This window comes from Electrona antarctica (assembly GCF_951216825.1).
Source record: "Electrona antarctica genome assembly, chromosome: 17".
Taxonomy (NCBI): domain Eukaryota; kingdom Metazoa; phylum Chordata; class Actinopteri; order Myctophiformes; family Myctophidae; genus Electrona; species Electrona antarctica.
The window spans coordinates 24,646,784-24,935,141 of record NC_136798.1 but is presented as its reverse complement, the minus strand read 5'-3'; the positions used below and the strand labels follow the sequence as shown (position 1 = coordinate 24,935,141).

The 288,358-nt window shown below is 42.5% G+C and overlaps 7 protein-coding genes and 1 long non-coding RNA gene across 23 annotated transcripts; 5 read left to right on the top strand and 3 right to left on the bottom strand.

Annotated features, from left to right (window-relative positions):
* The first annotated feature begins 17,330 nt into the window (after positions 1–17,330).
* LOC306940972 (uncharacterized protein) lies at positions 17,331–39,545 on the top strand. Of its 10 annotated transcripts, none has more exons than XM_079526267.1 (10): positions 17,331–17,523; positions 18,543–18,601; positions 20,434–20,618; positions 23,348–23,377; positions 25,807–25,836; positions 28,278–28,307; positions 30,776–30,805; positions 33,280–33,309; positions 38,262–38,291; positions 39,407–39,545. In XM_079526267.1, exons 2-10 carry the CDS (start codon positions 18,571–18,573, stop codon positions 39,428–39,430), a joined length of 420 nt encoding a protein of 139 aa, XP_079382393.1. In that variant the 5' UTR covers positions 17,331–17,523; positions 18,543–18,570; the 3' UTR covers positions 39,431–39,545. The 10 variants fall into 10 exon arrangements, with proteins under 10 accessions (XP_079382393.1, XP_079382396.1, XP_079382398.1 ...); XM_079526270.1 differs by having other exon boundaries at positions 25,807–25,840; positions 28,288–28,307; XM_079526269.1 differs by lacking the exon at positions 17,331–17,523 and adding an exon at positions 17,903–18,048.
* A 29,827-nt stretch (positions 39,546–69,372) lies between these two features.
* On the top strand, positions 69,373–84,255 carry LOC306940403 (uncharacterized protein). Of its 6 annotated transcripts, none has more exons than XM_079525462.1 (8): positions 69,373–69,560; positions 70,580–70,638; positions 72,471–72,655; positions 75,386–75,415; positions 77,956–77,985; positions 80,471–80,500; positions 82,972–83,001; positions 84,117–84,255. In XM_079525462.1, exons 2-8 carry the CDS (start codon positions 70,608–70,610, stop codon positions 84,138–84,140), a joined length of 360 nt encoding a protein of 119 aa, XP_079381588.1. In that variant the 5' UTR covers positions 69,373–69,560; positions 70,580–70,607; the 3' UTR covers positions 84,141–84,255. The 6 variants fall into 6 exon arrangements, with proteins under 6 accessions (XP_079381588.1, XP_079381589.1, XP_079381590.1 ...); XM_079525463.1 differs by having other exon boundaries at positions 77,956–77,989; positions 80,481–80,500; XM_079525464.1 differs by lacking the exon at positions 77,956–77,985 and having other exon boundaries at positions 69,375–69,560.
* A 21,548-nt stretch (positions 84,256–105,803) lies between these two features.
* Positions 105,804–107,924, bottom strand: LOC306941558 (uncharacterized protein). The gene is made up of 5 exons (XM_079527080.1): positions 107,789–107,924; positions 107,333–107,419; positions 107,000–107,073; positions 106,399–106,522; positions 105,804–106,125 (listed from the first exon to the last, which is right to left on the bottom strand). The coding sequence occupies exons 1-5, from the start codon at positions 107,845–107,847 to the stop codon at positions 105,846–105,848; spliced, it is 624 nt and encodes a 207-aa protein (XP_079383206.1). The 5' UTR covers positions 107,848–107,924; the 3' UTR covers positions 105,804–105,845.
* A 5,293-nt stretch (positions 107,925–113,217) lies between these two features.
* LOC306940865 (brain-enriched guanylate kinase-associated protein) lies at positions 113,218–150,976 on the top strand (the record flags this gene model as incomplete). The annotated part of the gene is made up of 7 exons (XM_079526108.1): positions 113,218–113,312; positions 126,197–126,234; positions 138,680–138,841; positions 141,715–141,781; positions 143,312–143,419; positions 145,817–145,897; positions 149,549–150,976. The coding sequence occupies exons 1-7, from the start codon at positions 113,229–113,231 to the stop codon at positions 150,974–150,976; spliced, it is 1,968 nt and encodes a 655-aa protein (XP_079382234.1). The 5' UTR covers positions 113,218–113,228.
* Positions 150,977–153,922: 2,946 nt separating this feature from the next.
* rdh14b (retinol dehydrogenase 14b) lies at positions 153,923–157,548 on the bottom strand. Its single transcript, XM_079525957.1, has 2 exons — positions 157,023–157,548; positions 153,923–156,155 (listed from the first exon to the last, which is right to left on the bottom strand). The coding sequence occupies exons 1-2, from the start codon at positions 157,380–157,382 to the stop codon at positions 155,538–155,540; spliced, it is 978 nt and encodes a 325-aa protein (XP_079382083.1). The 5' UTR covers positions 157,383–157,548; the 3' UTR covers positions 153,923–155,537.
* A 2,935-nt stretch (positions 157,549–160,483) lies between these two features.
* Positions 160,484–170,226, top strand: LOC306941225 (interleukin-31 receptor subunit alpha-like). 2 transcript variants are annotated; one of them, XM_079526557.1, is made up of 16 exons: positions 160,484–160,622; positions 161,900–161,966; positions 162,573–162,836; positions 162,929–163,061; positions 163,158–163,321; positions 163,418–163,530; positions 164,297–164,459; positions 165,271–165,347; positions 165,487–165,709; positions 165,977–166,141; positions 166,908–167,009; positions 167,267–167,413; positions 167,525–167,665; positions 168,160–168,244; positions 169,047–169,125; positions 169,437–170,226. In XM_079526557.1, the coding sequence occupies exons 2-16, from the start codon at positions 161,909–161,911 to the stop codon at positions 169,953–169,955; spliced, it is 2,433 nt and encodes an 810-aa protein (XP_079382683.1). In that variant the 5' UTR covers positions 160,484–160,622; positions 161,900–161,908; the 3' UTR covers positions 169,956–170,226. The 2 variants fall into 2 exon arrangements, with proteins under 2 accessions (XP_079382683.1, XP_079382684.1); XM_079526558.1 differs by lacking the exons at positions 161,900–161,966; positions 162,573–162,836; positions 162,929–163,061; ... (3 more) ...; positions 165,271–165,347; positions 165,487–165,709 and having other exon boundaries at positions 160,539–160,622.
* Positions 170,227–170,848: 622 nt separating this feature from the next.
* Positions 170,849–271,359, top strand: rngtt (RNA guanylyltransferase and 5'-phosphatase). Its single transcript, XM_079525898.1, has 16 exons — positions 170,849–171,344; positions 174,154–174,263; positions 174,390–174,493; positions 174,639–174,727; positions 178,028–178,103; positions 179,165–179,435; positions 181,982–182,091; positions 183,468–183,569; positions 203,766–203,901; positions 208,925–208,996; positions 221,084–221,248; positions 242,998–243,066; positions 254,113–254,213; positions 259,947–260,013; positions 268,646–268,769; positions 270,882–271,359. Exons 1-16 carry the CDS (start codon positions 171,281–171,283, stop codon positions 271,037–271,039), a joined length of 1,818 nt encoding a protein of 605 aa, XP_079382024.1. The 5' UTR covers positions 170,849–171,280; the 3' UTR covers positions 271,040–271,359.
* LOC306940744 lies at positions 270,948–276,550 on the bottom strand. The gene is made up of 2 exons (XR_013792045.1): positions 276,085–276,550; positions 270,948–272,399 (listed from the first exon to the last, which is right to left on the bottom strand). It is a non-coding gene; the product is annotated as an uncharacterized lncRNA (long non-coding RNA).
* Positions 276,551–288,358: the final 11,808 nt, after the last annotated feature.

The following is a 288,358-nucleotide window of genomic DNA, read 5'->3' as shown; positions in this document are numbered from 1 at the left end:
TAGCGCCCCTCAAACAAAAGAAAATAAATACAGGTAAGGGTGGTGGTAACTGTAACTGGCAGCAATCGTTACCATCAGCAACAGAAGGAAAAAAACACGAGTTCCAGTGGATGTTAAAGATGGAAAAGAACTAGAAAAATCACACCCTTGTGAAGTGAGGGGCGCTAATACATTAAAGTCTAACTCATGTTGATTAGGTGATGTAATGGTGATGTAAAACAAACGGTGCCAACACTAACATTGAACGCCATTAACACTATAAAGACAATATGACGTAATGAGGCACATTATGACGTACATTTTCCCTTCATTGTCAATGGTGTTTACAAAACAAACATTGAACTAAAGACAAACATTAAACCAGGAGGGGCTAGCGGCCTAGCGCCCCTCAAAAATGGATTCCCCGGAGAACAACAGCAGCCAACAGAATAATAAACCAGTAAGACGCCCTGAGGGCGATAACCGACCTCACCTCACCTTCATGCATCCGCCTGGGTGACGGCAGACTCTAAGGTGGCAGCGGGGGCAGTGTCTTGATTGTACAGGGTTTGATGAGGTCAGATCAACATATGGAATGTCAGAACAGGTCAGCTCCATATATGGAGATCTAAGGGTGGCAGCGGGGGCAGTGTCTTGATTGTACAGGGTTTGATGAGGTCTGGCCATATATGCTGCGTATCTTGAGTGTACAGGGTTTGGTGAGGTCAGATCAACATATGGAATGTCAGAACAGGTCAGCTCCATATATGGAGACCTAAGGGTGGCAGCGGGGGCAGTGTCTTGAGTATGCAGGGTTTGATGAGGGCCCTGGTAGGGCCGGGCCTTAATTTTCGGGCCTGTTGAGAACTCTAGTTTTCACCAGCTGCACTGCTGCACTAATAACTTTGGGCCTGTCTAGAGTTTGAATGGACAGGTATCAGTCAAAAGAAAGACATCGAAGTACTTGGCTGCCACATGATGTCATGTCTGAAAGCACAAGGAGCTAGCAGAAGAGGTCGAGGAACAGATTTTACATTTAATTGACATTGAATGCCAAGCCCTCTGTAAGCATGACAATGGTTGTTGAAGACAGCAGCTGAGGATCTTAAGTCCTATTCTTTTGAACACTTGGAGTCAGATCTCAGACGTCTATCACCATTCTTGCTATCCATTTTTTCCACTGTCACCAAAGATTCTCGGCCTGTTACTTGTGCTGCAGCCGCTATAGCTGTGAGAGGAAGAGAGAACCGCATGTCAGCTTTTGCTTATTATTTAAACAGCATACTACAGTATGCTACTACAGTAAGAAGGCTGCAGTCTTTGTTGAAAGGCTGAGCAAAATGGCCATCACAACCAGTCACAGTTGTGCTGTAGGGAAGCAGAAGGAGTTGGCTAAGACGTGTGGAGATGCTGTCCAAGCCCTAAAGCTGGAAATTGAGGAGTACCATAAGGAGCACGGATCGGATGTGGAAGCTGTCGTCCCAGAGTTGGTGGAGGACGTGGAGAACCTCTTTCAAAGCATTGACATTTTTAGACATTAGTTTTCAAATTGGTTTATCTTCAGTGCTAAAATGAACCAAAAAATGAAAAGGTTCACATTTCTAAATGTTTGTTGTGTTTATCCAACAGACTCGAATGAGGGTGGCAAAGAGACACGAAGCACACTTGACAACGCCGCATTCAGTGACCTCACTAACAGAGAACTGTTGTTGACGTCGAGCATGGGTGCTGCTGGGCGCTGGGCCAATGAAACTAATATGAAAAGAATACCAAAACGCAATCGCTCCAAAACGCCAAAGAGGTAGGCCTACAGCCCGTACTAATTAGTACAGAATTATACAACTGCATGGATGCCAGGATACAGTCTACACTGGAAGGGTAAAGAGTAACGGTAACCTCATCTGAATATTCATTCTTTACAGTACATTTTCTAATTCTAATCTTTTGAAATTGTAATGAAATCGAGTTGGCCTATACTAAGTTAGTTCCATTGATGCAAGCCAAAACACAATGCATTGATTGATCCTTAAAATAAATATCCTCTGAAAATGCATGTGGTCCACCCATCTGACCAGACCAGTGACCACTGATCAGATTCAGATGGGTGGGCCGCACATGCTTGTGAGATTTTTTTTTCAAGTGGGCCCTGACTGTCCTGATGTTTGGGAACCACTGGTATAATAGGTTTATTAATGGTTGTTGTGTTATGAGATTTTGTGTTGACTGATGCAGCACCGCCGCCTATTGGACATAATGTGAAATGACATGTGATGTTATATCATGTTTTACTTAAGTATCAATACTGCAATATAGAAATATGCTGTAACAAGTAAAAGTCTGGAATTCAAAATGCACTTGAGTAAAAGTACAAAGCTCACACAAGCTCACAATGCGTCGCATTGTGACCATTGTGAGCTTGCAGATTGACTATTTTCAAATGATCGAAATGTGTATATATATAGGGCTGAAGTGGTTAATGTATGTTTTGTAATAATAATCAAAATCTACAAAGTAACTAAAGTTTTCAAATAATTGTAGTGGAGTAAAAGTACAATATTTTCCTCTGAAATGTAGTGGAGTAGAAGTACTGAAAATGTGAAATACTCCAGTAAAGTAAAATTACCTCAAATTGTACTTAAGTACAGTACTTAAGTAAATGTACTTAGTTACTTTCCAGTTTCCACCACTGCTATTAAAGTAAAGCCAGCACGAGCACAACATAACAATGATGCCAGTTAGATTTAGATCTGCTTTTATGTTTCACTGCTGCAAAATCATGGCTCAAAACCTCAGCATATCATCACTGTCAGGTTTTAACCTTGTATTTATATCATGTTTCATCTTGTTGGTGTTTTTTCATAAATTCATGCCCTTTTTTATACTTTTCTGTGTGACAGTGTCGCACAAAGTGTCAAATAACAGATCTATAAGCTCTTTTGAGGTCGTAGATCTGCTATTTTCATGCATATCGCCTTTAATGACATGCACAAAATATGGACACCAGGTTGAGAGTGGCTCTGTCTGTGTGTTTAATAAATATTTAACCAATGAATAAGTATTAAGAGCTTGTTCTGACTAAATAATAACTACATTGGATCCATTGTAACACAATTCTTTTCCATTCCCTGAAAAGTAATGGTTTCACACATGCAAGGTTTCAACCCGACAGCGACAATATGTTGGAACTGTGTGTATATGTTCCCATGAATTTGGCCATAGTTTATTGTGAGTGCACTTGCAAACCATTGGACTGATCAGTGTCAAATTATTTGTGCACGTTGACAGTAAGTAGTCCAAGGAAGTAGTAAATCTCAGATCTTTTTTTAAATATAGCAAATATACATACATATATATTTTTGTGTGAATTACACACAGATCCACAGTGAAGCCATGCCGTTATTAGACCATACTTTGTTAAATAAATATTTGCTGTCAAATTATAAAGTATTGTTTTTGTTACTAAGTAGCTTAACGGTTTAATTTCCAATTATAACCAGCTTACTGCACCTAAGCAATTGTCACCACAATCTCTAAGTTGAATATGAATTTGTCTTAGAGCTGCATGTAGATGGCTGTCCTGCATGGTGTCCAACAGAAGTGCTATATGGGAAAGTGGAAGAAAGTTAAGGAACTCCAAGCCTCAGTTGATGAAAGTTCAGCAGTCATCACATACAGGCACACAGTAAGTAAAGGTCAACACAAAAGTTTGGAGATGCAAAAGATAGAGCCAAGTGTAAAACATGTATAGTTCTAGTCACTGGCTCACTGCATGACAGTGTAGATTTGAGCTTTTGTTTGATTAATACATTTCTTTGATGTACAGCATAATATTGATACATTATTATTTTTGTATTTGTCATAAGATGCTTCTAGGTACGCAGTCATTGAACATTTTATAGTAGGAAGGGGAAACTTAAAAAATTATACAAAATGCTGATTTGTAAAATATTATGGACACCACTGCTCTCTCTAGGTCGTCCTCAGACGAGGCCTCCATTGTCGATTCCAGTCATCCCGGTTCTCCATACATCTGACCACCTCATTGGTGCTTTGCGCTCCTGAGTTCTTGAGTACATCCACAAAGTGAGTACATCTGCAAAGCATCCCTTGATATGCCAACCCACTGTTGTCATCTGTTAATAGGAATTAGAAATAATATTATGATCAATGGTGTCAAATAATTCACCCAAGTATGGAACAGCATTGATCAGCATTTATTAAAAGATTGTCTCTTGTGTAGTTGCCAGTTACATTAGTGTTTCATTGTCTTTCATGCCTGCCAGACTTTGTAATGAAACACAAAACTGGCCAGTGCAGGACCATTGATTGATTGAATACGTTATTAACAGTATGCAGAAAACAGCACAGGAAAGTACAGTTCAATACAAGGTCTGCTAAGAGGAATTCAACCCAAGAAAGCCTATGGCTTGTTTCCGTTGGGGTCCTTTGTATTCAATTCATCGAAACAATGACAGACAAATATACAATACTACCATGATATTGCAAAACAAAGACAGGCTTGGTATCCCCCTTGCCACCACAGCACTGTGAGAAGCTGGAAGCAGTGTCTCTGTTCACATATCACAGCTCCACCTCCTCCATCTGAACACTGCAAGAGGGGGATGAGATGATAAAAGAATACAATAATAACAAACCATACCATAACATGGCAAAGCATTTGAGAGCATTTCGAATGTCACTTGCTTTTTGGTCTCTGTCTCAGTCAAGTTAGGCTATTTTCACTACATCTTAAACATTTGTTTTCTTATTTATGGGATGTCTTTGCTTTTTCAATGAAATTACTGAAAATAATTGAATTTGTTTTTAATTAATGAAAAACGTTGTTTTTTTGGGAATGTTGTTTGAAAATGTTTTGAAATAATAATTAGGAAACAAAAAAATTAAGGGAACCAAAAAATGTGTCAACGACCCACAAATCAGTGGGTTAGACCGTTAGAGCACTGGTCTTGTAAACCAGGGGTCGTGAGTTCAAATCTCACTGGGGCCTAAACTGTGGGTTTGTTCAGTAACATGATTCTCCATGCCTCAGAAAATGCATTTTCAGGTCATGATACCAATTTTGTCCAATCACAATCAGGATAGAGAACGCAGTCAGGATACAGATTAAATTAGTGTATTTGTAAGTGATGACACAAATTAATGAGCAGACAAAATTGGAACTAGAACACTATAAAAATTAAGCTCCTGATTGGCTGAAATGTTGTCACCTACCTGAACATGTATTTTCTGTTTATTAAAGAGCTGGAGAGACAGGGAGACCACTGTTACTGAACAAACTAAATATCACAATTTAGTTGCATGTCAATGATGTCAGCCAATTGTCAATATAGTGCTTGTTTGTTTACAACCTGCACGTTCTCTTCCCCAGAGTGTGTTATTTAAATGTTGTACGAGTCACTGTGTGCTGCAGGGCGGGTCCTTGGGGTCCAAGACAAATTTCTCCCTCCGGAGACAAAAATAAAGAAACCTTGAACCTTGAACATGTTCATCAGGATGGATCAACCGTGTTAAGTGGTCAGATGGGTGGGCCACGGACACTTTCAAGATTTTAGAGTGGAGTTGGGACCACTGTACATATTGAACACCCTTTACCCATGGTTAAAAATATTGAACCTGAAAAGTATTAAATAGCGCTTCGACAAAAACCTCTTAACTCCACTTGAGCTGGATGTTTTATCATTTCCTGAAAAATGAACATTTTGGAGTTAGGTGGTTTCTTCCAGACAGCAGAGATATTAACTATCTATCAACACACACTTGTTCTGTTAGCATTCTCGTTCCCTTTACTTTCACCCTTTGACCTCGTCTCCTTTGCAATTCTCCTGCCTGGCCAGGCTCCAGTGAATGCTGAGTTGGTGTGCTGCCACTCTAGGACAGCAGGGGGAGCCTTTCCTCCTTTAGCAGCAGCCACAGGTGGCATAGTAGGGAAATTCACTTCACTGCAGCAGTAAGTATGTCACAAGACTCCATTTTTCCACTTGAAATCTAGCATCCCTATTCTGTGATCGCCAACCATGTCACAATTTCTCCAACATTTGTTAGTGGAGTTGGGCTTAAATGGACAGGCTGTCAGAGCGGTCCTAAAGAACCTCATTTTAAATTTCCAGTCAAATTCTTTCCATAATTGACTATCTAGCCCTCTATGACATATATTTTCCCAAACATCACCCTCTAGCACAATGTTCAACTCCATTTCCCATTGTCCCTTAATATGAAGAGTGTTGTCCGACAAGTCAGGACAAACTTACCTTGAAGCTGGGAGAAAGATTTGTATACAATTCCGTCAAACAGTTGGTTAATTGTCATTAACACCATTTCGACCTGAGGACGATTCTATAAATGCCTTCTAAATCATGACAGTTTTCTGAAAAACCCTATGTTTCTATGACAGTGGTTCTCAAACTATTTCATGTCAAGGAGCCCCAGAATTATCTGTATTTGGCCGTCGGCCCCCATCTGAAAATATGTTATTCCAGGGACCTCCCCCAGAAGCAAAAACGTTCGCTCTGAAAGAATATATATTCAAAGATTTACGCCACATTTTCACGATTTTTCAAAAATAGCAGACCTACAAGGGGTTAACACGCTTTCTGCTTCCCACAATATGAATGACTCTTGATAGAGTCGTAGCAATCTTGTTTTTGCACAGAGAACCAGATTTTCAACGTATGTTTAACCCATATATTGTTTATTTTAATCTTCTTCCGAGACTCTTGGCTGAGAAATGGATAGTGATATAGTATAGTTTTGTTCTATTTAACAGCCTAATTCTTGGTCTCCTAGTTTGCCAGATACATTTATTTTTCTAGTAGTTTGAATATGGATTGTGGAACTCATTTGGGGGAGATTGAAAAGATTCTAACTGATTCTATCCTTCGTAAAACGGACAGATAACGTGCATGTTAATTGTAGTTTTCCTTTTGTCATCTCTGCTATTGTTACATTTCCCTGTCCCCTTTCTGCTAGGACTGTCGCACCTCCAACAGTGCCAAATAGATCAATGAAATAATCTATTAATAATCAATCACTATTTTGAGCAGTGGTTCTTATATATATATATATATATATATATATATATATATATATAAGATGCACTGCTTTGCATGGGATTAGCCAAAAGTTAAGTAGGAGAGGTATGGAGTTCTAGTCCTTCCCTCTTTCCATCCCTCTGTCTTTCTTTCTTTCTTTCTTTCTTTCTTTCTTTCTTTCTTTCTTTCTAAATATGGTGTTATTGTATCTATTGAATCTTTGATTCTTGTGTTGTCTGTCCTCAGGTTTGCATCATAGATCTTATAGACCTGGGTCCATTTCCATCGACAACACCCATAGATGATGCTTGCTCAAACTTTCAACAATCTGAGAGAGATCCTGGGCTGTCAGTTGTCCTTCAAGGCACACATGTGCAGCAATCACTCATTCCTGTATAGCTTTGTGCTTTACAACATCTGGAGGAGCAGACCTTCCTCACCAAGGAGGAGTGAACCCATCCTTATCCAAGCTTCCATCATCTCCAATTTCAACTACTGTAAATGCCTCCATGCTGATCTGCCAGCATTGCTCTCTCAAACTGCTAGAGAAGAGCAGTAATTAAACAGCTCCAAAACAGAAGCCATTTTCATCGGAACCCACATCAGGTTCAATCATCCCCCATAACAAGCATCACCTTCTCTGGCCAAGACATCCCACTTGCATCTGTCGTCACAAACCTGGGTGTTGTTAAAATGAACCCCCGCCTCAACTATGAGGCCCACATCAAACGCCTCTGCAAAACCTAATTTTTCCACCTAAAGAACATAGCCAATCTCTGTCCCAACCTCACTCTGCCTGATGCTGAAAAACTATTCCAGGACTAGATTACTGTAAGTGTAACAACAACGCACTTCTCATCGGGATCCCTAGCAAGGGCCTTCAAATTCTCCAGTACATCCAAAACAGTGCTGCTAGGTTCCTGATGAGAGTGCGTAGCAACGCTCCTTCTTACCTCAAGGAATGAGTCTCCCTTCAACCCTCAACTCGCAACCTCCGCTCTTAAAACACTAACCGCCTCAAACCCTGTTACCCACCAAGACCAACCTGCGCATCATGGGTGACCGTGTCTTCTGCTCGGTCGCCCCCGAACTGTGGAACGCCCTCCCCGCCCACCTGAGAGCACCAGTCGGTTGACTCATTTAAGAGGACTTAAAGGGTAACCTTTTTGCAACAAAATATATGTTAATGGCGTTTAGAAGATTTTGAACACTTTCCTGGGGGTCTTTATGTGTGTATTATGTGATTTTAGATATTTTTGATTTTAACAGTGAAAAGGGAAAGTGTTCTAGATCTAAACGTCATTAACATATATTATTTTGCAAAAAGTGTCCCTTTAAGACTTTCATTTTTTAACAAAGCAGAAACCTTTTAACAGAGGTGAATGGTGAATTTTGGGAGTTTAATACTTTTATCAGCCTTGCCTTACTAGCATTGGAAAATTGGAATGGAAATGGAAATGATTAAAAAGCAAAACGTAGGCCTACAGAAATTGATTTGATGACTGAAGCAATGTTTAAACCCCATCCTTTAATAATAACCATTCATTATTTAAGGGAACATCTCTGTATGATTGCTTGCAGAAATTAGGTCATATATGTAGATGAGCAAATTGGCTATCCAATCACATAAATTCAGTTGTTCATGAGATGATGTATGATGATGTATAATGATAAGAGCGCCCCTCACTTCACACGGTGTGATTTTTAATATACTGTAGTAGATTCCTGTGTTCTGTTGACTGGACTATTGCATTTCACTGTATGTTGGCATCGACCAATCGCTGCTTAGGCGTTTGCAGCTGATCCAAAACATTTTTAAATCCCTGCTAAAGACTTATTTTTTCTCCTTGGACTTTAGAGAAAGCTGAGGTAGCCCTGTTTTCCCCTCACTGGAAGCAAATGTTTGCTAGTTTGTGCCTTTTATTTTGCCTGCAAATGTCTGTTTATATTGCACTGTTTGCTTCTTGCTTTCTAATGCCTGTTATATGTCTATTACATTGCTTGGTTGAATGCTTGATTCTGATTGGACATTGGTCAATCGCTGAATTCAGTGGTGACTCGTCTTGATAATGACCGCTTCGCAGAGGTGGTCTGTTAATGTCTGTTTATATTGCATTGTTTTCCCTTTGTTTTCTTTTAACCTGTGCAGCACTTTGGTTGACTTTGTCATGTTAAATGTAGTATATAAATAAAATTTGAGTTGAGTTGAGTTGGTGAATTTTGGGACTTTGACACCAAATCCAGGAGAAATACCTACATTCCAAAGCTGAGGTCTGATTTCTCCCAGTCAGAACTCCATATCTTCTGCCACAGGCTGAAAATGGAACCCTTGGGTCCATTTGGTTCAATTTGTACATTCCCAGAGTCAAATTAACCCTGAGATGGGTTACACTGAGGTTCCAGAGATTAATCTTATAAAATGGGGGTCCATGATCTAATATTATTAAACTTATGGTCCTTGAAATGAAAAAGGAAATCAATCACTTCTCTGGGCCCATGCACACATGGACATTTGCAGTGCAGTGCCTTGGACAGCAGCAACTACATTGTTAAAATTGCCACATTTGACTGTTTTTTCCTTAAACCAGCCACCTTATTACATATCTGTCATCCATTCCACTGCTATTTTAATCACACACCTTTATGTGACCTGTTTTTCAGTTCCTTTATCTCATTCCAACTTACAACAGAGCTTGTACCACGTTTTTGCCAATATAGTTGAGTTGAACTCTAAAAACGTTAAAGATTATAAGATCTTGTGTTGTGTTGACTGAAACAGCTAGAAATGTGAGATAAAATCTCTTATAATATCCAGCAGTGTTTTTTTTAAATCCTAGAGTATGATTAAAAGATCACACAACATATGCAGAAAACTGGAATACCACTGTTTTTTCTGTTTGTGCATGATTGTGTTTTACATAATAAATCACTATAAAAAGGGAATGTGATTATGTGAGATGTTAATTGTCAGTGGCATGTATTTCACTGTTTATAATATAAATGGCATTATTTCAGCGTTTGAAGAATCTAAATCACTAGTTATTCTACTGCACCTTTTCCCGTATATAATTGAAATACTTTAAAACAATGAGTATCATAATAAGATACATACAGACACATTTTAAATTTTAGATGATTTATCAAGGTATTCAGTTCATATTTACATTATATACATTGTTCTTGGAATCATTAATAATTAACTAGAATAAGAGTAATAGATAAAAATAGATACATCAAAACAAAAAAACAGTAATTTAAATTCATTGAACAGTTTGCAACAAATATACAAATATATATCATTGTTATCTTATATATACAAAATGGAATCACATTTGTGACAAAGCGTCCTTTTCTTGGAGTCTCTCCTCCGCCCATTTCTCTAACCGTCCCTTCTGCAATAGGTTGGCCTCTTCCTCCAGCACGGCTGTCATCTTTGATTCCATTTCAACCAACCTCCTTGCCATGTCCAGGAGCTGGAACTGAATATTTTTATCGGTCTGCATTAAAGGACTAATTTAAGCACTATATAAAATCAAAGAACCAAAATATATAGGCTGCACAACATCATCATGACAGTTTGTGAGCTTGTAGATCAGCTACTTTTGGTGAATGTAGAAAAACAATCTTTCAAAAAAAATCATTAGCAGTCAAAATTATTGAAAAATGCAGTAAGAAGTACCGTATTGCAGAAATGGAGTCTTTTGGGTACATACTTGAGCATGGAGCTATGTAAAACTTCCAGCTCTCCTATGAAGCACAAAATGTACAATTTACAATTTAGGCATTTAGCAGACGCTCTTAATCCAGAGCGACTTACATTAAGCAATAACAAAAGCATGGCATACATCACATATATAAAAAGTAGTTATCATGAATCATGCGTAAACTAAGAGCGTAACAGTGGAGTATCTATGTAAACTATACATACTATACTATATAATATATTATACATGTGTACTATAAAGTGCTATGACTACATAAAGTGCAATTCTAGAGCTGTCTATGTAACAAGCTATAAGTCTGTTTAAAATACTATCTAAGTCTACATAATGTGCTATCTAAGGGGCTAGGCTAGGGCAAGTGCTACGGGCCATGGTGGAGTCTGAAGAGGTGGGTTTTCAGACTGAGGCGGAAGATTGGGAGTGAGGCTGCAGTTCTGACTGTGATGGGAAGTGCATTCCATAGTTTTGGAGCCAGAAGGGAGAAGAGTTTGGGACGTGTGGAGCGTTGTCCCGGCGTTTTTAGTGAAGGTACCTCCAGCTTCCCTGCGTTGGCTGATCTGAGTGCGCGGGAGGGTTTGTAGGGTACGATCATACAGATATGGGGGAGCCATGCCTTTGGTTGCTTTGAATGCCAGCATCAGAGTTTTGTATTCTGTGCGGGCAGCGACCGGGAGCCAATGGAGGGAGCGGAGAAGGGGGGAGACGTGTGAGAATTTTGGCTGGTTGAAAACCAAGCGGGCTGCGGCATTTTGGATCAGTTGGAGGGGCTTAAGTGCACATGCCGGTAGGCCAGTAAGGAGGGAGTTACAATAGTCAAGTTTTGACAAGACTGTTGTCTGGATTAGGAGCTGGGCTGACTCCTGGGTGAGGAACGGTCTAATTCGTAGTATGTTGTAGAGTGTAAACCTACAGGATTGAGTGACAGCTGTGATGTGTGTTTTGAACGAGAGCTGACTGTCCAGGACAACACCAAGGTTCCTGGCTGTCGGGACAGACTTTACCAGGGCGTTGTCTACGGAGATAGTTAGCTCCCGCATAGGGCAGGACTTAGCTGGGAAGAACAGAAGCTCAGTCTTGTCTGGGTTCAGCTTGAGGTGGTTGGAAGACATCCACTGTGAGATGTCAGCCAGGCATGCAGTGATGCGCTCTTCTACCTGGGTGGCAGAGGGGGGGAAGGATAGAAACAGTTGTGTGTCATCGGCATAGCAGTGATAGGATATATTGTGAGCCGAGATGATGGTGCCAAGGGATTTAGTGTACAGTGAGAAGAGGAGGGGACCAAGTACAGATCCCTGTGGGACCCCAGTTTGGAGGGTGCGGGGGGATGATAGCAAACCTTTCCAAGAAACCTGGTAAGTCAGGTCAGAGAGGTAGGAGGAGAACCACTTCAGCGCCGTCCCGCCGATGCCTAGATCAGCTAGGGTGTCTAGGAGCAGCTGGTGGTTCACTGTGTCAAATGCCGCCGATAGGTCTAGGAGAATCAGGACTGCAGAGTGGGAAGCAGCCTGGGCAGCATGTAGTGCTTCTGTGACTGCGAGGAGTGCAGTTTCCGTGGAGTGTGCCTTCTTGAATCCTGACTGGTTGGGATCCAGCAGGTTGTTCTGTGAGAGATGGAGAGAAAGCTGGTTAGAGACAACACGTACAATCAAGCAGTGTTGATTTTGGACAGCAACTAATCGCCTTTTTATTAGCAATAAAAATAATAATACCTGTGTTTGAACTTTGCCATTTGAGTCAGGTCCTTCGCCAGGTTCTTGTCGAGCACAATATTAGTAAAGACTTTGTAGACTTCTGAGTCTTTGGCGAGCCACTTTTTCTTCCTGGCTTCCTCGTCAGTTAGCGGTCCATGATAGCACCCTAGTTTCCACCTGCCCTTCTTTCCATGTGTGGACTCCACGGATGTGGTACAGTATGGACTTCCATCTCCTTTTCATCTCCTAAAAAAGAAAACAATGTCCCGCATGCACGCACACAAGACCTGGTTAGAAAATAGCTTCTGTCAGGTGGCTCAAAATGATTATATTTGAATACCATTGAATTACATAGCAGTTGGTTATGATAGTTTGAGTTTTTGTATTTGATGTCATGCCATTTCAGTTGCAGACAGCATATTACACAAGTAACACTAAAAAGATCAATTCTCATTTTCACAGGCAACTGACCATAGCCAAATTATGTTTTGAGATGCTATAGAAATTACATTATTATATTAAATTATTATTATAATATTATTGTTATGTATCTGTACCTCAGAGCATCAATATTATAGTCAATGTGAATAATTACTGTATACCTCAGCATCTCCCCCACAAGACGCACAGCAAAACCACAAGTGGTTGGTAATGGACTTGATCCAAGGGAGCAGTTCTCTGTTGGCCTTCTTGTTACCCTGAGCCACCAATTTCTTCTTTAGTCCTGTAAAAATAAAACTACATTCACACAGTCCACACTGCTACTCTTACTTACAGTAATACTAATACATAATTAACATAACTCGAAACTGTGCTCCTCGGAGCACAGGTTGGCACGTTTTGTTTAATGCCTATAGAGATAGTGTATACAGATATGTGTGATGTCTTTGGACGCACAGTACTGTCCAAAAATGTGTTTAGTAAATATTGGCCTCCTGGTGGTGCTATAACAGGCCCATGTAAAAAGATTCAGGGCAGAGGTTGTGAATTGGCATCCAGGGAGTGTGTGTGCACCGACAGGGCCAACAGTGCCAGAGATTAGCTGTACACAGACAGGGTGCAAAACATAATTCAGGATTCCAAATCAAATAGAGCAAAAATAGCATATCTACAACCTCAAATTGTGTCGCACTGCAATACGCTTTGAGCTTGTAGGTCTGCTAAATACGGAGATAAGAGGTTTCTGCCTGACATTATATGCAATGTGGCCCTCTGGAGTCAGTGTGGAAATATAGTGTCCCTCTACATCGTCAAAGTTGCAAACCCCTGGTTTAGGACACGCCTTTCGGCCTGGCGGAGACACAAAACAAATACTAAAACATACCCTTTGAAGTGTGCCACGTGTCAAACTCATGTGGAATATCAGGGAATTCCTCTGCCATGGTCTTCCTCGCCTGAAAAAGAAGCAGCGGACGCACAGCTTGTAAATCCACTCCACACCAATAATAATATTTAAATCTGAGTAAAGACATTTTTAAACTGTATGGTGAAATCCAGAAATGCATCACACCACATGATGAGGTGCATCATTATTTATTATTAGAACTAAGGTCTAGTTATGATTCTTTTCACTCCAAATCCTCATCATGGACAACAGAGCATGAAATTAGACGTGAGCAGGAAAGGAAAAGCTCTGGAAGCTCAAAAACATGAGATGGAGAGGCAAGAGGAGAAGCAGAGGAGGCTCCTGGCTGCTAAGGAGGAGCAGGAGCAACAGAGGGCTGCCGCAGAGAAGCGAGAGCAGCAGCGGCTCCTGGCTGCTACGGAGGAGCGAGAGCAGCAGAGGAGGCTCCTGGCTGCTAAGGAGGAGCAGGAGCAACAGAGGGCTGCCGCAGAGAAGCGAGAGCAGCAGCGGCTCCTGGCTGCTACGGAGGAGCAGGAGCAACAGAGGGCTGCCGCAGAGAAGCGAGAGCAGCAGCGGCTCCTGGCTGCTACGGAGGAGCGAGAGCAGCAGAGGAGACTCCTTGCAGTCACAGAGGAGCAACATGAGGAGATCCACCCGACACAACAGCCAGGCCCGGGTGCTCCGAATGGTGAGAAAGAAATGGGTGTCTGTCAAGAAACTGCTGGAGATGGAGGGAGCAGCAGCGGTGAGGCCCAAAGACAGCAGCTGCCCTGGCCGAGGCACCAGGGGGTTCAGTGGGAGCTGGTGCTCGACAGGTCAGGGGGGCCGAGCCTCATGCAGTGGCTCTGGTGGCTTACAAGGTGGCTGCCAAGGAAGACTCCTCGGCTGCAGTAGAAGTGGTACAGAGCTAAATGAATTGCATTGAATGGAGCTATGGGGTGTTGTGCTAATTCGCTTATTTCCATCGCTCAAAATTATTTATTTTTTGTATATATCCTCTCCATAATGTAAATATCCCAAGCGGCACACTTTACTACTTTCGATGGAAATAAGCGAATTAGCACAACACCCCATAGCCCCATTCCAATGCAATTCATTGAGGGCTTATGGTAGGGGAAATAGCCAATAAGGAGTTTTTGCACAAAAAAACACCTGGACCTCTTTGGTGGGGACATGACGACTACAAAGAAAGGTAAAAAAGCCTTCTAGCATGGAATTCTCCTTAACATCTTATGGCCGGCAAAAATGTCAAAATTCCATTTGCTTTAAGTAGCATGCGACATGTGTAACGGGTTGTGTCTGTCTGTGTATTTGGTGGAGATGTATATGGTGTAGAAGTGATGACACGGCCACACAGAGGACTTGCTCTCACTCAGGTCTTTACTTTGGAGTTCCTGGTATGAACAATAAATGAACACCGATGTCATCTACAGCGCAGCAGCAGCATACAGTACACATCTGCAGCATTGGAATTCATTTCCTCTGAGGCAAATGTGATCGTATAGTGAGTCATTTGTTTCTTTCTTTTTCCATAGAGCACCTAACCCAATGAGAGCTATTTTTATAACAAACTTACAGAACATTATGAAATGACACAACGGCTACACAAAATAAAGAACAGACTACTAATAGCCCAAGAAAGACAATGATAATAAACACTGTGTAAATCTCTCATTCAACAAAGCCCACCTGGTATGAACAATAAATGAACACAGATGTCATCTACAGCGCAGCAGCAGCATACAGTACACACATCTGTGTAACAAAGAGTGAAAATTATTAATATAAAACCCCACATTTTTATTTTATTGTTTGCAACGGAGCTCTCTTGAACCCACCTGCAGCATTGGAATTAATTTCCTCTGCCGAGGAAACTGCGTGCAGCTGCGCTGTTCATCCACCAGGTGGCTTTAGTACTCTAAGCAATACATTGAAAAGCAAGTAGTGATTTTGTAGAAATTAATACAAGCATATTTCTAACTCTGTTACACATGTCAAACTATAGGGTGTTTTCATGATTCTGAATCCATTCAAAGCATTAGTTTTGCACAAAATGCACTCCTTGGGCTAAAAACGGCCATAGACGTGCTTGAAATGTACTGTAATTCTGCAAACTGTTAATACATATTTCAATCAAATGTGATGAGGTCGGCACATTTGGGCAAGTGGCTATGGCTGCTTTTAGCCCAAGGAGTGTTTAAATAAAATGTTCTACATGTCAGTCAGAGCCACCCAGTCGATAGATATTTTTAAATCCCTGCTAAAGACTTATTTTTTTCTCCTTAGACTTTAGGGAAAGCTGAGGTAGCCCTGTTTTCCCCTCACTGGAAGCAAACTTTTGCTAGTTTGTGCCTTTTATATTGCCTGCAAATGTCTGTTTATATTGTTTCTTTCTTTCTAATGCCTGTTATGTCTTTAATGTCTGTTTATATTGTTTGCCCTTTGTTTTATTTTAACCTGTGCAGCACTTTGGTTGATTTTGTCCTGTTAAAGGCTCCAGACTTCCCAAAACAAACTGGTCAGGCTCCTACTTGGCCTCACCCCCCGAACCCACCTCACCCCTGCCCACTTTGACAGACTGGCATGGCTTAGGGTTGGCGACAGTACAGCATCTTGCAATGGGTCTGGTCCACAAGATTCGATACTCCACCAAGATACCCATGTACCTGTCTAGATACTTCCTTAATGTTAACGAAGTCCACACCCACAACACCAGAGGGAGTGCAACGAACCATGTACAACCCAGATTCGGCACAAACAAGGGACTAAATTATTTTCGCTCCTATGCCACCAAAATGTGGAACGCCCTACCAACAGTCATTAAGACATGCGAATCCCTTGACTCCTTCAAAACCGCTCTCAAAGGGCACCTACGGATGGCTGCAATTCGAAACTGGTCCCCGTAAAATCTGAATCCCCCCCCACCACCCCTCACTGTATATGTTTCTTTTCCCTTTTTACCTCCATTATGATGAATTCCTGTTCTGTTCTTTGTCTATATAGAAGTGTCTATTTGTACGTCTCTAATTGTTTTGATGAATTGAACATGGTGGACCCTGTTGTAAACAAGTGTAATGCTTAATTGGGTCATCCACTCACAGTTAACAGCCTTTGTATTGAGTTTGTGCTTGAAATGTACTGTAATTCTGCAAACTGTTAATACAATTTTCAATCAATCAAATGTGCTATATTAAATACATTTTGAGTTGGTGAATTTTGGGACTTTTGACACCAAATCCAGGAGAAATACCTACATTCCTAAGCTGAGGACTGAGGACTGCAGTCAGAACTCCAAATCTTCTGCCACAGGCTGAAAATGGAACCCCTGGGTCAATTTGGTTCAATTTGTACATTCCCAGCGTCAAATTAACCCTGATATTGGTTACACTGAGGTTCCAGAGATAAATCTTATAAAATGGGGGTCCATGATCTAATAATATTAAACTTACGGTCCTTGAAATGAAAAAGGAAATCAACTCCGCAAAGCGCAGGGCGGGCGCAACTACGTTGTTTGCGCAGTGAGTGTACGCTGCTCAGAAGGGTGGATAGCGTACCTTAGTTATCAGAATTGGACATGTCTGAAAGTGAAATATCCCTTTAAGCTTGCCCTGGACACGTTGTCGTGATCTCGCGCTACTTTGTGTGGCTTGCAGGGGCTTTTCAGAGGGAAGAAAGTAAAACCGTGTCGTGCACATCGTGTCACCAGACTCACCACACCAACTAAACTAAAGACAAAGGTAAAATGAAAGTAGAAAATGTGTATCGAATGGCTCACGCGACACAACGCAACGTTTATCATTCGTCATTTTCGCTAAAAGTGAAATTACACCACCTGCTTGTGTGTGTGCGCGCGCGCGGAGGGGGGGGTGGTTGTCGCGTCGTCTTGTCTTAGTTTAGCTTCGCCTTGCGGTAATTTACGTTAAACTACATTAATATATCGCATTTTATTGGTATATTTATAATTATTTGATGCCCTGATATACACATGAGTCAGTCTTATCATTTAAAGCGTTTCACCCGCGTTGTACTACCACTCACGACATGACACTGCTCATGACATCGTTTGGGAGAATACAAAACAACTCGCCCCTTTACCTAAACCTAACCCTATTCGTAAACTTAACCCCAGTAAAACTATGCCAAACCCTAAACTTATTTCTAACCTTCAGTAAACTGGTCGAGGGGGCAACGTACAGCTCCACCAGAGAGCTCCAGACTTCCCTCTCCAGAGCAACATTAGTGACTTCATCCTGGGGGATCAAGTTCCGTAGATTTCCATTATTACAAAACATACATTACCAAACACAATGCATCAAAATGTGACACATTGTGAGCTTGTAGATCGGGTGCATGCTTTCGTTAGACATACCATGATTGGTCCGATATCTCAAACCCTCACCCTAACCCTAACCTCCCACGGGGCAGCACACCCTCTCCCAACCCTTAACGCACCCTTCACCAACCTTAATCCAGTCGGACCAATGCTATGTCTAACCAATGCTATGTCTCCCTGTAAATCAGCCATTTTCAAAATATTTACATTTGAAAACTTGTGAATAATGAGTACTTTATACTTTTGGTACTTTTAGTACATATTGATACCATACTTTTGTACTTTTACTCAAGTACATTTTGAATACCAGACTTTTACTTATAACGGAGTATTTCTATAGTGCAGTATTGATACTTTTACTTAAGTAAAAAATGTGAGTACTGAGTACCTTTTTCACCACTGTTGATCTTTTTTTCCTGGCAGATCAACAGACTTGTAGGCCTACAGAGCAATGTCTGACCGTCACCCTCCTGTACCTCCAAGTAAGTAAAACTTTCGGCCAGGTGGAATTTGCTTTCAGGCTGCCCGACTGGGCAAGTGCTTGTTTGAGAGGGGACGCAAAACAGTCTATAAACACAACACAAGATCTGTCTAAACACCTTTACCTATAATGTGCTGTTTTCACTCTTAAAAATATAAAGTGTGAACCCAAAGGAAATTTGCATAAAAATCGAGGTATGCGCACAGCCCTAAAAAGTAAAAAAATCACACCCGTGTGAACTGAGTGGTGCAAGGTCTTATATAGTCTGATCAGCTATGTCAGTGACGTCACACACTAACCATAGTAACCATGCTCACCTTTGCACGTACACAGGTACACGGACACGTACACAGGTACACAAACATACAGACAAAGCTGGTTGTTGGAGTGGTTTGCAACACTCAAAAATAAGTGTTAAATTGAATGGCAATTCAATGTTATAATGGACGATATTTTTTTTGGGCAAGTGGGCAGGGTAGAACGTGACCTGTACTTTCCTGACAGGCAAGTACAGGTCACGATTATACTTTTTTCAGTGAAAATATTTATAAAAAAAAAAAAATCACACCCGTTTGAAGTGAGTGGTGCAACTCCGCGTGGGGGTCGCCCGGGAGAGGGACGCACAGGAACGCACCCAGGGTGCCGGTTCTGGCGAGCCACCCGCGTCCGAAACGGTAGAGAAATGACCGAGTTACCGTGTGGGGGTCCCCGGGGAGTCCCCGGGGGGGTCCCCGGAATATCCAGACCCCCGGGAACGTGCCCAGGGGGCCGGGCCGGTTCCGGCGAGCCGCCCCACATCCGAAACCACCCACCCACCCAAACACACAGCACCGAAAAAAACAGAGTAACTAAAATGAATGGACATTCAGTTGTCTGAATCTCGATCACTTTTTAATGAATTGTGTTAACACCTGACCATGATCCCTACATCCCGGACCCTGAAGTGGATGTAAAGTAAACCTAACCTTAACCTCACAAAAACTATGCCTAATGGCTCGTACAAACTGCACGATATTTGCTCCGATTATGCTAATTATTCAATTAGTTGCCAACTGATTTAGTAATCGTAATCGAGTTTTTTTTTGTGCAATTAATTGTGGGTGTTTTTCCACTTAACCGTTTTTCCAGTGTTAAATGTAACTAAGCTAAAGAGGAGTGAGCCATCTCTCTTAACTTCATTAACACTACAGCCAATTCAACTACGCATCTACAGGATTATAGGATCAAGAACAAAAAGAATATGGCTTGAATATTTATTTTTAAATTACCTATTTGGGCAGTATTATACGTGTCTTAAGTACCAGGTCTTATTACTTAACTTAACCTGGAGGCGTGGTCAATGCTGGGGGTCCTTGACATGAAAAAGGTTGAGCACCACTGACATAGAAACAGGTTTTTCAGAAAACTGTTAGGATTTATGCAGTCAGAATACGAGTAAAGGTAGCATGCCTGGCGTTAATTCCTTTTATTTATTTTATTTAGGCTAATAGCATCCTTGCTCGCTGAGCAAAATGTAATTTAACTAATCAGCCCTAATCCTAACCTAGACCCACAGCCACCCGTTTCAACTGTTATGTTTTGAATCCAATGTTTATGTGTGGAGTAGGCCTTGGTGTCTCTGAAGCAACCTTGTTTGTTCTACCTGGTTTTTGAGCCGCTAGCCCCTCCTATATACAGGTTTAATTAGGGATGTCCCGATACACTTTTTTCGCTTCCGATCCGATCCCGATACCTCAATTTCTGTGTTAGCCGATACCGAATACCGATACCAGTGTTCTCACGTTGTGTTTATAGCTATCTAGCTATATATCTTGTGCCCTTCACTTCACACAGCGGGCTACACACCTATCAAATTGGTGCTTGGTGGTGTTACTGGAGAACGAGCAGCGACAGCACTGAGAGCACAGAGAGAAGCAGATGCACTGAGAGCACAGGGAGAAGCAGATGCACTGAGAGCACAGAGTGAAGCAGATCAAGTTTCATCTACCGGCGATGTTACACCTGCCACAGATATCGTCGTAAGTAGACATAATATTGAAATTACAACATTATATTATTGATTTATCAATACTATGATTCTATATTGCAGTATCAATACAGGGCTTAAAGTTCTCCGTCCTGGGGACGGATTTCCATCCTGAGGATTTATAGGGAACATTTATGAGATCACTGTAGATCCGGAAGTGTTATTAGGACCAACATTAGGACAAATCAAAGTTATCAAACGGCAAAAGTAGCCGATCTGCATGAGGAAACGAGGAAACCTTTGTGGAGATCTGGTACAGCCTCCGTTGCGTTATGTTGAGTGGTAATGTTACAGCTACATGTTTTGTGAACGGTAGCATATAGCACTTGTGGTTTCACGTGAAGGTTACTTTCAACATGACGACATGTCATCACGGTGAAATAATAAAAGATCGCGGCTGGATGTTTTGCACATGCAGGTTACATTTGACGTTGTTTCAATGTTAAAATGCTTTGTATGTGGGTAGTTGTCGTCGGACCATTGTAGTGCTTGAAAACACGGCTGTATGTCTGGTCTCATCTGCGTTCAACTTCAGCTGTGGTTTTTCGCTTCACTCCGCAGTAGCAGGAAACAACTGATCTACAAGCCCACAACACATTGCATCCGCGACGTGTTGTGGTCTTGTTGCTCGGCGGAGGCGTGGCTACAGAAAATGCATGCTGAGCTCTGAGCTGAGAGAAGAACTCTACAGTTTACAAACAGCCGACAGTGTGAACAATTTATCAATGGCAATTTACTGTACAGTAGTATTTGGGCTGGAAATATACCATTCAAAATAGAAATATATTACAATTAAAATGTAGGCATTTAGCACACTCTTAATCCAGAGCGATTTACATTAAGCAAGAACAAAAGAATGGCAATACATCACATACATGATAAAAGGTAGTTATCATGAAACATGCGTAAAATTGAATATTTTCACTTTCGGTGTTGCACTTTGTAGACGGTCCCTAACCGCTCAGCTAACCGGCTGCTGCCCATAGAGATGCATATAATCTATGAAACGCGGAGGGTGGCTTTTTGGGCTTCAAATCGAGTTGTAGTTTGTTCTTATCTAATAAGGATAAGAATGAGATGTTTTTTGTGATTTTTATTTTAATTTTTTTTAGGAATGTTTCGTTCCTGAGCTATTGAGCCCGGAAGAGCGAATCTGTTGTGACTGTGTGCATCTCTTGCCATCTGTCTATGTATTTTATCATTGTATTTTACCGACGGCACAGGATATGTCTTCCCCTTCCGTCGAGTGGTGGATTATTGGGGCGGCGGTGGCTCAGGGGTAGAGTGTCTGGATGGTAACCGTAAGGTTGCCAGTTCGAACCCAGGCTCCCCCAGAGTTACTGTCGAAGTGTCCTTGAGCAAGACACTGAACCCCTAATTGCTCCCGATGTGCTAGTTGGTGCCTTGCATGGTTTCCGCTGCCATCGGTGTATGAATGGGTGAATCGCACAATCTCTGTAAAGCGCCTTGGATAAAGGCACTATATAAATGCACCAATTAATTATTGCGAATGAAGTGATTGCGAATGAAGTGAGCACTAACTATAGAAGCTGACCAAAACTGTCTGTCTGTGTGTCACGCTGTAACACCCCCCCCCCCCCCCCGCCGCGTGTGTGTGTGTGTGTGTGTGTGTGACAGATGAGATCTGTAACCTCGGTCCTCGCCTAGTCAGTGGCCAGGCGTTTCACCTGCGTTTGGTTTGAAGTTGTTATATGAAGTGACGTTCCAACATCGCATAGCAAAGTGATTAAATAACTGTAGTAGGCTATGCGCCGTGTGTAGCAGCTGCCTGTCTGCCACAATGCCTTTGCTGTTTTTAGCCGCGTTTGGTTTGAAGGTGTCAAATAATTGTAGTGGTGACCGTGTTGCAAATTATGGCCACCCCGATAATCATTCCGTTGTGATCGTGGCCGTGCTGTTCATTGTATCACATTTTTAGGTGCAGGACAGATCTGTAACCTTGCGTCGTCAGTGGCCAGGCGTTTCACCCGTGTTTAGTTTGAAGTTATTATACTTCCAACATCGCATAGCAAAGTTAAATAATAACTAAACTAAAATAATATATAGTATGCGGCGTGTGTAGCAGCTGCCTGTCTGCCACAATGCCTGCGCTGTTTCACCCGTGTTTGTTTTGAAGGTGTCAAATAGCTGTAGTGGCGACTGTGTTGAAACGAAATTCTGAATGGGCATACCGGTATGCATCTCACAGCGTGGTGATGAAGCTGGCCAATCCCAGCTCTGTTGATGATGAGAGAGACAGAATTATGTAATGAAAAGCAAGAGAGAGGAGAGAGATGCGTCCTGTGTGTCGGTCTGGGGTGTCGCACTTGTATGTAGTATGCACCGTGTCGGGAGGTTTCCCCGTGTGGCTCTGGCTCTGCTGCCTGCCTGGCAGGAGGAATAGTCAGTGAGAACGCTCTAACCAAAAGGGGAGGTGCCGGTGCGGTGGGGAAGGCCAGAGCCATCTAATAGAAGAGTTACGATATTGAGGGGGTGTAAACCGAGCGCTCGAGCCCCTGATAATACTGTTTTTATCAGGGGAACTTTTATTGATCTCTGTCCTTTTATCACCCCCAACCCCCCCTCCCCCTTTATGAAAATAACAAATACGGTGGAGCTTTTTCAGAAACAAACTTCACCTACTGTTTTTGTACACCTGTAAACCTGTGATGTGATATTGTAGTTGTCATCTCATCTCATCTCATTTTGGCTGCCCTACAGGATCCTCCAGCTGCAGGTCCAGATGTTTCCGTAAGTATACCTATATTATTAACATTACAATATTATTGTAAATTGGCTTAAGGGAGGAGCAGCAGGTGGGCCGGGCGAACGACGTTGTCACTCTCATGTCACTATGACTCAGCCTAGCTCCGTTTGTAACCTCTATATCTACGCTGCTGCACTTAGCTCCGAGATGAGGTTCCGTTCAAAGCTATCCCTGCGCTGGTAGAATTGGAGGGTAGCTGGGTAGAGCCCGTCAACAAGTAGTGGATTATAACCCTTTCGCAGTATTTATTTCAAAAAGTGAATGTATCGATAGGTACGTAGATACAGTTGAAAAACTTAACATAGGCCCCAAACATTTTAACTGACACATCAAACAACTGCTTATAATCAGGCTTAAATAAAAATGTAGTCCAGTCACCCCCCGTTGGCATGCGCAGTACTGCTTCCGTAAGATTGCATTGGGAAAACCCGCGGAAATAAATCGTACTGGCTGACAAACAACCGCTTTGTAAGATGTTGTTTGAGGCCTCAGTTAAAATGTTAGGGGCCTATGTTATGTTTTTCAACTGTATCTACCTATCGATACCTTTTACTTTTTGAAATAAATACTGCGAAAGGGTTATTATCCACTACTTGTTGACGGGCTCTACCCAGCTACCCTCCAATTCTACCAGTGCAGGGATAGCTTTGAATGGAACCTCATCTCGGTGCTAAGTGCAGCAGTGTAGATATAGAGGTTAAAAATGGAGCTAGACTCAGCCATAACCATATACCCCATACACACACCATTAAGCTGACACAACATCCGGTCGCTGTGTTTTGGATCTTCAAAATAAGGGTTGAACAGGGCGATATCCTGGCATGTTATTAATTAATCCCGGCGGAAATTGTGTTAAGGCAATTTTTCAAATATTTTATTTTGTAACATTTGACAAAATAGTCAAACATCAAGGTGCCCAGATGCCTCTAGTGCTCACTGCCCACCTATCCTATATCCAATTTTAGTTGATGGATTGTAATTGACTTTTGTTCTCACTTGCAACCCTATACAAGGTGCATAATGTACTACTAAAGGCTACATGCCTATAAGTGTCTTCCTCTGGGGTTTTTAACTTTAACACAGCACCATGCGGCTGTGGTGGATTATTGCGAATGAAGTGATTGCGAATGAAGTGAGCACTAACTATAGAAGCTGACCAAAACTGTCTGTCTGTGTGTCACGCTGTAACACCCCCCCCCCCCGCCGTGTGTGTGTGTGTGTGTGTGTGTGTGTGTGTGTGTGTGTGTGTGTGTGTGTGTGTGTGTGTGTGTGTGTGTGTGTGTGTGTGTGTGTGTGTGTGTGTGTGTGTGTGTGTGTGTGTGTGAGACAGATGAGATCTGTAACCTCGGTCCTCGCCTAGTCAGTGGCCAGGCGTTTCACCTGCGTTTGGTTTGAAGTTGTTATATGAAGTGACGTTCCAACATCGCATAGCAAAGTGATTAAATAACTGTAGTAGGCTATGCGCCGTGTGTAGCAGCTGCCTGTCTGCCACAATGCCTTTGCTGTTTTTAGCCGCGTTTGGTTTGAAGGTGTCAAATAATTGTAGTGGTGACCGTGTTGCAAATTATGGCCACCCCGATAATCATTCCGTTGTGATCGTGGCCGTGCTGTTCATTGTATCACATTTTTAGGTGCAGGACAGATCTGTAACCTTGCGTCGTCAGTGGCCAGGCGTTTCACCCGTGTTTAGTTTGAAGTTATTATACTTCCAACATCGCATAGCAAAGTTAAATAATAACTAAACTAAAATAATATATAGTATGCGGCGTGTGTAGCAGCTGCCTGTCTGCCACAATGCCTGCGCTGTTTCACCCGTGTTTGTTTTGAAGGTGTCAAATAGCTGTAGTGGCGACTGTGTTGAAACGAAATTCTGAATGGGCATACCGGTATGCATCTCACAGCGTGGTGATGAAGCTGGCCAATCCCAGCTCTGTTGATGATGAGAGAGACAGAATTATGTAATGAAAAGCAAGAGAGAGGAGAGAGATGCGTCCTGTGTGTCGGTCTGGGGTGTCGCACTTGTATGTAGTATGCACCGTGTCGGGAGGTTTCCCCGTGTGGCTCTGGCTCTGCTGCCTGCCTGGCAGGAGGAATAGTCAGTGAGAACGCTCTCACCAAAAGGGGAGGTGCCGGTGCGGTGGGGAAGGCCAGAGCCATCTAATAGAAGAGTTACGATATTGAGGGGGTGTAAACCGAGCGCTCGAGCCCCTGATAATACTGTTTTTATCAGGGGAACTTTTATTGATCTCTGTCCTTTTATCACCCCCAACCCCCCCTCCCCCTTTATGAAAATAACAAATACGGTGGAGCTTTTTCAGAAACAAACTTCACCTACTGTTTTTGTACACCTGTAAACCTGTGATGTGATATTGTAGTTGTCATCTCATCTCATCTCATTTTGGCTGCCCAACAGGATACTCCAGCTGCAGGTCCAGATGTTTCCGTAAGTATACCTATATTATTAACATTACAATATTATTGTAAATTGGCTTAAGGGAGGAGCAGCAGGTGGGCCGGGCGAACGACGTTGTCACTCTCATGTCACTATGACTCAGCCTAGCTCCGTTTGTAACCTCTATATCTACGCTGCTGCACTTAGCTCCGAGATGAGGTTCCGTTCAAAGCTATCCCTGCGCTGGTAGAATTGGAGGGTAGCTGGGTAGAGCCCGTCAACAAGTAGTGGATTATAACCCTTTCGCAGTATTTATTTCAAAAAGTGAATGTATCGATAGGTACGTAGATACAGTTGAAAAACTTAACATAGGCCCCTAACATTTTAACTGACACATCAAACAACTGCTTATAATCAGGCTTAAATAAAAATGTAGTCCAGTCACCCCCCGTTGGCATGCGCAGTACTGCTTCCGTAAGATTGCATTGGGAAAACCCGCGGAAATAAATCGTACTGGCTGACAAACAACCGCTTTGTAAGATGTTGTTTGAGGCCTCAGTTAAAATGTTAGGGGCCTATGTTATGTTTTTCAACTGTATCTACCTATCGATACCTTTTACTTTTTGAAATAAATACTGCGAAAGGGTTATTATCCACTACTTGTTGACGGGCTCTACCCAGCTACCCTCCAATTCTACCAGTGCAGGGATAGCTTTGAATGGAACCTCATCTCGGTGCTAAGTGCAGCAGTGTAGATATAGAGGTTAAAAATGGAGCTAGACTCAGCCATAACCATATACCCCATACACACACCATTAAGCTGACACAACATCCGGTCGCTGTGTTTTGGATCTTCAAAATAAGGGTTGAACAGGGCGATATCCTGGCATGTTATTAATTAATCCCGGCGGAAATTGTGTTAAGGCAATTTTTCAAATATTTTATTTTGTAACATTTGACAAAATAGTCAAACATCAAGGTGCCCAGATGCCTCTAGTGCTCACTGCCCACCTATCCTATATCCAATTTTAGTTGATGGATTGTAATTGACTTTTGTTCTCACTTGCAACCCTATACAAGGTGCATAATGTACTACTAAAGGCTACATGCCTATAAGTGTCTTCCTCTGGGGTTTTTAACTTTAACACAGCACCATGCGGCTGTGGTGGATTATTGCGAATGAAGTGATTGCGAATGAAGTGAGCACTAACTATAGAAGCTGACCAAAACTGTCTGTCTGTGTGTCACGCTGTAACACCCCCCCCCCCCCCCCGCCGTGTGTGTGTGTGTGTGTGTGTGTGTGTGTGTGTGTGTGTGTGTGTGTGTGTGTGTGTGTGTGTGTGTGTGTGTGTGTGTGTGTGTGTGTGTGTGTGTGTGTGTGTGTGTGTGTGTGTGTGTGTGTGTGACAGATGAGATCTGTAACCTCGGTCCTCGCCTAGTCAGTGGCCAGGCGTTTCACCTGCGTTTGGTTTGAAGTTGTTATATGAAGTGACGTTCCAACATCGCATAGCAAAGTGATTAAATAACTGTAGTAGGCTATGCGCCGTGTGTAGCAGCTGCCTGTCTGCCACAATGCCTTTGCTGTTTTTAGCCGCGTTTGGTTTGAAGGTGTCAAATAATTGTAGTGGTGACCGTGTTGCAAATTATGGCCACCCCGATAATCATTCCGTTGTGATCGTGGCCGTGCTGTTCATTGTATCACATTTTTAGGTGCAGGACAGATCTGTAACCTTGCGTCGTCAGTGGCCAGGCGTTTCACCCGTGTTTAGTTTGAAGTTATTATACTTCCAACATCGCATAGCAAAGTTAAATAATAACTAAACTAAAATAATATATAGTATGCGGCGTGTGTAGCAGCTGCCTGTCTGCCACAATGCCTGCGCTGTTTCACCCGTGTTTGTTTTGAAGGTGTCAAATACCTGTAGTGGCGACTGTGTTGAAACGAAATTCTGAATGGGCATACCGGTATGCATCTCACAGCGTGGTGATGAAGCTGGCCAATCCCAGCTCTGTTGATGATGAGAGAGACAGAATTATGTAATGAAAAGCAAGAGAGAGGAGAGAGATGCGTCCTGTGTGTCGGTCTGGGGTGTCGCACTTGTATGTAGTATGCACCGTGTCGGGAGGTTTCCCCGTGTGGCTCTGGCTCTGCTGCCTGCCTGGCAGGAGGAATAGTCAGTGAGAACGCTCTAACCAAAAGGGGAGGTGCCGGTGCGGTGGGGAAGGCCAGAGCCATCTAATAGAAGAGTTACGATATTGAGGGGGTGTAAACCGAGCGCTCGAGCCCCTGATAATACTGTTTTTATCAGGGGAACTTTTATTGATCTCTGTCCTTTTATCACCCCCAACCCCCCCTCCCCCTTTATGAAAATAACAAATACGGTGGAGCTTTTTCAGAAACAAACTTCACCTACTGTTTTTTTACACCTGTAAACCTGTGATGTGATATTGTAGTTGTCATCTCATCTCATCTCATTTTGGCTGCCCAACAGGATACTCCAGCTGCAGGTCCAGATGTTTCCGTAAGTATACCTATATTATTAACATTACAATATTATTGTAAATTGGCTTAAGGGAGGAGCAGCAGGTGGGCCGGGCGAACGACGTTGTCACTCTCATGTCACTATGACTCAGCCTAGCTCCGTTTGTAACCTCTATATCTACGCTGCTGCACTTAGCTCCGAGATGAGGTTCCGTTCAAAGCTATCCCTGCGCTGGTAGAATTGGAGGGTAGCTGGGTAGAGCCCGTCAACAAGTAGTGGATTATAACCCTTTCGCAGTATTTATTTCAAAAAGTGAATGTATCGATAGGTACGTAGATACAGTTGAAAAACTTAACATAGGCCCCTAACATTTTAACTGACACATCAAACAACTGCTTATAATCAGGCTTAAATAAAAATGTAGTCCAGTCACCCCCCGTTGGCATGCGCAGTACTGCTTCCGTAAGATTGCATTGGGAAAACCCGCAGAAATAAATCGTACTGGCTGACAAACAACCGCTTTGTAAGATGTTGTTTGAGGCCTCAGTTAAAATGTTAGGGGCCTATGTTATGTTTTTCAACTGTATCTACCTATCGATACCTTTTACTTTTTGAAATAAATACTGCGAAAGGGTTATTATCCACTACTTGTTGACGGGCTCTACCCAGCTACCCTCCAATTCTACCAGTGCAGGGATAGCTTTGAATGGAACCTCATCTCGGTGCTAAGTGCAGCAGTGTAGATATAGAGGTTAAAAATGGAGCTAGACTCAGCCATAACCATATACCCCATACACACACCATTAAGCTGACACAACATCCGGTCGCTGTGTTTTGGATCTTCAAAATAAGGGTTGAACAGGGCGATATCCTGGCATGTTATTAATTAATCCCGGCGGAAATTGTGTTAAGGCAATTTTTCAAATATTTTATTTTGTAACATTTGACAAAATAGTCAAACATCAAGGTGCCCAGATGCCTCTAGTGCTCACTGCCCACCTATCCTATATCCAATTTTAGTTGATGGATTGTAATTGACTTTTGTTCTCACTTGCAACCCTATACAAGGTGCATAATGTACTACTAAAGGCTACATGCCTATAAGTGTCTTCCTCTGGGGTTTTTAACTTTAACACAGCACCATGCGGCTGTGGTGGATTATTGCGAATGAAGTGATTGCGAATGAAGTGAGCACTAACTATAGAAGCTGACCAAAACTGTCTGTCTGTGTGTCACGCTGTAACACCCCCCCCCCCCCCCGCCGTGTGTGTGTGTGTGTGTGTGTGTGTGTGTGTGTGTGTGTGTGTGTGTGTGTGTGTGTGTGTGTGTGTGTGTGTGTGTGTGTGTGTGTGTGTGTGTGTGTGTGTGTGTGTGTGTGTGTGTGTGTGTGTGTGTGTGTGTGTGTGTGTGTGTGTGTGTGACAGATGAGATCTGTAACCTCGGTCCTCGCCTAGTCAGTGGCCAGGCGTTTCACCTGCGTTTGGTTTGAAGTTGTTATATGAAGTGACGTTCCAACATCGCATAGCAAAGTGATTAAATAACTGTAGTAGGCTATGCGCCGTGTGTAGCAGCTGCCTGTCTGCCACAATGCCTTTGCTGTTTTTAGCCGCGTTTGGTTTGAAGGTGTCAAATAATTGTAGTGGTGACCGTGTTGCAAATTATGGCCACCCCGATAATCATTCCGTTGTGATCGTGGCCGTGCTGTTCATTGTATCACATTTTTAGGTGCAGGACAGATCTGTAACCTTGCGTCGTCAGTGGCCAGGCGTTTCACCCGTGTTTAGTTTGAAGTTATTATACTTCCAACATCGCATAGCAAAGTTAAATAATAACTAAACTAAAATAATATATAGTATGCGGCGTGTGTAGCAGCTGCCTGTCTGCCACAATGCCTGCGCTGTTTCACCCGTGTTTGTTTTGAAGGTGTCAAATAGCTGTAGTGGCGACTGTGTTGAAACGAAATTCTGAATGGGCATACCGGTATGCATCTCACAGCGTGGTGATGAAGCTGGCCAATCCCAGCTCTGTTGATGATGAGAGAGACAGAATTATGTAATGAAAAGCAAGAGAGAGGAGAGAGATGCGTCCTGTGTGTCGGTCTGGGGTGTCGCACTTGTATGTAGTATGCACCGTGTCGGGAGGTTTCCCCGTGTGGCTCTGGCTCTGCTGCCTGCCTGGCAGGAGGAATAGTCAGTGAGAACGCTCTAACCAAAAGGGGAGGTGCCGGTGCGGTGGGGAAGGCCAGAGCCATCTAATAGAAGAGTTACGATATTGAGGGGGTGTAAACCGAGCGCTCGAGCCCCTGATAATACTGTTTTTATCAGGGGAACTTTTATTGATCTCTGTCCTTTTATCACCCCCAACCCCCCCTCCCCCTTTATGAAAATAACAAATACGGTGGAGCTTTTTCAGAAACAAACTTCACCTACTGTTTTTTTACACCTGTAAACCTGTGATGTGATATTGTAGTTGTCATCTCATCTCATCTCATTTTGGCTGCCCAACAGGATACTCCAGCTGCAGGTCCAGATGTTTCCGTAAGTATACCTATATTATTAACATTACAATATTATTGTAAATTGGCTTAAGGGAGGAGCAGCAGGTGGGCCGGGCGAACGACGTTGTCACTCTCATGTCACTATGACTCAGCCTAGCTCCGTTTGTAACCTCTATATCTACGCTGCTGCACTTAGCTCCGAGATGAGGTTCCGTTCAAAGCTATCCCTGCGCTGGTAGAATTGGAGGGTAGCTGGGTAGAGCCCGTCAACAAGTAGTGGATTATAACCCTTTCGCAGTATTTATTTCAAAAAGTGAATGTATCGATAGGTACGTAGATACAGTTGAAAAACTTAACATAGGCCCCTAACATTTTAACTGACACATCAAACAACTGCTTATAATCAGGCTTAAATAAAAATGTAGTCCAGTCACCCCCCGTTGGCATGCGCAGTACTGCTTCCGTAAGATTGCATTGGGAAAACCCGCGGAAATAAATCGTACTGGCTGACAAACAACCGCTTTGTAAGATGTTGTTTGAGGCCTCAGTTAAAATGTTAGGGGCCTATGTTATGTTTTTCAACTGTATCTACCTATCGATACCTTTTACTTTTTGAAATAAATACTGCGAAAGGGTTATTATCCACTACTTGTTGACGGGCTCTACCCAGCTACCCTCCAATTCTACCAGTGCAGGGATAGCTTTGAATGGAACCTCATCTCGGTGCTAAGTGCAGCAGTGTAGATATAGAGGTTAAAAATGGAGCTAGACTCAGCCATAACCATATACCCCATACACACACCATTAAGCTGACACAACATCCGGTCGCTGTGTTTTGGATCTTCAAAATAAGGGTTGAACAGGGCGATATCCTGGCATGTTATTAATTAATCCCGGCGGAAATTGTGTTAAGGCAATTTTTCAAATATTTTATTTTGTAACATTTGACAAAATAGTCAAACATCAAGGTGCCCAGATGCCTCTAGTGCTCACTGCCCACCTATCCTATATCCAATTTTAGTTGATGGATTGTAATTGACTTTTGTTCTCACTTGCAACCCTATACAAGGTGCATAATGTACTACTAAAGGCTACATGCCTATAAGTGTCTTCCTCTGGGGTTTTTAACTTTAACACAGCACCATGCGGCTGTGGTGGATTATTGCGAATGAAGTGATTGCGAATGAAGTGAGCACTAACTATAGAAGCTGACCAAAACTGTCTGTCTGTGTGTCACGCTGTAACACCCCCCCCCCCCCCCCCGCCGTGTGTGTGTGTGTGTGTGTGTGTGTGTGTGTGTGTGTGTGTGTGTGTGTGTGTGTGTGTGTGTGTGTGTGTGTGTGTGTGTGTGTGTGTGTGTGTGTGTGTGTGTGTGTGTGTGTGTGTGTGTGTGTGTGTGTGTGTGTGTGTGTGTGTGTGTGTGTGTGACAGATGAGATCTGTAACCTCGGTCCTCGCCTAGTCAGTGGCCAGGCGTTTCACCTGCGTTTGGTTTGAAGTTGTTATATGAAGTGACGTTCCAACATCGCATAGCAAAGTGATTAAATAACTGTAGTAGGCTATGCGCCGTGTGTAGCAGCTGCCTGTCTGCCACAATGCCTTTGCTGTTTTTAGCCGCGTTTGGTTTGAAGGTGTCAAATAATTGTAGTGGTGACCGTGTTGCAAATTATGGCCACCCCGATAATCATTCCGTTGTGATCGTGGCCGTGCTGTTCATTGTATCACATTTTTAGGTGCAGGACAGATCTGTAACCTTGCGTCGTCAGTGGCCAGGCGTTTCACCCGTGTTTAGTTTGAAGTTATTATACTTCCAACATCGCATAGCAAAGTTAAATAATAACTAAACTAAAATAATATATAGTATGCGGCGTGTGTAGCAGCTGCCTGTCTGCCACAATGCCTGCGCTGTTTCACCCGTGTTTGTTTTGAAGGTGTCAAATAGCTGTAGTGGCGACTGTGTTGAAACGAAATTCTGAATGGGCATACCGGTATGCATCTCACAGCGTGGTGATGAAGCTGGCCAATCCCAGCTCTGTTGATGATGAGAGAGACAGAATTATGTAATGAAAAGCAAGAGAGAGGAGAGAGATGCGTCCTGTGTGTCGGTCTGGGGTGTCGCACTTGTATGTAGTATGCACCGTGTCGGGAGGTTTCCCCGTGTGGCTCTGGCTCTGCTGCCTGCCTGGCAGGAGGAATAGTCAGTGAGAACGCTCTAACCAAAAGGGGAGGTGCCGGTGCGGTGGGGAAGGCCAGAGCCATCTAATAGAAGAGTTACGATATTGAGGGGGTGTAAACCGAGCGCTCGAGCCCCTGATAATACTGTTTTTATCAGGGGAACTTTTATTGATCTCTGTCCTTTTATCACCCCCAACCCCCCCTCCCCCTTTATGAAAATAACAAATACGGTGGAGCTTTTTCAGAAACAAACTTCACCTACTGTTTTTTTACACCTGTAAACCTGTGATGTGATATTGTAGTTGTCATCTCATCTCATCTCATTTTGGCTGCCCAACAGGATACTCCAGCTGCAGGTCCAGATGTTTCCGTAAGTATACCTATATTATTAACATTACAATATTATTGTAAATTGGCTTAAGGGAGGAGCAGCAGGTGGGCCGGGCGAACGACGTTGTCACTCTCATGTCACTATGACTCAGCCTAGCCCCGTTTGTAACCTCTATATCTACGCTGCTGCACTTAGCTCCGAGATGAGGTTCCGTTCAAAGCTATCCCTGCGCTGGTAGAATTGGAGGGTAGCTGGGTAGAGCCCGTCAACAAGTAGTGGATTATAACCCTTTCGCAGTATTTATTTCAAAAAGTGAATGTATCGATAGGTACGTAGATACAGTTGAAAAACTTAACATAGGCCCCTAACATTTTAACTGACACATCAAACAACTGCTTATAATCAGGCTTAAATAAAAATGTAGTCCAGTCACCCCCCGTTGGCATGCGCAGTACTGCTTCCGTAAGATTGCATTGGGAAAACCCGCGGAAATAAATCGTACTGGCTGACAAACAACCGCTTTGTAAGATGTTGTTTGAGGCCTCAGTTAAAATGTTAGGGGCCTATGTTATGTTTTTCAACTGTATCTACCTATCGATACCTTTTACTTTTTGAAATAAATACTGCGAAAGGGTTATTATCCACTACTTGTTGACGGGCTCTACCCAGCTACCCTCCAATTCTACCAGTGCAGGGATAGCTTTGAATGGAACCTCATCTCGGTGCTAAGTGCAGCAGTGTAGATATAGAGGTTAAAAATGGAGCTAGACTCAGCCATAACCATATACCCCATACACACACCATTAAGCTGACACAACATCCGGTCGCTGTGTTTTGGATCTTCAAAATAAGGGTTGAACAGGGCGATATCCTGGCATGTTATTAATTAATCCCGGCGGAAATTGTGTTAAGGCAATTTTTCAAATATTTTATTTTGTAACATTTGACAAAATAGTCAAACATCAAGGTGCCCAGATGCCTCTAGTGCTCACTGCCCACCTATCCTATATCCAATTTTAGTTGATGGATTGTAATTGACTTTTGTTCTCACTTGCAACCCTATACAAGGTGCATAATGTACTACTAAAGGCTACATGCCTATAAGTGTCTTCCTCTGGGGTTTTTAACTTTAACACAGCACCATGCGGCTGTGGTGGATTATTGCGAATGAAGTGATTGCGAATGAAGTGAGCACTAACTATAGAAGCTGACCAAAACTGTCTGTCTGTGTGTCACGCTGTAACACCCCCCCCCCCCCCGCCGTGTGTGTGTGTGTGTGTGTGTGTGTGTGTGTGTGTGTGTGTGTGTGTGTGTGTGTGTGTGTGTGTGTGTGTGTGTGTGTGTGTGTGTGTGTGTGTGTGTGTGTGTGTGTGTGTGTGTGTGTGTGTGTGTGTGTGTGTGTGTGTGTGTGACAGATGAGATCTGTAACCTCGGTCCTCGCCTAGTCAGTGGCCAGGCGTTTCACCTGCGTTTGGTTTGAAGTTGTTATATGAAGTGACGTTCCAACATCGCATAGCAAAGTGATTAAATAACTGTAGTAGGCTATGCGCCGTGTGTAGCAGCTGCCTGTCTGCCACAATGCCTTTGCTGTTTTTAGCCGCGTTTGGTTTGAAGGTGTCAAATAATTGTAGTGGTGACCGTGTTGCAAATTATGGCCACCCCGATAATCATTCCGTTGTGATCGTGGCCGTGCTGTTCATTGTATCACATTTTTAGGTGCAGGACAGATCTGTAACCTTGCGTCGTCAGTGGCCAGGCGTTTCACCCGTGTTTAGTTTGAAGTTATTATACTTCCAACATCGCATAGCAAAGTTAAATAATAACTAAACTAAAATAATATATAGTATGCGGCGTGTGTAGCAGCTGCCTGTCTGCCACAATGCCTGCGCTGTTTCACCCGTGTTTGTTTTGAAGGTGTCAAATAGCTGTAGTGGCGACTGTGTTGAAACGAAATTCTGAATGGGCATACCGGTATGCATCTCACAGCGTGGTGATGAAGCTGGCCAATCCCAGCTCTGTTGATGATGAGAGAGACAGAATTATGTAATGAAAAGCAAGAGAGAGGAGAGAGATGCGTCCTGTGTGTCGGTCTGGGGTGTCGCACTTGTATGTAGTATGCACCGTGTCGGGAGGTTTCCCCGTGTGGCTCTGGCTCTGCTGCCTGCCTGGCAGGAGGAATAGTCAGTGAGAACGCTCTAACCAAAAGGGGAGGTGCCGGTGCGGTGGGGAAGGCCAGAGCCATCTAATAGAAGAGTTACGATATTGAGGGGGTGTAAACCGAGCGCTCGAGCCCCTGATAATACTGTTTTTATCAGGGGAACTTTTATTGATCTCTGTCCTTTTATCACCCCCAACCCCCCCTCCCCCTTTATGAAAATAACAAATACGGTGGAGCTTTTTCAGAAACAAACTTCACCTACTGTTTTTTTACACCTGTAAACCTGTGATGTGATATTGTAGTTGTCATCTCATCTCATCTCATTTTGGCTGCCCAACAGGATACTCCAGCTGCAGGTCCAGATGTTTCCGTAAGTATACCTATATTATTAACATTACAATATTATTGTAAATTGGCTTAAGGGAGGAGCAGCAGGTGGGCCGGGCGAACGACGTTGTCACTCTCATGTCACTATGACTCAGCCTAGCTCCGTTTGTAACCTCTATATCTACGCTGCTGCACTTAGCTCCGAGATGAGGTTCCGTTCAAAGCTATCCCTGCGCTGGTAGAATTGGAGGGTAGCTGGGTAGAGCCCGTCAACAAGTAGTGGATTATAACCCTTTCGCAGTATTTATTTCAAAAAGTGAATGTATCGATAGGTACGTAGATACAGTTGAAAAACTTAACATAGGCCCCTAACATTTTAACTGACACATCAAACAACTGCTTATAATCAGGCTTAAATAAAAATGTAGTCCAGTCACCCCCCGTTGGCATGCGCAGTACTGCTTCCGTAAGATTGCATTGGGAAAACCCGCGGAAATAAATCGTACTGGCTGACAAACAACCGCTTTGTAAGATGTTGTTTGAGGCCTCAGTTAAAATGTTAGGGGCCTATGTTATGTTTTTCAACTGTATCTACCTATCGATACCTTTTACTTTTTGAAATAAATACTGCGAAAGGGTTATTATCCACTACTTGTTGACGGGCTCTACCCAGCTACCCTCCAATTCTACCAGTGCAGGGATAGCTTTGAATGGAACCTCATCTCGGTGCTAAGTGCAGCAGTGTAGATATAGAGGTTAAAAATGGAGCTAGACTCAGCCATAACCATATACCCCATACACACACCATTAAGCTGACACAACATCCGGTCGCTGTGTTTTGGATCTTCAAAATAAGGGTTGAACAGGGCGATATCCTGGCATGTTATTAATTAATCCCGGCGGAAATTGTGTTAAGGCAATTTTTCAAATATTTTATTTTGTAACATTTGACAAAATAGTCAAACATCAAGGTGCCCAGATGCCTCTAGTGCTCACTGCCCACCTATCCTATATCCAATTTTAGTTGATGGATTGTAATTGACTTTTGTTCTCACTTGCAACCCTATACAAGGTGCATAATGTACTACTAAAGGCTACATGCCTATAAGTGTCTTCCTCTGGGGTTTTTAACTTTAACACAGCACCATGCGGCTGTGGTGGATTATTGCGAATGAAGTGATTGCGAATGAAGTGAGCACTAACTATAGAAGCTGACCAAAACTGTCTGTCTGTGTGTCACGCTGTAACACCCCCCCCCCCCCCCCCCGCCGTGTGTGTGTGTGTGTGTGTGTGTGTGTGTGTGTGTGTGTGTGTGTGTGTGTGTGTGTGTGTGTGTGTGTGTGTGTGTGTGTGTGTGTGTGTGTGTGTGTGTGTGTGTGTGTGTGTGTGTGTGTGTGTGTGTGTGTGTGTGTGTGTGTGTGTGTGTGACAGATGAGATCTGTAACCTCGGTCCTCGCCTAGTCAGTGGCCAGGCGTTTCACCTGCGTTTGGTTTGAAGTTGTTATATGAAGTGACGTTCCAACATCGCATAGCAAAGTGATTAAATAACTGTAGTAGGCTATGCGCCGTGTGTAGCAGCTGCCTGTCTGCCACAATGCCTTTGCTGTTTTTAGCCGCGTTTGGTTTGAAGGTGTCAAATAATTGTAGTGGTGACCGTGTTGCAAATTATGGCCACCCCGATAATCATTCCGTTGTGATCGTGGCCGTGCTGTTCATTGTATCACATTTTTAGGTGCAGGACAGATCTGTAACCTTGCGTCGTCAGTGGCCAGGCGTTTCACCCGTGTTTAGTTTGAAGTTATTATACTTCCAACATCGCATAGCAAAGTTAAATAATAACTAAACTAAAATAATATATAGTATGCGGCGTGTGTAGCAGCTGCCTGTCTGCCACAATGCCTGCGCTGTTTCACCCGTGTTTGTTTTGAAGGTGTCAAATAGCTGTAGTGGCGACTGTGTTGAAACGAAATTCTGAATGGGCATACATCTCACAGCGTGGTGATGAAGCTGGCCAATCCCAGCTCTGTTGATGATGAGAGAGACAGAATTATGTAATGAAAAGCAAGAGAGAGGAGAGAGATGCGTCCTGTGTGTCGGTCTGGGGTGTCGCACTTGTATGTAGTATGCACCGTGTCGGGAGGTTTCCCCGTGTGGCTCTGGCTCTGCTGCCTGCCTGGCAGGAGGAATAGTCAGTGAGAACGCTCTAACCAAAAGGGGAGGTGCCGGTGCGGTGGGGAAGGCCAGAGCCATCTAATAGAAGAGTTACGATATTGAGGGGGTGTAAACCGAGCGCTCGAGCCCCTGATAATACTGTTTTTATCAGGGGAACTTTTATTGATCTCTGTCCTTTTATCACCCCCAACCCCCCCTCCCCCTTTATGAAAATAACAAATACGGTGGAGCTTTTTCAGAAACAAACTTCACCTACTGTTTTTTTACACCTGTAAACCTGTGATGTGATATTGTAGTTGTCATCTCATCTCATCTCATTTTGGCTGCCCAACAGGATACTCCAGCTGCAGGTCCAGATGTTTCCGTAAGTATACCTATATTATTAACATTACAATATTATTGTAAATTGGCTTAAGGGAGGAGCAGCAGGTGGGCCGGGCGAACGACGTTGTCACTCTCATGTCACTATGACTCAGCCTAGCTCCGTTTGTAACCTCTATATCTACGCTGCTGCACTTAGCTCCGAGATGAGGTTCCGTTCAAAGCTATCCCTGCGCTGGTAGAATTGGAGGGTAGCTGGGTAGAGCCCGTCAACAAGTAGTGGATTATAACCCTTTCGCAGTATTTATTTCAAAAAGTGAATGTATCGATAGGTACGTAGATACAGTTGAAAAACTTAACATAGGCCCCTAACATTTTAACTGACACATCAAACAACTGCTTATAATCAGGCTTAAATAAAAATGTAGTCCAGTCACCCCCCGTTGGCATGCGCAGTACTGCTTCCGTAAGATTGCATTGGGAAAACCCGCGGAAATAAATCGTACTGGCTGACAAACAACCGCTTTGTAAGATGTTGTTTGAGGCCTCAGTTAAAATGTTAGGGGCCTATGTTATGTTTTTCAACTGTATCTACCTATCGATACCTTTTACTTTTTGAAATAAATACTGCGAAAGGGTTATTATCCACTACTTGTTGACGGGCTCTACCCAGCTACCCTCCAATTCTACCAGCGCAGGGATAGCTTTGAACGGAACCTCATCTCGGAGCTATGCGCAGCAGCATAGATATAGAGGTTACAAATGGAGCTATACTCAGCCATAACCATATAAGAGTTCCCAATGCATCTAGCCTATACCCCAAATATGTAGTGTGTTGTCTGACCTCAACATGTCTCATGGCATCAGACGCAAACACATCAGTCAGCTCCATATGTGGCCTCAGAGGTGCATGCCCTACACACTACAGTATATGGCCATTTACTGATGACATTAGCCATGCCCAAATATGGGCATTTTGGTCAGATCTGTGTGCTTGTAGATTGGCTATTTTCTAATTGGCTAAGAACACCAGTTAAATCTAACATTTGTCAATTTAGGCCTGTTGGATGCGTTTTCTCTGGATGGTCATCATTAATGAACCCACACCAACACTTTTTGCCAGAAACGACTGATCCAAGTTCTGTCCTTCTGATTTAGGACAAGAAGGGCGGGGGCCAGTAGCAGAGTGGTGGAGGATGTGTTTTCAGTGCCTTGCTCAAGGGCACTTCAGTGGTCTGTGTGCAGACCACGCACAATGTTTTGAAGCTTTGCTGAAATAAAGGTTATAAGTTTATAATTATGGTTTCATAATTGTTTCATAATGCGTTTTGTTTGCCCTTAAATGCAACAGCATGCCGAAACAAAGGAATAATACTTTTTTTTTAATCCTTTATTTACCCAGGGTAGTAGCTGAGCACAAGTGCTCATTTTCAGCAATGCCCTGCACAGAAACACACAGACAGACACACACATTAAAACCTGGGAGCTGACCAGTACAACCACAGTCTTATACTGTTGGCCACTAAGCAGCTCCACTGGAGCAGTTGGGGGTTCAGTGCCTTGTTCAAGGGCACTTCAGCGGTGTGGGGTGATTGATGACAATCACTGCCCGACCCAGATTTTTCCAGCCCGTCCGGGGATTCAAACCGGCAACCTTTCGGCAACAAGGGCGCTCCTCTAACCCTTAGGCCACCGCTGCCCCATACATTATTGATTTGGTTTTGAGTGGAGAGGTAAGGGACTACGATTATGCCTCAGGTCTAGATTGTGTATCCTAGTCAGCGGTGGGTAGCTTCTCTGCAATATCTGATCCACACGTCGCTGATTTCCTGGCTGGTGTCACGATCATGACCATTACTTAAATATTTGTGATTAACAATTTGATTGTGTGATCGTGTTTAATAACTTTATACTCAAACAAAAAAAGCTCATAATGCATCGTGACATGTTGAGCTTGCAGATTGGCTAATAAAGGACCACTTCACTTTTCAACCCATCTTATCATATAATTGGTCCTCACTAATGTTCATGATAAAATACCACAATCTTTTCTATTTGTCTGTGTCTCATAGGAGGGCTGTGGGCAGTTCAGAAACCTGTCCACCAGTGACATCGTTAGGCAGATCCTTTCATAGGCAGATCCTTCCATTTTTGCATTGCAACTTTTCAGGAATAGAAAGCCTGACGTTTCTATTAGCTTGGATTCCCCATCGATGATATCACTGGTGGACGGGTTTCTGAACTGCCCACGGCCCTTCCATAAGACATTAGTGAGAAGAAATGATATGAAGATAGGTTGAAAAGTGGTTCTTTAATATTTCCACAATTTTTTATAATGTTTGAAAGTGTGTGAAAAAAATTTCAACATGGAAACGAACGAGTAATTGCTGTAATTGCAGCTGTCTGAACTCCTAGGCTGGAGTTGAGTAGAGCAATTGTATGTAGTGAGTTTTGGGAAGGTATTGTCTTTCTCGCCCCCCTAAAACTTCTGGGAACTCTGATTAGGATGGTATAGACCCCTAGTGCTAGGAAACATGTGATAGCCTTGCATCTGTGGTAGCTTTCTGTGTGTTATCACTATTTAAAACCACAAGCTAAAATGCTTTTCAAAATCCAAATGAAGCATTCGACTTCAAACTGATGGTTTTCTTAGTATTGACCCTCTGTCTTTGAAAGATGGTAACGATAAAGCTGTTTTTCCAGAAAAGTTGTTACAATTAGCATCTCTAGAAATGTTATCTATTAGGCATTGACAACATACTCTAGTGACTACATAACATATGTACTGTTTTCATGAAAGATGTAACACAAAGGTGCCCTTAAAAATAACATAAATATTTAAAAGCATGTTTAGATATAATGATCCTAAGGTCTGTAGAAGGGAGTTCCAACCGCGCCTCTAGCCTATAGCAGGCCAGTCTGGTGCATCTCAGAAGCAGGACAGGTTACATGCGAAAAAGAAGGCACTGGAGCAGCTCAGACAATTCAGGCCCTTTTTAATATAACAGGGTGCAAATAAAAAGTGACAACGTTTCGATGTTTAAGTTGCATCATGACCTGACGAAGATGTAACTTAAACATCAAAACGTTGTCACTTTTTATTTGAGCTGCTCCAGTGCCTTCTTTTTCGCATGGATCCTAAGGACATGTTTTATAGAAACATAAAAGTGTTTAAGAAAATTTCCAAATGGCCACTGAACACTTGGTCTGCTTGTGCTAAAATTCCTCTATGTATACCTACTTTTTAAGGTTTTCATAACGTGTAGAATCCATTCAATCTCAAATGTTAAATGTCGGGTCAAGGTTTGACCTGGGAGAACAACAAATGGAAACAACTTGATGAACATTCACTTCCCCTCAACACATGGTGCAACATGTTGTCATTGGAGGAAGGGCCATTAACTTGTGGAACCCAGCAGTGCACATCAGGGTAGCATGGGAGGTTCCCTGTCAGCAAGGTGTTGTGTTCTCTGATCTTGCCTTTGCCATACAATGTTGCACAGGACTGTCCCATCCCAATGCCCCATCTGTACTTTGCACTGTAGGTCCACCTGATAGATGAGACCCCAATACACCAACAGGGCAATCCGTTTAATCACTGAAACAGCATGATGGCTGCATCAGGGACATAAAAGCATGGTGATGTCGGTCGGCCTCATTATGAGTAAATACTGAAGGTGTACAACATGGTCACCAGCTTCTGCTTGCTCTTCAGGATGACCAGACCTCGCCCACTCTTGTGAAAAGTAATGTCCTATTGTCCTTTACCCACATGAGAGCCTCAGTGGGGGCAATTTGATGGAATTATAGAAATGATATTTCGGTGAGAGGAATCAGAATGGGATACCCTCTGTTTCTTAACTCCGTTTGGAACCTCGCTCCGACTCCGAGATGAGGTTCACAATACATGTCGAAATGGGGTCTAGCTGGGTAATTTTTCGCGCAGACGAAATGAAAGCCTGGGTATCGAAGCTAAGCTGGGTCGAGGCCGTCCACAAAAAGTGGCAAAAACCCCTTTCGCAGTATCGTTTCCAAAAAAGTATAGGCATCAGAACATAGATATAGTTGATAAACTTAACGCCGGCACGTAACATTAAGCCGGGGGCGAACGGCGAAACAACTTAAATCGGGCTTTAATAAAAATGTAGTCCAGTCCAGAGTAACCTAGTAAGAGTGGCAATACTAGCGTTGCCTCCCATTGTAACAATGGAATGCGGAAGTGCTCATTCTATCTCAATGGGATAGTTCCAATGTTTGGAACTATAGCCCATAGGCACCCGCTTTGCGGCGAGATCAAAGCGTGTCACTACTCTTTGATTGATTGAAGAATTTATTAACAGTTTGCAGAATTACAGTACATTTCAAGCACAAACTCAATACAAAGGCTGTTAACTGTGAGTGGACGACCCAATTAAGCATTACACTTGTTTCCAATAGGGTCCACCATGTTCAAATCATCAAAACATTTAGAGACGTCATCATAAAGGAGGTAAAAAGGGAAAAGAAACATACAGTGAGGGGAAAACACTCTGGTCCAGTCATGGGTCCAGTCAACCCCCGTCCGCAAGCGCAGTACTGCTTCCGTGGGACCATTCATTCCTTTCCTCCGAGCCCGAGGTGGAAGGGTGGAAAGCCTGGTGACGCGATCCCTTCAATGGCTCTGCGGACTCGCCGAGCGCACGTTAAACAACCAGAACTGAAAGGTAAACTACAAAAAACATTTTCTAACGAATATCATTGCTGATAACACTGTTATCCGTTTATGTTTAACGAAAGATTGTAGACGTTTGCTAACTACCGTAACTCCAGTTTCGTGTGCATTATAAAATGCTAAACTGCTTTATTTATCTTTGTGATGATTCTTTATTGTATTTGCTTGTTAGTAGGCCGGGAGATAAGTCTTCGTTTCAAACAGGTTTCAACGCACCCACATGAATCATGATCGACATGCATGGGTGCTGCTGGGCGCTGGGCCAATGAAACTAATATGAAAAGAATACCAAAACGCAATCGCTCCAAAACAGCCAAAGAGGCTAATAAGCCAGACTCAAATCACACTGTCTGGCTTAGACAGTGGCTAATAACAGCCCGCACTAATTAGTACAGAATTATACAACTGCATGGATACCAGGATACAGTCTACACTGGAAGGGTAAAGAGTAACGGTAACTGTTCGGTTATTTGGCGTTGTTGGGCCGAGGCTCCGACCAGCCCTGGTACTAGGCAGAGTTAAAGGACTAACACGCACAGTTGAACCAAATGCTCCCAATGATAGCTTATATTTGATGAACTCAAACGTGTATTTTATAGGGTTTTTATTAATTCATATTAATTAAACACTTACATTCATACATTCACACGTTCTGTTCACACTTCCCCCCAACTCAAGAGGAATACAGTAACCCCGGAATCTGGATTACAGGTCCTATTGGTCTGTAGTTCTATCCTGACTCTGTCGGTAGGAATTCTAGCTATCATTTGAACACTCTAAGACTCCCAGATCATGGTAAGCTTAGCTTGTCATTGTTGTTTCTCAGACTTAGTTAAGTATCACATTAATGGTACATTAAGTGATTATTATGTGGTTTTAATTCTACCTTATCGTTAATCAGATGGTAATTGATCAACGATGGGGATGACAAGAACACAGAGAGAACACTGGTTACAATCTAAACATCATATTACATCGATTATGAATAATGCACAAACATCTATTTATAGCACATAATATATAGCAAATACATTACCGCTGGTCTCTGCCTAGACATGTTCACGTTCGATGGTAATTGGTGAATCTAACTCACTTTGTGCCATACAGAATAGTCACAGTGGGCCCTGACTGAAGTCCCACCTTCATGCTACACTTTCAGCCAATCATATGCCACTGACCCATGCATCCCTTCTGCCCTCTCTGTGAGAGGACAGTGTGGAGATCTGACTTTAGGTTAGATTAAACTGTCAGACTATTACAGGTATTTATCATTTAGGCTTTTTACCAACCCAATATAACATAGGTTATTAGAACACATTTAAACAATTGAAGAGGAATTAGGTTACTTCATTACTGTATGTTCTAAATGGGTTGACTTTCCCTGTGGAGAGGAGTCAATAATGGCCTGTCTTCCAACAGGAGAAGGGCCGTAAAACCCCCAATGGAATGTGGAATGGAATGTGGGGACTGGCTCTCTCACCCTAGAGCAGCTTCTTAATCTCCAATCAATCTGACCCAATATATAATTTCTCATTATGAGTACAAATCTCGCACACCCATAATAAACCAAACACCCCTCACGTTTCAGTTATGAAAATTGATATGGTTATTCATTTTCCATAAACTGAAAGATTATTTTTGATATTAATTTTTTCCGGAAATATTATCTTTTGATATTTGGGCGTATGCCATTTTTAGTAATTTCGGAACCTGTTAAATAATACTGGATCCACATACTGAAGTTATAACATTATACAACTTTGAAAAACACATTAAAATAAACACAACCCATTAACTGCATAAATCAATAAACAATGAAAATAATAAAAGGTTTACATGCGTCGATATCGTGGACATTTTTTGTAATTATCCCAACGCACCCTTAAGTATTAAATTCAGTTACAGCTAATCAAACTTATGTATACTTGTAGTAATAATGTGATACAGTGCATCTCCTCTTTGTAGGAGAGTTGCTGTTTCTGTCATGTCAGTTAGGGGTTACCTAACTGACATGAACTTTTGGTCACCTCTGTCCGTTTAATCTTTATGGCTGTTTGCCCGGACAAAGCTTCAGACTTATCTAAACAACCCCCTTGTTTTGAGGAGGAAGAAGACAGTTATTTTCCACACAAGACTGGTTCCTTATCTTTAAGAAAACATTCTTCCCGTGCTCCCCCACCTCTGCAAACGACTCTTTTGGTTGCAGAATGGGCCCAGTTGGCCTCAAATTGTGATTTTAACAAAATAACCGATTTTGCATCTCAACAACTTGGTATCATTTGACTTTTTGGATTTTTTACTTTGACTTTTACCAAAAGCAACCCAATTGAAAATTGCAAACCCTTGCAACATTTTAACCACATTATGTGTCTTTCACACATGCAGTCTTTGTGCCTGTGTGTGTGATAGTTTGTGCGCGCGCGCCCACGCGTTCACGCACAAAACCCACTTGCACTTTGATAGACAGTGTTCCCCCCTCCCAATCGAAGGAAACATAATCATTTTACCAGCATTCTTTTTTACCTTTGTCCATAAGGACTTAATTGGCACAAATTAAATCCACTTATCTGCTACTCGTTGTCTAGTACAGATATAATGAACCCACGTACATCATCACATTTAATATGCACAGATAGACACACATCTCGTGTGTGAGTGTGTGTGTGCGTGCGCGTGCGTGTGTGTGTGTGTGTGTGTGCCGTGTGACTTCTTGTTGTCACTGAAGCCCCAATTGTTCCCTGCTGTAGGAAAAACAAATGGGTGGAGAAGCATTTCACATGCTACTCTCCTGTCCCAGTTCTGATCTCGCTGGCATGAAAGCGTTCTTCCATGGTCTCGTTCCTTTTTCAGGATCAATCAGAAAAGGCGTTATTGTGGCCTTGTTTTCAGCCGCTTTACAAACTCGACACAACAAATGTGTCGACACTGCGGTTTTCTGTACCAGACTGGACTTTGCCATTCCCGGTTTGCCACCCTTCACGGGGGCAATCTTCGGGTGACCCCTCACGAAAGTCACCCCAGGGTGCTTGGCGTGTGCGTCATGCACCTCCCCCACCGCCTCTTGAACGCGTGGACATATGATGGCAATGCCACCAATCACGCTCGGCGTTTCTGTGGTGAGAAGGATCGACGACCCGTCGGCCTTGCCCACAACGTCTGCGGGCATGGCTCTGATGATGAACGGTGAGGCGTAGGCAGCCTCCACCTCCTCCGGAAGGCCGCTCACCTGTTCCGCTCCCGTTGACAGCTCCGCTGCTGCTGTCGGTCCCACTTCGATGTTCGGCCATTCCTCCTCTGTCGAAGGCTGCGGAACTGCGTGGTTCACAGGTGCGACGTCTGCCGCCCGTTGGTTTCCCTCAGCTCTGCCCGTAGCTGCTCTTGGCCTGCTACGGTGCTGACTGAGGGCTTGTCCTGTCGTGGGTTCGTTGCCCACGGTAGAGGGCTCTGGCTTCCCTGCATGGATACTGCAGGAAGCACCAGGCTGTGCCTCCGTTGTGACAGGCTCTATCTGCTCCCAGCCCGGATGACTGGTAGCCCTGTCTCTTCGCCCCTCTGGGGCTGTCCCGGTCCCCGCTGGCACCGTCTCCGCTCCGCCCGTCTCTGCGCTGGCGAAAGGGTCCGTGATGTCTGGTGCTGCGTCTGCGGGCTGGATTATGCCCCCCTCCTCCGGGTCTTCTTGGTTCCTGCTTTCTGCAGGAAACTCACAGAGGCCTATCTGGTGGCACCCCGTGGTGTCTATGATACCTCTGGCTATCCTGCCTTTCATCTGACGGATAGCCTGCATGATTGCTTCGAAACTAAACTGGGAGTATCTCTCCACACAAGTTCCTAACTCATGTATCTCATTGTCAGCAAGCACTAACCAGCCCATTTTTCCCAAAGCTCTGCTATAACATGTGGACATGTCCACTACATCTCTCATAGCAAATTTTAGCTTAATAAGCTCTTCAGGTATGTCGCAGACTGCGCCCACTTTAATTGACAATTCCAAACTAAATGCTAGATTATAGAAAATAGCTTTGGTTACAGAGCTGCCATCCTGCAGCTCCTTCAAGGAAGCCATTTTCCACCCCCTCTGTCCCTCCCCTTAACAAACAGTATGGGAACTAATTGGACCGGGTTAGTGGTTTAGTTGACTTCACAAATCATTCATTCACTCAAGTAAATGGTTAGTTTTTTGCCCAGCTTTCATTAGCGGACTCTGATATTATTTGTACTCAGAGAAGCCCATACTTCCTTGTTACTACCTTCACCAAATAAACCTTTTTATACTATAACCTTTTTATATTATATAGATTATATATAATATAAGTATATAGATTTATATTGGCCGTGGGCGGTCAAACTCTATAGCCTTCCGTTAAACCTGGATTACAGGTTTTGCTAGATGCGTCACGCAACAGTTATTATAGACACGCCCTTCCTTTATGCGCACTTCAAAGCGCGCTTTCAGCGTTAAACATTATTGACTGGTAAGATTATTACATCGCCTTTAATGCTGAGCTTAGAACCCTATTTTGTTCTAAACATTTATCACCGCTATTAATTACTACTTTGGTAGGTTATACCGCATGACAGTAATTACCAGTCCCCCTGCACTGTCTCAGCACATTGGGACATTGCATGACAGAAAGAGGAATTTCCCCCCCCCTCACATGCATTAAACTGCTGTTCTCCTTGGTGCCCAACACCCAGCAGGAAAACACTTTTATTGTGGTTACTATAAAAAGCACCTCTCTTGGTTTAAAGGACCGGTGTCTTATCCGGTCTCAATTAAACTTTATGTTTGGTTACAAATAGTCTTTAATAATCAGTTTCCTAAACTGACCGTCGATTAGAACTCTGCCTTATCGAACAATGACTCCCAAACTATTGTTAAACCCGCAGTCACTTGTGGCTTACGGTTTTAACAGCTGTTTTTCCCATGGCCCCATAACCACATGAAAACAGTTTAACGGTGCCGCGTAGTTAGTAGCACAAATCAAACGGCATGCCGTCACGGCAGCATTTATAGTTGATTTAATCCTGTGGATGCTAACGACTGCGGCATGCGCTGCTATCAACGCACGGCTTGAATTTCAGTTGAATACACGTCACACCAGACAACCACAATCAAACGGGGTGCCGTCTTTCGGCCCCAATTCTGTCTGATTTAATCCTGTGGTTATCAGTGTGGCACGATTCAACTCTGTGTGCTGGTCCCAACACACAGTAATTTATCTTTGTTATATTGTGGTCACTTTAGTGACTATACACCGATCTACGCTGTTTAATTTAACAGCACGGCAACTGAATAAAGTCAAACCGTCTCAGTTGAACTATATTCTGAATTACAACAACTTTAAATTGCAGATCCCTTTAGGGACTGCTATTTAAAGCCCTTTACAACGCGGTAGCAATTTAAACTGTAATATGTCAAACGGTTTCGGTTCAGACTATATTATATCTTAAATATGCCCGGGCGCGTGTACAGCTGCACGCTGATCCCAGCGTACGGCTCTTTCTTTCTGTCCAAACTAGGCACTTTAGTGGCTCTATGGTTTTAACAGTTCGCTCGGCGGCGAATTAACTTTCGCTCGGCGGCGAATTACTGTGAACTGTGCACTGAGTAGCACAGCGCTTTGAACATGATTATGTTGAACTGTTCAAAGCTAGTCGCTGCACGCAGCGATTTGAAACTGGTAATATGCCTAGATTATAGGCTATATTACGAGTGAAACCGCCCGGCCGCGATGTAAAACTGTGCGCTGATCCCAGCGCACGGTACAAAACTTTTAAATCTGTATTAATTAGGCCCTTTAGTGGCCTAATTAAGCCAGTCGCTGCTCGCAGCGAATTAAAACTGTAATATGTCTAGATTATAGACTATATTACTCCTCAACGCGTGTGCACTTTAGTGCACAGCGAATTAAAACTGTTCGGTTATTTGGCGTTGTTGGGCCGAGGCTCCGACCAGCCCTGGTACTAGGCAGAGTTAAAGGACTAACACGCACAGTTGAACCAAATGCTCCCAATGATAGCTTATATTTGATGAACTCAAACGTGTATTTTATAGGGTTTTTATTAATTCATATTAATTAAACACTTACATTCATACATTCACACGTTCTGTTCACACTTCCCCCCAACTCAAGAGGAATACAGTAACCCCGGAATCTGGATTACAGGTCCTATTGGTCTGTAGTTCTATCCTGACTCTGTCGGTAGGAATTCTAGCTATCATTTGAACACTCTAAGACTCCCAGATCATGGTAAGCTTAGCTTGTCATTGTTGTTTCTCAGACTTAGTTAAGTATCACATTAATGGTACATTAAGTGATTATTATGTGGTTTTAATTCTACCTTATCGTTAATCAGATGGTAATTGATCAACGATGGGGATGACAAGAACACAGAGAGAACACTGGTTACAATCTAAACATCATATTACATCGATTATGAATAATGCACAAACATCTATTTATAGCACATAATATATAGCAAATACATTACCGCTGGTCTCTGCCTAGACATGTTCACGTTCGATGGTAATTGGTGAATCTAACTCACTTTGTGCCATACAGAATAGTCACAGTGGGCCCTGACTGAAGTCCCACCTTCATGCTACACTTTCAGCCAATCATATGCCACTGACCCATGCATCCCTTCTGCCCTCTCTGTGAGAGGACAGTGTGGAGATCTGACTTTAGGTTAGATTAAACTGTCAGACTATTACAGGTATTTATCATTTAGGCTTTTTACCAACCCAATATAACATAGGTTATTAGAACACATTTAAACAATTGAAGAGGAATTAGGTTACTTCATTACTGTATGTTCTAAATGGGTTGACTTTCCCTGTGGAGAGGAGTCAATAATGGCCTGTCTTCCAACAGGAGAAGGGCCGTAAAACCCCCAATGGAATGTGGAATGGAATGTGGGGACTGGCTCTCTCACCCTAGAGCAGCTTCTTAATCTCCAATCAATCTGACCCAATATATAATTTCTCATTATGAGTACAAATCTCGCACACCCATAATAAACCAAACAGTAACCCCACACACACACAAACAGGTGTGTACAACACAATCTCTGGGACCTAAACACTAGATTCCGGATTGACTCAGAGTGTACTAATGGGACCAAATGTACCCGCAACAAGGACCGCTGGGCATCTCAGACCCCTGTTTGAGAACCACTGGCTTATCCGACTGACTCAACGCAAAGTGCTACACACTCCCTCGGGTCCCCTTTGATGTGTGCGCTGAATTTGAAGCCAATTGTTGGCCGTCTCTAGAGTTGTGTAGCTACAGTTACAAGCATACACAGAGATGTTATGCTTTTATGGTAGGATAAAGAACAACAGGAATCGGCTTGGTCAATTCAACCATCGGCTTTGCAGATTATCCAAGCTTTGCGTGATGTTTGTGCTGCTGTACCAATATAAGTGGTAGCTCACAGTAGACCATTTCTTTACAGAGGAAGAGTCAACTGATTATCAAAATACCCTTATTGATACCGTGAGGAACATTCAGTCGACATAGTCAGCACAGCAGTTATTAAAATACATTTACAGAGCAAGAGAAAAATACTGCAGGGTAAATTAAGTGTGATCAAAAGGTTTCACTGCTGTCTGACATGTTTCACTGCACAGTGCATCTGAAAGGAACATATTCAAAATACAAACTTGCTGCTGTAGCAGTGAGGCACTATGTATACTCCTTTGGATGGTACAGTGACACAACCAGCAAGGATCAGATTGGTGTGCAGATCTTCAACACTGTGTCTTTACGTTGGAGGAAGCTGCCACCAGTGACAAATAGAAAAGGAGAACGTCCCCTTGATGTTCCCTCCAGTCACTGGGGCCACACAGCTGTGCTAATAGGAGATTTTGTCTACATCTGGGGTGGGAGTGGTTCCTGCAACTTTCTTTATGGATTTGATGTCGACACCCACAGTTGGTTCAGACCTAAGATGTATGGGACTGTTCCAGAGGCAAGGTGTTTCCACTCAGCGTGTGCCTTGGGGAATGTCATGTATATCTACGGAGGATGTAGTATAGATATAAAGCGTACATACAATGACATCCACAAGTTGGACACCACCACAATTGTCTGGACTTTAATTAACACTGTAGACTCTTCAGCACGTGCTTGGCACTCTGCTACCATAATCAAGACAAAGATGTTTGTACTCTGGGGCTGGGGGGGAAAAATGAGATACACCAGAATGAGAGTGTTTGACACAGAATCCAACTGCTGGCTGAGAACGCCTTCTGAACAGCTTTATCCGGAACATCGCTGGGGTCATTCAGCCTTTGCCTACAATGGAGAGCTGTACATATGTGGTGGCGTCAACTGGAAGCAGGACATGAATGATCTGTGGAAGTTCAATCCAGAGACCTTCTCCTGGAAGAAGGTTGAGCCCAAGGGGAAAAGTCCATATCAAATGAATTGTATGTGCTGTTGCATGGTGGGAGATCGCATCATTATATTTGGAGGATTTAATGGGCTCGGGGACTTGTTCATCCTAGATCTAAGCCCTAGTCTTAAATCCTTATGCAAACTAGCAGTTATTCAGTACGGTCTGGAGCAGTCAGGACTCCCCCACAACATCATGTGGGAGCTGGCGAAAGGGTCTGGTGATAGAGAAGAGACAAGAGCACTAAGAAAAAGAAAAATCACACCCGTGTGAAGTGGGGGCGCTCTTATCATTATACATCATCTCATGAACAACTGAATCTATGTGATTGGTTAGCCGATTTGCTTGTCTACATATGACGTACATTTTCCCTTAATTGTCAATGGCATTTAATGTTTGTGTTGCCACAAATTTATGTCATTTAGCGGACATTTGACCTAATTTCTCCTTTCATTGTCAATGGCAAATATGAGACGTGTGTGGATAAAGGCACATATGACCTAATTTCTCCTTTCATTGAACTGAATTTATTAGATTGGTTAGCCGATTTGCTCGTCTACATATGACCTAAATTTTCCCTTCATTGTCAATGGCATTTAGTGTTTGTGTTGTGTCATATTTGGTGGACATTTGACCTAATTTCTCATTTCATTGTCAATGGCAAATATTGAGACGTGTGGACAAAAGCTGTATAGCGCCCCTCAAACAAAAGAAAATAAATACAGGTAAGGGTGGTGGTAACTGTAACTGGCAGCAATCGTTACCATCAGCAACAGAAGGAAAAAAACACGAGTTCCAGTGGATGTTAAAGATGGAAAAGAACTAGAAAAATCACACCCTTGTGAAGTGAGGGGCGCTAATACATTAAAGTCTAACTCATGTTGATTAGGTGATGTAATGGTGATGTAAAACAAACGGTGCCAACACTAACATTGAACGCCATTAACACTATAAAGACAATATGACGTAATGAGGCACATTATGACGTACATTTTCCCTTCATTGTCAATGGTGTTTACAAAACAAACATTGAACTAAAGACAAACATTAAACCAGGAGGGGCTAGCGGCCTAGCGCCCCTCAAAAATGGATTCCCCGGAGAACAACAGCAGCCAACAGAATAATAAACCAGTAAGACGCCCTGAGGGCGATAACCGACCTCACCTCACCCTCATGCATCCGCCTGGGTGACGGCAGACTCTAAGGTGGCAGCGGGGGCAGTGTCTTGATTGTACAGGGTTTGATGAGGTCAGATCAACATATGGAATGTCAGAACAGGTCAGCTCCATATATGGAGATCTAAGGGTGGCAGCGGGGGCAGTATCTTGATTGTACAGGGTTTGATGAGGTCTGGCCATATATGCTGCGTATCTTGAGTGTACAGGGTTTGGTGAGGTCAGATCAACATATGGAATGTCAGAACAGGTCAGCTCCATATATGGAGACCTAAGGGTGGCAGCGGGGGCAGTGTCTTGAGTATGCAGGGTTTGATGAGGGCCCTGGTAGGGCCGGGCCTTAATTTTCGGGCCTGTTGAGAACTCTAGTTTTCACCAGCTGCACTGCTGCACTAATAACTTTGGGCCTGTCTAGAGTTTGAATGGACAGGTATCAGTCAAAAGAAAGACATCGAAGTACTTGGCTGCCACATGATGTCATGTCTGAAAGCACAAGGAGCTAGCAGAAGAGGTCGAGGAACAGATTTTACATTTAATTGACATTGAATGCCAAGCCCTCTGTAAGCATGACAATGGTTGTTGAAGACAGCAGCTGAGGATCTTAAGTCCTATTCTTTTGAACACTTGGAGTCAGATCTCAGACGTCTATCACCATTCTTGCTATCCATTTTTTCCACTGTCACCAAAGATTCTCGGCCTGTTACTTGTGCTGCAGCCGCTATAGCTGTGAGAGGAAGAGAGAACCGCATGTCAGCTTTTGCTTATTATTTAAACAGCATACTACAGTATGCTACTACAGTAAGAAGGCTGCAGTCTTTGTTGAAAGGCTGAGCAAAATGGCCATCACAACCAGTCACAGTTGTGCTGTAGGGAAGCAGAAGGAGTTGGCTAAGACGTGTGGAGATGCTGTCCAAGCCCTAAAGCTGGAAATTGAGGAGTACCATAAGGAGCACGGATCGGATGTGGAAGCTGTCGTCCCAGAGTTGGTGGAGGACGTGGAGAACCTCTTTCAAAGCATTGACATTTTTAGACATTAGTTTTCAAATTGGTTTATCTTCAGTGCTAAAATGAACCAAAAAATGAAAAGGTTCACATTTCTAAATGTTTGTTGTGTTTATCCAACAGACTCGAATGAGGGTGGCAAAGAGACACGGAGCACACTTGACAACGCCGCATTCAGTGACCTCACTAACAGAGAACTGTTGTTGACGTCGAGCATGGGTGCTGCTGGGCGCTGGGCCAATGAAACTAATATGAAAAGAATACCAAAACGCAATCGCTCCAAAACGCCAAAGAGGTAGGCCTACAGCCCGTACTAATTAGTACAGAATTATACAACTGCATGGATGCCAGGATACAGTCTACACTGGAAGGGTAAAGAGTAACGGTAACCTCATCTGAATATTCATTCTTTACAGTACATTTTCTAATTCTAATCTTTTGAAATTGTAATGAAATCGAGTTGGCCTATACTAAGTTAGTTCCATTGATGCAAGCCAAAACACAATGCATTGATTGATCCTTAAAATAAATATCCTCTGAAAATGCATGTGGTCCACCCATCTGACCAGACCAGTGACCACTGATCAGATTCAGATGGGTGGGCCGCACATGCTTGTGAGATTTTTTTTTCAAGTGGGCCCTGACTGTCCTGATGTTTGGGAACCACTGGTATAATAGGTTTATTAATGGTTGTTGTGTTATGAGATTTTGTGTTGACTGATGCAGCACCGCCGCCTATTGGACATAATGTGAAATGACATGTGATGTTATATCATGTTTTACTTAAGTATCAATACTGCAATATAGAAATATGCTGTAACAAGTAAAAGTCTGGAATTCAAAATGCACTTGAGTAAAAGTACAAAGCTCACACAAGCTCACAATGCGTCGCATTGTGACCATTGTGAGCTTGCAGATTGACTATTTTCAAATGATCGAAATGTGTATATATATAGGGCTGAAGTGGTTAATGTATGTTTTGTAATAATAATCAAAATCTACAAAGTAACTAAAGTTTTCAAATAATTGTAGTGGAGTAAAAGTACAATATTTTCCTCTGAAATGTAGTGGAGTAGAAGTACTGAAAATGTGAAATACTCCAGTAAAGTAAAATTACCTCAAATTGTACTTAAGTACAGTACTTAAGTAAATGTACTTAGTTACTTTCCAGTTTCCACCACTGCTATTAAAGTAAAGCCAGCACGAGCACAACATAACAATGATGCCAGTTAGATTTAGATCTGCTTTTATGTTTCACTGCTGCAAAATCATGGCTCAAAACCTCAGCATATCATCACTGTCAGGTTTTAACCTTGTATTTATATCATGTTTCATCTTGTTGGTGTTTTTTCATAAATTCATGCCCTTTTTTATACTTTTCTGTGTGACAGTGTCGCACAAAGTGTCAAATAACAGATCTATAAGCTCTTTTGAGGTCGTAGATCTGCTATTTTCATGCATATCGCCTTTAATGACATGCACAAAATATGGACACCAGGTTGAGAGTGGCTCTGTCTGTGTGTTTAATAAATATTTAACCAATGAATAAGTATTAAGAGCTTGTTCTGACTAAATAATAACTACATTGGATCCATTGTAACACAATTCTTTTCCATTCCCTGAAAAGTAATGGTTTCACACATGCAAGGTTTCAACCCGACAGCGACAATATGTTGGAACTGTGTGTATATGTTCCCATGAATTTGGCCATAGTTTATTGTGAGTGCACTTGCAAACCATTGGACTGATCAGTGTCAAATTATTTGTGCACGTTGACAGTAAGTAGTCCAAGGAAGTAGTAAATCTCAGATCTTTTTTTAAATATAGCAAATATACATACATATATATTTTTGTGTGAATTACACACAGATCCACAGTGAAGCCATGCCGTTATTAGACCATACTTTGTTAAATAAATATTTGCTGTCAAATTATAAAGTATTGTTTTTGTTACTAAGTAGCTTAACGGTTTAATTTCCAATTATAACCAGCTTACTGCACCTAAGCAATTGTCACCACAATCTCTAAGTTGAATATGAATTTGTCTTAGAGCTGCATGTAGATGGCTGTCCTGCATGGTGTCCAACAGAAGTGCTATATGGGAAAGTGGAAGAAAGTTAAGGAACTCCAAGCCTCAGTTGATGAAAGTTCAGCAGTCATCACATACAGGCACACAGTAAGTAAAGGTCAACACAAAAGTTTGGAGATGCAAAAGATAGAGCCAAGTGTAAAACATGTATAGTTCTAGTCACTGGCTCACTGCATGACAGTGTAGATTTGAGCTTTTGTTTGATTAATACATTTCTTTGATGTACAGCATAATATTGATACATTATTATTTTTGTATTTGTCATAAGATGCTTCTAGGTACGCAGTCATTGAACATTTTATAGTAGGAAGGGGAAACTTAAAAAATTATACAAAATGCTGATTTGTAAAATATTATGGACACCACTGCTCTCTCTAGGTCGTCCTCAGACGAGGCCTCCATTGTCGATTCCAGTCATCCCGGTTCTCCATACATCTGACCACCTCATTGGTGCTTTGCGCTCCTGAGTTCTTGAGTACATCCACAAAGTGAGTACATCTGCAAAGCATCCCTTGATATGCCAACCCACTGTTGTCATCTGTTAATAGGAATTAGAAATAATATTATGATCAATGGTGTCAAATAATTCACCCAAGTATGGAACAGCATTGATCAGCATTTATTAAAAGATTGTCTCTTGTGTAGTTGCCAGTTACATTAGTGTTTCATTGTCTTTCATGCCTGCCAGACTTTGTAATGAAACACAAAACTGGCCAGTGCAGGACCATTGATTGATTGAATACGTTATTAACAGTATGCAGAAAACAGCACAGGAGAGTACAGTTCAATACAAGGTCTGCTAAGAGGAATTCAACCCAAGAAAGCCTATGGCTTGTTTCCGTTGGGGTCCTTTGTATTCAATTCATCGAAACAATGACAGACAAATATACAATACTACCATGATATTGCAAAACAAAGACAGGCTTGGTATCCCCCTTGCCACCACAGCACTGTGAGAAGCTGGAAGCAGTGTCTCTGTTCACATATCACAGCTCCACCTCCTCCATCTGAACACTGCAAGAGGGGGATGAGATGATAAAAGAATACAATAATAACAAACCATACCATAACATGGCAAAGCATTTGAGAGCATTTCGAATGTCACTTGCTTTTTGGTCTCTGTCTCAGTCAAGTTAGGCTATTTTCACTACATCTTAAACATTTGTTTTCTTATTTATGGGATGTCTTTGCTTTTTCAATGAAATTACTGAAAATAATTGAATTTGTTTTTAATTAATGAAAAACGTTGTTTTTTTGGGAATGTTGTTTGAAAATGTTTTGAAATAATAATTAGGAAACAAAAAAATTAAGGGAACCAAAAAATGTGTCAACGACCCACAAATCAGTGGGTTAGACCGTTAGAGCACTGGTCTTGTAAACCAGGGGTCGTGAGTTCAAATCTCACTGGGGCCTAAACTGTGGGTTTGTTCAGTAACATGATTCTCCATGCCTCAGAAAATGCATTTTCAGGTCATGATACCAATTTTGTCCAATCACAATCAGGATAGAGAACGCAGTCAGGATACAGATTAAATTAGTGTATTTGTAAGTGATGACACAAATTAATGAGCAGACAAAATTGGAACTAGAACACTATAAAAATTAAGCTCCTGATTGGCTGAAATGTTGTCACCTACCTGAACATGTATTTTCTGTTTATTAAAGAGCTGGAGAGACAGGGAGACCACTGTTACTGAACAAACTAAATATCACAATTTAGTTGCATGTCAATGATGTCAGCCAATTGTCAATATAGTGCTTGTTTGTTTACAACCTGCACGTTCTCTTCCCCAGAGTGTGTTATTTAAATGTTGTACGAGTCACTGTGTGCTGCAGGGCGGGTCCTTGGGGTCCAAGACAAATTTCTCCCTCCGGAGACAAAAATAAAGAAACCTTGAACCTTGAACATGTTCATCAGGATGGATCAACCGTGTTAAGTGGTCAGATGGGTGGGCCACGGACACTTTCAAGATTTTAGAGTGGAGTTGGGACCACTGTACATATTGAACACCCTTTACCCATGGTTAAAAATATTGAACCTGAAAAGTATTAAATAGCGCTTCGACAAAAACCTCTTAACTCCACTTGAGCTGGATGTTTTATCATTTCCTGAAAAATGAACATTTTGGAGTTAGGTGGTTTCTTCCAGACAGCAGAGATATTAACTATCTATCAACACACACTTGTTCTGTTAGCATTCTCGTTCCCTTTACTTTCACCCTTTGACCTCGTCTCCTTTGCAATTCTCCTGCCTGGCCAGGCTCCAGTGAATGCTGAGTTGGTGTGCTGCCACTCTAGGACAGCAGGGGGAGCCTTTCCTCCTTTAGCAGCAGCCACAGGTGGCATAGTAGGGAAATTCACTTCACTGCAGCAGTAAGTATGTCACAAGACTCCATTTTTCCACTTGAAATCTAGCATCCCTATTCTGTGATCGCCAACCATGTCACAATTTCTCCAACATTTGTTAGTGGAGTTGGGCTTAAATGGACAGGCTGTCAGAGCGGTCCTAAAGAACCTCATTTTAAATTTCCAGTCAAATTCTTTCCATAATTGACTATCTAGCCCTCTATGACATATATTTTCCCAAACATCACCCTCTAGCACAATGTTCAACTCCATTTCCCATTGTCCCTTAATATGAAGAGTGTTGTCCGACAAGTCAGGACAAACTTACCTTGAAGCTGGGAGAAAGATTTGTATACAATTCCGTCAAACAGTTGGTTAATTGTCATTAACACCATTTCGACCTGAGGACGATTCTATAAATGCCTTCTAAATCATGACAGTTTTCTGAAAAACCCTATGTTTCTATGACAGTGGTTCTCAAACTATTTCATGTCAAGGAGCCCCAGAATTATCTGTATTTGGCCGTCGGCCCCCATCTGAAAATATGTTATTCCAGGGACCTCCCCCAGAAGCAAAAACGTTCGCTCTGAAAGAATATATATTCAAAGATTTACGCCACATTTTCACGATTTTTCAAAAATAGCAGACCTACAAGGGGTTAACACGCTTTCTGCTTCCCACAATATGAATGACTCTTGATAGAGTCGTAGCAATCTTGTTTTTGCACAGAGAACCAGATTTTCAACGTATGTTTAACCCATATATTGTTTATTTTAATCTTCTTCCGAGACTCTTGGCTGAGAAATGGATAGTGATATAGTATAGTTTTGTTCTATTTAACAGCCTAATTCTTGGTCTCCTAGTTTGCCAGATACATTTATTTTTCTAGTAGTTTGAATATGGATTGTGGAACTCATTTGGGGGAGATTGAAAAGATTCTAACTGATTCTATCCTTCGTAAAACGGACAGATAACGTGCATGTTAATTGTAGTTTTCCTTTTGTCATCTCTGCTATTGTTACATTTCCCTGTCCCCTTTCTGCTAGGACTGTCGCACCTCCAACAGTGCCAAATAGATCAATGAAATAATCTATTAATAATCAATCACTATTTTGAGCAGTGGTTCTTATATATATATATATATATATATATATATATATATATAAGATGCACTGCTTTGCATGGGATTAGCCAAAAGTTAAGTAGGAGAGGTATGGAGTTCTAGTCCTTCCCTCTTTCCATCCCTCTGTCTTTCTTTCTTTCTTTCTTTCTTTCTTTCTTTCTAAATATGGTGTTATTGTATCTATTGAATCTTTGATTCTTGTGTTGTCTGTCCTCAGGTTTGCATCATAGATCTTATAGACCTGGGTCCATTTCCATCGACAACACCCATAGATGATGCTTGCTCAAACTTTCAACAATCTGAGAGAGATCCTGGGCTGTCAGTTGTCCTTCAAGGCACACATGTGCAGCAATCACTCATTCCTGTATAGCTTTGTGCTTTACAACATCTGGAGGAGCAGACCTTCCTCACCAAGGAGGAGTGAACCCATCCTTATCCAAGCTTCCATCATCTCCAATTTCAACTACTGTAAATGCCTCCATGCTGATCTGCCAGCATTGCTCTCTCAAACTGCTAGAGAAGAGCAGTAATTAAACAGCTCCAAAACAGAAGCCATTTTCATCGGAACCCACATCAGGTTCAATCATCCCCCATAACAAGCATCACCTTCTCTGGCCAAGACATCCCACTTGCATCTGTCGTCACAAACCTGGGTGTTGTTAAAATGAACCCCCGCCTCAACTATGAGGCCCACATCAAACGCCTCTGCAAAACCTAATTTTTCCACCTAAAGAACATAGCCAATCTCTGTCCCAACCTCACTCTGCCTGATGCTGAAAAACTATTCCAGGACTAGATTACTGTAAGTGTAACAACAACGCACTTCTCATCGGGATCCCTAGCAAGGGCCTTCAAATTCTCCAGTACATCCAAAACAGTGCTGCTAGGTTCCTGATGAGAGTGCGTAGCAACGCTCCTTCTTACCTCAAGGAATGAGTCTCCCTTCAACCCTCAACTCGCAACCTCCGCTCTTAAAACACTAACCGCCTCAAACCCTGTTACCCACCAAGACCAACCTGCGCATCATGGGTGACCGTGTCTTCTGCTCGGTCGCCCCCGAACTGTGGAACGCCCTCCCCGCCCACCTGAGAGCACCAGTCGGTTGACTCATTTAAGAGGACTTAAAGGGTAACCTTTTTGCAACAAAATATATGTTAATGGCGTTTAGAAGATTTTGAACACTTTCCTGGGGGTCTTTATGTGTGTATTATGTGATTTTAGATATTTTTGATTTTAACAGTGAAAAGGGAAAGTGTTCTAGATCTAAACGTCATTAACATATATTATTTTGCAAAAAGTGTCCCTTTAAGACTTTCATTTTTTAACAAAGCAGAAACCTTTTAACAGAGGTGAATGGTGAATTTTGGGAGTTTAATACTTTTATCAGCCTTGCCTTACTAGCATTGGAAAATTGGAATGGAAATGGAAATGATTAAAAAGCAAAACGTAGGCCTACAGAAATTGATTTGATGACTGAAGCAATGTTTAAACCCCATCCTTTAATAATAACCATTCATTATTTAAGGGAACATCTCTGTATGATTGCTTGCAGAAATTAGGTCATATATGTAGATGAGCAAATTGGCTATCCAATCACATAAATTCAGTTGTTCATGAGATGATGTATGATGATGTATAATGATAAGAGCGCCCCTCACTTCACACGGTGTGATTTTTAATATACTGTAGTAGATTCCTGTGTTCTGTTGACTGGACTATTGCATTTCACTGTATGTTGGCATCGACCAATCGCTGCTTAGGCGTTTGCAGCTGATCCAAAACATTTTTAAATCCCTGCTAAAGACTTATTTTTTCTCCTTGGACTTTAGAGAAAGCTGAGGTAGCCCTGTTTTCCCCTCACTGGAAGCAAATGTTTGCTAGTTTGTGCCTTTTATTTTGCCTGCAAATGTCTGTTTATATTGCACTGTTTGCTTCTTGCTTTCTAATGCCTGTTATATGTCTATTACATTGCTTGGTTGAATGCTTGATTCTGATTGGACATTGGTCAATCGCTGAATTCAGTGGTGACTCGTCTTGATAATGACCGCTTCGCAGAGGTGGTCTGTTAATGTCTGTTTATATTGCATTGTTTTCCCTTTGTTTTCTTTTAACCTGTGCAGCACTTTGGTTGACTTTGTCATGTTAAATGTAGTATATAAATAAAATTTGAGTTGAGTTGAGTTGGTGAATTTTGGGACTTTGACACCAAATCCAGGAGAAATACCTACATTCCAAAGCTGAGGTCTGATTTCTCCCAGTCAGAACTCCATATCTTCTGCCACAGGCTGAAAATGGAACCCTTGGGTCCATTTGGTTCAATTTGTACATTCCCAGAGTCAAATTAACCCTGAGATGGGTTACACTGAGGTTCCAGAGATTAATCTTATAAAATGGGGGTCCATGATCTAATATTATTAAACTTATGGTCCTTGAAATGAAAAAGGAAATCAATCACTTCTCTGGGCCCATGCACACATGGACATTTGCAGTGCAGTGCCTTGGACAGCAGCAACTACATTGTTAAAATTGCCACATTTGACTGTTTTTTCCTTAAACCAGCCACCTTATTACATATCTGTCATCCATTCCACTGCTATTTTAATCACACACCTTTATGTGACCTGTTTTTCAGTTCCTTTATCTCATTCCAACTTACAACAGAGCTTGTACCACGTTTTTGCCAATATAGTTGAGTTGAACTCTAAAAACGTTAAAGATTATAAGATCTTGTGTTGTGTTGACTGAAACAGCTAGAAATGTGAGATAAAATCTCTTATAATATCCAGCAGTGTTTTTTTTAAATCCTAGAGTATGATTAAAAGATCACACAACATATGCAGAAAACTGGAATACCACTGTTTTTTCTGTTTGTGCATGATTGTGTTTTACATAATAAATCACTATAAAAAGGGAATGTGATTATGTGAGATGTTAATTGTCAGTGGCATGTATTTCACTGTTTATAATATAAATGGCATTATTTCAGCGTTTGAAGAATCTAAATCACTAGTTATTCTACTGCACCTTTTCCCGTATATAATTGAAATACTTTAAAACAATGAGTATCATAATAAGATACATACAGACACATTTTAAATTTTAGATGATTTATCAAGGTATTCAGTTCATATTTACATTATATACATTGTTCTTGGAATCATTAATAATTAACTAGAATAAGAGTAATAGATAAAAATAGATACATCAAAACAAAAAAACAGTAATTTAAATTCATTGAACAGTTTGCAACAAATATACAAATATATATCATTGTTATCTTATATATACAAAATGGAATCACATTTGTGACAAAGCGTCCTTTTCTTGGAGTCTCTCCTCCGCCCATTTCTCTAACCGTCCCTTCTGCAATAGGTTGGCCTCTTCCTCCAGCACGGCTGTCATCTTTGATTCCATTTCAACCAACCTCCTTGCCATGTCCAGGAGCTGGAACTGAATATTTTTATCGGTCTGCATTAAAGGACTAATTTAAGCACTATATAAAATCAAAGAACCAAAATATATAGGCTGCACAACATCATCATGACAGTTTGTGAGCTTGTAGATCAGCTACTTTTGGTGAATGTAGAAAAACAATCTTTCAAAAAAAATCATTAGCAGTCAAAATTATTGAAAAATGCAGTAAGAAGTACCGTATTGCAGAAATGGAGTCTTTTGGGTACATACTTGAGCATGGAGCTATGTAAAACTTCCAGCTCTCCTATGAAGCACAAAATGTACAATTTACAATTTAGGCATTTAGCAGACGCTCTTAATCCAGAGCGACTTACATTAAGCAATAACAAAAGCATGGCATACATCACATATATAAAAAGTAGTTATCATGAATCATGCGTAAACTAAGAGCGTAACAGTGGAGTATCTATGTAAACTATACATACTATACTATATAATATATTATACATGTGTACTATAAAGTGCTATGACTACATAAAGTGCAATTCTAGAGCTGTCTATGTAACAAGCTATAAGTCTGTTTAAAATACTATCTAAGTCTACATAATGTGCTATCTAAGGGGCTAGGCTAGGGCAAGTGCTACGGGCCATGGTGGAGTCTGAAGAGGTGGGTTTTCAGACTGAGGCGGAAGATTGGGAGTGAGGCTGCAGTTCTGACTGTGATGGGAAGTGCATTCCATAGTTTTGGAGCCAGAAGGGAGAAGAGTTTGGGACGTGTGGAGCGTTGTCCCGGCGTTTTTAGTGAAGGTACCTCCAGCTTCCCTGCGTTGGCTGATCTGAGTGCGCGGGAGGGTTTGTAGGGTACGATCATACAGATATGGGGGAGCCATGCCTTTGGTTGCTTTGAATGCCAGCATCAGAGTTTTGTATTCTGTGCGGGCAGCGACCGGGAGCCAATGGAGGGAGCGGAGAAGGGGGGAGACGTGTGAGAATTTTGGCTGGTTGAAAACCAAGCGGGCTGCGGCATTTTGGATCAGTTGGAGGGGCTTAAGTGCACATGCCGGTAGGCCAGTAAGGAGGGAGTTACAATAGTCAAGTTTTGACAAGACTGTTGTCTGGATTAGGAGCTGGGCTGACTCCTGGGTGAGGAACGGTCTAATTCGTAGTATGTTGTAGAGTGTAAACCTACAGGATTGAGTGACAGCTGTGATGTGTGTTTTGAACGAGAGCTGACTGTCCAGGACAACACCAAGGTTCCTGGCTGTCGGGACAGACTTTACCAGGGCGTTGTCTACGGAGATAGTTAGCTCCCGCATAGGGCAGGACTTAGCTGGGAAGAACAGAAGCTCAGTCTTGTCTGGGTTCAGCTTGAGGTGGTTGGAAGACATCCACTGTGAGATGTCAGCCAGGCATGCAGTGATGCGCTCTTCTACCTGGGTGGCAGAGGGGGGGAAGGATAGAAACAGTTGTGTGTCATCGGCATAGCAGTGATAGGATATATTGTGAGCCGAGATGATGGTGCCAAGGGATTTAGTGTACAGTGAGAAGAGGAGGGGACCAAGTACAGATCCCTGTGGGACCCCAGTTTGGAGGGTGCGGGGGGATGATAGCAAACCTTTCCAAGAAACCTGGTAAGTCAGGTCAGAGAGGTAGGAGGAGAACCACTTCAGCGCCGTCCCGCCGATGCCTAGATCAGCTAGGGTGTCTAGGAGCAGCTGGTGGTTCACTGTGTCAAATGCCGCCGATAGGTCTAGGAGAATCAGGACTGCAGAGTGGGAAGCAGCCTGGGCAGCATGTAGTGCTTCTGTGACTGCGAGGAGTGCAGTTTCCGTGGAGTGTGCCTTCTTGAATCCTGACTGGTTGGGATCCAGCAGGTTGTTCTGTGAGAGATGGAGAGAAAGCTGGTTAGAGACAACACGTACAATCAAGCAGTGTTGATTTTGGACAGCAACTAATCGCCTTTTTATTAGCAATAAAAATAATAATACCTGTGTTTGAACTTTGCCATTTGAGTCAGGTCCTTCGCCAGGTTCTTGTCGAGCACAATATTAGTAAAGACTTTGTAGACTTCTGAGTCTTTGGCGAGCCACTTTTTCTTCCTGGCTTCCTCGTCAGTTAGCGGTCCATGATAGCACCCTAGTTTCCACCTGCCCTTCTTTCCATGTGTGGACTCCACGGATGTGGTACAGTATGGACTTCCATCTCCTTTTCATCTCCTAAAAAAGAAAACAATGTCCCGCATGCACGCACACAAGACCTGGTTAGAAAATAGCTTCTGTCAGGTGGCTCAAAATGATTATATTTGAATACCATTGAATTACATAGCAGTTGGTTATGATAGTTTGAGTTTTTGTATTTGATGTCATGCCATTTCAGTTGCAGACAGCATATTACACAAGTAACACTAAAAAGATCAATTCTCATTTTCACAGGCAACTGACCATAGCCAAATTATGTTTTGAGATGCTATAGAAATTACATTATTATATTAAATTATTATTATAATATTATTGTTATGTATCTGTACCTCAGAGCATCAATATTATAGTCAATGTGAATAATTACTGTATACCTCAGCATCTCCCCCACAAGACGCACAGCAAAACCACAAGTGGTTGGTAATGGACTTGATCCAAGGGAGCAGTTCTCTGTTGGCCTTCTTGTTACCCTGAGCCACCAATTTCTTCTTTAGTCCTGTAAAAATAAAACTACATTCACACAGTCCACACTGCTACTCTTACTTACAGTAATACTAATACATAATTAACATAACTCGAAACTGTGCTCCTCGGAGCACAGGTTGGCACGTTTTGTTTAATGCCTATAGAGATAGTGTATACAGATATGTGTGATGTCTTTGGACGCACAGTACTGTCCAAAAATGTGTTTAGTAAATATTGGCCTCCTGGTGGTGCTATAACAGGCCCATGTAAAAAGATTCAGGGCAGAGGTTGTGAATTGGCATCCAGGGAGTGTGTGTGCACCGACAGGGCCAACAGTGCCAGAGATTAGCTGTACACAGACAGGGTGCAAAACATAATTCAGGATTCCAAATCAAATAGAGCAAAAATAGCATATCTACAACCTCAAATTGTGTCGCACTGCAATACGCTTTGAGCTTGTAGGTCTGCTAAATACGGAGATAAGAGGTTTCTGCCTGACATTATATGCAATGTGGCCCTCTGGAGTCAGTGTGGAAATATAGTGTCCCTCTACATCGTCAAAGTTGCAAACCCCTGGTTTAGGACACGCCTTTCGGCCTGGCGGAGACACAAAACAAATACTAAAACATACCCTTTGAAGTGTGCCACGTGTCAAACTCATGTGGAATATCAGGGAATTCCTCTGCCATGGTCTTCCTCGCCTGAAAAAGAAGCAGCGGACGCACAGCTTGTAAATCCACTCCACACCAATAATAATATTTAAATCTGAGTAAAGACATTTTTAAACTGTATGGTGAAATCCAGAAATGCATCACACCACATGATGAGGTGCATCATTATTTATTATTAGAACTAAGGTCTAGTTATGATTCTTTTCACTCCAAATCCTCATCATGGACAACAGAGCATGAAATTAGACGTGAGCAGGAAAGGAAAAGCTCTGGAAGCTCAAAAACATGAGATGGAGAGGCAAGAGGAGAAGCAGAGGAGGCTCCTGGCTGCTAAGGAGGAGCAGGAGCAACAGAGGGCTGCCGCAGAGAAGCGAGAGCAGCAGCGGCTCCTGGCTGCTACGGAGGAGCGAGAGCAGCAGAGGAGGCTCCTGGCTGCTAAGGAGGAGCAGGAGCAACAGAGGGCTGCCGCAGAGAAGCGAGAGCAGCAGCGGCTCCTGGCTGCTACGGAGGAGCAGGAGCAACAGAGGGCTGCCGCAGAGAAGCGAGAGCAGCAGCGGCTCCTGGCTGCTACGGAGGAGCGAGAGCAGCAGAGGAGACTCCTTGCAGTCACAGAGGAGCAACATGAGGAGATCCACCCGACACAACAGCCAGGCCCAGGTGCTCCGAATGGTGAGAAAGAAATGGGTGTCTGTCAAGAAACTGCTGGAGATGGAGGGAGCAGCAGCGGTGAGGCCCAAAGACAGCAGCTGCCCTGGCCGAGGCACCAGGGGGTTCAGTGGGAGCTGGTGCTCGACAGGTCAGGGGGGCCGAGCCTCATGCAGTGGCTCTGGTGGCTTACAAGGTGGCTGCCAAGGAAGACTCCTCGGCTGCAGTAGAAGTGGTACAGAGCTAAATGAATTGCATTGAATGGAGCTATGGGGTGTTGTGCTAATTCGCTTATTTCCATCGCTCAAAATTATTTATTTTTTGTATATATCCTCTCCATAATGTAAATATCCCAAGCGGCACACTTTACTACTTTCGATGGAAATAAGCGAATTAGCACAACACCCCATAGCCCCATTCCAATGCAATTCATTGAGGGCTTATGGTAGGGGAAATAGCCAATAAGGAGTTTTTGCACAAAAAAACACCTGGACCTCTTTGGTGGGGACATGACGACTACAAAGAAAGGTAAAAAAGCCTTCTAGCATGGAATTCTCCTTAACATCTTATGGCCGGCAAAAATGTCAAAATTCCATTTGCTTTAAGTAGCATGCGACATGTGTAACGGGTTGTGTCTGTCTGTGTATTTGGTGGAGATGTATATGGTGTAGAAGTGATGACACGGCCACACAGAGGACTTGCTCTCACTCAGGTCTTTACTTTGGAGTTCCTGGTATGAACAATAAATGAACACCGATGTCATCTACAGCGCAGCAGCAGCATACAGTACACATCTGCAGCATTGGAATTCATTTCCTCTGAGGCAAATGTGATCGTATAGTGAGTCATTTGTTTCTTTCTTTTTCCATAGAGCACCTAACCCAATGAGAGCTATTTTTATAACAAACTTACAGAACATTATGAAATGACACAACGGCTACACAAAATAAAGAACAGACTACTAATAGCCCAAGAAAGACAATGATAATAAACACTGTGTAAATCTCTCATTCAACAAAGCCCACCTGGTATGAACAATAAATGAACACAGATGTCATCTACAGCGCAGCAGCAGCATACAGTACACACATCTGTGTAACAAAGAGTGAAAATTATTAATATAAAACCCCACATTTTTATTTTATTGTTTGCAACGGAGCTCTCTTGAACCCACCTGCAGCATTGGAATTAATTTCCTCTGCCGAGGAAACTGCGTGCAGCTGCGCTGTTCATCCACCAGGTGGCTTTAGTACTCTAAGCAATACATTGAAAAGCAAGTAGTGATTTTGTAGAAATTAATACAAGCATATTTCTAACTCTGTTACACATGTCAAACTATAGGGTGTTTTCATGATTCTGAATCCATTCAAAGCATTAGTTTTGCACAAAATGCACTCCTTGGGCTAAAAACGGCCATAGACGTGCTTGAAATGTACTGTAATTCTGCAAACTGTTAATACATATTTCAATCAAATGTGATGAGGTCGGCACATTTGGGCAAGTGGCTATGGCTGCTTTTAGCCCAAGGAGTGTTTAAATAAAATGTTCTACATGTCAGTCAGAGCCACCCAGTCGATAGATATTTTTAAATCCCTGCTAAAGACTTATTTTTTTCTCCTTAGACTTTAGGGAAAGCTGAGGTAGCCCTGTTTTCCCCTCACTGGAAGCAAACTTTTGCTAGTTTGTGCCTTTTATATTGCCTGCAAATGTCTGTTTATATTGTTTCTTTCTTTCTAATGCCTGTTATGTCTTTAATGTCTGTTTATATTGTTTGCCCTTTGTTTTATTTTAACCTGTGCAGCACTTTGGTTGATTTTGTCCTGTTAAAGGCTCCAGACTTCCCAAAACAAACTGGTCAGGCTCCTACTTGGCCTCACCCCCCGAACCCACCTCACCCCTGCCCACTTTGACAGACTGGCATGGCTTAGGGTTGGCGACAGTACAGCATCTTGCAATGGGTCTGGTCCACAAGATTCGATACTCCACCAAGATACCCATGTACCTGTCTAGATACTTCCTTAATGTTAACGAAGTCCACACCCACAACACCAGAGGGAGTGCAACGAACCATGTACAACCCAGATTCGGCACAAACAAGGGACTAAATTATTTTCGCTCCTATGCCACCAAAATGTGGAACGCCCTACCAACAGTCATTAAGACATGCGAATCCCTTGACTCCTTCAAAACCGCTCTCAAAGGGCACCTACGGATGGCTGCAATTCGAAACTGGTCCCCGTAAAATCTGAATCCCCCCCCACCACCCCTCACTGTATATGTTTCTTTTCCCTTTTTACCTCCATTATGATGAATTCCTGTTCTGTTCTTTGTCTATATAGAAGTGTCTATTTGTACGTCTCTAATTGTTTTGATGAATTGAACATGGTGGACCCTGTTGTAAACAAGTGTAATGCTTAATTGGGTCATCCACTCACAGTTAACAGCCTTTGTATTGAGTTTGTGCTTGAAATGTACTGTAATTCTGCAAACTGTTAATACAATTTTCAATCAATCAAATGTGCTATATTAAATACATTTTGAGTTGGTGAATTTTGGGACTTTTGACACCAAATCCAGGAGAAATACCTACATTCCTAAGCTGAGGACTGAGGACTGCAGTCAGAACTCCAAATCTTCTGCCACAGGCTGAAAATGGAACCCCTGGGTCAATTTGGTTCAATTTGTACATTCCCAGCGTCAAATTAACCCTGATATTGGTTACACTGAGGTTCCAGAGATAAATCTTATAAAATGGGGGTCCATGATCTAATAATATTAAACTTACGGTCCTTGAAATGAAAAAGGAAATCAACTCCGCAAAGCGCAGGGCGGGCGCAACTACGTTGTTTGCGCAGTGAGTGTACGCTGCTCAGAAGGGTGGATAGCGTACCTTAGTTATCAGAATTGGACATGTCTGAAAGTGAAATATCCCTTTAAGCTTGCCCTGGACACGTTGTCGTGATCTCGCGCTACTTTGTGTGGCTTGCAGGGGCTTTTCAGAGGGAAGAAAGTAAAACCGTGTCGTGCACATCGTGTCACCAGACTCACCACACCAACTAAACTAAAGACAAAGGTAAAATGAAAGTAGAAAATGTGTATCGAATGGCTCACGCGACACAACGCAACGTTTATCATTCGTCATTTTCGCTAAAAGTGAAATTACACCACCTGCTTGTGTGTGTGCGCGCGCGCGGAGGGGGGGGTGGTTGTCGCGTCGTCTTGTCTTAGTTTAGCTTCGCCTTGCGGTAATTTACGTTAAACTACATTAATATATCGCATTTTATTGGTATATTTATAATTATTTGATGCCCTGATATACACATGAGTCAGTCTTATCATTTAAAGCGTTTCACCCGCGTTGTACTACCACTCACGACATGACACTGCTCATGACATCGTTTGGGAGAATACAAAACAACTCGCCCCTTTACCTAAACCTAACCCTATTCGTAAACTTAACCCCAGTAAAACTATGCCAAACCCTAAACTTATTTCTAACCTTCAGTAAACTGGTCGAGGGGGCAACGTACAGCTCCACCAGAGAGCTCCAGACTTCCCTCTCCAGAGCAACATTAGTGACTTCATCCTGGGGGATCAAGTTCCGTAGATTTCCATTATTACAAAACATACATTACCAAACACAATGCATCAAAATGTGACACATTGTGAGCTTGTAGATCGGGTGCATGCTTTCGTTAGACATACCATGATTGGTCCGATATCTCAAACCCTCACCCTAACCCTAACCTCCCACGGGGCAGCACACCCTCTCCCAACCCTTAACGCACCCTTCACCAACCTTAATCCAGTCGGACCAATGCTATGTCTAACCAATGCTATGTCTCCCTGTAAATCAGCCATTTTCAAAATATTTACATTTGAAAACTTGTGAATAATGAGTACTTTATACTTTTGGTACTTTTAGTACATATTGATACCATACTTTTGTACTTTTACTCAAGTACATTTTGAATACCAGACTTTTACTTATAACGGAGTATTTCTATAGTGCAGTATTGATACTTTTACTTAAGTAAAAAATGTGAGTACTGAGTACCTTTTTCACCACTGTTGATCTTTTTTTCCTGGCAGATCAACAGACTTGTAGGCCTACAGAGCAATGTCTGACCGTCACCCTCCTGTACCTCCAAGTAAGTAAAACTTTCGGCCAGGTGGAATTTGCTTTCAGGCTGCCCGACTGGGCAAGTGCTTGTTTGAGAGGGGACGCAAAACAGTCTATAAACACAACACAAGATCTGTCTAAACACCTTTACCTATAATGTGCTGTTTTCACTCTTAAAAATATAAAGTGTGAACCCAAAGGAAATTTGCATAAAAATCGAGGTATGCGCACAGCCCTAAAAAGTAAAAAAATCACACCCGTGTGAACTGAGTGGTGCAAGGTCTTATATAGTCTGATCAGCTATGTCAGTGACGTCACACACTAACCATAGTAACCATGCTCACCTTTGCACGTACACAGGTACACGGACACGTACACAGGTACACAAACATACAGACAAAGCTGGTTGTTGGAGTGGTTTGCAACACTCAAAAATAAGTGTTAAATTGAATGGCAATTCAATGTTATAATGGACGATATTTTTTTTGGGCAAGTGGGCAGGGTAGAACGTGACCTGTACTTTCCTGACAGGCAAGTACAGGTCACGATTATACTTTTTTCAGTGAAAATATTTATAAAAAAAAAAAAATCACACCCGTTTGAAGTGAGTGGTGCAACTCCGCGTGGGGGTCGCCCGGGAGAGGGACGCACAGGAACGCACCCAGGGTGCCGGTTCTGGCGAGCCACCCGCGTCCGAAACGGTAGAGAAATGACCGAGTTACCGTGTGGGGGTCCCCGGGGAGTCCCCGGGGGGGTCCCCGGAATATCCAGACCCCCGGGAACGTGCCCAGGGGGCCGGGCCGGTTCCGGCGAGCCGCCCCACATCCGAAACCACCCACCCACCCAAACACACAGCACCGAAAAAAACAGAGTAACTAAAATGAATGGACATTCAGTTGTCTGAATCTCGATCACTTTTTAATGAATTGTGTTAACACCTGACCATGATCCCTACATCCCGGACCCTGAAGTGGATGTAAAGTAAACCTAACCTTAACCTCACAAAAACTATGCCTAATGGCTCGTACAAACTGCACGATATTTGCTCCGATTATGCTAATTATTCAATTAGTTGCCAACTGATTTAGTAATCGTAATCGAGTTTTTTTTTGTGCAATTAATTGTGGGTGTTTTTCCACTTAACCGTTTTTCCAGTGTTAAATGTAACTAAGCTAAAGAGGAGTGAGCCATCTCTCTTAACTTCATTAACACTACAGCCAATTCAACTACGCATCTACAGGATTATAGGATCAAGAACAAAAAGAATATGGCTTGAATATTTATTTTTAAATTACCTATTTGGGCAGTATTATACGTGTCTTAAGTACCAGGTCTTATTACTTAACTTAACCTGGAGGCGTGGTCAATGCTGGGGGTCCTTGACATGAAAAAGGTTGAGCACCACTGACATAGAAACAGGTTTTTCAGAAAACTGTTAGGATTTATGCAGTCAGAATACGAGTAAAGGTAGCATGCCTGGCGTTAATTCCTTTTATTTATTTTATTTAGGCTAATAGCATCCTTGCTCGCTGAGCAAAATGTAATTTAACTAATCAGCCCTAATCCTAACCTAGACCCACAGCCACCCGTTTCAACTGTTATGTTTTGAATCCAATGCTTATGTGTGGAGTAGGCCTTGGTGTCTCTGAAGCAACCTTGTTTGTTCTACCTGGTTTTTGAGCCGCTAGCCCCTCCTATATACAGGTTTAATTAGGGATGTCCCGATACACTTTTTTCGCTTCCGATCCGATCCCGATACCTCAATTTCTGTGTTAGCCGATACCGAATACCGATACCAGTGTTCTCACGTTGTGTTTATAGCTATCTAGCTATATATCTTGTGCCCTTCACTTCACACAGCGGGCTACACACCTATCAAATTGGTGCTTGGTGGTGTTACTGGAGAACGAGCAGCGACAGCACTGAGAGCACAGAGAGAAGCAGATGCACTGAGAGCACAGGGAGAAGCAGATGCACTGAGAGCACAGAGTGAAGCAGATCAAGTTTCATCTACCGGCGATGTTACACCTGCCACAGATATCGTCGTAAGTAGACATAATATTGAAATTACAACATTATATTATTGATTTATCAATACTATGATTCTATATTGCAGTATCAATACAGGGCTTAAAGTTCTCCGTCCTGGGGACGGATTTCCATCCTGAGGATTTATAGGGAACATTTATGAGATCACTGTAGATCCGGAAGTGTTATTAGGACCAACATTAGGACAAATCAAAGTTATCAAACGGCAAAAGTAGCCGATCTGCATGAGGAAACGAGGAAACCTTTGTGGAGATCTGGTACAGCCTCCGTTGCGTTATGTTGAGTGGTAATGTTACAGCTACATGTTTTGTGAACGGTAGCATATAGCACTTGTGGTTTCACGTGAAGGTTACTTTCAACATGACGACATGTCATCACGGTGAAATAATAAAAGATCGCGGCTGGATGTTTTGCACATGCAGGTTACATTTGACGTTGTTTCAATGTTAAAATGCTTTGTATGTGGGTAGTTGTCGTCGGACCATTGTAGTGCTTGAAAACACGGCTGTATGTCTGGTCTCATCTGCGTTCAACTTCAGCTGTGGTTTTTCGCTTCACTCCGCAGTAGCAGGAAACAACTGATCTACAAGCCCACAACACATTGCATCCGCGACGTGTTGTGGTCTTGTTGCTCGGCGGAGGCGTGGCTACAGAAAATGCATGCTGAGCTCTGAGCTGAGAGAAGAACTCTACAGTTTACAAACAGCCGACAGTGTGAACAATTTATCAATGGCAATTTACTGTACAGTAGTATTTGGGCTGGAAATATACCATTCAAAATAGAAATATATTACAATTAAAATGTAGGCATTTAGCACACTCTTAATCCAGAGCGATTTACATTAAGCAAGAACAAAAGAATGGCAATACATCACATACATGATAAAAGGTAGTTATCATGAAACATGCGTAAAATTGAATATTTTCACTTTCGGTGTTGCACTTTGTAGACGGTCCCTAACCGCTCAGCTAACCGGCTGCTGCCCATAGAGATGCATATAATCTATGAAACGCGGAGGGTGGCTTTTTGGGCTTCAAATCGAGTTGTAGTTTGTTCTTATCTAATAAGGATAAGAATGAGATGTTTTTTGTGATTTTTATTTTAATTTTTTTTAGGAATGTTTCGTTCCTGAGCTATTGAGCCCGGAAGAGCGAATCTGTTGTGACTGTGTGCATCTCTTGCCATCTGTCTATGTATTTTATCATTGTATTTTACCGACGGCACAGGATATGTCTTCCCCTTCCGTCGAGTGGTGGATTATTGGGGCGGCGGTGGCTCAGGGGTAGAGTGTCTGGATGGTAACCGTAAGGTTGCCAGTTCGAACCCAGGCTCCCCCAGAGTTACTGTCGAAGTGTCCTTGAGCAAGACACTGAACCCCTAATTGCTCCCGATGTGCTAGTTGGTGCCTTGCATGGTTTCCGCTGCCATCGGTGTATGAATGGGTGAATCGCACAATCTCTGTAAAGCGCCTTGGATAAAGGCACTATATAAATGCACCAATTAATTATTGCGAATGAAGTGATTGCGAATGAAGTGAGCACTAACTATAGAAGCTGACCAAAACTGTCTGTCTGTGTGTCACGCTGTAACACCCCCCCCCCCCCCCCCGCCGCGTGTGTGTGTGTGTGTGTGTGTGTGACAGATGAGATCTGTAACCTCGGTCCTCGCCTAGTCAGTGGCCAGGCGTTTCACCTGCGTTTGGTTTGAAGTTGTTATATGAAGTGACGTTCCAACATCGCATAGCAAAGTGATTAAATAACTGTAGTAGGCTATGCGCCGTGTGTAGCAGCTGCCTGTCTGCCACAATGCCTTTGCTGTTTTTAGCCGCGTTTGGTTTGAAGGTGTCAAATAATTGTAGTGGTGACCGTGTTGCAAATTATGGCCACCCCGATAATCATTCCGTTGTGATCGTGGCCGTGCTGTTCATTGTATCACATTTTTAGGTGCAGGACAGATCTGTAACCTTGCGTCGTCAGTGGCCAGGCGTTTCACCCGTGTTTAGTTTGAAGTTATTATACTTCCAACATCGCATAGCAAAGTTAAATAATAACTAAACTAAAATAATATATAGTATGCGGCGTGTGTAGCAGCTGCCTGTCTGCCACAATGCCTGCGCTGTTTCACCCGTGTTTGTTTTGAAGGTGTCAAATAGCTGTAGTGGCGACTGTGTTGAAACGAAATTCTGAATGGGCATACCGGTATGCATCTCACAGCGTGGTGATGAAGCTGGCCAATCCCAGCTCTGTTGATGATGAGAGAGACAGAATTATGTAATGAAAAGCAAGAGAGAGGAGAGAGATGCGTCCTGTGTGTCGGTCTGGGGTGTCGCACTTGTATGTAGTATGCACCGTGTCGGGAGGTTTCCCCGTGTGGCTCTGGCTCTGCTGCCTGCCTGGCAGGAGGAATAGTCAGTGAGAACGCTCTAACCAAAAGGGGAGGTGCCGGTGCGGTGGGGAAGGCCAGAGCCATCTAATAGAAGAGTTACGATATTGAGGGGGTGTAAACCGAGCGCTCGAGCCCCTGATAATACTGTTTTTATCAGGGGAACTTTTATTGATCTCTGTCCTTTTATCACCCCCAACCCCCCCTCCCCCTTTATGAAAATAACAAATACGGTGGAGCTTTTTCAGAAACAAACTTCACCTACTGTTTTTGTACACCTGTAAACCTGTGATGTGATATTGTAGTTGTCATCTCATCTCATCTCATTTTGGCTGCCCTACAGGATCCTCCAGCTGCAGGTCCAGATGTTTCCGTAAGTATACCTATATTATTAACATTACAATATTATTGTAAATTGGCTTAAGGGAGGAGCAGCAGGTGGGCCGGGCGAACGACGTTGTCACTCTCATGTCACTATGACTCAGCCTAGCTCCGTTTGTAACCTCTATATCTACGCTGCTGCACTTAGCTCCGAGATGAGGTTCCGTTCAAAGCTATCCCTGCGCTGGTAGAATTGGAGGGTAGCTGGGTAGAGCCCGTCAACAAGTAGTGGATTATAACCCTTTCGCAGTATTTATTTCAAAAAGTGAATGTATCGATAGGTACGTAGATACAGTTGAAAAACTTAACATAGGCCCCAAACATTTTAACTGACACATCAAACAACTGCTTATAATCAGGCTTAAATAAAAATGTAGTCCAGTCACCCCCCGTTGGCATGCGCAGTACTGCTTCCGTAAGATTGCATTGGGAAAACCCGCGGAAATAAATCGTACTGGCTGACAAACAACCGCTTTGTAAGATGTTGTTTGAGGCCTCAGTTAAAATGTTAGGGGCCTATGTTATGTTTTTCAACTGTATCTACCTATCGATACCTTTTACTTTTTGAAATAAATACTGCGAAAGGGTTATTATCCACTACTTGTTGACGGGCTCTACCCAGCTACCCTCCAATTCTACCAGTGCAGGGATAGCTTTGAATGGAACCTCATCTCGGTGCTAAGTGCAGCAGTGTAGATATAGAGGTTAAAAATGGAGCTAGACTCAGCCATAACCATATACCCCATACACACACCATTAAGCTGACACAACATCCGGTCGCTGTGTTTTGGATCTTCAAAATAAGGGTTGAACAGGGCGATATCCTGGCATGTTATTAATTAATCCCGGCGGAAATTGTGTTAAGGCAATTTTTCAAATATTTTATTTTGTAACATTTGACAAAATAGTCAAACATCAAGGTGCCCAGATGCCTCTAGTGCTCACTGCCCACCTATCCTATATCCAATTTTAGTTGATGGATTGTAATTGACTTTTGTTCTCACTTGCAACCCTATACAAGGTGCATAATGTACTACTAAAGGCTACATGCCTATAAGTGTCTTCCTCTGGGGTTTTTAACTTTAACACAGCACCATGCGGCTGTGGTGGATTATTGTGAATGAAGTGATTGCGAATGAAGTGAGCACTAACTATAGAAGCTGACCAAAACTGTCTGTCTGTGTGTCACGCTGTAACACCCCCCCCCCCCGCGCGTGTGTGCGTGTGTGTGTGTGTGTGTGTGTGTGTGTGTGTGTGTGTGTGTGTGTGTGTGTGTGTGTGTGTGTGTGTGTGTGTGTGTGTGTGTGTGTGTGTGTGTGTGTGTGTGTGTGTGTGTGTGTGTGTGTGTGTGTGTGTGTGTGTGTGTGTGTGTGTGTGTGTGTGTGTGTGTGTGTGTGTGTGTGTGTGTGTGTGTGTGTGTGTGTGTGTGTGTGTGTGTGTGTGAGACAGATGAGATCTGTAACCTCGGTCCTCGCCTAGTCAGTGGCCAGGCGTTTCACCTGCGTTTGGTTTGAAGTTGTTATATGAAGTGACGTTCCAACATCGCATAGCAAAGTGATTAAATAACTGTAGTAGGCTATGCGCCGTGTGTAGCAGCTGCCTGTCTGCCACAATGCCTTTGCTGTTTTTAGCCGCGTTTGGTTTGAAGGTGTCAAATAATTGTAGTGGTGACCGTGTTGCAAATTATGGCCACCCCGATAATCATTCCGTTGTGATCGTGGCCGTGCTGTTCATTGTATCACATTTTTAGGTGCAGGACAGATCTGTAACCTTGCGTCGTCAGTGGCCAGGCGTTTCACCCGTGTTTAGTTTGAAGTTATTATACTTCCAACATCGCATAGCAAAGTTAAATAATAACTAAACTAAAATAATATATAGTATGCGGCGTGTGTAGCAGCTGCCTGTCTGCCACAATGCCTGCGCTGTTTCACCCGTGTTTGTTTTGAAGGTGTCAAATAGCTGTAGTGGCGACTGTGTTGAAACGAAATTCTGAATGGGCATACCGGTATGCATCTCACAGCGTGGTGATGAAGCTGGCCAATCCCAGCTCTGTTGATGATGAGAGAGACAGAATTATGTAATGAAAAGCAAGAGAGAGGAGAGAGATGCGTCCTGTGTGTCGGTCTGGGGTGTCGCACTTGTATGTAGTATGCACCGTGTCGGGAGGTTTCCCCGTGTGGCTCTGGCTCTGCTGCCTGCCTGGCAGGAGGAATAGTCAGTGAGAACGCTCTCACCAAAAGGGGAGGTGCCGGTGCGGTGGGGAAGGCCAGAGCCATCTAATAGAAGAGTTACGATATTGAGGGGGTGTAAACCGAGCGCTCGAGCCCCTGATAATACTGTTTTTATCAGAGGAACTTTTATTGATCTCTGTCCTTTTATCACCCCCAACCCCCCCTCCCCCTTTATGAAAATAACAAATACGGTGGAGCTTTTTCAGAAACAAACTTCACCTACTGTTTTTGTACACCTGTAAACCTGTGATGTGATATTGTAGTTGTCATCTCATCTCATCTCATTTTGGCTGCCCAACAGGATACTCCAGCTGCAGGTCCAGATGTTTCCGTAAGTATACCTATATTATTAACATTACAATATTATTGTAAATTGGCTTAAGGGAGGAGCAGCAGGTGGGCCGGGCGAACGACGTTGTCACTCTCATGTCACTATGACTCAGCCTAGCTCCGTTTGTAACCTCTATATCTACGCTGCTGCACTTAGCTCCGAGATGAGGTTCCGTTCAAAGCTATCCCTGCGCTGGTAGAATTGGAGGGTAGCTGGGTAGAGCCCGTCAACAAGTAGTGGATTATAACCCTTTCGCAGTATTTATTTCAAAAAGTGAATGTATCGATAGGTACGTAGATACAGTTGAAAAACTTAACATAGGCCCCTAACATTTTAACTGACACATCAAACAACTGCTTATAATCAGGCTTAAATAAAAATGTAGTCCAGTCACCCCCCGTTGGCATGCGCAGTACTGCTTCCGTAAGATTGCATTGGGAAAACCCGCGGAAATAAATCGTACTGGCTGACAAACAACCGCTTTGTAAGATGTTGTTTGAGGCCTCAGTTAAAATGTTAGGGGCCTATGTTATGTTTTTCAACTGTATCTACCTATCGATACCTTTTACTTTTTGAAATAAATACTGCGAAAGGGTTATTATCCACTACTTGTTGACGGGCTCTACCCAGCTACCCTCCAATTCTACCAGTGCAGGGATAGCTTTGAATGGAACCTCATCTCGGTGCTAAGTGCAGCAGTGTAGATATAGAGGTTAAAAATGGAGCTAGACTCAGCCATAACCATATACCCCATACACACACCATTAAGCTGACACAACATCCGGTCGCTGTGTTTTGGATCTTCAAAATAAGGGTTGAACAGGGCGATATCCTGGCATGTTATTAATTAATCCCGGCGGAAATTGTGTTAAGGCAATTTTTCAAATATTTTATTTTGTAACATTTGACAAAATAGTCAAACATCAAGGTGCCCAGATGCCTCTAGTGCTCACTGCCCACCTATCCTATATCCAATTTTAGTTGATGGATTGTAATTGACTTTTGTTCTCACTTGCAACCCTATACAAGGTGCATAATGTACTACTAAAGGCTACATGCCTATAAGTGTCTTCCTCTGGGGTTTTTAACTTTAACACAGCACCATGCGGCTGTGGTGGATTATTGCGAATGAAGTGATTGCGAATGAAGTGAGCACTAACTATAGAAGCTGACCAAAACTGTCTGTCTGTGTGTCACGCTGTAACACCCCCCCCCCCCCCGCCGTGTGTGTGTGTGTGTGTGTGTGTGTGTGTGTGTGTGTGTGTGTGTGTGTGTGTGTGTGTGTGTGTGTGTGTGTGTGTGTGTGTGTGTGTGTGTGTGTGTGTGTGTGTGTGTGTGTGTGTGTGTGTGTGTGTGTGTGTGTGTGTGTGTGTGTGTGTGTGTGTGTGTGTGTGTGTGACAGATGAGATCTGTAACCTCGGTCCTCGCCTAGTCAGTGGCCAGGCGTTTCACCTGCGTTTGGTTTGAAGTTGTTATATGAAGTGACGTTCCAACATCGCATAGCAAAGTGATTAAATAACTGTAGTAGGCTATGCGCCGTGTGTAGCAGCTGCCTGTCTGCCACAATGCCTTTGCTGTTTTTAGCCGCGTTTGGTTTGAAGGTGTCAAATAATTGTAGTGGTGACCGTGTTGCAAATTATGGCCACCCCGATAATCATTCCGTTGTGATCGTGGCCGTGCTGTTCATTGTATCACATTTTTAGGTGCAGGACAGATCTGTAACCTTGCGTCGTCAGTGGCCAGGCGTTTCACCCGTGTTTAGTTTGAAGTTATTATACTTCCAACATCGCATAGCAAAGTTAAATAATAACTAAACTAAAATAATATATAGTATGCGGCGTGTGTAGCAGCTGCCTGTCTGCCACAATGCCTGCGCTGTTTCACCCGTGTTTGTTTTGAAGGTGTCAAATAGCTGTAGTGGCGACTGTGTTGAAACGAAATTCTGAATGGGCATACCGGTATGCATCTCACAGCGTGGTGATGAAGCTGGCCAATCCCAGCTCTGTTGATGATGAGAGAGACAGAATTATGTAATGAAAAGCAAGAGAGAGGAGAGAGATGCGTCCTGTGTGTCGGTCTGGGGTGTCGCACTTGTATGTAGTATGCACCGTGTCGGGAGGTTTCCCCGTGTGGCTCTGGCTCTGCTGCCTGCCTGGCAGGAGGAATAGTCAGTGAGAACGCTCTAACCAAAAGGGGAGGTGCCGGTGCGGTGGGGAAGGCCAGAGCCATCTAATAGAAGAGTTACGATATTGAGGGGGTGTAAACCGAGCGCTCGAGCCCCTGATAATACTGTTTTTATCAGGGGAACTTTTATTGATCTCTGTCCTTTTATCACCCCCAACCCCCCCTCCCCCTTTATGAAAATAACAAATACGGTGGAGCTTTTTCAGAAACAAACTTCACCTACTGTTTTTTTACACCTGTAAACCTGTGATGTGATATTGTAGTTGTCATCTCATCTCATCTCATTTTGGCTGCCCAACAGGATACTCCAGCTGCAGGTCCAGATGTTTCCGTAAGTATACCTATATTATTAACATTACAATATTATTGTAAATTGGCTTAAGGGAGGAGCAGCAGGTGGGCCGGGCGAACGACGTTGTCACTCTCATGTCACTATGACTCAGCCTAGCTCCGTTTGTAACCTCTATATCTACGCTGCTGCACTTAGCTCCGAGATGAGGTTCCGTTCAAAGCTATCCCTGCGCTGGTAGAATTGGAGGGTAGCTGGGTAGAGCCCGTCAACAAGTAGTGGATTATAACCCTTTCGCAGTATTTATTTCAAAAAGTGAATGTATCGATAGGTACGTAGATACAGTTGAAAAACTTAACATAGGCCCCTAACATTTTAACTGACACATCAAACAACTGCTTATAATCAGGCTTAAATAAAAATGTAGTCCAGTCACCCCCCGTTGGCATGCGCAGTACTGCTTCCGTAAGATTGCATTGGGAAAACCCGCGGAAATAAATCGTACTGGCTGACAAACAACCGCTTTGTAAGATGTTGTTTGAGGCCTCAGTTAAAATGTTAGGGGCCTATGTTATGTTTTTCAACTGTATCTACCTATCGATACCTTTTACTTTTTGAAATAAATACTGCGAAAGGGTTATTATCCACTACTTGTTGACGGGCTCTACCCAGCTACCCTCCAATTCTACCAGTGCAGGGATAGCTTTGAATGGAACCTCATCTCGGTGCTAAGTGCAGCAGTGTAGATATAGAGGTTAAAAATGGAGCTAGACTCAGCCATAACCATATACCCCATACACACACCATTAAGCTGACACAACATCCGGTCGCTGTGTTTTGGATCTTCAAAATAAGGGTTGAACAGGGCGATATCCTGGCATGTTATTAATTAATCCCGGCGGAAATTGTGTTAAGGCAATTTTTCAAATATTTTATTTTGTAACATTTGACAAAATAGTCAAACATCAAGGTGCCCAGATGCCTCTAGTGCTCACTGCCCACCTATCCTATATCCAATTTTAGTTGATGGATTGTAATTGACTTTTGTTCTCACTTGCAACCCTATACAAGGTGCATAATGTACTACTAAAGGCTACATGCCTATAAGTGTCTTCCTCTGGGGTTTTTAACTTTAACACAGCACCATGCGGCTGTGGTGGATTATTGCGAATGAAGTGATTGCGAATGAAGTGAGCACTAACTATAGAAGCTGACCAAAACTGTCTGTCTGTGTGTCACGCTGTAACACCCCCCCCCCCCCCCCGCCGTGTGTGTGTGTGTGTGTGTGTGTGTGTGTGTGTGTGTGTGTGTGTGTGTGTGTGTGTGTGTGTGTGTGTGTGTGTGTGTGTGTGTGTGTGTGTGTGTGTGTGTGTGTGTGTGTGTGTGTGTGTGTGTGTGTGTGTGTGTGTGTGTGTGTGTGTGTGTGACAGATGAGATCTGTAACCTCGGTCCTCGCCTAGTCAGTGGCCAGGCGTTTCACCTGCGTTTGGTTTGAAGTTGTTATATGAAGTGACGTTCCAACATCGCATAGCAAAGTGATTAAATAACTGTAGTAGGCTATGCGCCGTGTGTAGCAGCTGCCTGTCTGCCACAATGCCTTTGCTGTTTTTAGCCGCGTTTGGTTTGAAGGTGTCAAATAATTGTAGTGGTGACCGTGTTGCAAATTATGGCCACCCCGATAATCATTCCGTTGTGATCGTGGCCGTGCTGTTCATTGTATCACATTTTTAGGTGCAGGACAGATCTGTAACCTTGCGTCGTCAGTGGCCAGGCGTTTCACCCGTGTTTAGTTTGAAGTTATTATACTTCCAACATCGCATAGCAAAGTTAAATAATAACTAAACTAAAATAATATATAGTATGCGGCGTGTGTAGCAGCTGCCTGTCTGCCACAATGCCTGCGCTGTTTCACCCGTGTTTGTTTTGAAGGTGTCAAATAGCTGTAGTGGCGACTGTGTTGAAACGAAATTCTGAATGGGCATACCGGTATGCATCTCACAGCGTGGTGATGAAGCTGGCCAATCCCAGCTCTGTTGATGATGAGAGAGACAGAATTATGTAATGAAAAGCAAGAGAGAGGAGAGAGATGCGTCCTGTGTGTCGGTCTGGGGTGTCGCACTTGTATGTAGTATGCACCGTGTCGGGAGGTTTCCCCGTGTGGCTCTGGCTCTGCTGCCTGCCTGGCAGGAGGAATAGTCAGTGAGAACGCTCTAACCAAAAGGGGAGGTGCCGGTGCGGTGGGGAAGGCCAGAGCCATCTAATAGAAGAGTTACGATATTGAGGGGGTGTAAACCGAGCGCTCGAGCCCCTGATAATACTGTTTTTATCAGGGGAACTTTTATTGATCTCTGTCCTTTTATCACCCCCAACCCCCCCTCCCCCTTTATGAAAATAACAAATACGGTGGAGCTTTTTCAGAAACAAACTTCACCTACTGTTTTTTTACACCTGTAAACCTGTGATGTGATATTGTAGTTGTCATCTCATCTCATCTCATTTTGGCTGCCCAACAGGATACTCCAGCTGCAGGTCCAGATGTTTCCGTAAGTATACCTATATTATTAACATTACAATATTATTGTAAATTGGCTTAAGGGAGGAGCAGCAGGTGGGCCGGGCGAACGACGTTGTCACTCTCATGTCACTATGACTCAGCCTAGCTCCGTTTGTAACCTCTATATCTACGCTGCTGCACTTAGCTCCGAGATGAGGTTCCGTTCAAAGCTATCCCTGCGCTGGTAGAATTGGAGGGTAGCTGGGTAGAGCCCGTCAACAAGTAGTGGATTATAACCCTTTCGCAGTATTTATTTCAAAAAGTGAATGTATCGATAGGTACGTAGATACAGTTGAAAAACTTAACATAGGCCCCTAACATTTTAACTGACACATCAAACAACTGCTTATAATCAGGCTTAAATAAAAATGTAGTCCAGTCACCCCCCGTTGGCATGCGCAGTACTGCTTCCGTAAGATTGCATTGGGAAAACCCGCGGAAATAAATCGTACTGGCTGACAAACAACCGCTTTGTAAGATGTTGTTTGAGGCCTCAGTTAAAATGTTAGGGGCCTATGTTATGTTTTTCAACTGTATCTACCTATCGATACCTTTTACTTTTTGAAATAAATACTGCGAAAGGGTTATTATCCACTACTTGTTGACGGGCTCTACCCAGCTACCCTCCAATTCTACCAGCGCAGGGATAGCTTTGAACGGAACCTCATCTCGGAGCTATGCGCAGCAGCATAGATATAGAGGTTACAAATGGAGCTATACTCAGCCATAACCATATAAGAGTTCCCAATGCATCTAGCCTATACCCCAAATATGTAGTGTGTTGTCTGACCTCAACATGTCTCATGGCATCAGACGCAAACACATCAGTCAGCTCCATATGTGGCCTCAGAGGTGCATGCCCTACACACTACAGTATATGGCCATTTACTGATGACATTAGCCATGCCCAAATATGGGCATTTTGGTCAGATCTGTGTGCTTGTAGATTGGCTATTTTCTAATTGGCTAAGAACACCAGTTAAATCTAACATTTGTCAATTTAGGCCTGTTGGATGCGTTTTCTCTGGATGGTCATCATTAATGAACCCACACCAACACTTTTTGCCAGAAACGACTGATCCAAGTTCTGTCCTTCTGATTTAGGACAAGAAGGGCGGGGGCCAGTAGCAGAGTGGTGGAGGATGTGTTTTCAGTGCCTTGCTCAAGGGCACTTCAGTGGTCTGTGTGCAGACCACGCACAATGTTTTGAAGCTTTGCTGAAATAAAGGTTATAAGTTTATAATTATGGTTTCATAATTGTTTCATAATGCGTTTTGTTTGCCCTTAAATGCAACAGCATGCCGAAACAAAGGAATAATACTTTTTTTTTAATCCTTTATTTACCCAGGGTAGTAGCTGAGCACAAGTGCTCATTTTCAGCAATGCCCTGCACAGAAACACACAGACAGACACACACATTAAAACCTGGGAGCTGACCAGTACAACCACAGTCTTATACTGTTGGCCACTAAGCAGCTCCACTGGAGCAGTTGGGGGTTCAGTGCCTTGTTCAAGGGCACTTCAGCGGTGTGGGGTGATTGATGACAATCACTGCCCGACCCAGATTTTTCCAGCCCGTCCGGGGATTCAAACCGGCAACCTTTCGGCAACAAGGGCGCTCCTCTAACCCTTAGGCCACCGCTGCCCCATACATTATTGATTTGGTTTTGAGTGGAGAGGTAAGGGACTACGATTATGCCTCAGGTCTAGATTGTGTATCCTAGTCAGCGGTGGGTAGCTTCTCTGCAATATCTGATCCACACGTCGCTGATTTCCTGGCTGGTGTCACGATCATGACCATTACTTAAATATTTGTGATTAACAATTTGATTGTGTGATCGTGTTTAATAACTTTATACTCAAACAAAAAAAGCTCATAATGCATCGTGACATGTTGAGCTTGCAGATTGGCTAATAAAGGACCACTTCACTTTTCAACCCATCTTATCATATAATTGGTCCTCACTAATGTTCATGATAAAATACCACAATCTTTTCTATTTGGTCTGTGTCTCATAGGAGGGCTGTGGGCAGTTCAGAAACCTGTCCACCAGTGACATCGTTAGGCAGATCCTTTCATAGGCAGATCCTTCCATTTTTGCATTGCAACTTTTCAGGAATAGAAAGCCTGACGTTTCTATTAGCTTGGATTCCCCATCGATGATATCACTGGTGGACGGGTTTCTGAACTGCCCACGGCCCTTCCATAAGACATTAGTGAGAAGAAATGATATGAAGATAGGTTGAAAAGTGGTTCTTTAATATTTCCACAATTTTTTATAATGTTTGAAAGTGTGTGAAAAAATTTTCAACATGGAAACGAACGAGTAATTGCTGTAATTGCAGCTGTCTGAACTCCTAGGCTGGAGTTGAGTAGAGCAATTGTATGTAGTGAGTTTTGGGAAGGTATTGTCTTTCTCGCCCCCCTAAAACTTCTGGGAACTCTGATTAGGATGGTATAGACCCCTAGTGCTAGGAAACATGTGATAGCCTTGCATCTGTGGTAGCTTTCTGTGTGTTATCACTATTTAAAACCACAAGCTAAAATGCTTTTCAAAATCCAAATGAAGCATTCGACTTCAAACTGATGGTTTTCTTAGTATTGACCCTCTGTCTTTGAAAGATGGTAACGATAAAGCTGTTTTTCCAGAAAAGTTGTTACAATTAGCATCTCTAGAAATGTTATCTATTAGGCAGTGACAACATACTCTAGTGACTACATAACATATGTACTGTTTTCATGAAAGATGTAACACAAAGGTGCCCTTAAAAATAACATAAATATTTAAAAGCATGTTTAGATATAATGATCCTAAGGTCTGTAGAAGGGAGTTCCAACCGCGCCTCTAGCCTATAGCAGGCCAGTCTGGTGCATCTCAGAAGCAGGACAGGTTACATGCGAAAAAGAAGGCACTGGAGCAGCTCAGACAATTCAGGCCCTTTTTAATATAACAGGGTGCAAATAAAAAGTGACAACGTTTCGATGTTTAAGTTGCATCATGACCTGACGAAGATGTAACTTAAACATCAAAACGTTGTCACTTTTTATTTGAGCTGCTCCAGTGCCTTCTTTTTCGCATGGATCCTAAGGACATGTTTTATAGAAACAGAAAAGTGTTTAAGAAAATTTCCAAATGGCCACTGAACACTTGGTCTGCTTGTGCTAAAATTCCTCTATGTATACCTACTTTTTAAGGTTTTCATAACGTGTAGAATCCATTCAATCTCAAATGTTAAATGTCGGGTCAAGGTTTGACCTGGGAGAACAACAAATGGAAACAACTTGATGAACATTCACTTCCCCTCAACACATGGTGCAACATGTTGTCATTGGAGGAAGGGCCATTAACTTGTGGAACCCAGCAGTGCACATCAGGGTAGCATGGGAGGTTCCCTGTCAGCAAGGTGTTGTGTTCTCTGATCTTGCCTTTGCCATACAATGTTGCACAGGACTGTCCCATCCCAATGCCCCATCTGTACTTTGCACTGTAGGTCCACCTGATAGATGAGACCCCAATACACCAACAGGGCAATCCGTTTAATCACTGAAACAGCATGATGGCTGCATCAGGGACATAAAAGCATGGTGATGTCGGTCGGCCTCATTATGAGTAAATACTGAAGGTGTACAACATGGTCACCAGCTTCTGCTTGCTCTTCAGGATGACCAGACCTCGCCCACTCTTGTGAAAAGTAATGTCCTATTGTCCTTTACCCACATGAGAGCCTCAGTGGGGGCAATTTGATGGAATTATAGAAATGATATTTCGGTGAGAGGAATCAGAATGGGATACCCTCTGTTTCTTAACTCCGTTTGGAACCTCGCTCCGACTCCGAGATGAGGTTCACAATACATGTCGAAATGGGGTCTAGCTGGGTAATTTTTCGCGCAGACGAAATGAAAGCCTGGGTATCGAAGCTAAGCTGGGTCGAGGCCGTCCACAAAAAGTGGCAAAAACCCCTTTCGCAGTATCGTTTCCAAAAAAGTATAGGCATCAGAACATAGATATAGTTGATAAACTTAACGCCGGCACGTAACATTAAGCCGGGGGCGAACGGCGAAACAACTTAAATCGGGCTTTAATAAAAATGTAGTCCAGTCCAGAGTAACCTAGTAAGAGTGGCAATACTAGCGTTGCCTCCCATTGTAACAATGGAATGCGGAAGTGCTCATTCTATCTCAATGGGATAGTTCCAATGTTTGGAACTATAGCCCATAGGCACCCGCTTTGCGGCGAGATCAAAGCGTGTCACTACTCTTTGATTGATTGAAGAATTTATTAACAGTTTGCAGAATTACAGTACATTTCAAGCACAAACTCAATACAAAGGCTGTTAACTGTGAGTGGACGACCCAATTAAGCATTACACTTGTTTCCAATAGGGTCCACCATGTTCAAATCATCAAAACATTTAGAGACGTCATCATAAAGGAGGTAAAAAGGGAAAAGAAACATACAGTGAGGGGAAAACACTCTGGTCCAGTCATGGGTCCAGTCAACCCCCGTCCGCAAGCGCAGTACTGCTTCCGTGGGACCATTCATTCCTTTCCTCCGAGCCCGAGGTGGAAGGGTGGAAAGCCTGGTGACGCGATCCCTTCAATGGCTCTGCGGACTCGCCGAGCGCACGTTAAACAACCAGAACTGAAAGGTAAACTACAAAAAACATTTTCTAACGAATATCATTGCTGATAACACTGTTATCCGTTTATGTTTAACGAAAGATTGTAGACGTTTGCTAACTACCGTAACTCCAGTTTCGTGTGCATTATAAAATGCTAAACTGCTTTATTTATCTTTGTGATGATTCTTTATTGTATTTGCTTGTTAGTAGGCCGGGAGATAAGTCTTCGTTTCAAACAGGTTTCAACGCACCCACATGAATCATGATCGACATGCATGGGTGCTGCTGGGCGCTGGGCCAATGAAACTAATATGAAAAGAATACCAAAACGCAATCGCTCCAAAACAGCCAAAGAGGCTAATAAGCCAGACTCAAATCACACTGTCTGGCTTAGACAGTGGCTAATAACAGCCCGCACTAATTAGTACAGAATTATACAACTGCATGGATACCAGGATACAGTCTACACTGGAAGGGTAAAGAGTAACGGTAACCCCACACACACACAAACAGGTGTGTACAACACAATCTCTGGGACCTAAACACTAGATTCCGGATTGACTCAGAGTGTACTAATGGGACCAAATGTACCCGCAACAAGGACCGCTGGGCATCTCAGACCCCTGTTTGAGAACCACTGGCTTATCCGACTGACTCAACGCAAAGTGCTACACACTCCCTCGGGTCCCCTTTGATGTGTGCGCTGAATTTGAAGCCAATTGTTGGCCGTCTCTAGAGTTGTGTAGCTACAGTTACAAGCATACACAGAGATGTTATGCTTTTATGGTAGGATAAAGAACAACAGGAATCGGCTTGGTCAATTCAACCATCGGCTTTGCAGATTATCCAAGCTTTGCGTGATGTTTGTGCTGCTGTACCAATATAAGTGGTAGCTCACAGTAGACCATTTCTTTACAGAGGAAGAGTCAACTGATTATCAAAATACCCTTATTGATACCGTGAGGAACATTCAGTCGACATAGTCAGCACAGCAGTTATTAAAATACATTTACAGAGCAAGAGAAAAATACTGCAGGGTAAATTAAGTGTGATCAAAAGGTTTCACTGCTGTCTGACATGTTTCACTGCACAGTGCATCTGAAAGGAACATATTCAAAATACAAACTTGCTGCTGTAGCAGTGAGGCACTATGTATACTCCTTTGGATGGTACAGTGACACAACCAGCAAGGATCAGATTGGTGTGCAGATCTTCAACACTGTGTCTTTACGTTGGAGGAAGCTGCCACCAGTGACAAATAGAAAAGGAGAACGTCCCCTTGATGTTCCCTCCAGTCACTGGGGCCACACAGCTGTGCTAATAGGAGATTTTGTCTACATCTGGGGTGGGAGTGGTTCCTGCAACTTTCTTTATGGATTTGATGTCGACACCCACAGTTGGTTCAGACCTAAGATGTATGGGACTGTTCCAGAGGCAAGGTGTTTCCACTCAGCGTGTGCCTTGGGGAATGTCATGTATATCTACGGAGGATGTAGTATAGATATAAAGCGTACATACAATGACATCCACAAGTTGGACACCACCACAATTGTCTGGACTTTAATTAACACTGTAGACTCTTCAGCACGTGCTTGGCACTCTGCTACCATAATCAAGACAAAGATGTTTGTACTCTGGGGCTGGGGGGGAAAAATGAGATACACCAGAATGAGAGTGTTTGACACAGAATCCAACTGCTGGCTGAGAACGCCTTCTGAACAGCTTTATCCGGAACATCGCTGGGGTCATTCAGCCTTTGCCTACAATGGAGAGCTGTACATATGTGGTGGCGTCAACTGGAAGCAGGACATGAATGATCTGTGGAAGTTCAATCCAGAGACCTTCTCCTGGAAGAAGGTTGAGCCCAAGGGGAAAAGTCCATATCAAATGAATTGTATGTGCTGTTGCATGGTGGGAGATCGCATCATTATATTTGGAGGATTTAATGGGCTCGGGGACTTGTTCATCCTAGATCTAAGCCCTAGTCTTAAATCCTTATGCAAACTAGCAGTTATTCAGTACGGTCTGGAGCAGTCAGGACTCCCCCACAACATCATGTGGGAGCTGGCGAAAGGGTCTGGTGATAGAGAAGAGACAAGAGCACTAAGAAAAAGAAAAATCACACCCGTGTGAAGTGGGGGCGCTCTTATCATTATACATCATCTCATGAACAACTGAATCTATGTGATTGGTTAGCCGATTTGCTTGTCTACATATGACGTACATTTTCCCTTAATTGTCAATGGCATTTAATGTTTGTGTTGCCACAAATTTATGTCATTTAGCGGACATTTGACCTAATTTCTCCTTTCATTGTCAATGGCAAATATGAGACGTGTGTGGATAAAGGCACATATGACCTAATTTCTCCTTTCATTGAACTGAATTTATTAGATTGGTTAGCCGATTTGCTCGTCTACATATGACCTAAATTTTCCCTTCATTGTCAATGGCATTTAGTGTTTGTGTTGTGTCATATTTGGTGGACATTTGACCTAATTTCTCATTTCATTGTCAATGGCAAATATTGAGACGTGTGGACAAAAGCTGTATAGCGCCCCTCAAACAAAAGAAAATAAATACAGGTAAGGGTGGTGGTAACTGTAACTGGCAGCAATCGTTACCATCAGCAACAGAAGGAAAAAAACACGAGTTCCAGTGGATGTTAAAGATGGAAAAGAACTAGAAAAATCACACCCTTGTGAAGTGAGGGGCGCTAATACATTAAAGTCTAACTCATGTTGATTAGGTGATGTAATGGTGATGTAAAACAAACGGTGCCAACACTAACATTGAACGCCATTAACACTATAAAGACAATATGACGTAATGAGGCACATTATGACGTACATTTTCCCTTCATTGTCAATGGTGTTTACAAAACAAACATTGAACTAAAGACAAACATTAAACCAGGAGGGGCTAGCGGCCTAGCGCCCCTCAAAAATGGATTCCCCGGAGAACAACAGCAGCCAACAGAATAATAAACCAGTAAGACGCCCTGAGGGCGATAACCGACCTCACCTCACCCTCATGCATCCGCCTGGGTGACGGCAGACTCTAAGGTGGCAGCGGGGGCAGTGTCTTGATTGTACAGGGTTTGATGAGGTCAGATCAACATATGGAATGTCAGAACAGGTCAGCTCCATATATGGAGATCTAAGGGTGGCAGCGGGGGCAGTATCTTGATTGTACAGGGTTTGATGAGGTCTGGCCATATATGCTGCGTATCTTGAGTGTACAGGGTTTGGTGAGGTCAGATCAACATATGGAATGTCAGAACAGGTCAGCTCCATATATGGAGACCTAAGGGTGGCAGCGGGGGCAGTGTCTTGAGTATGCAGGGTTTGATGAGGGCCCTGGTAGGGCCGGGCCTTAATTTTCGGGCCTGTTGAGAACTCTAGTTTTCACCAGCTGCACTGCTGCACTAATAACTTTGGGCCTGTCTAGAGTTTGAATGGACAGGTATCAGTCAAAAGAAAGACATCGAAGTACTTGGCTGCCACATGATGTCATGTCTGAAAGCACAAGGAGCTAGCAGAAGAGGTCGAGGAACAGATTTTACATTTAATTGACATTGAATGCCAAGCCCTCTGTAAGCATGACAATGGTTGTTGAAGACAGCAGCTGAGGATCTTAAGTCCTATTCTTTTGAACACTTGGAGTCAGATCTCAGACGTCTATCACCATTCTTGCTATCCATTTTTTCCACTGTCACCAAAGATTCTCGGCCTGTTACTTGTGCTGCAGCCGCTATAGCTGTGAGAGGAAGAGAGAACCGCATGTCAGCTTTTGCTTATTATTTAAACAGCATACTACAGTATGCTACTACAGTAAGAAGGCTGCAGTCTTTGTTGAAAGGCTGAGCAAAATGGCCATCACAACCAGTCACAGTTGTGCTGTAGGGAAGCAGAAGGAGTTGGCTAAGACGTGTGGAGATGCTGTCCAAGCCCTAAAGCTGGAAATTGAGGAGTACCATAAGGAGCACGGATCGGATGTGGAAGCTGTCGTCCCAGAGTTGGTGGAGGACGTGGAGAACCTCTTTCAAAGCATTGACATTTTTAGACATTAGTTTTCAAATTGGTTTATCTTCAGTGCTAAAATGAACCAAAAAATGAAAAGGTTCACATTTCTAAATGTTTGTTGTGTTTATCCAACAGACTCGAATGAGGGTGGCAAAGAGACACGAAGCACACTTGACAACGCCGCATTCAGTGACCTCACTAACAGAGAACTGTTGTTGACGTCGAGCATGGGTGCTGCTGGGCGCTGGGCCAATGAAACTAATATGAAAAGAATACCAAAACGCAATCGCTCCAAAACGCCAAAGAGGTAGGCCTACAGCCCGTACTAATTAGTACAGAATTATACAACTGCATGGATGCCAGGATACAGTCTACACTGGAAGGGTAAAGAGTAACGGTAACCTCATCTGAATATTCATTCTTTACAGTACATTTTCTAATTCTAATCTTTTGAAATTGTAATGAAATCGAGTTGGCCTATACTAAGTTAGTTCCATTGATGCAAGCCAAAACACAATGCATTGATTGATCCTTAAAATAAATATCCTCTGAAAATGCATGTGGTCCACCCATCTGACCAGACCAGTGACCACTGATCAGATTCAGATGGGTGGGCCGCACATGCTTGTGAGATTTTTTTTTCAAGTGGGCCCTGACTGTCCTGATGTTTGGGAACCACTGGTATAATAGGTTTATTAATGGTTGTTGTGTTATGAGATTTTGTGTTGACTGATGCAGCACCGCCGCCTATTGGACATAATGTGAAATGACATGTGATGTTATATCATGTTTTACTTAAGTATCAATACTGCAATATAGAAATATGCTGTAACAAGTAAAAGTCTGGAATTCAAAATGCACTTGAGTAAAAGTACAAAGCTCACACAAGCTCACAATGCGTCGCATTGTGACCATTGTGAGCTTGCAGATTGACTATTTTCAAATGATCGAAATGTGTATATATATAGGGCTGAAGTGGTTAATGTATGTTTTGTAATAATAATCAAAATCTACAAAGTAACTAAAGTTTTCAAATAATTGTAGTGGAGTAAAAGTACAATATTTTCCTCTGAAATGTAGTGGAGTAGAAGTACTGAAAATGTGAAATACTCCAGTAAAGTAAAATTACCTCAAATTGTACTTAAGTACAGTACTTAAGTAAATGTACTTAGTTACTTTCCAGTTTCCACCACTGCTATTAAAGTAAAGCCAGCACGAGCACAACATAACAATGATGCCAGTTAGATTTAGATCTGCTTTTATGTTTCACTGCTGCAAAATCATGGCTCAAAACCTCAGCATATCATCACTGTCAGGTTTTAACCTTGTATTTATATCATGTTTCATCTTGTTGGTGTTTTTTCATAAATTCATGCCCTTTTTTATACTTTTCTGTGTGACAGTGTCGCACAAAGTGTCAAATAACAGATCTATAAGCTCTGTTGAGGTCGTAGATCTGCTATTTTCATGCATATCGCCTTTAATGACATGCACAAAATATGGACACCAGGTTGAGAGTGGCTCTGTCTGTGTGTTTAATAAATATTTAACCAATGAATAAGTATTAAGAGCTTGTTCTGACTAAATAATAACTACATTGGATCCATTGTAACACAATTCTTTTCCATTCCCTGAAAAGTAATGGTTTCACACATGCAAGGTTTCAACCCGACAGCGACAATATGTTGGAACTGTGTGTATATGTTCCCATGAATTTGGCCATAGTTTATTGTGAGTGCACTTGCAAACCATTGGACTGATCAGTGTCAAATTATTTGTGCACGTTGACAGTAAGTAGTCCAAGGAAGTAGTAAATCTCAGATCTTTTTTTAAATATAGCAAATATACATACATATATATTTTTGTGTGAATTACACACAGATCCACAGTGAAGCCATGCCGTTATTAGACATTACTTTGTTAAATAAATATTTGCTGTCAAATTATAAAGTATTGTTTTTGTTACTAAGTAGCTTAACGGTTTAATTTCCAATTATAACCAGCTTACTGCACCTAAGCAATTGTCACCACAATCTCTAAATTGAATATGAATTTGTCTTAGAGCTGCATGTAGATGGCTGTCCTGCATGGTGTCCAAACTGTCCATCCTACATGGTGTCCAACAGAAGTGCTATATGGGAAAGTGGAAGAAAGTTAAGGAACTCCAAGCCTCAGTTGATGAAAGTTCAGCAGTCATCACATACAGGCACACAGTAAGTAAAGGTCAACACAAAAGTTTGGAGATGCAAAAGATAGAGCCAAGTGTAAAACATGTATAGTTCTAGTCACTGGCTCACTGCATGACAGTGTAGATTTGAGCTTTTGTTTGATTAATACATTTCTTTGATGTACAGCATAATATTGATACATTATTATTTTTGTATTTGTCATAAGATGCTTCTAGGTACGCAGTCATTGAACATTTTATAGTAGGAAGGGGAAACTTAAAAAATTATACAAAATGCTGATTTGTAAAATATTATGGACACCACTGCTCTCTCTAGGTCGTCCTCAGACGAGGCCTCCATTGTCGATTCCAGTCATCCCGGTTCTCCATACATCTGACCACCTCATTGGTGCTTTGCGCTCCTGAGTTCTTGAGTACATCCACAAAGTGAGTACATCTGCAAAGCATCCCTTGATATGCCAACCCACTGTTGTCATCTGTTAATAGGAATTAGAAATAATATTATGATCAATGGTGTCAAATAATTCACCCAAGTATGGAACAGCATTGATCAGCATTTATTAAAAGATTGTCTCTTGTGTAGTTGCCAGTTACATTAGTGTGTTATTGTCTTTCATGCCTGCCAGACTTTGTAATGAAACACAAAACTGGCCAGTGCAGGACCATTGATTGATTGAATACGTTATTAACAGTATGCAGAAAACAGCACAGGAAAGTACAGTTCAATACAAGGTCTGCTAAGAGGAATTCAACCCAAGAAAGCCTATGGCTTGTTTCCGTTGGGGTCCTTTGTATTCAATTCATCGAAACAATGACAGACAAATATACAATACTACCATGATATTGCAAAACAAAGACAGGCTTGGTATCCCCCTTGCCACCACAGCACTGTGAGAAGCTGGAAGCAGTGTCTCTGTTCACATATCACAGCTCCACCTCCTCCATCTGAACACTGCAAGAGGGGGATGAGATGATAAAAGAATACAATAATAACAAACCATACCATAACATGGCAAAGCATTTGAGAGCATTTCGAATGTCACTTGCTTTTTGGTCTCTGTCTCAGTCAAGTTAGCCTATTTTCACTACATCTTAAACATTTGTTTTCTTATTTATGGGATGTCTTTGCTTTTTCAATGAAATTACTGAAAATAATTGAATTTGTTTTTAATTAATGAAAAACGTTGTTTTTTTGGGAATGTTGTTTGAAAATGTTTTGAAATAATAATTAGGAAACAAAAAAATTAAGGGAACCAAAAAATGTGTCAACGACCCACAAATCAGTGGGTTAGACCGTTAGAGCACTGGTCTTGTAAACCAGGGGTCGTGAGTTCAAATCTCACTGGGGCCTAAACTGTGGGTTTGTTCAGTAACATGATTCTCCATGTCTCAGAAAATGCATTTTCAGGTCATGATACCAATTTTGTCCAATCACAATCAGGATAGAGAACGCAGTCAGGATACAGATTAAATTAGTGTATTTGTAAGTGATGACACAAATTAATGAGCAGACAAAATTGGAACTAGAACACTATAAAAATTAAGCTCCTGATTGGCTGAAATGTTGTCACCTACCTGAACATGTATTTTCTGTTTATTAAAGAGCTGGAGAGACAGGGAGACCACTGTTACTGAACAAACTAAATATCACAATTTAGTTGCATGTCAATGATGTCAGCCAATTGTCAATATAGTGCTTGTTTGTTTACAACCTGCACGTTCTCTTCCTCAGAGTGTGTTATTTAAATGTTGTACGAGTCACTGTGTGCTGCAGGGCGGGTCCTTGGGGTCCAAGACAAATTTCTCCCTCGGGAGACAAAAATAAAGAAACCTTGAACCTTGAACATGTTCATCAGGATGGATCAACCGTGTTAAGTGGTCAGATGGGTGGGCCACGGACACTTTCAAGATTTTCAAGTGGGGTTGGGACCACTGTACATATTGAACACCCTTTACCCATGGTTAAAAATATTGAACCTGAAAAGTATTAAATAGCGCTTCGACAAAAACCTCTTAACTCCACTTGAGCTGGATGTTTTATCATTTCCTGAAAAATGAACATTTTGGAGTTAGGTGGTTTCTTCCAGACAGCAGAGATATTAACTATCTATCAACACACACTTGTTCTGTTAGCATTCTCGTTCCCTTTACTTTCACCCTTTGACCTCGTCTCCTTTGCAATTCTCCTGCCTGACCAGGCTCCAGTGAATGCTGAGTTGGTGTGCTGCCACTCTAGGACAGCAGGGGGAGCCTTTCCTCCTTTAGCAGCAGCCACAGGTGGCATAGTAGGGAAATTCACTTCACTGCAGCAGTAAGTATGTCACAAGACTCCATTTTTCCACTTGAAATCTAGCATCCCTATTCTGTGATCGCCAACCATGTCACAATTTCTCCAACATTTGTTAGTGGAGTTGGGCTTAAATGGACAGGCTGTCAGAGCGGTCCTAAAGAACCTCATTTTAAATTTCCAGTCAAATTCTTTCCATAATTGACTATCTAGCCCTCTATGACATATATTTTCCCAAACATCACCCTCTAGCACAATGTTCAACTCCATTTCCCATTGTCCCTTAATATGAAGAGTGTTGTCCGACAAGTCAGGACAAACTTACCTTGAAGCTGGGAGAAAGATTTGTATACAATTCCGTCAAACAGTTGGTTAATTGTCATTAACACCATTTCGACCTGAGGACGATTCTATAAATGCCTTCTAAATCATGACAGTTTTCTGAAAAACCCTATGTTTCTATGACAGTGGTTCTCAAACTATTTCATGTCAAGGAGCCCCAGAATTATCTGTATTTGGCCGTCGGCCCCCATCTGAAAATATGTTATTCCAGGGACCTCCCCCAGAAGCAAAAAACGTTCGCTCTGAAAGAATATATATTCAAAGATTTACGCCACATTTTCACGATTTTTCAAAAATAGCAGACCTACAAGGGGTTAACACGCTTTCTGCTTCCCACAATAGAGCGTCGCGGTCCCGCCTCCTACCCTGGCCCAGGAAATGAAACCCAATGCATTATTCTCATAGACATTTCGTAAAGTATTTATTTAAAGACGGTTACGCCGCGGACAAAGCCAACTCGAGTCGTGACAACTCATGACAACACAAACAATATTTTGGACCAAACAAATAATTAGAAAGAAGAAAAAAACGGCAGGTTACAACACTTTTTTTGTTGTTTTTCTTCTTTGTAATTATTTGTTTGGTCCAAAATATTGTTTGTGTTGTCATGAGTTGTCACGACTCGAGTTGGCTTTGTCCGCGGCGTAACCGTCTTTAAATAAATACTTTACGAAATGTCTATGAGAATAATGCATTGGGTTTCATTTCCTGGGCCAGGGTAGGAGGCGGGACTGCGACGCTCTATATGAATGACTCTTGATAGAGTCGTAGCAATCTTGTTTTTGCACAGAGAACCAGATTTTCAACGTATGTTCAACCCATATATTGTTTATTTTAATCTTCTTCCGAGACTCTTGGCTGAGAAATGGAAGAGTGGATAGTGATATAGTATAGTTTTGTTCTATTTAACAGCCTAATTCTTGGTCTCCTAGTTTGCCAGATACATTTATTTTTCTAGTAGTTTGAATATGGATTGTGGAACTCATTTGGGGGAGATTGAAAAGATTCTAACTGATTCTATCCTTCGTAAAACGGACAGATAACGTGCATGTTAATTGTAGTTTTCCTTTTGTCATCTCTGCTATTGTTACATTTCCCTGTCCCCTTTCTGCTAGGACTGTCGCACCTCCAACAGTGCCAAATAGATCAATGAAATAATCTATTAATAATCAATCACTATTTTGAGCAGTGGTTCTTATATATATATATATAACAATTTACAATTTACAATTTAGGCATTTAGCAGACGCTCTTAATCCAGAGCGACTTACAATAAGCAAGAACAAAAGCATGGGAATACATCACATATGTAAAAAGCATTTATCGCGAAACATGCGTAAGCTAAGAACGTGACTAGAACATATCTATATAATGACACTATACATATAAACTATAACTAGAACATATCTATATAATGACACTATACATATAAACTATAACTAGAACATATCTATATAATGACACTATACATATAAACTACACATATATGCTATACTATGCTGTACATATATACTATGAAGTGCTATGACTACTATACACTATATACTATGAAGTGCTATGACTACATACAATGCACTTATTGTGCTGTCTACATGACATGCTATAAGTCTGTTTCAAATGCTATATAAGTCTAAGAAGTGCTGTCTAAGGGGGGTAGGGTAAGTGCTATGGGCCATGATGGAGTCTGAAAAGGTGGGTTTTCAGACTACGGCGGAAGATCGGGAGTGATGCTGCAGTTCTGATTGCAACGGGAAGTGCATTCCACAGTTTTGGGGCCAGAAGGGAGAAGAGTTTGGGACGTGTGGAGCGTTGTCCCGGCGTTTTTAGTGAGGGTACTTCCAGCTTCCCTGCGTTGGCTGATCTGAGTGCGCGGGAGGGTTTGTAGGGTTCAATCATGCTGGCAAGATATGGGGGAGCCATACCTTTGGTTGCTTTAAATGCCAACATCAGAGTTTTGTATTCTGTGCGGGCAGCGACCGGGAGCCAGTGCAGGGAGCGGAGCAGGGGGGAGACATGTGAGAATTTTGGCTGGTTGAAGACCAAGCGAGCTGCGGCATTTTGGATCAGTTGGAGAGGCTTCAGTGCACATGCCGGTAGGCCAGTAAGGAGAGAGTTACAATAGTCAAGTTTTGACAGGACTGTTGTCTGGATTAGGAGCTGGGATGATTCCTGGGTGAGGAACGGTCTAATTCGTCGTATGTTATAGAGTGTGAACCTACAGGATCGAGTGACAGCTGTGATGTGAGTTTTGAACGAGAGCTGACTGTCCAGGACAACACCAAGGTTCCTGGCAGTTGGGACAGACGTTACCAGGGCGTTGTCTACGGAAATAGTTAGCTCCCGCATCGGGCAGGACTTAGCTGGGAAGAAGAGAAGCTCAGTCTTGTCTGGGTTCAGCTTGAGGTGGTTGGAGGACATCCACTGTGAGATGTCAGCCAGGCAAGCAGTGATGCGCTCTTCCACCTGGGTGGCAGAGGGGGGGAAGGATAGAAACAGTTGTGTGTCATCGGCATAACAGTGATAGGATATATTGTGAGCAGAGATGATAGTGCCAAGGGATTTTGTGTACAGTGAGAAAAGGAGGGGACCAAGTACAGATCCCTGTGGGACCCCAGTTTGGAGGGTTCGGGGGGATGATAACAGACCTTTCCAGGAGACCTGGTAGGTCCGGTCGGTGAGGTAAGAGGAGAACCACTTTAGTGCCGTCCCGCCGATGCCTAGATCCGCTAGGGTGTCTAGGAGCAGCTGGTGGTTCACTGTGTCAAATGCTGCTGATAGGTCTAGGAGAATCAGGACTGCGGAGTGGGAAGCAGCCTGGGCAGCATGTAGTGCTTCTGTGACTGCCAGCAGGGCAGTTTCTGTGGAGTGGGCCTTTTTGAATCCGGACTGGTTGGGATCCAGCAGGTTGTTATGTGAGAGATGGAGAGAGAGCTGGTTGGAGACAACACGTTCAATGCTTTTTGATAGAAATGAAAGGAGTGATACCGGTCTGTAGTTCTTGACATCTGAGGGGTCAAGGGTTGGTTTCTTGAGGAGTGGTGTTACTCTGGCTGACTTGAGGGCAGATGGGACGCAGCCTGAGGTTACTGAGGTGTTGATGATGGAGGTGATGAAGGGGAGCAGATCAGGTGCGATGGTCTGGAAGATTGGAGACGGGACAGGGTCGAGAGGACAGGTGGTAGGTCTAGTGGAAGTCACTAGTTGTAGGACCTCGTCTGGGGAAAGAGGAGAGAAGGAGGACATACATGGTGTGTTGGGGTTAGTGTTGGTTGAGTCAGATGCCACTTTATGGGGGAGAGGGGGGAAGGAGCTGCTGATATCGTCAACCTTCTTCTCGAAGTAGTTGACAAAAACATCAGCAGTGAGGGATGAAGGTTGGGTGGGGGGAGGGGGCTTAAGGAGGGAGGAGAAAGTGGAGAAGAGCTTCCTTGGGTTAGAAGTACAGGATTGGATTTTGGTGTGGTAGAAAGAGGTTTTAGCAGTGGTTAGTGAGAGGGAGAAGGCAGAGAGGAGTGAGTGAAAGTGGGATAGGTCATCAGGTAGCTTTGTCTTGCGCCACTTCCTTTCGGCTGCTCTTAGAGGTGTTCGTTCAGATCTGAGAGTTTCAGATAACCAGGGAGCCGGTGGACATGAGCGAGCTGGCCTGGATGAGAGCGGGCAGTGTTGGTCGAATGCAGATGAGATAGAGGAGAGGAAGGATGAGGTTGCAGAGTCAGGTGAGAGAGAGAGGAAGGACTCCAGGGAGGGTAGAGAGGAGAGAATAGAGGATGAGAGGGAGGAGGGGTTTAGGGATTTGAGATTGCGTCGGGTGGTGACGTTAGGAGGGTTAGTGGGTTTAGGCGGGAGGGTGGAGAGAGAGAGGGAGAAGGCTATGAAGTGGTGGTCAGACCTAATTAACGGAGTAACAGAGAGTGTAGAGGGAGAGCAGGCTCTGGAGAACACAAGGTCCAAAACATTACCAGCCTTGTGAGTGGGAGGGGAGGGAGATAGAGAGAGGTCAAATGAGGCCAGAAGGGATGTAACGGGAAGATACTTCTCTGCTGTAGGTAGGTTGAAATCGCCCAGTAGGATCAGGGGGGTGCCATCTTCTGGAAATGAACTAATCAGGGAATCTAGTTCTTCCAGGAAGTTCCCAAGAGTTCCTGGGGGGCGATAGAGGACAATGAGGGTGAGGGGGACTGGTTGTGATATTGAGATAGCATGGAATTCAAATGTGGACAGAGAAAGGTGAGAGAGATTTAAGACACGGAAATTCCATTTGGGGGACATTAGTAGTCCTGTGCCACCCCCTGCACCTGTTGGGCGAGGGGTGTGGGTAAACTTGTGGGAAACAGAGAGGGCGGCCGGGGTTGACGTGTTGTCTGGGGTAATCCAGGTTTCAGTCAGAGCAAGGAAATGCAGAGACTTGAGGGAGGCGTGGCCTGAGATGAATTCAGGCATTTTCTTCTTGGTAGCTGCATGGCAGTTCCAGAGGCCTCCCTCCACCACCATGTGGTGACTGGGTGAACGAGCTGGATAGATGAGATTTGAGGGATTTCTGAGACGGGGGAAGTAGTGACTAGGACGGCATGAGGGGGAAAGTATGGGGATGGTGGGAAAACACATTGTACAGAGAAAAATAGGTAATATATATATATATATATAGTGGTAGTAATAATAGAACAAAACCGTAGTAATAATGATAATAATAATAATAATAATAATAATACAAATAATAATAATAATAATAACAATAATAGTAATGACAATAATATGTAGTGAAAAAGGATGATACAAAACCCTGGGAGGTAGTTTTCTTCGCTGGATGTGTTTCTGGATGTCCGGGTCTTTAGCTTTGGCACTAGGCTATACTAGATAGCCTGTGAGAGTTTGTTCGATGAGGATGGAGATTTAACCAGTCGTGAGCCAGAGTATAGCGTGGGGGCACAGTGAAGACAGACGGGAGGAGAGGAGAGGAACTAAGAGAGCTCAGAGAAGTTTTAAAGAGACAGACAGACAGAAAGAGTTAGTGACCGAAGGAGTGAACGATAAACAGATGTAGATGTTATTAAAAGAGAGTGGCCGAAGAAAATGAACAATAAACAGATGTAGATGTTATTACAAGAGAGACAGACAGAGAGTGTGACCGAAAGGTGTCACACCGCTGGTCAGAGTGTTGTTTGATCTGAGGCATATATATAGCAGTGCTATTTATACGCCTAGAGAGCTATTAAGACAAGGATATGCGAAGTCCAAAGAGGGGCTGATTGCTTAGCCTAATGGTGATCGCATATCCTGCTAGCCCTTCAGATCAAGCGGACAGATTGGTTTAGGAACGAACAAAGGAAAACAGACAGAAGGACAGAAATATTACTAAAAGGAATACAGATAGATAGTGCAGAAAAACTGCAGAGTAAGTTCCCCCACCTACTGTGTCCAATTTGAAATAGCAGCAGATCAAAATATCAGCTGCTCTTGTCACACCACCACTGGTCAAAGTGTGGTTTTTATAAGATGCACTGCTTTGCATGGGATTAGCCAAAAGTTAAGTAGGAGAGGTATGGAGTTCTAGTCCTTCCCTCTTTCCATCCCTCTGTCTTTCTTTCTTTCTTTCTTTCTTTCTAAATATGGTGTTATTGTATCTATTGAATCTTTGATTCTTGTGTTGTCTGTCCTCAGGTTTGCATCATAGATCTTATAGACCTGGGTCCATTTCCATCGACAACACCCATAGATGATGCTTGCTCAAACTTTCAACAATCTGAGAGAGATCCTGGGCTGTCAGCTGTCCTTCAAGGCACACATGTGCAGCAATCACTCATTCCTGTATAGCTTTGTGCTTTACAACATCTGGAGGAGCAGACCTTCCTCACCAAGGAGGAGTGAACCCATCCTTATCCAAGCTTCCATCATCTCCAATTTCAACTACTGTAAATGCCTCCATGCTGATCTGCCAGCATTGCTCTCTCAAACTGCTAGAGAAGAGCAGTAATTAAACAGCTCCAAAACAGAAGCCATTTTCATCGGAACCCACATCAGGTTCAATCATCCCCCATAACAAGCATCACCTTCTCTGGCCAAGACATCCCACTTGCATCTGTCGTCACAAACCTGGGTGTTGTTAAAATGAACCCCCGCCTCAACTATGAGGCCCACATCAAACGCCTCTGCAAAACCTAATTTTTCCACCTAAAGAACATAGCCAATCTCTGTCCCAACCTCACTCTGCCTGATGCTGAAAAACTATTCCAGGACTAGATTACTGTAAGTGTAACAACAACGCACTTCTCATCGGGATCCCTAGCAAGGGCCTTCAAATTCTCCAGTACATCCAAAACAGTGCTGCTAGGTTCCTGATGAGAGTGCGTAGCAACGCTCCTTCTTACCTCAAGGAATGAGTCTCCCTTCAACCCTCAACTCGCAACCTCCGCTCTTAAAACACTAACCGCCTCAAACCCTGTTACCCACCAAGACCAACCTGCGCATCATGGGTGACCGTTTCTTCTGCTCGGTCGCCCCCGAACTGTGGAACGCCCTCCCCGCCCACCTGAGAGCACCAGTCGGTTGACTCATTTAAGAGGACTTAAAGGGTAACCTTTTTGCAACAAAATATATGTTAATGGCGTTTAGAAGATTTTGAACACTTTCCTGGGGGTCTTTATGTGTGTATTATGTGATTTTAGATATTTTTGCAGTGAAAAGGGAAAGTGTTCTAGATCTAAACGTCATTAACATATATTATTTTGCAAAAAGTGTCCCTTTAAGACTTTCATTTTTTAACAAAGCAGAAACCTTTTAACAGAGGTGAATGGTGAATTTTGGGAGTTTAATACTTTTATCAGCCTTGCCTTACTAGCATTGGAAAATTGAAATGGAAATGATTAAAAAGCTAAACGTAGGCCTACAGAAATTGATTTGATGACTGAAGCAATGTTTAAACCCCATCCTTTAATAATAACCATTCATTATTTAAGGGAACATCTCTGTATGATTGCTTGCAGAAATTAGGTCATGTATGTAGATGAGCAAATTGGCTATCCAATCACATAAATTCAGTTGTTCATGAGATGATGTATAATGATAAGAGCGCCCCTCACTTCACACGGGTGTGATTTTTAATATACTGTAGTAGATGTAAGTTCCTGTGTTCTGGTGACTGGACTATTGCATTTCACTGTATGTTGGCATCGACCAATCGCTGCTTAGGCGTTTGCAGCTGATCCAAAACGTTTTTAAATCCCTGCTAAAGACTTATTTTTTCTCCTTGGACTTTAGAAAAAGCTGAGGTAGCCCTGTTTTCCCCTCACTGGAAGCAAATGTTTGCTAGTTTGTGCCTTTTATTTTGCCTGCAAATGTCTGTTTATATTGCACTGTTTGCTTCTTGCTTTCTAATGCCTGTTATATGTCTATTACATTGCTTGGTTGAATGCTTGATTCTGATTGGACATTGGTCAATCGCTGAATTCAGTGGTGACTCGTCTTGATAATGACCGCTTCGCAGAGGTGGTCTGTTAATGTCTGTTTATATTGCATTGTTTTCCCTTTGTTTTCTTTTAACCTGTGCAGCACTTTGGTTGACTTTGTCATGTTAAATGTAGTATATAAATAAAATTTGAGTTGAGTTGAGTTGGTGAATTTTGGGACTTTGACACCAAATCCAGGAGAAATACCTACATTCCAAAGCTGAGGACTGATTTCTCCCAGTCAGAACTCCATATCTTCTGCCACAGGCTGAAAATGGAACCCTTGGGTCCATTTGGTTCAATTTGTACATTCCCAGAGTCAAATTAACCCTGAGATGGGTTACACTGAGGTTCCAGAGATAAATCTTATAAAATGGGGGTCCATGATCTAATATTATTAAACTTATGGTCCTTGAAATGAAAAAGGAAATCAATCACTTCTCTGGGCCCATGCACACATGGACATTTGCAGTGCAGTGCCTTGGACAGCAGACAACAGTCCACCATTATAAAATGAATGCTCTCTAGAAAGCAATTAGCATTAGCTTAAGTCGACTCATTATAGAGTTGTTTAATTCTTGAAGTGTAAACATGCATTTAGCACGTTGGTTTGAAATTAAATTCCAGACAGTGGCTACCATGAGAACAAGCACTGAGGTGCCTGTCACCAGACTCTTCTGGTGAGACAGGCCACCACAGGATTATTTCTGGGCTATGATTGGATACTGAACTACATTGTTAAAATTGCCACATTTGACTGATTTTTCCTTAAACCAGCCACCTTATTACATATCTGTCATCCATTCCACTGCTATTTTAATCACACACCTTTATGTGACCTGTTTTTCAGTTCCTTTATCTCATTCCAATTTACAACAGCTTGTACCACGTTTTTGCCAATATAGTTGAGTTGAACTCTAAAAACGTTAAAGATTATAAGATCTTGTGTTGTGTTGACTGAAACAGCTAGAAATGTGAGATAAAATCTCTTATATCCAGCAGTGTTTTTTTTTATCCTAGAGTATGATTAAAAGATCACACAACATATGCAGAAAACTGGAATACCACTGTTTTTGAGTGGTGTAAACCACTCCTACAACTGGCTTTTGTGTGCAGAAAAAAATGAGCATGGTTGCTATGTTCAAAATAATTTCTGACGTAATTAAATCACACCCGGGTGAACTGGATGACCGTAGCAACCATGGTCATTTTCTCTGCACAAAAAAAGCCAGTTGTGAAATCACATCCAGGTGTGATTTCATTACGTCAGATCAGAGCTGATCAGGCTATATAATACCTTACCTTATATAATACCTCACATCGGACAAAAACTCCAGCTGAATCAACTTCATGGTCACAAATCATCACATCAGAAGACGAGTCTACCTAGCCAAAGATCTTTAACGTCAGACATTACGTCAGACCACAGCTGATCATGCTATATAAAACCTTACACCACTCAGTTCACACGGGTGTGATTTTTCTGTTTGTGCATGATTGTGTTTTACATAATAAATCACTATAAAAAGGGAATGTGATTATGTGAGATGTTAATTGTCAGTGGCATGTATTTCACTGTTTATAATATATATGGCATTATTTCAGCGTTTGACAAATCTAAATCACTAGTTATTCTACTGCACCTTTTCCCGTATATAATTTAAATACTTTAAAACAATGAGTATCATAATAAGATACATAGACACATTTTAAAATTTTAGATGATTTATCAAGGTATTCAGTTCATATTTACAAGTTATATACATTGTTCTTATACAAAATGGAATCATTAATAATTAACTAGAATAAGAGTAATAGATACAAATAGATAAATCAAAACAAAAAAACAGTAACTTAAATTCATTGAACAGTTTGCAACAAATATACAAATATATATAATTGTTATCTTATATATACAAAATGGAATCACATTTGTGACAAAGCGTCCTTTTCTTGGAGTCTCTCCTCCGCCCATTTCTCTAACCGTCCCTTCTGCAATAGGTTGGCCTCTTCCTCCAGCACGGCTGTCATCTTTGATTCCATTTCAACCAACCTCCTTGCCATGTCCAGGAGCTGGAACTTTCTAATTTCCTTGTCCTTCTCCATGGCTGCAATCTTAGTCCTCATCATGTCGACCAAAATCACCATGTTCTTCCTTTCTTCATCCATGTCTTTGATCTTCATTTCTTGTGAGAGGAGCCTGGACCTGAACACATTAAGATAAGATAAAATGAGACCTCTATTGATCCTGCCAGGGAAATTCAGTAACCAGGGCAGCACAGCTGTTAAGATGAAGTTAAAGGGTAAGAAAAGTACTGTAAAAACAGCAGAGTAAACGATATCACACTTAAAGAAACACCATCGATAATTAACAAAATATACAATTACAACACTATAAACCCTTAACGGTGCTTTCATAGTGCAGGATAAAATAAATAATAAGAGAACACACAGTAAGCATGTCAGATAGTGTACTTACTGTAAATTGTCTTCTGCAACGCTCGCTGTCCTTCCAGCATCACGCCTGCTCTTCCTCACTTTGAAGCAGAATTTCTTCTTCTTAGAAGTTTGCTCTGAGGTGAAGACGCTCCCTGCATCTAGGGCTGTCACATGAAATGGAAGTTGAAGATTATTGTCAAATTGAGGATTTGCACAGGGCAGATATGACAAATGAAATAACTCAAATGCACAAATAAATGAATAATGTACTGTGACCAAAACGGGCAACATTGGGCACGTTCGGAACTAGCGCACTGAGTGAACTGTGCAATGCAAACTAATAGGCGAGTGCGCTCCGGTGCAGTATTTCCGAACGCACCCATAATGTTATACTTTCAAAAATGTTTTAAAAATAAAGGAAATGGCAGATTCACATGATAGAAATACAAGCTCACAATGCGACATGTGAGCTTGTAGATCTGCCATTTCCACTACTTTTGAAATATTCCAAAAATGTATGAACATTTTAACAGAATAACAGAACTTATAGAATGGAAAGGGTTCTGATGATTATGCAAAGTAAGTATGACTATCTCAAATAATTGCGATTATGTAATTAATAATTGTGACAGCCACCTTACCTGCTTCCTCAACCTGCTGTCCAATTACATCCTCCTCCTCGACCTTATAGGCTGCTGGTGGTGGAGTGCTGAATCTGATGATGACAAAAATGTACAATTACAATGTAGGTATTTATGCAGAGTGACTTACAATAATCAACGTAACAAATTACTACTGTAACCTTACTACTAGCCTATATACATGTAACATAAAATAAGTTATTTTATAGACATAGAATGCAGAGACAATGTAATTCCTGAAGAACTATACCATGCAAGTATAGGCATAAACAGAACCTAGCAACTGTTGCTAGGTTCTATTATTATCATTGTGAAAGGACTAGAAGAACATACCTGGTGTGCCCCCCTAGTGTCGAAAACGTCTGGGAACTCAGATTATACCTGATGATGTTTGACTTGCCAAAGAAAAACTTCTTCAGCCTGTAATAGAGAGAGAGATAGATAGAATATTATTGCATTTGCATCATTTAAAAGCAAACCGTGTGCAACCAACCATTAAAAACGGCAAAAATGTAAATCACAAAAAGCCGGCCATTTAAATCATTCAATCTCAACATATCATTGATATGTTCGATTTTGTCCGTTGGCTTTTGAGTGTTGATATGATATCAAGTTGATATCGTTGATATTATCAACACTGAACCAACGCCAACGGACAAAACAATTGACGTGTGGTGACCAGGGGGAAAATCAACGGTGAAATGATGATGATGAAAAACAACGGTGAAAAACAACGGTGCTTAAAGACCAGGGGGAAAATCGAATCAAATCAGTTAAAACACAACTAACCTCATCAGTAAACTGTCTGTCCTCCGCTGCTTGTTGTTGTTGTTGTTGTTGTTCTCCATGATGATGATGAACAATTCGTCGTTAGTTTTCACCGGATTTCACTCGTGATCAGATATCGTTGAGAGATGCGACTGATGTCTGTGTTGTCTCTGCAGCGAATGACTTCAAATCTCCCACTCTCAGCTGCTTAACTGTGACCTGTATGCGAATTTTGTGAGGCGAGTTCTGATTGGTGGGAGCGTCGGTCGCTCCACCAATCAGGTCGCTGCGTTGCACCAGCAGCTCGCGTGTGGCAACGTCATCACCTCAACGAAACTAAACTTAAACTATGATATGAATGATAAACATATAAACAACAACAAACATAATTTTTTGTTTGCATGAGTGAAAACACGGCTAATGTTGTTATTGGCTGCTATTGGACTGGCCACTTGATGTACCGGGCGGGCCGTGGCATCACGTTATGATTTCTTTTTTCTTCCCCAAGTTCAAATGATAGCAGGTGCTTACGTCACTCCGAGCGCACGTTGAACAACCAATCAGAACGGAGAGGTAAACTTTAAAATCATGCATTTTCTATTTCTAACTCAATATAACTGCTGATAACGCTGTCCGTTTGTTTGTAGACGTTTGCTAACTAACCAGCTGACCTAACTAGCGTGCTAGCTAAGCTAGCTATAGCTAACTAAGCTTGCACGTTAAGCTAGCAACTGCACCTCTCCATTCCATGTTATTTTGCATTTATTATGGTCATAATGGTCATATCAGATACAGATTATACATCGAAATTGCTCAAGTCCAGCTGAAACCAAACTCTGTCTGAAGAACAGAACGTCAACAACAGGCTAACTTTCGTGTGCTAAACTGCTTTATTTATCATTGTGACTTTGTGATGGTTAATCATTCTTTATAGATGCATAGAGACAGTTGCACATTTGAGTACTGAGTACTGACATGTTTGGCCATTTATTGTATTTGCTTGTAAATTGTAAATAGGCCGGAAGCTAAGTGTTTAAAACAAGTTTCAAAGCATGGGTGCTGCTGCTGCTTCTGGGCCAATGAAACTAATATGAAAACAAAATAAAAACACAAACACAACACAAAGCGACTTGATTAAAGATTTAAAGACATTCACAGATTCGCTCTTCGGGCTCAATAGCTCAGGAACAAAACATTCCTAAATCTGTAGAGCCTGCACTCCCAAAGGATTTGGTGCCATGGCTCAGGGGAACCCCCCCATATAGCTAATGTTTGGGAACCAGTAGGCTATAAGTAGATTTAGATCTGCTTTTATGTCTCACTGCTGCAAAAGCATACACATTTATGTTCTAGAATAGCTCAAAACCTCAGCATATCATCGCTGTTGCAAACCTTGTATTTATATATTTCATCCTTTTGGTGTTTTTTCATAAATTCATGCCCTATTTTATAGTGTCAGATCTATAAACTATAACAGAAATAACAGATATAAGCTTGTGAGGTCGTAGATTTGAAAAATGTTCATGCATAGGCTATCGCCGACGCCTATGCAGTGACATGCACAAAATTTGGTCACCAACCAGTTGAGAGTGGCTCTGTATGTGTGTTTTTTTACATTTTTAACCAAGAATGAATAAGTATTAAGAGTTTGTTGTGACCAAATAATAACTTCATTGGATCCATTGTAACAGGTCATTCTTTTCCATTTCCTGAATAGTAACGGTTTTGAACATGCAAGGTCTCCACCCGACAGGCGACAGCGACAATATGTTGGAACTGTGTGTACAGTTGGGTGCCACCGATATTGTCCCTTATCATTTGACCCATTTAGGCCTGATCTCAAAATTTAAAAAAAATCTTCTAAATCCTCCAGTTTTCTGAAATAAATATTTTCACGATTTTTCAAAAATAGCAGACCTACAAGCTCGTAGCGCGCCACTCGGTGGCGCGCTATGAGCTTGTAGATCTGCTATTTTTCAATAGCTAAATTATAACATAATGTTTAAAACACCAAAAGGGGTTCCCGCCCAAAATGGGTTAACTGTCCTTTTTGCGCAGATCACGCAAACCTCAGCAAAAAGAAAAGGACAATATCGATGGCCTCCAACTGTATGTGCCCATTCATTTGGCCATATTTTCTTGTGAGTGCAGCAGAGGTACAGGAAAATGATTGAGCCCAGACATGGGCCTCATTGCTCTGAAGAGCTACCCTGCTATAGGGCTGGGACATTGACAGGAAATATATCACAACCCATATTTATCAACTAAATCGATTAGTCTGATTAAACACATATAAGCCCTGTATTATACTTAGTTGTACAATGGTGGTGTGCAATAATAGTAATTAATAGCTGATCTACAAGCTCACAATGCGTCACATTGCAACATGTTGTGAGCTTGTAGCTTGGTGTGGCACCAAGGAGCGAGCCATCTAGATTTGCGCATAGTTTGTGTCTGCACCTCCGCGACTACTTGCAAACCACTGGACTATTTCTTGCATGCTGACAGTAGGCCAACAAAGTAGTAAATCTCGGAATATCTTTTTATATTGCAAATAATTTCTTTTTGTGTGAATTACACACAGATCCACAGTGAAGCCATGTCGTTATTAGACCTTACTTTGTTAAATACATTTTTGCTGTCAAATTATAATGTATTGGTTTTGGTACTACTGTAAGTAGCTTTGCGGTTTAATTTCCAATAATAACCAGCTTACTGCACAAGCAATTGTCACCACAGTCTCCAAGTGGAATATGAATTTGTCTTAGAGCTGCATGTACTTGATATGTCCAGCAGATGGCTGTCCTGCATGGTGTCCAACAGAACTTCTAAGTGGCTGCAAGGAGGGGATGTGGGAACTCCAAGCCTCTGTTGACGAAAGTCTTCAGCACTCAGCACCCACAGGCACACAGTAAGTAAAGGTCAATACAAAAGTTTGTAAATGCAAAAGAGAGAGCCAAGTGTAACACTTTTTTAGTTCTAGTCACTGCAGTGCAGGATAGATTTTAGCTTTTGTTTGATTTAATACATTTTTCTTTGATACGTTATTATATTGCGTGGAAGTGGAAATGCCTCTCGCCTACAACTGCGGACTAGTCTTTTAACTCTATGGACTAGACCGCTACAGAGGCCCGCCGTCTCAAGCAAACTTGAGCCACACCACCGAGTGAGTTAAAGCGAGTGAGTTGCAGTGTCGAACGTTGCGAAGTTCGACTGAGCCGACTCAGGCCCGTTCGAGTTGCAACCAGATAGACATAGAATAGTAAATCATGTTCTGGCGAGAGCGTTTGCCCCGACTGCCACTCAAAGTGGCTACTGACCAATCACAGCGCGTCCTTGCACAAGTGCACCTGCCAGTCACAGTGCGTGTCCTTGCACAACCCGTACCGCTTGCTAAACCAAGCTAATGCTAATGGCTCAACTTGTACTGTTTTACAACACAGCATTCAGCCATCAGCAGCTGTAGTGCCTGTTATTTCCTGTCTTATGCTGTAATTGTATTATTATTTATATGCTGCTACGTCTCACCAGGTCCACTCCTGCTCTCACCAGGCCCAGCACCTGTGCGTTGCACCAGACTCCCAGCACCAGGCACTTCATTCAAGAGTGTTCTGCAGGCTCCACCTGGCCCATGGTGGTGCCGCAGGCTCCGCTTTTGGTTTGGATGGCCCTCGGAGCTCCTAAAGGCCTCACCGTGGGTTGTTTGGCTTCTTCTTCTGAGGACACAGGCTGGGGCGCCAACCCATCCTGCTCCCGGGTGCCGTCTACATTCCGGCTGCCACCCGTCTCTCCGGTGGTCACCAGACTATTCCTGGTTGTCACGTAGTCTATTCTTATGAGTCACTATAAATAGAATAACTAAAACAAAAATACATCGCATGGATGCACCTGGGACGTATCCTCAGTGATGTATCCCAAGGTCATCAAACACAAACACAATTACAATTTTAAGTAATGATCGTGACATCCCTAGCAATGTATTGTGTAGATCTGCTATACAGGATTCAAACACCTGGATTTGCATGCTATTTCAAGACCATATTGTCCACCTGTCTTTATTGTACATTATAGTAATTGTTTAAATCTAAACAGGACTTAAATACCATGCTGTAGTGCCTAAGTTTGTATGTTATGTGCTTGTTTCTGTCCACACAGGATTTCACACGAGGTACAACACCAAGACCAGCCAAGAACTCCTGAGGTACCACTGAATAATAATTTGGCAAGATAGCTGAAATGATGTTTGTAATGAAGATCTTATGGACAGGTTTATTGTAAACAATTTTAAAATAGGATAGTAAAAGTATCTACAAGCTCAATATTGTCGATATTGTATTTTCACTAGATGTTGGAAGATCTTTGTTTTTGGAAAATGTCTATTGTATAGAGCAATGTGTTGATATTAAAAAAGAAAATGTTCTTTGTAATTTGTACTTCTCTGAATACTTTTCAAAAGCAAGTAACTCAAAGTACAAAATTGAACGAAATTTGAACAAAGTTGAAAGCCAGTTGGTTGTTGTGCGACATGCACTTCCCAAAACCAGTCCCACGAGGGCACTATATCTCACTGGATGTGAATTGAGGTAATGTTTTGTCAGGCAGGAGAGCTGAGTTGTCTGCATCCCTGGTCCCAACTGGCTGTTGCCATGGATACCCAGTGCTGCTGACACCACAGGAACTGTGTAGGCTTGTTTAAGATATAATTAATAACAAAGGATTAGGGCCGACGGTGGCATGGGGCTCGTTATGAGAAACCTTTATCTCACAGTTACTATAAATAGCTGTGTGTGTGTGTGTGTGTGTGTGTGTGTGTGTGTGTGTGTGTGTGTGTGTGTGTGTGTGTGTGTGTGTGTGTGTGTGCGCGCACGTGCGTGCGTGCGTGGAAAAGTTGTCGAAAAATAGCTGTGGAAAAGACTAGTCTCATACACTGCTGCTGCATTTATCTTCTTGACAAGCAATTTGCTCTAAATATGTTTTCTTGGTTGGTGGCCAGAAACATACCGGTGAACGTCCTCTGAATGCAATTTATCTAGACAAACATTACCTGTGTAGGTTACCTGGATGCCTGCATACTACATACACATGTAGCACATTATGTTATTATTATATTCATCTTATAATTGTAATTCAAGACATACATGCCATGGCATGATTCAAATGGCTCTAAATGGCTAACTGGCAGTGTTGCAAGGTAACATATCAAAAGTAATGGGGTTACTGTTTTCTGATTCCAAAAAAGGTAGCAGTATCTAGCGACACAATATGGACATTGGTCACACTTAAAATAAATCACGTTGCAGTTTGCAGAATACACACCCACTGAATTTTCTTCCGTGAATCAATGTCCTGTCTGGAAAGTCATTGATTAGTATGATTGTGGTTTCAGGTGTGCCTTCCTCCACACTGGATGTCAGGATGTTGGGACAGCAGGGCTCACACCTGCTGTCAGTGCAGCGTTTCCATGCAGAAAGCACTGGCCAATTATTCTTTGCCATCGCCATCAGGAGTGGGTCACTGTCAACCAGGACAGGACAAAGCTAACAAGGTGGGCTGGCTCTCCACCAAACAGCCTTTGTGACACAAGAATGGCAAACCGAAGACATTCAAAAACATTAAGTATATTATATTTAATTGTTGTTGTTTTCGGCGATTATTTGGTTTTTGCAACATCATTAATTATGTCGGTATCATCATATTGTAAATGTTTTAATTTGAGATATTATAGATTATAGATTTACGTTTGAAATTGCGGCTTGAACACACCCCACAAATTTACATTTGTCAAATTAGTATAGTTAATTTAATTGCCTATATATACACCTACCTATGTATGTAAAATATACTTTATCCGTTTAAATAACAAGACCTCTGAATAATGTAGGCCTATGTAAAATAACTTAACCCGTACCTTTTCAAAAGCTACCAAAGAGACACTTTCACTAGGTTCCCAGGTTCTTTTGACCATTTTCACATGGAATTCCAATTTTGGGCATGTTATAGTGCAGTTTTTCTCAACCTTTTCTGGCCACGAGTCCACGACCCCCCAAAATAATCATATTTGAAATGCGGACATCCCACACTGACAAGCACTTGGAAAGTAGGAGTTGAGGTATTTACTTTGACTTGGTTCCACAGATATACTCATATCCATGAGTACAATCGCGGCTGATTTCTTTATTTTTGGAACAGAGTTCTTATGTGTAGCGGCCTCTAGCAGCAGGGATGACAGACTTAGGTTACCTATTATAGGCGATTAAAACATTTTTCAAACTATTTTGAAAGTAACCTTTCTTTTTTGCCTTATCAATATTGTGAGTCAGTGACAACATTGCAGAAGAGATAGCAGTAAGAATTTGCTGTATGTCTGCGTTGCTGTTTCATAACACACACAGGCAGCCTCTGATGATGACATCAAACTGTGTTATGATAATGACATGTATTGAGGTCAGCGGGTCCCTCTCCTCGCTAGCATGATCCTAATACTGTAACAGAGACATACTGTAGTTAACCTACTGTCTCACTAAACCATTAGGCTCATACCATACAATTGGTTCAACTAAGAACATGAACCCTCAGGGTTCCAGTTTCCAAAGCATTTGATGTTGCCTACAGTGGACATTGGAAGCTAAGTAACAATTTAACTATAGGCCGTGTAAAAGCCACCCGCTTTGAATCTTGTGGTATGCAATATTGTGCTTCTGTGAATGGTTTCTGACAGAGGTTATTCCTGAGCTAACCGTGTTAGGCAGGGATCCCAGGGGGAACCCATCTCGACAACCTCAGAAGGAGCTGACCATTATTCAATTCAGACTGCTCTTACTTGCTTGAATAGCGTGACTCCGTGCAAGTGACCGCTCACATCAGAGGTAGAGCCATCGATGGGTGGCATTATTGATGGCATATTGACAGACTTCCCCTATTGTGGCTTTCCACCTGTTAGCCGTTATTGACAGCCTGAGTAAAGCTTTGTGGGGCACGCTACTAGTGTGCTGAGATCCAACTGGCAGAGCTAAATAACGAAACAGGATTAGGTTAAATGATTCTCCCTGAAAGACAGTCTCTAAGAAATTGTTGTTTTGGCATTGTTTTTCTTGTTTTTGTCTGTAGAGAAGCAAGAGGACTTGGGCGATAGGACATTGCCTTTGAGATTAGGTTGGGGTTCCTGCTGCTCTCATATCTATTATTAATCTGCTGACACATTTTATCAGTTTCTAGGAGAACATTAACTGTTCCTGAGTGCCAAAAGGATTGCTTTTTTGTTCCTGCATGGGTGTATCTGCCTTGTGCATGAAGGGAATTGGCCTGACCTTTGTCACTGGCTATGTCCATCCGTAATATATATCATAGTGAGAATAACAACAGTCAAGTAGCATCATTACTATTTGACAGTATTGGCATAGGGCTGCTTTGACTGCCACAATGCAGGATAATAGCTCACTGTTCTGATGGGACTGTTTCTGGCAAGCCCAGGACAATGCCATGGTAACCAATTTTTTGTATTGCACTGCGCTCTGACAGCCTGTTGTGTTGTCCTAGTTAACTGTTAACATTTATGAAGGGAAAGAGTTACACTCAGAAAAGGTCTGTACTTAATTTAATTGTAATTATCAACTATTATATTTTTGCACCCAATTCTAAATGCCATGGTAAGTGCCATGAGGCACGTGACCATATTTCTCCATGGCCAGAGCTGATCAACCATTGCATCAAGTCTGCAGGCTTTGTAACGGAGTAGGACAGTGGGCCCTGCAGAGGCCCGAACGGTCAGGCAGAGACAGAGCTGGGTCAGCGAGGGAAAACAGAGTGCAACCATTGAACAATCACCAATTATCTCCACCTCTGCGCTTGTAGCAGAAATCCATTTCAGGTCCATTACCTCTCGGCAGCCATGGGCCGACGTTCTCTCCCATCAGGGCGATACTTCTAAATTGGCTCACACCCCTCTCCTCCTTCTGAGATTGAAAAGAGATTATTAAAGACATTCATCATAGCAGAGGGCTGTGTCGGCGTAGGATGGGCCCAGAATGGTGAGAAATGATGGCACAATGGAGGAGCCTTCATGAACGAAGTGAAAGTAACAGATTTGGAGAGACAGTGTAATAGAGGAAGATGGCTGTGCGCTGTAGGCTTGGCTCTCCTCTCCTCTCCTCCCGGCCGCCAGACATCTTGGTCCCCTGGGGGTCCTGTGAGCAGACGACAGGGCTGTAACAGCAGGGAGGATGTTCTGTGAGGAACATATGTGCCCATAGGGCCACCCCAGTCACGTCTACAAAGTCCCACATAAAGACTAATTGATTCATTTTAACGACGGTGTCGCTGGTCGGGAAAATAAGTTAAGCGTATCAGATGCTCTACTAATGACACCTCTGGAGAGTGGAATGGTCTGGCTTGACAAGACACACGCTACATATTTAGTTATTTACAGTCTTTCTCAAACATTTTAATGTCTAGGTAGTAGTACGTATAGGCCGGGGTCCGTGGCCTAATATGTACTATCTTGACATGAATGTGTTTTGAATTGAATAATGAAAACATGGCCCAGGCGGTGGCGTAACCGTCTGGGCACCCGACTGGTAATCCAGTCGCAGTGTGCCGCGGGTTCGACTCCCGAGCCCGACACGGCCTTTACTGCATGTCTTCCCCCATCTCTCTCCCGTTTCCTGTCAGCCTACTGTCTGTCCCTTCAAAAACCAATAAAAGGCGTAAGCCGCAAAAAAAAAAATCTTTAAAAAAAAATAATAATAATGAAAACATTTTCTGCATGCAAGGGACCCCATAAGAGAAAATGTTTGTTGTTAAATCAGATTTGTATTAGTAGATTTTGTACAGAATTCTACAACTGTCTATAATCTAGGTGGAGAGGTAACAGTGGAGAGAGTGAAACCTATGATCTGAAATTCTGAATAACCAATTAACCATTCTTCATTCTGTCATTGGACTTACTAACTTCTATCTGGTACAAAATGTAACTTAAAGAAGTTATTTGATTTTTTCATCACTCCATTGCGCAGCAAATATTTGATGGACAATAATATAAAATTCCCCATAATCAGTAACACGTAGATGATACTTGTGTCAACCTTACCAAATGTGGTTTTATTGAAAGGCAATTAAAGGCTAGATGGTAAGGAAGCAACGGGTGTCATTTCCAATGTTATTTCGACTCAGTTCAGTCTGTTTAATTAATCCGAACTTTGCTTTTCGCTTTCCGTTTCATAGAGAGACAATACAATCACGATCTATATAGCAAATGAAAACTGAAACGCCATACATTACACAACTTTGAATTAAAAAACAATGCGTTGAAATTAGTTATGGCTAAATGAAATGACGAGTGTTCTTGGCTGTTACACTTCCATATGGTACTGTGCGCGATGACGGCACAACGATTTTTTAAACCTGATGTACTTCCACTTTGGTTCTTTGTACACCTTCTACCAGAGGGTAACATCACTGACAATAGTTTGAGCCTGTCTTAGTGTAGCCTGCTCATAAATAGACTGCAGAGAGGGGAGTTGTCTTACCCCTATGATCTTCCCTGCAGTCTGCACCAATCTAAACAATTTGGACCTCAGTTGCACTGAGAGATTTCCGAACCAAACTGTGATACCAAATCTGACCAAGCTTTCTAAGACCGCTCGATAGAACATTTTTGAACCCTGAGACGGCAGAGGAAGTGCAGTCTTTGCTGTAGTTTACTAGAGACTGTCCATATGTGTATTCCAAGTTATTGAGTTGTCAATCCAAATGCCTATAAGTATTTATATGAGGAGGCCTGTGAGATGGTCGAGTCATGAATGAACACAGGCCTGTGGTCACCAATACTCTTGGGGTCGAACACCATCTCCTGTGCCTTCCTAACGTTAAGAACAAGGTGGTTGTCATCACACCACTTTACAAAGCTCTGTACCTCAAAAATATAGTCAGCTAAGTCAGCTATCCTTATCCAGAAGGGCTAAGATGGCAGTATCATCCGAGAATTCTATGATGTAATTATTCGGGTTGCCACTTCTACACTCCTATTGTACAGAGTAAAATGGACAGGTGAGCTAACGCACTGACCCATTGTTTACGTTTGGTTAAAAATTAATAGTACCATAATAATAAGAGGGTGGACATTAAGGTCCCTCAACCGTATAATTAAGAGATGTGTCTGTATTGTGTTAAATGCTGAGCTGAAATCTACAAGAAGAAGGCGTGCATAAGCTTTGTTATTGTCCAAGTGTTTCAAAAGAAAATAGTCCAAGGCCAAAACTATACATCCTCTTTACCCCTGTCACTCCTATAAGCAACTATACATCCTCTTTACCCCTGTCACTCCTATAAGCAACTATACATCCTCTTTACCCCTGTCACTCCTATAAGCAAACTGAAAATCATCTAATGAACAGCCAACCGCTGCTGGTCACACTACACTACAGCGTCACACAAAAGCAACAAAAGTAGCAGATCTGTCGATCTGCTACTTTTTCTGTTTTTGAATTTGAATTTGAATCCTGAAAGGTAACAGTTTTGGACATGTGAGGTTTTCTACCCGACAGAGGCGATAGTTCAATGCTCTCAGACTGCAGTCACTCAATAGTGTCACCATCTCTCAAAAGCCTCCCAATGTGTGGTGGAAAGAGAGGTGTTATCGATGCAGTTATGTAACTGCCTGAATGAATATTGATGAACATCGCTGCTACAGTATGTCCACAAGGAGCGCACAGTTCAGTGTGTCACGGTCCTCTGTGATAGCATTTGCTACATCCCAGATGGTTCCTTCTCAATTTGACAGAGTGCAGGCATTCTTCCGACTTATTTTATTTGCCTGTTTAATTTCATGTTTAGCCTCATGCCTGAATAAGGTCCGTAGGGACCGAAACGTTGCCGGTTGCCCTCAATACATTTGAACTCTTGTACTGAGTAGATATTCAGTGTGCGGGCGTATTTTTCTATTTTATATGTTTAGACTATTGACATGCTGTGATTATTTAAGCACATGAAACCTGGTGTCCCTATTCTGGGTATAAATCATAAATACGTGAATAATATTCTGCAAAGATCGGATATTTTTAAAGAGATTTGGTTAGGGACAGGAAGCAACTATATTAAAGGACCACTTTTCAACCTATCTTCATATAATTGGTCCTCACTAATGTTCATGATAAAATGCCATAAATATTTTGTCTCATAGGAAGGCTGTGGGCAGTTCAGAAACCCATCCACCAGTGACATCATCGATGGGGAATTCACGCTAGAAACTGCAAGCTTTCTATTTCTGAAAAGTTGCAATGTGATAATGGACCCCATTGTTCTCACGCTATTAAAAATCTAAATATATATATTATTTTTAATCTGTCTAATGATGATGTCACTGGTGGACGGATTTCTGAATTGCCCACAGCCCTCCTATGAGACACAAATTGTGGTATTTTATCATGGACCAATTACATGAAGATAAGTTGAAAAGTGTGGAAGTGGTCCTTAAATGATGTGTCAACTAGTTAAAAATCAAATTTTAGCTGCTTTTCTAAATACCGCACAAAGGAAGCCATATGTAATGTATATGTAACACAGTAGTAGGCAAAAATATCCAAGTGGAACTGTGTGTGTGTGTGTGTGTGTGTGTGTGTGTGTGTGTGTGTGTGTGTGTGTGTGTGTGTGTGTGTGTGTGTGTGTGTGCACTTGGATTAGTGTAAATATGTATTGATAAAAAGAAAATGCCAACGTTTCAGAGGGACATGAAATATACATTGCAACTAAAATGCATTACATGTAATCCATTACTGTGCGTGTACATTAGTTAGTACATTAGTACATGAGTGTGTGACTCTCTATTGCCCCAGTAGCCATTACTTGCCTTCCAATCAGCTACCATGTGCTATCTGTGATCAATGCTTTGCACGAACCACTGACCCGGAAAACGCTGAAAAGGCTCATAGCCTGCCCTGCTATAGACTAATAGTCTAATTAAACAACAGCACACTCAGAGTAAACCGTGTTAGCAAGGGTTCTTCCCCAGAATATAATAACTTAATTCTGTCATTAGGCCCAACATCGAACCTTCTACAGCCCAGGAGCTGGGCTTCTTTGCTCTCTTTCGCTGGAGAGCAATAACTCAGCAACGGCTTAATTGAGCAATAAGTGGGGGTTGTAAAGACATCACTGTGACAGTTTTGCCATGTTGATCTAATAAGATCAACATGGGGGGTGGAGGGTCCATACATTAACTTTGATATCTTTAAGTGTCCTTGGGCAACATGGCATAGAGGGGGATTATCTTGGAACAGAAGGGGACCATCTGTTCATGCTACAATGCAATGCACCGCACAAGCACGAGGTCAGCCTGTCACAGTGAAACAGAATTGGGCTAAAACACTTAAAAAACTGGTGCTACGCACTGGACCATGGGCAAGTTGTCAATTGAGAGCACAGCTGGGCAATCAGAAACCACGCTGCGATGGATGGAATGAGCAGCAAACCATCCCGTCTCTCCCGGAGAAGGAGGCCCAACCAGGACAACCTGCCCTCAGACACCTGGTCCTCCTCCACTGCCCCCTCGCATGTGTTCAGCAGAGACCTTGGCTGGCTGGAGGAGCTGGTAGGCCATTCTCCTTCCGATAGATCTTGCCCCCCCAGCAGCCTGCCATCGACCATTAGCGCCAGTGCCGCCAGCAGCAGCCGAAGGGGCAGTGTGGGCAGCAACAGCCTGGACAGCGGGAGTTCTGGGGCCACCTGCCTCCTGCACAGCTCCATCAAGAAACAAAGCCAGGAAGCCTTCCAGGCTCACCTGAGATGGAAGCACGGGCAGGGCCGTCCGGCAGACTGCCGATCATCTAGAGGGCCTTGCGCCATCGCATTACCACAGATGCGGCAGCGCATTGGAAGCAGCAGCACGGATAAACTTGTCAAGTGGCCAGAGAGGCACAGGGAGTGTAGGGGGAAGGGTACCAAACAGCAGCAGGCAACAATAGCCAGATGCACGCGAACACAGTGGCTGCTAGAGCAAAAGATAGATGTCAAGCTGAAGTTTTCACGGTTCCTGGATGAGGTGACTTGCAGTGTGATGGACCCCAACAGCCTGCAGGCATTTGGGAAACCAATCCGTACTATAGCACAGGGGGGTAGCTGTCCCTGTACTGTCACCACCCCCACCACCACAGCAACAGCCACCAACTCCTCCCAGGCCCAGTCTGAGACCGAGACACGAGTAGCATGCGACTGTAGCCCCAGCATCCCGTCCTGTTCCACGGCACCACTGCAGAGCCCTTCATCTGTGGACAAAATGCAGGCCTACCCAGATCCCCCCCACGAGCCTACTAAGAAGTCCTACCTTGAAACCGACATCGACAGTGTGAGGAGAGAGGATGAGCGGAAGGACCTTCAGACAGAAGCAGAGACACAGTCGATGTCGGAGATCGACGAAAAGGAAGTGATACCACCGCCTCCCGAGTTCTGTCAGCAGGCTGAGTTTGGGGTGAGGGATCCCTTTCCTATGTTCCACTGGGACTTGGGATTCTCCAGACAGCCTTACAGATCTGTCTCTCTGCCCAGGGGCATCAACATGGTGAGTGACGGAAGGCCTCTTAGGCTCTAAATCAAAACCAGTCCTCTTTATATAATGTTTATTGTGAATTGTAGATGGATATAGGGTGATACACTGGTGATTCGCAAAGTTGTGAATTCAAACATTAATGTTTAAATGTTGTAGTGAGAATGAGCACTTTTTCCCCTCTTCATTTTAGGATTATAGTAGTGCTAGTGTGTCCATGAATGGCCACCCATAGTACTCTTGATCCTGGGGTGGTGTTGTGTATTGATAGTTTGTCCCTTTTGAGCTACAGTCATGCCTCTCTGGGAGAAGGTATCTCACACCTGATATTAGTCAGATTCGAGGCCCATGTTTTGGCCCACTCATAAAGAATGACACCACAGAATTTAACCACTTGAACAATTTGCAAATCGTCTATTTTTAGCGAAGAGATTTTGTGTAAACTATAAAGGGAAAAAGGAAGGAGCCAAGAATAGAACTGATCAGGTCAATTATTAACTTCTGTTAACAATTTTTGACACACATCGAGAGTGCTTTGGACTTCCATAGGTGTGCTTCCATAGATCGTGCCATGCTCCTCCACACAAGCAATCTTGAACAATGCAACTCATCCGCTTACTAGCATTTATTTCGTGGCATCCATCATTTACTCTGCTTGAGACTTAGAACATTAGAGAGCTTTTCCCCCAGCAATAACAAACAATGCTTCTAAAACGGTTAGTCCCAATACTTGATTCTGATTGGCTGGTTACCGTCACGTGACCAGTGTAAATTTCACCGATAACCCACACCTTCAATCACTTTATAACATTCGCAGCTGATTCCGCATCTCTGTAGCTGTACTGGGGAAGGGGAGCGCTTGATTGCCTTGCAAGTGAATGTGTGGCTCCAGGCGGCCCCGTAAAGACATCAAGCGCTATTCTCCCGTCACATAGCCTACTTGCAGCAAAACAAGGAAGTGATGTGGCTCGCTCTGGTGGCGCAAAGCGTAGCTACTTTTGTGAATTTAATAGTTTTATTAGGTTAATATTGCTATATGTTTGTAACAGTTTTAGAAAAGCAATAAGCCACTCCAGAGGGTTGGGAGGGTAGAAGACCCTCGGCTGCGCCTCGGGTCTGCCTACGCCCCCAGCCATTGTAAAATACCCGGTAACCTGAGACCTCTCGTGGCTTATTGCTTTATTTTACCACAGTCATTGCAGTCATTTTAAAATACGACATGGCTGATATAACAAGTGAGGCCCAAAGCTCAAAAGTGAGAATCAAGCATAAGATAGTACATGACAAGGGCTTTTAGGGAGATTTCATCATCCATTCCACACCTGTCTACGGTATGTTATGCCCAATTGATTTTGTCATCTTACAACCGTGTTACGCACTGAACATTGCAGCTCTACAAGGCCACAACGTGTCCCAGATGTGACTCGTTGTGGACTTGTAGATCGACTATGTCCGTGCTTGACACTGTCATACAAGGAAGCATTAATCAGGCTTAATCCTATACATAGGTAATAGGTATCAATAAACCGTTTTTTTACTTGTTTTTCTTTTTCAATTTTGCAATATGTGCTTTTTGCATGTTGCTTAATTATGTTGTATCTTATTGTATTTTTGAGTGGTGTAACCACTCCCTTACGGGGCTATGTGTGTGTGTGTGGGTGGGTGGCTGGGTGGCTGGCTGGGTATGAGCACGAAAACAACATGGTTGTTTTTCACCACCTGTGCGCAACCTAACGCACACACAAACACACACGCACATATTAACTGTATATATGATGCTTTCGGGTGTGCCAGTACAGTACAGTGACAGTACAGTAAAGTACAGTACAGTAGAGGGACTTACCGCACGGTAACTGTCATTTCTCAACCATTTCGGACGCGGGGCGGCACGCCGGAACCGGCCCGGCCCCCTGGGCGCGTTCCTGAGGGTCTGGAACTCCCCCCCCCCCCCCTCCCCACACCCCTGGGGACCCCCACATGGTAACTGTCATTTCTCTACTGTATCGGACACGGGGCAGCTCGCCGGTACCGGGCCGGCACCCTGGGTGTTTCTTGTGGAGAGTATAATAATAATATTAATATTACAATCTTTATTTTTATTCACAGAAGAATCAATACACATAAAATAAGCCAATAAAACATAACAATAGAACAAATAACAGACAAAATTAGTTAAAATAGATCCATACGGTTGGGGAATAAAAGCAGCTTTATGAAAGTGTTTTCAGGAGAGATTTGAAACAAGGCACAGAGTCGTGTTCAAGCATAATTCAAGCATAATTCATAATTCAATCAGTTGAGGATGCTTCATCTCTCCATGTTTGCATTTGCCAATCTGGGAACCCATTGGCAAAACAAAGGAAAAACAGCGCCCTCTTTTCCTTAACCGTCCGAGAGAGAGAGAGAGAGAGAGAGAGAGAGAGAGAGACTAGAGACTAGAGAGACTAGTATCATTGACAGACCTCGGACCGTATCATTGACAGACCTCGGTACATGGGTGGAGACCGTAACATTGACAGACCTCGGTACATGGAGACCGTAACATTGACAGACCTCGGTACATGGGTGGAGACCGTAACATTGACAGACCTCGGTACATGGGTGGATACCGTAACATTGACAGACCTCGGTACATGGGTGGAGACCGTATCATTGACAGACCTCGGTACATGGGTGGAGAACGTATCATTGACAGACCTCGGTACATGGGTGGAGAACGTATCATTGACAGACCTCGGTACATGGGTGGAGACCGTAACATTGACAGACCTCGGTACATGGGTGGAGACCGTAAAGGCCTATTCATAGTCTGGATTTTCGGTGGTGGTCACCTGCTCCGGTGGTGAGCTGACCACCGGAGCTGAAATAACGTTGCACGGTGGTGAGTAAAAACAGAGAGAAGGGCTGGAGCGGTGGCGGTGGTTTGCTCTTCACCGCAGCTCGCGACGTCACCCCACCACCGAAAATCCAGACTATGTATGAGCCTTAACATTGACAGACCTCGGTACATGGTGCTGCCATTAAACAACGGACAAGAAAAATCACATTCCTTTAATTCATTGTTTGATTAAAATTCAGTCTTTGCCGTCACCTTAGCAACTGCAAAAAAGGTGGGTGGACGACAGTGTGGGCGCTGAGAGATAACCATGTGAGCTTGTTTATATGCAATCCTGTCAGTGTGTGTGTGTGTCAGTGTGTGTGTGTGTGTGTGTTCCCGAGGGACTCGTGCGGAGCTGTAAAGTTCGACTCGTTCACACAGAATGTCCCTGGCAGCTTCCTAGTGAGCGGAACACGGCCGTCTGCTCTGCTCACCTTCTTACCGCAACGGCCACTGTAAAGGGTGTTCATTTAACTCTCTACGAATGGAACCAAATGGACCCGTAAGCAGGTCCATTCATAGCCTTTTAGAGTTACAAATAGACAAATTAACACTGAGGAGCTTTCTGCCAAAACCACACAATAAGATCATGAGTGTTAATTTAACTTTGAGAGTTTACGAACTAAACATTCAGTTCCATTCATAGACTCCCTTAGGGGTGCATTTAGTTTGAAATGGGTGAATTTACACAGGATGTTTACCGTGTATTCTCCCTATATTTATACTAGGTTTCATGGCTGATGGCAGAGACCAGATCATTTGCATCCATGGGTAGATCGTTGTTTTCTTTTCTTTAGTTTTCCCATTAATTTTGCAATATTATTTTGTGGTTAAATCAATTTTCTTCACCCCCACCAATATGAACAGAGATGCAAATTCCTTGGGTCTAATATCACGCTTTTGCATATTTCATGTGCAAAGAGAGACGGAGAGAGAGTGAGGCAGAGAGAGTGTTCTAGCCTAGTGGGTGTTTTCTCCCTAACAACTTTAACCCTGGGGGGCATATTTTTATTATAGGTGAAAATATTCAACTGTTGGAAGTTGGAACGTAACATAACGAATATACCTAAAATAGCGGAGCAGCAAATGTAGCTATTTTGGCACAACATTGCTGATCAGCTATTTTTTTTTATATCTTTGTTCAATACAACTATGTCATACAACAAAAATACAAAATAGGATAGGGCTTCAGTGGTTAATAAAATACAAGGTAACGTGCAGCAGCAGACTGGGATGAATGCCATTCTTCCCTTCCACTAACAGTCTAGGACAAGTGTGAGATTCAACAGATTGAACCACCTGTTCCCCCTCACCTCGCTCTCTCTCTCTCTACCCTCTCTTTCCCCTCTCTCTTTCTCTCTCTTCTTTCTCGTCATCTCACCCCCCCCCCCCCCCCCCCCCTCTCTCTCTCCCTTCTTTTTGCCTTCTTGTCTCCGCTTCTGTTTTCTCTCTCTCTCCCCCACAACATTCTTCCCCCTCCCCGTCTGTGTTCTTGCCGATTCAACACATCGACGCAGATATCGAGTCGCTGCCAGTATCCCTCCTGGGGGGTTGGGGCTATGTATCTGCAGTCTACGCTGCAATGGAGGCTTCGGCTCCCTCCCTCTATCACCCCCCACCCGCTCTCTCTCTCAATCTCTCTCTCCCTTTCACTGTATGATATGACTGTCCTCTCCCCACTCCACCAAGTGCAGACCTAGACAGTCAGTCAGTCCTGTGCCGTCCGATGAGCTTCACAGGTTGCCTATGAGGAGCGACACAGTGGGGGTGCAGGGTGGCGAAGTGCGGGGCTCCACGGGTGGATGGATGCAGGGGGATGGAACCCCAACCCACAAACAGGAAGCGAGGAGAAATGACAAACTACAACAAACTACAAAAAAAAAAGAAAACATAACCCGATGGGGGAGATGGAGAGAGTGAATGTGTGCTTTGTGGCAGCAACAATGTTCTACCTGTGAAGATCCCCGGGTCAGTGGACGTGTGCCCCTCCATTAACACGCTGTCGTTTCTCCTTTAGGTACCTGACAAGGAGATGAACAGTACAGACGCCATCAGGTGAGATTCAAGCCCTCCCTCCCTCCCCCTCTCTCTCTTGCTCTCTCTCTTTCTCTGCACATATCTTTCAGTGTTCCATCATCACGCCCCCGCTCTCCCTCTCTGTGTCTCTTTCTCACTCTCTCTCTCCGTCTTCTGCCTTTAAGCTCCCTCCCACATATTACTTCTCACACACACACACACACACACACACACACACACACACACACACACACACACACACACACACACACACACACACACACACACTCTCTCTCTCCCACTCCCCAATGATCTCTTCCTCTCTCTTCCCTTCTCTCTAGCACTTTCTCCTCCCTCTGTCTCTCTGTGCTGACCGGTCTGCCTGTTTGAGGGGTATGTGTACAGTATATGTGCATGTGCAAGGGGGGGTTTCTGGGTAAGCCGGTCCAGATTGCATAGGCTGCTGGTGGGAGTATGTGGGGCACAGAGTCAGAGAGGAGCCCCTCAGGCGAGAAGGATTTTCTTCCTTGTCTCCAGTAGCAGCAGCAGTTGTGTGCAGGATGAAGCTCTGCATGAGCGGAAGGTACTGCTTATTACCGACACGTCTTTGCTTTAGATTTCAAGGCTGTTTGAGAGTGTGTGTGTGTGTGTGTGTCTGTGTGTGTGCGTGTGTGACTGTGTGTTCATGTGCATGTATTAGCTGTGGAGGCATAGATAGTGTGTGTGTGTGTGTGTGTGTGTGTGTGTGTGTGTGTGTGTGTGTGTGTGTGTGTGTGTGTGTGTGTGTGTGTGTGTGTGTGTGTGTGTGTGTGTGTGTGCGCACGTGTGCACGTGTGCGCACGTGTGTGCTTGCTGGCTGGCGTATATGTATTTTTGTGTGGTAGTGTGTGTCCGTGGGCATGTGTGTGCACCTGCACGCGGGTGTGTTTGCATGTGCAATGGTGACATTGTTGTGCAGTGTCAGTAAGCTCACTCTGGATAGCGATGCAACGCTATCAGTATCTTGCAATGAGCAGCTATCAGGAGAGTTTGAAAAATGTACCAGTATGACTGCTTTCATATCGATGCTTATAAGAGTCTTGTCCAGGCTGCAGGAAGCTGACTATGGCGTATGTACAGTATCTGCTATTCTATGCTTTTTCTGTGAGAGCTTTAAAGAGCGGGCTGACTGATTGGAGTTTCGTTTAGTGTTTGTAAATGTACAACAATGAGTCTTTGTGTTTAGAATCTGGCTCACAAAATAGAGTCTGACTAATGCCACATTTTTTGCGGTCCGATGACAATCGCGATTTTGAAGAGTTGTAGAGTAGACCACAGATTACCAATTCTTTGTTCGATATTTTGTCAAAAAGTGTGAGCGGTGCCTTTTACCATGATGATGATGAGAACATCATCATATGCAAAAACTTAGATTTGATTAAAGTTTCTATTTGAGACATTTTAACTTAACAAGCAATCAAATAAATAAATAAATCCATAAAATGAATTCACACTAAAAAAGTTACATAATACTGCTTTAAAACAGCTGGAATCGAATATGGTATACTATAGACTGAATATAAAGGATGTAAAGGTTTTATATGTTTGGACCCCTTTGGACACATTTTAGTTCAATCTATATTACCGGTATATGCTTTAAAACATTATACTTTTACTATTATACTATTAAATTAGAAATCAAAAACTCCTTAAATATTGTATTTATCTTAGAAATAGTCAGTTTTTCACCCAATAGGGGCCGCTCCTGTCGTAAATTGATGATGTCATATGGTCGTTCATATGTGGTCCAGCCCTATGGAATTTATGGAATGCATGTACTAATAAAAACAACTTAATAATATGAGCATCAAAGCAATATTTTTATTAGCACACGTTTTATAAGCACAATCCATAGGGCTGGACCACAAATGACATCATCAACTTGACAGGAGTTTTCTCTATTGAGTGAAAGATGAACTATTTCTAAGATATTTAAAATATTTAAGATGTTTTTAATTTGTAATTATAGTTTTAGAGTCTTATTAGCCGGGGATCCTTTTAATAGCATCACAAATGAGACGTTATTAAAACCACACAGAGATTATATAGTAGACCTACTCTCTTTGTGTTCGATTACCTATGGTACCTATTATAACCTGATTACAGCTTGTAATTTACTAGACGATGAGGGGTAATTAATCCGACAAGGTGTTTCTAAAACACAAAGCCATCGATTGTCTTTACCCTGTCACAGCCCTAATTGAATCATATCAGTAGGGCCAATTGTGTGTGTTTGCCTGTGTGTACTGTATATGCTTCCTCCGCTCCTATGTTTCCTCTCCTGTAGAAAGACAGTAGCATAGTGGCAAATAGGAAGGCCAAGAGTGACTTCGTCTCTGTCGGGGGGAAACCTCATATTTCCAAAACTGTTACTTTTCAGGATTCAAATTTCAAAAGTAGCAGATATACAAGCTCAAAACGTGTCATTTAGCTTCGTGTGACGCCGTGGTATATGATCGAGTAGGGCACTCGTTTACAAAAAAAATAATAACCAAAAGTTAGAATATGGAAATAGGTTTCTGCCCGACGAATTGCTGGTGGATGTAGCGATGTACCACTGCCACCCTACCCCGCCGTAGTCCAGATGTACCACAACTACTGCCACCCTACCCCGCCGTAGTCCAGATGTACCACAACTACTGCCACCCTACCCCGCCGTAGTCCAGATGTACCACAACTACTGCCACCCTACCCCGCCATAGTCCAGATGTACCACAACTACTGCCACCCTACCCCGCCATAGTCCAGATGTACCACAACTACTGCCACCCTACCCCGCCGTAGTCCAGATGTACCACAACTACTGCCACCCTACCCCGCCGTAGTCCAGATGTACCACAACTACTGCCACCCTACCCCGCCGTAGTCCAGCCTCCAAGTCTGCAGAGGCTCACGCTCTGCCCGGCCCTGCCACGCCACCGGATAGTCTCAGAGGCATGATGAAATGTCCTGAAATCTGTTCCTCTCCCTCCCTCTCTTCTCTTTCTCTCTCTCTCTCTCTCTCTCTCTCTCTCTCTCTCTCTCTCTCTATCTCTCTCTCTATCTCTCTCTCTATCTTTCTGTCTATGTCACACACACACACACACACACACACACACACACACACACACACACACACACACACACACACACACACACACACACACACACACACACTCCCCAAATGTTTGTTCTTTGGCCAGTCCCCCATGCAGAGGGCCCTGGGGCCCTGAGGCAGCGATGTATATTTTAGATGGGGACAGATGGACAGCCCCGTGGCCTGCTCCATGCTCCCTCCTCTGAGGACATCTATAAAGCCTCGCATGGATCTGTTCAATTGAATAAATCATCCGCTCATAGTAGGTAGTAGAGTTTTGTTCCAAATGGAGAATTTCACCACATGGGGAGGGGCACTACTGTTTAGCAGCACTAACCATTTTTTCTAAAGTCGCTTAAGCCATATACTGTATACCTTGTCGTACAATGGATAGTGAAAATAGGCGATGTAACAACTCACAACATGTTGCAATGTGATTCGTTGAGAGCTTGTAAATCTGCTATTTTTTAATATATGGATAATTTTGGTACATTGTGCTGAAAAAGGGAACGCCAGGTTGAGAGTGACTGGTGAATACAGGTGTGTTGATACACAGAATGGTCAAATGTAACCACAAGGAGTTTTTAAAATACCAAAGCATCTCATGGTGCAACAGGCTTGGCCAGGCGTTCCAAAGAACACGATTTGCCATGTTTGTGTGTGGGAGGCCACTTGGGAGGAGACAAGTGGTTGTCCACTACATCCTCCCTGAGATCAACAGTACGAGTCAGCAGTGATGGGTGATATAGACATGGGATGATTTGGATTTGATTCAATCACAGACAAATGTACTTTACGAACAATTCAAAATTACAATTATGAATCACTCCAAAAGCGAATAGAAAGGTTCATGTTTTTCAGGGCGAGAGAGAATAATTAGTGAGAAAGTTTTTACTAATTCGTTACAATAACTGTGGCCAAGCTCTGAAAGTGAATTACTGTAACTGAGTTTTCAGTCTTACAGAGGCGAAGTGCTGGACAGCTAATGAATTATTCTAGTAACGTGTATCCCTCAGCCCCCTGTGGTCCCCAGCAGTCATTCCCTCTCTTTCTCTCTCTCGCTCTCTTTCTATCTCTCTATTACTTTCTCTTTCTCCCCTCCCCCTCTATCTCTCTCTAACATGTAAAACATGTCGAAATTGAATTAGTGGAGTAATAAATTAGCTAGCTACTGGCAGTGTGCACAAGAATTGTTGCGCTGATAAGTCTGTCTGTGTGACAAAAACAGACAGGCGATGAATGAGGAAATTGTACACGCACCATGACACACAGCACAGCAGATTTACAGTAGTAGATTAGCAGATGGTCTCTTTAATTTACTCACCAAAGATTATATTTACCAATATTAATTACTGGGTTCCTCTGGCAGTTTCGTGACCACAAATGTAGTCCTAGCAGTGTTAATTTGGGACCCCATTCTAAACAGTAGCCTATATTATAGATTATCTGTTAATTGTTAATTAACTGTTAACAGGTTTTAGCTATATATATATATATATATATATATAAACATCCCAACTGGTCTTTGTTATTGTACAACCAACATTATTTTTACATAATGGAATATGGACTGTGTTCCAGGGGCCACAAGAAAGTTCCCCAGGGCGAGTATTTGGCCTGTGGGCCGCCAGCTGGGCAGTATTTGGCCTGTGGGCCGCCAGCTGGGCAGCAAGCATCTAGTGAAGTGTAGCAAAGTCTTATTATTAGTGGCCCTAGATTCTATTGCCACTAATTATGAGACTTTGTGTATTTCTGGCTGGCTGTGGACATGTGAAACAAAAGCGTTTTATTTTCTGATTGTAGAGTTTGTTTTAAATTGTTTTAAATTGGAGTGCAGCATATTTAAGATATGCTCGAAACTACCAGCAAATGTGATGAGGCGCTGAGCATCTATTCAGTGCTGAGCTGTGCACCGTCTGCACACCTTAGTCTTGTTTTCATTTCAACCACTTAAGGTCGGCCTGATCCTACTGTATATAGGCCAACAGGGGCACAAAGGCAATCCTGAGTGTTAAATGGAACCAAATGGACCATTAGGCTTTTAAGATGGCCCCTAGAGAGGCATGGGTGTGGACCGTACACAGGCTGTGTCCTATATGACACACACACACACACACACACACACACACACACACACACACACACACACACACACACACACACACACACACATGTATACACAGATGCATTATGCATACATACATACATACGCAGATAGAGCAGGACAGTACAGTACAGTATAGCTTTGCACTTTGCAGTGGCACTTTGTGTAACTGTGCCTAACTACTACTACTAGCGATTTCCGATCACGTGATCGGATTGGGACAACCCTACTAATAACATTGCTTTATCACCATGTAATATTGGCGTGGCGTTCTGTGTGGAATGGGATGTACTCATGACATAAACGGAAGTTTATCACATTAAATAAATGCAGCCGCCAGCCGTTTGGCTGCCATGTTTAGTGGTCAGATGGGTGGGATCACTGAAATATACACATTAGACTTACAATTAGGACAAAGTTCAGGTCGGGGTTAACCTCGCGTTACCAGACTTTCCATCTCGGAGGAAAGCCTGGTCTGTGTTCCTAAATCGCCCATGTGATCTGGTCTAGTCGTGGTTTAGACCAGATGATACAAATATTATATATATATTATTTCGGTAAGGTGGTTCCGTTTTTTTCAGCGACGCTTTGTTTTACTCTTGCCAGTCGCTACGAGTTGGACTAAAAGATGGATATTCCAAACAAACTATTCCAAGTACTTGAAGAATGTGTGTGTGTGTGTGTGTGTGTGTGTGTGTGTGTGTGTGTGTGTGTGTGTGTGTGTGTGTGTGTGTGTGTGTGTGTGTGTGTGTGTGTGTGTGTGTGTGTGTGTGTGTGTGTGTGTGTGTGTGTGTGTGTGTGTGTGGACATGAGTGTGGACACACGTGCATGTGTGTGTTCTATTTTTAATGAGTTGAACCATTTATGAAAGCTGTTTGTGTTCCTCCTTCTCTTGCCATCTCGTTTTGGCTGTGGCTGAAAAGACGGAACATAGTGGCCTGGTTTTTATTCTGGATATACAACACACTTTACTAGTGACCCATTTCATTTATAACAATGTCTCCCAGCCAGTGGCTTTGCACCCCAGAAACAAGACATTTTGACTTTGAGCCTTGCTGCATTAAACCGTTGAATTTTGTTTCAGGAGGAGTTGTGGTCATTGGGATTAGTGGGCTGGCTCCCATACTGGCATCGTATTCTGTCCTGTCCGCAGGCATAGATGAACAGAATGCGACTGCAGTCTGTGCGTGCGTGCGTGCGGGTGTGCGTGCGGGTGTGCGTGCGGGTGTGCGTGCGTGCGTGCGTGCGTGCGCCCGTGTGAGAGAGAGAGACAAATGTTGGACATCAACCCAGTTGATTTGTGGACACATGTCTTAATGGTGACACGATTTGAGTTCCCATGACACCATCTTATTGCATCTTCATGAGGTTAACTACTTTCAACCTGGGGTCCCATATTTTAGCTATTTTTGTAGTTTGGGGACTTGGGCATGTATCTGTTAGCTTCCATAGTTTTTCTGCGGACTCTAAATAACTCCAGGGAGGGGAATACTGATTACATACCTCTAGATGGTAAGGCTTAGAGGCTAAGAGCCATCAACGCATGCCATCCATCCTGCTGGTAATTATCCCCTACTGTTGTTAATGATACTGGAGGCTGGTGGATAAAACTGATAAGTGTTTGGACACACACACACACACACACACACATGCGCGCACACACACACTGTGTTCATAACACTGTTCATAACAAGTTGAAATATGGCGATAGGAGGTTTCTGCCTGACAGCCGGACGGCAACAATATACAGTACAGTACAGTATGTCAGATGTCAGATTGACATCTTGTTCTTGTTTGCATTGTCCACTGTGAAATGGTTGAGTCTCACGTGTTGGTTGGATGACTAGTGTAGTGTGAATGTAAAGTTGTGTGTGTGTGTGTGTGTGTGTGTGTGTGTGTGTGTGTGTGTGTGTGTGTGTGTGTGTGTGTGTGTGTGTGTGTGTGTGTGTGTGTGTGTGTGTGTGTGTGTGTGTGTGTGTGTGTGTGTGTGTGTGTGTGTGTGTGTGTGTGTGTGTGTGTGTGCTTCTGTGCTAGCCGCTCTGACAGTCTGAAGGCATTCTTCACATTAGGCAGTACATAGAATTGCTTCTGCTGCATGAGTCAGCCTTCACAGAACTCCCCCCCATGCCTTAGTGCAGGCTCTCCAGGTCTGTGATTAGGGGCTTTTCCTGAACTAGTCCTTTGCAAGGTAGATGAGAGATATACACACACACAAGCAATAGAGAGAGACACAAACAGAAGATAAATGATGAGATGGTGGTTCTCAACTTCTCGTCTTCTCCCCCTTTTATATTTCCCTCTCTTATTCTTCCCCATCTTTCCCAACTGTTTCATATCTCTCCTCCCTTCTCTCTCCCTCTCTTTTCAGCCGTTGCTCTGCATCTCCCTCTCAGAGCATTTTTGTTCTTTCTCTTTCTTTCTTTCTCTCTTTCCCTTTCCCCCGCTCTCTCTCTCTCTCCCCCTTTTGCTTTTTCAGACGCACACACGCACGCACGCACGCATGCACGCACGTATGCACGCACACACACACACACACACACACACACACTCACACATACACGCACAGTCTTTTTGATTCCATAGAAGCCATCATCATGTCTTCTTTAGAGGCATGTACAGTACAGCACAGCAAAAACATGCTATTGTAGATTTGTAGATTGCATTAACTAGCAATATGTTCTGAATCATCTTTCATAAAATCTGTAATAGTCTCGGTCGGATATCTCATATGAAAGAAAACGAAAGCCTCAATCTGTGATTTCTTTAACCTGGTTGACAGCAGCAATATTACTAAAACATCATCATTTGACATATTGTGTTGATTGTTTAGGAATCAGTGCTAGTGTGTGTGGCGTCTCCTTTCATGCTGTCTCACCAATCACACATTTAGGTCATGCAAACATTTTCAGTCGTGAGATTTTATTTAGCTTTAATCCATAATCCCAGTTTCTCTCCTCTCCTCTCCTCTCCTCTCCTCTCCTCTCCTCTCCTCTCCTCTCCTCTCCTCTCCTCTCCTCTCCTCTCCTCTCCTCTCCTCTCCTCTCCTCTCCTCTCCTCTCCCATTCTCCTCCTCCAACCTCTTTTCCCATTGCTCTGGGTACCTCTCAAATGTCAGCTTGGCACATGAGTGGGTGGCAGGCGAAGGAGAAAAGAACCTACATGTTTGCTGCAGTACATGACATGGTCTTATAGGGAGCATATACTGTGTGTGTGTGCGTATGCGTGTGCGCACCTGTGTGAGAGAGACTGTGTGCGAAGTAGCAAGGTGTGATGTTTGTCTGCTCAGCACCTCTCCGTTGCGACTAGGACGTTTACGGTCATGCAGCGAGGTGATGCACAGCTTGCATACTCACCTACACACACTTCACTACGCACGCATCGCATCGCGCAACCATCACTTGCGTAGAGGTTTGAAATATTTGAAAACGTACATAGACAGACAGGCATAGACGCAGGCAGCCGCGCGCGCACACACACACACACACACACACACACACACACACACACACACACACACACACACACACACACACACACACACACACACACACACACATGACATGCACAGTGCATGTGGTATGACTCAGAAGGGAGCACCTGGAGTGAAGGCTCCAGTGGTGGGGATGAGCTGTCACCATCTGGAGGAGAGCAGTGCACGTCTCCTTGCCTCCTCAAAGAGCTGCACAAATCACTTCCCAGTGACAGTGGCTTTGTTCACACTGGCAGCCCAAATAGCCATTTTTGAGCTATCCAGACTTTTATCAAGTCTCAACAGCAAAAAACCCACGTGGAGACAGATTAATGATGATCGTCAGATTTGAACTAGGGCTGTCACGAATATGAAATTTTACGTGCCGATTTATTGACACTCAAATAATTTCTATTTAATTGCACCATTGAACATTGGAACATTACGAATGAAAATTGCACTTCTGTTTGGCTTTTAGGCTTTGCAAGCGAAGCTGTTCTTTTCTATGCAGACACGCTTCTGCGGGTGTGCAGGGTGTGTGTGTGCATGTGCATGTGCATGTGCGTATCTTTGCGTGTGACTGCCTGCATGGCTGTACAGTCATGTCCCAAAGCAAAACAACTGGCCCACATGCATAGCCCATGCAGCTGCACGCCATTGACCCCTTGGTGCCGTGCACACCCTGTTCCTCTGACCTGCCTGTCCGGGGTTCAGATCAGAGGGCTAGTTGCCAGCTGTCTCATCTCATCACCCGCACAATTTGTCTGCCAGTTGATGGTGGCAATTTGTGCCGGCCAACTCCATGGAGACACAGGGAATGGAATTTATATTTGCAGGAATACGTGTCTCTTGCAGGAGGAAAGTGTTATTAGCCCTAGTCAAACGGTTGTCATTTGGACTGGGCAGATATATCCATTAGTGAGAACATAGAATGGGTTTGGTCTGTAAGGGGTATATCTGTTTGTGCGAGTGGAGGGGAGAAATTGCCATGGAGGCTTGTTCATCCTAACTGTCCCCAAACTGTCTGTCTGCTCTGTTTGACAGGGTCAACACAGGTACACAGCTCACTCCCACGGCAGGCCAAGCTTAGCCGACCCGCAACTCTGCCCCCCATCCCCTACTGGATAAACTTAACACGCGTGTTGGCTCCTCGTGGGGAAAAGTTATTACAAACACATGAGAGGCGGCCAACACAGACACACCATGAAAAAGATATACATTGGCAAAACCGCCTTGAAAGTTCCCAGAAATGGCAGCAAGCACCAGAAAAAGAGGTAAGGGCAAATACCCTCCAGAGTCAGTCACCTCCATCCGTCCAGCCATCCGTTCGTCCATTAGTCCACCATCTGACCATCCAGTCCGCCTACTAGGTGTCTGCTCTGCCATTACTGGGGGAATCACGCATGTTGAGTGGTGCTGGGGCAGATCCCAGAACATGTTGAGTGGTGCTGGGGCAGATCCCAGAACATGTTGAGTGGTGCTGGGGCAGATCCCAGAACATGTTGAGTGGTGCTGGGGCAGATCCCAGAACATGTTGAGTGGTGCTGGGGCAGATCCCAGAACACTCCGCCAAACAAGTCATCCAACCGCTTCATCTCCTCTCATCAGTGCTGGAATGAAAATGCTCATCATTATGTGTGACTCAGCAGCAAGGAGAGCACATTTTTATTGTTCTTCTCCCCATCTCTGGACCTTTGTCGTATTTAGGAGTCTCCAATCTCCATGTCTCTCCAGCTTTTTCATTCTATCCTATCAGGATAAAGAATGCAGTTGGGATACAGATTCAAGTGGAATTGTAAGTGATGACACAAACAAATGAGCAGACAAAATTGCAACTGGAACACTATAAAAATGTAGCTGATGAATGGCTCTCCTGATTGGCTGAAATGTTGTCACCTACCTGAAAACATATTTTCCTAAAAGTTTATTAAAGAGCTGGAGAGACAAGGAGACCTGTTATTGAACAAACTCTCTAGTAATGCTTACTATCAGAATGTAGTGATTTAACAAAAAAAACCATTTTGTTTTAACCAAAATATATCACTTACCCTACCTTTAAAGTCATCCTCTGTGACTCAAAAAACACATACATCTATACTTATTATATGTGAAGAACTAGAAGCTAGTAATCTGCTATCTTCACCAGATGTGTGCCTATTTCTTTCACCAGTTTTCGCTGAATGTTTGCTTATTATGACGTGCCCAGAACAGGGACACTAGGGTTCATGTGGTTAATTATGTTCGTTGAACATTCACTTGTCAGGTGATATTCCTGCACTGACACCGTTTTAGCCGGCGATAAAAGTTGCCGGTTTTGCATGTCTTTTGTGTGGGGGAAGAAAGTGATAAAAATGTACATAATGGTATTATCCGCTTATTTGGGAATTGAGTATAAGCAAGGTCCTTGACTCCTTATTCAGTGTTCAATGTAGGGTACTGGCTGTGAATCTGTTTTAATTATAAGAGGCTTTGTTGCTATGACTGTACAAAATGAATCACCAAAGCGGTGCATTGCTACAATTAGTTAGTTATTCATTTAATGGTTAAGTTATACTACAAATATTAGGTCCAATAACGAGTCACTGAATCTCCGCGATTAGGCCTGCAAGAGATAGAGTAGGCCACAGGATGTATTTGTAAATCATTCGACACAGAAAAACTGGATGACACTTCCACACAGACACATTGAACACTTGAACCCTTTCGTCCCTATTTTCGGCATGTTGTTATAGGCAAATGTGATTTGCCACGATTTAAAAAATCCTGTGTTCAAAATCTTTCGAAAGCAGCCGGTCTACAAGCTCAGAGCCATTTTCGGATAACCGAAGCATAAAATAGGGTATTAAAGTGGTTAAAGCGCTCCGAGGCTTTGCCCTGGTTTTTGTCTCTTTTCTGCCACCCCCCCAGCCCCAGAACCCACGCACGCACGCACGCACGCACGCACGCATGCACGCATGCACGCACGCACACACGCACACGCACACACACACACACACAATGTTGTTATAAAGGAAAATAGATAGAGACAAAGGGAAGGGAAGGAGGGAGAGTATGGGAGCGACATGATCACATCTCCATCTTGCTCTCACCAAATCCCCGCTATCTGTTTTCCGGCCACGGATAGAGCCATTACCCTCCTTCCTCTGTCTGTCCGTCAATACGGACTCCATTAGCCGGCCCCGCGGACACACAGATCCATCACGGCCAACAGACATTTCTTTCCTTTTCGCCGCTCACACTTGCCCTTTTATTAGATCCGGGGGCACAGGTAATGCAGGCCGCTCCATAAATAGTCGTCTTGTTGAATTACACACCAGGGTGTCGCTGCCCCCGTGATTCTGAGCCTTCGGAGTCTATTCCCGTGATGGATTGGAGTTTATTGGGCTCATATTTCATCACAGATTAAGTCGTCCCTGCGGGTGTCAGCCGGACGGATCTCGTTGACGATCAGGCCTCTAGTGATGGGGTGAAAGGCTTTATTGAGGAAAAATAATTTGCCGTGCTGTAAATTACATACCCGATCCAGCCTGAATTCATCATTCGGGTCCTGTGTTTTTTCTTCACCTAAAGCATTTTGGTCACACGTGTTTTTCCTTGATCATCACCCTCATATGATGTCCTCATCGCCTCTGCATGATTATTAAAAAGATTTGTGGTTCTTGCATACAAGGTAATAATCATCCTGTGTGTGTGTGTGCGCGTGTGTGCATGTGTGCGTGTGTGTGTGTGCGCGCGTGTGTGTGTGTGTGTGTGTGTGTGTGTGTGTGTGTGTGTGCGTGTGCGTGTGCGTGTGCAGCTCCCTGCATGAGCACAAAGAGGACTTGCGGAAGCGTCTGTCCTACACCACGCACAAGCTGGAGTTGCTGGAGAACGAGTTTGCGTCCACACGTCAGTACCTGGAGACGGAGCTTCGCCGTGCCCAGGAGGAGCTGGACAAGTTCACTGACAAACTGCGCAGGTACAGAGTGGCCTGATCCTCGACAACAAACACTAACACAACACAACACACCACGATGAAGCCAGGGCACTATGGATAAGGTTAATCACAACACAACACACCACGATGAAGCCAGGGCACTATGGATAAGGATAACCACAACACAACACACCACGATGAAGCCAGGGCACTATGGATAAGGATAACCACAACACAACACATCACGATGAAGCCAGGGCACTATGGATAAGGATAACCACAACACAACACACCACGATGAAGCCAGGGCACTATGGATAAGGATAACCACAACACAACACACCACGATGAAGCCAGGGCACTATGGATAAGGTTAATCACAACACAACACACCACGATGAAGCCAGGGCACTATGGATAAGGATAACCACAACACAACACACCACGATGAAGCCAGGGCACTATGGATAAGGATAACCACAACACAACACACCACGATGAAGCCAGGGCACTATGGATAAGGTTAACCACAACACAACACACCACGATGAAGCCAGGGCACTATGGATAAGGTTAACCACAACACAACACACCACGATGAAGCCAGGGCACTATGGATAAGGTTAATCACAACACAACACACCACGATGAAGCCAGGGCACTATGGATAAGGTTAACCACAACACAACACATCACGATGAAGCCAGGGCACTATGGATAAGGATAACCAAATGAAAAGGTTTAACCACTTACCTACACACTTTGTTCTACGTCAAATAGCTAAATTATCTCATCAGCAAGTTCACAACATTCTTGTTCTGTGAAATGTTTATCTATTTTCGCCTATTATGAAATGGCCAGAATAGGGACGCTAACGTTAGTGTTCATGCAGTATGGAACTTTGGTTGAACCTTGGGTTGTAATGCATCGCATTGCGTTGTGAGCTTGTAGATCTGAAATTTTTGCTATTTTCACAACGCCAGGGTGTACAGCCCAAACCCATGTCTGACTGTACAGTAATTTCTGACCAAAGGGTTATGGTTAGGGTTAGTTGTGTGGACATAGGGGTTGGCCTTTTACAGTTCAAATTCACAAATAAAAAATAGAAACAATACAAATACAAAAAATCAGTGAAAACAAACAATACAAGTCTGCAAAATGAGTCTTTGTCCAGGACATGAAATGGAGTTTCTGTGCTCTGTGAGTGGCAAACTCACACATTCCATTTTCTCTCATTACATCAAAATCAAACACATCTGAAAATCACACTCTTATTATGTAAACTAATATGAATCAAACTGATTATATCATAATCCCATCAAGGGTAATGTGATATGAATATAACCATTTCACTTTACCTTAAAATAAAAATAAATAATATAAAATATATTGTTTTTAAATGTAATTGTTTGTGTTTGTCTATGAGCTAAAATATAGTTTTTAAATGTAATTGTTTGTGTTTGTCTATGTGCTAAAAGTGCTATTTTGAGACCTGTTTCGCCATGCAGTGAGAGTGAATGGAATGGCTACCTATGGTTCCCAGAGCACAGAAGCAACAGATGAAGGTGACTGACAATATTCAGACAAGTATCATTCCCAGGTAACTGCACACAACCCAGGGTTCTTCCAAAGTTCAACATCACTTGAACACTTGCGGCAGTACTGCTGGGCAAGCTTTATGGGCGTCCAGATGGCATAGTTCCTGCCCGCCATCGTGGCGACTGGGGATCGATTCCTCCATGGTGCCAGCTTTCCTGGGGCACTCCCATGAGCACAATTGTGTTTGCGGGGTGGGAAGTCAGTAGGGGAGGTGTTCTCTGTCACTGCAGTAGTGACTCGTACAGGTTGGACAGGACTCGTACAGGTTGGTCAGTACTCCTACAGGTTGATCAGGACACCTGTTCAGCAGGAATTGGAACTGGGAAGCATACAGTTGGGTGCCACAGATATTGTCCCTTATCATTTGACCCATTTAGGCTTGACCTCAAAATTTAAAAAAATCCTTCTAAATCCTCCAGTTTTCTGAAATAAATATTTTCACGATTTTTCAAAAATAGCAGACCTACAGGCTCGTAGCGCGCCACTCGGTGGCGCGCTATGAGCTTGTAGATCTGCTATTTTTCAATAGCTAAATTATAACATAATGTTTAAAACACCAAAAGGGGTTCCCGCCCAAAATGGGTTAACTGTCCTTTTGCGCAGATCACGCAAACCTCAGCAAAAAGAAAAGGACAATATCGATGGCCTCCAACTGTACAGGTTGGTCAGTACTCCTACAGGTTGATCAGGGCACCTGTTCAGCAGGAATTGGAACTGGGAAGCATAGCTTGTTCCTCTGCATGCGTTACACCCTCCCGGTGAAACTCCAGTGTCAGGTGAAAAGAGGCAGCGGGATGTGTATCAGTGGAGACATGTGGTTGTCTAATCTACACCTTCCCCAAGAGGTTCAAGGGTTCAAGGTTCAAGGTTGTACTTTATTGTTACATCTTGTGTACATAAGAGGCTTCCTTCAGACAATGCAGCAGCATAGATAACAGATAACAGCAAACAGAGCAAGATCAACAGGCAGTGACAGTGATACACATGGGGGGATTGGCATAATTACTAAATTGGAAGTAAAATGGAAAAATGCTGTGATAGCTTTAGGGCCAAAAATCTATACGATTCTGGTGGAGAAGGGTTGAATATGTTCCCCCTGTTTTGATCTCACTAAGTCAAAGCAGTGTAGTTGTAGTGCAGTGTAGTAAAATTGTGAAGATTGTAGATCGACAATCTCGGTGTAGATTGGCTATTTTAGTCTGTATAGGGCTTAAGTGGTTAACACAATGAATATTGTCCATGTGGGGAAGGCCTCCGTTATGAGTGCATCCACACACAGTGGTATAATGTGTAACGTTGTGTTCTGTATGCTTTAGAATACAAAGCGGGTATTCTGCACTGCAGAGGATCAACCAAGATCTGGAGGAAAAGATACACCGAAATGTAAGTGACTGTTGAGCTAGGCTACAGTACAGTGTTATGCATTGTAAAATCCTCAGTGCCAATTGAACTGTAAATTGAACTCAGAGAATGTCAAAATGGGCCCAAAATATCACTGAGTGTGTTTGGTCAAGCATGTTATGTGTGTATCTGTGAGAACTTCTGAGAAGAACTCCACTGTGTGTGTGTGTGTGTGTGTGTGTGTGTGTGTGTGTGTGTGTGTGTGTGTGTGTGTGTGTGTGTGTGTGTGCGTGTGTGTGTGTGTGTGTGTGTGTGTGTGTGTGTGTGTGTGTGTGTGTGCGTGTGTGCGTGCGTGCGTGCGTGCGTGCGTGCGTGCGGAAAGCACGTCCATGAGCGAGCTGTGATGTTTAGAGGCCTACAAGAGCTGATTTCAATATGAATGCCCCCGCTGTTGGTACCACTGACATTAATTACAGCTTATTAAGATTGGCTGTCCTCCTTCCCGTGGTGGAGTGATAGCAAGGCCATTGTTCCTCCACCTCACTCCGTTTTGTCAACCACCGCTCCCTCCCCCCCACGGTAGAAAAGATACAATTAACCAGCTTTCTATGACCATCATGTGTCTCTGGCGCTGAATAGGTAGCTGAATGTATTCACCGGCTCAACTCGGTTTGATAACGCACAAGATAATTATCACGCCGCAGTCGTCTCTTCTTCTTGAGATGGAGATATCAGCACAGATTGTACTTAACCGGAGGTCATCCAGCCTTTTTTGTGAAAAGAAAGATGAATTATATTATCGGTGTGTTCCGTGGTTCTTTTGTTTGTTTTTCCTGGATTTTGTCTTCTTTTTTTAGACTTTAAATAATTATACCCTTGGGTCCCAAAATGGGTCTATACTTGGTTCCCTTGTTTTCCTCTACACAACTAAATCCCTTCGCCAAAATACAGGCAATCTAGAAGCTCACAACGTGTCGTAACATGACACATTGTAAGCTTGTAGTTCTGCTACTTTTGCAGAATGTTCAGCTATTATTACATGACCAGAATAGGGACACTAGGGTTCATGCAGTTAGCGCAAAGCATCCTCAGCATCCTCATTAGGTACTGATTCATCTCACATATTCCTGTGTCAGCTCAATCACGAAGACACTTCCCTACGGAGGCAGCACAACCTCGTCTGACCCGGCCTCAGTCCCTCGGGACCTGCATAGAATTTGGTTATATTACAGATGAACTCGCCGATAATACTGACAGTTTGTGACCGACGCTCACCCCAGCTGAACTCTGCCGCAGATTCTGGAGAAACGATAAACGTAAAGTGCTGCACAGTGCACACATAAGTACACTAGATCCCTAGAATTATTAGTTTTTGTTACCTCAGGCCTTAGTCTGAGTGTGCATCAGACTTTTATACTGTCATATTCATATATCCATAAATCTGGCATTTTGCCTATGACTTGAAATAGTTTGTTCTCGCTATTTCCAAAATCATAAGGCCTACTCTGTATAAGTACATTTTTGGTTGTCTTCCTTATTCCTTTCTTAATTAGTCACCATTGTTGTCCTCAGTCCCAGCACCATGATGACGAGAAGCGAGCTCTGAGCAGAGAGATCATAGTTCTCAACAACCATCTGATGGAGGCAAAGCTCACCATCGAGAAACTACAGGAGGACAATGTGAGTGGCTTCTGTGAACACTGAGCTTTTCCCTGATCTCCACTAATCATTGTGTTCCTTTCCTTCTGGGCGGACGAGGCTCAGGAGGTATTAAGAAGGTCACCGGTTCTATACTTGGCTCCTTCAGGCTCATGCCGGTGTCCCTGAACAAGACATTTAACCCATTCTACAAGTGCCTTCTAAATCAATCAGTAGTTCTCAAATGTTTTAGTGCCAAGGACCCCCCCCCCCCCCCCCCCCCATCTAAAACTGTATTGTGCCAGGGACCCCCAGAATAGAATATTAGCGTTTTCAATATGTTTCACAAAATGCTCAAAAATAGCAGATGTGGCACCCCAGCAAGCACGGTCAGGACCTGGACATAAGGCCCCATTTACACTGGCAGCCAAATCCAGCCTGAATCAGATCTGAGCCACATCCAGATTGGAATCTGATTTGTCTAAATGAGTCATGTGACCATTTAAACCAATCGGATTTCAATCTTGATGTGGCACAGATCTGATTCAGGCTAGATTTGTCTGCCAGTGTAAATCAGGCCTTAGTGACGGCTCGATTGGGGCCAGATCAAGTCAAACCAACTAGTCACATCTGACCCAGAATATCACCTGATTTCAACCAACATCAATTTTACCCACTAAGACGGACGTCCCTGGATGAATCAGAGAGAGTCTGATCGAGGCCATATCATAACTAGTCAGATCTGGCCCAGAATAAGCTATATTATTTAAACTTGTGAAGACGTCCTGGAAATGACGTAAAGATCATCCCCATATGGGCTGTGATCTGGCCTAGTCCTGAACGTCACCGTATCATAACGTTATCATGACGTCATTTGGCTTGCTGGGACAGATTTGAACCAAAATAAAGAATTAGACAGATGCTTTCCCGGTTTTAAAGGTTTAACCACGCCCTGTATTTACAGTAGCATGTGGAACGCCCTCTGGTGTTGTGATCATGGACTTCGTTGACATTAAGGAAGTATTTTACAGGTATATTGGGGATCTCAGTGGTGTAGTGAACAAGACCCATTGCAATCGTCAACCATAAGCCATTCCAGCCGGTCAAAATGGGCAGGGGTGAGGTGAGTTCTGGGAGTAAGGCAAAGTAGTAGCCTGACCAGTTTGTTTTGGAATGTTTGGAGTCTTGTTTTTAGGACCTTTGAGGTGCTGTGGTATCATGAGGTGCATGCATAGTCAAAGAAACCTTGTATGATGGCTCCTGTTAGGGTCTTCAAAGTATTTTTAACTGACCAGTGAGGAGATCCTGTACAGGAATCTTTTTCTTTGGTTGACTTTGGTGATATTTTTTGGTAAAAACAGAAACGTTAAAAGGTTAAAACAGCACTATAGTTTGTAGCAGCGTCTCGTCATAGAGAGGTCCCCTCTCTCTGATCCCCGCCCCCTCGCACTGATGCTGAACCATAGCTGAATGCTGTGGATGACGACACACAAGTTTTGCGTTTGTAAACTTTGTAAACTCATTTGCAGACTAAAGATTGAACTGAAAACTAATGGAAAGACGAGGCTTGCACTCAACATATCGTACAAGGATATGCACAAATTACATTGCATTTTCATTTTCAAATCATACACACGCCAATTTGAAAATGCAATGTAAATTGCTTTTGCTTTTGCATTCTGTCATAGAATGAACACACCTGGAGATGAAATGTAAAGGCTATTGCATTATATATTCACTTAAATGCATTCATTATCTGAAGGTTAAAAAGCATTTCTCTTATTTCATTTGAATTTTCTAAATTGCATTTTCATTTTAATATTGTCCACTAATTAGCGGGGCATTTTTTGAAAATTGAAATTCAAATGATATTTTATTTATAATTTTAATTGTGTCATAGAATGAGCACATCTGTAGATTAAATGTAAATGCTATTGCATTTTAGATTTATTTTTGTCTCAAGAAATGCTTTAATGACCTGAAAATGAAAAAAGCATTTCTCTTATTTCAATTGACTCTTTGTATTAGCAAAGTGATTGATATATGGCTGTCTGTCAGGCCTCACATGCCCCACAGCAGGACTCCGGGCTCCCAAATGACAAATGTTAACCTCCCCCCAAATTCTGCTAGGCTCTATAGAGTGTTTGTTCAGTAACAGGAGTCTATCTGCCTCTCTGACTTTTTAATAAACAGAAAATACTCTACATTTTCAATTAGGTGACAATCAGGAGAGTACACATTTTGTCAAAGAAATCAATTACCCTACCTACCTTTAACCACATGAATCCTAGTGTCCCGTTCTGATCATCCTGTAGTTGGCGAACAGTTGGCAAAAGTAGCCAAACTACAACATGTCATGTAACGTCTTTTACAGTTGTGACATGTCGCCTCTCTCAGGTTTGATGTTCAGCTCTGACCTGTTGCTTAATGTCTCCATAGGATCTGTACAGGAAGGACTGCAACCTGGCAGCCCAGCTTCTCCAGTGCAACAAGTCAATCTACAGGACCCAGCTGTCTGAGGTCAAGCCCTCAACGCACGCACACACACACACACACACACACACACACACACACACACACACACACACACACACACACACACACACACACACACACACACACACACACACACACACACACACACACACACACCAAGCAATAATATCTAATGCTCAGTCTTAAAATCTTACTTTTAATGAAAATTGTTTAACCACAATTAACTCTGGCATCCATATTTTGGGCACATTTTTAAAGTTTTCCAATTATTCTTTTCTTTCTTTTTCTTTTTCTTTTTTTTTTTTTTTAAATTTTGTCATGCAGTGAATTATATAGGGCTTAATTGCAGTATGTAAGACCAGGGGAGATATTGTGCTTATGAGCCTCAGGCACTCCAACCACTGCAGATGTGCTAGTTATGTTGTACTTACGGTAAGTAATAAGTTACGGGTGTAGCTTTCAAATATCCTCCCATGAATCAGACAAATCTGAATTATGTTTGTTTTGTTGTGGGTGAAAAAAATGTTTTGTGCGAATTCTCAACATTTCAGTTATGAAGAGTGATAGGGAGGGGTTAGGGAAAGAGAGAATATAGGAGAAAGGAACACAGAACAAGTCAGTCAACTAACAGGAAGGCCCACCAAATCAAATGAAACTGCAGGGAAAGCAAGTGAAATGATCTCGCTCCAGGGAGTGACTGTTTTTATTTATTTATTTTACTTACTTGATTTGCATCTAGAGACTTCCTCAGATGATGAATGTCTTTTCAGTACACCTCCTCACATTAATTAAAGGAGCATTCAGTGATTTGGGTGATTTGGAAAACCACCCAGTCCGCCCCGGTAACAAAATGTGCACATGCACACGCTCTACAGTGGGGGGAAGTTCAACAGCATGTGCACCAAGGCCCGCCCCCACACATGATTGGAGGAAGGCCCCTCTCATCCTGATTGGATGAAGGCTTTGCCACCCGCCACCAAAACTGAAACTAGGGTTTTTTGACCCCAGGGGCTCACTGGGGACAGGGAACTCCTTATATGGTCAGCACACTCTATAGTAGGGGGGATTATCCAAATAAAAAGAAAAAATAAGTGATATTTGAATGAAGCGAAATCACTGAATATACCTTTAATCAAATCAGAGATACAGCCGTTAGTGAATGTTCAACAAGGATGATGTTTACTGAGACTTCTGATGGAGCAAATAAAACAAAACATTGAAAACAATCCAAGAGGTACTTCACTTACGTAGAGCCCTATAAAATCTGCTTGGCTGGAGCTTCGACTGAGAGGTGGATTGCAAAAGAACATTTAATATCCTGTTGACACCTATCAGCACATCAAGGAGACAGGGTTATAAACCCTGTAGGTGCTATATAGTTAGTGTACGTAGTGCACCTGGCACTGCTCCCCATGCAGCCCAGGGACTTGCAAGTCCGTAACGAGTGTTACAGCGGCAGGGGCTGAAATTCCGTAAGAGGGCACTTTTGGAAGAAAATAGCCGATCTACAAGCTTGTAGATCAGCTGTTTTCCGGGCGCGACCCGCACTCTTTGGCCACTGGAGATGCGGCGATGACATGGATTTCTAAACAAAGTCTTTCAGCGCAAATTGCTGCGTTCAAGATCAGGAGAGTTCCGAAAAAAGCAATTCTCGGGTATGGCATGGAAAGGAGAGGTATAGTAAATGCTGCATTCATGGTCTGGAGAGGGCAGTTGTTTTACAGACAGGTAAAAGGGCCCGTTGATGTCTATGTGTGCATGTGCCTGGTGCAGCCCATGTCAGAGAGCATTTATGCAGCTGATAGATTAGTAATCAGATAATTGTATAAAAGCATAATATACAGGTATAAAAAATGTTTAAGCAGGTCATCGTTTTTTGCAACTTTTCACAAAATGGCAAAACAAAACTGTTTCAGCACTTTCATAATATGGGGGTTGCAGCCAACTATGGCTATTCCGTGGTGCTTGGCATGGAAATGTTTGGGAACCCCTGGGTTACTTAGTGGACCGCAGACCAGCCACGTCGCCCTGTGATTGTTGCACGTGGAGCAAAATGCACGCCGGTATTGATGAGAATGTTTGTGCCAGGAATTGTTGGCGCTGATTTCCGCTGTATCAGCCCTGGGCTTTCTGCCTCATCCACATGGCACATGTCCAAGTCTTAGTCTAAAGTTAAAGAATGCATGCCCATGCTTTGTCCCTTATGGATGAACGGAAATGTCAATGCAAACATGATGCATATGTTGCATAAAATCTCCTGTGCTTGCCTGCCCCCCCCCCCCCCCACACACACACACACACACACACCTTACACACATACACGCACACTCTATTTAAAAAAAAACAGATGCCAACAACATTTGGATGCAAGGGTTTATATATACTATACAGTCAATGTATGTTCAGCAGTCTGTTATTCATGTCATGTAATAATCGAAAGCTTATTGATGAACAATGCATTTTGATAAGTGCAGTGGCTCTTCAGTGCCTACTGAGATGCATTAGTCATTTGTTTAGCTGCAAAACCGGTATTGACAGGGACCAGGGTACAGTTCTGTTAAATCTCACACAAACTGACAGTGCTGAAAATGTTGGGGATTTATTTTGGTCAAAGTTATAACGTAACTCTGACCATAACACGAGAACATAACTTCTCGTGAGGAGAATACTTCTCCTCACATACCTCTCCTCTACAAAGCTATAATTACAGTAGCTTGCTTCTTCTCATTGCCAATTAGCAACAATAGACTAGAATCCTGTTGGCGATATGCTGCAGTTGGATAAATACTTGTTGCTATGGAGATTCAAGGTGCAGTGAAATGTTGCTGTGACCTGCTTTGCGACTACTACTACTACTACTAATCTCTCAAATAACATAAACAAACTATAAAGTATATACCCCCCGAGGGGTCGCGACCCCCAGGTTGAGAACCCTTGCTCTAAATAATTTACAGGCTGTTAGGACATGTTTGATGAACAAAACAACAATCCACACTCTCCCACTCAGACACCCACAAACCCTTAAAACACATTTTCTTTGTCTGTTAAATTGCTTTCTTTTTTTATTTAATTTATTCTTACTGTGTATCTATCTATGTTGTATTTATATTACTCATTATTTTAGGTTTTCGTTTTCTTTGATTATTACTTTTCTATTTGTATTGTATTTCCTGGTGTGAAATGAGGTGTGATTTACTTTATAAACTTATTTTCTCACCTGCACAATGTGCTTTCGTTATGTTGTTGTTTGCTATGTTATTTTGTTTCATTTAATTTATTTGTTTAGTTGGGAATTAGGATGAGTGTATTAATGAACAAAACATGTAAATACGCAGTCCCCAACAAACATTAACATGAGACATTAGTACAATCAGATAAAAGAATCACAGCAGTAGGGTAAAAGATCATATTTCTTTGTTATACATGGTCATATGATTGGTGTTCAAGCAATTTAAAAGTAAAAGTTGGACAGTGTCACAGAACGCATTCCTGATTCCTGGTGTCATATCGCATGGAAAAGACATGCTGACAATTTTAGGTTGTGGCAGCAGTGAAGATACTAACTACTGTTCCAGCCCCATAGTAAAGGTGGTACATTTACCCTGTAGGCTTGAATTTGGGGCTTTTCTTATTTGTCAACTTATGTTCCCTGTCCTCTGTCCTTGTCTCATTCAGCTGCCTGCTGACTTTCAGCAGCGAGTGATGGAGCTACAGATGGAGGAGTCTCCCCTCTGCCACACCTCCTACCCCGACTCTGTCCCCGCGTCTGTCATCGCCAAAGTCCTTGAGAAACCGGATGAGGCCTTCTGCAGCAGGCAAGCGTCCCGTTCGCCGAGCCCCCAGACCCCAGACCTGGCCTTCCTCCTGGATAGCATGGCTGGGGGAGAGCGCTTGGGCACCCTGCGGGGCACCTACAAATCTGACCTGTACAGCAGCGACACAGCCCTGTACTGCCCCGACGACCGGCGCCGCGAACGCCGGACCAGCATGGACGTCCACGGCCAGAGGAAGCTGCTGTACGGGCCGCAGAACTCCACCGACAGCAACCCGGAGGAGAGCTCCGTGGGTATTACGCCCGGATTCTCCCAGGAGCACTTTGACAAGTTCCATGCCACCCTGGGGGCCGGTTCCAGCTCCTACTCCAGCTTCAGTGGAGGGGGGTCCGAGGACAAGGGCAACGGGCCGCCCAGCAGCACGGCATCCTCTCCACACCACCACTCCCTCTACATGGAGTGGAGGGACGCGGGGGACTACGAGAGGAAGAGCGACGTGTCCTGGGAGAGCGACAGTCCGAGGGGCTTCGCCGACACCCAGCCCTTCCAGCAGTCGGAGCCCGTCCACCACCAGAACGGCAGCTCGCCCGTTTACAGCCGCACCATGTCGTCCTGTTTCAGCGAGCCGTATGAGCCTCTTCCTCCATCCTCTTCCCCCAGCGTGGCATATGGAGACAGTCGGCGTGGCAGCATGCTGGCTCCGGAGGAGGAGGAGCTAATCGGCCGGTGGAGACAGCTCAGCGTGGAAGACTTGGGCGCCCTGGCGTACCGCAGCCCCGGACGGGCATCACCTTACAGCTTCTCAGAGCAACACTTCTCCGTCCGACCGGCCAAGATCCGCCTCGGCCCGCTGTACAGCAGCTTCCAGGAAGGGGCCGACTACTACCACCACGAGGTGGGCGCCATGGACCCAGCGGCGTGGGGGGCCTCGGTGCCGAGCCCCGAACGCAGTCCTCGCCTGCGGCAGGCCCACAGCCCGGCACACCTGTTTGCAGCCAAGGATGACGGCCAAGAGTCAGAGCACAGCCTCTACCACTCAGGGAGCTCTAAGGACAGGGAGGGTGACGTGGCAGCAGCAGGGTGCCAGGGCAAGGAGTACATGGACGCCAGCCCCAACAGCTCCAGCGAGTCCCTGAACGAGAGGGCCCTGGAGATGGCTGCAGACCTACAGCACTACCAGGCCGAGATGCACAGCCTGCCCCCGCAACCTCCACCTGCACCACCACCACCACCCCCTCCTCCACCCTACAACCAAATGTTTAGCTCCCTGGGTCTATCCAGGAAGGACAGTCTGACCAAGGCCCAGCTATACGGGACACTTCTGAACTAAGAGACTTGCAACCAGGTCTGTTCATTCATGAGGCGGGGTCGAGAGTCTCCCGGTACTTACAGCTACAACTTGTACTAGCATCATTATGAAATGGTTTGAGTAGTACACACGCAGGTGCCAAGAATTACAATCACAGCAACATAGAGTATCATGAGCATTGAGCATGTCTTTATTGCTGAGCGTACTAAGGATTAGATTGTATGGCAGCAGACGCTACGACACATGCCGGTTACATCATAGCCATGGCGGAACAAGCGAGTTGTGAAAACAGAATTGAAGTTCTAGGAGATGACTGCAGCTCTAGGAGTGTTGCAAGTTTGTAAGAACGTGTACTGTATGTATGTAAGGCCCCTATTCAAGTGTATAAAGATATATATATATAGTATATACTTATAACTATACAAATTTAGTGATATATTTTGTATGTAGTTGTTGGCAAGAAAACGTGAAACAACAATCAACTAAATGCAGTTTTGCTATAATAATACTAGAACTTGTACAGTACACAGTAAACTCCTCAGTATTAGTTTAACTCAGTTTGTAACTGGTTGCACTGGTTGCCAAACCTTTTAGCTTGAGACCCAAAAGAGAAATTGTACGTCTCCCCATGACCAAAACTAGTGAAAATAGCAGATTTGCAATGTGATAGGAGCTTGTAGATTGGCTATTTTCACTACTTCTTTAAACATTTGTTTTCTAATTCAGGAAATTTCTTTTTTAATGTTTTGAAATAATAATAATTTTAAACAAAATGTATAGTAAAAAGAATAATAGGATATTTATTTACATAAGTTCTAACCCATACAAATGTGTCTCTGTCTGCAACCCTGTGCAAATGCATAAATCAACACTGAAGATGAAAATGTGTACGAGTATATACAGATTTAAATGCAACTGCCAATCAGACTTAATGTGACCCCACCCAGAACAGTGTATGTAATGGCAACTTGATGCCCAGATAAACGGAAGGAATATGAATTGCATTATGAATGTTTAACAGGGGAGGACGTTGTATAACAAATTGGTCCTTTAACAACTGTTAGTTTAACAGTTAACACTGACAGACAGACAGACGTATTACCTTGTTTTCTTTCTTCAGTTGAATTTGAAACTTTTGATGGATGTGCTGTTTTGTTTACTTGATGGAATCCTTTTGAGATGTAATCATTTGTCTTACCAGTTGATGTTTGGTTATTGTTTTGCTCTATATTCCATGGAGAAGTTTTCCTGCCCCATTCTACCTCAAATTTGGATGCCCCACACACACACACCCCATAAAGCCGCTGCAACCCTGTTTCTATGACAATGGTGCATGTTTCTATATTTCTGCTGTTTTGTTCCAATAATAAAGCACAAATGATGCATTTGTCCAAGCCATGTGCACGTTACTTATTTTAGTGTGGTTACTTTGTAGCATATCCTAGCCTGCTAATTCCTTTACCGCTTCGCAGTGTGGTTACTTTGTAGCATATCCTAGCCTGCTAATTCCTTTACCGCTTCGCAGTAGTTTTGAAAGTTCATTGCACTTCATTTGTCCTACTTTGTTAGTCACTCTGCTGGATAAGATCATCTGTTAAATGCCTAAATTGAGAATTGTGTTTCGGTGTAGTGTGTGTGCGTGCGTTTGTGTGGTCTTGAGTGACCAGCAATTAAAAAGTATTACGATACTTGACTTTATGTCATTGTGAAATGCTATCATTGCTATACAACATTAATATGAGTACTCATGACGGGTGCTTATACAGTAACTGTAATTATAGTAGTGTTATAAGCAGATTAGATTTATAATGCATTATAGACTTTTTTTCCTCCAATGTACTATAAAGACACCCCAAAATCCATAAGCATTCAATATATTCTTGAATTTAAAATGTTAGATACTGGAAAGATTCTGTTAAGAGTATGATCAAATGTTCCTTCACTTCCTTGGTAGTAAAATGCACCATTAGTCATTGTTCAGTATTACCTTAAGGACCCCCTCGAAAACGAGATGATGCATCTCAAGGGGTTTATCCTTCTAATAAAAGGTACTGTAGTGTATTTCCTCTTGTATGCTACATTATGCACCTCTCACATTAAAATTACTGCCACGGCTAGGCTACAGCTGTCCTCCCACGCTGTCGACTCGAGTGCATGTTTTTAAATCCTTGTATGTCCAAAACTGTTTTCCAGGACATGGAAAAACCAACCTGTGTTCCGATAGATCCAATATAATTAATAACACGCTCTATTATTTATAAATCCCACAGACAGACTCAATAAACCCCTTTTAACTTTAATTAAAGAAATATCCGATCTACAATCTCACAACGTGCAACGCATTGGGACCTTGTAGATCGGCATTTTTACTACTTCTGTGTGACACTGCAGTATGATAAAGACCGGCATTATGATTCACAGAAAAGAAAGAAAAAAACAAACAAAGTTGAAACATGTACAAACAAAGTTGAAACAGATACAAGGTTTCTGCCCCGACAGCAACGCCATCCAAGCTGCCTGTAACCAGAGAAGCGAAGCAGAGCACAGCGTCATCTCACTGATCTGCATTGTGGACCTTATTATTCCTATGTTCCCAGACACAGCACAAGTCATTTACACTTCAAACGCACAAAGAGAAGAGGGAACTGGTGTATTCAATCGCTCATTCCTTTTTACACTGCAGAAATACAGTAGGCGACATGCTGAATTATGTAAAAGCCAGGCGTTCAAACACAAGCTCCTGAACTAGATACACTTTTCATGCTGCTTTAGAGGATGTTCACAGCAAAAGAGTCAAGAGACTACATGTAATTAATGTATGTAAACCAGAGCCTGGCCATTGTCGGCCATTGTTTGACAAGTATTTGTGATTTAATTATGCAGCCAATTTGTCCCAATTTCTAATAACTTTCATGGTTGCTGAACTGCAATCATGTCATGCGCAATGGTACAGTATTTTTATATTCGCGTCACACTGTGAGGTTGTAGAGTGGCTAGTGCTATTTCTGAAAGGTTTTGTAAATGTTTAAAACATTTTGCGTATGGCAAGCCTAAATTAGGGCTGTCATGTTGAAAAGTGGTTCATGCTGTCTGTAGGTTTAATTAATATTTAACCAAAGAAAAGTATTAAGAGTTTTTGACTTTTAGGCAGAGGTATTTGGCCGACAGTGACAATATCTACAATATTTCATCATGCTTTAGTTTTGATGCAAGGTTTGCAGCATCATTGCTTATTATGTAATGATAGACTTAACTTATTTGTTTTGCACAAGATTGTCAGCACTCAGAGGTGAAAATGATTCGATTTTGGTTGAAAAAGAGGAAAATGAGGTTCAGGATGAATTTGGACAGAATGTGCCTTTTCTACACTAAGCGTCTGGTCCGCTGCTAAACAGTATTTATTTTGTTAACCAAGTATTGTTTTAGATAATTCGTAGCTTTATTTAGATATGACAGTGTCGACACGCAAAAGTCAAGTGGGTAACAGACCCAATTTTCACAGCATCCTTCATAATCTGATAAACTTAAATACTTTTCATACACTTGACACTTTACATGTTGAGTTTTGAAAACCCAGACATACTGTAATGTAGACCATCTCCTAGCATCCCCTGATTAATAAACATTTGGCAAAGAAATAACCTTTTTTTCTGTGACACACTATTGTTTCCACAATTCATTTTGGTAGGTCAAAACCTAAAGTTAGGGCTCCCTGGTGGCCAGCCAGGGTTCAAGTCTGACCCGAGGCACTTGGCTGCACTGTCCTTCCCCATCTCTCTCTCCTGCCCTTTCCTGTCTCTCTCTCTCCGCTATCGCTGTCAAATAATAAAGGCTTGAAAATGCCCCCCAAAAAAAACTAGTTAGCTGTGAAGAAGAGCTGGTAGGAAAATGTGTCTATTATTCCAAAAGGACACATTAAATTCAGCATCAGTTTGTGATGCCTAAGGCTGGGCAATATATCAATATATCCACTCCGTGATTTTATATATCTTCTGTGATTTTGTACCATTGTGATATGGCCGTTGTCTTTTCCTTAGGGATGAACCATTAATCGGTAGCATAATCGGAATAGGCCATATAAATGCCATATCGGTATCGGATCGGTCTCAAAATAATACAGATTATTTAATCGGTTTTCACCAGCAAAAAAAAATGAAAAATGAAAAAACGTTCTACATTTCATTTGTGTACTCCTCTCATTCAGTAGTCACTCAGTTGTGAAAACAGACACTTGGAAAAGAGTGTATGCTATTTATTGATTGATTGAATACTTTATTAACAGGCTTTGGGCCAAGCCCCTATAGGGCCTAGGCTTGTTTCCATTGTGGTCCTCTGTATAACATCGGAATTGGTCAGAATCGGTATCGGCAGATACAGTATGACCCTGCAAATAATCGGAGATCGGATATTGGTCATAATTTCATAATCGTGCACCCCTACTTTTCCTGGTTTAATCACTTCAGCTCTGTTTTGTATTTTCAAACATTGTCAAATAGCAGGTCACATTGTGAGCCTATAGATCTGATATTCTTGCTACAATATCGATATTGAGGTATTTGGTCAAAAACAATCTGATCAACAGTCAGTTCCCGAGCCCCACCATTCTCTCGCTCAGGTCCCACAGTGTCTTGGCGGAATGTCCATCAGTGGCTTTGGCCAACAGCTCCTCCTCCTCACAGTTAGCAAAGCACTTCCCTGACACCCCCTCCACCTCCGGGGAGCAGGCCAGGTACAGAGGAGTCTGGGCCCCCTCCAGTGGGCTCTTGAAGAAGACCAGGGAGGCTAGATAAAACAAGGGCTTGGCCAGCAGAGGGATGTGAACGTGCCTGCCCAGCCTGGTCCTCACGATGCCTGGGGTGAGAGCATTGACCGTGACCTGCGAGCCCTCCAGGCGCTGTGCCAGTTCCTGGGTGAACAGCAGGTTGGCTAGCTTGCTCTGACTGTAGCAGAAGGCTTTGTTATAGTTGGCTTCACTGTTCAGGTCCTCGAAGTTGATGTGTCCGTACTTATACAGCTTGGAGGAGACCACCACGATGCGGCTGGGGGCGGAGCTCTTCAGGAGGTCCAACAGGAGGTGGGTGAGGAGGAAGTGGCCCAGGTGATTGACGCCCAGCTGCATCTCAAAGTCGTCCTCTGTCTTGGAGTAGGGACACTGGTAGAGGCCTGCGTTGTTGATGAGCACGTCGATCTTGGATTCCTCCTGATGGGCCCACAGAGTCATAATAAACATTTAAACTCAGCATTTCATTAATCCTGTATCCAACAGGCTTGTGAATGCTTTCGTGACTTCTTTACAGTGTTATACATTGAAGTATGTAATATAGAGTTACTGTTTTTAGTCTAAACAATATATAAACAATATTTATTTTAACAGCTCACAACTATAATATAGGGCTTGTTTTTAAGGACAGTGTGTACTAATGCTATACAAGAATACTCTGAATGTATCATTCTAAGTTTGGCTAATTTAGTAGTAGTCAGGTAGGACTGTCCCGTATTTCAGCACCATGGACAGGTCCCATACAGCACGGCTGAGGTGATACAATGGTCTATTATTATGCTGCATAACAATGACTAGAATAAACTAGAGATCAGCCATTCTCAAAAACTATACTGTCGTTAACACTGGGCTGGCAGCTGTGTGTGATGTGAACATGGTAAATGTTATTACTAGACCAGATTAAAAAGCCACACATTTTTGGGCCAACATTTGGAGCAAAGTAATGGTGTAATTCAGAGAAGACTGTCAACATCAACATTACTTTAATGGTTGCTGTTAGTACTACTGTTTACAATACAATAGCAGTTCTCCTGCTGGTGACAATGTCCATAATAAAAAATCCTCACTGCTCATTTCTTTATCATTCATTTGCTAGTTGGTCCATTTGGTTACATTAATGTATTAACCAAATATAATGTAATCTTAGATAGATAGATAGATAGATAGATAGATAGATAGATAGATAGATAGATAGATAGATAGATAGATAGATAGATAGATAGATAGATAGATAGATAGATAGATAGAATACATTAAATTACAAGTACATGAAACATGGCAACAAACCTGGATGATTTCATGACAGAAACTCCGAACTGATCTAAGGGATGCCAGGTCCAGGTGTTTGATGACCACTTCACCGTGCGGCTCTGGTCCGGCTCGCTTCTTCAGATCCCGGGCTGCGTCCTCAGCGCTCCGCAGGTCCCGGCAGGCCATGATCACCCGGGCCTGGAGCCTGATCAGTTCCCCTGCGATGGCCTTCCCTATGCCGCTGTTCGCCCCGGTCACTATCACAGTCTTTCCCCGCATCATGTCGGCTGGATACCGGAGGAGCTTGCTGCACGCCTTTTGCCGGGGGAACAAGCGGCGCATAATGAATAATACTCCACCGCCGACGACAGCGGCAATGATGACCGCTGTGGCCATGAGCAGGTGTATCAAAGCAGCTAAGTATACAACATAAACTCACAAAGGTCACATGTAACAGTTACATATCATTCATGCCTGGCTACTACAAGCACCGTCAAACGAAACCACATAGCCTCGCGTCACCAGAGCAGGCTTTTGGTTTCTATGTACTATGTGCTCAGTGCTCACATCCGGTTTGGAGCCCGCCTACTGTATCCATAAAGTTATACTGTATCCGGTAAATTTCACTCACACATTAGTCTCGCGTTACCTGACTGTTGCCTCCGCGATTTCCAAACGATTTCCAAACGCTTCATCATACATATCTCTTATATATATATATATATATATATATATATATATATATATATATATATATATATATATATATATATATATATATCTTATAAAGAAAGCAAGATCATTTCTGATTATGAAGATAAAATCCATGTAATGTTTACACAATATTAAAGGGCACCAGTACGATTTGCAGTCCCTCTGTATCTTTTTTAAAAGCTTTTTTCATCAATTTAAATGTTCCCTTTAATATTGTGTAAAAATTACATGGATTTTATCTTGCTTTCTTTCAGAAGACACCCCCTATTTTGTCAATTTTTTCATGTCCCCAATGGCCTTCGATGAAAGTGGACTTGAGATATGATTATTAAAAATTTACAAAAATCCATAAATTATGCCATTCACATATAAGTCTATCTGTGCTTTATTGCTGGTCATGTTTAGTTTTTGAATACATAGATGATTAATCATTAAAATAGCATTATATAGCTCTGTCCCCCAATCAAACTCAACCCCGTTACACAAGTCATTCTCCCCTCCATAACAATAATTAACTGGCCCTTTAGTGGCATTCTACAAGTCTTCTGAACAACATGCTACAGAAAGAGGCAATGTCACACCTTATTTTACAATGTTTTAGACTTAGAGTAATTTATACTCTCAAATGTGGTCTTAAAGCATAACAGCTCAACTCTGTTACATGGAATAAAGATAGAAAATAATGATTTATTAAAATTAAAATTACGTTTGTTATTTCAACAATATATCTGATTTATTAATCTCATGCATGCCATGTGGTCTCCTCTTAATCACCAAAGGTAGAGTAGTGGCCATCTTGAGTAAAAAATCACAACTGCATATTGCCTATAGCCTTAACTACATGAACCCTATAGTGTCCCATTCTGGGGCAAACATTAAGGGAATATCTGCTGCACACCTCGCATATGTCTGATGTTGATATCTTAAATCCATTGTCCAGAATCGGCAAAAATGCATCAAATTACAAAACATGAAACATAAAATCAGGTAAGCCTTATATTTACTGAAAGTAAATTGACCTGTTTGCCTGAACAAATGGCCTGATCACCTGTAAAAGCAGACATTAGACCTTAATTTCCAGGCATTTGGTTAGTGTGAAGAAAGAGATCCCCTGCTACACCTTGAAAAGAAAAACTCTTATGTCAGACATACTGTTCATAGATTACAGTTCCGCATTCAACACTATTGTACCATCTAAATTAGTGTTGAAACTCAGTGGCCTTGGTGTGGGCAGCTCCATCTGTAATTGGCTATTTGATTTTCTGACAGGCAGGCCCCAGTGTGTACGCATAGGAGAGAGATGCTCATCCACAATTCTCACCAGAACCGGTGCTCCCCAAGGCTGCTGCCTCAGTCCTCTGTTGTACAGTTTGTTTACGTTTGATTGTGTCGCCAGATGTGGGAATAACAGCATAATTAAATTTGCGGATGATACCACAGTGATCGGTTTAATAACCGATGGTGATGAGAGGGCCTATAGGAGGGAGATAGAAGATCTAACTCTATGGTGCGATAACAACAACCTCTCACTTAACACCAATAAGACCAAAGAAATCATTGTATCCACACCCCCATTTCCATCAAAGGGTCATCTGTCGACATAGTTGATAACTTTAAATTCCTGGGCATACACATCACAGACACATTCACATGGTCACTCAACACCGAGTACATCCTCAAGAAGGCGCAGCAGCGACTGTACTTTCTGAGGCGCCTTAAAAAGTTTGGCCTAAGTACAAAAGGACTAGTGAACTTTTATCGCTGTATAATTGAAAGTGTCTTAACTGGCTGTATCACAGTGTGGTACGGTAACACGACCGCTCAGGACTGCAACAGGTTGCAGAGGACCGTTAAAACAGCAGCTAAAATCATCGGTAACACAGAACTACCCAGTCTCCACAACAGCTACACCACTCGTTGTATGAAAAAAGCCCACAACATCATCAAAGACACCAGCCATCCCGCAAATACCCTGTTCAAACAACTCCCTTCCAAAAAACGCTACCAGAGCATCAAATCTCGCACCACCTGTCTCAGTAACAGTTTCTTCCCCCAGGCAGTCAGGCTGCTGAACAGCTGACCTTGAACTGTATTGCACTGTATTGTACCCACTTGCACTTTTTTTGTGTTTTTGTCTTTTTCTTTGCACTATAGATGTTTGTCTATGTCCTGTGTATGTAAGACTGAGAATGCTCTGAGCAAAATAATTTATTGTATTTATACTCTGTATCTATATGACAAATAAACCTGAACCTGAACCTGAACCTGAACCTGCTGTTTAGCGAGAGGCGGTTACATGGGCTGCCACAAGGCGGCACAGCAGAGGCTTTGAGGAAACGGACACTATTTTTCCATAGTCCAGTAGTTCAACCTTTTCAGGCCACAACCCACAAAAATATAATCAGATTTGAACTGGGGACCTCTCAGGCCCCCACCCTGACAAGCACTATATGTAGGAGTTGAGACGTTAGTTAGACTCAGCTCCCACAGATAAATCTACAAGCTCACAACGCCTTGCAACACGAGGAGGGGATGCAAGAAACAGCAAGCAACAAACAAACCAAGGTGTTCTCAAACTGGGTCAGGAGGGACAACAATTTATTTACAATATGCATTTAGCACTAGCAGACCCTCTTAACACACACACACACACACACACACACACACACACACACACACACACACACACACACACACACACACACACACACACACACACACACACACACACAAAAGTAGCCAAACTACAACACGTCTTGCAACATCTTTTACAGTTGTGACATGTCGCCTCTCTCCGGTTTGATGTTCAGCTCTGACCTGTTGCTTGCTGTGTCTCCATAGGATCTGTACAGGAAGGACTGCAACCTGGCAGCCCAGCTTCTCCAGTGCAACAAGTCAATCTACAGGACCCAGCTGTCTGAGGTCAAGTCCTCAACACGCACGCACGCACGCACGCATGCACGCACGCACGCACGCACGCACGCACACACACACACACACACACACACACACACACACACACACACACACACACACACACACACACACACACACACACACACACACACACACACACACACACACACACACACACACACACACACACACACACACACACACACAGACATCAAACATAATCAAACATATTATGTTTATGAGCAAGCACAAACATACAAAGTACAAACACACACACCATTGATAAGAGTTTGTGTAACATTTTCACATCATAGATGTGCAAATGCAGGGTGAGTTTTACAAAACACAAGGAAGCTATGTTTCTTGATATAATTTTCATTCCCTTGTGAATACAACATCTGATCCATAAAGCACTTTTGATTGATTGAAAACTGTTATACTAGAACTAGAATAAGCACATGAAAGCACAGTTCAATAGGTCAAAAAGGTCTGCTAAGAGGATCCAAAAAAACAAGAAAGCACTAATAATGTGCAGGTTGCACTTAAAGCATTATTCATTGAATAGTGCATCACAAGGTGTCTAGGTGAATTAAGAGTGGGATAACTGGGATTCCTGAATTGTGTTTATATACTTTATAATAGGTTGATTGAGTCTTTCCCTGACGTTTCTAGCTGCTAATTTAATACATGTATGCTCATTGCATTAATAACAAATCACACCCGTGTGAACTGAGTGGTGTAAGGTCCTATATAGACTGATCAGCTGTGGTCTGACGTAATGTCTGACGTAATGAAATCACACCCGTGTGAACTGGGTGACCATAGCAACCATGCTCATTTTTTGGTACGAACAGACAGACAAACTAACAAAGCCAGTTGTAGGAGTGGTTTACACCACTCAAAAAATATAATAATAGCTAATAATAATAATGATAATAATAGCTCCTGCTGTACATGGCCTGTCGTAGCCTCATTGCTCTAGTGCCCTAAACAGACAATTCAAAGCACAATATTGGCTGTCCTTCATTATTACTTAACTTCCTCTTAAGTCTTAAACCAGTTGCATCAACATCCCCGATTGTTGCATCGCGTGCCTTTAGTTCCTGTATTTGTCTTAATGGAAGCATGCAGGAAAGAACCTCTTCTTTGGCATAGTAGGCGCCGCGGCTAACTCTTGGATTTAAAACAATTAACAGTAAAGCAGCACTCATTGCTGGCTGTATCGCGCATGGGATGATGCTCAGATATGTTTAATCTGTAGGCCTACTGTGTTCTGATTATAGGATAAAATAATGCGTTGGTTTCCAGTCCTCTATGTCCTCACAGCCGTGGCCCCAGCTATCTGGACAGGTAGGCTAATTCACTCTTATTCATTATTCAAGCTCCTCCATGTCAGTTATAGGCCTACTTATTAGCCACAATTAAATTCAGAAACTTGTATAGCCTACGGCTACTATTTTGGTATCAGTTTCAGTATCATTCCATGTTGGTTTCACTGTGAGTTTTGACGAAAGCCATTTAAAGTCTATTTGGATTAAATCTAATAATACTAATTAATTTCTAGGTATAGTTTATAGCATACCGGTACATCAAATCTAGACTTCTCCAGTGGCCTTCACTACAAAATGTATAGCCAATAGAATTCTTATCAAATTGGGTCATCATCTTTAGTAGATAGGTTACAATTGATAGCATTTAAATAAATGTAGCTGTTTTTATTATTATTATTATTATTATTATTATTATTATTATTATTATTATTATTATTATTATATAATTATATAATAATTAATTATTATTATTATTATTATTATTAGTATTATTATTAGTATTATTATTAGTATTATTATTATTATTATTATTATTATTATTAGTATTATTATTATTATTATTATTATTATATTTGTTTGTTTGTTTATATTATTATCATCATTTTAATACTATTGTTTCTATTAGGTTATCCAGAAAAGTCATGCATTGTTCAACCCAGACATGAATATGTAGAGCTTGGATCAAATATCACAGTAACATGCCCAAGGTCCTGCAGGCCTGGCACAAGCTACTGGACAATTAACAACCAAAAAGAAGAAATCTCAACGACCACCAACTCTTCATATTTGGTGCTGTTTCTTAATAAGTTCATTCACCACAGTGCGGTAATACAATGCCATAATTCTGTCACTAAGCGGGTGCTAGGAGGAATGACCATACAATCATACAGTAAGGCAACTATTTGGTCCTTGTTTTAACCATATGGCAACAGAAGTGTACAGCAAAGATTGATAATGATCTGTCCCATTTTTCATTAACAGCTAAACCCAACAACGTGTCATGCATCTTACAATACAGCCCCAATGCATGGAATCTGCCAGACCTGTTTACATGTAACTGGGAACACAACATTAATTCTTCATTGGAAATAACCTATTCAATGTATATAAAAGGGTGAGCTTTGTTTTTGTTTTTACATAATTTTTGCAGCAGATAATGGTGGACTGTCAAGCTTTCTATTTTGAATTAAAACCTATGTTTGTCTTTAAGTGCCTCATCGCAAGTACCGAAAGTTGTCGAAAGCTGCAGCAAAACTTCCTGCGTGCTCCCAGAAACACTTGACCATAATGAGAATAGCTCTGTAGTTGTGAGAGCGAAGACCAAGGCTTGGGAGATTGACTCAGCCCCTTATGAATTTAATCCCTATCATATATGTAAGTTATGTCACCTCTGTAGAACAAATATCCAGCTTTATTTTCAGTTTTTGATTTACGCTTGTGATGTGCTTTTATCTTTACATCTTTCTTCAGGGCAACTGCATCCTCCAATGATACATGTAAATGTACTTTCCAACCATCTGCTGGTAGAATGGGAACAACCACTTGATGATCGGCAGATCATTTGTCAAGTCAAATATGGCGAGGTATGTATCACTGGGCAACTCTTTAATGTTCAGTAGGGATGCCTGCATGCAACTATCATTTATTTTCTAAGCGATTATTCTATCTATTTCTTTTTCAATTAATCAAATTATCAAATTAGTGGTGTATTTTTCAATATATCAACACATGTATGTGTGTATGTATCACATCAATTAGTGAGTCTGATTAACCATTAACTGCATGACCTAGTGTCCTTATATTCTGGGGTGAACGTTTGGTGAAAAAAGACAACCTGCATGCTCGAAATGCGTCACGTTGCATTGTGAGCTTTTTGATCAGCTATTTTCACCGAATATTTCAAGGGAAAAAAGATTGACAGGCTTCTCTATTTCTGCAAATTCTGTTTTACTCCCAAAATGTATATACATTTTTAAATAATCAATTAAATCGATTAGTTCGATTAACTGTTCAGCACAGATGTTGTGCCCATGGGACATTTATTCATTACCTGGTATAGGAAAGAGTTTGGTTGGTTATTGTCAGCTGAGCTCCATTATGAATAGTCATACATAATAGAACATAATCAATTGTTCTGTTTTTCATTCTACTTTAAGTATCTTGGTGGAGAAAACTCCACCAAGATACTTAAAGTAGAATGAAACTGCAAAGATATATATGCAGTTGTCCTGAAAACTGTCAAGCCAATTGAGCCAGCCACTGTGTGAATTATAAGCCTGGATGGCGGTATAGAGTCAGCCCTTAGTGGTGAGTGACTGAACCATTTTGTTGGTATTTCATTACTTTTAGCGTGTCCTCAGTCATTCTTTGAAACCTGGGGACGTGCGTGCGAGTGTGACCACAGAGGAAGTGGAGTCCTGCACTAACTACACAGTGTCAGCACGATGTGCGTTAACTGAGGCCCCCTGGAGCACCTGGAGCCAAGAGAGAACAGTTATTTCCCAGTTGAATGGTAAGGACACTGTGCTGTCCCACAGTGCTGCTCATCAGTGTGTGTGTGTGTGTGTGTGTGTGTGTGTGTGTGTGTGTGTGTGTGTGTGTGTGTGTGTGTGTGTGTGTGTGTGTGTGTGTGTGTGTGCGTGTGTGTGCGTGTGCGTGTGCGTGTGCGTGTCTGTGTGTGTGTGTGCGTGCGAGACTGCACCTGCCTGCGAGCGTGCGTTTATGTGACGGAATTAAATTTGGATAGGAAATATTGAGGACAGATGATGGACAATTGAAGATTCAAAAACCTGCAGAGAAAACAGAGTCAATCAATAAATCAATAAATCAATCAATCAATCAATCAACTTTATTTGTCCTGACTCAGGGGTCCCTTAAAAAAGAAAACAACACAAAAACACTATACATACGGAAAGAACACACCTACAGTATACCATAAAAACATCAGCTATTTCAAGAGACGATCATACCAGTATTTCCAAAAAGTAGACCGATATTTTGTAACACTGAGGCTATCTTTTAAGTACTTCGAGTTGCAACATGGGCTTCTTTGCCTATATAATAAGGGAAGATACACAAGTAGAAGGATGGACTGGACAGGCAAAACATGTACTCTGTCGAATGTCTCTCTCATTGGATAAAAAAAGGAGTTGACTTAAGACACACATCTTAGTCAATGGGGAATTCATGTGCAGTATGTATGACATTTACTCACGTTTTCTTTCAGTTTTTTTGCTGTAGAGTAGTTCATCTTTCTCACTTTTGGCTTTATGGTAGGCATGATATCATCATATTTTACTGAATATATATCTAATACTTCACAGACAGCAAGTTCAACCTGTGGCGGAAAGTAGGTGAACCAAATATCAGTAGAGACAGAAGAGTTTGGGTCATGTGGAGGGTAAGGAACCTTAATATAACATTTACTAATTTTACATACTTGAAACATTTTCAATTTAAAGGGTGAATTTTTCCCATGGCTGTTTTGCTTCTTGCAATTTTTTTTCTATGATCATAAATGTTTCAAATTTGTTTTACAGGCGATTCCACCAAAATGCAAAGGTCAATTTGAATACCAAATTCAAGGAATTCCTGACAAGATGAACCTAAATGTCATAAATCTTTATACAATTGATAATGTTCATGGCTCTGTGACTTATGCTGTTGATGTGAATGAAGATGCATACAGAATCAAACTGATGGTCTTGCATAATGCCAAACTACTATGGACAGAATCCATTTATGTCCCAGCCTTTGGAGCAAGTGAGGAACTGCATGTTTTTGGGGTTGCCACTCATTTGTGCAATATATTGTTTGCCATGACACATGACATGATAGCAATTAGTGATGTGTGTGTGTGTGTGTGTGTGTGTGTGTGTGTGTGTGTGTGTGTGTGTGTGTGTGTGTGTGTGTGTGTGTGTGTGTGTGTGTGTGTGTGTGTGTGTGTGTGTGTGTGTGTGTGTGTGTGTGTGTGTGTGTGTGTGTGTGTGTGTGTGTGTGTGTGTGTGTGTGTGTGTGGGTCACTGTCAGGTCTTCCTCAGGTCAGCTATCTCCAGACCACAGCCTGTGACGGTAATATTCTGGTCAGTTGGGAGGCCCCTGTCCGTCCCGTCAGTGGCTACATGATTCACTGGACCCATGATGGTTCCAAATACTTCTGGGCGGAGAGCAAAGATACCAACATCACATTATATGGTTTGTAAGAAAACATAAATATAAGCATGTGTAGATGGATGGATAGATAGGTTGATGGTGTGATAGAATGAATGGAGGGATGCAAGGATTTGACCCTGAGTCATCCACAGCCTCGTGGTAACCTACGGCCACATTGACGCAAGCATTAAACCCTCCGATCAGTTTGTATCATCTATTCCATTGTCTTAATGGCTGTGGTAATAAACTGCAGTTAATGGACATGTTGGTGAAAACAACACTGAAAGGAAGTGTCACAATTAAATTATGTCTGATGTGATTGTGATATAACTGCAGGTCAGTTGGGTTATACTGTATAATATGTAGATAATTAATAAAGTCAAAATTATACATTTGTGAACCACTCACTGTATCATACGATTATTTTTCTACTGAGAAAAACAACAATATTTATTATTTTTAGTTGAAAATTGTGAAAACTGTTGTGTTGACCCCTAGTGTTGGTCTGAGGAGAGAGTAGACAACTACGTCTCCCAAGTTCCCGACACCTTACAGTGAGGAGTTTCATCAATGCGGAGGAGGAGAACACGCTATCCCTCACATTTACATTTCCTGGCAAGCACTATTCCCTGCCCTTTGTGAGGAAAGGTGCTGACATCCAATTGTTTTTTGTTGGAGTGCCATTACCCCTGTGCCACTCCGATATCCCCTGTATACTGTACGTCAGCGTTAAGTAGTCACATAGACCTCACTCATTTCCACATGACACTTGAATTGTGCTTATTGTTTTTTGTCTCCTTTCTTACAGACCTTGAGGATTTTACACAGTACAACATAACAGTGACTCCACTCTTTGATAACGAGACAGGACTTGGTATGCAAGCGCTTCAGATTTGCTCCAGGGAAGGAGGTACAGTATGAATAATGTGATCACACATACACATACCGTATACTGTATGTGGGGCATAGAAAAATAAAATCAATGAAAACCTGAAAAAAGTAAGCAAAACATTTTGAATTTGATTCAGGTGCCAGGTGTCTTACAGCAAAACAGATTAAGTTAGATAATTTGCTATTGTGAGTGCTAGGCGTGTGTATAACTGTATAAGTAATTTTTTATTAATAAAATATAATATTCACTACCCGTTCAACCCTTTATGAACTTAGCACCCGAGGCTGTGTCCATCGTTGACAACCTCGAACCAAAGGACATGAGTGCCCATATCAAGTGGAGCAGCGAGTCTCAGAAACAATGCAGTGGCGTGGTTGTCAACTACATAGTATTCTACAAGGCAGAGAAAGACACAGAGCTCAGTGAGTAGTCCCGATGAATGCTTTGAACAACTGCCTGTAGAATGAGTTGAAGATATGCCCATGGCTTCATCACATTGTATTGAAGTTATCGTGTGATTCCTTTCTTCTCAGATGTAACTGTCAATTCCTCCGAGTGGGAGGTCTTATTGCAAGAGCTGAAACCTGGAACTATGTACAGGGTCCACGTCATGGCTGTGTCTCTCACCGGGAATACCAGCAGCAGTTACAGACACTTTAAAACACATTGGGTTGGTGAGTCATCCCTTCAGTTACCACTTAAATGCGAATAATAAGAGACAATATTCAAGATAATTGAATGTGTTTTGTGGTATATAATTTGCTTTTGAAGAGATATGACAGATAGAACTCGTAGGATGGGGTTGTTTATATTCACATGTTGGCCTCCTCAAAAGCTTGAAAATTCATTGATAGTTCAATGACAATTGCCATATCAGTGACATGATTTAATCTCCTCCACGTGTATTATGATCAAATGTTCCACTCACCATAAATATTAGTCAAGTTACTAAATTGCAAGTTACTCATTGCAACTCATTGAGTGAAACTGCTATTCCCAACATTTTTGGTGTTAAACTTTCTCTGAATAACACACATTGGGAAACCTAATTCAACAGCAACAGAACATCAGAGCATAATCATTTTACTCTTATGTAGCTATTGCGCACAAGTCATCTACTGGACTAATGTTTCAATTAACTTCACTGTCATCTACCTCCCTCTGTTAGATCCTTACCTCATCAAGTCCATGATCGTGTCCATCGTATCCCCTGTGGTCATCATTGTCTTCCTTGCAGTATGCTGTATTGTCCAGTAGGTTACAATGCATTTGCGAACTGTGCGATTAGTTGTGCCTCTGGCTATTAACCACTTTAAAACTAGCATCCCTATTTTGGGCATGTCGTTATAGGTTTTTTTTTTTAGATTTTCAAACATATTCAACGATTTTCAGAAATAACAATAGTCAATCTACAAGCTCACAGCAAGTATCAATGTGATGTGAGCTTGTGGTCGTGGATTGGCTATTTTTGCTATTCTACGTAAACAATGCATATAGGCATTATAGGGCCTAAGTTGCGACCAGTGCTTATCAGTTAAGATAAATTGGATCAAGAGCTTTGCTGTATATCTCTGCTGTCCGGAGGAAACCTCATAACTAGTTCATTTTTCAGGATCCGTTTTTAAGGAAATGAATAAAACCTTATATTTTTTAAACGATGCAATACTGCCTCAGCAAAGTTGGTGTTGTGACTTTAGATATTGTCAATTACTTGCATGAGAAGGAGTTAGTTGTTTTAGCAGACAGTTTGAGGGTCCAATGGAGTTAAGAGGTTTTGTCCAATGCGTTTTTTACTACTTTCCATTGGTTCAATATTTTCGAAACAACACACAGACACAGTAAAGGGTGTTCAATAGCACTGATTTATGGAATAAAATCAAAAACCAAAAAAATTGAGTTATGAGGTTTCCTCCGGACAGCAACGATATCAAGTCTGTAAAACATAATAACAGCAGTCACACTGTGGCAGAGCACTTATTCTGTAGTCCAAGTTTGGCCATACTACTATTGAACCAAAGCTAAACTGCTTTGTGCTATTTATATTCTCTTTGGTAGGTGGAAGAACAAATGGAAAATGGTGCCTGACCCTCATCTCAGTTCTATAGCCTTGTGGGCTTCCCAGAATCACCAGAAGGTAAAATAAAAACACACAAAAAAGATTTTTTTCTTAGCTTCTGGATGCTGGAGGAGTAAAATGTAAGATTTGTTGTTTTATTGGAAAATAGTGTACTTGAAAATAAGTGATAGTCAAGAACACATTTCACATACTTTTCACCAATTTTAGTGACATTAGAGCCAATAAACCTTTTAATAATCACAATATACAATTCTACATTTAACGTGGAAAATATTTCACAGCTTTTTTTTGGACAACTCTCTTTTTAAACACACAGATTCTGTTGTGTGAAGTTGACGCTGTCTATATGTATGTGCGTGTTTCCCCAGACCGTGCTTGTACTCAGCAATCCATCCGAAAGCCTGACCATGTGTGATAGTATTTATCCTTGTGAGCAAGAGCAAGACAACGCCACAATTTACACCACCTTGCTGCACACGGGCAACTGGGACGTTACAAGCTCCGGGTCAGACCTGCAGACAGAGCAGTCAACATATGACTTCAGTGCCAGCGAGGCTGGTGAGCGAGATGACAGTCTGCCAGTAGAGAAGACTAACCTTCAACTCTGCCCAGCCAAGCTCCCTGCTGCACGCTCACAGATGGAGAAGCCAGGTAATGCTTCTTTAGTGCCAACAACAGTACTTCTGCCTTCAGAGATCAGCCTCCCAAACCCATACCAAAGCCAAAGTGTTGAGGAGCCTCCTGTCTGGAGCACTACTGATGCATGCAAGCTTCTGCAGACAATGAAACAGCAAGGAAAGATGGCACAGCTGAGTGTTTATGTCACTATGAACATGTTTGAGCAGGGCAGCCCAGGTAAAAATAAGAATGGGGACTATGTGAGCTGAGTTATTAAAGTGTTCTAGGTCTTCTAAAAACACATTAACCATTTAAGCCCTATAGTACTTTGCTGAATGCCGAATAGCGGAAATAAGTTATCAACCTATGAGCTCTAATACGACGTATAACTAATGTACTTGCATTCTTACAGCTTTATTTTGAATTATTAATCCTTTGAGCAACACCTGGTCTGGAGGTCTAAAACATGTCAATGAAAAATGTTAATAGTGAAACAATGTGTCTTCAATAATTTGGATGTGTACTTGTATGCAATGTTTATATGGGTGGCTTATATGAGTGTTTATATACTTATATGGATGAATAAACAGTTCTTGGAGATAACTTGTATTATTTCATTGAGACCCTTGAACTACTACGGTAGAGTTCATAAGAAATCATTTTAGACCCCCCCCCTCTCTCAAAAATTCTCAAATGTTTGAGGGGCGCTAGCCCCTCCTATACATCCAGCTTTTGGTTATAGTCCGCAAACTTCATCTTAAACAAACTATTACATTCCCATTGACAATAGATTGTGCATTACATTCACCCATTCACACACATTCATACACCGATGACAGAGGAAACCATGCAACTTGCAAGGCACCAACCTACACATCGGGAGCAATTCAGTGTCTTGCTCAAGGACACTTTGACCCAGGTTCGAACTGGCAAATATATATAGTCTCATATCTGCTCCAATGTCACTTTTTATGTTAGACATTTTTGGTTTTACAAACTCCCCACCCTACAGAAAATAAGAAAGAAAGAAAGAAAGTACTAGGTACTGTAGGTAGAAGAGAGAAGCGAATATATGAATTTATTTTATTTTCAAAACAGTGAGCTGAATTTGCTTCACCGCCCGCTGGGTGGCAGTGACGAATCAGGGTCCAGTGAGCTGAACATCTGTCAACAAGAAGAAGACAAGTTAGCAGTTAGCCTATGATGTAGCCTAGCTGTAGCTGTGCTCATGAATGCTCAATGAAGTAGGCTTAGAGGTACCGTTAACACAACTTCTGGACAGTCTCAGAGAGAGGGAGATGGTGGGAGAAAAAACACGGTTATTTTTAAGAGAGTAAGGTTTCTACGATAGGCTACGCATGAAAGCGAGTAAAAAAAAACTGTTTTTTTTAAATAAATAAATTTGGCGGCAGGTAAAGTTCATTGAGGCTCGTACCGAGGGCCCGAAAGCGTCGAATTAAGTTAACGACGCCACCAGGGGAAGGTGGTGGGTCTGATGTCCACCGTGAGAAGAGGAGCTTCTTATTTCTAGTGACTTTTCAACACAAGGCGACAGGACAGGAGGGGACCGTCACCCTTCTCTCTCTGAGTAAACATGTCACACACCGGACCCCCACCTCGGTGGAGGAATTGTCCCCGAAGGGGACAGCCCGTGGCAGGTAAGTGGAACATGTAAACAACATTAGCCTGGCTGGAAGAAATGCTAACATGTTGGTTCGTGTCTCTGTCTCAGTGTCTGCCTGCGACTGAATCACTTACTTCAAACGTCGTCATACGACGTTCGACGCCTAAAATAGCAGATCTATAAGCTCACAACGCGTCGCGGACGAGACGCGTTGTGAGCTTGTAGATCTGCTATTTTCTGCACGGCTATCATGAGTGATAATGACCGTTAGCTTCACTTCACACTGCTGCGCCAACAGCCAGCACAGGTCGTTAAACCTGCGTTTATTTGAGTTGCTGTGTATCATTGTTGCATTTTTTTGGGGAAGTGTAATAAAAGCATAAAGGGTCATTTGTTAATTAAAGAGAAGGTCTTTGTTATGGTAGCATTCTTCCTCACACTTTAGCTTGTTTATGTTAGCAGCATCTGAGTTAGCCCTGTGCTCAGTGCTGTACTTGGATCACGTGTCAAAACAAACCCTAAGGCTGGCAACAGACCAGGTTGTGTGATTTTCTGAAGAAGAAAAAAACAACTAAATAGACGTGTTTATTTAAACCCTAGACGTTATTATGTCTATTCTTTAGGTAAAAACAACAACAGCCATGACTCATGAGAGGTTTATGTTGAACTTTTAGGGATCACAAGCAATGGTTAGCCTGCTAGGTCTAGAACCTCATCCCAGTTTAATGGTTCGTTCGTTGTGTGCAGGTGTTGCTTTTGGCCTTAACGTTACATGGAGTATATATTTGGTATTATTGACATTTTAAATTCTGATCAAAATACAGGTAGGGGATAATCGGGTGGACAACCACCCAAAGACTAATCATTGTGTGTATTCCTGCACTATCTGCATCGAGTGATCTTGGTACATAGAAATGGATTTATTGAAGACTCTGACTTTCAAATGTATACATTTTGTTTTGATTGCAATACATTGATTGCTTTGGGGCAATGTAAACGTATGTTTTCAATAAAGCATCTTTGAATTGAATTGAATGGATAATGCTTACAAGCAACAATCTATAATTTACTTTGCAAAAGAGGGAGTGCACAGTGTTGATTATTTACTGGAATGTAAATGACATCTAAATTCAAAGGAGCTTTATTGGCATGAGAAAACATACGTTTACATTGCCAAAGCAAGTGTCAAAATATAATAAAACAGTTGAAAATGGGAAAGTATACAGTTGGAGGGGGTACAGCATTGTGTAAACAGAGCTATGTCAGATGGCATTGTTATATAGATGTTATATGTACAGGGTATGAAGCTTTTTTAAACGAATAGCAGCAATCTTTTGAAGTCATTTTGGGACAAAAAGCAGCACATTTAAATGTATACAAAAGGAAAAAAACTCAAATTTAAGCGTGTAAAAGTAGCAGCTCTGCTTACATGTACAGTAGGTCTAGGTCTACTCGTTACAGGCAGTAGTCCTTAGAAGGTTAACCAATGGAATAGAACCACCCTTTAATCGCAACAGTTCACAAATCTTGCTTCTGTGTTCGCACATTGTTGTATTTCTCCCAAAAGGTACATGACCTGTACTTGCCCGACAGGTTTTTCTCTAGCGAAACCCTCGCATAACACAGGAATTCAGACCCTCTATGCTCCATCGCTGTAATTGATAAAACAGTGGGTCTGACCACTTAATTTGTAACAGCCAGTCAAATGCAATGCCAGATGGTGCCATTGTAATGTGCTGGGATGTGTCATGTGTAGGTCCAACAGGTCAGCCAGGTAATTGACAAACCACAGATATTCTGTAAAATTCAACACAGCTAATTTATTTACCAGAAAATATTGTAAACATCGACCATATCAAGCCAGGTCTCATAGCACTATTCTACTTACCAAAGGCAGGGATAATGGAATGCTTTCACTCTGTGTGCCAAAGTGCTACTGAGATGATAGTGGAATTTACATCACAGGCTCCATCTTGCGCCACCCTTATCCCTTATCCCTAAACTTATTTGCCATTTTTTACTATTTTGAAAATCATTTTAAAATAGTTCAACTAGCCGATCTACATCTACATGTTGTGAGCTTGTAGATCAGCTATTTGAACTATTTTAAAAGGTTTTTTTAAAATGTAAAAAATGGCAAGGGTTAAGGGGTGGCGCAAGATATAGCCCCTCATGTACACTCTGAACTGAACTGAGAAATTGATAATGCAAACAAAAGGAAGAGCAGCCTTGTTGCAACATATGACATTGCATTTACCAACTGTAAACTATGTAGCTCTTTATTTCCATTTTAACTTTATTGGTGATTCGGGATTGGGCGACCCGGGTGAGTTAAATAATGTATTGGGATTTCACTTGTCCTGCGAGGAAGTAAACATACAGTGAGCACTGCAGCCTACTGGAGTGTTGTGCACCTGTGCTGTGCTCAGCTGGGCTCCACCATGGCTTATTTGCATTGCGTTGATCTCCTCCTTTCACTATTAAACAGTGACTGTGAATAAGTCCACGGTCGGCCTTACTAAAAGATAACCTTTCCGTCGACTTTCAATCTCTGCCACGTCGCCCACGCGCATAAAATGATTGCAAACAAAACAAGAGCAGTCAGTCGGTCACCCGGGGTTACACCAAATGTGGTGACCCATTGAAATACGGTTGAATGATTACACAATTAACACCTGGGGCCGTGTGGAAAACATATGATCCATTTTTTTTAAACTAACGTTTATAATGTTTTTGAAAAAGCCATTACAATTATTTTATAATATATATTAAAAATAAAAGTCGAAAATCGACACATCCCTAATAACCACTGTCCCACTGTGTGTTAATTCATTCCTTTCTAGGTAAATTCCTGCCGATGAAAACAATGTTGGGTCCAAAATATGATGACAAAGTTCCAGAAGAGAACAGGTTCCATCCAAGCATGTTGTCAAACTATTTAAAAAGTCTTAAGGTAAGCAATTTTCATGATGTAAAAATATTTGATGTGTAATTCACTGTTCACATTGTGAAATAAAAAATAAAGCCCTGTTAACACTAAACTCTCTTTTTTGTCATTTGGTGTCTCTCTCTCTTCTAGGTAAAAATGGGCTTGCTCATTGACTTAACAAACACGACTCGGTTTTATGACCGAAATGATATTGAAAAAGACGGCATAAAATATATGAAGCTTCAATGTAAAGGGTATGAATTAATTCATCCATGTGACTCTCAAATGATTGCTAGAATTCAATATTTGTCTTCAGTATGTTGTTCAGTGTGAAATTGAGGTATTTTCAACTACCTACTACTGTTTTTTGTATTTAAAATGCCATCTAACTCTGTTTAGGCATGGGGAGAGTCCATCGCCAGAGACAACAGAGATGTTTATCCGGTTGTGTGACCACTTCATGGAGAAAAATCCAACCGAATTAATTGGTAAGACAGCCATAGCCAGGTATTTGGAGTGTAGTATATAATCAATTAGATTTTCAAATTTGTAAAATAGTTTTTCTTCGTGAGGAAATGAGACTAGAAAGGTTGTTGGAACTGTGGATTTTGAGTGGGGCTGATGGCCTGGAGTGATTGGAGGTAGAATTGGTATGGATAACCCTGGGAATGTTTATTGCACTCCTCATGTCATTGAGATTGAGATACACTAGAGGGAGCTAGAAGGTTAAGTTAACTTTGCTACATAACATTGCCTCAATACTATTCTCCCAAGTATCAGGTTTACTTTGTACCAAATGTCTTATCCATTGATTATTTTCATTCAGTATTTGTATTTTGCATATGTTAATTTGTAAGGGACCAGAAGACGTAGGATTGAAAGATAGACGTTTGACATTGTTGTTTTGAGTTTTTCTTTTATTGAACTTGAAGTCATTCAATGGTGTTAGGGATGCACCAGTTGTGACCGTAGGTCGCATTTACTATGAAAACCTGCATCTCCCGTCAGTTGGTCGGCCTCCATATATGGTCAAGCCTCGTGACATCACACCTCCATATATGGTCACGTGTTGTGACATCACACCTCCATATATAGTCACGCCTCGTGACACGTCACGCCACCATATATGCCCGTCTCCATATATGAAGATCACGACACTGACCTCATCTAACCCTGGATAACCATACATGGAGAAGACTGGATCATCACCTAGATCTGCATATATGGAGTCAGCCAGCAACTCTACATCTGACCTCAAACCCTTAGATCTCCATATATCATATTGAGCTGACCGGTTCTGACATTCCATATGGTGATCCCTCCCCACCCGTCCTTCCTGTTCTGACATTCCATATGTTGATCTGACCTCATCAAACCCTGTACACTCAAGACATGCTCCATATATGGCCAGTACAGAATTCATTCCATATGTTGATCTGACCCCCCATGCCAAAGTGCCAGTGCTCGCCCAGCAGTCTGCCGTCACCCAGGGGATTCGTGCATGCGGCTTCTCGCCCTCAGGGCGTCTTACTGGTTATATTATTTATTGCTCTTTACTTGAATTAAATCATTTTATTCTGGGATTGGGTCAATATATATTACACAGCAAATTGGTAAATAGATTTTTGCTTTGCCTTGTAGACAAAAATAACAACTTACAGGATTGGATTCCAAACATGTTCTGCTCTGTTACAGACGAGTGAATGTTTGAAAGATACAAAAAAAGAGAAGTGTCCTCAAACAGGAAATAAGTTAAAACTGCCTGCGTAGAATATTGTTGCCTAAAAAGCAATAACTAATTTAAATATATGGGGATTTTCTTTTTGTTTTGTTTTTGAGCAGCCTGGTTGAGTATGCTGGCTTCCAGTCCATACTCTGTGTGAATACTAATGCCCCAGTAACCTTGAGAGGTGCAGTTGAAAGACTGCTCTGTCCTTAATAACAGATTATTATGCTGTTGAGATAATCAATTGCATGTTAAACAAATAAATTAATTTGTGAATGGTTTTACCTGTCACATACAGTAATTGAAATTGGGAATCATTGAGGAATGGGCTATTGTTGTGATTTATTATGCTTAAAATGAATCCTACTGTAAAAAAACCCATGCAGATGATGTTTTTCCTCCAAGACTTAATGGCTTTATAAAATTATTTTACAGTATACTGCTCTCATATGAATGTGTTTGTCTCTAGTTAAAGCTAATTTCTCAAATTGTTTACCATTTCCCCACCCTTCAGGCAAGCAGATTTGAGTTTGAGTCAGTAACACAGTTTCAGTCAGTAAGAAAAACGGACATCTTGTATTTAATTTTTAGATGTGTGTGAAATCTGAACAAAATGTTTATTGTGATGTTTGGTGGTACATAGTGCCTTAGGCCAGGCTTGGGGGACACAACTAATCTGTCATGGCCGTTAGAGTTGTGCTTTCACACCCAGGACAGCAGAGAGCTCTCTGTTCCACCATTCTGAGCCCAGCCCAGCCCAGCTCTTGCCTGCGGACTATTTCTCTAGTCTACCTAATGTTGCAAATTAAGTTGTTTACGCCTCACAGCAGAATATATGAATGTAATTTTAGCAATGCCCTCTCCCCAGCCACCTGCCGATCGGATTGTTCTTGGTTGTCTCTCTGCAGGAGACCAAATTAGACAGCCATGCTCATAAATCTGATCACCTCCCTCGACTAGTTGACTGCATCTTCATTATCATCCCTTATCTTCCCTCTGTCTGATAGCTGTAGAGTTTAATTTATCATTGACCTGTCAGACATGGGGACCGCATGTAATTCAGACGGGGCATTAGTCCGACATGCGTCAGCTCCCGTGCTTGCGGTTATGGTTAGGTTAGTGGTTCCCAAACTGGTGCGCGAGCGCCTTTTAGGGGGTGCGCGACATGAAAAGGCTAATGGTGGTGCTATGGTTTTATTTGAAATATTTTAACATATTATGCCAATATATGGCAAGTATATGCAGAACATGGCCTATGCTGCATATATATGCCATATTCAGGTTCATATATGTAGATAAAAAGGAAATATATGTCTATATAGCTTATGCAATTTATATTCCCATGTCCGGGGGTGTGTCAGCTAGGTCGGGGAGGTAACGGGGGGTGCATGGCCAAAAAGGTGTGGGAACCGCTGGGTTAGGAGATGAGGTGGGTTGTCATTTGTCGGACCAATGACTAGTCTGAACAACGTACATTTCCTTAGCCCTGTTTTATGCATCATCATACAGTGTCGTGTCAACATACAATGCGAGCTGGTGTTTAACAAGATGAAAAAAAACATTTCCCCCTAAAATCGATTATTTTATTCAAATCCATTCATCTAAATCGTTGAACTGTTTTGCACCCCATTACTACAGAATCCGCTGCTCTCCTGTCCAAACATTCCCCAGGGTTCCATCAGTCAATAAGTCTCACTGTGTCTACAGGCTGGTGTCAGATCTGTAGATGAACAAGGGTTGCATGGGGGGGGCTACTGACTGACCGTCTGCCTCACTGCATCTCAACTTATTGATTTTCCAAGGGGAGTGCTTTGAACTGGATATGTTCATGCTAAATTCACTGGGGCTTTTGAAATTATCGTGCCATCTTTGCAGTTTGCATCAGGATGAATTGAAGGCAGTGGGAGGATAACACATGTGGTAGGTAGCGATGTAATGTTGCTGAGGCCAAATGTAATCGATTGATGCACTCGCTTTAGACGAGGGCGTCTGCTGAAGTTTTATGTGATTTTGCATGCAATATGGTATTGTCTTGACTGGTGTCTCTTTGTTCTCTTCCAAGGGGTCCACTGCACGCACGGCTTCAACCGGACGGGCTTCCTGGTGTGTGCATACCTGGTAGAGAAGATGGACTGGAGGTAACTAACGTCACGCCCCTGGATCAGTCTCGGTGCTGGTATTGCAGGCTTTTTTGTCTTCCCTCAGGAGGGCGCATTTGTGCCTCAATTTTCGTCAGCCCATGTCAGAACAACACTGATGCACTACAACATGAACCACACTGCGTGGGCTCTCCCTCAGCTGCTTACATAATTGCCCCCCCAGCCCCCACCCCCTGCTAGGGTACCGCTTTGCAGTGAAGGCTGTGGCCCATCGGCCCCTGTCGATGCCTTCTATATATGTGTGATGACTTGATGTGAGACGCTGTCACTAAAGATAAAGTCACGCTTCATGAAGAGGCTCGCTGGTATAGTGGAGACAGAACCAAGCTGGAGACGCCAGGGGTGCTGAATAATTTACAGCAGTGGTGTTGTCTTAAGGCAGAGGTGGAACAGTAGAGGGAGTCTGGGAAGGATTTCAGCTTCTGCTTTAGTAGTCTATTCCAGTTCAGGGTAAAAACAGCATGGTAAATTGGCAGGCTGCATGAAACTGGCCTTCTAGTGATGTAAGCAACACAGCCGAGCACCTCTACTACAATTAATAATAATGGGTGTGTTAGTTTTCGGCGTCAATACTGTCTATGCTTGCACATTGGCACACCCATGGCTCTGCACAGATCCATGGGTGCCTTGCCTGCCATGTTTTTAATCTGCTGTAGTCGGTTAATCTGAATTTGAAAACAAACCGCGTACATGGCCAGGGTTACCCGTACAACCACATCTCAGTGGAATATCCTGTAAAATCCAGAATTTGTGTCCATTTGATTACATTTGTACACTCAGCGTTTCAAATGGATAAATTAACTCCCAGGCTTCTCTAGTAATATGAGCCATCAATTCAAAAATATTAAAATTATGTATTTTAAAAGATACAGCTATCCATAAACAGTGCTGCAGTGCAGGTACAGTCTGTACACCAGACTAGGTTTTGAGGTTTTAGTGTAACAGTGTATATCATTTTGTAATGTGTTTTGTTTAACATCCAAGCCCCATTTAAAATAGCTGAGCTTTATTTTAAATTGCACGATTCTTTCTCGTCACAGCGTCGAGGCGGCTGTAGCTGCCTTCGGCCAGTCCCGTGCCCCAGGGATCTACAAGGGTGACTACCTCAAGGAGCTCTTTCGTCGCTATGGCGACGTGGATGACGCTCCCCCTGCCCCCGAGCTGCCGGAGTGGTGCTTCGACGACGATGAAGACGACCAGGACGACCAGGATGACGACGGCAACGTGATTGGTCAGGAGTCTAGCTCCAGCTCCTCCACCAGCTCCTCTGGGTCGGCGCCCGGCAAACGGAGGAAGGAGAGATTAAAGCTGGTGAGAGAGAGAGAATCCCCCCCCCCCCCCCCTACTTAAAGCATTATACTTAGTTGACCCCCAGGGGGGTCGACAAGCTCACAACACCTAGTGAGCTTGTAGATCTGCTCTTTTTGCCGACTGTTCGCCTATTTTGGGAATTCCAGGGTCCATGTGGTGAAGTTGGGAAAATACCGCATCCATGCCTCCCTGATCCGCATGTCTCTGGGTCTCATGCAGAGAATGTTGACGCAGAGCCCAGCAGTAGGCTTTCTCCACTAAATGATCCGCTTCCCGTGTTCAGTCATGTAGGACGTGCCCGGTGAATCTTTACAACATTCAGCCATCATTTTCTTGCCATGATTCTCCAGCTGCATGTGAAATAGTAACGGACGTAGTCTTCCACTGCGTTTTAGTTAAATTTCATCAATGCCACCAAGCGAGAGTGGTAGAATTAGAAGTGTTGACTCTTTCTGCCATTAGCCATAATGTGTACTTCTGCTATTTAAATTTTTATTTTAACTTTGGGAATCTGTGGTGTAAAAAGTGGCATAATCCTCAGTCATTATCATGTAACCTTTCAGGAAGTTAAGCCCCTTATGGCCACCCTAATTAACAGTGGATTGTGCCTTCTACCTGCACTATTCATGTTTTTAATTCATCATTTTAATGCCAATAGAAAAATCTGTGATATACACACTATATCTCATTTTCACGTGGCAATCCTATAGTATTAGAGACCCAGTCCTGATGGTGGCGGTAACTTCACCATTATGGCGATTTTTGACCGAATAGAGCGATGTAATTTCCGGTTAAACGGATCATAACACCCGCTAGCTTTCTGCACTGTGTTACACAGTGATCTGTCCCCGATGCTCTGCGATCATCGTTTATTTTAATATCTAATTCAAATTAAGCTCTAATCAAGCCTCGAATATCGCATTTTACGCAGCTATGCACATAAAGACCGTGCACGCGAGGATTTCGGCCGGTTTTAGGTAGATTACATCGGCCGGTTTTAGGTAGATTACATCGGCCGTTAGCCAAACTAGCCAAAAGTTGCTACATTATGATACATTAAGCCCCCGATTATAGGGAATAAAACAATTACGTCAATTACGTCAAGGGTAGTGGGGGATTTTTTTATTTTACGTCAATAGCGTCAAGGGCAATAAGAGGTTTAAGTTGGTGTAAAAAGATGTGGCACTAGAATAATCCATGTTATAATGAAGCTACCTACACATAATACACATATAGAAACAGTTTGAATGAGTCATTAAATCATTCAAATAATTGCGAGTATCCGAATAGGAATGATGATAAATCTCAGCCGCTCGGGTGGGTGGGGGGGGGGGGGTGCGGTGCTGCTCGCTCAACGCAGTTGCGATTAATCAGAATAAATGGTTTAAGGGCGAATATAAAAAAAAAAAAGCTTTTTTTTTAGATTGAGCAATCAATAATAGCTGACCTTTGAGGAGTAGAGGAACACTAGCTGAGTTGAAAGTCCTACACAGGCTGAAATGATTGAGGAGGCTGCAGTGACGCCGGGGCTCCACCGGACGCGTTGCGTCTCCGTCGCGTGCGTCAAAAAACGAACTGGGGCAATTTTAACGCAACGCAACGCGGGCAGTGGAGCCACCCTTCATTGATTAAAAAGGTAACATTCCCTGACAGTGACAGAGACGCGACGCTGACGCGCCCGGTGGAGCCCCGGTGTGAGGGAGTGAGAGCTGAAACAGGAATATGTTGATATTTTTAAATTCATAAGGTTTTGCTTTTTACCCCCGTTTCTCCCCAATTTAGTCATCATTATGCCATTGCCAATATTGACAAACAGTTCTGTGTTGTCACTGGCACTGCTGTTGTGTCCTACTGACTCACCTACCAGTGCAGAGCCCCCACTGGGAGGACTCCCCCCGCCCAACATTCCCTAATGACAGGTGCCGCCCCAGCCTGTACATCCAATAACAATTATCGCCCTCCCTCCCCTGAACACAGGCCAATTCAGACGCTTGACAAATCCGGAAGCACCACGGTGGATTCAAACCCACAACTTCGACGGTGATGGGCAGACACTTTAGCACTGCGCCACCCGAGCAACCACTGACACACTATGTATTCCGTTGACCGGGGTCCCCTAGAGGTGTATAACTGGTCGCCTCCTTTTTTCCATCTACATCAAATCTCTTTGCTGAAAATTGTCATTCTACATGTGTCGCAATGTGTTGAGCTTGTAGATTGGCTATTTTTTTGCAGTGTTCGACTAGAGCCGAAGGTGTCAATTTTAAAGTTATGCAGTTTCTGCACTTCTGGCAAAAGAATAGGTGGAGAAGTAGCAGCACTAGTAAAGAAGTTTGGAAAGGCAGTTTGATGGCGTTTCCCGACAGCTGAAGCAAGGATTCCTGTTCTTTTCGTATATGGATAAACAGCTGTTTGGGGAACCTTCACCTTCACCTGTACGGAGGCTGTGTAGGAGGCTGTGCAACTGTTGCCTGAAATCCTGCCAACTTTAAGCAGCTGTCTTGATTAATGTTTTTCCTCTTCTTTGTTTCCCCCACGCCTCCCAGGGTGCCGTGTTCCTGGAGGGTGTCACAGTGAAGGGCGTCACACAGGTCACCACACAACCCAAACTGGGAGAAATGCAAATCAAATGTCAGAAGTTCGCCGAATGGGAAAAGTAAGGCACCTCGCTGCTTTCTCATGCCGTATGCCTGCGTGTGAGAGTACGTGGGCATACAGCATTGTATTGCGAGTGACTCATGCTTACTGAACCACTCCGTTTTTAGATCATCACACTTATACGACAGGCAGGCACTGGAGTTGAGAATAGATTTTCCTTTTTTCCCCTTGACAGCTATGCTGCTGGAGCCATTTTAATGATATCGCGTAGAATCTATACTGTCTCCATGTCAGAACACAGAACGCCATTAAATTCGAGTCCCCACTGTTTCCACCAGTAGCATTTCTTCTTTGTGTATATGCATGCAACTATTTAATTAGGTCCACCTGTCCCCACAAAACAACACACTAACAGGTTTTGTTAAAATGTTAAATCGCTATTATATCTTGATAGTAATCATTGCTATAGTATAGAGTGTTTGTTCAGTAACAGGGGTCTCCCTGTCTCTCCAGCTCTTTAATTAAAAATCACACCCGTGTGAACTGAGTGGTGTAAGGTCTTATATAGACTGATCAGCTGTGGTCTGACGTAATGTCTGACGTAATGAAATCACACCCGTGTGAACTGGGTGACCATAGCAACCATGCTAATTTTTTGGTACGAACAGACAGACAGACAGACAGACACGTAAACTAACAAAACCAGTTGTAGGAGTGGTTTACACCACTCAAAAAAATCATACCTGTGCGAAGTGATGGCCGCTCTTATCATCATACATCATCTCAATCCGGCCAATCACAATTTGCGTCCTCACTTTTGTCTTCAATGTTTGTGTTTACACAAACACTCAAAACTGGCCATTCATTGTCAATGGCATTCAATGTTTGTGTTTGCACAAATACTCAAAACTGGTCATTCATTGTCAATGTTTCCCTCAAAGCTTGACATAGGTGGGGCTAGCGCCCCTCAAAAATAATATTGTTTTATAAGAAAAATAAATTTTCAGGTAGGTGACAATTACATTTTCAGTCAAGATGGAGAAAGTAGTATTTATCAGCTTAGGTTTTACAGGGTTCCAGTTCCAATTTTGGCTGCTCATTTCTTTGTCATCACTTACAATTCCACTTGTTTAATCTGTATCCTGACTGCGTTCTCTATCTATACATTCTATAACATTGAGTACATCACAATATAGAGCTTTCTAACACTTATTTTAACCAGAAAATAACTTACCCTACCCTTTAAAGTAATCACTCAAAATTGCCAATAAAGTGACAAATGGCAGGTACTCATTAACAGGTTGTCCTAATATCAAAAACTGATAGACTCTTGGAATATCAGCCCCTGTGCATTTGGATTTCATTGATCCAAATTAAATATATCGACAAACGAAGATGTTTGTGTGTAAGTTTGTCCAATCCTCTGTTTTCCAGGTCTGGTTTTCCTGGCGCTCAGCCAGTGTCCATGGACAGGAGGAACCTCCGTTTTTTGGAGCAGAATCCCTACAAGGTCAGCTGGAAGGCTGACGGAACACGGTGGGTCCCTTGCTGTTTCATTTTCCATTTATTACAGCCTTGACATGTCAAATCAACCTTCAGCTTTCTTTAATGTGAATGCAGGTTGGCTTCACGTCTTTTCATGTCTCTACCCCATGGATATTCACAAAGCACAGGCCATGTCAATGTACAGGAATGCCTGAGAGATTTGTCCAGGTCTTCTTAGTCAGTGCCATGAGATGAATACCAACATTGTTTCTATAGTTCCTGCAGGTTTTTTTAATTGATGTAATTGTTCTGAGTTGGTTTTATTAGTTGGAGTTGTAATTACACAATGGCTCAACTGGCCGCCTGTGTTTAACCGTCTGTAACCCAAATAGCCTTTTCCATTGTAATACCAGTGGGTAAAGAAATATATAAATTGCCAGCATAGACTCTCAAAGTGTCATCCCCAGAATTATCGTCATGTGTCTGTTCCCACGTTAGTTTTTGGGAATTGGGTACAATATCCAATGCTTGCACGAGAGGTGTCTATAAGCATGCAAGACTGAGCTTTTGGGGATGATACAATATTTATTTGGGATGAACTGAAACCACCTGTAGACTGGCAGACCAGGTAATTTAACTTAAATATAATTAAAATCTGCTCTTCACAGATTCTTCTCTCTCTCACGCTCTCCCCGCTCTCTTTTGTGGCTTTCGCCTTTATTTTATATTTTTTATGGAGGGACAGACAGTAGGCTGACAGGAAATGGGGAGAGAGATGGGGGGGAAGACATTCAGTAAAGGCCGTCGGGATCGGGAGTCGAGCCTGCGGCACACTGCCAGACTGGATTACCAGCCAAGGTGCCTGGACTACTGAGCCGTGGCCCAGGCCCAATGACACATTGTTTTTCATAAAACCAACATCTCTTGCATAAGCAACCTCATGATGCACTGCCATACAGGTTAATGCTTTTCCATCATGTATTCTGACAAGTTTGGGTGATGTGATATTGATGGTACATCATATAATGCCAGCATTCAAAATCGGTATATACAATTAAATTGCAGGTAGACGTCCATTCTTGAAACCACTTTGAGTGGTCTCGTCTCATTTCGCTTGCTCTGCCAGAGGGTAGCGTTGAAGGGGAATATGCTTTAGTATTCCACTCGTCTGCGACCAACATCCTTCTCGGTTACTGTTGGTTGGAAAATGTTCACCACTTTTGTGAATATTTCATGAACTTGCATCAATTTTGAGAATTTTACATGTTGGCACTTTAATTTCCTGTAAGAATGAGATGTGCAGAGTACAGAACTGGCACCTGACCAGGATAGTACTAATGGTGTGTGCTGGGCTGCCACTATCTGACATTACCTGTCATTTTCTGTTTGGCTCAATGACTCAACATTTTCTCAGAACTTGCTTTCAAAGTACAGTGTGTGACCCCGAAGCCCCGGCTTTCCTTCCAGTTACTGGAAGTGTCTGAGTCAACAGAAATACACCCCAAGTTCTTCGATTACCAAAGGGAGAGAGAAAGAGACTGAATATTTATTTATTCTCACAGAAGTAAGCCTCCAGTAGAGCTGCTTAATATTTCCTTAGCAAAGATTTCTTTGGACGGGGCAAGTTGAGATGAAGGAGAATCATTGCTATCTCTTAAAAGCATATTCGGGCTCTGACAGCTCTGACAACACTTATCACCCTTCAAAATAATTTAGATTCTGTATGTGTCTGTTTATGTCTGCAGGGTTCCAAAAATATTTATATGCACCCTGAACATTTGTCTGTCACACAGAGAAATATGGGGGAGAGATGGTGAGAGTCAGAGAGAGAAACACTGATTGCTGCTGGCTGCTCATACAACAGCTCAGAGCTCAGCTTTAATGTTAAAATTCTGGATGTTGAAGACATCCAGAATTTTCCAACAGTAGAAACACAGTAAAAACACAGTTCACAGGCTGCACTCTTTGCTGTAAAGGCAATGCATAATGTTGGCCGTTATAACGTATCTGAGCCATGGACATTGAACAAGCCATTCTTTGCAAAAGTCATATTTTGGTATTTTGTTATGTGATGGGCTCTGCTGAAAATTGATTGAGCATTAGGCTTCTATCTCACTACCTCGGCTGATGATGCCAGGTAAGGGACAGGTGTAACAAGCTCCGACAAACAGTGCGACTGAAAAATGTCCGGTGACGTCATCCGAACGCATCACCTATGCCACTCGGTCCGATGGAAACCCTGTAAGTCTTAAAACGTATTAAAAACACGAATTAAACAATGAAAACATAACTCGTGAAAGCTGTTCTACATCAATTAACTTGTGTAACTCGTGAATGGGAGGGAAAGTGTTTTAATAGTTAAAGGACCACTTTTCTATGAGACACAGACTGAGTAGAGGCTGGCAGATCATCCTTAGGCTGGCAGATTCTTTTTTAAACAAGATTCTTTTGAAAAGATATTTCGATTTTTATTATTGTGAGAACGATGGCTTCCATTTTCGCGTTGCAACTTTTCTGGAATAGAAAGCCTGCACTTTCTATTAGCTTCGATTCCCTATCGATGAGGTTTCTGAACTGCCCACAGCCCTCCACAGACTGAGTAGGATTTTTTTTTGATATTTTATCATGATCATTAGTGAGGACCAATTATATGAAGAAAAGTGGTGAAATGGTCCTTTAATTGCAGAAATTCTTCAATTAAACTTAGTTAATTAAAGATTCTGCGGTTCTATCATTGGGTGGTTTTCTGTGAATAATAATAATATCTCAAACTTATATAGCGCTTTTCTGAGTACCCAAAGACGCTTTGGGTGGCTTTACAGAGGTAACAGCAAGATAAAAACAACTATTAGAAAAAGGAAAAACACTAAAAGCTAAAAGAAACATTAAAAAGAAAGACAGTTAGCTAGGGAAGGCAATGTTGAAGAGGTGGGTCTTGAGGGCGGTTTTGAAAGTTTGGAGGGTGGGGGCATCTCTGAGTGCCTTAGGGAGGGCATTCCACAGGGTTGGGGCAGCAAAGGCAAAAGCTCTGTCACCCCACGTACAGAGTTTGGTTTTGGGGACGTCGAGGAGGTTTGCGTGGGAGGGGGCATGACGTTTGAGGAGGTCACAGAGGTATGGGGGAGCCAGGTTGTTTAGTGCTTTGTAGGTGGTCAGGAGTGTTTTGAAGTGGATTCTTTGTTTCACCGGTAGCCAGTGAAGGTCACGGAGGACTGGTGTAATATGATCTCTGGAACGGGTGTTGGTGAGTAGACGGGCGGCTGAGTTCTGGACATATTGCAGTTTATTGAGGACTTTGGAGGTGGTGCCGTAGAGGATACTGTTGCAGTAATCAAGGCGGGATGTGATGAAGGCGTGGATTAGTGTTTCAGCTGCGGAAAATGACAGAGAGGGTCGGAGACGGGCAATGTTCTTGAGGTGGAAGAAGGCGGTTTTGGTGACTTGGTTAACATGGGGGAGGAATGAAAGGGTGGGGTCAAAAATGATGCCAAGGTTGCGGATGCGGGTGGAGGGTGTAACAGTGGATCCGTCAATGAATGTAATGCTGTTTGCACGCGGCCGAGGAACGCACATGTGGGCCGGTTAAAAAAAGTCCCCCCACCTTGGTAACCACAAAAACGTGCATGTGATGTGACAGACAAGACTTTCATTTCATTTTATTCCTCATACAAAGATGCCATTTCCTGGCCCTGTATCTCAAAAGGTCAAATAAATATTTGATTAAGGAATATAATATGCCTTTTGTATTAGCAATAGATTTTTGTGTTGGACATTGAGGGAAATTAACATTATCAGATAAAAAAAATGCCGCTTATCAACTAACTGGTTAATCGATCGATACGGTTATCAAAAAATTATCAATTAATGAATTAATCTATAATTCCCATCCCTACTTAGGGTATTTATTCCCTGCACCTGCATTCAGCGAATAAGAGAAAAAAAAGCATTTAGTCTAGTCACTGGAAGGGGGTATCATGCACCCCCCGGAATTATACTTCTAATCAGTGTTTTCTTATTGGAAAAAATGTGCTGAAAATGATGAGCTATGATAAAAAGTTGTCAAAATGTCCCACCTACCTCAAAACCCCCTTTTTGGTATATGGCTCTGGCGAAATTGTGTAAAGGCAAATATTAATTCACTAAAATTACATAAATAGACATGGTGGTCTGAAATTGGTCATGGAGTATCTTGACACATAGGGGTAAGTAGCAGAACAGGATTTGGGGGGTTGCTACCATTATATTCTTAAATATGACCCACATCATCCTCAGAAACACAAAGAAATATGGTGTCCGCTTGACTAATAACAACAAAGATGGTTATTTTCCAACACATTATGGTGAGTATCACTGCCTCACTTGTATATAGAAAACTTCCCATATCCCTAAGCTTCAATTTGAGCCCAAGATAACCTTTCTATCTTGTAAATTACTCTTTCTGTCGCCAAAATTCTGAACTATACCTCAAATCGGTGAAAATTGTATATTCAGTCAGTATCAGCTATACATTTGGAATGAATGATTGAATAACTGAGTTTGAACTGACTCCACATTATGGAATATTTCTTGAATAAGCCATGCTAAAAAGTTGGCAAAGTGTCCAATCTACCATTTTTATGCAAATGAGTGTCACCATTATCAAAACAATCGATTTTCACTATATCTCAGCCAATATTGCACTTAAATGAACAAATAAGGTGTCTAGACCTATGTTTTGAGGGTCAAGGATCTCAGTGAAACTATTTTTAAAGTGACCACATGTGCCCGTGGCATGCTGGTGTATAAATCAGTGCTGCCATTACAATAAAGTCACATTTATACCAAGTAAGAGATACCAATATTGCATATAACTTTACAAATAAGGTATCTAGACAGGTGCTGTGCTTTTAAGCAAGCTTTATAATTTAGAATATACTGTAGCATAACATCACAAACTAAAAACATCCTTAGTATGAACAATAGTATACGGCAGTATACACGCTATAGAATGGCCTGCAATATGCAGTACAAAATTCAAACAGTCACACAATCCTGTAACAGTATTCCATCCTATTCCTATACACACTCAAAGGCAAAAATGTAAACAGTGTACAAACAGTGACCACCCTAGCCTGCACCATAAAGAACAAAATGCACAAATGTCACATTAATCAGTCATCGTGTTCATAGAACTCATCAGTCTTTTTGTCTTCTTGTCCATGGTCTCCAATGACAAGGATTTTCATCCATCTCTGCCCTTCATATGGTTTTGTTTTTACCACAATAGCTTCATTAGCTCGCTTGTATAAGGCAACACGATGGTTCTCTTCAGAGCAGAGTAGCATGGAGGAAGACGAGCCAGGTCAACTTTAGATTTAAGGAGTTTGTCATTTGCCCCCACCATTGTCCGCAGCAACTTGGCACGGGTGACGTCCACTGGGGTGGCGGTGGCTCAGGGGTAGAGTGGCTGGATGGCAACCGCAAGGTTGCCAGTTCAAACCCGGGCTCCCCCAGAGTTAGTGTCGAAGTGTCCTTGAGCAAGACACTGAACCCCTAACAGCTCCCAATGTGCAGGTTGGTGCTTTGCATGGTTTCCGCTGCCATCAGTGTATGAATGTGTGTGTGAATGGGTGAATGAAATGTATGTAAAGCGCCTTGGATAAAGGCGCTTTATAAATGCACCATTTACCATACTGAAGACTCGCAACTCTGTCCATACAGCAGACAGATTAATTGCTCCAACTATACTAATTAAGGATCTGTTCCATATAGTGTAGCACAAGGCACATTTGAAGGACCCCCATAACCCTTACAGGTCCATTTGGTTCCATTTGTACATTCAGAGATGCACACCCGTAAGGGGCCCTGCATATCAACAGCTCAGTGGCCTTGTGGTCAGAGCGTTTGCCTTGAGACTGGGAGGTCGGGGTTCGATCCCCGGCCGGGTCATACCAAAGACTCAGAAAAATGGAACCCAGTACATCCCTGCTTGTCCCTGCTTGGCACTCAGCATCAAGGGTTGGATTGGGGTAAGTCCCTGCTACATACTAGCGTCATGTCCAGGGGGTGTACTTGTACATCAAGCTGCCTCCTACTACAGAAACAGGAGATAGGCTCCTGCCCTATGGGCCTCATGGCTCTGCAAGGCTTACAGGTCCATTTGGTTCCATTCTGTACACACTGTAAAGTTACACACCCGTAAGAGGCCCTGGATATCATCAACAGCTCAGTGGCCTTGTAGTTGGAGCGTCCGCCCTGAGACTGGATGGTCAGGGGTTCGATCCCCAGCTGGGTAATACCAAAGGGTTGGATTGGTGTAAGTCCCTGCGACATACTAGTCATGCCAGGGAATGTACTTGTTAGGCTCCTGCCCTATGGGCCACATGGCTTGGCTTGAGCTATAGAGCTATTTGAATTGTGAGTCTTCAGTGAAATAGTGGTGGGGGCAGATGACAAACTAATTTCTAAATCTAAAGTTGACCTGGCTCGTCTTCCTCCATGCTACTCTGCTCTGAAGAGAACCATCGTGTCTTATACAAGCGAGCTGATGAAGCTTTTTTGGAAAAAACAAAACCCTATGATGAAGGGCAGGGCGGGTTGAAACTAAAGAGTTTTTTAATCCAGTGTGTCCTGCAGTGCAGTCCTACCAACCTCACTGGTTGATCTCCTTGACACTGTCTGGAGAGCATGGACAAGAAGCCGACGAGATAGAGGAATTGATTTAATCGGCACTGATTTGTACACCAGCATGCCACGGGCACATGTGGTCACTTTAGGAATAGTTTCACTGAGATCCTTGACCCTCAAAACATAGGTCTAGACACCTTATTTGTTCATTTAAGTGCAATATTGGCTGAGATATAGTGAAAATCGATTATTTTGATAATGGAGGCACTCATTTGCATAAAAATGGTAGATGGGACACTTTTTAACATAGCTTATTCAAGTAAGAAATATTCCATGATGTGGAGTGAGTTCAAACTCAGTCATTCATTCATTTATTCCAAATGTATAGCTGATACTGACTGAATATACAATTTTCACCGATTTGAGGTATAGTTCAGAATTTTGGCTACAGAAAGAGTAATTTACAAGATAGAAAGGTTATCTTGGGCTCAAATTGAAGCTTAGGGATATGAGAAGTTTTCTATATACAAGTGAGGCAGTGATACTCACCATAATGTGTTGGAAAATAACCATCTTTGTTATTAGTCAAGCGGACACCATATTTTTTGGTGTTTCTGAGGATGATGTGGGTCATATTTAAGAATATAATGGTAGCAACCAACCAAATCCTGTTCTGCTACTTACCCCTGTGTGTCAAGATACTCCATGACCAATTTCAGACCACCATGTCTATTTATGTAATTTTAGTGAATTAATATTTGCCTTTACACAATTTCGCCAGAGCCATATACCAAAAAGGGGGTTTTGAGGTAGGTGGGACATTTTGACAACTTTTTATCATAGCTCATCATTTTCAGCACATTTTTTCCAATAAGAAAACACTGATTAGAAGTATAATTCCGGGGGGTGCATGATACCCCCTTCCAGTGACTGTACTAATTACACATGCACACAGAGACATACCTGCGCACCAATCAGGCGCAACAGTACTGGACAGAATTTTGGTCACGTGTGAGCAAAACATTTTGCACTTTCCTATGGTCTTTTGACAAAAAAGACCAGACTGCACCAGAACTTTTCCAAGTGATTGTCCTTCCCACATCCTGTAAATGTTTGTTCCAAGTTTTGCCGACTCACTCAATAGAGACAGACAGAGAGCGCCTACAACGTCACATTTCAGTGACATCACTGTCTTTACGAGGCTACGAGCGCCGACTTTGAAGAGGGGAATTCTCAATAATACATCCCGATCCCGACTGACTTTGTTCATGTCTATATTTTGATCATGTCACAGGCTTATATATCTTCTTATATATCTATATATCCGCGGCAGGTTCTACATTCCGTGGAGCTCCGACGGTGTGTTTTGCCGTTGTTGTATAATTACCTTGGCTGAATGTAGTTGGGGAAATAATCCAACTAAATGGAGGAGTGACATATCCTAACATTTTCAACTACTCAGTGGATTCTCCAGATTAGTATTGCAAGGTGCTGTTTGGATAATTTTCCACAAATAAATATAAAATGAAACACAAATGTATCTGGGTATTGAAAACCTCAAGGGATGCGACCATGCGGCCACAACTTGAGATTTATGATGCTACCACTTTTGATAGAGTATATTATTAGCCTCGCATAGCCAGCCTTCATCTGCCATTACAATGTATATTACCCCATGCAGATTAACCCTCTTATTGCTATACCTAATTAACAGTGGATTGATTCTTCAGCCAGCATTTTTCAAATGTTTAATTTGTCATTTTAATGCCAATAGAAAAATCCGCGATATACACACTATATCTCATTCTGACGGGGCAAGACTATAGTATTGGGACAATCAGTCCTGATGGTGGCGGTAACGTCACCATTTTGCCGATTCTGACCAAAAGGAGCGAGTGAACGATGACCACATCCGGTTAGGATCAAAATATCCGGCAGTAGCTTTGCTAGTGTGCCACAATGAAAGATGTCCGGAATGCTAAGCTATCATCGTATTTTTCATAACCAAGTCAAATTAAGCTCTAATCAAGCCCAAAACATCGCATTTTACGCAGCGATGCATGCGCGATCACGCGCGTGCGCGATCGACCGTGCACACGCGGATTTTCGGCCGGTTTTAGGAAGATTACATCGGCCGTTAGCCAAATTAGCTAAAAAATGCTAAATTTTGCGACAATAAGCTCCCGATTATTGGGAATCAATCGATTACGTCAATTACGTCAGTGGCCATAAGGGATTTATTGATTTCATTACGTCAATTACGTCAATGGCCATAAACCAGGTCGCTGCCAAACTTTGCACACACTCCCTAGATGCCAACGATGAACCTCTGCCCCAAATTTTCCAGAATGGCCTGTTATAGCGCCACCAGGAGGCCGACTTTTGTAAAACACATATTTTGATATTACTCCTCCATATTTTGTCCAAAAATCCTGCAAGTAGTCATGTGCTCAACACAGATCGGTCTGATATTTCATATTCCATCCTGATTGGCTAACATTGGCTTTCAAAGTTTACAGGATTGGCCCGTTTTGAACAAAAATCATCAAATGCAATTTACGTGAAATCTTTCACAGACGTTCCTACTAGGCTGAGGAATATATCCCACCCTTTTCACATTGGCCTGTTATAGCGCCACCAACAGGTGTATTTTTGCAAAACGCATTGTTGGAACAAAATGCCTCAAATCATCCAATTGCCATCCAAGGCGTAAGAAGAAATGGCACCATTTTCACATTGGCTTATTATAGCACCACCAGGAGGCCACAACCTCACCTACTAACTACAAAAAGTGCCCCGAGGGGCACTTTTTGTAGTTAGTATTATTGTTGTTGTTGTTGTTAATTTTCCATATTTAACTGGGTCTTTAACAATAACCTAGAATATGTAGTTGGAATTGAAGCTATTCGTTAAGGCTCCACATTTGCTGGTGTTGGTGGTTTCTGATTCTGAGTTGTTGGATTGTCTTTTGGAATCGCTACATCGAGTGATGTATTTTGTTCAGGTAGCATAATAATGGATATATAGAATTAGATTGAAACCCTCAATAGAGTAAGCAGTTAGAACCTTTCCACTTGCAGAATTCTAGTAAGTGTAAGAAATGTTTGGAGTAGAATTATTTGTGTAGCTGACAGCTGTCACAAAGCTGCTTAATAATTGACAGCATGCTGCCGCACGCTCACACATGCTGTCAAAATGTTTTGAAAGGATGAGACGAAATTGCGATGTTTCATTGATTTGTTGCGACTTTACTAATCTGACAGTAATAGCTACCTGGGTTTTCGGTTCCCATTTCTCTTCCAGCAGATACATAGTGTTATTATCAGCCTGAAAGTAAACACGGACTATGCCTGGCCTGCTGTGTGCATGTTCCTTTTATCTTTGTAATTCTATTTGGTTTGTAAAACTTTCACTGCGGGTTGCATGTCTGACACTGGTTTTGAGGAACTTTGTAGTAAGAAGTGATGTACTGCAGCTTCTCTTGTCAAATTGAATGCAAGTTTGGCATTGTGCCTATCATTTGGTCAAACGGGGGACATTGGTGTCACAGGCTGTAATGGAATGACCGTTACCTGAATTTCCCTCTGGATTTAATAAAGGTTTATCTTACCTTATCTTACTCTCTCCTTCGGAGGGGCATACTGTTCTTACTCAGCCTTGATATTATCTTCCTCTGTTTGAGCTGAAAATTGGGATGGGAGCATTTTAAACGGTGCAATCTGCAAATATCTTAAACCTTTTGCTAGCAGCCCCATTCGCCAAGTCTTCTCTTTCCTCCGGGGTGTTTTGTTAAGGAAGGGATAGAAAAGGAATGATGGCAAGGACAGGACAGATGCCAGTGAGCTCTCTCTTGGTCATCTGTCAGTGGATCTGCATACTCACCGTATAAGGAGATTGGTGGCGCTGTTAATCACAACTGCTTACAGTGTAGCAGGTCATATTGATCTTAGCGACCGTGTTGTAATGATAAAGTGCTGAATCATGAGCCGTAACGTGTGGGGTGGTCACGGCCTGGAATTATGCCATGCGTAAAATGAGACTAATGAACTTTGAGGATTTGTGTTTTCTCTCAGATTTTACATATTGTCTCACTGAGTTTAATTCATACTGCCTCATGGATTGGGCAGAGAACTTAAATGTCCTACATCCTAGCCCGTGGCATGTTTTAAGACATGAAGTGGAGTTTTAATGGGAAACGTGTCCCTCAAGGTGGTTCACAAAGATTGTTTGCAAAACCGGAGGCCTTCTGAAACATATTGCATATTCTAAATCCCTCCAGCTTCCATTGTTGCTTAGGCGAAGATAAGAAAACTTTCCATTCTAGAGTAAGTCGCTTGTTGGATTAGAGATTGAATAATTCAGTGCGGTTTTAATGTATTTCACTCATAGCTTCCCAGTTAAGTTAAATAAGGTTAGAATAGATTGACCACACTTCATGTGCACCGACATTCTACAAATAATTTCACACAGTACTAATTCTCAGTACAATCCTACATTTTAAGTTATTTTGGATTCACAACCTTAACATTCAAAGTAAACGTTATGTAGGGGTGCAACAGTACAAACAAAATCAAAAAATCTATAGTTGCAACTCTGTATTTATTTACTCGCTGTATTTACTTGTTTTCCCCAAATTTAACATCAATCTGTTTATGTTAAATTGGGTGAGGACTTGGCTGTGTTTATTTTCTCTTAACCAACCCCTCACTACTACCAGCTTTCTGTTGAGTTACTCTCCCAGATTGGGGAAATCGATGGTTTTCGACTGTCTCTTTGAAGTGCCAAATTGGATTTTCTTTCTGTTTGGAGAGGTTGAATGTTATCATGGAATTCTTGGCCCTCTGGTCTGTCTGTATTGCCTTGAGTGTTTTTTGATGACACTTACAGTATGGTGCAGGTGCACCAGACTTCAATCAATAGCAACACTTACAAAGATAAGGAAACGATTAATAATGGTTGCAAATTTGATTTCCTCTGAACTATGGTTTGCATTCATACGGATAGAGCTTGTAAGGTTTGTTGAAGATTACCTCTTTATTTGTTGATTTTCAAAGCTAAAACCAGGCAGGTATGCATGCATGCATTTTCTTGTGTGGTGGACTGGGACTGTGCTTATGGTGCTTAGGTATCACCTAATAATGATTGTGAGAAGGTCTCTACGGTGGAAAGATTAAGCCAGTGTCCCGTGTAACTAGGGCTGGGGCCGTATATGGATTTTTTATTGTGGTAATAAATCACTGTATATGCATTGAAGGTAGCATGAGCTCAGTTCGGGTCTCTCCTTCGGTTGGCAGAGGGAGAGTAGTTCCCAGGAATACAGCTTAGGCAATTGGCACCCGGGTGAAAACTGGGTTAAAAAAATCATGGGGTAACATTTTAAATTGTGGTTATGAACTCAATATGCGTGTATGCCTTACACGCGGTATTGCGGTTATTGCACCCAGCCAAACATCTACTCCTGGAGTCCTGAACCACACTTATTTCCCTATTCTGGGCATGGTAAGCATTCGCAGAAAATTAAAAACTACAAGCTCACAAAGCATCATTTTGCGAGGGGGGGGGGGGGGGGGGGGGGGGGATCGGGAGTCGAACCTGCAGCACACTGCCAGACTGGACTACCAGCCAAGGTGCCTGGACCACTGAGCCACAGCCCAGGACAGAGACGCTCATTTTAAGGCTCTCAAATGATATGATTTATAGCAGGCCAGGAATTATGTTAATTAAATATAGTCTGAAGAACCGAGATTTTTGTAACAAGGAACCAATGGACCCACGGTTTTCCACTCCCCCGCCGTCATAATCTAACTCCCCACCACTGGTGACTCCTGCTACAGATTATGCTATATAATGTAATATGAGATGGGATAAATGTGTATATTTCACGCTAATAGCCAATCGGCTGTCTGTCGATCTAGAGTTAGATGCTGACGTTGACTGTGTTCAATAATTTAACTTCGCGTTTGTAACCAAATGGACCCGGCCGGCTCGGTTGACTTTATTCCTGCTGCTATATATTATCTGTGAGCATTAAAATGAGCTCATATGTCTCTACAAAGGGCTTGTATGTTGCAGGATCCCTTTGGTGGATCTGTGGAAACGACATGCAGCTCGGGAGGGACACGGCGAATTTCCTTATTTTATTATCACCAGACACCTTACATCGGCTATAAAGATGGCCAAATAAACCATGGTCCCTGTATAGGTTTTGCAATATATTCAAGTAAATTCTGTAACATTTGAATGACTTTGGATAAAATTTAAATGAATCCAAAATAAATCTGTAAGTGGGAAAAAAAATCAAATGGTCAAAGCTGTGATCAGACAATTACATGTAATCAGCTGTGGCAGGTTTCATTAACCGCTATTAAGCCCTATACGCTGTGATACAAGTGATCTGCAAGCTCACAATGTGTTGCCATTCGACCCGTTGCAAGCTTGTAGGTCCTCTATAATAGCAATTTAACACTGGATGGTAGTACGGTATATGTATGCCAAATGTATACGTAATTCATTATGCTGCAACGTGGTGTGATCTTGTAGATCTGCTATTTTAGGAGCGTGACACCTGCTCAGAACTAAGTATAAATCAAGCCTTACTATTGTCAATCGGCCCCTTCTGTTGGACCCTACGCTAATGATGTGTAAAGCTGCTGGGGGTTGGGGCTCGGAGGGGGTGGAGGTTGCTGTCGGTCAGGCCGCAGGGCTAGGCCGGCAAAGCTGACACACAACGCCTGTGCCTCATTAGCGCTAAAGCACTCAGGGGAACAGGACACAGAAGATAAGGATGAAATCAAACGCTCACAGCACCCACCAGACAACCGGGGCGGATAACAGCAGGTGGAGCTTGCATGAATAAGGGACTGGGTGTGTCTGATTGTGGTATTCTTTTGTGTGATTATAATTTTAGCCCCTCCTTTAAAGAGCTACAGTGTAGAAGATTATTTCTGAACACAAACAAATGCCATTGACGATGAATGGAGAATTTACTTCATGTGTGTCTGAGAAAATCGGCTGGGTATGTCGGTGGCCACCCTTCGCCAATAAGGGACCACCATTCTTAATGATGATGTACGATGGCCTGGGCCATGGCTCAGCGGTCCATGCACCTTGGCCGGTAGTCCAAGTCTGGCAGTGTGCCGCGGTTTCGACTCCCGATACCGACGGCCTTTACTGCATGTCACCGCCCCCATCTTTCTCCCTGTTTCCTGTCAGCCTACTGTCTGTCCCTCTATAAAATAAAGGCGAAAGCCACAAAAAAAAGAAAAAAATGATGATGTATGATTATTAGAGCGCCCCTCACTTCACAGTTCACACTGGTGTGATTTTTCATATTTATTTTAAAGGCAGTGTGTGCACCATAACCAAGACTTCAGAGAGATGTGAGGATGGCGCAACTGTGTAATCTTTTACTGATAAGGACTGGAACTGCTCCTTTGGGAGTTAGATGCCAATAAAGCTCCCTCCAGTAGTGAACATACTTGACGATGTTAACTGACCAATTCGACGGCAGGATGTCCAATGGACCCTCCGCAAACCTATAGTCTGCTCAGTGGGTGATACGAATTTCTTTTTCTGCAATGACAGAGTTCAGTTGATGATCGCTGACATTGGCACTATCCCCAACAACAGTATTGGAGTGGTTTGGTGTTTCTCCTTTGTGAAAAAGGAAGGTTATTTTCCCATCTGTGGAAACGATTTGCTTAACGGTTAAAGGCGAGGCGTTTTCTGCTCCTTTCTAAACCAATACAATGCTACTACAATCCTGGCCTCTCATTTGACCTAAAATGTAGACCACTTGTAAATGGGGCTGCTCGTTCAACTTCTGGTCTGCAGTTTTAGGGTGTCGCTCGTTCCTTTTCCTCCCACTTTGCTAGCCCTTGTCTGTGACTCGGGGTCAGCAGAGAGTTTTTGTCTTCGGTCAGGATTGGTAAGTTGTAAAATCAAACACTCGTGTGAAGTGAGGGGCACCCATTGTAGCTGCCACATGACGTCACTGCTTAAAGCAAACACTAAAACTCCATTGACTAGGGAGTACGGTGGTGCAGTTGGTAGTGCTGTTGCCTCACTCGCACCTAGAAGGTCCTGGTTTCTATTCCCGCTGGGGACGCTGTTGGCGCTGGGGGTGTGTTCTCTCCTCCCCATGTCTCCCCAGTGCCCATACCCTAAGTTTGCATGTCTGACTGTCAGCATGCATGCATTGAAGGAAACATGAGGTCAGTCCGTTGCTCTCCCCAGGTTGGCATAGGGAGTGTAGAGCCCAGGATTACACTAGAGTAGACGATTGACACTGGGTGAAAGATGTTTTATAAAATCAGTGGGATAATATCTATCTATCTATCTATCTATCTATCTATCCCATGACGTCATTTCTGAAAGCCATACAAGTGAGCAGGGCCTTTATCATGATGTCTAATGTCAACAACATGACGTCATAAGGGGGGGAGGGGGGGGGGGATATGCACACATTTGTCAATTGAATTTGACTGTCATATAACGTCACAGGGTGGAGCGGTAAGCACCGATCACAAACGGCAGGAGGGACATTTTCTTAGCCACAAGGAAAAGGGAAATGTTAAGTCGACCAGAAGCAAGGATAAACCATATCCCCTCTGGTGATAAACAGGAATGACTGCGGGGTATCAAAAGCAGAGGCAAGGATTTCCACCTCATTCCCCATCAAATCATACCCTGGAGTCAGGGCTAGCACAGTAAGCACACTGTTCGGTCATCACAGGGACTGGGATTGTTTTCTCCTTTGTTTTCTGCTGAAGAAGGGTCAAGCTGTCTATTGATCTTTCAAACTGATGAGGGTGTGTGGACGCACTGGGCGGCTGTTATTACTGCTGGTGCCGCCCTGCATGGCGGGACAACTATCCCACTCTAATGACTATTAGATTATATGTCTGGTTTCCATTAAAAAGATAAAAGCTGTTCATTACTTTGCTGTTTGAGTGCATGTGAATTGTCCACCATTGCAGTCGTTGATGCCTGGAAAATCACAAGTGTTTTATCAGAGACGGGTGAATGTGTTGCACTCAAATAATATATACGTTGTAATAGAATTACAAGTGTGTGTGTGTGTGTGGTCAAAGTGATTTGAATAATTTAATTTAAAACCCAGTTAGTGTGCGCCATTATTCAATGATGTTATTAAACGCGCTTGTGCGCGTCAAATATGGCGAAGACAGTGTTACTTGTACCCCTGAAGGGTGTGTGTCCAGGATTTGCTGATTGCATTCTGTACAGCACCTTGTAAATATTTGTGTCCTTGTATTGTATCTCTTATGTGGACATAAATAAATGGTTGTGTGTGTGTGTGTGTGTGTGTGTGTCACACCAGTAGATGCCTGGTTTGTGCATCAACTGTTTGATAGTAGTTGGAGACCTGTGATGCATGTCGCTAGTCTAGCCCCATGTCTCATCCCCCCCACCTCTGTAAGTGCCTGCCACTTTTACCTCGCAAATGAAGCAAAGACACCTAAAAAGCATGAGGCGGGTGAACAATAAATCAAGTGAAATGCTTAACCATCCACTATATAGAAAAGACGGTCAAATATTTCCATCTCCAGGCTGTCTGTTGTCAGATGGTGAAGTATTCTCCCGCTAACCCATTCCTGGCATGCCTCCAGGGCATGCATCCATACCACCTGACATCGAAGGCAAATTAATTGCATCTAATCTATTCTATGTTTTAATGGCATTGCTGTGTCACAGCAGGTATGACGAATGCTTTTGGCAGTGGGGGAACGCCATTCATCTCTTATCCATCTGTCTACAGACTTACTTTCCCAAAGAGTTGTACATCCCTACTATTTTGTGTGTCCAGTGTGACATGAATAATTTGTGCCCATTATTTGCATGAACGCCCTAATTTAAAGTGGCGTCAGTTTTCCTCCATTTTGAGGCACACTGATTAGGATACTTGACCTTTAGAGACGGAACGGAAACATCTTCCTTTGCCAACTTGGTATTTTGAGAAGGAGCATTTGTCAGCCCTCTTGGCATAATCTTTATCAGAGGTGAGCGCATGCGACAGCAGATTGTTTGTGAAATTGGGAAATATTCACCGGAGGCGTGCGGCATTTAGATCACACAGTCCTTTTCAATAGACAGTGACAGAATTGAAGAATTCAACGATGTCTAATTCTTCTAGGTTGTTGACCTATCCTTTTCTTCTTATCTTTAGGGACCTGCAGAAGGCAGGATTACTTTATTTGTTTTGATTTTTCCCCTCATTCCCTTGTGAAATAGCTTAGGGTTTGTGCCAACACAGATTGATTGTGAAATGTAAGTTAACCAAACGGTAAGCATTTGGTGGGATAGCGTTGCTTGCTTGCACGCACTGGTTCTTCTCTGTCAGTTATAGCTTTGAGTTTGTTCATCCTGGCATCCTGAAGTACTCTTTTGATGTTTGAAAGTACACATGTGTTTGGTGACAATCAGTGTTTTTGAATGCTGTGCTGTCCTACACGTTAGTCATTGGTTTCAAATAATGCAATTTGCAGCCTGAATGGCAGTGTAATCACTGAACAAGAATTTGATTGGCTTATTGCTGCGGTATTTGCTAATATGCCACCCAGAGTCAGACCAAAAAATAATCTTTGTGCAGAAGAAAATCATAGTCCTTTATTATGGATGGTCTTATTTCTTTTTTGTAATAACAATATCAAACACAATTTTGCATTAGACCTTATTGAAATTTACAGTCAAGTTAAATATGCAGATATAATATTGATATAATATTTTCCTATAAGCTGATTGTTCAGGCCTGATGGTTTCATTTGGCTTGTAATTTAAATCATATGTATTATATAGGTTTATTCGAGGTTAGTTAATTTCCAATTTGAGTTGATGCTAACAGATTAGTTTAATGGCATTTGATGCAGTCACAGTAAATCTGAATACAATTTCACATCAGTCTAATTCCTGATGGAGTGGAAGGAACGCACGCACACACACACACACACACACGCACACACACGCATGCTTGATTGCTCACTTAAATGGACTCTCATCATATCAGTTGTAAATTGATCAGCTGATTACATGTTCTGTTATTTGATGAGGTTTGAATGTTTCTAGTTTATTCTTCCCACTGAGTGGTGTAGCAGAGAAGTAATTCAATGGGGGTGTGTGGGCCGGGGGTACAATTTGATTCTTCGTTCCCCACCAGCTCCTTCACTGAGCCATCATCAAATATAATATAGACTAAGTGTGGTCATATATTCACCTAATGGCTATCGAAAGCTGTTTCATAATGGCAGGTAATTACAGTCAGCTAAATGCTTAGGATATACTTTAGCTGATAAATTGCCAATTCTGACAAACATTTTTTGCCGATAAATCGGCCATCTCTGAGCATTTTAACTAACCATTCTTTTTATTTTTTTTGTTTAATAAATGCTCCAGCCCCTTGGGCGTGCGGGTGGAAGAAGTAATATCCCCACGCTGGTTCTTCCATCTCCCAAATTTTGAGCTCCATGCTTTATCTTTGTTTTATATAACTTAATCTGCCACAAACCAATGTGGTTTGTATTATATATCCACATAATTTCTGAAAATACGAGGGGGTCTACTTTTACTATGTTATATCTCGGAGAAGGCATGGATGAAATGTGCCCCTGGTGTTATTTGAAGATATAATCTAATGGTTACTTCTGCATTACTGCAGACCAGCCTCTACAATCGCACTGCTAGACAATCCAAAACTTGATGATAGCGACACAAATTAGTAGTGAAAAGGTTTTCAACTGAATAATTCACAAGAACTCACTCATTTCTATTGTCTTTGAGTTGTTCAGTATCTGAAGCCAATACATTATTCAGAAAGAGACTTGTGGAGTTAGGAACTGTGGTATTAACACTGTCTTTATGAGACACTAAAGAGACTTGTGGAGTTAGGAACTGTGGTATTAACACTGTCTTTATGAGACACAATAAAGAGACTTGTGGAGTTAGGAACTGTGGTATTGAAATGAAATGAAATGAAATGAAATGAAATCTATATTTACCCAGGGTATCTGGGCTAAGCTCAAGAACTTGTTTCCAGCCAGGCCCTGCTCATAGAACACATTTCATCGTAGTGGTTGATGCCTTGTTCAAGGGCATTTCAGCGGTGGTAATTTTAACGTGTCGGACGGCTGGTTCGAACTGGGAACCTTCCGGTATCTAGACCGCGCCGCTATCCGTTCGGCCACCGCTGCCACGAACCCTGTCTTTATGAGACACTGCTGAGCTGACTGCATACATACATACTGTACATCTCATTCTACACTAGCTGTATGTTGTAAATGCTGTATGTATGCCAAAGAAGAAATAAATACCCAACAACCATGAATAAATCATTTTGTTACTCATAGTTGCACCTTCCCGTTCATTTACCATAAAGATACACTAGAATTGCGTCATACATTAACCCATTTTGGGCGGGAACCCCTTTTGGTGTTAGCATTATGTTATGCTTTAGCTATTGAAAAATAGCAGATCTACAAGCTCACGAGCTTGTAGGTCTGCTATTTTTGAAAAATCGAAGAGCGACTGACAGAAACATAGCTTTTTCAGAAAACTGTCAGGATGTAGAAGACATTTTTAGAATCTGATCTCAGGTCAAAATGGGTTAAGAGAAAGAAAAATAATGGTATTTGTTGCCTGTTGTTTGACAGTAATGTGGGATCAATAAGCAACACCAAGTGGTGGAACTGGAACACACTGGCCTAGTTCTTCTACCTGCTGAACAGACACCCTGCCTCTAACCAACCTGTAGGCCTCGCTAATAGAGCGCCCAAGTCCTGACAACGCCACTCGCTCATCCCCTCCATTCCCCTGCCTCTAACCAACCTGTAGGCCTCGCTAATAGAGCGCCCAAGTCCTGACAACGCCACTCGCTCATCCCCTCCATTCCCCTGGTTCACGGAAGTAATCTCTCTATGGCGAATAACATGGGGTGATCTTAATATCGTCTACTATAAGCATTGTGGTCCAAAAATAAACAAGCTGTCTCTGCATCGTTTATGACAGTCAGTCACTCATATATGATGCAGTCTGTTTCTAGCGAAAATGTAACTAATTCAGTAGTAACAATAGTGTTTTCTCTCAGTCAGTTGATTCTTCATATCCATATGAGTGAAGCGGCCTGGATGATTTGTTTATTTTTCAAACACAGTTCTTTTATGAGGCAATCTAAAATCCCCTATGGGGATTACAATGTAAATAAAAAGTACATGAACACATGGATTTGCGCCTTCTGCCGATATTGACATCAGACTTTGGTGTTCTATACAGACTCAGTGCCTTTATTAAACCTGTATTTTATCCAGGGTAGTTTTGCAGAACACAGATGCTCTTTTTCAGCACTTTACTTCACACTCCCAGTACAACCACAGTCTTTTACTGTTGGCTGCTGAACAGCTCCACTGGTATGTGCCTGGTTCAGTGTTGGGTATTGAGGGGTGAACGTTGCTCATTTGATTCTTTGCACTTTTGTAAGACACTCTTGGAAAGACTCAAATGCCTAGAATGTAATTGTACATTTCTCTTTGCAGTACACGGCATCTGTTTGACAATCAGACAATTTGTGTACGATTGTGTAATGTTGATTCTAACTACATTATCTGTACATAATGTTTCTGTTCTCCTCAACAGGTACATGATGTTGATCCACGGGAAGAATGAAGTGTACATGATCGAAAGAGACAATGCAGTCTTCCATATAGCTAACCTGGAGTTCCCATTTCGCAAAGATCCACGTGTCCACCTAGCCAACACTTTACTGGATGGGGTGAGCTCTCTTACTGTGTGTGTGTGTGTGTGTGTGTGTGTGTGTGTGTGTGTGTGTGTGTGTGTGTGTGTGTGTGTGTGTGTGTGTGTGTGTGTGTGTGTGTGTGTGTGTGTGTGTGTGTGTGTGTGTGTGTGTGTGTGTGTGTGTGTGTGTGTGTGTGTGTGTGTGTGTGTGTGTGTGTGTGTGTGTGTGTGTGTGTGTGTGTGTGTGTGTGTGTGTGTGCGCGCGTGCGCGTGCGCGCACAGTCTTATACCATAGATGACTGACGTCCGGTAGGATGTCAATACATGCTTCTTCGGATGTCCCATTCTGACATTGGTAAAGATACGGAAGGGCTTTCTGAACTAGTTCGGACAGTCTGAACATCTGGGGGTGCAAGATCGTCCGAAGAATCTTAGGTTCTGAATGGTATTAGAATGTAACCTTCCTTTCCACACAAAGAATCGGACGTCTGAAGGAGCGTGTATTGTGTTTAGACCGGCCAGAGGAAGTCTGAGGTCCACATGGGAGCCACACTGTTTTTAGAGCCCATCTTGTTCTTTCTAGTTCTGCTTGCTCAGACATCTCTAATGTGGTGCGACATGCTGCCTTCTGTGTGACCTGTCTAAAAGTCCCACATGCTCAGACCTAGCTTTACTGAACTTTGACACCCCTCTTTTACCAACACTGGCCTGCTGTTCCACCACACTGGTGACTGACAGATATTGTCTGTCGCCCCCTTTCATGCCAAACCTCTGGGATGTACCCGAGCCAGGCAGTAGAGCCTGTTGAATAGAGGACTGACAGGACAAGTGCAGGCCTGTGTTCTAGAATACAATACATAATATTGAGAGAATTCATGAAATTGTTGTGCCAGTTTAACCACTTTCGACTTGGTATTCCCTGTTTGTCATTATTGTAAAAATGTTTCAAAGTCTTTTAAGACCTTTTCTTAAAAAAAAAAATCTAAATTACAATAGCTTGTCAGCTATTTTAACTATTTGTTTAAACCTTTCCATGGTCCTTACCATGGAACAGACTGGGAACCCCTGTCCTAGAAAACACAATAACAAGCTTTTCCAGAATCGGATGCTTCTATCTTGCCTCTGTTTTCCCCACCACAATTCAAGATTAATAATGTATTTCCATTTCAATATAACATTGGAATTTGTCTTAGTCTGTGTGCTCGGGGTAGACAAAAACAATACAATACAAATACACATCAGCATAAACACACAACAATGCTCATAACAAAATAAATAAAACATTCCACTCTGCAGTGCAGTTTTGAGCTTGGCACTGAGTAGGCCTATCACAATAATTGCCTAATCGTAGTTATCTGAGTTAATCACAATAATATTTGCATAATTCCATTCCATCCGTATGAATTAATCTGTTGATTTGTTTTCCCTTTTTCTCGAATTAACAAATAGCAAGCTTACAATGCGCTGTGATGTGAGGGGTTGTGAGTTTACAGATTTTAGTATAAGATTATATTATCGCCTTTCCGAGTTGACTTTGTTTCAGCTTGTGCTTTTTTTGTGTTGTATTGCTTTTAATTCTTATGTCTTTTTTATTTTTCTCTCCCGTCCCCTGGCCCCACACACGCATGTAAAGCGTCTCTGATTACTTAGAAAAACGGTATATAAATCCCAGGTATTATTATTGCGACCATAGGTCGCAGATTACTATGAACCTGCAAAACCTGTCCGTCGCTCCGTCGCGCCACCATATATGGCCGTCAGTCCATCACACCTCGTGACACGTCACGCCTTGTGACACGTCACGCCACCATATGGTCATAAGTCCATCACGCCTCATGACACGCTCCATATATGGCCGTCTCCATATATGAAGATCATTTCGAGTGCCAACCCCGCCTCGGGTATGGGCACTGATGACGCGGAGGAGAGAGCGCGCCCACAGCGTCCCCAGTGGGAGTCGAACCCAGAACCTTCTAGCTGTGAGGCGACAGCACTACCGACTGTGCCACCGTGCCCCCACCTCCTGTGCAGTTTTTGATTACAAAGCCTAAAAGACACACTCTGTTAATATTCAATGTCAAAAACACAATTAAGTCATTAATCGCAAATTATTTGAATGACACTCATCAAGTAAAATGTCACGATGGCGACAGCCCTAGCACTGAGGCTTTCTGGGAGGCGTGAGTAGTGTGTGAGTTATCCTCCTCACCCTCCAGTAATGGGACTGGGCTTTTATTGGCACCCTTGTGGTGTAGGTCATGTCCCAGTTCTCCACAGCAGCAGGTGCACAAGACATGAGTTGTTATCACGCTCTCCTAACAAGGAACACAAAAGGAAATTGGTGCCATTATGGCTTGTGTTTATGTCCTCTGGCCTTGATTTGATTTGAGATGTCTGGTCCTGGTTCATGTACAGTTTTCCTAGTGTTGTGCCGGAGATGTGATGAGAGGTGTGTTATCTGTCGTCATTATCAAGCTCATTTTTCTTCTTGTCTTTCACTCTTGTCTTTCGAGAGTTGCTTTATGTAAACTAGACGAGGGCTTCGCCTTCTCCCTCTCCCTCTAGGGCTAAATGATTGCTGATATGGTGAAATGTCGTTTCCTCGCTCAGGCATGCCACATAATGGCACATTAGTGTGCCTTTGAAGGAGCCGTGCAGATGCGCGTTTGTGCTGCCGCAAGGGCTGTTTTGAATCACGGTTGGTTGTTGTCTGTTGATGCTTCTGGCCCTGTGTGTTCACAGAGAGAGAGCCTTTGCTTGGCTGTTCACTGTGAGCATTGCTGAGGGCAAGCTGGGCTTGCTGATCTCTTTCATCTCCATCCCCACAGAAACATCCTCATCTTTGTTTGTATACTATGGCTTCACGACAACTAGAGAATCGGTATCTACGGTGATTTCACAGTATTTTCTTTGTGTTGATTGAGTTTACCATTAACCACTTAAGCCCTATATACTTTATTGTATGACAAATAGTGAAAATAGCCGATCTACATACTCTCATATGCATTGTTTACAGTAGATCTGCTATTTTCGCCATTTTCTGAAAATCCAAAATAGCAACACCAGGATTAAATGGTGGTTAATCTGTTGTTGTTCTGAAGTTTAGGTATTCCTGCCCACAGGATGCGTTTTGTTTTTCTTTTCTTTTCTTCTTTTTGGCTGAGTAGTATTATGCAAGCTCTCTCTAATGGCCAGCGGCTTCATTGTGCAACTAAAAGCACTCAGCGGCAAAAGTGATCACCTACCCACAGCTAGCATTGAATCTCTGAAAGTCTTTGCTTGCTACCCGCTCCACTTTTGTCAGACGCATCACAGTTGATCACATTGAGTGCCTTAAATATTTAATACAAGACAAGGAAGTAAAGTAGAGAGCTATAAAGGTGTCATTCATTCCTCCTCTAAATGTTTGCGACAGGTTACACAGCTGAAGTGAAGACTCCTGTCGATGACAGTGTGATACCCTACCATATTTTCTTTTTACAAGACCGTCTATGGCACCCACCCACACACAGCATGTTGCACAATAGTTATGTGAAAACCAATCATAGGACTCCCGCAGATTAGATGTGTACCTGCATCTGAACTCGACAGTCGTGAATAATGCATGCATAGTTCTATTTCTGCGTCTCGTCCTCCTTCCCTAGCAACCCCCCACCCCCCCTCCCCCCTCATACACACTCACTCCTCCCCCTATCCTCGGTGCCGCAGGCTTCCTTCCTCTCCGAAGACACAACCCTATGAGACTTAATCATCCCCTGCCGGGTGCCGACCCACTGCCAGTTCCCATCACACGTGACGTAACCACTTGTGGGGTGGGCAGGCTGGGGAGGGTGCCATGGAAGGAGGGTTTCAGCACACCATGATTGTGATTCCACAGCAGATTGAAATTAAAATTAACTAATAATATTAAATTAAATGAATGTTGACACTGAGCTCCGGGTGGCATACCTTTTTATCCACCCCTCACATTTGTTGCCATTTCCTCACTTTATTTCACAACAATTAGTCTTCCAACTACACCGTTCTCAGTCTGTCCAACGCTTCCTCTCTCTCCCTCAGTTTCAGGGAAAACTAGAAAAAGTGCCCCTCGGGGCACAGGTCTCCACCAGGCCAGGTCTGGTTGTGGCCTCCTGGTGGCGCTATAATAGGCCAATGTGAAAACGGTGCCATTTGTTCTTACACCATTGATGGCAATTGGATGATTTGAGGCATTTTGTTCCAAAAATGTGTTTTGCTAAAATCCACCTGTTGGTGGCGCTATAACAGGCCAATGTGAAAAGGGTGGGATATATTCCTCAGCCTAGTAGGAAAGTCTGTGAAAGATTTCACGTAAATTGCACGCTGTGTTCATGATTTGAGGCTTTTTGTTTCAAAAGGGCCAATCCTGCAAACTTTGAAAGCCAATGTTAGCCAATTAGGATGGAATATGAAATATCGGACAGATCTGTCTTGAGCACATGACTATAGAGATAGTGTGTAACGATTTGTGGGATTTCTGGACAGAATCTGGAGGAGTAATATAAAAAAATGTTTTTCCAAAGTCGTCCTCCTGGTGGTGCTATAACAGGCCGTTCTGGAAAGTTTGGGTCAGAGGTTCATCATTAGCATCCAGGGAGTGTGTGTGCAAAATTTGGCATCAACCGGGTTAACGGTGCCGGAGATTAGCTGTTCACAGACGGACGGACGGAGTGCAAAACATACTCTCTTCCCATCCCTTCGGCCTGGTGGAGACAATGACTGGTTCTTCTGAATCAGGGTGTATACAATCGGCTTATGCTCTATTTACTTTGTCGACTTTGAGTCCCCAAGGAGTCTATACTTGGTCTCCTCCCTTTTTCACTCTACACCAAACATTTTCACAGAAAATAGCCAATCTACAAGCTCAAAACTATTATTTCCATTGAATGTTTGCCTATTGTCACCAAGCGTTCTCCTACTATGACATGCACAAACTAAGGATGCCAAGATTCATGTGGTTAAAACAACCGTTGCATTGTGCACATACAGTACGCCACATCTGTAATTCACATCTGGTTGTTTTCTCCCCTGTGTTTCCACAGGAAATGATCATAGACAAGGTGAACGGCCAGCCTGTCCCCCGCTACCTGATATATGACATCATAAAATTCAACGTGAGTAGCCCTTGTCTGTTGACCTGTCACTCCTCCAGTCCTGACTCCTCACTGTTTGCAGGTCGTTAGCACTGTCCAAGCGTCATTAGCAGTCGCTTCTGCCTGGGGTTCAGCTGAGAGGAAATGAGAAGTGTGTCAAATTCTTTCAAATGCAGTTAGAATGTCTGCAGTCAGTAGTAGAGTTAATCAGAGCAAGGCGTCTTGTGTGGTGCATTGGCTTTTATTGACTTTGACACGCACACACGCATGCCCGTGCGTCCTTGAGGACAAGAGCAGGCTAATCTGTTAGCAGAGGTGTCTGTGCTGTGCTGGCCTAGATGTTGAGCGAGGGTGCAGCTTTTTTCCAGAGCCCCGACTTCCCAGTCTCTCAGGGTGCACACTGTCTCTAACCACAAAGCCACTGAGCCGGTGTCTATTATACTCAAACTCACTCAATATGTGTTGATAAACGTTTGAGGTAACCTTCACCACTTAAATATGATTTATTATATCTGTCTGTATTTTGTTTTTGTTTTGTTCATCCTTCATTTGCAATCATCGGTGTCACTGCAGCTGAAAACAAAAATGCCTCATTGTTTTTCACAATTAAGTGATCAGTAAACCATGACTTAGCCAGACAAAGCACGCAGCCACTTGTTGAACCTGTCTATTACACTCGATATTTAGTCCCCACATTCAACTTTTACGTTAACTTTTACCACTTAAAAGTATTTCTGACGCTTTTTTTTGTTTAGTTCATCGTTAATTTGCTAGAGTAGGATTTAATGGATGTTGGAGCTTCTGACATTGTCAAAAGCGGTGACGCTCATTGGTGTCACTGCAGCCGAAAACAACGATGCCTCACTGTTTTCGGCTGATTATCCCTTCTTCGTCGCTCATTAGTTGTGACAGCCATAATTGCCACAGAGCAACTGTATAAAATGTGCACGCTTAATTCTGCCTTCTCTCATGTGATGTGTTGTCACATTCATTTTTCACCCTTACGTGATTTCTTTTGCCCGAGGACAACAATCCACTGGCTGGTAATGGCTAAGCTTATCTAAATGCTTGTATAACGGCAGGTCAGTCCAAAGATGAATGAGCCTGCACGGATGAAAAAAAGAAAGTTTGTGTGTGTGTGTGTGTGTGTGTGTGTGTGTGTGTGGGGCTGACAGGTGGAAACCCTGTATGTCCAAAACCGTTACAGTTATTGGAATTATTTTGTCTCAAGCTCTTCTTAATACTTTTCATTTGGTAAATGTTTATACAACCTACAGAGTATAGGTGTAAAAATCACGTGAATTGAGTGGTGCAAGTCCCCTCTCCCCCCCCCCCCCCCTCTCTCTCTCTCTCTCTCTCTCTTTCTCTCTCTCTCTTTCTCTCTCTCTCTCTCTCTCTCTCTCTCTCTCTCATTAGCAGGCAACAGTGCAGCACTATCTCTCTCTCTGTTTCTGGCACAACAGTGCCACTTTTGCCCCTACTGGTACTCATAGTCACACATACATACACATAGGTTAACACGGACATTGCTGTTCCCTGGAGTGGTTGCACCACTCAAAAACAGCTGTGTCTGAGCTTGCAGCTATTTTGTGACAGCTCTCTCATTACACGGCAACAAAGGGCATAATTTAAAAAAAATAACATAAAATTAATGGAATATGCACATAGAAGGTTTCTGCCCGAAAAGCGACGCTATCTTTGTCTGTAACCTCCCCTCCATTGATCAGAGGATCGATCGCACGAGCAAATGGCTCAATCAATGCCCTAGTGGCGAAGGGGAAAGTCTTTGTGAGGCAGAGCAGAGGTTAGAGTCTCCATGGGGGCACCCCTCAACGCCATCAATAAAGCTGTGTTGTATTGATCCCAGTGTGGCCATTATTGGCCTTCTCCATTATGTGGTCCATGCCCTGCTCCTCGCCTCGGCACGGAGTAGGCGCCACCCCAGGATGGAAACCCAGCAGGAGGGGGAACACACCACCCACCAGGCCTTGTGTGCCCTGAAGTGACACTAAACGCATAACAACTTGTTTGGGAAGTCAGACAGGCCAGCAGACTCCCGAGTTAGCGATGCCAGTGGAGTGTGGCGGCAGGGATTGTGTCCTCTCCCAGGCCAGGATGGCTTCGTGTGCATGATAGCTTCATCCAGATTAGGAGAACAAGGCTTTTCACTTGCTTTTTGCTGAACATTGGAAGAGGTTATGTCAAAGTGCAGCTTGTAGATTTAAAAAAAAGCTCAATTAATTCTCAAGACATGCATTGCGGGTGCTCTTGCAGCACAGCATGTGCCTCTTGAAACATGAAATTGGTTGACCTGGACTGTCAAACCCTGAAGACTTGGAGGTGGGTTGTTCTATTTCAGTGGTTGGCTGTGGAATTAGATGAGGATTGTTGTCTTCCTGCAGCAATACTGTTTCGTGTCAGCTCTGAGTAAATGCCTGTCAGTCAATGTCAGCTCTCCCACTGTGGAGGAATTGACAAGCTGTCGTGATGTTCCCACAACTATCCATATACCTTCACAAGATGTATTATAATATTGAAAGCCATTATTCTGAGATTAAATGTGTCAATTTTGAGTTCAGAACCTGAGATCAACATTGGCGTTCTGCCATCTTTTCCTTGACCTCGTTATCTTTCTTTGATATTTCATTAGACGTGACATTAAACAAAGCGAGCAGAGGATGAGATGAGTATATAAGAGCTCTTAACACCCACTGCAGAGGTGGTGGGTGGGAGTAAATTGCCTCTTGACATCTCCTGCCCTGTCTGCTGAGGCACAGAACGTGGGCTGCTTTGTCACACCTTACATGCTCTTTATTCCCCTCCACCTGAGAAGTTGAGTGAGGTGGCGGCTAAAGTTTGTGGCTAGGCAAGTTTGCTCTGCCTCCGTCACAGCGATGACAGCAGTTCAGACACCTCAGTTTGTTGTTATATATTTTCACTGCTAACACCAAAACATTTACTGATAGATAACAGTGTCTCCAAAGTGTATTGAAAACACTCCAGGGATTAACAGTTAACCCTCTTTTTGCCCTTGGCGGTATTGACGTAGTGAATTAATTAATCCCCAACTACCGTTGACGTTATTGACGTAATTGTTTTATTCCCTATAATTGGGGTGTTTGTTTTAAATAATGTAGCAACTTTTAGCATTTTTGGCTAACGGCCGATGTCCTTCACCTAAAATCCTCGCGTGCACGGTCGCGGACGAGGTCTTTATGTGCATAGCTGCTCAAAATGCGATATTCGGGGCTTGATTAGAGCTTAATTTGACTTAGATATGAAAATAAACGATGATCGCATAGCATCGGGGACAGATCACTGTGTAACACATTGCAGAAAGTTAGCTGATGTTGATACCCGTTTAACCGGAAACGACGACACCAGATTCGGTCTATTCGCTCAAAATCGCCATAATGGTGAAGTTACCGCCACCATCGGGACTGGGTGTCTAATACTATATGATTGCCCCGTTAAAATGAGATATATTGTGAATATCACAGATTTTTCTATTGGCATTAAAATTATGAATTAAAAATATGAATAGTGCAGGTAGAAGGCACAATCCACTGTTAATTAGGGTGGCCATAAGGGGGTTAAGTCTCTCTACATCACTTATATACCATAACTACTTACAGTGCTGTACCGCACCGTACCGTACCGCACCGCACCATACTGCACTGTACTGTACTGTACCATACTTTACTGTACCGTACTGTACGGTACCATACGGTACGGTGATGGGAGATTAATCGGCAAACACATCTGTATCTGCCCATTCTAGTTTTTAGATTAATCCGCATCGGTTCGATTAATCAATCAGATAAACAAGCCCAAAGTAACAGCTTGAACAGATCTACAAGCTCACAATATTAAATATAAAGGTATTTAAGTTAAATCTGACTTGCCTAAGCCTGCAGTGCAGACACCCTGTTACATGTATTTTTCAGAATGGACACAATTATTATAATTTTTCAATACAGAATGAGATAATATCGACATTGCTAATATCGGTTCTCGACCATAACAGCAATTAATTATATTGGATATCGATATCGGCCAAAATGTCTCATCGGCACATCCACATCACTGTTGACTTATTTATATCCATACTAATAAATCATTCCCTTAAAAACATATTTAATGTATTTGCTAAATAGTTACTGTATTGATTTCAAATCATTGAATCGTATCGCCATAATGAACCAATATCGTCCATGTACAGTATAGTATCGTCAACCATTTATCGTGATACATATCGTACCGCTGTTAATACCCCTACTTTTATATCATACATTGTTGGCTGGTGTCCCCAAGGTTCTGTACTTGGGCCCCATACCTTTTTCCTTTACACCGAATTTCTTAGCACGTTGTGAGGTTGTAGATCTGCCATTTTCTGTGAATTGCTGACTGTCCGCCTATTACAGACATGTCCAGAATAGGGATGCTAGGGCTCATGTGGTTAATGAAATGAAACCATTGGCAATGAACAGGCTATAGCTATCAAGTAAGCTGCTCATTACATGTCTCAGAACAACAGTGCTCGTCTACAGGTTTATCAGGCACCTTGCAGCCTGCTGCTCCTGCAGAGGCCTTACAGTTCTATAATAACCCCCTTCACCTCGTCGGCATCAACTGTGGGGCACAGGCCAGACGGGGCAATTGAAACGGCACACACTACTGAGCTAGTGGAGATAGACCTTGTTTTATTTATCTTTATCTTACTCTGCAGCACAGGGCAATGCTTCCAACCACTTTCTAAGAAATAGTGACAATGGTTTTCAGAGTCCACTTTACTGCGAGCAAAAAAACTGTGCTGTGTAGGATATTTTCTTGGATTCCTTTGAGTTAAAACGAAAAACTAAAACAAAATCCCTTTTCTCCCTATTATAGTCTATAAGAGGTATGTGGATGATATATTCTGCCTGACTTGGCTGTAACAGTCTTTTTTTATTTATTAATTAAACTTCTTAACACATACATAAAATTGACAGAATTTTGATTGACAGAATCCGTTTTCTTGACGCCTGGATCATCCGCAGATTTATATTGTAAACTGACTTACAGACTAAACCCACTGTTGTCATAATCATCCCCTAAAGGTAGTCTGACCAACAGCCAGTGTTGACCCTGATATATTTTTACTAACAATATGTATGTAATGACTACTAATGAGAGAAAAATTAAATATGTGGCTGCAAAGAACTAGCTGTTGAGAGAATAAATTATTAAAAATATGATGTTGCTATATACTGTACACACGCATGCACGCACGCACGCACGCACGCACGCACGCACGCACACACACACACACACACACACACACACACACATACACCCACACACACACAGGGAATGACTGATTTGGTGCTTGTGCGCAATGCAACAGTACTTATTAATGTACCAAATTGAAACGGCTGCCTATTTCTTGCACCATAAAATGTGTTATTTACATTATCTCGTGTCCATGTGGCAAGTACTATGTGGGCAAAACTATATGTGTCCTTAAGGTACTAAAGCAGAACTTCTCAGCTCCATAAGATGTAAAAGAAAAGCACTTACTGTTTCAGCACACTTTATTGAGTTACATGGGCAATTGGGCATAGAGAAAGTGGTTTTCCTAGAAGAGGGGGTGACTTCGATTTTCAAAAAGGTCATAATGGATCTATTCCCTGATGAAGACTTGTCATGACAAAATGTTGGTAGAGTTTATTTAATGTTTTCTTGCATTGTAGCAATATATAATACTTCCCTTTGGTTGTTATTGGGATTTGCTACGTTACATGTGCATTTGCAGATAGTATACGTTAATTTTTCCTCTGCATTTAACTCATCCTAACTATTAGGAGCAGTGGCTGACATTAATACAGCAGCACATGAAGTTAAGGGTTAAGTGTTTTGCTCATGGACACTTCAATACATAGACTGGGTGGACCCAACCGACAGTGAACCACTGAACCAGTGACCTTCGGATTCCTAGATGGCCTGTCTACCCACTCAGCTACGACCCAGCCCACAGCCCACACCCACATTCATACATTGCATACATTCTCCTTAAAAGGGGAATTCCGCTAACTGTAAGAATTGTTATGTTATCTCTGTCACGGACACTCCTGCATAATGTTTTTGTGAAAACGTGAATCAATGCCCCACAGTCATACACCCAAGAATGTTCTGTGTGAATGTTTGTAACTGGCTCCCCATGGGTCCTTTATGGGGTTTCCCATGATGCCTTGAGCTTGTTGATCTGCTATTTTTGAAATATTTGAAAACTTCTTAAAAATGTAAAAAATAAAATAAAGAAATAATGCACACACATTTTTCTTGTCCCTAGCATTAAACAACCCAGATGGGAGTTTGCATATGATGCTGCTTCTCACTGGTCCTTCTGCACTGCCTATATGGCTTTGATTTCAAATTAGCTCAGAGAATCACTAAGCTTTCAAACAAGATCCATCTTTTGTTGGGTCTCTTTTTTTTTTACGACTTTTTTGTTTGTTCAGCTATCTTCTCTCATAAAGAAGGCTTCATTTCTGTTCCCACAGATTCCCTCTGTTTTAACATTTCATGCATGCTTATATATAGACGCACTTTTTTCTTCTACTGTAAAGTGTTCCCTTAAGAGCTGTTCTATAATTCACCGAATTGTAGCTTGACAGATCGGATGCTTTTTGCTTTCTGCGAACAAGTTGGCTTCTTTTTTTGTTTCTTTACCATGCTCTTCTAGGGCTGTTAGACTGATTCATCAGATTATTTTTGTTGCAATGATTATATCAATAACTTTTGATTAATCAAATAATCTTGAGGTGACGTAAGTCACCTTCACATCATAAAGGCAGATTTACCAGAGTTAGTGTAGCACCCAGGATTACAGTGTGCATTACCTACTGAACAGGCAGTACAGTACATGCTCTCAATCACTCACACTTACATCTTGACAGATGGTGCAGAATGTGTGGGACATGATAACAGTTGTTCTAGGAACAGTCACTGCACATTCACTGAAAATGAATGTTGGGCAAGACACCGTGTATCTCCGTATTTCTTTTTTTAAAGTAAGGGCTTTTTTAGACTTCATTGTATGACAGTATTGCGCAAAAGCAGCAACAACGTCAGTTCTACAAGCTCACAGCATGTCATGATGCGACATGTGAGCTTGTAGATCTGCTATTATTTCTACCTTTGAAAACATTTTGCAGAATGTTGTTGAATGGTTGACACTGACAGCTATAATGACATGCTTAAAGTAGAGACATCAGGTTGAAAGTGGTTAAGTGCGTCTGTGGCTTGGTTTTCTAAATATTTAAGCAATGAAATGTTTTTGAAAATGTTTTCTGAAAAGTAACAGTTTTAGACGTGCAATTTCTTCGATCCGACACTGATTATTTGTGTCATGGCTTCAGTCAGAGCCATGATATGTGCAACACTGCGCAGGGTAGTGATGCGCGGGCCGGCTTTTTTTCATAATCCGCTCGACCCGTCCAGCCACGGGAGCCAACCCGCCCGCAAAACAATATATATTAATCAATGACCCGCCCGCCCTGCAAAAATAAAAAGTAGCCTACCGATTGGCCCGATTGGCTTTTCAACAGGCAGCAAATCCAGTCCATTCAATCGCGACAGAGAGAGGGGAGGGGGGACTGGGCTATTTCCCTATCAATTTACATAATGTGCAGCCCACCCCGCAATAATTGCGCTGAAACCCTTGCCCCGTCCGCCCGTTCCGCATGACCGGCGGGCAACGGGCTGGCCCGCGCATCACCAGGGGCATCTGGGTAGTGCAGGGGTGAAGTTCCTGCTCACCACCGTGGATAGGATTCGATTCCCCCGCAGTTCATCCAGCTTGGCCAGGTGCTTCAACAAACAAACACAGCAGGGGAGAGCGCATTCTCTGCAATGCACTCTCTTAAAGATTGGTTGGTGAACAACTGGGATCGCATCCCTGATGTTCTTCTCTTGAATTTAGATTTTTTTTGTCAATGTTTCTATCATTCTCTTAACATCGCTCTGAAAGGGATCCAAACGCTGATGGTCGTTGTCATGATTGTGGTGTGGAAATTATATATTTATAGTTATAGTTATTGTTATTTAGGAGACACATGATTGTCTACTTACACTGTACTACTCTATCCCTGGACTAACAGTAGGGTTTGGCACTGTTGATTAAAATAAATAACATTTATTAGCAATTTTCCGGCACAAAGGGATCATTATTTCATAATCACAATAATTTTAAGGAGGCTGTCATTAGATTGTTCAAATTTGTTTTGTTTTTTGTTTCCTGATTGCGTTAATCCTTTTATCCTCAAATGTGGCTTTTTATTCCATTTTAATTGCCTTCCCCAAGTGCTATAATCTAAACAAATGTTTTCAGCACATTGACAGATTAGCTACAAATTTACAATGGAGTTACATAAATAGAGTATTAAGCTATATATAGAGCTGAGCTGTCTCACACATAAGATGAAATGAACAGAAATGTTAGCAGCAACTAACCCACAAACTGGCTGCCCAGAACCTCCTCCACTTAAATAGACCATTTTACCCTTTACTTCCATAGAACTCTCTAGAGAAAAGATGTGGCCTTTACCTAAATCAGTGGCAGAGCAACAGTCAAATGCCTTGGAGTTACATCATGTCACTGTCTGCCCTGCATCCATATATTGGACAATATTGAACTACTGAATAGGCCCACTGGTATGGGATCAGATATATATATAATATAACAGTCAGAAAGAAAAACCCTGCAGATTATGCCGTTTTCTTTGGCACAGGGCCCTAGCGCAGCACAACTGTTATTGCTAGTTTACAACCCAAACAGTGGTATGCACTTGCACCCATCTGTGCGGCCAGGGGCTTGTTGGTCTTAAAATGAGGTGTGGCTAGGCAAATTGCTTGTGCATTACTATCTTAGGGGGCAGTGTGAAAAATATGAAAGGGATTGAGCTTTGTCTAAAGTTCACAGTCTTATTTAAAGAGCACATAATAAGATTTGAACCAGACTATATATAACTAGCTGGTTCACAATGTGTGTACACTGTGCTCGCAAAAAATAGATCTGAATTGACAGGGTGCCACTCATCTGACTACAATACAACAGCACATCACTCATGTACAGCATTGCAGCTGAAATTAGAATAGAGAGAATAGAATATGGATTCTAAGAATAAGAGGTGGAGGAGAGTGAGAGACGTGTTTATTTCAAGTACACTTTTAGCCAACATGTATTCAATATCCATGTTGTGGCTCCTATACAGCCAATGTTAACACAATCATTTATCAGTATGGATGTTCACATCATTATCGTTATATTAATCATCAGGTATCATTATTGGTGTGAACAGCCCTTGACATCGCCATCCGTCATGGATGTCTCTTGGACTGCTATGCATTGCCATGCAGGAGGCAGAGCTGTACAGCTGTTCCACAAGTGGTTTAAATGAAGAGAATGAGCATGTGATTATTAAGTTCATATGACAAGATATCACAGATGTCTCTTGGACTTAAATTAGGGCACATTACACGGCACCAGAAGGCTTGATTCTGAACAGCATGCCCAAATACACATTAGGTGAGCAGCAGGGAACTTGTATTTCCCCTGTCTCCTGACATCATTATATCCCTTTTGCCATTGTGCAGCACTTCTGGTTATTCCTGAAGACAAGGACACACTCACTCACAGTCTCCACTACCTCCCCCCCACGTCAATTTCACCTCAGCATTGGATCCCTGCTGTCCCTATAGATGGTTACGCAGATACGCAATTTCACTTCATGCACAAGCAGATCTTTTACCTTTTGCAGAAAACTTTTTGCGTCTCCTCCAACTCCATCATTTAATTAGCAGTACACAGGCAGGCACATCTGGCTCTTAAAGGGAATAGGAACCAACAGCCAAAACACACTCATGATCAGTGTTGGGCAATATTACTTAGGAAAGTAATATGTTTACTTTACTTATTACTCCTTAGAAAAAGTAATAATATTACATTACTTATTAGTTGGAATCAAGAGTAATAGTTACATATTACTTTTCAACTGGGCCCCTTCCACCCGCAAAAGAGTGGGGGGGGGCTCTGTGTTTCTTGTGCGTTTTTTAACGGATGCTTCAACACGTTTAGACATTAATATACTTGGCATCTTCGACAGACAAGAATGAAAAATAATACCGATACATTTCTCTGTCATGTCTGTCTGTCTCTGTTGTTTTTTGGAAGTGAAGCGAGTGTCGCATAGACTCATACGCTACATCATAACTGTGCGCAGGCTAACAAAAACAGATCTACAAGCTACAACGCATCTGTTTTTACCCGTTGATAGCTTGTAGATCTGTTCTATTTTTGCATGCCATGCAACAACCATCTACTATGAGTGCATAACTGAACAAATGAACAAAAACAAATGACGCTCATTTGTAACGAGTAACGAAGCGTGTTTTGGCGGAGTAAATAGTTAAAGGACCACGTCACCACTTTTCAACATCTCTTCATATAATTGGTCCTCACTAATGTTCATGATAAAACACCACCATTTTTTCCTACTCAGTCTGTGTCTCATAGGAGGGCTTTGGGCAGTTCGGACACCCGTCCACCAGTGACATCATCATTAGGCAGATTTTATTTTAAACAAGATTTGTTTTAAAATATATTTAGATTTTTATTATCGTGAGAACGATGGCTTCAACTTTTGCATTGCAACTTTTCAGGAAAAGAAAGCCTGCCGTTTCTATTAGCTTGGATTCACCATCGATGATGTCACTGGTGGACGGGTTTCTGAACTGCCCACAGCCTTCTTGTGAGACACAGACTGAGTAGTAAAAAATTGTGGTATTCTATCATGAACATTAGTTAGGACCAATTATAGGAAGATAAGTTGAAAAGTGGTGAAGTGGTCCTTTAATATATTACTATTTCTGCAGAGTAATTCGTTATACTACTTGTTAGAAGTAATAATATTACAGTAATATGTAACTAGTAACTTGTTACTGCCCAACACTGCTCATGATTGAGAGACTTTGTGTTTTAAGTGAAGTTCATCAAGTGGACAAGTGGAAAGCATTAAATCCAGCATGCAGTAATAAATATTTAACTTGCATACTTCAATGGTTTTCCCTGGAATAACGTGTATATAACTGCCATTTCAGAAACTGAATTCACATGGAAAATAGTTTCCATGAAGAGCTCTCGGCTATTTTTTGTGTTGCAATGCAAACACTACAATCTACAAAGCTCTCCTGTCATTTTAGATCTGTGTCTACTAAGACGATCTATACTAAACATCAGTTGAACAGACTCCCATTTTGGAACCGGAAATGGCCTTCACATTGTAAAACTCAGTTATCGCCAAAGTGATTTCCACCCAGCTCCTCTCCTCCAGTTTACACTTGAAAGCCGTTCCGGCAGACAGACATAATCTTTTAATTTAGCTCTTCTCAACCAGCCAAATTAATGAGAAACCGCAGGCGAGAGCGTCAGCTTTCATTGCCCTTTACTTCCCCCATACTCTCAGTGGACAGACAGATGGGCTTGGTGGAACCTTGGCTTGGCCTTGGTGGCCCGACCCGTTTGGTGGAGGCTGTGACGGCTCCGGACAGCCGATTGCTGATTGGTTGGACAGTTGGTGCTCTTCTATTCACAGTTACTGCATGTGGCAACAGGCAAAGGCATAGTCCTGTTGTCATAGCGACATCAAAGACAGGCTGATTGCACTGTGCACACTAGGTTTGGTGTCAATATTGTAGCAACTATACGGTCAGTCTTCTCAGCCCCACGAGGATGATTCTCCTCCAGCTCATGATTATTCAGACCATAACACTGTTACCATGGCAGTGGACTGGCACTTTCTTTTATGTTTCATTTTCATTGACGTACAAGACATTTCCAAAAGAGATTAGTGTTAGTTTGCAGTTTGATGACCTTGGAGAAATAAATTGCTGAAAACCACAAACTAATCTTTCATGCATGACTTGGAGATTTGTCAGTATTGGGATAGTAAAACCTTGCACTTTATTATGAAAATAAACTATATTGCTTTTTATATTGGTAATAATATTTCATAGATGTCCGGGGGATGATTCATTAATGAGTAGATTTTTGCTTTTTGTTTTTTCCAGGGGCAGCCGGTTGGCCAATGTGACTTCAACATCCGCCTGTTGTGCATTGAGAAGGAGATAATTTCTCCCAGAATGGAGAAGATGAAAACGGGCCAAATCGACAAAACGAAGGAGCCCTTCAGCGTCCGAGCCAAGCCCTTCTTTGACATTCACGCAGCACGCAAGGTACATTTTTACACTGTGAAGTCGTAAAGTATTAAAAAGCTATTCAATTAATTTATGTGAAAATAAGGCCTTATAAAGGACTTGAAAAGACAACAAAAACAAAGAAAGTAATTATATGGACCGGGCTGGCGCCTAATGCAGCCTGACTGAGTTCAGGTTGCAACTTTCTTTTTAGATTACTTTGTCCTATTTGCCTGTTGTTCTATTATTGACGTCTTCTGCACTGATTTGTACTGTATTGCATTTTATTGCACTATATTCTGCCTTGTGAAGCACTTTGGTACACACACACACACACACACACACACACACACACACATTGACGTACAAGACATTTCCAAAAGAGGTTAGTGTTAGTTTGCAGTTTGATGACCACGCATGCACTCCTTCTGGAGGGCCCAGACTTCCACATATTCTCTGGATATTTTCTGGTTAATCATGTTCAGTTCCCAAGGCACAGTACAAGAGTATTGTGTCTTTTTGCTGTGAGAAGCTGCTCAGCCTCCCACCAAGACCTGCACTTCTGCCCTAACGAGGGGTCTGCTGAGGGGCAGCGTACAATTAAAGCCATCTTTTGCTCAAGACGGGATCAGTGGGAAATTTTGGCTCTGTACATTCACAGACAATCAGTGTGCAGAGGGACCGGCAGTTATCGAGCCGTCATTACATCTTTCTTCAACCAGCCCCTATCACTGCTATCTTTGTGGTCTTGTTTTTGTGCTGCTTGAACTGCAGAGAATGAGTGTCTGGGTTGCAGAGTGTGAATGTCTGGGTTACTTCTGCTCAAAACCCTGTACTGTCTTCACTTCTGAAGGACTTTATGAAAAATCCCCCGTTGTCCGTTTTGGGGGGTTGTTGATGAAGAAATTCTAGAAATGAAGTCATTGGAACTGTGAATGGTTCCTCACTGCCTCATTGTTCCATGCAGTGGCCATCTGCTTCGCATACAGCCATATCTCTGTTGTAGGGGACTTGAAAAGGACGGAACTGGAATCTACTTCATTAATTCATAGCAGCAGAACTCTCCACTCTGTGGCATTGCTTATTGGCCAGAAATTCCTTTAAATGATATTTGAAGGAGCCGCAGGAGTTGTGTGATGGCTTTTGTCTGTTGCTAGGCTGCTGTTTAGTGTCTCTGCCACTTGAGCATGCATGGCACATTCAAATGGGCCCAAAGGGGGGACCATTATTCTTTTGTCTTTCAAAATCTTATCTACTGGCAAAATTACCTTGTGTAGCCTCTTTTACAACACACACCATAGGTCGCAGTTTACTATGAAAACCTGCATTTCCAGTCCGTCGGTCACGCCTCCATATTTGGTCACGCACCACCCACCACGCGTCCTCTTTGATGTCTCCCTTTTTACTGATACCTGTCCATTCAAACTCTAAACGGGCCCGCCCCAAAGTTATTGGTGCCGCCGCCGCGCCTGGCAGCCGGTGAAAACTAGACTTCTCAACAGGCCCGAAAATGAAGGCCCGGCCCTATCTGGACCCTCATCAAACCCTGTAAACTCAAGACACTGCCCCCGCTGCCAGCCTTAGATCTCCATATATGGAGCTGACCTGTTCTAACATTCCATATGTTGATCTGACTTCATCAAACCCTGTACACTCAATATATGCTCCATATATGGCCAGACCTCATCAAACCCTGTACACTCAAGACACTTCCCCCGCTGCCACCCTTGGATCTCCATATATGGAGCTGACCTCTTATGACATTCCATATGTTGATCTGACCTCATCAAACCCTGCACACTCAAGACACGCTCCATATATGGCCAGTACAGAATTCATTACATATGTTGATCTGACCCCCCCATGCCAAAGCGCCAGCAGTCTGCCGGGGCGAGGTCGCTTCTCGTCCTCGGGGCTTCTTACTGTTATATTGAGATTATATATTTGGGGAATTTTCCAGTGTACGTTGACTGTGATGTGAAGGACTAGATGCAGTGCGGAAGATAATTCATGAGTAAAAAATACTGGTTGCATAACAATATCTGGCACTCCTGCATTTCAGTAGTTCAAGGAGACTTTTTTCCCTACATGCCCACGGCATGATTAGGTACGCAATGCACATGCAAGAGCTATACTGCACTTCTATGTATGCTATCATAACGCCGGTAAAGAGAGGAAATCCATCTCCCTAAAATGTCATAATTTTTTATGTTGTAGTACTATATCATTGCTGGCTATGAAGCTGTGTTCTTGGCATTATGCTAGCTACAGTAGACTGTAAATCCTAAAATGTAACGGAGTGTAAAATTGATGGTATAAAAGGGCCCAAATGTAACCAAATAGACCCCCAAATGGATCCATTTGGTTACATTCAGGCCTGGAATTTCATCCTTTTAGGGGCAAGGCCACTTGGCCTTTAGTGTGGTCAACTTTTTGAGGGCACAAGGCCAAGTGCCAGGGCATGAAGGCCATCAATTAAAACAATGATTTTAAGTCCCCGGTCATCATTATTTTAGCTTAAAGGTTAAGGATGATTAATTTTTTTTTAATTTAAAGGCGAACATTGGTTCAGAATAGTTCTTCTTAAATAGGCTACATTCATTTTTATAGCCCTGTTTCTGTTCTGCCTTGTTTGTTTTTCTTCTGCTATAGTCACAACTGTGTGATATGTTCCTTGTTTTTAATTTTCTTCTATTGTTTATACTGTGCAAATTGTTCAGCACCTTCTAACTTTGTTTCAAAAGGTGCTTTATAAATAACATTTACTTAATTACTTACATAACTTTTGAATGAGGGCTTGGTTTAGAAAAGCCTATATTTTGTGCTAAAGTAATATATTGAATAACATATAAATGTAGATTTTAAGGCTAGACTGGCATATGGCATTGTGGGGCTGCAGGACTGAGGACTCTGGAGATAAGTCAAGTGTAAAAAGCATTTTGTACAATTGTGTGCTTATGAACATTTACCACGTTATGTCCGCATTGATACAGAAATGAATGATTATTAAGCGAGCGACGCGTGGTGTACAGTGAGCGCGCTCTGGTGCTTGGCTACTAGCGTTTGGCTAGCGATATTAGCCGTGTAGTGGCCAGCGTTGGCTGTTTAAACAATTTACTCTGTCAACTAACGTAGCAGACGATAGCGTGGTAAATGGTGGAGGAGTCCTGCAGTCTATGCTGTTGCGTGGTGTTGTTTTGTGAGTTTATATGTCCATGAAGACGAGTCACGTTGGTCTTAACACACGGGCTCTGTGTGATAATAATCCTGAAGCGCTGAGTGTCAGTGTGAGTGAGAGCTGTCAGTGCGTGTATGCGTGCATGGAGCGGAGGAGGAGGAGGGAGGAGGCAAAGTAACGCGAAATAATCAAACCACTTGGCAAATGGCAACACAACTACAATAGCCTACAGACAATACAAGTCTGCGCGAGACGTTTGGGGAAGGTTACCGTAATGACTGGAAAATTGCGCAGAGGACAAACGGTAAAATGAACTGCTGTGGGCGCCGGTCGGGGCACATGGGCACCGCGGCCACTGTGGCCGTCTGGGCATATACTTTTTCGAGGGGCACAAGGCCAAAGAGAGGGGCAACGACGGCCATGGCCGCCGTGGCCGCCGTGAAATTCCTGCCCTGGTTACATTTATAGTATACACTCACACCTAAATTAATACTCAAAAGTGTGCTTATCTACAGCTGTTATTGTGACTTGTATTGTGTGGTCAGTCTGGAGCACTGTATGAAAAGCAGGCAGCAGATAAGCTTTGTGAATGTTGTTCATTAGCCCTTGAACTACATGTGAGCTTTCATTCAGAGCTGGAGTGTGTAGATAATGGGCACAGCTTCAAATCCCCACTCCAGCGGATGCACAAAGAGGTTGAACATCATCTAATTTCTAATCATGAAGGGGGAAAAAAATAAACAATGTTCCAGAAGTATGTCTGCCCTAATTCATTTGTTGCATGCCTCAGCAGCGTAATTTTGATTGAGGTGGAGAAAACCATACTCACTTTTTATCAGTGATTAGTGAAGTATTTTGGAGAGAAGTTCAGGTATTTGTAAGCGGTGCAGCCTTTGAATGGACACACTGGCAAAATTGTCTGTTTGAAGCCAGTTGCAGTTTTACCTCTACTGTGAATAATATACGCTTGGGTACTTTTAGTGTGATGCCTACCAAGCTTGTGCTGTTAGCATGTGGTGGAACTGAGACCAATTTTCTCCCAGCATTAGGTGGATCAAAAAGCTTATTTTGCATGTTGCTTTTTAAGAGAGAGGATTTCCAGCCATTCTTGTTTTGTGAATCAACAGTAATCTTTATTTCTGTATCAATATGCAAGGACTTTCCATGGACAAATGCTGTGAAAAAGTCAAACGAATCCTGCACAAGTTTCTCCACAAAATATGCATGAGTGTTAGTCTTAACATTTCCATTTGGGGACCAGGTACGGCGATGATAATTTATGCAATTTCCAAAGCAACTCCTCCAACCTATCATACATATTCATTTGGACAACGCTCCACACGTCCCAAACTCTTCTCCCTTCTGGCCCCAAAACTGTGGAACGCACATCCCGTTGCAATCAGAACTGCAGCATCACTCCCGATCTTCCGCCGTAGTTTGAAAACCCACCTTTTCAGACTCTACCATGGCCCATAGCACTTACCCTACCCCCTTAGACAGCACTTTTTTAGACTTAGATAGCATTTGAAATAGACTTATAGCATGTCATGTAGACAGCACAATAACAGTACAGCATAGTATAATATATATGTTTAGCTTATATGTATAGTGTCATTATATATAGATATGTTCTAGTTACGTTCTTAGCTTACGCATGTTTCTTGATAAATGCTGTTTATATATGTGATGTATCCCCATGCTTTTTGTTCTTGCTTAATGTAAGTCGCTCTGGATTAAGAGCGTCTGCTAAATGCCTAAATTGTAAATTGTAATTGTAATTTGGTGCTAGAAAAGGCTAAAGTCGATTAGGTGCAAGGAGGGCTAACCTCATCCTTTGCTCCGGATCATAAATAGTTTTCTAAAGGGCAATGCTGTTCTCCCATCCAGTGATGTAGATTTGTAGTCCTTAGTGTTTACCTGTAACTACCTGTAAACCAAGGAGCCATATCTTGTGAAATATTCTATTTGTGTGTGTGTGTGTGTGTGTGTGTGTGTGTGTGTGTGTGTGTGTGTGTGTGTGTGTGTGTGTGTGTGTGTGTGTGTGTGTGTGTGTGTGTGTGTGTGTGTGAGTGTGAGTGTGAGTGTGTGTGTCATTCAGTGGTGTTGTGAGATTTACTTGTATGTTTTTTTTTCTTGCATGCTGCAAGGACTGGTTAAATCAAATTTATTTATATAGCACATTTCAAAACAACTCTCATTGTACCAAAGGGCTTCACAAGGCAGAATATAGTGCAATAAAATGCAATACAATACAATACAATTCAGTGCAGAAGACGTCAATAATAGAACAGGCAAATAGGACAAAGTAATCTAAAAAGAAAGGTGCAAGATCATGTCGGTGATGTAAAGGCTTGTGAATATTACAATGTTTTAAGTTGTGATTTAAAAGACTCAACGGAGGGAGCAGACCTAACGGCGAGGGGAATGCTGTTCAGCAGACCTAATTGGATTTGTGGCATTGTAGTATGTTCTAGAGGCTGTTAATTCACCCTTTCACACATGAATTAAATCAACAATGGCTGACGTTACATTTACTAGCACATTGCAATATACCGTATGTCAGGTAAAATGTTATTATAGTCCAATATAACAAATCATGTCCCAAAGGGCTGCAACAATAATGAAAACCTAGCTCTGGTCCATAGCTCTAATGACATTGCATTAGAGCAGAGGTTTTCAACCGGTGGTCCGTGGCCCACTGGTGGTCCGTGAAGGTATTGCATGTGGTCCTTGACCATTCATTTAGTAATGTAGGAAATTGAAGATTTGTTTTTATCGACCACTAGTTGGTGCACTAAATTACCTGATGATGTATGTATGATGACACATCAATGTTGTCAGCATGGGAAGTCTGATATCAATAACTTCCACAGAAAAGGGAATTAGAATTTCAAAGTAAAGTGCAGGCCTACCACGGATTGACTGGTTGAGTCACCATTATTAGGAAATGTGCCCATATAACCATGCAATCGCATGTGAGTTTAAGGAAGGTTACGAGAATAGATCAGTGGTTCTCAATCTTTTTGGAGCTCCGGACCATTAGCATGTCCGTTAAATAATGACTGTTAAGGGCTTGATTTAATTCATGACAAATTAAATTAAGCCCCTAACAGTCAATATTTCAGCTTTTTCCCCCACACCACGCCCATACTGTTTAAAATGCACTTTTTGGCCAGAAAGGGATTTTTATTTTCACCGGAAGAAAAACACTTTTAGTTACTCCACTGCGCCCTCTACCGATATTGCCAAGAGAAAGATCCCATAGACATCCATCCTTCCGATGAATGAAGAATTGATAAATTATCAATTAATTACCAGCTGCTGCCTTTTATCTCCAGAAATGTGCTCTGAAATGTAAATATCTGTATTTGTGTGTGTGTGGAAACAACAGGATATGACCAGGTGACTCTGTAACTGTGAGTGTAGCCTTAGCCTACTACAAATGGAACCAAAGGACCCTTTTATAACAATAAACTCTGAGACTGTAGAAATGGTCTGTTAGGAGTCCATTTGGTTGTATTTGTACACTCTCAGAGTCACCTGGACAGATCCTGTTGTTTTTCCACACACATAAATACAGATATTTACATTTCATAGCACAATTCTGGAGATATAAGGCAGCAGCTGGTAATTAATTGATAATTGATTCATTATTTTTATATATATTAACAGGTTCCGTCCATCCGACGTGCCCACACGTCATAAGCAATCCAACCGACGGCTTGCAATGACGTGTGTACACGTCCTAGTGCAGCGCTACTCAACCCGCGGGCCGCATGTGGCCCATGCAACATGTCTGTGCGGCCCGCCGGCCCGTCATGGTCAAAAATATTTTAGTTGTGCTATCAGTGTGGAAAAGTCATTTCTAGCATTTCTAACCACACGATGCGATCATGCGCTACTGAGCTGTTTGTTCTTCCTGCTGACAAAAAGTGGGCGTGTTGTCGATTTACAAGTCCACATAAGCACAGCTGCAGCATACATCCACGACGCGTTGAACAGAACAGATCGGCTCGCGTTCGGTAAACAACACCGTCATATGCAAAACAAGTTATACGGGCGTGAACAGAAAACAGCATGTTTTGTGCTTTGTGCAAAGAAGATCCTCCTGGCTTGATTCGGATCAAACTACCGGTATGTGTGAAAGTGCCTTCTGAACAATGGGAATGATCAAGTCAAAACAGCGCAATGCTCTCAGTGACAAGCACCATGCATGCGCGCGACAGTCCATAAATCCATAAATTCCATATACGAGCTAGACCTCCTGAGTGGCGAAAATGCAGACTCAAGTGTCACATTAAGTAAGAAATCTCTCCCGCTGTCTCTCTCTCCATCCCTCCCTCTCTCTCCTTCATTCTCTCCCCCTCCCTCCCTCTCTCGCTCTTTCTTTCTCCCCCTCCCTCTCTCGCTCTCTCCCTTCCCATCTCTCTCTCTCTCTCTCTCTCTCTCTCTCCCCCTCCATGTAATAGTTGTGCCGTTTTCTGTGTGTTTCCTCAATTTTTAGACTACTACTAGGCCTACTATAGTGTGTTAGAAAACCACTGACTAAAAAATCCAATATATGACCAACATTATTTACGCTTGCGGCGCTTGGACATTTGGTATTTAGCTGAGTGGCCCCTGAGCCATCTTAAGTTGAGTAGCCCTGTCCTATTGCATCTTCAATGATATCAAACGAGAGAAGAATATTCTGAATTTTTTCCTTTTTTTTATTTGAGTTCGACTCCAAGGCCACCATACGCTTCGCTTTTCGTTCATGCGCGGTCCGGTCACTTCCCTGTTTACCGCTGCAGAAAGAATGCCTCGTCTCTCCTAATGAGACCCCGCGGAGGTCGGCGTGGGGGTCCATGGGTCCAACGGGGGTCCCCGCAGAGGTCGGCGCGGGGTCCGTGGTAGTCTGTGTGGGGGTCCGCGGTATTCTGCGTGGGGGTCTGCGGGTACAGTGACTCGACTGAGACTCAAATGTGTTACTGTTAACCATTAAATCAGCGGGTGTGCTCTCATGCAGGTCTACGCACTGTTTAGCTGCACTGCACTGTTATGCTGAAATTAGTTGGCCTAAATAATTCTGAGGCATCATGGTGGCGGGTTTGCGCGACCATTTAGAGTAGACGATGGCATTAAAAGTATCTGGTTGTGTAGAGACGAGGCAGCCAATCAGAACTACAGAACTACTCGTCAGTATGACTATGGTTTAGTTTAGTTTATTCGCACGATAAAAACAGTACAAAAATAGGGTAACATCAATAAAAGAGAAATATGTCCAGGTGAGAAAAGAAACCCAAGGAGTCGTTATATGTGGTTCTCACCAAAGATAGTATACAAATAGTAAATAGACAAAGTAAGTAAGTAGTATGAAAAACAACAAAAACTAAATACAGCAACAGGGTGTCGGTCTGGTCGTGTAAGTTTCATGGGCATTGTATAACCAGCAGCTTTACAAGCAGCTGTTAAAAAGGTGATAGTAGACACCTTTCATGAACACATTTGTGAAGAAAGCTAGTGAAAGATCTTTTTATTTAATTTACAGTATTTTGCAGATTTGCCACACATTCCCCTAACTTTCCCTAATTATTTGCCTAAAAAGGTGTTTGCCTAATATCCAAAAGCGATTCGTCAAACAGCAGAAGCAATTAGGCTTAAATTGAGTTAGTTCCAGCTAACGTTCTGTCGAGAGTCGCATAGCTCTAATGCATGGGTTTTCAACTGATGGGCTTCAGATAATTCTGGGAGTGAAGTCTTTTCTTGTGGAGTGCAGACTGATTACTTAATCAGAGGGTTTGAGATTAAGGCTTAAATGGTAAATGGTGCATTTATATAGCGCCTTTATCCAAGGCGCTTTACATAGATTGTGCATTACATTCACCCATTCATACACCGATTGCAGCGGAAGCCATGCAAGGTACCAATCAGCACATCGGGAGCAATTTGGGGTTCAGTGTCTTGCCCAAGGACACTTCGACATGTAGACAGGAGGAGCCGGGCTTAGATATTAAATACGCAATAAGCCACAAGAATTGGAAGGTCCTGCAGTTAGAAATTCTGAGGTGAAATTGCCTTCAGGTTCACTGAAGCATGTGTTTGCTATTGATGTGCACCAGAGCTCTTATTTTCCTTTCCTGTGTGCTATGAATCGGAGTCCCCGGGCCATTTACCTCCCGCTCAAGGAAGCCACCTCGCTGCTGCCGACTCCTCACAAAGAAATGATCTCAAGTCATGTGTGTTATCTGTTGTCACATTTGATATGGACTCCTATCTTTAACCATTTGGTATCTTTTTAAGGGAAACACGAGCGTGCGCGCGCACGCACGCACGCACGCACGACACACACACACACACACACACACACACACACACACACACACAGACAATAAACCACCGCTTGCCTTATCTGGAGCCATGTGTAATTTCTGATGGAGATGGTGGAGTTACCTTGTGTGGGCCTTACAAAACATTTGCTGTCAGAGGGGATTCTCAGTGACAGGCTAACGGCATGTCTCATTAGCTGCACACCGAGCACCATATAGGTCTGCAGACTGCTCACTGGCTCACTGACCCTCACACCTCGTCAACTGCTGTCTGGCCTCCAGCAGCTAAAGAACATGTGATGGAAGTGCAAGAAACAAGTTGTCTTTTCATCTAGTATTCTTAGATATATAATTATTATTTTTATTGGTAGCCAATTTTTTTGTTATGCCAATGAATTCCTCCCCACGCACATGTCTGTTGTCACTGCTGTGGCATCCTACTGCCCCCACCGGGAACACCCGACACTCTGCTGACAGGTTCTGCCCCAGCACCTATCCAATATGACCAATATCACCCTCCCCGCCTGGCTTTCCTCCCCTGAACGATTTGAACCCACAACCTCCGTGGTGGTGGGCAGGGTCTTTACCACTGCACCTAGTGCTCCTAACTAGGTTTATTGGCTAAACTTAAACACAAATCCTAGATAAATCCCCAGATCTCTGTACTTGGCCCCCTCCTTTTATCACTTAGTCTACAGTAGACCAAATCTCTTCGTCATAAATGGCAATGTACAAACTCACTGCATTTGCAACACATCACTCTGTGAGCTTGTAGAATGTAGATGGACTATTTTTGCAGAATGTTTGCCTATCAGTATTATGACATGCACAGGATATGGCAATAAGGTTCATGCGGTTTAATTGAGCTTTGATATGCATCTCTAAGTTTCACTACAGGTCACCCTTCAGCTGAAATTGCACATTTAGATGCAGACACCCTTGTTTACATTGTTTTGGTGTTTTATATTGAAGCATGTAATGAGCACTGTGCTTGCTGTGAAGTAAAATTTCTAAATATTATTTATCATTCTCTCTCTCGCTCTCTCGCTCTCTCTCTCTCTCTCTCTCTCTCTCTCTCTCTCTCTCTCTCTCTCTCTCTCTCTCTCTCTCTCTCTCTCTCTCTCTTTCTCTCTCTTTCTCTCTCTCTTTCTCTTTCTCTTTCTCTTTCTCTTTCTCTTTCTCTTTCTCTTTCTCTTTCTCTTTCTCTTTCTCTTTCTCTTTCTCTCTCTCTTTCTCTCTCTCTCTCTCTCTCTCTCTCTCTCTCTCTCTCTCTCTCTCAAATATGCCAGACTGACCAATGGCAGGAAACTAATAGAACACTACAAAACAATACAGTATACCTTGCCCCAGGAACATGTATGCAACTCTGCCTCTGTGTAGGTGCTGAAATGAAAAGGCATTCAGGTTTTCTTTTTCATTTTTCTTGGACATAAAACCAATAACAGCCTTTCTTAGCACTTTACCCTGTACTGTAGTGGGCGATGAGGATCATGTATTTCTTTTCCATAGCTTTCTTCTGCCTTTATTGATAGTAAAGTATAGATTTGACAGGAAACGGGGAAAGAGTGGGTAGTGACGCGCAGCAAAGGTCACGCTTAGGATTTGAACCCGGGACTCACTGTCACGCTGCATCGCTGCTGTTTATATTCTTTTTGAGTGGTGCAGCAATGTCAACCCCTATGTCTGTTGCCTAGCAACAGGTGACAAAGTGGCGCTGTTGAGCTTCACACTGTGCACAGCTGCATGATGGGAAGCTGAGTTTTTAGCATTTTGTGATTTCGGGTGTGACAGTACAGTACAGTACAGTACAGTAGAGGGACCCCCTGGGGACCCCCATACGGTATCTTTGTCATTTCCCGACTGTTTTGTACGTGGGGTGGCTTGCCAGAACCGGCCCTGCCCCATGGGCGCGTTCCTGGGGGTCTGGATGTTCCGGGGACCCCCCCAGGGAGCCCCACACGGAGTTGCACCACTCAGTTCACACAGGGGTATTTTTACTTGACATTTTGATAGTGAGAAGTATTTGGTAGCATATACATTTTTTTAGGTACCTTCTCTAGTTCAGAGTTATTAGGGGATTTTTGAGGAACAATTTAACTTCCCACAACCCATGGTTACGCCCTGCTTTGTTTCTGAAATACCCCGTCATAAAGGATTCATTGGAGCATCCCACTTGTCTTGGTTACACACCCATTCTCCAGGGGTGGGTTCAAGGACCAGATGCTTCTCATCACCTTGCATCCTCTCCATTGCTACCACCCACTCTCAAAAGGAAAACACACTTCCTATTGTATAAGAGCTGGTTTTGAAGAGCACATCATATAGGCTCCTTGGGGGGGGGTTGTAGTTGCTTTGAGATTGTTTTCTTTCTTTTTTCTCAATGCATGAATTCCAATAGAAGACATAAAAACATTACCTGTTCTGCACAGTAAAGGCAAAAGCATCTGTAGCGAATTTAAGCACTTCACTATACTTCACTAAACAAATAGTTGATCTACAAGCTCACAATGCTTTGTTGTGAGCTTGTAGATCTGCTTTTTGTGGACATTTTTGGAATATTGGGTTTAGTCCAAATATAGAGATGCCAGGTACTTAATAATAGTAAGTATATTGTCTTGTTTTCGATTTATTCTCTCTACAGTATCTTCCAGGCTCAAAGGTGGTGTGTAATGTTTTTACCAGCTGCTGTGTAAGCACAGCTGGTCTATTTTCTCTCTGCTTGGCTTTCACGCCCACTTGCTGTAGTAGCGACCTATCTTTCTCATTGGCTGCCGTAGTGACGGGCTATCGTCCTGATTGGCTGCCTCGTCTCTAGGCAACCAGACACTTTTTGCCTCCAGCCGACACCTCAGCCAATGGGGTAGCATTGCAGCCAGCAACAACCCTCTGGTTCTTATCACGCCACACGCCGATGTTATTTGACCAAGGGATTCTAATGTCAACTTTCAAGTACAACACGTTAGCTAACCCAGGTAGTGTGTGTGTGTGTGTGTGTGTGTGTGTGTGTGTGTGTGTGTGTGTGTGTGTGTGTGTGTGTGTGTGTGTGTGTGTGTGTGTGTGTGTGTGTGTGTGTGTGTGTGTGTGTGTGTGTGTGTGTGTGTGTGTGTGTGTGTGTGTGTGTGTGTGTGTGTGTGTGTGTGTGTGAGAAACTGTAAATATTTTGGGCTTGTATTATTTTTATTAAACCATGTACTGTACGTCAACATTTTATATTTTTTATTACCGGTATATTTATTTACAATGGCAGCCAGGGATGAAAATACTGTAAAAGTTTAAACTGCAGATTGCAAACGGGCAATGCAACAGCAAGACCCGAGCAGCATAGTATGTGCACACAGTGTTTTGATAGTGAGGACCTTGAGTTTTGTTTTCAACCTCGAGATGCTCCTTAGAATTCAGAGCTTCATTTTTCAACACCTCATCTGGTTGGTGGTTCGCCGCAACAAGTTAATAACCCATCAAATTCACTTTGACAATTAAGTGTAACAATTATACGATTATTCAAACTATGTCTCCTTTGTTTATTAAATTATTTTGAAAGAATTGGTCTGAAGTTACCAAATTATTTCAAAGTCAGCCCATGGAAGTCAGCCCATGAAAGTTGTCTTAGAGACATCTAAGGCAGGCTGTGGTTTTAACATTTTCACCGCACAATGTTTCTCAAAATACAGACACCAGGTTTAAAGAGGTTACTGACTCTAACCTTGTCTGACTTGTTCCAAGCTGCTAGTCGAGCAGTTCTGTCTGCACACTCTGATGTCAGCTTTGCATATAATGGGAAGCTGCGTATTGGCTTCAGTTGGCTGTTCGCATTAGGCATGAAAGGAGCCTCCAGCAACAGCCCTGTGGTGTGACCGGAATATCAATCTTTCCTCTATGCTTTCTGATTAAGCACCCCACCCCAACACTACTCTTCCGGCCCATATGGAGAAGCACACAGCAAGAAAATAAGAAAGCTTCTTGTTTCAGTCCTAGGTGTGTGCAGACAGAGCCCACACTGGTGATAATGGGGGAAATATTGAGCCACGCAACACAATCTGTGTGAGCACATTGAGCCCCAATGCATATTAGTAACGCATAAAGCATGGGAAACAAACCTCCACGTCAGACACATTATGTGTGTGATGTTGTGCCTTGAAGAAACTAGGATACTAGGTAAACATCAAACCTAAGATAAATGACGTCCATTATACTGTATATAACAAGAGGGCCTATACACAGGTTTAATGTTTGTCTTTAGTTCAATGTTTGTTTTGTAAACGCCATTGACAATGAAGGGAAAATGTACGTTATAATGTGCCTTATTACGTCATATCGTCAATTTATTGTTAATGGTGTTTAATGTTTGGCACCGTTTGTTTTACATCACTCACCATTACATCACCTAATCAACATGTGTTAGCCTTTAATATATTAGCGCCCCTCACTTCACACGGGTGTGATCTTTTTTGTATACATCTAACCATTTAATTATGCTGTTTGTAATTGTCACTAAAGTGAAGCTCATCTTGTTTTAAGTTTATTTTTGAGGGGTGCTAGCCCCTCCTATATACAGGTTTAATGTTTGTTTTTAGTGCAATGTTTGTTTTAAAAACGCCATTGACAATGAAGGGAAATTTTCATCTTGAGAATGTAATGTTTGTTTTGTCACTGTTTGTATTACATCACCATTACATCACCTAATCATAGCAACATGAGTTAGACTCACTTCACACGGGTCATCACCCCAAGGGGTCTCTGTGCACTCACAGCACGTATACAACAAAACACAGTAGCAAGAAACAGTAAAACACAGTAAAATGTACATGGTCAAACAATTACCCTGCAGTATTAAATAATAATAATAACAATAGCTTCAATAAAACTAAGGTGAGCCGTACTGCAAGGGAAAAAAAGATAGTTTTTTAGCCTAGATTTAAAAATCTCCAAAGAGTTGGCATATCCAACAGCTGGAGGGAGAGCATTCCAGAGACAGGGGGCACGATGTGTGAATGCTCTGCCCCCAACCGTTTTCTTATTCTATTTTGTGACTGAGCTGACTGGCATCCTGGGAGTGGTCGTGCTGGGATGTATGGTTCTATTAAACTGGATGGAGCAAGTCCCTTTAGGGCTTTTCGGTCAGGAGGAGCACCATGTCCATAGTGAAGGATGCTCAAAGACTCCTTTTTTTTTTTATATATGCTTCCTAAGAGATAAAGGGGAGCATAGGGAGTGATGATTCTCTTTTTGTCACACTGACATGGTTATGAAAGTGAACCTCTGCCCCAAAATTTCCAGAGCGGCATGTTATAGCGCCACCAGGAGGCCGACTTTTGTAAAACACATTTTTACTCCTGAAATCCTGCAAATCATTACACAGTATCTCTATAGTCATGTGCTCAACACAGATCTGTTCGATATTTCATATTCCATCCTGATTGGCTAACATTGGCTTTCAAAGTTACAGGATTGGCCCGTTTTGAACAAAAAAGCCTCAAATCATGAACGCAGCGTGCAATTTACGTGAAATCTTTCAGACGTTCCTACTAGGCTGAGGAATATATCCCACCCTTTTCACATTGGCCTGTTATAGCACCACCAGGAGGCCGACTTTTGTAAAACACATTTTTTTATATTACTCCTCCATATTTTGTCCAAAAATCCTGCAAATCATTGTCAATCGAATGTCAACATCCTCAGTCAGCTAGTCTTGCTGATTCCAAATGTGCATGCCAAGTGCTAGTCTCGCGTTGTCAGCCGATGGGAGATCTCTGCCTCCCGATATGTCTGGGGTCTACGGAATCCAAGGTAGTTGATAGAACAGCTGCTAACAAACCTATGCCAGCTGCTTTGGAAACCGACACCGTCATCGTCCCAATATGAAGGTCCACCCCAAAGGCTTTGGATTAATTTTGCAATGCATTATTATTACCGTAATTTCCGGACTATAAAGCGCACCTGAATATAAGCCGCACCAGCTAAATTTAGAGGAAAAAAACAAATGTGTACATATACAAGCCGCACTGGACTATAAGCTGCAGGTGGCCATAGAGATAGATTTAGAAGGTCCCCTAGTGGCCGTTAGCTGTAAAAATCTATACATTAGCCGCACCATTGTATAGGCCGCAGGGTTCAAAGCATGGGCAAAAAGTAGCGGCTTGTAGTCCGGAAATTATGGTATTATTTTTTTAAACTTTGCAATTGTTTCCAAACCAGTTTTTAACAAATAATAAAAAGGGTAGTTGTCCTGTCTCAAAGTATCAAAAGAAGGCTGAATGCATACCACATCAAGATAAATAACTCCCAAGGGGTCACTCTTAGGGGTCAAACTCTGAAACTGCATCCTTTTATTACCTTTTCTGATTCCTTTTAAATTGTCTTTTTTTTGTGCCTGTTTGTATTTTAAATGCTGCAATCTTGGCAGCATTTTGGCCAGGTTTTACTTGAAATGTGATAATTGAATCAAGTGACCTGGTCTCATAAAATAGTCTTCAATTATATCAGCTGGGCTGTAAGGGGGTCAGGATTGTTGTTAAGTGTCCATTTATTGACACAAGGCCAGCCAGAGGTTGTCTGGGTATGGAGTTTGTACATGGCTATGTTTCCCCCCCCTCTACTAATGGCACAGGGGTTGGAGGTTATTGAATCTCATAAATCACAGGCTGTGTCACACATCTGTGGATGTTGTTTTTGTTATTAACATTAACCCTCAAGGTGTGTTTGTGTCAGGCTTTTATTCTATCCTTTGATGTCATATGATATGAATCAAATTATCATGCTGTTAGTATTTCTGATCCATTTTTGTTGAGGAAAGGAAAACGAATGATAACAAGCTGCATGGTGGTTGACAACTGGGGTTGAGATGTGATCATCTGGTGAAACATTGACCATTGAGCCCATGAAAGACGGATTGGGTGGGAGATTGTCATTTTGAAGTTAGTCAGCTACCACAGGATTCATCACTGTGTCACTATGTGAAATGAGCCCTAGCGAGAAACAGTGGAGAAGCAAATGGCCTGGCTTCCATCACTTTGACACTTAACTCTCCCCTCTGGGAGAGAGAGGCACTGCTGCTCACCCTGTTAGTGGTTGGTTCGCCTCCCCGAGTTCATCGGGTAGTCGTCCCCTTGTTTTGTCTTTCTGCCCCCTTGTCTTGTCTCTCTGCCCCAAGTCTCGAATGAGAGCCTGATCTCTTAATGGGACCGTATTGTTCACCCCCTGCCCCCGCCCGCCTCCCTCCCTACGCCTACAGTGCCAGACCTTGTGTTTCCATCCTAAAGAGGTTTACCACAAAAGCGGGTCACGGCCTTCCTCTGCAGTAGCACTCTAGGGAATGTCCTCCCCGGGGGATGATGTGTAGTGCATTGAAGCCCTCCGTTTCCGCTGGCTCTTTATCCAGGATTCACCGTTTCAACCCAAAGCGGTGGGTTGGCCCTGCTTAGGTGATGAGAGATCTGAAACGGTATCTCCCGCCTACTTGCTGTGGCCACATAAAGGCAGCATTTCTTTTTAGTCTGGCTATCTGCCTTGTGCGTGTCAGCATGTGACTCATTCATCATTCCAGAGAACACCAATGTTGCCACTTTGATGCTACTCTATGGAATGTTATTATTCTAGAATAAGTGGAACGCTTTGAATCCTATCCATATTTGATATGAAAGTTGACTTCGTTGTTTGTTCTGTAATATGGTGTAAATAGAACGGGTGCGTGTATTTGCATCTGGACCTAGAGCTAGGCCATGTGAATATAAAACCTCACAAATCACTAACTCGGCTACCTCATTTCAATTGGATTTTTAACACGCATGGCTGGATGATATGTCCATCTTGCCAAAAGAAATGGAGCTAATATCCGCGAGTCAACTCCATTGATAAAAAAAAAGTCCCAGAGCCATACTATTACTGTACTTTATGCCAGTGCGTGGAGTGGAGCAACTTTATGAAGTGACAGTAAAATATTTTAGGATGTGAACATACATGGCAATGCACAGGAAGAGAGATCACGGCACAGTAATACTAAGAACCCAAGTAATTCATACTACTACGGTGCCTTGATCTCTCTTCCTGTGCATTGCCATGTTCACTTTAGATTGCTATGCTATCCAATGTTATCAATTTAGAGAGCTTTTTATGTAGACATAGCACTCTATAGTGTATACGCATAGTTATACTGTAGATATTCCACTGTTAGACGGATGTTAGGTTCTTAGCTTACTTATGATTCTTGACGACTATTTCTTATGCATTTGATGTATTACTATGTGTTATCTGTAAATCTGCTAAATGCCTAAATTGTTCACATCATTCAGGCTTCAATTTTTTTTCCCTCTTGCAGCTATATCTTGTTCTCAAAGTGGGATCTGGGGACACCCAGGGGTCCTTGTGGTGTTCCATGGGGTCCCCAGCAAATTGAGAAACAGTTTAGATGCTGTATTCAACCTTATCTTAAAATAATTTATCCCCACTAATGCTCATTTTGATCGCATAATTCTGCCTACTCACTCTGTGTCTCAGAGGTGGACTGTGGACAGTTCAGAAACCTGCCTACCATTAATTACATCATCAATGGGGATTCTAAGCTAATTTACCAGTACACTACAGCCGTTCTCATACTGTAAAGTTGGAATACAGAAATAGATGCCATTATATTTGCATTAATTTAAAAAGTATTACGTTTTCAAACCACCTGTACCAATGATGACATTGATGGGCAGTTTTCTGAGACAGAGCAGCAAGTAAACAAATTATCGTCTAATTGCAATGATTTGAGATTATCGTCATAATCGTTGAACATTTTCAAAAGGTAGTGGAAATAGCAGATCTACAAGCTCAATGCATCGTTGTGAGCTTGTAGATCTGTTATTTCCACTGTTTTTATAAAATATGTCAGTAATTTATTTTTCATATTTTATGTAACCTTTATTGGTTAAATAAAACACATTGAGACAGAAATCTACCCTATGCAACTTCTAAGCCTAAAAGCCAAACAGAAATGTAAATTTTATTCATATACTCCAGTGTTCAAGGACAAAACGCATTTTATACGTGTAATGGGTGCTCATAGTGCATCCACTAAGGAAAGTAGGCTTTCTAATAACACAAGCCGCCCTTTGTATTGGTGAGTCGCAAAAACGTTCTTTATATTTTCGCTACAGACGAGAGGCTGGTCTGCATTCCATGCGAGCGCAGGAAGAGAAGAGTAACAGCTCTAATGAAGGCATTAGAGCTGTTACTCTTCCATAGCTCTAATGATTAGAGCTATGGACCAATGATTAGAGCTATGGACCAGAACTATAATGTAGGATACATTGCGCACCATCACCCTAGCATGGCTAATATGTATTCATGCATTAAAAATGTGGTATCCCCTATCGCCCACCCTATGAATAATATATGTACATGAAGGTATTTAACAGGGTTAGTTGATACACTGTTGGTGATTAGGGTTGAAGTGCTTTGGAAGCCTGTATGGACAATTTGTCTTTAACTTCCCGGACTAGGACCCATGATGAATGTCATCCCTTTTGCCTGTCTCTCTACAACATCCTGTCTCAGTAAATCAATGTACATAAATCGGCTTTGAAAATAATGCAACTCTGTGGCTGGGATGCTAGACTTTCAAACAAAGTTGATCAAATATCCCAATGCCAACATAAAAGTGTTACAAAAAGGAAAGAGAGAGTCTTGCAAAGTAACCAGTCTATTCGTCAGGCTGATCAAGAAGGATCTGTCAGATTTTTCATATTCTATTCTGATTGGCTAAGATTGGCATCTAAAGTTTGCACGAGTGGCTTGTAATTTTCACAAAATTCACACAAATTGCTACACATTATCTCTGGAGTCATGTGGTAAACATCGTATCATATCAGTGTTTTTATATTCTTTACAGATTAGCTATAATTGTTGGCTAAAAAGTTTGTAGGAGGAGCCTATTTTATGAAGAAAATAAAAACACCCAGAAATCATTGTCCAATGTTCTGCTTGTTGCAGAAATTTAAAGATGAAGTGCAATGATTTTTGTACTTTTTCTGTTTTGTATGTGACTATGGAGTTAACATTACTCTAATAGACCCCCAGGTGTGGTTAGTATATTGAAGTATGTCTTCCCTGTGTATTTTTGGTTTCTTCCTGAAAGCTGAAAGCCTTTGAGTCAAAAGGCCCAATCGAAATACACATACAGATATAGTGACATCACAATATCATCCCCTCCCCTAACCCCTCCCCCTTTGTCATACAACAAGTCAACAACAGCTGTGGGTGCGGCTTCCGTTCAGGTTGATCACAGGTTGATGTATGTATCAGGTTGATACATAAAAACATAATTTTATCACTTTCTGTACACTTTTGTAAAAAAATATTTCTCCTAGTATAATCATTGTATCTGATGATTATGTTTTAGGGGGGGGGGGAAACCACGGCATTCAATCTTTAATTTTGGGTAGGCCCCCCAGCCTGGTGGAGATATTACATTATATGCAGTATGTGCTCCACTGAGTTCACCTTTCTAGTTTCTGCACAGCTCCGTGCAGCACAGGGCTGGTTCTCACTAATGATGAGTTTCCCATCATCTCCTCCTGCATTGTGAACGTATCTGTGAATGTGTCTGTTAATGTGTGATGGCTCCTTATCTCCTCTCTGCTGGTTTCCATTCTGACTGTACATCACACTGAACACTCCTGTTTTCAAAGGGTGGGCGCTGGGCAGGATGTCCCAACCTGAGGGAAATGACACACTTTGATGATTTGCTTGAGAGAGACAGTTTTATTCCCCCCGATGATTTGAATGTAAATGGTTTCTGTCACACTAGCCATGAGAAGAGATTCATTGTGCTGTGAAGAGAATATTGTTGTTCTGGCTATGTCACGCCTATCTGTGTTGCTTTTTCCGTGAGTTCTGTCTTGTTGGGCAGGCTACTGTATGATACCTGATCTTTCCTCTAGTGCACAAATGCATTAGGTCTTATTGTACTTTATTGACCATGTCCATTTCCTGCCTATATTTTCCGTCTGCACGAACATATAGCATAGATCAGTTATCACTTGAAAGAGATGAGGTCGATCGGAGGTGTACAGAAAGAGTCTTATTTTCTTAACAACAAAAATTGCTTATGGACTTTAGCACTGAGAATTATTATTATTATTATCCTTAATGAATTCTCACTTGATATTTCAGTATAGTTTTAACTGTTTTGCCAACTATTGCAGATTTTTCCCCCAGTATACGCAAGAATTGGACAATATTCTACATGTTTTGTTAAATTTTGAGTTCATACAGTATCCTGAAGGCAGATTCAGATTTTTGTAGATGTTTGATCCTTATTGTTTAGGCTCTATTCAATACTATAGACAACATATAATGTTGATGAGATTTAGCCTCTTAGACCAAAGAATATTTTGTTGTTGGATAATGGATAAGATTTTGACTCAAAGCCTTGTGCATCTTTCATAGATGGTTGTGAATTAGGTGAAACATTAGTTTAAGATTTGATTTGCTATCAGTTACAGTGATATAATAGTGCAGTATGGGTGTTATAACACGGCCATAATAAATAAGCTCCTCTGTTGAAGTAGTTGAAAATGTCCTTGATTTTGATGCTTTTGAATACATAAGCAAGGCAACCATGTCTCTGACCCTGTGCTGTTTTGTTTTCTTAAAGACATTTTTATAAATGATGCATGGAAGTGTTTGTGAAGACTTTTTGCAGGTATCGAAGAAGATCGTTGAGCGCTTGACTAAGTCTGGCAAGTGTTTCGTGCTTTGTCTCATCCTCGTCTAAACAAAAGCCTCAGGATGATGGTACCTTTGCCACTGAATAATTTCCAGCAGGACATCAGCTCCTCTTTGTAGCTCTGATAACATTTTTATTTTGCACTGCTGGTAGCCAGCCTACCATGTATTTAGGTGTTGGGTCCCCTGATGGTCTGTCATCCAATATGGTGCTGCAGGTTCCTTCTAACCTGCAACAGCTGTTGTTGGGGTGACAATGACAATGAAGCAGATGAAACCCACTCTTTTACAGTCATCAGGAGCCTAATGACTCATGCACTATTCTAGTCTTTACTCTGGCATGTCAAATGATAAGCGCTGGTGTCTGAGCCATGCTCTAGCAATCTAGGTTTAGACTGTGTGGATGGATGGATTTATTGAATGTAAACGGGGTCACTTTTGATAGTCGATACTCAATCTGGCTTTAGAGTGTCATGGCTTTGCTCTTTGACATGATATAATAGTTGTCATTACATGTGTTTCCACTCGAATGCGTTCCAGTTTGACCTTGTATATATTTCTAATCATCTTGTATGACCTCCCATTGTCTTTTTTAGCTCCTGGAAGGCAGCTTCACATCGCAGGTCAGCCACGAAGTCGACGGGCTAATCTTCCAGCCATGTGGGGTAAGCTTCAGCATCTGTTATATTCCAAAACAAAATGCTTATTGCAACACGTCAAATGTCTGCACTTTTTCTTTATCAGTCTTGTTTTGTTTGACATTGACCCCCCCCACGACATAATTTGCTGCCATTTGGTTCCATTTGAGTTACCGGTACGAACCCATAAAGGTCCATTCAGTTCCCAACTATCAATCATTTGGCTGGTGACCACTGGGGTCCTCGTACCTCATGTTGACCACCAGTGCCCTATGTATGGTATCTTATGTTAAGGGCTCTGTTGAGCTCATGCTGATGAGCTGGTGTTAGAACAGTGGTCCCGCATGGCATTCTTTCATCTGCAATATTAATGCTGAGGCCTTGTTCTCCTCCTCTGTGGGACTCAAGGACACTTAGGTTAATACACAATATTCTATGAATCAGTGGAGCCTGATGCAATTGTGTACTGGATATATTTTTATGTATATAAAATCCTCCCGCACATCATTGCTGCTGGACAGGAAGCTGTCTGCTAAAACTGTAGCCAGGGAGCACACCTACGTAAATGCTGGCTGGGAACAGTGTGACAGACGTGTTTGCGCAGAGCACAGGATTATATTTTCCCAAGTACCACACTCGCTTTGTGGCTAAAATAAATGTCCACAGCTCCATCAGTATCCTACTGCACTGGAGAACGGTTAAAGTAAGAGTATATGAAAGTGAAAATGTACATTCAACACTCTTGAGCGTTCTTCCGGGTGCTTCAAAGTTCAAACGCCAGTGAGCAACTTCCATTGAAATTATCGCTAGGTGTGGCCACTGTGGGGCAGTTTGCCCTCTAGTTTATATATAACTCTTTGTCTCCACCAGACCAATTCTCCACCTCAGAAACACAGAAATGATACAGAATAATACAAAGTACAAACAATGCAAAATAGTGTTGGATAATCTCAATTTGTTCATGTTATGTCTCATTTCCTTCCTTCCATTTCTAGGAGCTTTGTGAATTTCTACTTTAGGCTATTAAGGGATAAGTATTGACATTTAGAAACTTGCAGTAGTTTGCTGTTTTTCTTCATTGGAAAGCAGCAGTTGTGCCTCTTTTAGATAAAGGAAGGCTAACACTTAAAGCTCTATTTTTGTTGGAAGTCACTAAATCCACTATTTGGGCATTTAGCATTGGGCAAGGCATGTTCCCCCGCAAAAGTTGCTATTTTGGCCTAAAACACCTCCGCTACCTGTTACATTATGCATAGATGTGGTTGTGCGTTACAATAATGAAGCCAATAACAAACTATCTTTACACCTTGGAAAAACTGAATCCATTCTCTTTGGTTCCTGCAGATCATTACTACGCTCTTTTTGGCAACACACCTCTAAGCACGAATAACGGTGCACCTGCACGCTTTCAGTAGCTTATATCTCCAATTCCCCGTACCAGGCAGCATTTCTGGTCAAAACAACGCTTATTACATGGAGCATAGCGGTCGCTGTAATGGCGCCGGCCTGTACTTCTCATCAGCTAGTGAGAGATCAACACCTAATCCGACAACACACACACCATTGAGTCAACATCCGGTTCTGGTCGCGGTGTTTTGGATCTTCAAAATAAGGGTTAAACGGGGGGATATCCTGGCATATAGTAATCATTCTTTAATTAATCCTGGCAAGCTGCCCTACCTGTAATTTGCAGGCAGCAGCTGACTTGCGGGCAGCGCCGCGGGTAAGGCCACTGACAAAAATGGAGCCCTTAATGCTAAAAAGAAGTAACCTGAAGGCTCAAAGTCAAAAGTTTTCCCTCAATATAAGTGTAAGTAAAGAAAGAACAGTTTTACCATTTATTTTGTTCCGGTTACCAGGGGGCATTGTTATATTCCCTTCCCTTGTATTCTGTTGATATTGATTATTTTGAGTCATATCTGTGGTCTAGCTGAAAATCACAGGGTAGGTGAACAGACTCAATCAACACAAATAAAGCCTGACCAGGAGATGGCTAGGATGATCAATATCAGCCGTGTGCTTTGTGAGCATTGTGGGACTCGGATAGGGATTATACAGGACATGACCATCAAACAAGATGTCAGCCTGTTTGCCAATACATAGTGTCTGTAGGCTATTGTATGTATTGGTTATTTGATAAAAAGAGATTGCTGCTATCTATCTAACTGTTTAGCTGCTGCCATTTTCAGATGTCATAAATGGCCCATCTATACAAGCCCAGGTAATGAAAGTATTGCACTTTCACACTCACAAGTCAAGCTGGACACTTATTGTGTATTACTGTTGCTATTATAAAAACAAATGTTGGGTCGAGGTAAAACATTCTAGTAAGACAAATCATGAAGGGGGGAAAAAAATATCACTTGAGAAATAATATTTAAACAATCTATTGATATTGAGTATCATCTGTCATCATACATATCTCCATCATACATATCTCCATCATACATATCTCCATAGACAAGTGTCTCTATTAAGAATGATGTGAGGAATGTTTTTGCATATGACAGGATTGTCTTGTGATGTATGGGCTCAAGAGATTGAAGACACACTCAATTGCTTCCAGCACCAAGTCAGGCTTGACGTTAATCCTTGGTTGTTGGAAAGCAGAAGGCAACTATCTACTCAGTGAACTGAAACACACTGCCTGCTTGTGTCTCTCTCCCACTACTGGACACACATTTTTTATTGTATTTTTTTTTTGCCCCACCAGCTACACTGAAGGATGGCAATGTCAGTCAGTCCGTCCACCACTGTGGTCTCAAACAAGATATCTCAGAAACATGGTCTGAATTACCATGGATTTTCTTTTAAAATCCTAACCCACAAATTAAAGGCCATTTTCTCTACTGCCCAGAAAAGGGCAGTAGAAAAAAGCGCTCTCTTGTTTTCTTTTTTTACATTATTATTCTTTATTTGAATACACTGTTCTGAGAGGTAGGCAAGTGCACACTGCAAATGTGACAAAAATAAATGAAGATTTGAATCAACAATAGAGCCTACAAATAAGGTAGTATTTACATTTACACACTTCTACTCATTAACTGCCAGAGTTTCAAACATCGCCTATTGCAGCCTGTGCCAGAATTTGAGTGTTTTTACTAACCTTCCACGACCCACAGAATATTTCGATCTGCTTTCATTGACTGGAGAAAAAAAAGAAATGAAAAGAAAACTTGTCACTGCGACACTCCGTTCTTTAGTTGTTGGCAGTTGAATATAGCCTGTTTTCGCCAAAAAAAAAAGCCTGAATTGTTTATTTTTTTATAAAACCTGACATGGTTGTGTTTCCGGGTGCACACTTCTTTAGGAGTCCTATCTGTGCGTTTAAATTGACATGCTTCAAAATAAGTCAATGGCAGTCAATGATGTTTTGCTCTGGCAATCCACTCTAAATCTACGGCTCCATTGGGATCAAGGTCAGCCTGTTCTTTTTTTGTTTTGTTTGTTTTTCAAACAAATCCCAATCTTATGTTTCAGTTAACTTTTGAACTAACCTATTTTGAAGATTTTATCCAGATAACAGCTTTGATTTGATTTCCTGATATGGTTGGAGTGATCCCCAATCCTGATTCTTGGTTTTCAATGGATTTTGCCCTTGTGCCACCTTTATAGGCAGATTGCCATAAAGCTTATAGGTGAATAGCAAGGATAAAACCTACTAACATTTTTGGCAAACTCTGGTCTAGCACCTGTAGCTGAGCATTTAAACTCACTCTTGTTTTTTCTGAGTCAATTGCTTAATCCATGCTACAATATAAATATATGTATTCTGTGTTTTCTGCTTGGCTGTATGACTACAACATTACAACTGATAGATTGTTGTTTTGGATTGTTATAATTTGATTCAATTCATGCCCCTCACAACCCAACCCACTATCTCATCCCTTTCATCTCACATTTTTATTCTGGCTATTTCCACAGTTACTCATACTGTGGAGTGTGAGTGTGACTAAATAAATCTGAATTTATGTTTTATCTTTTAAGGACTACACTGAATCTTTTACATGAAAGGCTCTGGGTTTAGATAGAGAGATAGAATTGACATGGGTTGCTGTGTTGACACAGCTGAGCTGAGGGTCAGGTTGCCCTCTGTGGCTCATTTCAGTTGGATCGATCAAATATCTCATGAATAATTAGAGAAGGGGAAGGCTTTGGGTGCACAATTAGAATTATGTGGAGACCTGTGCACCTGGCTGTCTAGGTTGAGCAGACACTGGCAGGGAATTTCAACAAATGGCCTTTTATTATGGGACTGTGAGGAGGAGACATGGCAGCCATACAGTACATTAGAAAAATATTGTTGGTCACTGTCTGCACTTTAAACTCGTTGTGGATTTCTCACTTTTGAATTGGACTGAATTTCCTGCACTGTACCCTTAGCCTGTTGTCCAAAACAATGACAGTGTCGCTGTCGACATTCAAAAGGCAGCCATAGATCATCAGCAACAAATCACTTCACCAGTTAAACACTATGGGCCAGAACGGCGTTTGTGCTCATATCTTGAGTGTACGGACATTATTTTATTTTATGATCATCCCCACGTTACGTGTGGAATTCATCATTTGAACTTGGCCGTGACATTGGCGGACGTTGGTTGTACATTCCGCTCATTTCCAAGTCAGCTCGGAGGGTGCCATACCAGTGATCAAGGCATGCGTATATGTATGTATTTAGAATGCTTTAGTCTTCATTCTGAATCAATAGTCCCCAAACCTCATATTAAAATATGTAGGCTAAAAATAAAATATGTAGGCTGTGCCCAACATCGGTCAACACAAAAGAATATAGCCTATATATACGTATAGCCGATGTATTGCACAGCTTGCGCTTGTAGGCCTATGCATATTCTATTGTTCACATGACATGTCACTATGGCTAATTTTATATAACAAATAGAAGTCCACATTATTGAATGGCATTGGCCGGGCTTGTTGGCTTGTACAAGCTTACGATGTGTCGCAGCTTATAGTTCTGATATAAGTACAGTCCATTCAGTACAGTACAGTGACAGTACTGTACCAGCCAGGGGAGGGACCCCCACACGGTAACTTTGTCATTTCTCGACCGTTTCGGACGCGGGTGGCTCGCCGGAACCGGGCAGGCACCCTGGGCACGTTCCTGTGGGTCTGGAAGTTGCACCACTCGGTTCACACGGGTGTGATATTACTGAATAGTCGACTATCTTTGCAGAATGTTTGTTTTGAGAAACAGATTGCTCGGTAGACAGATTTGCCTTCTGGCTCAGCTCTCTACAAATCTACAGATTTTCTGTACATAATTATTAATAATAATAAACTAATAGTGCTACAGCCCTTAATTGCAACCATGAATTGACTTGTTTCAATGGGAATATAATTGTAATGATCCAAATGTTAAAGATGGTTGCTGCTGGATCAAGTTTTCTTTATTCATACCTTCTTTTGAATCAGTCAATTAAACCCTGCAATTACTTACGTACTGTGAAAATAACTGTTAGTCTCTCCCTCAGTTTGTTCTTGTTCTTCAGCTGCTCAATTCATTGCCCAAGACAGTAGGCAATTTATATTCAATGCCACATCCTGGCAAAGGAAATTAATTGAATGGATCGGGATCAGAGATTTGTGGATGAATGCATGGTCTACATTCAAGGTCTGTTTTGCACTTCTGTAATTCAGGCTTTGTTTTGCATGTTCATGCAACAACATTCAACAGTAATGGGAAAAGGACAGAAGGGCACTTTCAATTGAATAGAATCTTGAGTCGAAGGACACCTATTGAATGTGGAGTCTGATTAGGTAATAATAATAATGTCTAAAGCCTGTTGATTCCAAGAGCAACTGATGGCCAGTGACACACACTATCTGAGTATTTTAATGATCTTTAGCAAATCCTGACCAGGAGTGCAATAAGTAATCAATTTAATTGGTTATAGAAAATAATACATTTTAATAAAATAAAAAATTCATGAGTAGTGAGCTAGCTACGCGTGAGCTAGCTTGTAGATCGGCTATTGTTGGCGCAACATTGTACGACAAAGTTTAAAATTCCATAATGGGATAATGGTAATGCAGTTATAGTGTAAATCAGATTAATCAATATCTATATATCTATAAATGCACCATGTCTCTGTCTGTCTGTCTGTATGTACGTACGTACGGCTGTAATGCACGTAACTCGAGAACCGTTTGCCCCACCGACTTCAAATTCGACACACATGGTCCACACCCCCACAGGGAGTGCAGTGCCCGGTGTCGAGTCGGTCGAAATCACGGTTATCCCGAACCGCCACAAAAGGCCTCTGCCACTCCATATTTGGGCATGGCTGAAATCACAATATTCCATATGTGTGCATGCCTGACACAGAAATCCATATATAGGAATATAGGGACACAGAGAGACAGATGCATAAATCTCCATATGGTCATAAAAGGGACACAGACAGATGGGTGGAACGGGTACAACGGGTATTGCATAGTCGTGTGGGGCATGGATCTCCAACTTCCATCGTTACCGTGCTCTAGTGTCCGGGTCATTAACGAACAAATCAAATTAACTAGTTATTTTTGGTGTTTTTGCTTCTGAATAATTTGATTTATCAAACGAGTAATCAATGGAATCAGTGCTACGAAAATAATGCAGCCCTTATCCCGATTACTAGCCAGTTGAGTTGTACTGATATCACCTCACTTTACATGTAAATGTCTCAAGTTGAAGGACATCTCACCAGAGCAGAGACAGTTTTGATGCTTGTACATTTTTCAATGCACGGCATAACTGACTATTGAAGAATGTTCCTCTCGACGCCCACGTTTTCATATGAAAAGATGTATTCTTAAAAAAGGGTCGTGCCCTCTTGCGGTGAATAGCCATATGGAGCACTGGTTTCAAAGGCCTGTGAAGGCCTCCTCCCACATTCAGAGCCCCATCAGGGACAAAGTAAGGACATTTTCACTGAATGAGACAAAGTCAGGCTTTGACTTGCTCAAGCAACTATACAAAGTTGACTGCTCTACTCTGTGCTTCGGTTTTCAGTGATGGCAGCACAGTACATAGTGAGGGGGTTGCATGTAGCAGTTGACAGACATAATCACAACCACTGTGGTTTGTCTTTTAAATATTATTAAAGGACCACTTCACCACTTTTCACCCTATCTTTATTTAATAGGTCCTCACTAATAATCATGAAAAAATGGCGCAATTTTTTTCTACTCAGTCTGTGTCTCATAGGAGGGCTGTGGGCAGTTCAGAAACCGTCTTCCAGTGGCATCATCGATGGGGAATACAAGCTAATAAAAACTGCAGGCTTTCTAGTCCTGAAAAGTTGCAATGCGAAAATGGAAGCCATCGTTCTCACGATAATGAAAATCTAAACATTTTTGTAAAAAAATCTTTTTAAACAAATAATCTGCCTAATGATGATGTCACTGGAAGACGGTTTCTAAACGACACAGACTGAGTAGAAAAAATCGTGCCATTTTATCATGATTATTAGTGAGGACCTATTATATGAAGATAGGTTGAAAAGGGGTGAAGTGGTCCTTTAAGCCCTTTCCTATTTCCAAAAAGTATCCATATAATGCGGAAACTAAACCCCACCTACCACCAACCCTTCAGAACAACAAGCACAGGATGCTTGGGTAAAGCTTCTTTCCACAGGACTCCATCGTTTAAAATGTTAGGGAGTTTGCATAGAGGACAGAAGTTGTATATACCAACAATAAATGACCTTTTTATTAATAATAATAATCTGTTTATCTCAAGAGCCACATGACCGATCAACTTGAATCTTTCCGTGTGCCACCGAGGACCCGAGGGAGTGCGGTGCCCAGTTGGATCAGCGGTTCTCAAAAATAATTCAAGATAAATATTCAAATCACCTTTATTTATGGTTGGATCAGCAGTTGGGATCTCCATAAATGGAAATACAATTGACGCTAACACACGGATACAGACATCTCCATATATAGGCATAAAAGGGCATAAAAATCAGACAGATGGTTACAACGGGTAGATACTGGGAGTCAGTGGGAGACTGGATGAGGCACAGTTTAACGGGTAGATACTGGGAGTCAGTGGGAGACTGGCTGAGGCACAGTTTAACGGGTAGATACTAGGAGTCAGTGGGAGACTGGCTGAGGCACAGTTTAACGGGTAGATACTGGGAGTCAGTGGGAGACTGGCTGAGGCACAGTTTAACGGGTAGATACTGGGAGTCAGAGGGAGACTGGCTGAGGCACAGTTTAACCATAGAGTATATATATAATAGAGACTGAACTGGCGCGAAGCTCCGCCCCCCCAGCTATTCATGTCAGTGGAAGTTGCTCAGTGGCGTTTTGAAGCACCCGGAAGACTGCCGGAAGTCCCTCCCAGGACCTCAACTTTGAGGTCCTGAGTGACGTAGGGCAACCGAGCGCTCAACGTTAAAGCCCAGCTGCACGGGGTTTCCCGGTCATGAATCCACGGGTCCGCCTGTAGTCCCTCCTCCTACCACTAGGACCCAGAGCTTCAACGTTGGAAAGTCTGCCTGCCCCCTTGAGTTTAACGGGTAGATACTGGGAGTCAGAGGGAGACTGGCTGAGGCACAGTTTAACGGGTAGATACTGGGAGTCAGTGGGAGACTGGCTGAGGCACAGTTTAACGGGTAGATACTGGGAGTCAGTGGGAGACTGGCTGATGCACAGTTTTTGAAAGACCAAGATCTAATTTCAGCAAACCCAGCGGGGTGCCAACACTCACACACCAGGCCTCCTGTTTGAGGGCCAAGCAAGAGAAATATGTGAAGAGCAGCGATGCGTTTTCTTTCAAGTCCCTTGTGCTGTACATCTACACTCGTCCTCAAAGTACCATTATTGTTTGTGTTTCTGTGTTTATCGGAGTAAGGTCATGCTCATTTACTGTGGTTTCAGTTAGGGGTGCAACAGTTAATTGATTTAACAGATTATTCAAAATAAACCATTTTAATTAATCCGTTTCTGGGGGAAATTAGTTTGAGTAGTTAATCTGACTAATATATTGAGGTGATTATAAATTATTTATTTGCTATTTCTTTTTATATAATTGGTTGATATATATACAACATTCACACTCATGTGAAGTGAGGGGTGCTCTTATCATCATGCATTGTCATACATCATCACCCAATCAAACTATTATATTATATATAATAAGCGGAGGGGCGTTTATTTTATAATAAATCACACCTGTGTGAAGTGAGGGGCGCTCTTATCATCGTACATCATCATGACGTAAAATAGACACTGGTCTCTATTTTCGTCCATGCTAAACCCCTTATCCCTTAACTACTTTGCCTTTTTTTGAGTGGTGCAAACCACTGTGGGGCCACGTACAGGTGAGCATGGTTGCTATGGTTAGTGTGTGACGTAGTGTGTGAACAGTTGCACCACTCAGTTCACACGGGTGTGATTTTTTTTACTATTTTGAAAAACATTTTTGAATACTTAAAATAGCCAATCTACAAGCTCACAACGTGTCGATGTAGATCGGCTAGTTGAACTATTCAAAACGTATTTTCAATCAAAATAGTAAAAAAGGAAAAGTAGTTTAGGGATAAGCATGGACGAAAATAGAGCCCTAAGGCCTATGCCTATTTCTCAGACACTATGACGTAAAATTGTCCATTCATTGTCAATGGGAATTTAATGTTTGTGTAGGACGGAAATCTACACTAATAGCTAAATATAGGAGGGGCTAGCACCACTCAAAAAACATTAGATTAATAGAAAAAGGTAATTTATAGAATAAAACGATTATTATTATTAAGCTAGATAATTCATGGATTTTCCTGTGTGCTAACTTCTGTTACTGGGCAACCTGACAGATGGTGTGTCTCCTGCCACCTACACCCTTTATGTCACGTATGCATATATAATGAAGGTAGATTGTGGGAAGATGTGGTGGGTGGGTCATGATCTTCTTAAGACATAGAAACATATTGGTTTGAAAAAGAAAAAATCATGTAACCTCAGTAATTGAGAAACCTCAACTGAAGCAGTGTGGAATCATTTTGAATTCATTTTCAACCTTTAATTGGACTTGGCAGACCCACTTGAAACCCAATTTATTCCATTCAGCCCGTTAATTTAAATGTTAATTCCTCTTAAAAGATTATTTAATTAGTGCTTTTTGCCAGAGAAGCAAATATATATTTTTTCATGTATAATAACTTATTGAATGTTATTGATAGAAAAGTTTCTACACTCTCAGATAATTCATTAAAGTGGCATGACTAGTGTGTGTGTTGTCGCATATCACTTCCGGTCTTGCGATGAGGGCAGAGAAACCATGATCGCAAGGATCACATCGTCTGCTATGGGCTGTGGAATAAACCTTGTTTTGACCAGAAAGGCCATCTGGGACAAGGATTTGGAGATGCATGCGACTGAAAGAAACAGATAGAATGGGCGCGTGTGCACACGGGGAACAAGATCAAGATTGCACGCTCCAGTGTTGTTGACATCAGCACCTAGCAACCCAATGCTAACATGACATCAAAAGCACTATAAAGACCAATTGGCGTAGATCTCATGGGTCAGATTAATTAAATTGGCGTAGATCTACGCCAAAGGTGGGGAATTGTGTTAATTAAGCAATATTACACGAGAGGGTGTGGTTTAACGTGATTATTGCCACGACAGTGATGCGGTCAGGAATGAGACGTAGTTGAGTTCCGCAAGCATCACTGAAGTGGCAATAATCACGTTAAACCACACCCTCGAGTGTAATATTGCAATTATACAACAGTTACCCTTAAAACTAAGAAAATCGCTGAAAAAAAATATTTTTTTAATGACAGATGTAGTCACTACGACCACAAATGTCCCAATAAACTAGCTAACCGAGTTTGCTAGCGCTCTGGGAAAACAGAGCAGCTGAATTATTTGTTTTGATTAGGTGGTGAATGGTGCTGGTTTAATCCACTGCTAGAAGGCTGTTTCAACCAATCAGATTGCTTCCTCGAAACGACCTATGGTATAATCTTCTGTATTTGCTGTAGCACACACAACCCTGTTTTGCTGCCTGAAGAAACTATCCACATTGTTAACATCTCTGTGCTCTGTGTCTCCCTGTAGAAATACAAAGCCGGGAGGTGTGACGAGATCCTGAAGTGGAAGCCCCCCAGTCTCAACTCTGTTGACTTCCGCCTCAAAATCACCAAAGTGGGTGGAGAAGGGTGAGTCACTGTTATTCCAATCTGAGAACCCATCGTCAGAAAATAAAGGAGAAATGGTGCCCTCTTTTCCTTTGAATTTGACAGAGTCAACAATCTGTCTCGAGAGACTACTGTTGTTCTAACGTCACCTATCACTCTGGTACACGGACAGTGTACTTATCTGAGTGCTGTTGCGGTGTACACCAGCCATTTGCTCTGAGCCATGTTTTGGAACAAAGTGAAGTATACTTCAGTGATGCTTCCCCTCCATCATTGAATCCACTTTGATCATATATATTGATGTTTGCCTTATGCTCCAATTATGTACTCAAGTGTCATCTTGACAAACCTTCATATTCAGTTGAGTACCAGAGCCCTATAACCACCTCAGAAAATGAAAGTTATTGCAAAATATTGCTTCATAGTTAACTATGAAATCACGGTAGTTTTTTTTCCCTTTTTTTTAAAGATATATTTGTTGGGGCTTTTTCTGCCTTTATTGGATAGGGTACAATATGGTGACAGGAGAGAGATGGGGGGAGACACACGGCAAAGGCCGGACCCGTAACACGCCGTCAGGCTGGCTTAGCAGCCTACAGTAGGAACCCGGACAACCACACTAGCCGTCCGGGCCTTTTTTTAAGCGGTGCCTCCGCTCCATTACGCAGCTATGCGTGTCCCTATGCGTGTCCCTATGTCCGAACACAGAAATCTGCAACACGGTAACTCTGTCAGTTATCGACCATTTCAGTCGCGAAAAGGCTCGTCGGAACAGGTCCGGCCCCCTGGGCGTGTTCTTGGGGGTCTAGATGTCCCCCGAATCCCACACAGTAACTCTGTCATTTCTCAAGATTTTTCAAGATTCTTTTCCAAAAATAATCAAAGTACAGTACAGAGCACAGTACACTACAATACAGTACAGAGCACAGTACAGTACATTAACTAAGAATAAATGTATAATTGCACCACTCACAATTGTTCACACAGGTGTGATTTATTATGTTTTTAAAGCAAAGCACACCTTCACTATAATTTCTGAGATAGCATGGTTTCAAAACATCAATTCACCAAAATCCCATTATGTGTAAGCTCTGCTTCAGTAAATGGATCAATATTGGTGATTTTAGAGAATATGCTGCATCTGTCCTCAGCTGGACTGTCCCAGCATTGTAGCATTCAACCTGCAAACAGGTCTTACTTGGGAGGATCACCTTGGGCGGAAGGAGGAAAGCGGCTGTCTGGGTGCCGGAACGTTACCATGACGTTACCAGGTCTATCCCTGGCTTCTTTTGGGTGGTGGTCAAAGTGTTCTTGAGAACAACGCTGAATCCCTAACTGCTCCTAATGGGCATGCTGGTGCCATCCACGGTTGCCTCCACCATCATATGAATGTGCACCACATAAACCGCTATTATGCAATGGTGTTCTGTCATTGCAGTGTGCGAATGGTCGATGCACATTGTAAAATGCATTTGAGTGATCAGCCACTCACACTGCTCTACGGTCGGAACACAGATCAGCCAGCCAGCCTCTTGACTTGTCCTCCTGTGCAGGAGAGTAAAAGTGATCACTGTTCTTGTCTTTAAGAATGTTCTGATGAAAGGAGAAAATGGGCAACGGGCTGCTCTGATCTTCTCATCTGTCTTGGTTTCTCTCGGAGCGAGACAGACAGAGAGGGGAGGAGGGAGCTTGTTCATCAGCCCACACAATCCATCCTTGAACACGTCTGCATGCCACTGAGACTTCTATTACCACCTCTGAAAAGCAGCACAAAGACGGCAACTGATTATGGGGTTGGGAGGAGGTTTGGTGCGGCGTAGAAAGAGAGGAGAACAAGGTGGATAAGAGGAAGCGACACCAGAATAAAATAAATGTCCCGCCTGTGGTGGTTGGTACTGAAAGAAACCTAGCTGTTTGTCATTTGAATTATGGATCACTTGAGTCCATATTATTTCTAAAGCTAATTAGTACATCATCTTTCATTTAGCTGTCCTGTTGCAAAGTTTGGTTGAAAAAGCCAATAACATAACAGGCTTGTTTTAGTCAGCCGGCTCTCTTAACCACTGTGGAAAGCGGTGTCATCACATTGGATAAACATTTAATTTAGCTTATTAGAATAACGTTTAGCTGTTGCCATAGCAGTCAGCTAGTCGTCCTCAGCATTGCCGATGTTAAACGCATCAAGAGGAGTAGTACTGTAAACATGCATGATTAATGCGTCTTTTATCATTACGTTTGTAGTTATTTCAAATTCGTTTCACTAGTAGCACAGTACACACACAGGATTTTATTTGACCATAAAGAAATGCTTGAAGCGGGGAATATAATATGGAGATTTGATTTCAAGCCGTACTCCCTTGACCGGCAAGGGAGTACGGATTGTGCAAATATAAGCTTTGTGAGGTGAATACCAATTGTGGGACCCAAGGAGCAAATAATGGTGATGGTTGTTTCAGTTGTTGTTGTCAGGCCTGACCATGAGCAGCATTTGGATGAGGATGTGTTTCAGCACTTTGCAGCATACCTTAAGTCAATGTAATTACTTTAAATAAACACGTTGTCTCACTTTATATATATATATATATATATATATATATATATATATATAGGACAGGTGGTCAACACCATACTCTTAACTGATACCCAAGTGTTCCCCCTTGAGCAAGTGCTTGGCGGCAGTCGCTGGGAAACGGTTCCCTTTTAACATGAAATGTTGAACAGAGTGGGTGGCCATCTGCCTTTACCAGTTGGGTTGAGAGAGAGATAGAGGAGGAGGAAAGAGAGACAGAGATGCACACAACAATGGCTTCGACTGCATTATAGGGCCACTCACGTAGGAGCACGGCGGCGCAGTCTGTAGCGCTGTCACCTCACAACCAGAAGGTCCCGGGTTTGATTCCCACTGGGGGCGTGTTATCTCCTCCGCATCAAAACATTAGATGCTTTATTGTCAATACATAGTAAAACACACCACACTATGTCCTTTGGTAGCAATTCACTCCACTTAGCAGCAGCATAAAATGGGTGCAAAAGATGGAAATATGTATACAAATATAATAAGTAATTGTAATAATAAAATGTAATGCCTGAACATTAACATTCAAAATGAAAAAGAAAACCACAATCGCATAATACCTTTAACATTGCATGAATGTACTTAGCAGTATATGTTTATAATGGGCGGGGGGACGTTTTCCTTTTTTTGTTCAGTTTTGGCATTGAATCTCCATGACCTTCAGCACGGCAATTATCGCCATACCGGCGGTATGGGGGCCGACAATAACCGCGGTAATAAAAATCCCATACCGCCCCAGCCCTAATCCATAGGCTAGCAGACAATAAACATGGGTACATATATAGTTCTAATTTAGAATTGCTATTAGCGCGTATTTATTAACAGTAAAAACTCACACCCCCAGCGGAAAACTGCAGACCATCACTGCATATATAAGCATAGCACCCGACGAGGGCATAAATAAATAGCTATGGAGTCTGGAGACGGACACACGATAATCAACACAAACACTTTATTAGTAGAACACCCAGATCAAATCATATTCATTCATTCAATCAAAGCAAACCGCATAAACTTTACTTTGCCTCTTCTACAAAAATAAATTCTGGAGCGTCATCTTATTCAATCAAAGCAAATGGCATAAACACTATTAGTTTGCTTATTCTACAAAACATATTCTGTCGAGCGTGCCAAGCTGTCATTCTCTTGTATTGCGTTATACCGTACTTGTATTATTTCCCACCACGGAGTAAGTCTGGTAAGACGGGCAGTGTTGATAGGCCAATCAGAGGCAGTGTCGATAGGCCAATCAGAGGCAGTGTCGATAGGCCAATCAGAGGCAGGTTGGGCGTTTGGCCGTAGTCTAGGCTATGTTCGGACGTAGAATAGATGTATGCCTGCTGCAGAGCTCACTTTCACACTTAAAATATAAATGCCTCTTTAGACTCGTGGGAAGTGACTCTTGCAGATGCTTTCTCAGTGTGAGTTCCACTATACTCGTGGGAGGCGGAATGTTCTTCTCTCATCATTCTTCATGTACTGAATGGCCTCTGGTTAAGCAAGACCTGTTGACATTTCCCAGTAACATTTGGAGCATTGTGTCGGTATCAATACAGAGTTTAATTGGTGAGCACTGTGGTTTCTGGACCCGACTGCTGTGTGATAAACCGTCCTCAGCAGGAAATACATCTGATGACATTTAGAACCATTATTGAAGTAATTTTGCTCATGTGCAGTAGGTTAATCTTTATCATTTTTTATTTCTTATATATCAACGAATTGACACAAAGTGGACTTAACTTGTGAGTGAGCACAACAGCTCGCTCACTGTGGCGTTGTGCTAATTATTGGTGCACGGCTGATTGGTTGACTGCTGCTTCCTTCCTGCCTACCGCACCAGTCATTACACTGAAGGGAGTAGAAGCATCATCCCCAATCACTGTCTGCTACCCATTTAAACCATTGAGGGCGGCCATAGAGAAGTGGGTCGAGAGAGGCTGTCTGGCAATCACCGGTTCAACCCTCGGCTCGCCCACTTATATGTCAAAGTGTCCCTGAGCAAGACACTTGAGCACACACCTGTGATTTGATTTATTTGATGATCACAAATTCATGATGCACTCATGATGCACTCAAGAGAGCATATGAGCAGCTATCAGCTAGTTGAAACTGTAAAAGCAATTTCTCTCCCAAGTACTCACTCCCTCGTTCCCCTGCTGGTGTTGAATTGAGGGCCCTCAATCATGAGTCTCATGACTCAATGAGATGGCTAGAAGTCCACACTGTGATTTAGCCATCAGTTTTCAGCTCACCAAGCACCCTTATTTCCGTTTAGAGAGTCGTCATACCCCCCCTCTGCTATCGTAATACCATTGCTAGTGCTAAGTCTGTGAAACTTCCATGCTGTGCATAAGTGCAGATGAGAAGTGTTCGGAAATAACTACGGAGTGGGTGTGATTTTAGTATAATGTGCCAAGGAGCAGCATGTGATTACGACCATCTGTGGGGAGTGGTCTCTGGGCTGAGAAACAATTGCTGCAGGGACACACGGCCAGGATACGTAGAGCAGTGGTTCCCAGCCAGTGTGCCAAGAGACGGTCCCGGTGTAAGAACCACGCATCATTATTGCAATATTTCTAACTACACAAAAAGTTATGAATTCGTTTTTTATTGACTATATCAGTACTTTGTGCACACTCATTTCCCCAATACAGAGGTAAATTATCTACCCCCAAAAAGACATTTTGAACATGTCATTGTAGGCGAACAATAAAAACTTTTCACATTTTATTGTCTCTGCCATGCCGGAGGGGGTTCCCCAGCTAAATGATTGACAGTTACCAAAATAAGCTTGAAGGGTCCAGTTGGTTCCATTTCTACACTCTTTATTTGGTTCCATTTGTCCACTCGATTTGTAGAGTGGACAGAGAATGGAAACGCATGATTACACTTAATGCTAAATTAACACTCATGAATTTACAGTGTAGATTGGGATCCCAGTGATACAAATTGTATCAAACGGGAGTCCATGTGGGCTAATAATGCATGAGGATCCTTGAAATTAAAAGGGTAGTTAATCACTGATCTACAGCCTTCTTGTACTGGTAAATCATGACTTTAATGTAGTGCTCTGATCTCACAGCAGCACCTTTATACCACCAATACGCAGCCGGGCTTGTGTTGAGATTTGGCCCTTGGTGAGAGCTGCAGGTATTAATGGAGATCTTTTTTCTTTACAGGCTTCTCCCTCAGACTGTTGGCTTGCTGTACGTGGGCAGCTACGACAGGCCGTTTGCGCAGATGAAGGTAAGACAACAGCTAGCTACTGGGCAATCAGTCTGTGATTTTGGCCATCGTAGTATATCCTGAATAAGTGTTTGTTTTTTTGTCATGGTTTTCATCAAGTAAGCCTTATTTTATACTTTCGAGAATTCTCAAATGCAATCAAAATAGCCATTTGACAAGCCATCGGTGCATCGAATTGTGACGTATTTGGATATCTTTTGAAAAAAGAAAACAAAAAGATTATTGTCACATATTCTGACACTATCAACATTGTTGGCTCAGAAATATTGTGATATTTTGCCTGTATAAGCTTCTTGGTGAACTCACTATTGTGAGAGAAGATTGGTAACAGTTGGTAACAGTTTCATATCCATTGCAACATTATTTTGGAGCAGTACTTCTGTGGTATTGTGTCAAACATAATTCTGGTAATCAAAATTCTAACAGAACCATTGACAGACGCTGTAATGACAGCTACCAGTAGCTGTCATTTAAATAGTCTTAATGACTTGCTTTTTGAATCAAGTGCCAAAGCATTCCTCCTAACAAATGATGTACACATAGATGAAGCTGCTACCAGCCTTTTGATTTTGTTGCCAAAATGATACATTAACAGCGGACAATGCTAGGCTATTTGTGATGTGTCATCATTCCCCTGTGTTGGGAATAGTAGGTCATTCTTCTAAGATTACAAAGATAATTGTAATCTGCCTAGGATATATATTCAATGAAAACCTGTGTGATCTGGATATTTCATGTGGACTGCGTAAAACTACAATGAGAATATTTGAACGAATTACCATGTAATTGATCAAATATTCTCATTGACGATGCAAATAGTTAATAATTTATTTATTTTGAGTAATAGCTCACACCTACAAAATTTCTGCTCTCACATCCCACAACCCCTGGGTCTTTAGGACATTTCTGATAAATAATATATTTGCCTTCCTTTTAGTTGCTGGCATAAGGAATACTGTAATTCCAGTTGTCCAAAGACTATCGATTTGATCAGAGATTATTTTTTAAAGAAAAACATCCGTAATCTCGGAAGTTAATGTCCAAGTATCAGGTATTTATTCTGTGTGATATACTCTGTATGTCCCAAGCACATCTATTTAGTATTTTCACAAACATAATTGCTAAATAAAATATTTACACCAAATCCTCCCTTGCATGACCTTGTCGCACACCTGGCCCACATATGCATTGAATAGCCCCGTCTCTGGCTTGCTCATTGGCCAGGAGTCCTAGTAATCGGTCAGCATACCTGCAAGAAAGTTTGACCTTCTGAAGCCCTTGTAACTTGTCCAGTATCGGTAGCGTTCATCCTTCAATCCGCCCGTTAGAGTTTAAGATTGCTTGTATGCAAGTGGACATTATTTTGTTCTAAGGGTGGCACTAGAAGAAAGGCAGTGGGGTCACCGAAAATAGTAGGGTTCATCATCCTCTGGGACGCATGAATGTGCACAGCAAAAACCATGGCAATCTAGCTAGTCAACATAGTCATGGACAGACTGACCAATCAACACTGCAAAGTAGTACTACTACTAGTACTACTATTAGTCATTACTGCCTAGTAGTCAAATGATTATGTAATAAATAATAATAATTTTACTTTATTTTTTACATTACTTTCACACAGGTCTATTCATTTCAGTAAATGATAGCTTGCGTTAGTGAGGGAACCACTGACCAGTGTGTTTCACATTATCCCTTCCAATATTTCACATCAAATCAAATTCCAATACAATGAGTATCCTATGCATAAATGTATGTCATACAAATACATGTAATTGTGATGCAAGACACTGCGCCCAACAGCATTCTGTGCCTTGGCCATGACTCAGGGATATCTACAGCCTTTGCTGCCCTCCACTCCCATGCTTTCCTGACCTTGATACCAGCCTGAGAGACGTCTTGGTTACAAGATTCTCAGTATTCCAGATCTTTTCTTGGACGGGTCAGCATGAATTCTTTATTAAGGACCAGGCTGCTCATGGGGAACAAAGTCATTTTCTATTTTAATGTTGTCAAATCCAGTAATGTGGTCATCACTATCGCAAGCTCCACTTTCACTTTTAGCAATGGTTAAAACAATATTTAAGACTGTTAAAGGTAATGGCTATTGATGTCCCATTTAGTTTTCACTCTCAGTGCCTCGTGGAGTGGGACCTATATGTGGCCAGTGATTGTATCATGAATCATACATGAACCCATTCAGTGACTGACAGATCTGCTTGCCAGAGATGGAGATAAGAGCAGTGGCTTGGCTTGAGAAGCTTTGATGAAGCTTCTCATTTGTGGCAATGTGCACCTGCGCATTGTACAAAATACACAACTCGGTGTGTAGTAGTGTACAGTCCAGGAGGAGTTTAATTCAAGCAAATAAATTAAATATCTCGGTTGTCCCTATCAAATTGGGAGAAGATCATTTCAATATGAATTTCAATATAATGTTAATCCTCTTTGTTTTGCCTGGAGCTAAACCGAATGCAATATTAGGGTGCGATTTGAATACATGAGCATTTTTGTAAAACTTAGTAAACAAGAGTAGAGTCAACTACTTGCTACTACTACTACAACTACTTACATGGGCGTGGAGTGATTCTGTTTTATAGTGTTTAGCTATTTCAGCTGTCACATGGAGTCCGTCAGTTTGACGGTGTATGCCAGCTCTCTGTTCAGTTCCCCTCTCACAGTTAAATACAGCATTATTGTCTCCACCAGGCCGAAGGCATGAGGTGAGTTTTTGCTCTCTCTCTCTCTTTATAGCCATTCACGGAAACGCGTCTTTCCCATTGTTCATACTCCATCCTGATTGGCTACGATATGCTTCCAAAGTTTGCATGAGTGTTCAATTTTTAACAAAATGCCGCACATCATGAACACGTCGTGTGATTTCCGTGCAATTTTGCACGTACATTCTCACTACGCCGAGGAACATGCCACTTCTATAACTGCACCGATCTGTGTAAAACTTTGTATGCACACTCCCTAGAGTCCAGTGAAAAACCTTCGCCCTGCATTTTTCACATCTGAGCTTCATAGCGCCAACAGGAGGCCGACTTATGTAAAATATTTTTTTTTATATTACTCCAGATTTTATCCAAACTTCACGCAAATCGTTACACATGATCTCTATAGTCATGTAATCAAGACGGATCTGTCATGTATGCCAGCCATTTATTGAAAACACAACATGCATTAACCTTTGACCTTTATAACATTACTAAGCACTATGAATATACTGTTACGTGCTATATCTTTAACATTTCCCTGTTATAGAACCACCAGGAGACACATTGCAACAAAAACACGTTTATATTACTCCTACACATTTTGTCCAAACATCACAAACGCTCCTATCCTGGTTGAGACCTGTGCCCCGAGGGGCACTTTTTCTAGTATTAACTTGTTTTTTCAGCTTAGACATCTTCCCAGTTCAGATGTCACAATCAATCTATGATTGCGTGGGATATTAATGAACATCTATGCTTCTTCACAGTGGACCCAGCACTGATGACATGTGTACTGGTGCCATGTGTACTCACAGTGAAACATTTAACTTACATTTAGCCCTTCTATGATGGCAATTAACGGTCAGCAACTGATGTAATCGCTGCTTATTACATTGTATCTCTAAGAATAGCTAATATATGTATATCCAGGATGCGACAATCGTTTGATGTGGAGTCATCCTGTTAGGATGTCTGCATTTGAGTAGTAGCCATGAAATTAATGGGTACAATCGTAAAGATGTCTTATTGTGCAGACATCTACTATTTATTACTATGGCTATGAAATCCAATTAAGGTTTCTTTTGACGTGGATATTAGCAAGCCCCCAGTGCAGCTCTCCAATGTTGAAGCACTGGGCCCTAGTGGTAAGAGGTGGGACTGCAGGCGGACCCGTGGAGTTATTTCTAGGAAACCCCGTGCAGCTGGGGTTTAACAATGGCGACTTTAAGCAACGACGGCTACGGCAGTCGGCTCCGGCAACCGGAAATGGATCAGTGCTCGATACATAAACCTGCTCTCCGTCGCAGCCCTTTCTACTACGGCAGAACCCACACTTACACGTAGTGTCTACAACACCATGTCATAACCATGTTTATTGAAATTATAGCTGTCATACATTTACACCGATTGCTCCATCACCTCTCTTATGCTGTGTAATGTGTTTGCATGCTCTGAATGAAGAAATAACACTAATACCATATGTCATATTAAAAGTGTTTTAGAATAACACAGATTGCTCCAGCACCTTCCTCTTTCCACGATCATGTCCAGCGCATGTAAGAATTAAGCAATATCGGCAAGTTAGCTGACACGCGACGGGGTGTTTAAAAAAAAAAGTTTGACACATGCTGCATAGACGCGTCACCATGGGAACCAATGTCGCCGACGGCTGTTTGCTTACCGATTTTGACAGCTACGGCGATTGCGTCACAGCTGCCGTACTTCCGCCTAGCGGAGCCGTCCTGAAAACAGTCGTTGCTTAAAGTCCCTATTGAGCGCCCGTTTGCACTTCCGCATTTTGTCAAATCGAAAAATTGCGGAAGTAGACTGTTCTTCCAGGTGCTTCAAAACGCCACTGAAATGAATTGCGGGGGCGGGGCGATCGCTCCAGTTCAGTCAGTCTCTATCCTTTTAATACTCTATGGATATTAGCCACCAATTTGAAGTTGTTTCCTCTCAGGCTACAGTATGTTATTTCTTGCACTAACTATAGAAGATATGCGCAGTGAGTGGAAAGTTGAGTGGCAAAGTGAGTTCAACGTCGTATAACATCGTTTAATGCAATCAGATGCATTGCTTTACAAAAACAGAACAGACAAAACTTCTGAAACACAAAAGACAATTTTCTAACTAGTTAAAAGGCTAAAAACTAAGCAAACAAAAGCATTCAAATTAAAAGGCAAAAGGGGTATTAGAATTAGGTGCCTGGAAACTATACAAATGATGGCGTATATCTATCGGATTGTTCGTGTTTTTATATCACTGATAATTACGTATCATTGATGCAACTGCACCACGTCACCAGGCAGCGAGCAGAGGCTCTGCTGCATCCAATAAGAAATAATAATAGCCATTCTGCGGTGGCTGCGCCAGATGATTTAATTTGTATTGGTGCCAAGGGCGAAGCTTAAATACTAGTAGGTTAATTGGCTGCGGGTGCTACAGAGAAACTGGATTTTATAAACCTACACACCCATGGCCAAATGCAATCACGCAAGTCTGTATGTGTGGCGTGAGCATAGCCAGTGAAACTGCTCAGTCTGTATGTGTGGCGTGTGCATAGCCAGTGAAACTGCTCATGCGTAAATTTGGTCTGACTGCTACACCAGCGCATTTGCACATGGATGTTAAAATCAACGAGTGTTCATCAATATTCTTGTACTGCTGGGCAGCTATAATAACATTATAGAAGCATTTATGATGTGTTCATATTATCTAGCCTAATACATTAGAAGTTTGTGACACCTTCTACAGTAGGCTATATAGCCCACTATGTCTGTCACTTTTTGCTGGTTTGCTGTTTCTTGAGCCTAATTTATATTTGTTGAATGGCAGTGTCTTGCACCGAAAATAGCAGATCTACAAGCTCACAACACGTTCCAGACGCAACACTGTAGCTTCTATAGGTCTGCTATTATTTTCGGTGCAGGACTTTCTTTTTTTTTGTTGTAGTTAATTCTCAACCGATTTTTATAATTCACAGCTCTTAAATTATCTATGGTCTGCGAAGTGTCATCATTGGGTGTATGAATCTTTTTTTTCTACACCTCTATTAAACTATATGGAGAAGATTGAGTCCCGGGACTTGGAGGTGGAGAGTTTACGCATGCATGACATGCTGACAGCAGTGACAGGCAATGCAAGAAACATGTTTCACTTTCACTCATTTATCTCATCCACGAGATTTGATTAAAAAGTATATATCTTTTTTATTTCACCTTTTCTTTTTTTTGCCTCCGTTAGCTTCCGCCTCTAGCATCCGTAGGCCACACGCACAGGGTTATTAGTGGGATTTATGCTCAGAATGGCAGAAAATGCCATGTTTATAGCCTATTAAAACATGAATCCAAGCCGTGTTAATCATGATGTTGCTCTGGGGGCGATGGTCCCTTCGTTCCCTAGGACTAATGCAAAGTCTATGAGGGACCGCTGTGACACACCTTCATGTTTGTAGGTTACCAGCTGTCAAGGTCATTATTTGGAGTGTGATGTACTCAATTTAGAACCTCCTCATCTGTCTTCATGCATTTTGCTCTCACTCACACACCTCTTCCTCTGTGACTCTGATCCCCACTGATTGACCAGATGCCCTGCACCCCAGGATCAGGCGAGCTCTTACTTAGTGCCATGCCAAATGCCAATGATTTCTTTGGCAGTGTGACACTGCTTTCTGGTGCCAACTCGGGCTCATCTGCTCAGGGGGGGCAGCTTGGCACCTTTCCTACACTGAGCCCTGAAATTCCCACCCCAATAGTCTTCAGGGTGCAAATCGAGGGATGGGAGCCTTTTGAATGAGTTTAGATGTCAGTGTATGTTACGGACCGCTGTCCTTATGATTATTATTGTTATTCTTGTATTTGGTTAATTTGGGAATAATTGTGATAAGTTGGAAATGTTGGTGGCCTGTTTTATATTGTTTCCCTTTTGTGTTCTCTATATTAAGGTCATGAATGGAGAGTTTAGAGAATGGGTGTGGTGCTGATGACTGACTAGTCGATTGAAAGCAGGTGGCTGCAATAATTGTCAGGTCCTACCTGGACCTGCCCCTTCTTCCTCATTGGTTCCCAGCAGCTGCGTAATAGGCGGAATACTAATTCCTACATGGGTTGTGTTTATAACCACGCCCCCGGGCAAGTTAGGTTTACTGAGGTTAAAGCTGCTATAAGCAATAATATGTCAAAATGTTAACGCAAATGTTAATTTTTTATTTTTTGTATTCAGACAGCCAGCAATGGGTAGAACGCTCCCAAAAGAAATGTAGTCTCTGTGACACATCTAGGGGCCACAATCTGCATTCAAAGATGTTCCTAGAAGCTTTGTCATTGGTCGAAAAAAACCTGGTCGCAATGACTAAACAATCAGGAAGCAGACAGGCAAATCGACCAATGACAAAGCTTCTAGGAAAATCTTTGAATGCAGATTGCGGCCCCTAGATGTGTCACAGAGACTACATTTTTTGGGGGAGCGTTCTACCCATTGCTGGCTGTCTGAATACAAAGAAATAAAAAGGTAATTAAAATTGACATATTATTGCTTATAGCAGCTTTAAGGTTAGGTTTTTGGTTAGGTTTAGGTATAGTTTTACTGGTTTAAGGACTTCAGTGTTTTGTACCATACTATTGTATGTATAAGTACAGAACAAAGAATGTTTGCTTTCGCCATCTTTGTTGAAGGAGAGTCTGGGCAATTAATCACAGCGCGCGCCTTGCACAACCTGTGTAGGCTTTGGTATGTCGTGGGTAATAGCCCTGCTGTCTATAAAAGTGCTCAGTCTGTCCAGACTGCTGTGAGGACCATACTGTAGATATATATATATATATATATAAGAAAGCTAGATGGCTCACCCGCGCTGCTGACCAATGGAGAGCGACGTTGCTATGTGGCGGCCATCTTTATCCGGGGCAGCATAACATTGTGTCTATGTATGTAGCTCAATTTTCAAACGGTTTGGTTTGTTATAAACATGAGAGACATCTGCATACTTATATGCGTTTATATAACGCTCATATAAACAAATAATATTAAGCCGATAAGCATCCTAAATCATAGCCACATCGTTGATGACGTTTGTATTAAACCAACCCGTTTGTAAATCTGTCAGGATTTGAGCGTGTTATGATTATTTTTGTTTGACTACGTCAGAGACTCCGCCTTGAGCCATCTAGCCTTTATTCTATTGTGAGGACGACAGCTAATTCTGCAGCAGAGACTCCATCCCTCTTGTCCTCCACCCATGTTGCCTTTTTTGTTTGCTTTGGTATTTTGTTTCTTTAGTTAGTTTGTCTTCAGTCATTTGAATAAGTTATATTTTGTAATCCCAGTTTCATGTCAGTTCTGAGTAACCCTCAGTATTTACTCTTTATTTCGATAGTCAGTTCTTTATTGTACTATAGTGTTTCCTAAGGTAATTATTATTTCCCCCGGGTCGGAACAGTGTATAATCCTTTTTTTGTGACTTGCTGTAGAGGTTAGCCGTTGTGAGGAGGAGTCTCACAGCAAAGAGACTCCAAACGTTTCGAAATCTTTTCTGAAATCCTCTCTGTAAGACACAGCCGCTTGAAAGGTAAACAACAGATGCGCAAATGTCTTGCTTGACTCATAATCCGTATGCATGATGCAAGCCTGCATGCAGTCTTACAGCCAAACTGTATAGCAGCGTGTTGGACACATTTTGTTTGTGTCCACGGAAGACCAAAATGACGTCAAACACCCACGGCCCATGTTGCTCAGCTGGTATTGCTAGGGATTCCACCCCCCACCCCCACTGGGGCCACCCAGTCGCGTATGCTCTCTCGTGGTACTTTGAAGGGGTGTGTGTGTGTGTGTGTGTGTGTGTGTGTGTGTGTGTGTGCGTGTGCGTGTGCGTGCGTGTGCGTGCGTGCGTACTAAGCGACCTGTCTCTCTCCACACAGGCCTCCAAGGACCTCAAGCAGTACGACAACAAAATCATAGAGTGCAACTTCGAAAATAACACATGGGTGTTCATGCGGCAAAGGATTGACAAAAGCTTCCCAAACTCCTACGACACGGCTATGGGTGAGATACAAACAAAGCCTGCTGCTCCCGTACCAGTCACACAATTATTCTTTCTCATTATCGTCGCTGTTGGGCTGCAACCTTGTACTGTACAGTATGTCCAATAATGGTTACATTTCAGGAAAAGGAAAAAAATACATAACCTGTGTTCCAACGCATCTGTAGCGCCTAAAACCCATTATTAGGCGGTACTGGTTGCCAACAGCCAGGATTGAAGTTATGACGGGTGCTCCAGGAAAGTGATGTCCAAACATGTCCATTCAGTTGAAGTATATTTATTAGCTGCCAAAGCCCTATACTTTTACATATAAATAAACAAGTCAAAAGAATATACCGGTAGACAATGAGCCCTCCAAACACCGTCTAAAAACTGTTTGCCTTTGCATGTCAACAACACCTGCACCTGATTAGGGCCAGGGTTAAATACCCCTCCCTGTAACCAAGGCAACCAAGGCCTTGATTGGCAAGTCCTTCAATGACAGCACAGAATAGATGCATGACTCAAATGGTGCTTACAGCATCCAATGGAGTTATTATTTTGTCACAAGCTCTGATACTTTTCATTGGTTGAATGTTTATAAATCCCACAGTCTAATACTTTAAATCTCTATTTTGGGCATGTCATTAGTGAAAATCTTTGATATTTCAACAAATGAACAAATAGCTGATCTACAAGCTCAATGGTGTCGCTATGTGACGCGTTGTGAGCTTTTACATTGGGCAACATTGTCAAAAGGCAAAATTTAAATTCAGGCATTCATTTATGAAAAAAATCACACCCGTGTGAACTGAGTGGTGTAAGGTCTTATATAGACTGATCAGCTGTGGTCTGTAATGTCTGACGTAATGAAATCACACCCGTGTGAACTGGGTGACCATAGCAACCGTGCTCATTTTTTTTAGCACAGACAGACAGACAGACTAACAAAGCCAGTTGTAGGAGTGGTTTACACCACTCAAAAAAACATGAAATATGGATATACTGTACACGTTTTCTGCCCGATGACTATTATAAATATCCCATCCCTGAAGAAGACAGTGACGAGACATTCTATTCGATTAATGCTTTGCCTCATCTATATTTCATTATCTTCCTGCCCTGCATTAATGTCTGCATTATTACTCTGGGTGGCTCTCACACGTGCACGGAATACAAAAGAGGCGTGGAGAGAATGTCAATATCTGGCCGGTCTGTGTTCCGTACATTGGGGAGAATAATGTTCTTTATGTTCCAGCTTTTCAGCAAGTGATTTGTGACCTTATAGCTGCAAATGTCAAAGCATAAGAAATTATGCTTGTTTTAGTCTTTTGCCAGGCTCTGAAACACCTTTGGTTCCTTCGTTTTTAGATTCATTAGAGTATAGCAGAGGCCACTCAGCCATGATTCAGACTAATCCATTTCAATATTGGTACATTAGAGACTGTTTTCACTCTGTCGCCCACCAAACAAAAAGCCTTTTTTCATGTAGCGACTGTATAATGTATGTTTATTGTTTTGTAGATGCATTTATTAGTGGTCTGCAAAACCTTTTTTTTTCAACAATTCCTACACCACTACATGTTAGTAGTGGTGGTGTTTCCCATAATGTTGACCATTCTGTACGTCCTTCAAGCCAAGGCTCATCAGATTGATGATTGATGCATCCTAAACTGTCCCAAACACATGGTCATCAGTGGGATTCTGTTATTTATTTTTACTGTTCTATTGGTCGTGCCAGGTTTCTGCAGAACTGCTGACATACTGATTTCAGGTCTCTATCTATATATACTATAGGCCCCCTCCTATTTATGCTTCACACTTTTTTTTGTCTGTGATAATGGCACATCTACAATCTACATCTACAACGTGTTGCGATGCAGTGTTTTTGCGAAGATGCGAAATGTCAGAGTTTGCCAGGCCTGTCATTATGTCCGTAGTAACTTCCTTCGTGTGTGTGTGTGTGTGTGTGTGTGTGTGTGTGTGTGTGTGTGTGTGTGTGTGTGTGTGTGTGTGTGTGTGTGTGTGTGTGTGTGTGTGTGTGTGTGTGTGTGTGTGTGTGTGTGTGTGTGTGTGTGTGTGTGTGTGTGTGTGTGTGTGTGTGTGTCTCTCTCCCCCCCCCCCCCCACCCCTAGCTGTCTGTAACTCCATACAGCATCCGGTAACTAAGGAAATCCTGTTGGAGTTTTTGGACCGCTGTGCCCAGACACAGACCCGGAAACACCCGCCAGACCCAGACACGGAGCTCATGCCACCCCCTCCTCCAAAGAAACCTAACCGGGCTAGCGAGTAGCAACGGTTTGGGCCGTTCTGGACTGTTCCATGGTTGCAGTGCATATTCATTTGCCCACAGCACCGAAGCCAAGTCACCCTCCTCCACAGTTAATGGGCATTGCAAGGCTTCTTTGCCCCTTTTACCCTCCTCTCCTCCCAAGTATTTGTTTTACCAGCCCTTTAGGCTTGATTTTGTGTAATGACTTAAAAAAAGACATAAAAAAACAAAAAATGAACTTTCATTGAATTATTTGACCGCTGTTAGATATACCTTGTAGAGTTTCTTCTTGTAGCTTTAATTGCAATTGTTCTTATTAAAGTGCAGAACATGATGCTCAATTAATTTATTTTTTTCTATTTATGTTTATTGTTTTGTGTTTTTATTTGTATCTGAGCTCGGTGATTAGTATTTATCAACAGTGAAATTGTTATGGCTACAAGTGCACCTGACTATGCAGACCCTGGTTTATGTTTTGTCACAGCTGCTGTTTGTTTCTGAAAAGGAGTAAATGTTCATCAGCACTTCTACCCAGTTTCGGGAGTTTATCAAGTACAGATGTCTTTCATAATGCCCGTTAGGGTTGCATCTCAATCGCTCCTTTTGCTTTTGACAGTTCTTTCTTGAGGACCAGTTGAAGCCTGATTTATACTCTGATTTATACCGACGGTATCGTGTGTGGGAAATGGCTGAGCTACAGTACAAGCTTACAACACGACGTGCTGTGAGCTTGCAGGTGTACTATGTTCGACGCACGACAGAGCTTACGGCAAACAAAACATGTCGGATTTCTCACAGCTAATATCGGGACAGGCTAATGTCACAGCCAGACAGATGTTTAGAGGTTTCTGCACGGTCAAGTGTGTTCCTGACGTGCTCAGTACCGCCTATCAGTGTGTAGTTGTTGTATACTAAAACAGTAAAGTAAGCATCCCGGCCTCGTCAATTCACATTATCACGTGTCATCTGCAAAACACCCGCCCAGCGCTTGGGGCCAGACCGATCTGCAGAAGACGCACGATAATGTGAATTCACACGGCTGGGATCGTTTACCAGACTACTTAAACAGTGGTTCTCAAACTTTTTAAAATTTTCTATGACCCCCATTCAAATGACCACCGTTCATTTGTACACTCTCAGAGTTTACAGACCCATAAGGTTCAATTTGGAACCTCCTCAAGGTCCATGACTACCCTACTTTAATCCATTTTGGGTGGGAACCCCTTTTGGTGTTTTAAAGCATTATGTTACATACTTTAGCTATTGAAAAATAACAGATCTACAAGCTCATAGCGTGCCACCGAGTGATGCGCTACGAGCTTTTAGGTCTGCTATTTTTGAAAAATCGTGAAAATACGGCACAAATCTTTGAATATATATTCTTTCAATTTACAATTTACAATTTAGGCATTTAGCAGACGCTCTTAATCCAGAGCGACTTACATTAAGCAATAACAAAAAGCATGGCATACATCACATGTATAAAAAGTAGTTATCATGAATCATGCGTAAACTAAGAACGTAACAGTGGAGTATCTATGTAAACTATACATACTATACTATATAATATATTATACATGTGTACTATAAAGTGCTATGACTACATAAAGTGCAATTCTAGAGCTGTCTACATAACAAGCTATAAGTCTGTTTAAAATACTATCTAAGTCTACATAATGTGCTATCTAAGGGGCTAGGCTAGGGCAAGTGCTACGGGCCATGGTGGAGTCTGAAGAGGTGGGTTTTCAGACTACGGCGGAAGATTGGGAGTGAGGCTGCAGTTCTGACTGCAATGGGAAGTGCATTCCATAGTTTTGGAGCCAGAAGGGAGAAGAGTTTGGGACGTGTGGAGCGTTGTCCCGGCGTTTTTAGTGAAGGTACCTCCAGCTTCCCTGCGTTGGCTGATCTGAGTGAGCGGGAGGGTTTGTAGGGTACGATCATACTTGTGAGATATGGGGGGGCCATGCCTTTGGTTGCTTTGAATGCCAGCATCAGAGTTTTGTATTCTGTGCGGGCAGCGACCGGGAGCCAATGGAGCGAGCGGAGAAGGGGGGAGACGTGTGAGAATTTTGGCTGGTTGAAGACCAAGCGTGCTGCGGCATTTTGGATCAGTTGGAGGGGCTTAAGTGCACATGCCGGTAGGCCAGTAAGGAGGGAGTTGCAATAGTCAAGTTTTGACAAGACTGTTGTCTGGATTAGGAGCTGGGCTGACTCCTGGGTGAGGAACGGTCTAATTCGTCGTATGTTGTAGAGTGTAAACCTACAGGATCTAGTGACAGCTGTGATGTGTGTTTTGAACGAGAGCTGACTGTCCAGGACAACACCAAGGTTCCTGGCTGTCGGGACAGACTTTACCAGGGCGTTGTCTACGGAGATAGTTAGCTCCCGCATAGGGCAGGACTTAGCTGGGAAGAACAGAAGCTCAGTCTTGTCTGGGTTCAGCTTGAGGTGGTTGGAAGACATCCACTGTGAGATGTCAGCCAGGCATGCAGTGATGCGCTCTTCTACCTGGGTGGCAGAGGGGGGGAAGGATAGAAACAGTTGTGTGTCATCGGCATAGCAGTGATAGGATATATTGTGAGCAGAGATGATGGTGCCAAGGGATTTAGTGTACAGTGAGAAGAGGAGGGGACCAAGTACAGATCCCTGTGGGACCCCAGTTTGGAGGGTGCGGGGGGGTGATAGCAAACCTTTCCAAGAAACCTGGTAAGTCCGGTCAGAGAGGTAGGAGGAGAACCACTTCAGCGCCGTCCCGCCTATGCCTAGATCAGCTAGGGTGCCTAGGAGCAGCTGGTGGTTCACTGTGTCAAATGCCGCCGATAGGTCTAGGAGAATCAGGACTGCAGAGTGGGAAGCAGCCTGGGCAGCATGTAGTGCTTCTGTGACTGCGAGGAGTGCAGTTTCCGTGGAGTGTGCCTTCTTGAATCCTGACTGGTTGGGATCCAGCAGGTTGTTCTCTGAGAGATGGAGAGAAAGCTGGTTAGAGACAACACGTTCAAGGGTTTTGGAAAGAAAGGAAAGGAGTGATACCGGTCTGTAGTTCTTGACATCTGAGGGGTCAAGAGTTGGTTTTTTGAGGAGTGGTGATACCCTGGCTGACTTGAAGGCAGATGGGACGCAGCCTGAGGTTACTGAGGTGTTGATAATGGAAGTGATGAAGGGGAGCAGGTCAGGTGCGATGGTCTGGAAGATTGGAGACGGGGCGGGGTCGAGAGGACAGGTGGTAGGTCTAGTGGATGTGACTAGTTTCAGGACCTCATCTGGGGATAGAGGAGAGAAGGAGGACATGCATGGTATGTTATGGTTAGCATTGGTTGAGTCGAGTGCTTCTTTATGGGGGAGGGGGGTAAAGGAGCTACTGATATCCTCAACCTTCTTTTCGAAGTAGTTGGCAAAGGCCTCCGCGGTGAGGGATGAGGGTTGAGTGGGGGGAGGGGGTTTAAGGAGGGAGGAGAAAGTGGAGAAGAGTTTCCTTGGGTTAGAAGTGCAGGATTGGATTTTGGTGTGGTAGAAGGAGGTTTTAGCGGTGGTTAGTGAGAGGGAGAAGGCAGAGAGGAGTGAGTGAAAGTGGGAGAGATCATCTGGTAGCTTTGTCTTGTGCCACTTCCTTTCAGCTGCCCTGAGAGGTGTTCGTTCAGATCTGAGGGTTTCAGATAACCAGGGGGCCGGTGGGGATGAGCGAGCTGGCCTGGTCGAGAGAGGGCAGTGTTGGTCAAATGCAGATGAGATAGAGGAGAGGAAGGATGTGGTTGCGGGGTCGGGTGAGAGAGAGAGGAAGGACTCTAGGGAGGGTAGAGAGGAGAGAATAGAGGATGAGAGGGAGGAGGGGTTTAGGGACTTGAGATTGCGTCGGGTGGTGACGGTCGGAGGGTGAGTAGGTTTAGGTGGGAGAGTAGAGAGAGAGAGGGAGAAGGTTATGAAGTGGTGGTCAGACCTAATTAAGGGAGTAACAGAGAGTGTGGAGGGGGAGCAGGCTCTGCAGAACACGAGGTCCAAAACATTACCAGCCTTGTGAGTGGGAGGGGAGGGAGAAAGGGAGAGGTCAAACGAGGATAGGAGGGACGTAACGGGAAGATACTTCTCTGCCATAGGTAGGTTAAAGTCACCCAGTAGAATCAGGGGGGTGCCATCCTCCGGAAACGAGCTGATCAGAGAGTCTAGTTCTTCCAGGAAGTTCCCAAGGGTTCCTGGGGGGCGATAGAGCACAATGAGGGTGAGGGGGACTGGTTGTGATATTGAGATAGCATGAAATTCACATGTGGTGAGAGAAAGGTGAGAGAGATTTAAGACACGGAAATTCCATTTCGGGGACATGAGTATCCCTGTACCACCCCCCCTACCTGTTGAGCGAGGGGTGTGTGTGAATTTGTGTGAAACAGAGAGGGCGGCGGGGGTAGCTGTGTTATCAGGGGTAATCCAGGTTTCGGTTAGAGCAAGGAAATGCAGAGACTTGAGGGTGGCGTGGGCTGAGATAAATTCAGGCATTTCCTCTTTGGTAGCTGCGTGGCAGTTCCAAAGGCCTCCCTCCACCACAATGTGGTGACTGGGTGAACGAGCTGGGTATATGAGATTTGAGGGATTTCTGTGGCGGGGGAAGTAGTGTCTAGGGCGACATGAAAAGGGCAGGATAGGGATGGTGGGAAAACACATAGTACACAGATAAATAAAAATAAGAAATAAGCGTAATAATAGTAAAAAAAAAATAATAATAATAATAGTAAGAAGAAGAAGAAGAAGAAGATTGATACAAAACCCTGGGAGGCTGCCTCCTTCGTTAGATGTGTCTGGATGTCCGGGTCTTTGGCTTGGGCACCAGGCTAAAGTGGTCGTTGGTTAGCCGGAATGAGCTACGGATCAAGGTTCATTCACGCGCGTACTAGGACAGTATGTATGGAAGAAAGGGAGGAAGTAAAATAACCAACCGCAGAGATGGTTGAAGAGTAGAGGGGTAGCTTTAATGGATAGTTTATAGGGGTTAGAATAGAATAAGTGCAAAAAGGAACGGAGTGTGTTCCTCTACCTGTGTGTGTGTATGCAGGGATTCAAAGTTTAAACAAAGTTTAAACTCAGAAGAAACATTTTTTTTATTTCGATGTCAGGCCTAAATGGGTTAAGAACCACTGTACTAAATTGTCAATTTTTGTTTGAATAGTCTGCCTTTGGGTGGGGTTCCAGTCAATGGCTAGCTTGTTCATTTTACCCCTTTTGTGAGGTTTTTTCCTTTTTCTTTCTTTTCAGGCAGTGATAGACAGTGCATGTTCTTTTTCTTGGGTAAATCTGATCGACAACTTTGGGTCAAGGTGCACCTCCATTGTTAACAATCCTATAAACCCACATCTCCCATCTAATTGCGAAGAAACATTTGAATAGATTATCGACCCTGTCTTTGTTGCCTGTTGCTAGGAGAGCTGCCTACCTACAGCACATGCCTTTTGTATCACCAGCCTTGGCGTAGAACTAGGAGTCCATTAACATCTGTGGGACAGAGTGTTGCATATCTTGTCTTGTTTACACTATTAAAAGCTGTGCGAAAGGAAAGATAATTTAATCAGTATTATTATTAAAAAAATTTAAGGGATGACCGTCAAGGTCTCAAGCAGAGAATGGATTGAGCCATGTCATGTGAGTGAGACACGGGGTGGACGTGGTTTTACATTTGGATGAAGAAACATTTGTAGCCTGGGGTATATTTTAAGATTAGGATACAGGCTGAGGTTCAGGTGAGCAAGATTGATTGAAGTCAAGTGTTAGGAAATGACTGTGTGTGTGTGTGTGTGTGTGTGTGTGTGTGTGTGTGTGTGTGTGTGTGTGTGTGTGTGTGTGTGTGTGTGTGTGTGTGTGTGTGTGTGTGTGTGTGTGTGTGTGTGTGTGTGTGTGTGTGTGTGTGTGTGTGTGTGTGTGTGTGTGTGTGTGTGTGTGTGTGTGTGTGTGTGTGTGTGTGTGGCCTGTGTGTGGCCTGTGTGTCTGTGTGTCTGTGTGTGTGTGTGGCCCGCCTACCTGTGTCTGTGCCCAAGGCGAAGGTTCTCCTTGTAGTACAAAGACATGAGCTTTTACTCCCACTATTCTCTCCTCTCTGGCAGCACATGAAAGTTAGCTGATCCCCATCAAAGCAAGCGCTCACCTTCTTCTTGTGAGCACGGCTGCCCTCTGAGACATGGAGTCTTTCTCATTCAGCAGGTAGTGGCACCACAGGAACAAAGATACATTTCTTACTACTGTATATTGACGTCAATGCAGCATTCTGTAACCACTACTGCTGCCCTATTTACAATATAGCGGAAATAGTTGATGTACATGCTTGCAACACGTCACAGTGAATTGCGAGCTTGTAAATGTACTGTTTTTATAAAACAGCTTATTCAAAAATGCATTATCTTAGTCACTCGGAGCCTATTTCTAACCATTATTGACGATCCTAAAACAATATCGTCATATTACAGAATGGTGTGGCTGATATGGACAAAATCAACTTATGGTAATGTGATGATTATATTGGTATACAGAATTTAGAATATATACTGTATATATACCATACGTTAACCAAAATCTTAGACGACATATCTCATATTGCCCGCCCCTAGATAATGGGATTTAATTTTTTAATCATAATTCCTCTCCTAACAGAGACTTTGTCTTTATGCTCAGGAATGAACTACACAAATCTCAGTTATCTCTGGATTTATTCATGTCCAGAAATCGAGGGGGCAGGAGGGAGAGCAGAGTCGGGGGGGGGGGGGGGGGGGGGGGGTGTGTGTGTGTGTGTGTGTGTGTGTGTGTGTGTGTGTGTGTGTGTGTGTGTGTGTGTGTGTGTGTGTGTGTGTGTGTGTGTGTGTACACTGTATATTGCAGAGATTGCAGTAGTAGTCTCTTGGTTCAGGTGTGGAAGCTGGTATCTCAGGGCTCCACAGTCATATTAAATCAGGAGAGGATGCTTGAATACCTTTTTCAGAAAATCATCTCTGTTATATGAATAATCCATTGTCCCTCCAAACCCACCCCAGGGTGTATGGACACGACGTGCCGCTTAGCTGTTCATGTTGCAGAGGGCTGCAAGAAGGCAGCTGTTGGTAAGTGATCCATATCCCATCTTTTGCCAAATGTTCGCCTTTTTTTCTTTCTTTCTCAGCACCTATTGTAACATGCAGAAAATGCAGACGCTAGGGTTCATGTGGTTTAAACAGATTGTTGCCTGGCCCCTAAAGTGTTGTAATATAAGATGTGCTCCGGTTGCTAATGAATTTGAAACGGGTCTGACAGACTGACCTGATCATCACCCAGACTGTTGATTGCATTAATTTCTCAATACCAGACTCGGTGTGGGAGGTATGAAGCACCAAGCGCATTATCACAAATGTTCCCTGCTGATGAACTCATCTCAGGTGTAGCCATATGGAAAGTAATGACTCCCCTTTGGGGACGATTGGCTGCAAAGCTACTGCATCGATCTCTGCTCATCCTGGATATATATCTTCATCAGAGACAGATTAGATTGGCCATTATATCCTAATTTATGCTATGATGTGATCGTGTTCTCTTCCTGAACATAACTGATTTTCAAGTGGAATATGCATCACATTGCAATTTGTAGTTGGAAAATGTGTTCTATTGGTTGTGTGACGTGGTCGTATCATTTAATATAAATGAGTCCTCCTAACATGATGCTACTGCATCCTCATTGTTCCTTCTTCAATGCTGTTCTTTGGGTCAGGAAGATCCAATAGTAAGTTCCAGCAATATGGCTCTCATGGTTTTATTTGTGATGTGATTCAATACAGTGCGATATGTTCATATCTTCAGAAGCATATCAAAATAAGTTACAGTAGGTCTAACCTTGCATATTTAGGCCTTATGCATTTGGTTGAATTAACATTTACCTTCTGGTGCCATTCGAATGATATTAAACATGTCTATTCAAGCTGAACTAAGTGCCATGGGCAAATGAGAAAGATTTCTTATTGTCAGGATTATCCTAGAAGATAGGCGACACCCTCTTAATCTTTTATGCTGAGGTGCAACTCAAGAGCAATTAAGAACTTTGTTCTGTATCGTGTTAATGGGCAAATGATGTCAAGTAAGTCGCCTTGGGAACCCATGATTCCGGAGCCATGTGGTCCATAGGTGCGGAGCTATGTAGGTATAGTAGATCACTACTGGGATACACTACACCCTATCATGTTGATTAATGTTAAATACAGCACCAATCTAACAGGAATCTGTAGGCCTGGGGCTAGTGCATAACAAGGCACGTCTAAAAGCCCTGTCATTATTGGAAAGAATTATAATTTAATATAATTGTATATTTCAGAGGCGGCATACAGTATATTCACTGAAGGACGCCCAGAGGGAAGGTCATGGCACCACCAAAACCATTAAAGTTCATTATGTATTCTGTCCAAAGTTTGACATTTTGGCTAGGATTCACATAGGGATTCTACTCCACGCGGCATTTGTGCTCAGCAAATTTCATTTAATTTAATTTAATTTCATATTTATTTATTTCATTTCAGTTATGGTTTTACATGATTATATTCATTTTTACTTTGTACTTATTTTTTTTTACATATTCCATACCAGAAAAGAAAAGGAGCAGGAAGAAGATACATCTTATTTATACCTGCCCCTATCATTAAAAAAAACATCAAATTTCATTGCAATCTAGCCATTAGATGTGTCCAAATTGAGCCTGGACATAGTAAGTAGCCAACCGTTTCCGAGCCATGATATGGTTGTGTGGCCCGAAGCCTATCCTGTTTCTGTAGCATGTTGCGGCTTGATGAACTACATCTGCTGGACATGACGCTAGTATGTTGCACTGTTGCAGGGACCCCTAATCCAACACTTGATGCTGAGTGCCATTCTTTAGTCCTTGTATGACCCAACCACCAACCTCCCATGGGTGGACACTCTAAGTCTAACCACAAGGCCAATTGCTGACATTTCCATCCTTGACAACTTACACCCTGCTGGCATCTTTGGGCAGGTCCAAAGATGTTAATGGTAGCAAAAATAACATATCTAGAATGTGTTGTGGTGAGCTGGTTGATTTTGACTTTTCAGAAATGTTTGAAGGTGCAAAATATGGCGTAAGTGGTTAAAAACCCAGGGTGGGATAAAAATGCAAAAAATAAAAAGTAAAATATCCTACCCCTGTAAAATAGAATAGGGTTAACAACCACTTGTTGAATACATCTACTAGACTCAGCAAGGCTTGCAGTGAAGACTGCAGACGTCCTTGTCCTGTTATCCAACCAGATTGGTTGTACATTCACGCTCCTTTGCCAGATAGACTCCCCAAATGAAGGGACAAAGTGATTGTCCTCATGTTATGACAAGAGCACAATCACTTCACCCCTTGTTTTCTGACAGTGAAAACAAAAATGGACTGACTCATACATTAATTTCCTGTTTTGACCAATCAACAGTCAGACGGAGGAAATGTTAATTTGGTTCATGCACAAACAACATTGCTGCTGTTGCTGCTCTGTGCTAAAGAATAGAATTTCCAGCAACAGTAAACTACTAGACAGGTTCATGATGAACTGTTTAGAGACGGTTACCGGCACAGGGCTCTTTCCCAAGTTCATCCTTCATTCATATAAAGTATTATATGGCCGGCGGTGCTCACCCATCCGTCACTCCATTTCACTGTCATTAGGTGTCTGGCCGAGTAGCCGTAGAAGGTACCTAACAAATTAAGAAACTGGAGAGACGGGGGACTGTGGCAGGTATTGCGGTACCCTGCCAGAAGATTAATCGCAAATCTCATTCGAAGGAGTCTCTCTTCAACCTCTCCGCAGTTTGGCGACTAAGAAATGAACACTAACTCATTCAAATGGCACTGCAACATTGATCATTAGGGTGGCATGGAATCTGTTTGCCTCCCAGCCCAGTGTCATGTTGTTACTGAGCAAGACTCTTGACCCTCTTCAGGCCCTAACTGCTCCCTGGGTGCTGTATTAATAGTTCTCAGTCACCACTCCTAATCTAAGTTAATGCAGAGGACAAATTCTACATACAGTATGTGCAAATGTACTCCATCAAATATCAACAGCTTAAAGGGGACACAGTTACCGGTATTATTATTGAGTAGTGCTAACCACTCCTATAGACAGCAATGTATGTCCCTGGCTTTGTCCGTACCTGCAGTGGCGTTTCCAGGGAGATATACCTGCCAGACAGTAGGATACAAAGGCTGAAAGGCATGCATTTGCATTACACTGGGTGATTGAGGGTCGTGCTCTATACGCGCAACGGCCAATCCGCTGTCCACTAATAGTTCTCAGGTCTTGTTTTTGTCCTCAGTGTATAGATTTTGGCCAGGCAGAAATGGATTTGCCTTATTGTAGATACGCCACTGCGTACCTGTTAGGGCTGTGAATATTTGGGTGTCCCACGATTCGATTCCGATTCTTGGGGTCACGATTCGATTCAAAATCGATTCAACTCTATTCTCAATCCAAAAACGTTTTTTTTTTTATTCAATTTTTCTTTTCCCAGATTCAAAACGATTCTCTATTCAAAATGATTCTCGATTCAATACATTGGATTTCATCACGATCTACTCCAGTCTTCTGGCATGAAAGCAGCTCAGTACATTTCTTAAAAAAGCTTGTTGTAGGTTTTATCAACTGAATGATGTGAACACAAAGGTAAATCCAAGACAACATGTACAACACATTTTAGCTTCTGACTGAGTCTGACACACTCAGTTATCAGAACAATACATTCAAGTAAAAACTGATGTAAAAATGAATAAAATTGGTAGGCTTAGGCTAGCTGGTAGTAAAAATGCACACATGCAAAGTATGCAGAAACCCATAATGTATTGCACAGGTTGAACTCAATCACTTGTGCACCCGGGAGCAGTATGGGTTGGCGCCCCAGCCTGTGTCTTCCGTGAGGAAGAAGCCCAACAAACCCACGGTGAGGCCTTTAGGAGGGCCATTCAAGCCTCAAGCGGAGCCTGCGGCACCACCAAGGGCAAGGTGGAGCCTGCGGAACCGTTGCAGCTCGAGAATCCACCATTCCTGAATAAAGTGCCTGGTGCTGGGAGTCTGGTGCAACGCACAGGGCCTGACCTGGTGAGAGCAGGAGTGGACCTGGTGAGATGTAAGAGGGGCCCGGACAGGAGTCAACCCACAGAGCCTAGTCCTTCCACGCGCCAGAATGGTACCTCCCAGTCCCGGCAGAGTAGTTCAGGAGGAACGGATTGTGTGGCCCTGGTTTTTCCCTAATGGGACTGATCGAGGGTAGCTACTGGGACGTAAGTCGGGACTTGATCACCCCGGCTGGGTCACCTGAGTGAGGGGTATGATGTTGGGAGACCCGAAACCCCGATGACCTTGGGATACATCACTGAGGATACGTCCCAGGTGCATCCATGTATATGTATTTTGTTTTGTTAGGCACAGAGACTAGAGAGACACTCACTAACGAGTTAAAAAGAAAAACGATTTTTGGAAATTATGAATCGATTTTGAATCGTTCATAACAGGACGTTGCGCAGCCTAACACACACACACACACAGGCCAGGGAGGAGGGCTTGTACAGTACAGTACGTAGTACAGTACAGCACCACTCACTTCAGACGGGTATGATTTTTATTATTATTATTGGACTAGTGACAAGGAGACTATACTGTGAAGTTTTTTGAATATTTCATGTATATGGATAAGTATCATGAGTGACATGAAAGACTAGATATTGTCTGGGATTTGAGATATCGTATTATTATACCGTATGCTTTTCTCCTGCTAGTTTTAGTCAGTTAATCAGTTTATGTTAAGCCCTATTTTATAATTTAAAATAATTCTAAATTAGCCGGTCTATACAAGCTCACAATGCGATAATTTGTGAGCTTTTTTATTGTCCAGAAACAGAAAATTGTTGAAATACAATGTCATCATAATATCGATACTGAGGTATTTGGTGATATTTCATTTTGTCCATAACGCCCAGCCCTAATTACATGTGTATTTTCTACATTTGTCTTACAATATGTGCATGCTACCCAGTTCTGAACCAGAGAATTCAGATGCACGCATCCACTGAAACTCCTCCTGAGCTCAGAGGTTCAGATAACATTATCATAGCAGCAAATTATCCACATGATCTTCATTATTCAAGGCTGTCGCAGCGTCTAATATTCTAATATGTGCGGTTGCTTGGATATTTCAGTCTGACAGCCCTCTGTAGACCCACAATGACCATGCCCTGTGGCTTTCCTCTGCTGTGATAATGGCTTGGATATGGATAATATCCTCTGCAGGGTCCCAAAGGTACACTAGGAAGACACATCAGCTGATCTCGTCTCCCCTCATCACATTATTGATGAGTGAAGGTGAACATATGTGTGGGTGGTCTTGTCTTCTGAAAGTCAAACCCTATATACTTAAGTCGGGGAGACTACACTTTGCCCCCTCCGTTTTATGGCATGGATCTGCAAGAAGCTATGAGAGAGCGAGAGAGAGAGAGGGAGAGGGGAGAGAGAGTGAGTCTGTGTCGAAGTGTCTGGAGCAAATCTCACAAACCGTTGGACTGATCAGCACCAAACTTTACACTGCCAGTAGGCCACAGAAGTATCGCCATGAAAAACATGACATGTTTTGTACTTTTTAAATATATTTGGCTTACATTTTATGTCAATGGGGCTGCATGTGACCGCACTGTAACCACACTTTTGAGTCATAAAGCATAGACATGTCGTACAACTGACATCATAGATCATCATCTATCATAGGTGACTGATGTCATGTCACATGCTGATCACATGATGTCTGACATGCACATTGGAGCCACGCTGTTCCCATGTGGATCCTGAGATCCACATGATTCTATTATTGATTTATCCGATCGACATGCTCACAAATGCAGTGTGACACATTGTGAGTTTGTGGGTCGGCTATTTTCACTGATTGCCTATTTTGACCTGCCCAGAATAGCGACGCTGTGGTTCATGTGACATCATTAGATGTCTCAGCCAGGATAATGTTCTACGTTTCCTCCTGCAATTCCCCCGTGAACATAAATGTATCTTCATCAGCGTAGAATGTGAAACTGCCAGTGCCAACTGAGATTTGTCCCCGAATGTCCGCCCAGCTCAAGATTATGCTGCATGCAAACTGAAATAATCTCCCGTAAATCAGTGTGATAATCCTGAAATCTGTTACACACAGACGGTGGATTGTGGAGAAGGGTTTGGGTAGCTTTGGTTTCAGTGCAGGATGGTAATTTCTGCTGAAGTAGTTTTCAAAACTGAATTTACATAAACAATAAGAAATTTGTTTTATCCTTTTTGTTTGAAGCAAATTGTTAGTGTAAACTTTAAGCCTTGCTTTTTCTTGGAAATGTGGCTGTAAGCATACTGTAAGCCTTACAGTATGCCACATGATTTTTATCCCTTACAGTGTAAGGGATAAAAATCACACTTGTGTGAAGTGAGGGGCGCTCTTATCATCATACATCATCACATTCCGGCCAATCACTTATGGATCCTCACTTTTTAAGCCCTCAGCCAATAAAATCATTGCTATGGGGGGGACACAATGCTGGGCATAGGAGGGGCTAGCGCCCCTCAAAAATGCTAGACGGTAGTCATTCGTTTCTTCCTTCGTTGTCTGCGAATGTAATGAGATGACTGAATGTGTGGCACGTATTGATGTGTGCACAATGAGGTGCTAATGGACCAGACTCTTTTCAACAGAGAAAAGGACAGGTGTCTTATTAATGACAAGGTCATGCAGGAGACCGTCTGAATCTGTCGCGTCATTTATGTAAATCATAAACATATAGGCCTATCATTTCTCACTGTCTCCATATTCTAACTTTTTAGTTTTTTTGTAAATGTATGCTCTACTAAGTAGAGCATACATTTACGAAAAAACTAAAAAGTAGAGTCTACTTGATCATACTACAGCGTCACACAAAAGTTTCACACTTTGAATAGGCCTACTGCATAATAACAGACGATACACTACTTTGTTGGCCAGTGTGCCCCTGGACCATAAACGTGGCCCCCTACATTTTTCCCCCTCTATACCAGGGGTTTTCAACCAGTGGTCCGGGTCCATTTGGTTTCATTTGACGCTCTCAAGAGTTACATTATTGTACTGTACAAGAAGTGTATACAATTAGAGAATGTAAAATAATTGTTATTTTGTTCGTTTGCCTGTTATCTCTCTTATGGTATTTACATCAACACGGCATCTGGTTAGGAGGCCTCGAGCGTCTCCCTAGGGAGGTCCTCGATGCACGTCCCACTGGGAGGAGACCCCGGGGCAGACCAAGGCGCAGATGGAGGGATTACATCGACTCACTGGCCTTGGAACGTCTCGGGATCCCCCAGGAGGAAGTCACTAATGTTGCTCTGGAGAGGGAAGTCTGGAGCTATCTGGTGGAGCTGTTGCCCCCGCGACCCGACTACGGATAAGCGGTGGAAGATGGATGGTTGGATGGATCAACAGGCATGGAATTGTGGACAAAATCCTATCCAATGAAATATTCAACGTTTTGGGTCTGAGAGGCAAAATCTCAAATGGTGTCCGTGGCTCAAATGCTGAATATATAATGGATCTTGATATGATCTCGTCAACAAAATATTGCTGATCTACAAGCTGTGAGCATGTACAGTAGATGTGCGATTTTCATCAAATGTTCACCCCAAAATAGGGAGGGTGGTTAAAGCTCCATACAGCATTCACAGCAACACATCTAAAATAAGATATAAATGAAATACTAGTACCTACATAACTGTATATCTGTATACAAAAAATATCTGGCTTTGGGAATTGAACTCCATTTATGTACTCTTTTTGTTGAGTGGTGTAAACCACTCCTACAACTGGCTTTGTTAGTTTACGTGTCTGTCTGTTCGTACCAAAAAATGAGCATGGTTGCTATGGTCACCCAGTTCACCCGGGTGTGATTTCAGCTTTGTTAGTTTACGTGTCTGTTTGTACCAAAAAATTAGCATGGTTGCTATGGTCACCCAGTTCACACGGGTGTGATTTCACAGTTGATCAGTCTATATAAGACCTTACACCACTCAGTTCACACAGGTGTGATTTTTAAGTCAACAAAGTGAAACCAGGCTTGTCAACAGTAGATGACATTAACATTAATAAATGTATTCAGCACTTCTGTATTCGTTAAGCTGACGAGCGCAGCTATATTTGAATTATGCTAATTCAATGAATTTGTTCTTGCAAGTAAAATCTTGGAATTGACCATTCCATTGACTTTCTACAAAAGGGTGCTTTTTCTATCCCATCCTCAAAGGGTATTGTTTTTTTTTTTTCAAATGGCCCCAATTTCCATAATGTTGTGGGTTTCTTAAAAACCTGATTGGTGAAATCAATAAAAATAAATAAACTTAAAACCCATATTTTAGCCTCAAGGCTGGCTGATAAACAGTATTATGTTTTCCTCCCTAACTGGCATAATGAGTGATCGTTTACATATTTTTTGAGTTTGCAGGGCAGCTGGCCCTAGATCTGGTTGGTTTGGCATCTGTCAAAGACTGTTTGTGCCAAATATTCCTTTCTTTATACCAAAATGAACACCGGGAGTCCAAAACGGGTCTAATGAGGCAGACGGTCAAAAAGAAGAACACCGAGATCAAAGCAACAGCTCTGTGTGGATTTGGACCCCCTGAAGCAGCTCCACCTGGATGAGAAGTGGTCGAAGCTGTGTAGGCCAAGTGGCCAACAAGAAGAAAGCCCTGGACGCCCACTCACCCAGCTCAACACCTTCAAGCACAGCCTGGCTGACACACAGCTCATGCAGGAATGAAACCCAGTAAGTAACAAACGTAGGCCTGACTGGCAGCCCAAGTCTGATTTGTGGACTATCCAGTTTGGAGAAACATTGTTCTTATGCAAACCAGATTTGATTCAAATTCCTTTCAGACTGTATAAAACCTGACTTTAATCTGGATAGGAAATCAGGTTTGGCTGGAGAGTACTGCTCATCTCATTACTCTTGCAGTGCCATCATCCGCTGCCCGACATATTGTTTTCATCATTTGCTATTCTAAATAATGGTTTTGCATCTGATTATGTACGCACACCACTGTACACAACCAGTGCACTGAGTGCAGTGATCCAAAGTAGTGTGGGGTTGTGTGGGGAAGATGCTGCTACTGCATATGATAATCTGATTGATGCAAATCCAGGTAGAATAATATTGTTTTCATGATTAATACAGTTGATTAAGCAGCAGCAGTTGGCCATGGACGATTGCCCTATTTCTAGGGTGCAGCACAATGTGCACACAATATTCAGAGGAGTTTACTTGCTTCCCACTGATGTTATTGGGACTGAAGTCATGTTACACTATAGGGTTTTATCAGCAGCTGGGCGGCTCGTGTTTCACACTCAAGCCACGAAGCGGGCCTGGCCCTTGTTCATTCTATGACATACTATCATCACTTTGTCCTCGGGGACAGGTCAAGGTGAAGCGAAATGGACTCCTCCATGAAGAACTTTTCAGGCTCACGTATGAATTCCTCTCCGCCGGGAAACGGGTGGCATCATATTATAGTAAAGAAAAGAAAATATAAAATGTATTGAGGTTCCTTACACCATAATCGACACATAGTTGTCCAATATGGTGTAAGGAACCTAAATACATTTTAAGCTTTGGAGCTTATTCCAGTGTGGGACCTTAATTTATTTTCTATTGTTTACCACAGGCCGGCACCTGGCGTTTAGTTAGTGGATGTGCATGCTCTATTGTGTTTTTCTGTGGCATCATATTAGTGTCATAGTTTCTTACTACTATTTTGCTGTTATAAATCAGAGTAAAACAAATGGAGGTGAATTTGTTCCATGTCTTTTAGAGGGCATTAGGGTGCCTGACTGGTCCCACTGTAATTGAAGCAACCAGCATCCCACATGGTGCAGTCCTTTGTTGCTGCCTTGTATTTCCATGTAATGGTGCTTTTTAATTCCGTGCATCATACAAGAGTCTACCACAAAATGAGCAAAAGTCTTGTAGGCTACTGTTAGATCAGCTATTTTCGCTAGTTGTGATCAGGTTCGAAAGTGAAAGCGGTAAATTATGTCTGCAGGTTTTATAATATTTAAGTATTAACAAAAGATTTTGGCTAAGTAACTATATTATGATTGGACCCATTGGGACACAGGTTATTATTTTAGTAACCATTTTAATGGACAAACAAGGTTTCCACCCGACAGTGACGACTTGCAAGATTATCTTCCTACTTGTCAAGTTGTCATCATGGTGATCTCTCACCGGCCGTCTGATTCTGTGGCTCTGCTTATGCTACCTGTAACATTACACTCATGAGGCCTGGTATCACTAGCAGATCATTTGATCCA

Bases quoted from the DNA above. Each gene is read 5' to 3' on its own strand.
- LOC306941225 (XM_079526557.1), top strand. From the start codon at position 161,909: ATGCGTTGGTTTCCAGTCCTCTATGTCCTCACAGCCGTGGCCCCAGCT. The intron at 161,967-162,572 runs GTAGGCTAATTC...TGTTTCTATTAG, and splicing joins GGCCCCAGCTATCTGGACAG to GTTATCCAGAAAAGTCATGC. The intron at 163,062-163,157 runs GTGAGCTTTGTT...TTTGTCTTTAAG, and splicing joins TATTCAATGTATATAAAAGG to TGCCTCATCGCAAGTACCGA.
- rngtt (XM_079525898.1), top strand. From the start codon at position 171,281: ATGTCACACACCGGACCCCCACCTCGGTGGAGGAATTGTCCCCGAAGG. The intron at 174,264-174,389 runs GTAAGCAATTTT...TCTCTCTTCTAG, and splicing joins ACTATTTAAAAAGTCTTAAG to GTAAAAATGGGCTTGCTCAT. The intron at 254,214-259,946 runs GTGAGTCACTGT...TTTTCTTTACAG, and splicing joins ACCAAAGTGGGTGGAGAAGG to GCTTCTCCCTCAGACTGTTG.
- LOC306941558 (XM_079527080.1), bottom strand. From the start codon at position 107,847: ATGGAGAACAACAACAACAACAACAACAAGCAGCGGAGGACAGACAGT. The intron at 107,420-107,788 runs GTTAGTTGTGTT...TCTCTATTACAG, and splicing joins ACAGACAGTTTACTGATGAG to GCTGAAGAAGTTTTTCTTTG. The intron at 106,126-106,398 runs GTAAGTACACTA...TAATGTGTTCAG, and splicing joins GTTGCAGAAGACAATTTACA to GTCCAGGCTCCTCTCACAAG.
- LOC306940972 (XM_079526267.1), top strand. From the start codon at position 18,571: ATGTCTGACCGTCACCCTCCTGTACCTCCAA. The intron at 25,837-28,277 runs GTAAGTATACCT...GCTGCCCAACAG, and splicing joins CTGCAGGTCCAGATGTTTCC to GATACTCCAGCTGCAGGTCC. The intron at 33,310-38,261 runs GTAAGTATACCT...GCTGCCCAACAG, and splicing joins CTGCAGGTCCAGATGTTTCC to GATACTCCAGCTGCAGGTCC.
- LOC306940403 (XM_079525462.1), top strand. From the start codon at position 70,608: ATGTCTGACCGTCACCCTCCTGTACCTCCAA. The intron at 72,656-75,385 runs GTAAGTAGACAT...GCTGCCCTACAG, and splicing joins CACCTGCCACAGATATCGTC to GATCCTCCAGCTGCAGGTCC. The intron at 75,416-77,955 runs GTAAGTATACCT...GCTGCCCAACAG, and splicing joins CTGCAGGTCCAGATGTTTCC to GATACTCCAGCTGCAGGTCC.
- rdh14b (XM_079525957.1), bottom strand. From the start codon at position 157,382: ATGGCCACAGCGGTCATCATTGCCGCTGTCGTCGGCGGTGGAGTATTA. The intron at 156,156-157,022 runs GTTTGTTGCCAT...TGGGCCCATCAG, and splicing joins TCTGTCATGAAATCATCCAG to GAGGAATCCAAGATCGACGT.